The sequence below is a fragment of the Anopheles arabiensis genome, chromosome 2, assembly GCF_016920715.1.
Source record: "Anopheles arabiensis isolate DONGOLA chromosome 2, AaraD3, whole genome shotgun sequence".
NCBI classification, from domain to species: Eukaryota; Metazoa; Arthropoda; class Insecta; order Diptera; family Culicidae; genus Anopheles; species Anopheles arabiensis.
The window spans coordinates 54,070,394-54,345,808 of NC_053517.1; the positions used below are offsets into that span (position 1 = coordinate 54,070,394).

At 42.2% G+C, this 275,415-nt stretch overlaps 38 protein-coding genes and 2 long non-coding RNA genes across 72 annotated transcripts; 19 read left to right on the top strand and 21 right to left on the bottom strand.

The window, feature by feature from the left end:
• The first annotated feature begins 41,646 nt into the window (after positions 1 to 41,646).
• On the top strand, positions 41,647 to 42,114 carry LOC120908462 (keratin-associated protein 6-2-like). Its single transcript, XM_040319450.1, has one exon. It carries the CDS (start codon positions 41,647 to 41,649, stop codon positions 42,112 to 42,114), a length of 468 nt encoding a protein of 155 aa, XP_040175384.1.
• A 3,508-nt stretch (positions 42,115 to 45,622) lies between these two features.
• Positions 45,623 to 47,330, bottom strand: LOC120895517 (beta-1,3-glucan-binding protein-like). Its single transcript, XM_040298973.1, has 3 exons — positions 46,911 to 47,330; positions 46,658 to 46,812; positions 45,623 to 46,539 (listed from the first exon to the last, which is right to left on the bottom strand). The coding sequence occupies exons 1-3, from the start codon at positions 47,166 to 47,168 to the stop codon at positions 45,765 to 45,767; spliced, it is 1,188 nt and encodes a 395-aa protein (XP_040154907.1). The 5' UTR covers positions 47,169 to 47,330; the 3' UTR covers positions 45,623 to 45,764.
• Positions 47,331 to 48,955: 1,625 nt separating this feature from the next.
• On the bottom strand, positions 48,956 to 51,413 carry LOC120897070 (beta-1,3-glucan-binding protein-like). 2 transcript variants are annotated; one of them, XM_040301683.1, is made up of 5 exons: positions 51,187 to 51,413; positions 51,001 to 51,095; positions 50,763 to 50,917; positions 50,362 to 50,697; positions 48,956 to 49,637 (listed from the first exon to the last, which is right to left on the bottom strand). In XM_040301683.1, the coding sequence occupies exons 1-5, from the start codon at positions 51,326 to 51,328 to the stop codon at positions 49,178 to 49,180; spliced, it is 1,188 nt and encodes a 395-aa protein (XP_040157617.1). In that variant the 5' UTR covers positions 51,329 to 51,413; the 3' UTR covers positions 48,956 to 49,177. The 2 variants fall into 2 exon arrangements, with proteins under 2 accessions (XP_040157617.1, XP_040157616.1); XM_040301682.1 differs by lacking the exon at positions 48,956 to 49,637 and having other exon boundaries at positions 49,878 to 50,697; positions 51,187 to 51,412.
• Positions 51,414 to 54,942: 3,529 nt separating this feature from the next.
• LOC120895425 (facilitated trehalose transporter Tret1-like) lies at positions 54,943 to 59,630 on the bottom strand. 2 transcript variants are annotated; one of them, XM_040298784.1, is made up of 6 exons: positions 59,244 to 59,630; positions 57,449 to 57,867; positions 56,938 to 57,379; positions 56,696 to 56,865; positions 56,060 to 56,626; positions 54,943 to 55,963 (listed from the first exon to the last, which is right to left on the bottom strand). In XM_040298784.1, exons 2-6 carry the CDS (start codon positions 57,653 to 57,655, stop codon positions 55,703 to 55,705), a joined length of 1,647 nt encoding a protein of 548 aa, XP_040154718.1. In that variant the 5' UTR covers positions 57,656 to 57,867; positions 59,244 to 59,630; the 3' UTR covers positions 54,943 to 55,702. The 2 variants fall into 2 exon arrangements, with proteins under 2 accessions (XP_040154718.1, XP_040154717.1); XM_040298783.1 differs by having other exon boundaries at positions 57,449 to 57,881.
• A 1,145-nt stretch (positions 59,631 to 60,775) lies between these two features.
• LOC120897610 (leucine-rich repeat-containing protein 58) lies at positions 60,776 to 67,941 on the bottom strand. Of its 4 annotated transcripts, none has more exons than XM_040302615.1 (6): positions 67,762 to 67,941; positions 63,696 to 64,382; positions 62,650 to 62,866; positions 61,623 to 61,812; positions 61,429 to 61,522; positions 60,776 to 61,336 (listed from the first exon to the last, which is right to left on the bottom strand). In XM_040302615.1, the coding sequence occupies exons 2-6, from the start codon at positions 64,184 to 64,186 to the stop codon at positions 61,258 to 61,260; spliced, it is 1,071 nt and encodes a 356-aa protein (XP_040158549.1). In that variant the 5' UTR covers positions 64,187 to 64,382; positions 67,762 to 67,941; the 3' UTR covers positions 60,776 to 61,257. The 4 variants fall into 4 exon arrangements, with proteins under 4 accessions (XP_040158549.1, XP_040158573.1, XP_040158565.1 ...); XM_040302639.1 differs by lacking the exon at positions 67,762 to 67,941 and adding an exon at positions 66,250 to 66,485; XM_040302631.1 differs by lacking the exon at positions 67,762 to 67,941 and adding an exon at positions 65,127 to 65,518.
• Positions 67,942 to 68,443: 502 nt separating this feature from the next.
• Positions 68,444 to 69,850, top strand: LOC120897633 (SUMO-activating enzyme subunit 1). Its single transcript, XM_040302647.1, has 2 exons — positions 68,444 to 68,649; positions 68,725 to 69,850. Exons 1-2 carry the CDS (start codon positions 68,558 to 68,560, stop codon positions 69,629 to 69,631), a joined length of 999 nt encoding a protein of 332 aa, XP_040158581.1. The 5' UTR covers positions 68,444 to 68,557; the 3' UTR covers positions 69,632 to 69,850.
• On the bottom strand, positions 69,753 to 71,114 carry LOC120897604 (sialic acid synthase). The gene is made up of 2 exons (XM_040302602.1): positions 70,980 to 71,114; positions 69,753 to 70,904 (listed from the first exon to the last, which is right to left on the bottom strand). Exons 1-2 carry the CDS (start codon positions 71,088 to 71,090, stop codon positions 69,888 to 69,890), a joined length of 1,128 nt encoding a protein of 375 aa, XP_040158536.1. The 5' UTR covers positions 71,091 to 71,114; the 3' UTR covers positions 69,753 to 69,887.
• A 189-nt stretch (positions 71,115 to 71,303) lies between these two features.
• Positions 71,304 to 71,943, bottom strand: LOC120897643 (dynein light chain Tctex-type protein 2B). Its single transcript, XM_040302655.1, has 2 exons — positions 71,648 to 71,943; positions 71,304 to 71,577 (listed from the first exon to the last, which is right to left on the bottom strand). The coding sequence occupies exons 1-2, from the start codon at positions 71,784 to 71,786 to the stop codon at positions 71,321 to 71,323; spliced, it is 396 nt and encodes a 131-aa protein (XP_040158589.1). The 5' UTR covers positions 71,787 to 71,943; the 3' UTR covers positions 71,304 to 71,320.
• Positions 71,944 to 72,313: 370 nt separating this feature from the next.
• On the bottom strand, positions 72,314 to 75,195 carry LOC120897588 (zinc transporter 7). 3 transcript variants are annotated; one of them, XM_040302581.1, is made up of 3 exons: positions 74,991 to 75,195; positions 74,146 to 74,510; positions 72,314 to 74,064 (listed from the first exon to the last, which is right to left on the bottom strand). In XM_040302581.1, exons 2-3 carry the CDS (start codon positions 74,324 to 74,326, stop codon positions 73,106 to 73,108), a joined length of 1,140 nt encoding a protein of 379 aa, XP_040158515.1. In that variant the 5' UTR covers positions 74,327 to 74,510; positions 74,991 to 75,195; the 3' UTR covers positions 72,314 to 73,105. The 3 variants fall into 3 exon arrangements, with proteins under 3 accessions (XP_040158515.1, XP_040158524.1, XP_040158529.1); XM_040302590.1 differs by lacking the exon at positions 74,991 to 75,195 and adding an exon at positions 74,890 to 74,938; XM_040302595.1 differs by lacking the exon at positions 74,991 to 75,195 and adding an exon at positions 74,739 to 74,856.
• A 428-nt stretch (positions 75,196 to 75,623) lies between these two features.
• Positions 75,624 to 76,593, top strand: LOC120893524 (40S ribosomal protein S25). Its single transcript, XM_040295477.1, has 2 exons — positions 75,624 to 75,770; positions 76,108 to 76,593. The coding sequence occupies exons 1-2, from the start codon at positions 75,660 to 75,662 to the stop codon at positions 76,462 to 76,464; spliced, it is 468 nt and encodes a 155-aa protein (XP_040151411.1). The 5' UTR covers positions 75,624 to 75,659; the 3' UTR covers positions 76,465 to 76,593.
• A 1-nt stretch (position 76,594) lies between these two features.
• On the bottom strand, positions 76,595 to 77,685 carry LOC120893522 (nucleolar protein 12). Its single transcript, XM_040295474.1, has 2 exons — positions 77,510 to 77,685; positions 76,595 to 77,419 (listed from the first exon to the last, which is right to left on the bottom strand). The coding sequence occupies exons 1-2, from the start codon at positions 77,590 to 77,592 to the stop codon at positions 76,678 to 76,680; spliced, it is 825 nt and encodes a 274-aa protein (XP_040151408.1). The 5' UTR covers positions 77,593 to 77,685; the 3' UTR covers positions 76,595 to 76,677.
• A 298-nt stretch (positions 77,686 to 77,983) lies between these two features.
• LOC120893521 (protein FAM114A2) lies at positions 77,984 to 80,523 on the top strand. Its single transcript, XM_040295473.1, has 2 exons — positions 77,984 to 80,198; positions 80,283 to 80,523. The coding sequence occupies exons 1-2, from the start codon at positions 78,078 to 78,080 to the stop codon at positions 80,355 to 80,357; spliced, it is 2,196 nt and encodes a 731-aa protein (XP_040151407.1). The 5' UTR covers positions 77,984 to 78,077; the 3' UTR covers positions 80,358 to 80,523.
• On the bottom strand, positions 80,517 to 81,659 carry LOC120893523 (probable dimethyladenosine transferase). Its single transcript, XM_040295475.1, has 2 exons — positions 81,475 to 81,659; positions 80,517 to 81,413 (listed from the first exon to the last, which is right to left on the bottom strand). Exons 1-2 carry the CDS (start codon positions 81,530 to 81,532, stop codon positions 80,551 to 80,553), a joined length of 921 nt encoding a protein of 306 aa, XP_040151409.1. The 5' UTR covers positions 81,533 to 81,659; the 3' UTR covers positions 80,517 to 80,550.
• A 128-nt stretch (positions 81,660 to 81,787) lies between these two features.
• On the bottom strand, positions 81,788 to 85,376 carry LOC120898779. Its single transcript, XM_040305101.1, has 8 exons — positions 85,254 to 85,376; positions 85,029 to 85,161; positions 84,847 to 84,945; positions 84,513 to 84,749; positions 84,359 to 84,453; positions 82,631 to 84,281; positions 82,326 to 82,555; positions 81,788 to 82,239 (listed from the first exon to the last, which is right to left on the bottom strand). The coding sequence occupies exons 1-8, from the start codon at positions 85,259 to 85,261 to the stop codon at positions 82,071 to 82,073; spliced, it is 2,622 nt and encodes an 873-aa protein (XP_040161035.1). The 5' UTR covers positions 85,262 to 85,376; the 3' UTR covers positions 81,788 to 82,070.
• Positions 85,377 to 85,635: 259 nt separating this feature from the next.
• On the top strand, positions 85,636 to 87,944 carry LOC120898780 (centromere/kinetochore protein zw10). The gene is made up of 3 exons (XM_040305102.1): positions 85,636 to 87,298; positions 87,380 to 87,645; positions 87,707 to 87,944. Exons 1-3 carry the CDS (start codon positions 85,723 to 85,725, stop codon positions 87,920 to 87,922), a joined length of 2,058 nt encoding a protein of 685 aa, XP_040161036.1. The 5' UTR covers positions 85,636 to 85,722; the 3' UTR covers positions 87,923 to 87,944.
• On the bottom strand, positions 87,667 to 89,305 carry LOC120898782 (phosducin-like protein). The gene has a single exon (XM_040305104.1). The coding sequence runs from the start codon at positions 88,980 to 88,982 to the stop codon at positions 88,101 to 88,103; it is 882 nt and encodes a 293-aa protein (XP_040161038.1). The 5' UTR covers positions 88,983 to 89,305; the 3' UTR covers positions 87,667 to 88,100.
• Positions 89,306 to 89,569: 264 nt separating this feature from the next.
• LOC120898785 lies at positions 89,570 to 91,504 on the top strand. Of its 3 annotated transcripts, none has more exons than XR_005738701.1 (4): positions 89,570 to 89,755; positions 89,836 to 89,970; positions 90,045 to 90,302; positions 90,396 to 91,504. It is a non-coding gene; the product is annotated as an uncharacterized LOC120898785 (long non-coding RNA). The 3 variants fall into 3 exon arrangements; XR_005738702.1 differs by having other exon boundaries at positions 89,573 to 89,755; positions 90,171 to 90,302; XR_005738700.1 differs by having other exon boundaries at positions 89,836 to 90,302.
• Positions 90,354 to 92,297, bottom strand: LOC120898784 (cytoplasmic phosphatidylinositol transfer protein 1). Its single transcript, XM_040305109.1, has 7 exons — positions 91,989 to 92,297; positions 91,761 to 91,909; positions 91,608 to 91,696; positions 91,532 to 91,539; positions 91,400 to 91,471; positions 91,080 to 91,334; positions 90,354 to 91,002 (listed from the first exon to the last, which is right to left on the bottom strand). The coding sequence occupies exons 1-7, from the start codon at positions 92,037 to 92,039 to the stop codon at positions 90,820 to 90,822; spliced, it is 807 nt and encodes a 268-aa protein (XP_040161043.1). The 5' UTR covers positions 92,040 to 92,297; the 3' UTR covers positions 90,354 to 90,819.
• Positions 92,298 to 92,510: 213 nt separating this feature from the next.
• Positions 92,511 to 95,338, top strand: LOC120898781 (CAAX prenyl protease 1 homolog). The gene is made up of 3 exons (XM_040305103.1): positions 92,511 to 92,619; positions 92,680 to 92,790; positions 93,261 to 95,338. Exons 2-3 carry the CDS (start codon positions 92,701 to 92,703, stop codon positions 94,533 to 94,535), a joined length of 1,365 nt encoding a protein of 454 aa, XP_040161037.1. The 5' UTR covers positions 92,511 to 92,619; positions 92,680 to 92,700; the 3' UTR covers positions 94,536 to 95,338.
• Positions 94,839 to 96,528, bottom strand: LOC120898783 (protein C1orf43 homolog). Of its 3 annotated transcripts, none has more exons than XM_040305108.1 (5): positions 96,231 to 96,528; positions 95,857 to 96,161; positions 95,713 to 95,799; positions 95,355 to 95,635; positions 94,839 to 95,021 (listed from the first exon to the last, which is right to left on the bottom strand). In XM_040305108.1, exons 1-5 carry the CDS (start codon positions 96,384 to 96,386, stop codon positions 94,996 to 94,998), a joined length of 855 nt encoding a protein of 284 aa, XP_040161042.1. In that variant the 5' UTR covers positions 96,387 to 96,528; the 3' UTR covers positions 94,839 to 94,995. The 3 variants fall into 3 exon arrangements, with proteins under 3 accessions (XP_040161042.1, XP_040161040.1, XP_040161041.1); XM_040305106.1 differs by having other exon boundaries at positions 94,839 to 95,040; XM_040305107.1 differs by having other exon boundaries at positions 94,839 to 95,266.
• A 303-nt stretch (positions 96,529 to 96,831) lies between these two features.
• Positions 96,832 to 102,980, top strand: LOC120894838. The gene is made up of 8 exons (XM_040297684.1): positions 96,832 to 97,167; positions 97,232 to 97,352; positions 97,406 to 98,090; positions 98,161 to 98,223; positions 98,292 to 99,435; positions 99,517 to 99,730; positions 99,828 to 99,968; positions 100,432 to 102,980. The coding sequence occupies exons 1-8, from the start codon at positions 96,932 to 96,934 to the stop codon at positions 102,862 to 102,864; spliced, it is 5,037 nt and encodes a 1,678-aa protein (XP_040153618.1). The 5' UTR covers positions 96,832 to 96,931; the 3' UTR covers positions 102,865 to 102,980.
• Positions 102,963 to 104,213, bottom strand: LOC120894840 (dynein regulatory complex protein 9-like). Of its 2 annotated transcripts, XM_040297688.1 has the most exons (3): positions 104,056 to 104,213; positions 103,646 to 103,900; positions 102,963 to 103,584 (listed from the first exon to the last, which is right to left on the bottom strand). In XM_040297688.1, the coding sequence occupies exons 1-3, from the start codon at positions 104,125 to 104,127 to the stop codon at positions 103,045 to 103,047; spliced, it is 867 nt and encodes a 288-aa protein (XP_040153622.1). In that variant the 5' UTR covers positions 104,128 to 104,213; the 3' UTR covers positions 102,963 to 103,044. The 2 variants fall into 2 exon arrangements, with proteins under 2 accessions (XP_040153622.1, XP_040153621.1); XM_040297687.1 differs by having other exon boundaries at positions 103,646 to 104,108.
• Positions 104,131 to 107,142, bottom strand: LOC120894839. Its single transcript, XM_040297685.1, has 4 exons — positions 106,080 to 107,142; positions 104,483 to 104,574; positions 104,306 to 104,411; positions 104,131 to 104,242 (listed from the first exon to the last, which is right to left on the bottom strand). The coding sequence occupies exons 1-4, from the start codon at positions 107,137 to 107,139 to the stop codon at positions 104,148 to 104,150; spliced, it is 1,353 nt and encodes a 450-aa protein (XP_040153619.1). The 5' UTR covers positions 107,140 to 107,142; the 3' UTR covers positions 104,131 to 104,147.
• A 1,502-nt stretch (positions 107,143 to 108,644) lies between these two features.
• On the top strand, positions 108,645 to 114,880 carry LOC120897412. Of its 3 annotated transcripts, none has more exons than XM_040302289.1 (3): positions 108,645 to 112,722; positions 112,783 to 113,586; positions 113,657 to 114,880. In XM_040302289.1, the coding sequence occupies exons 2-3, from the start codon at positions 112,861 to 112,863 to the stop codon at positions 114,281 to 114,283; spliced, it is 1,353 nt and encodes a 450-aa protein (XP_040158223.1). In that variant the 5' UTR covers positions 108,645 to 112,722; positions 112,783 to 112,860; the 3' UTR covers positions 114,284 to 114,880. The 3 variants fall into 3 exon arrangements, with proteins under 3 accessions (XP_040158223.1, XP_040158222.1, XP_040158221.1); XM_040302288.1 differs by having other exon boundaries at positions 108,645 to 111,662; positions 112,310 to 113,586; XM_040302287.1 differs by having other exon boundaries at positions 108,645 to 113,586.
• A 3,703-nt stretch (positions 114,881 to 118,583) lies between these two features.
• Positions 118,584 to 145,795, top strand: LOC120898521 (synaptic vesicular amine transporter). Of its 4 annotated transcripts, none has more exons than XM_040304481.1 (10): positions 118,584 to 118,703; positions 119,403 to 119,492; positions 119,602 to 119,734; positions 129,231 to 129,467; positions 138,753 to 138,896; positions 139,001 to 139,139; positions 139,229 to 139,287; positions 139,356 to 139,951; positions 140,030 to 140,226; positions 140,382 to 141,029. In XM_040304481.1, exons 4-10 carry the CDS (start codon positions 129,254 to 129,256, stop codon positions 140,707 to 140,709), a joined length of 1,677 nt encoding a protein of 558 aa, XP_040160415.1. In that variant the 5' UTR covers positions 118,584 to 118,703; positions 119,403 to 119,492; positions 119,602 to 119,734; positions 129,231 to 129,253; the 3' UTR covers positions 140,710 to 141,029. The 4 variants fall into 4 exon arrangements, with proteins under 4 accessions (XP_040160415.1, XP_040160414.1, XP_040160417.1 ...); XM_040304483.1 differs by adding an exon at positions 141,310 to 145,795 and having other exon boundaries at positions 118,585 to 118,703; positions 119,403 to 119,734; positions 140,382 to 140,502; XM_040304480.1 differs by having other exon boundaries at positions 119,403 to 119,734.
• LOC120898520 (polyphosphoinositide phosphatase) lies at positions 145,775 to 149,049 on the bottom strand. 2 transcript variants are annotated; one of them, XM_040304479.1, is made up of 5 exons: positions 148,945 to 149,049; positions 148,577 to 148,660; positions 146,905 to 148,498; positions 146,225 to 146,825; positions 145,775 to 146,140 (listed from the first exon to the last, which is right to left on the bottom strand). In XM_040304479.1, exons 2-5 carry the CDS (start codon positions 148,646 to 148,648, stop codon positions 145,834 to 145,836), a joined length of 2,574 nt encoding a protein of 857 aa, XP_040160413.1. In that variant the 5' UTR covers positions 148,649 to 148,660; positions 148,945 to 149,049; the 3' UTR covers positions 145,775 to 145,833. The 2 variants fall into 2 exon arrangements, with proteins under 2 accessions (XP_040160413.1, XP_040160411.1); XM_040304477.1 differs by lacking the exon at positions 148,945 to 149,049 and having other exon boundaries at positions 148,577 to 148,800.
• Positions 148,971 to 153,323, bottom strand: LOC120898522 (KAT8 regulatory NSL complex subunit 3). The gene is made up of 4 exons (XM_040304484.1): positions 152,805 to 153,323; positions 151,899 to 152,735; positions 150,052 to 151,813; positions 148,971 to 149,672 (listed from the first exon to the last, which is right to left on the bottom strand). Exons 1-4 carry the CDS (start codon positions 153,074 to 153,076, stop codon positions 149,076 to 149,078), a joined length of 3,468 nt encoding a protein of 1,155 aa, XP_040160418.1. The 5' UTR covers positions 153,077 to 153,323; the 3' UTR covers positions 148,971 to 149,075.
• Positions 153,324 to 153,702: 379 nt separating this feature from the next.
• LOC120896300 (DNA-directed RNA polymerase III subunit RPC4) lies at positions 153,703 to 155,312 on the top strand. Its single transcript, XM_040300305.1, has 4 exons — positions 153,703 to 154,109; positions 154,174 to 154,334; positions 154,452 to 154,643; positions 154,801 to 155,312. Exons 1-4 carry the CDS (start codon positions 153,874 to 153,876, stop codon positions 155,283 to 155,285), a joined length of 1,074 nt encoding a protein of 357 aa, XP_040156239.1. The 5' UTR covers positions 153,703 to 153,873; the 3' UTR covers positions 155,286 to 155,312.
• On the bottom strand, positions 155,212 to 156,048 carry LOC120896301 (probable 28S ribosomal protein S26, mitochondrial). Its single transcript, XM_040300306.1, has one exon. It carries the CDS (start codon positions 155,955 to 155,957, stop codon positions 155,310 to 155,312), a length of 648 nt encoding a protein of 215 aa, XP_040156240.1. The 5' UTR covers positions 155,958 to 156,048; the 3' UTR covers positions 155,212 to 155,309.
• Positions 156,049 to 158,708: 2,660 nt separating this feature from the next.
• LOC120908822 (lethal(2) giant larvae protein) lies at positions 158,709 to 172,745 on the top strand. 6 transcript variants are annotated; one of them, XM_040320211.1, is made up of 10 exons: positions 158,715 to 158,838; positions 158,984 to 158,990; positions 160,016 to 160,136; positions 162,804 to 163,379; positions 167,387 to 169,235; positions 169,327 to 169,823; positions 169,909 to 170,381; positions 170,447 to 170,949; positions 171,016 to 171,124; positions 171,213 to 172,745. In XM_040320211.1, exons 4-10 carry the CDS (start codon positions 163,296 to 163,298, stop codon positions 171,439 to 171,441), a joined length of 3,744 nt encoding a protein of 1,247 aa, XP_040176145.1. In that variant the 5' UTR covers positions 158,715 to 158,838; positions 158,984 to 158,990; positions 160,016 to 160,136; positions 162,804 to 163,295; the 3' UTR covers positions 171,442 to 172,745. The 6 variants fall into 6 exon arrangements, with proteins under 6 accessions (XP_040176144.1, XP_040176148.1, XP_040176145.1 ...); XM_040320210.1 differs by lacking the exon at positions 158,984 to 158,990 and having other exon boundaries at positions 158,709 to 158,838; XM_040320214.1 differs by lacking the exon at positions 158,984 to 158,990 and having other exon boundaries at positions 158,709 to 158,838; positions 160,016 to 160,132.
• A 5,719-nt stretch (positions 172,746 to 178,464) lies between these two features.
• Positions 178,465 to 191,535, bottom strand: LOC120908396 (leucine-rich repeat protein soc-2 homolog). Of its 6 annotated transcripts, none has more exons than XM_040319344.1 (3): positions 191,407 to 191,535; positions 186,517 to 189,309; positions 178,465 to 181,677 (listed from the first exon to the last, which is right to left on the bottom strand). In XM_040319344.1, the coding sequence occupies exon 2, from the start codon at positions 189,091 to 189,093 to the stop codon at positions 187,306 to 187,308; it is 1,788 nt and encodes a 595-aa protein (XP_040175278.1). In that variant the 5' UTR covers positions 189,094 to 189,309; positions 191,407 to 191,535; the 3' UTR covers positions 178,465 to 181,677; positions 186,517 to 187,305. The 6 variants fall into 6 exon arrangements, with proteins under 6 accessions (XP_040175278.1, XP_040175280.1, XP_040175277.1 ...); XM_040319346.1 differs by lacking the exon at positions 191,407 to 191,535 and adding an exon at positions 191,205 to 191,287; XM_040319343.1 differs by lacking the exon at positions 191,407 to 191,535 and adding an exon at positions 190,960 to 191,163.
• Positions 184,534 to 186,385, top strand: LOC120908397 (CDGSH iron-sulfur domain-containing protein 2 homolog). The gene is made up of 3 exons (XM_040319348.1): positions 184,534 to 185,055; positions 185,571 to 185,782; positions 185,897 to 186,385. Exons 1-3 carry the CDS (start codon positions 184,959 to 184,961, stop codon positions 185,984 to 185,986), a joined length of 399 nt encoding a protein of 132 aa, XP_040175282.1. The 5' UTR covers positions 184,534 to 184,958; the 3' UTR covers positions 185,987 to 186,385.
• A 716-nt stretch (positions 191,536 to 192,251) lies between the features above and the next one.
• On the top strand, positions 192,252 to 196,900 carry LOC120896159 (adiponectin receptor protein). Of its 4 annotated transcripts, XR_005738403.1 has the most exons (6): positions 192,252 to 192,449; positions 193,984 to 194,759; positions 194,846 to 195,033; positions 195,118 to 195,311; positions 195,393 to 195,722; positions 195,849 to 196,900. XR_005738403.1 is itself a non-coding variant. In XM_040300090.1 (5 exons), exons 2-5 carry the CDS (start codon positions 194,005 to 194,007, stop codon positions 195,531 to 195,533), a joined length of 1,278 nt encoding a protein of 425 aa, XP_040156024.1. In that variant the 5' UTR covers positions 192,252 to 192,449; positions 193,984 to 194,004; the 3' UTR covers positions 195,534 to 196,900. The 4 variants fall into 4 exon arrangements, 3 of the variants coding, with proteins under 3 accessions (XP_040156024.1, XP_040156025.1, XP_040156027.1); XM_040300090.1 differs by having other exon boundaries at positions 195,393 to 196,900; XM_040300091.1 differs by lacking the exon at positions 192,252 to 192,449 and adding an exon at positions 192,687 to 193,164 and having other exon boundaries at positions 195,393 to 196,900.
• A 369-nt stretch (positions 196,901 to 197,269) lies between these two features.
• On the bottom strand, positions 197,270 to 200,752 carry LOC120896158 (sorting nexin-6). 2 transcript variants are annotated; one of them, XM_040300088.1, is made up of 7 exons: positions 200,351 to 200,752; positions 200,054 to 200,197; positions 199,218 to 199,955; positions 198,939 to 199,121; positions 198,729 to 198,746; positions 198,512 to 198,621; positions 197,270 to 198,446 (listed from the first exon to the last, which is right to left on the bottom strand). In XM_040300088.1, the coding sequence occupies exons 1-7, from the start codon at positions 200,354 to 200,356 to the stop codon at positions 198,353 to 198,355; spliced, it is 1,293 nt and encodes a 430-aa protein (XP_040156022.1). In that variant the 5' UTR covers positions 200,357 to 200,752; the 3' UTR covers positions 197,270 to 198,352. The 2 variants fall into 2 exon arrangements, with proteins under 2 accessions (XP_040156022.1, XP_040156023.1); XM_040300089.1 differs by lacking the exon at positions 198,729 to 198,746 and having other exon boundaries at positions 200,351 to 200,751.
• Positions 200,753 to 201,031: 279 nt separating this feature from the next.
• On the top strand, positions 201,032 to 203,170 carry LOC120896156 (actin-related protein 5). Its single transcript, XM_040300086.1, has one exon. The coding sequence runs from the start codon at positions 201,156 to 201,158 to the stop codon at positions 203,124 to 203,126; it is 1,971 nt and encodes a 656-aa protein (XP_040156020.1). The 5' UTR covers positions 201,032 to 201,155; the 3' UTR covers positions 203,127 to 203,170.
• A 294-nt stretch (positions 203,171 to 203,464) lies between these two features.
• Positions 203,465 to 207,944, top strand: LOC120896160 (acyl-CoA-binding domain-containing protein 5). The gene is made up of 4 exons (XM_040300094.1): positions 203,465 to 204,797; positions 205,730 to 205,841; positions 205,926 to 206,007; positions 206,077 to 207,944. Exons 1-4 carry the CDS (start codon positions 204,737 to 204,739, stop codon positions 206,923 to 206,925), a joined length of 1,104 nt encoding a protein of 367 aa, XP_040156028.1. The 5' UTR covers positions 203,465 to 204,736; the 3' UTR covers positions 206,926 to 207,944.
• Positions 207,945 to 208,255: 311 nt separating this feature from the next.
• Positions 208,256 to 210,167, top strand: LOC120896157 (G patch domain-containing protein 4). Its single transcript, XM_040300087.1, has 3 exons — positions 208,256 to 208,385; positions 208,454 to 208,913; positions 208,985 to 210,167. Exons 1-3 carry the CDS (start codon positions 208,340 to 208,342, stop codon positions 209,970 to 209,972), a joined length of 1,494 nt encoding a protein of 497 aa, XP_040156021.1. The 5' UTR covers positions 208,256 to 208,339; the 3' UTR covers positions 209,973 to 210,167.
• Positions 210,168 to 210,301: 134 nt separating this feature from the next.
• LOC120896155 (exonuclease 1) lies at positions 210,302 to 213,601 on the top strand. The gene is made up of 2 exons (XM_040300085.1): positions 210,302 to 213,282; positions 213,387 to 213,601. Exons 1-2 carry the CDS (start codon positions 210,730 to 210,732, stop codon positions 213,411 to 213,413), a joined length of 2,580 nt encoding a protein of 859 aa, XP_040156019.1. The 5' UTR covers positions 210,302 to 210,729; the 3' UTR covers positions 213,414 to 213,601.
• Positions 213,602 to 213,684: 83 nt separating this feature from the next.
• Positions 213,685 to 216,282, bottom strand: LOC120896161 (upstream activation factor subunit spp27). The gene is made up of 3 exons (XM_040300095.1): positions 216,052 to 216,282; positions 215,898 to 215,975; positions 213,685 to 215,749 (listed from the first exon to the last, which is right to left on the bottom strand). The coding sequence occupies exons 2-3, from the start codon at positions 215,941 to 215,943 to the stop codon at positions 214,926 to 214,928; spliced, it is 870 nt and encodes a 289-aa protein (XP_040156029.1). The 5' UTR covers positions 215,944 to 215,975; positions 216,052 to 216,282; the 3' UTR covers positions 213,685 to 214,925.
• A 39,836-nt stretch (positions 216,283 to 256,118) lies between these two features.
• On the top strand, positions 256,119 to 257,311 carry LOC120896736. Its single transcript, XR_005738455.1, has 3 exons — positions 256,119 to 256,215; positions 256,777 to 256,887; positions 257,032 to 257,311. It is a non-coding gene; the product is annotated as an uncharacterized LOC120896736 (long non-coding RNA).
• Positions 257,312 to 275,415: the final 18,104 nt, after the last annotated feature.

Consider the following 275,415-nt stretch of genomic DNA (forward strand, 5'->3'; position numbering starts at 1 on the left):
TGAGGAATCTACTCGCGAGACATACCTAAAAAGTGGATATGTCCTAGGACAATTATTTCCACACTACGTGTTTCTACCAATAATCTCATACGGAATTCTTAAGATGATTCGGATCATACTCCACGGTAATTGGTATTTGGTACAGGAGTCTTTACACCTTTATAAACAAAGGTGCGTAATTGCTCATGCTTTTGTAATGTAAGTTCCACACATAAGTGTATACTGACCCAAATAGCAACTTGACCATTCAATTAACGTTGTGAATGATTAATTTAAAACAAGATTTCTAAATTTATAGAACCATGTGCATTGCGGTCTTCTAAGAAAATTCCACAAATTCCTTTGCACAATCTGTACAGCCTCTATTTATTGTGTACCGGAATCTGTCTCTGACGATGCTGATATCTTTCCACTCTTTTGTCTTTTCTCCTCAATTCCGAGATATTTCCGAATCGACAACATGTACGCTCTTAGAATCTAAAATTCAATTACGGAAACAATGCCTACAATCTTCGTTCGATTGCGAATAAACTTAGTGCATCTGTCACTGCCTGCGATGAGAAGATATATTGGATAAAGGATCGATTTAAATGCAAAATGCTTCCGTACTTCTTGTGCACAGATGGAAATTTATGCGTCGAGACGAAATATATGAAAATATGCACATTTGTTGAAAACTTAATAGTATACATACATCCCTTATTTTATTATTATTAACCGCTTGACAGTTTCACAATTTCAAAAAAATAAAAAATTGTCACCCATTTTTATTTGTTTTTGATTGATAATAAAACTACTATTCATAAAAAGATGTAAGGAATAAAAAATAATAAGAATCATAAAAATATATAAATCCTGATCGGGCAAAACTGTAAAAGCTCTCAACTAGCTCAAGCACTGTTCGGGCAAAACTGTCTTGAGGTTATTACTTATAATTTAATATTTTAAATGTAAATGTATTTACTTTTTCGGCTGTCGAGCAAAATTATCAACATTACAAACGCCATTACCAGTACCATATTATCAATCATTATATTTAATTTAACAGAATAAAAAATAACAAAAAATGTGAAAATAAACAAAAACTATTTCTTAAAATTGACCCTTAACCTGTTAATAACAATAGCTTCCTAGCAAAAGTGTTCGGCAAAAGTGCTACCAAGGATTTTTCGATACAAAAGTATGCAGATAACAAACACCTTAAGTAATGCAAAGCATATTCATGTATTCCCCGGTGAACTTTAACCTCAACCAGCGTTCGGTAAAGGTGTGAACGGAAGAATAACCTACAGTAGCATTTCGAACTGCTTGAAGCAATTGATTCGAAATCCCTCCAACCAGTATATTTGCGTAAGAACGGCAAATCAGCGGTCGGTACACATATGCGCAATTATTCAGCCATCGCGCGTAGCATCTTCTCCATTGAATGTGCAATGAGGAGCATTCTCTTCATAAAATCGAACTCTCAATACACTCACTCGCCGGGTTTGTTAGACTTCCATGCAGAACATCTCAGCTACTCCCCAGTACTCGGCTCTTGCGAACAGTAAACAAAAACAACAACAGCAACAAAGATAACAACAATACAAAATGTCTTGCTCTAATAGAATCGTCTAAGACCATTGACGCAGTAGTACTGCTCCAAAAACCTGGCTTTCACTTTAAACGAATTCGAGTTAGCTCCCGAAGCCACTTACCCTTTACAGTCTTGAAACCATCGAAAATTCCCACTCCTTCTACACCCCAGACAACTTCTATTACCCTTTTACCACCCGTTTAGTGGCTTTCTGAGCTAAAAACTCAAATCACTTTCAAAAGACGTAGGCTTTTCCGAGGCTTGGCTTGGTCATGGCTTTTCCCATCATGCATGTTCGTTTAAAGTCCTCAAAGTGTACTTCCTCGATATTTTGAACGAATATTGCTACAATCTTGCTACTCGTACAAGGGTCGACCTACGGCAAAAAGCCCTTTTTGGCGCGTACTACATACCAAGCAGTGTTTTTTTTCGAAACCTCTCTTGCTTTCTCCATCTTTCCGTGCAAAATTCTCATCGTCATGGCCCTCGTTCCAGTTGCGAACGCTCCAGATGCTTCAAAATATCGTTTATGTATTGCTTACATGTGTGTATATAACCTACTGACTAGAAGGAATGATTGCCGCGGCTTTACTCCTACCTACTGCCATATGAAATGGCGTTTTGGATCCCAGAATAGAAAATTGCTCCTGTTTAAGGGTGGTGTCGTTTTATGTACGTCTTTCCGTGAATTTTACTGCCAAAAAATACTTTCACTCAAATCTAAAAGGCGGGACTCGATCGGTCGGACGGTCTGATCCAGAAATAATAGGAAAAGTACTCCAGTGCTCTCCTTCTCTTTTAGTACCACGAATCATGTTGCTTTGCATATTTTCATTATTATCTAACAATGACCCCCTTTCTATTTTAAACTTGAAAGCTGAATATTTTACCTGTGAGTGTAACAATATTCATCATCGGGTTTGTATTTTCTAAACTCTTTTAACAGAAATGTTGCGCCATATCGAATTTTGCTATTAGTTATAAAACCTTAGTGATATTAGTTATAATAACTATTTTTCTCATAAAAACGACCTAGTTGACCATATCATAAGTCAATACATTTTAAAACATCGATTGAATTAGGTTTTAACCTTTGGTGACACAATTTTTATGGTCTAGCTAAACGAAATTCAATTATACATGAGCTAAACTTCAATCTTGCAACAACTCGGCGTTTTTTGGTAATTTTTTTTTCATGCTAAAATAATCCAGGCTTCCAGGTGGTAGTTTGGCGTATAGATTTGTAGAGAGTGTTGAAAAGATTTCCTTATCTACGACTGCTCCACGAGATTTTCTGGACGGTATAGGCCCATACAGGTATAGGCAGGCTTTGACCGACAGTGGTTATTGTGCCAAAAAAGAAGAAGAATAAGATAAGATTTCAACATACAGGATTATTTTCCGAAAAAAATCCTTTTATGAAAAATCTGAATTTCAATGAATTTGTAAGTTCATTGCTCTTTTTTACTTCGTGCAAAGCTACTTACTTACTTACTACATCCAACCACTTTTCGATCTAGGCCTGCTACACGAGTACGAGAAACCACAAACTGCCTCGCGATTTCGTCTGCCAATACTTTATTCCGGCCTTAATGGTGAATGCCTCCACGACATCTTGCAACCTCTTCTTGTGTCTATCACGTGCCTTGTTTTGTTGTGGACGGACTAAAAGAACAGTTGATAGTCACTTTATCTAATTTGTTTGATTACTTTTCTAGTTCAAAATAAAAAATAAGGACAAATTGCTCATCTACATTTGCTTTTTGTGATATTGTTTTTAATTTGATAAGATTGTTTAACCAATAATGTGGCCTGAACATGGTAATTAAGAACTATCGTCCATACCTAGCATAAAGAAACAACCAGTCATTTTTATAACATCTCATTGAAGTTGAATTCAAAGTATTCATATAGTTAATGCCTGTGGCAGCGCTCCATCGGATGCATTTTTATCGAACAACCTGTCAAAATTTTATATGCAATTTGACAGATAATGTCGGACAACACAACCATTGCGATTTATTGTCTGACGATATCTGTCAAATTTCGTATAAAATATTAACAGGTCGTCCGATACAATTGCATGCAAAAAAGCGTTGCCACTAGCCTAAAGATGCACATCATCGCTAGCAGAGGTCCATTATGGCTGTATAATCGTTTGTAACGCAAGTTTCACGTCGGTTCGTCGGTGGTATAACCATCCGCAGTGATAGTTCTGAACATTCTCTGTTTCTAATATTTTGTTGTGAGCATAAATATTCACTCTAGCTAACAATTCGGGAGCGTCAATCTCTCACCAAAAGCTTGCCTATGAACACACTATGTTTGTATCATACTTCAAAGTTTTCCGAATGTTCTTATCATTTTGTCTTGATTTTTTTAAGCAGGGTGTTATGTTGGAAGCGTCATATTCGTACGAGTGATTTATTCTATAACTAAAGCGAACTAAAGCCTACTACAATCATTCCAAACTAGCAAGGTTGCTATGGTCCACAACATGCACACACTATCAACATTTTCTATACTAATTGTTCTATTTAAAATTTATTTTCTTTTGTTACAATTATAAAACTGTAAATCTGAAAAAATAAAGAAGTAGAATTTGTGGACTTATAAAGAAAATAAGCAATGAGAGGAAGGGTGTGTTGCATTATGTAATTTGTAACATTTCGTTTATTACATTTTGTTACAACTACAATCTGAACTCACTAGCTGAAACAAGATCTATTAAGGAGCACAGGTCGATGCAAAGCGCGTTGCTAGGTTGCCATTTTTAACTCGCTTTTGACAGTTGCATGAAAAAGTGTTTACAAACAAACGAGAATAGCTACAGCGGAAAAAGACGAACTTTATATAATTGATTTGTTTATTTATTTATTTGTAACCATATTTGTCTTGCTCGATTTGGCTGAGACAAATTAAATATATTATTAATTCTACCCTATCTCTAACTCTATCGGGTTGTGTCATCACCAAAATAAAAAATTAAAAACAAGTTCTATCAATTCATTTGAAAATAATAATATTGTAATGCTTCATATTCCAATCACTCATGGAGACATAAGAAGAAGTCATTTGAGTTACCTGTATTCAGAAACATTGATAGAACTTTTTCATTGATTGCCATTTGTAATCACGAATTACTACCGTTTGCAACGGACTTGTCGGAGGAACCAAAAGCTTATTAGTCATAAAACAGCAAAGTGCATGTGTACTAGATATTAGAAGTCCAATTAACTTTTCATGAACCACTAAAAAAATGAAATATAAAAAACGAGTTAAATGAAATATATAATCGGCACACACAGGTACAATACACATACCTTCCTTTGCTTATAATCCGGCGACGAATGATAAATGAGATGGTTACCCAATGTGTAGGAATATTGGTTATGTTTTAGTAAATTTAAAAATAAAAATGATTCAAATATATTATTGCAATTTTTGTCAAATTTTCTAGATAAACCCTGTAACTAAGCAATAAAATTATGTAGAAAAACTGAGCAAATTTTCACTAAAACTTTTTTCCTGATACTTCTGAATGATTTATATCTTTAAAGTTATGAATAACAATAACACTCTCTGCAAAATTACTATGCTAATTCTATTTGAATCTTGCACCAACGGTATTTGGCTGATTCAGACAGTAGAGCGCTCGGCCTAGGTTATATAATACGCAGAGGACCACCCAAACTAATCGATGGTCATTTAATAACTGATATCAAATGGTTTTAGAACCATATTGATCAATATTGACATGGTACGTGGCCATTTTTCCTGTATCAATATCGAAATAAAAGCTACTGTTGTATCATGAACAGGAATTAAAAAAACAATCACAATATAAAAGAAATTTCATTCGCAAAATTTTCTAATTTATTAATTTAGGATGTTATGTCATACTTTCAAATATCTAGACTGTACTATCACTGGACGCTACTATCGCTAAACCTTTAGTGGCTTATCGCATTTCTTGTGATCAGTGACGAATTATTCTGCAAAATAAAAAGAAAAAGATTAAAACATATTATATTTCCACACAATTACATTTCACTTTACAATAAGTGCCATCTAAGATTAATTTTATACAAAATCAACATAATTATTATAATAAATTGAAATTAAAATTTGTATTGGGTAAAAAATAGTAAACAATTCTATTATTAAATAGAATTTTAGAATTAGTTAGAATCTGTCGTCTACCATGGCCTTTTTATCTAGAAATGCACTACGATTTAATTTGTTTACAAGGTTCTTTTTAAATTTATAATACCGATTGTATTAAAATCCCTACTTAAGAGGTGTGCGAGTTCAACGCGTAATTTTCAAATAGTTTTGCACCAAAACCAGCCTATCATCATATAAATCCATAATAACATAAAACATAATGTGACTCATATAAATCTTTTATGCTCTTTTTCTGTTTACAATCTCTGAAAAAATCAATTGTAAACCATAAAGTTCAAGAATTTTAGAATCTCCTTTAGTGGATTCACAATTCTATAACAGGATTGCTCTATTCTTCCAAAGTTGGCTTAAGCCAGCTTTACGTTCGCAAGAAAAGAATCCGGTTATTCGTGTTCACTCTCAGGAAACGCTCATTCCTACACCTTTCGGTGTAAATCTGATTTTTTGGTCAAAAACTTTACCTCCGATATACCTGCAAAAGGTGCTGGGAGTCCTTCCGAAATGTGAGCCTTATAGATGTAGCTCTTGCCCCAGTACCAATGGGAACCCTTTTCAAGTGTACGCCTGGAGTGGGCTCAGACGCTGGCCAGGCAAACAAGTGGACCTTCCCCAGCTCTTTTGTTATTGAATTTGTTTTAGCCCTTTCATAACACATAACTTAGCTTATCTTGATTAAAGACTGCAGGGATGAATATATCTCAAGCAACAAGCGTACTGGCTAAACCGAGATCTGAATCGTGCGATGGGAAGTTAAACCAAAGTTGTTGTTTGAAATGAATGGAGAAAACGTGCTCTGGATCGAGCGTATGGTAAAACGTTGGAATCAGTGCCCACATTTTATGCAATGTGTTACAAACAACATACTATAAAAATGCAAAGAACACAAACCACACACAAAAGCAACAAACAAAAGGACTACAAGTTTTCTATGGTTGATTGATTGCATTGGCATGCATATTTAACAATTTTTTCAAATATTTTACAAACATATAGTTAACAAATTGGAGCCAAAGTTTTATTACAACTTACAATTAATTACAACATATTGAACAACATATTGATCTGCATAAACAACACTACTAAGAAATTTGGGAATTTAAAAACAAGGACTTTGCCAACATATAATTATAACGATAGCTTCACATAATGTAACTGTTCTTAAAGGCAGATTAATTTTCTCCAACCCTTCATTTCACAAGCGAGGGAATATCGAAAAACATTTAATAAAACACACTGACACTTTGCACCAAACAAACGTTTGCATACAAAAACGGAATAACCAAAAATGGAACTCTATTGTTGGTTTTGTCTTTGTACTCAAGTCAAAGACAAGGAGATCCTTGGGCACTCTCAGTTTTAGACAATTGGAAAAATCAAACGCAAACCTATTCTATCGTGAGCCACGGGAAAGCAGGGTGGAGACGCTAAGTACAAACAAAATCCAGAAAGAAACTGCTGCACGGTCGGAGTGCCAATGCATCGGATTGCAGTTCGTATCAAATCGCCCGATGTCCGGGTAGCTTGTCGCCCGACCGTGCAAAACAGAACGGACAACTTTTCACTGCTGCCATTTCATTTCAGTCTCTCCTTTCGTCTCTCCGTACTCCACCTTCGCTTGCCTTCGCTTAGGGGATGTTATTTTTCACTCCAACGACGACAAAGGACCGATCCGGTCCATCCCCGCAGGGTAAAAAGGCGGCTGCAAATGCGGTTATATGAAAGCAAAATCTCATTTTTCTTCAACCATTCTACCAAACGGATATCGTATTTCGGTCAAATTGTGACACAAACTGGTTGGAGCTGAGATAACTTTTACGATTCTGATAAACGGACGGCTGGGTGAACTTTATTTTTCATTCCGAACGCAAACGTGGCAGACGCCTGGACAGTCCGGTTCGTTTTACGGGCTGTCCCAAAAGTGAGCTTTCTCCTACTAGGGGGTGGGTTTGTCTAGTGCGCGCATGGTGTCACAACAAAATTCTACCGATTGAGGTCAAACACTGTATGCTTTACACGGGAACTAGCAAGTTCACCACTGGTTGAAGCCTTTTTGCATGCAACTGTAGATTGTACTTTTAAACTTTACAAAAGCAAGCACCCTCCTCCTTATTCTTATTATCGTGTAAATAAAACGGGTTCTTGTAAGACGGTAAAGCCACTTACGATTAAATCATCAGTGATGAATTTTATAATGGCTATTGTCTGTTTAATGGGTAAGTTTATAGAGCTCAAATATCTGCCTGATAACGATATGTGTAATATATTCAACTTCCTGGTTGTATTGTCCATTGTCCAATGAAAGATGCAAGATGTCATATTCTTCTTCTTCTTCTTCTTTGGCTCAACAACTGTCTGTACCCTCTAATGAAAGTGAGCTTTGGCTTTCAGTGTCTTATTGTTACCATAGCAGAATAGTCAGCCCTACGTATGGGGACACGGTCTATTCGGGGCCTGAGCCCATGACGGGCATGTTGTTAAGTCGTACGAGTTGACGACTGTACTGCCGCCTAGACCGGCCCAATGGTGCTTACAATCCCTGAATACACAGCAGAGCAAACCGTCGGCTTAAATGACCAGCATTTTTTAATATATGCACCAGGAGACGGAAAGCAATATGTATATGTTGAAATATTGTAACCCGCTTTAGTTTTCAACATTTTCCATAAGTCTCTAGCTTACCCTTGATAATGTCCATCTTTTCCATATCAGGAGTTCTTATAAACAACCCAAAATAACACTATAAAAACATGTTTTTAAACGATGGCAAAACATATAACTTAATATAAACTTAATATAAAGATTTCACCACATTTTGTGATAAAGTGATGGATGTAATGTAACGCTTTCACATCTTCATGGTCAGTGTATGTACATAAATATCAATTTTTTACATTTTCATTTACGAGTCTTTGCTTACCTTCCACTATGTCTCTTATTTTTGTCTGTCCGATCTCCGTCATCGGTTCAAGTCCAGTATAAACCGTGCCCCAGCACTGTACTATCAAAAAATGGTTAACTTACAGATATCCAAATCCATTAGTGGTACAGGTAGGCCTTACAGGGTTTCCCACGATTTATTGGTTGATTCCCATCAATTTTTGGTGGGTTCCCATATTTTGTTGATGCGTTCCCACGATTTTTTGGCCGTTTACCAGAATTTTTGGGTCCAATTGTACTGATATCCAATCGGAAAATACCAATAAAGTATGGAAACGAACCAAAAATCTATGGGATACGATAAAAAATCGTGGGAACGCACCAAACAATTATGAGAACTGACCAATAAATCGTGGGAAAATCTGTAATGGACAATGGTTATTGTACCAATGAAAAAATTTATATTCCTATATCTAGAGTTTTCATGCAAAAAGAGCAAATATGCGTACAAAAAGAGCAAAATACTTGTATTGTTTTTTTATCGTATCATATGAAAACATCGTATCATATGAAAATTATTGAAATCCTAAACATGTTCCCTCAATTATAATCAAAAAAAGTCCTCTCAACTAAAATAAACAACAATGTTTTTGAGTTTGTATGCAAGAAATCACAACACAACTCAACGAAAACAAACTCTTAATAATGCTCGTCGAGCTAAATCACATCCATCCTTTCTATAGCACACATGCTGCATTTAGTCGTTTTCCCATCTTTGACAGATGAAATATCGTGACGGTAATCACATTCCTTCCACTATGTTACCCGCTACCATTCCATCAGCTCAAAGCAACGATGATGGCCGATCTTTTCTGTCCGCTCAGCATAAAAGCATGTTCCGTCCTAGTGTCCATCCCAAGCGAAACCACCTTTGTGAATGGAACGTGCAGAGCCCGATTGCTTGTTTGCTTGTCCGGTGCTTGTCATATTTTAACGCATTTGCTGTCAAACGTAGATTTCCGATTCGGAAAAGGGTTAATTTGATGCCTTATCTTGAGTTATCCTCGCCCTTTCTCTTTTGCTTTGGGACATTCTTCTTAAGCACATGGTGCACAATGCAAAGCAAATGCTGCGTAATAGTGCAAACGAGAAAAAATCTACCGAGAAACGTCACTAACGCTCCAGATTTTTTTTTTTTTTGTGAAAACTCAATGAACCAATCGAATTACTTATGGTTGTTATCACCTTCGATGTTTTTTTTATTTACTATCGACAGCACACGAAACGTTGTTACTGGACTATTGGACGTCGAAAGTAAACATCATCTGTTCGAATGATAAATTAACTTCCTGTCTGAAAATTCGATTGCCAAATCAACATTCTATCTCATTGACCCGGATCCGTACAGTGTTGACATTTCCGTTCTCGTCGAGTGGTTAAAAAAATAAAAACAACTCCCCCAAGCTAGATACTGTCCCACCAATGCCATCAAATGTATAACACGTGTATTTTGGAATGAAGGTCCAGCACTTTACCATCCAAAATAAAACGACCTGTGCTGACCACATCAAGCCCCATCAACAGCAAACTCACCACCCCTCCACTCCCTCCAGGTTACCGCTCGCGTCTTGGAGTTTCATCTGCAATTTTTGATGAAGGATAACTCAAATTTCACCCACACAACCTGCATCGCCATATCTAGCCCCAGCAAGTATCTATAAAATGGTAAAGAGACAAAAAAAGTCCACTCAAGTGGTTGCCTATACAAGCAAAAAAGAGTGATATTCCTATGGTCTACTGGCGTTTGAAAGTTGTCGTGTGAATGCCAAAAGTCAGCACATCTTGTCATCTTGCGGTACGCTAACAGATTCGATGAGAACGAGATCATACTCTTGTGTCGCCCACAATACCCTGCAAAGAATAGTTACTTTCCCAATCTAGCAAATAGCTGATTAGACGATCATCACCCGACTATATCGGTTATAAGGAATCCATCCGGTACCAAACACATGGACATTCCATTTAATGTATGTCTAGACAAAAATGAAAATTGGAAAGTGCACTGCATAAGATTCAAGATGGAGTTTATTTATTTAATATAAGTATATTTCCACTTTACTTGAATGGTCGTCAAAAAATCTCATCCAAACTATCCAAATGACAACAAAATCTCCCGTCACTTTTTGTCAACATGACACATTCCTATTTTTTTTCAATATTTTCAACCGTATTAAATCTCTACCAAAGAGCAACAACACATGATTTGGCACTGCTCTTTCAAATGCTCACCCGATCACCTACATCGACCCACACTTGTTTTTTTGACCTACGCTTCAAATCTTTCTTTTCTGCATAACCTGCAGGTGAAACTGGTTCACTTTTCCGACGCGACTGTCCTTCCGGGAAAAACATCAAAAGCAGCCATAAAAGAATGGCCGATGGAATGATGGTATGGAAATCTTGTTGGTCGCATCTAGCTTTACCTATAACAACCATCAAAGATAATGCAGATACTTTTGGCAAATAGGAGGTAAAAGTTAACAGTTATACCTTAATCCTTTCGCTTCGTTCACTGGTTGTCATTTAAATTTCCCAATTTGTGTAAAATTTAAAGCTAAGATGATTTATTATTTTAAAGATTTACATTTACATTTGAAGTTCAATTTAAATCAAGTTTGGCGGATGTATTTCAAATGTAGATACAGTCTGTAGTAATGGATTGATGTTCAGGAATGTTGTTGATGGCGTATTTTACAATATTGGCCAGTCTAAGATAAACGCTCATTCGTCAAACCAAAAACGTAAATGTTTTGGAACGTAATGTTCGAATGGTCGTATAACGCTCACACACTAGGATTGACTACCCTATTTAGGGAAGCCCAATAAGCTACAAATGACCCAGACTAAAAAATTATCCCCAGTTCGGCATAAGGCGCAGGCGAACACAGCTAACTGGATGGCTGGATCAGGTGAAGCGAGACCTGTCGGAGATCGGGTGTCTACGTGCTCTAACGTGAGCAGGCCAACAAGAGAGAGAGAGACATAGAGGGAGAGGGAGAGAGACCTAGACTAAAAGTGGCTAAGGTACATTTGGACCGACTGCAGCTGAGTATTTGTACCGAAGGAAACAACATAAATGTTCTTATGTTGTGGACTGATTCATTTACATTTAAAAATGAGCAAATGAGCCGAAAGAATCATTCGGTTCTCGTACTTGGTTCTCATAATCTACTCAAATTAACAATTAACATGAACTGGCTAATTCAGTTTATATTCCCATTTTATATGATTTTATTTATGTTTATTTACACGTTTTACTCGTTTGACTCGTTTTTACGTTTTTGGTTGCGGGTATTACACGTGTTGTATTTGCATTGCAATATATTTTTTGTTCTTCCATATGATTTTCAACACACCACAAAGAACTGTGATAGTCAGTACAGTAGACGTGTTAAAACAACGAAACAACTAAAAATTATTGTGTATCAAATATTCAAAATCATACACTTCCGATTCGGACGCTCTTCCTACCATGAAGAATTTCATCATTTTCTCCCGGTTACTTTCATATAAAAGTTATTTTTTATTCTTATTTCACATTCCTGTGAAGAAAGGTAGCAAAAAAGCCCACTGCACAGTTTTCATGACGATTTCTAGGAAATTGACATATGGATCGCAAAGTAGGAAGGGTGGCTGGTGCTATTTACTATGATGTAAATTCCGTAATAATGTCTTATGTTGGATACCCGCCACTGTATAACATTTGACAGCTGTTGAAAAATATTTCGCAAACAATGAAAATTGACTCGAAACACCCTGTTATCCGTCTTATGAGTGATCTTGCTAGTATTTTGTAGTCACTATTACAACAAAATTACAATAAACAAAATGGCCGGTCTCGTAGTACAGTCGTCAACTCGTACAACTTAACAACATGCCCGTCATGGGTTCAATCCCCAAACAGACCGTGCCGCCATACGTAGGATTGACTATCCTGCTATGGGGGGGAATCAATTAGTCACTGAAAGCCAAGCCCACAAGTGGGTACAGGCAGGCCTTGACCGACATCGGTTGTTGAGCCAGAGAAGAAGAAGAAGATTACAACAAAATAGTTTAGATAGAATAAAGGCAATTCAAAAGCAATTACGAAAATAATGTCTTTTGGACCACCCTTGTCCAAAAGTATCGAATTCCTTTCATATTATGATAGATGATTATTATTTGGATTGGAAAATCTACAGCAAAGAGGAAAGACGGCCCAGTATTTATTTTTTCATAAATTGATTATCAATTCTACCGACGCCTAGTTTCACCTATAATGGCCCTATTACACTGTGTAGGTAGAAATTAGCACGTCAAAACGCATTTGAGAGCTTTTACTACGGAAGGAAAAGCGAAATTGTGCATGCACGTGGTTGTTTCCGTACCGAGAGGGATTTAACTGTCAGAGCGCTCAATTAAAATTCAACAAAAGCTCATTTCTATCTAAACAAACACATAGAATTCGATAACCAAAAACCCGACCAACAAAATGACACAATTTTATCATTCGCTGAATTACCTAATAGCCATTAATATGGCAATAAACCAGCTTAGGAATTATTTAAGATACAATATCCAATAGTGTTAATCTTGTTTTTCGTTAACTTATTCCCTTATTCATTTATACTTTTGTGATGAATTATTGGTTCGGTAGGGGCTGGTCCTGTAGCATAGTTGTCAATTCGTACAAATTATGCGAAATACCCGTCATGGGTTCCAGTATGGTAGGGATCGTGCCCCCATACATAGGACCGATAACCCTGCTAGGGGTTGTCACTGATAGCCAAGCCCTTTAGTGATAAAGGCAGGCCTAAATCGACAAAAGTTGCGCCAGAACCGCCGGTTCCTTTATATCGCGGTATGAATTGACAAGCTTTTCTTGTTACTTAAATTTAAAGGGAAGTAGATTGTTGCCACAATTCTCATGGAGCTTTTTTTAGTAGTATGCAAACAAAAAATGAAAATACCTACAATTTGCCTAATTTTTATTACTAATTGATTCGCTTATCGTACAATATGTTTGCATTTTTCAACAGAAATTACATTGAAATAATCCACCACCATATCGTCGCTGTTTCCATACCACGGTCTCTGTTCCCACACCCCTACTAAAGATTTTTATCCCTTGATGGACAATCTGTGTTTCGAAGCTTCTAACCTCCATCTCCTTTACTGCAAAGTCCCCTTTGGTAATGCGTCCCAGGATCGTGATTTCTGTCACCATCTGTCACTATGCTATCACTCTTCGCCCCTCAAATAGGGGAAAAAACTACCAAGGACAGCTGCCGCCTAGCCGGCCCCCCTCCTAGTAAAAGCGAGCGAAACGGCTGGACTCCGTTTATGAAAGTCTTAAGATGCGTTCAAGTGCCTTTTCCGCCCTTTAACGGTTATGTGCGGTGAAGCTTCACCGGATCTTTCCGTTCATTCACAAGGGGAAGCGATGAATAAAATTAAAAATAATAACACCAATTCTACATCCCCAACCGAAGTGCTGCCTCTGCATAGCTAAACGAGAGAAAACGGATGAATAAATTCCTTGCATGGGTAGCAACTGGACAGTGAGCGTGCAAAAGAACAGCAATCCTGCGGGATCCGGCTGAGAGCGTGGCACACAAAAGCACACAATCAGAAGAACTTCCCCCAAAGTGCGAACGCTGGCAGTACGAAGATGATGAAGCACGGACCCCATGGGTTTCCTTTTTATTTTATTTTTTATTTTGCTCACTCATTCATTTTCCATTTGCTGTCAGTACCTTTAAGCACGACAAGTTTCCTGTACACTCCAGATCCGTACACCCAAGGGACGGACCGTTTTACTTTTTAATACTACGATGCATTCTTTTTTATCTATCCTCCTTCCCCGTTCTTTACATCCAAACCTCAGCGCACTTCCTCACCGGAAACGTTCCTGGTTTACTGTCAGAAAAGGCAATGTTTTCTTCCCTTTCAGTGGGTGGAGATTTCCCCCACCCATCAATCCGCCTACGCAATTAGCACCGCCGATCCTCCACCACGCTTTGGGGCACGGTGTTCGGTCGAGTGGAAAATAATAAAATTAAATTAGACCACCGAAAATTGTAAGGAATGCAGCGCGTGACGAAATGTTATTACGTTCTTGTTATTTTTGCTACCGAAACTGTCGAAAGCCCCGGAAAACGGAAAGTACAGGGCATTAGTAGCAACAGACAACACCACCAACAAAAGCTCTCGTCGACCAGTACGGCAGGAAGTAAATGTAGGCCTAAGTGGGTCAAAAAGGACGAATCGATGAGTCAAATGAATAATGCTCCAAGAAAGGATGTTCGGTGATGCGTAATAGCGACGCGCACGCAGTGCTCAATGTCGTTGCCTGTGGTTGGAGAGAAGCTTTGTAGCTTGCCACCTATGAACGGGTCACATCATTTTCACGAACAGCTGTCATTGCCAATATAGTTTAATTTAGATTATTTATTCATTCCATTTGTGCAGCGAAAGTTGTACTGTTTATGTGATGAATTTTTGTTTTAATAAATAAGACAGTTGGAAACTGAAACGTTTCATTCATTGATTTCTCACTGAGATATCTCTAAGCTTTCAATACTTTCAAATCTTAGATAAAATTCAAGGTGCATTAACACACACATTACATTTTTTAAAGTATTTGCATTTTTAAGAAAGTACAAGGTAAAGTCTAATCGTCTTGTTCGCCTCAGCTTCGCAAAAGAAAGAAATAATGCTTCACGCTAAAGAACACCTTTACAGCCACTCTTCTCAACTCACTCAAAATATAAACTATCACACAAAATGGGCATTGGGAGTCTGTGGGCTGTTAACTATTTTATGTCAGAAATTACAAATTCATGCCACACCTCCCCTTGTTTCTTCTTCAAATGACTTAATTTGCCTTTCTTACGACAGAAGAACGCAAAAGTGTGTACTGTTGTCAGTATCGAAAGTTAATTGTCGGTACCGCGGTGTATCAAAAGTTAAATTAATTTCCTTTTTTCCTCCGTCAAAATGATTACCCAAGAATTTTCTACGAAAGGGTCTGTAAAAGGTAAAGCTTAACGTAATCAACTCCTTCTGCAATCATTGTTGGGCCGCTCTTTGTGTCCAGGGTAGCACCTCTGGTACTACTTACTTTACAAGATACGACACATTTACTTTCAATTAAGATTCGCGTACAATTTACATACATTTACATATCGAACAGCATGGCTGATTTTGTGGCAAATGAAAAACATTTACATCACTTACAAACTCTAATCTTTCGTTTTTTATCTTTCCACAGCGTCTTTAGCGGGATGTTGAAATTTTTAGAAAAGGTCATTCTGAGCATAACTTTTGCAGCATCGGAAAAATTGACTCGTATTGCATTTAATGTCAATTTATCTTTCCCAACATATTTCGCAACAAACTCTGTTCTTTGCTTTCTAGCTTAGACTACATGTTTTGTTAGCAAAACAAAGAGCTTCCTTATCTCACTGAGCAAGATTATCCAGAAGCACCATTGAAGAACGGTGATGCAGCGTAGAGTTCATATCTATACCATATTGCAACTAGTTCCGGAACCAGCCAGTTGCCCATCATATTCAGCTTGCATCCTTTCCACGCATTCAAAACAAAATAATAACATAAAGCAATCAAACAACTTGATAACTTCGCTTCATTCATTCGTATCAGAGAATAGAGCGTGCAGTTCATCCGGCATCCCGAGTCACCCGTTTCTACCCGTTTGGAATCAAACTCCCGCTGTCTGTTATTAACATTGTTGGCGAATGGAGCAAACATTGTTTACAGCAAATTCCCATCAAAAGGGAATTGTAAACCGTATCTGTTACCAGAAAAAAGATTACAAAAATTAATTTAAAACTGTTTGCTTTAGTTTATTTGCCTACAAACTAGAGCGCCATAGAGCACGATGGCGCGGTTCTAGTTTGCTTGTTTCGTTGGAAAAAATAGTCAAATTAATCAATGCTCTCGAACTAATTTCATACAGGTTGTTTGTTTAAGTCAATCAAGCTTGTAAAATATAAAACAAAAACGATCTGATATGTTTTGGGAATAACGAAGTAATTTCAAACTTAAACACAGTTCAGAGAAGAGCTGCTTCAATGGATTAAACACAATTTCAAAGCGAGACTAAACCTAGTGTTGAAGTTTTATCAGGCCTTTAGTAAAATTTAATGAATAATATTAATGTGATATCAAATTCAATACTTACATAATAAGTCTAATATGATGCCATTTTATGCATCCGATTTGCGATTCGTATTGTTACCGTCTATTCTTTTTGTTTCGCTATGAATTGGTTTAAAATAAGCGTCACACATAAGATAAAGTTTTGCAAGCGTTATAAAACGTGCAACGATCATTGATTGCTTCATTAGTGACAAGTATAGTCATCTCGTCATACACATAAACTTTATTTCTCACCATACTCCTGCATTCGTGGATCAAGGGCCTCCCAGACACCACGAAACGAGTTGCCCTCGTGTGAAAGTTGCAGTGTTTCGACAGGTGTCAAACGGGTCAACAATCCACAACACAAAACATAAAGTCGTTACTGCTCGACGGCCAAACTAAGAGCTGCACCACTGATTAGAGTGCCGGTAGGTAGTTCAAGTGGATCGGATAAAGCAAGTGCAACATTGCTTGACGTATTTTGCATGGCGCAATTTTACATTAATAACTTCAACGCTGGTACGCGATTCTGTCCTGCCGGTTGAGCGATGTATGCTCAAACTAACCTGCAAGTGTTATAATTTGAGCTCACTTCCGAGCTCTTGTTCCGCCATCGTGCTCGGAGTCGTCTAAACCGAATCTAAAGAGCTCGGTCCAAATTGAAAAACTTTGTCCATCATGCCAAGTTCCGGATTATGGACCCCGGTGCAACGATGCACTCAAAATGTTAATGTACGTTGTAACGGAGTACTTGTAAAGGCAGTTGTCGTGCAGCATGGAATTAATGGTACGTGGACGACTGGTTCTTGCTTAATGCACTTGCCCATTCTATCTATTTTCTAAGGCGTTCAAATCCAACCAATTCTCCAACACATTTCTTGAAGCCCTGTAGCATTATTTTTCCTTCAGCCTCTCGGAACAAGGTTTAGGTACGGAGGTACTATCTCACCGTGTTGCACCCGATGACCCTAAGCCAGACGACCGAGATACCTTTCACCTCAAAGGCTTTCAGTAGAGACTTCCATTACGTTAACTCTTAAGCTGGCCGTCTGCAGTAAACCCACGAGCAGAAGAAACATAGTGTAAGGTTTATACCATTCTTACCTGAGTGTCTGAGGTGTTTCAGCTATGCTGAATCAAAGAGGAAAGGCACTCGGAGAAGAACATAAATGTTACCGATATCTTGCTTGCGTTTGAGTGAATTATAAAACTAGCTCTATGATTTAAATTGTTTTAAACTGTTTTACTTTACTACTTTATTATGGGAACATATGAGTCAAAACGGGTTTAATGTCTTATTATACAACTTTGGAAAGATGATCTTCCGCTTAATTATGTTTTATTTTAAGTTCCTTCCACAAAACCGAATAATTTGCTGACCCCACGACTCCATAAGTTGACTTACACCTGCAGCAAGACCTCGTTCCTCCCGGCCATTCATCATAATATACGTAGCCTGTTAAACGTCCCAGCCGCAAAGTGTGTATGTCGCATATTGCTTCGCTTTTCTCTTTCGACACGATCAAAAGCTTTTCCCTCCTGGGAAATTTGATTCAGCAGCTTTCCGGGGCTTTGCTGATTGATGCAAGCCTGCCTGCTCGACCAAAACACGCCCGTTGATGTCGTTCAATTTCAGCAGCTTATGCTTTTTAAGATCCGTAATTTCTGTCCCCACAACGTGCCCAGGATCCTGGATGCCGTGCCCGTTCAACATTCCATATTCCGACCGTACCTCGTGGATTCACCGCAATCGGATATTCCCGCCCTGGAAGGATGCGTGAAAGATGAAAAATGTTCCTTGCCTTTGCTACCTTGAAGCGCCCTTTTTTGGAAAACTTCTTCCCCGGACCTGATGATTGTGGCGTCAACCTTACCACACGTACTGTGGGACGACGTACAACCGACACACGGTAAAGCATAATCCGTTTGATAAATATCGATAACGTTTCGCCAAGCTCGGAGAATATTTAATTAAATCGACCAAAAGCGATGAGGAAAGTGAAAATTCGTACCGACCCTTGTTCGCCTTTCTCGTCGCTTTGGTACAGGGTGGTACGAGTGAGTGACGAGGCTTGTGTTGCATTCGAAGCGATTTATGTCAGAAAAGATCCCCACACGAAGAGGGCCAATCAGTAGGGTTTCAGTTGATTTGATTAAAATTCATGGTCGGCAAAAGGTTGCCGTAATCACAACGTCGCGCATAACGTATAGAGGAACGAATGACGTTTGGTTTTTGATTTGGTAGCAAAATTCTATTGGTGGGGTTCGATCAGGGATATGATGAGATTCACACTGCGGTGAACAAAATATATCGAACGAGGTGCGAAAAGGCAAAACTTTAACCTTCTTTACATCCATCTCTATTTTTTATTTCATTTATTCACATTTCTATTTATGTTGAATTTTGCTTCTTTTGCTATAAAGTTCTGGAATCTTTGTTGTTGTTGTGTTTAATTTTTTTATGAGGCTTTCGCTTGTCGTAATTTACGATTGAGAAACTACTAATAAAGTCAATAATAGTTCAGATTGAAAAAAAAACATTGAAGAAAAAGTTACAGAAAATACTACAGAATACTAGAATTCTTATAACCATGTTGATGAAAGGTAGTTTTTTGTTATTTCTGATGCTTTTTCATTTAAGTTATGTTTTTATAAATATATATTTACCCAAATACTTTCTAAACTTGCTGTTCAAAACTTTGTAGAGATTAGTCTCCTTAAAAAATTTATAAATCTTTTCAATTTCATAGTAATTGTTTGAAAGAACAATGTCGAAATGCTCTCCAAGTTGGTGCTTATTCCTTTCGGCCGAATATCCAAAACAATCAATTAGAATGTGTTCTACCGAGGTATCACATCCACAAAACGGACAGATTAAAGGTGATTCCTTTTTTAGTCTGTATGTATGCGTAAGTCGGGTGTGTCCAATTGTCAGTCTTGTTACTACTTTTTGTCTGGATTCTTTGAAAACTAACTTACATGTATCAACACTAACATTTTTAACAAAAAAGAAACACATTGTATGTTTAATTCACTTAAAACCAATTTACCTAAAAAACAAGTAAAATTAGGAAAAAGTTTTAAGTCAAATGCAGCATATTTAAATCAGTCAAATTTCATTTCCGACTGGAATGGACGATTAAATCTCATACACCAAGTACGAAATATCAAAGAACATATCAAATAACAAAGAACAGTACCACAAATTCCTTTATTTCAAATTTTTTTATATGTAAACTAGATGATTCGACACAAAATTTAATTTCAAAGGCGACTGAAAAGTTCAAAGACTGGCTCGTACATAGCCAACACGGACAGACTATTTCAAATAATGTTACATGATCCTAAATACGTCTAGGAATCCTTTCTTAGGTTGACTTGGCTGCTATAGTGGTGCCCTATAGAAACCCATTAATCAGCATAAAAAGTTCAGATTGTATTTTTCATACACCAGTACTGTATATTCACTTGCATTCCGTTTCTTTCTGCAGTTGTAGTTGATGCCATTGGATGCTCCAGCTTCTGTCAGCAACTGCATGCCGAAATTAAAATATGTTCATTTTCAACTTCTCTTCGCTACTTGGTGCACCGTTTCAATTGGCCGAATGGCGACAGTCCCTATCAACGGCAGACTGTTGACGAAGATTTATTTTAAATGGAACTTTCCTCAATTACGAGCTTATAGTTGTTTCTTTTGTTTTCTGTACCAGAAATAACTGTTGTTTGAAAAATCAATTTGTGTGATGTTAACGACCACATAGAAAACGATTCAAATACAAGAAGATCCACTGTGCAGAACAATATAAACTCTTTTTAAACTTCTTCTTCTTCTTTTTGGCTCAACAACCGTTGTCGGTCAAGGCCTGCCTGTACCACTTGTGGGCTTGGCTTTCAGTGACTAATTGATTTCCCCCCATAGCAGGATAGTCAGTCCTACGTATGGCGGCACGGTCCATTTGGGGATTGAACCCATGACGGGCATGTTGTTAAGTCGTACGAGTTGACGACTGTACTACGAGACCGGCCTCTTTTTAAACTACATTTTCTTTATTTTTATTCATTTAATATACATGTTTAGGACAATTTAGTGAAAGAAATTAAAATGAACGTAGAATATCTAGTGTTTGATTTATGTTTAACATATTTTTTTATAAAGCAATACGGCAAAGTATTGCTTCGTCCTGAATAAAAACAATTGAAGCAAATGTAACACTTTTATACACTCAAACCAAATACTACACTTCACAACTACTGATTATCACTACCTTCTCCTTATTCTTCTATAGCTCAACAACCGCTGTAGGTCAAGGTGTACCTGAACCACTAGGGAGGCTTGGCTCTCTGTTTCTTATTGATTTACCCGTAGTAGGATAATAAGTCCTACGTATGGAGGCACGGTCCATCCGGGGCTTGAACCCTTAACGGGGGTTCCCATACTTTTCTAAAATGTTTATGCAGCATTGATTTGAATCTCAGTAGATAATAGATTTTATTTGCTGGAAAATGATCCACATAATGCAACCCATAAAAAATATCATACAAACTAATACTTCACGTTAATCTCAGCTCGATCGCTATATGGGACGAAAAATGCATAAAAACATAATGCAAGTACTACTCTCACTAGTAAGGTCTATTAATTATCCCTGACTTGTGCAATACGGCACACATTTAGCTCACAATAATTCATCACAAATTATCCATTCCCAGCAGAATACTCTCAAGACTGTGCACTGACCATTTGCGTGCGACACCAAGCGATCAATCAGACTGTCTTGAGTGGCTGGATAACCATTTTCGGTACCGCCCAGGGGACGGAAGAGAATAATGTGAGATTTTAAAGCTACAATTAGCAACACTAATCTACCTCGCAAATTGCTGCTTGTAGCGCTAAAGAACCGTTTTATTAAACAAAATTTGCCTCTCAAAGCCATAGTGGCAGTGCTATGCCGTGGAAGGAGAATGATAAATGGGTCATTTATTTCTTCAACGCGCTGCAATTTCACTCCAAATGATCGTATAAAAGGAAGATATTCATTTGATTGTCCTCCGACTAGCTGCTACCACACAACAGTACTACAACACCAACACGCTTGACTTGATTTGCAGATAATGACCGTATACGTTGAGCAATGAAGTAGCACTGAGGATAAAGGAATGAACAAAAATATAAATGCAAGAAATGTTCTCCATTTTGTCACGATTTCCATCCTCCCCGATCATGTGCGAAATGCTGATACCGGTACAATGCTGGCTTGCGCTACCAGTTCACTTAATTAATGAGGGTCTTCCCATGGGGCAAATTAACATATTAAGGCTCAATACAAAAAAAACAAAAAAACCAATCATTTATAACCTATTTCAACAATTTGCTTGAACGAACGGAATTGAAATCACCTGCTGCTACAGCGATATCGGTGGCAATGCTGGAAAATTCATTACGGAGGTTTTTTTTTCGTTAACAAAACATGCCAAGAGCGTACGTTAGGCGAATGAAATCGCAATGGAAGTCAATTTGTTCACTTCTCGTTGACCGATTGATTTGAAATTTCACAACATTTAAAATTACATTAGCAGTGGAGTTTACATTTATTTCTCAGTATGTGGTATCAGAAGGAAATGCCGTTTTATAAACAGTTCGAAAATATTCGTTTCTCTCTTAAAAATTTTTAGACACGATTTTTTTTTCTAAATATGTACATAACACAATTTTCAGGTAACATAATCAATCTGATGTCATGTCAAGCTTGCATTTTCACATCACTATGGATCGTACCTTTAAACCGTGAGTGAGTGATTTTTGGTTTGACGAACCGTTGACGTTGTAAGATAAGGATAAGCGATTGAAAGATCCCCCACAGGTCCTATTTGTAAAATGTCATCGTTTTATGTACTCCAAGTTCCCGTACGATATCGTTTGATATTGAGTAATGATGATGTATCGTAGAAATGTATATTCGATATTCAATCCAGCCCATCGAATCGTTTTACCACGAATCATGCTATTTCACCGTCTCTCGCTCAACGTTATAAGTTTGTTGTAACGTGGTTTCGGTAGTTCACACTAATTGACTGTCGGTGCCGGGAGATGAAAATAATTGAATAAATTTCATTACCTTGAGTGTTTTTGCACTTCCAAACAAAATCGATACATTCCATGTACTGAATGTGTTTACGATAGATCTTGAAACGGGCGTGGGAGGTGAATGGAAAGCTCTCCATTAGATTCCACGAACCGCTCATGTGTCGTCAAGACTTTAAATTACGCCAATGTGCTGACACGCGTGGCATGAGCGTGTGAAAGCTAAACAATATCAGACGGCCGTGATGTGAACAGTGGACAGTGGAAGCACAAGATTTGGTGTCAAGTGAAACCATCACTCTGTTTTATGATCTAAACTTGACGACACCGGCATTTTCCAATGAAAAACAGATGATTTGTGTTATGGAGCGGACGTGCCACATCAGAAATGAGTCCTAATCAGCTTCCTTCGATTCTAAAGAAAATGTCTGCCATAGCATTTACAATATCGTTGCTAGAACGAGCTATTAATGGACAATAAAAATGATCCAATCTAGCTGAAATAAAATTCAAGTGACTTTGTTTAGGATTGTTTTACGCATACATCATTAAAAAAACTAACATTTCAAAGAAATCTGTTTTTATTTAAATATCACTCAATTTCCAGTTTAAGTGAATACAAAAATGAGCTACCTGAACAAACCAACTAGCAGCAGCACCAAGACTAGCGGTCTTTAACATAAACTACGTCAGCTATATCTTATGTGCAGTAGGCTTCTGCAATTCACAATGTACGGGCATAGTAGATGGTTCTTGGTCCTCGGAGAGTATGTAGGAACCGTACGGAACGCTTACGTTCGTTTTTCAGCCAAGCTGTTACCATTCAGTATGTTTAATGATCACTGGATGGTAAATTAGTCATAAAAACTTTGTTCAAAAATCACTTTCAGAATTTGTGCAAAAAAAAGTATACGTACACGATTTTCTGAGCACTGGTTGTTGAGTCTCACTGGTCTCCCCATTGATATGCTTCACTTTTATTGTCGGGTTCTAATGCACAACGCTAAAAAACAATCAATTAACTTTACAATCATCTCCCTTCGCAACCCAAGAGGGATACAAAATTGCCACCGGTTCCACTAAAAGTGGAATGTAAAATTGATTCCACGCCCGGCTGGTAGGTCCATGTGGACGGAAGAAACAATCCTGTGCGACAAAATATAGGGACGTACACTAAATCCTGGCATACCAAACCGTTCCTGGCACATCCTCCAAGGAGGGCATGAATAATTCAACCCACCCCCCGCGAGAAGCAACGCGCCAACGCGATCTCTTTCTATCTCTCTAATTGGCCCTAAAAACCTGTTATAGTGGGTACAATAAACCGATACCATAAATTAAGGCGCACTGCCAGCGGCCGCCAGCATTTGGCCATGCACAACTTCCCTCGAAACGAACCAGGATGGTGTGGAAGATCGTTTCCCTGTCTGGTGTGTTGATTATGATTCAGTGGGGTGAAAATACCACCCTCTCCAACACTGACAACACTTTGACACATTCAGCCAAAACATAAACAGACAAATAATCCTTACCTAAGAGACTCCCTCAGCTAGCAGGAAAACCTTTGGTTTTCGGTTGTATTTCTTTCATGTCCTCAACTACTCCAGTTCCATCGGCAAACGTGTGAAGTTTTGGACATAATTGAATATCGACGAAATTATCCACACGTTCGTGCATGTGTCTTACAGAATACCGGAAAAATAAAATCATCCTCAAAACAAGCTGCATTCCACATCTCATTCCCATAGGCAATGATGGTGTTGGTTGGTAAATGTAGGCTGACGAAAGGAAGAAATTGTGCGCTACCTTGTTGTGTCATTGGTGTTGTGTCTCCAACATGGACTCTCAATGCTAAGGGTTACGCGTTGGACAAAATTCAATTCATGGAAAACTTTTTACGAACCAACTACACTTCCTTGCAAGAGAGCGAGAGAATCAGAGAATGTGATGAGAAAAGGAAGTCCCCTTGGATCGTAAATAAAAATTTACGACAATTTTCAAGAGAACCTGTTTATGGCACCGTCGGAGTTTATTGTTTCGGAACGTTATCCATCCTTGTTTTGCTCGTCTGATCCTGCCGAAAGATGATGGTCGACATTGTGGGACAAAACATGGCCAACACCAAATGAACACGTTCCCCCTTGACGAAGGCTTGTAAATGAAGTGTCACTTTCTCTGGGCGACGAGTTTCTGCTACGAATTTTCATGAGCTCCAGGGACTGCTTGTTGGCCAGTGCAAAGATTTGGATTCTTCGTTCCCGTTGAGGTCCGCCGTGTGATCGTCAGCAATTTTTACGACCCTGCGCATGTTGTCGTTCTGGCATTATTATTTGTCAACTTCATCGTACTTCATCGTACGGAGGGTTTTCGTCGTAAGAATTTCCGCACAGCATATGAACCAATGAAAATGTTTACACATGAGGAATACATAAAATCTATGCTAGTTTTTGCACCTACATGCCTATAAAAATGTAGGGCAAAAACGTGAAGAAGTTGTTTGTGCTTTCCGTTCGTAACTATTCATATTAAATCAAACAAGCCACCGGAAGTGAGTTTTGAAAATGAACAGCGTTTACCGAAAAAAAATCAACTACAGTCAACTCTCTCTTATTTGAGAGGCGATGAGGGGTCGAATAAGAGGGGGTTTCATATTACAGAGATTGAAAGTGAATGAAAAGTCCGTACAAACAAAAAATGAGACAGAACATTTTGTATGTATCCTTGGCTGTTGCTATAGGAAACTGTGAACACATATATAGTTATGCGAGGGACATGTTAAGTCTTATAAAAAAAACATTTATTTTTCTTAATCAACCTAATGCGTCTATCGCTGGTGAGTTACAATTCTGAACTGGCTTAAACTCCCTAGTCCTAACTAGCTCGAGCCTAAGCCTATTGCGCCGATGTTTCACGATGTCATCTTCGGGCGGATGTTCTACGACGGTTGTCTTCGGGCGGATGCTCCACGACGGTTGTGTTCGGGCGGATGCTCCACGACGGTTGTCTACGGGTAGATGCTGGTGATCGCTGCTCCATCGGGCATGGCACATTTTATGCTAGCTCAGCATAAAATGTGTTCCGCGATGTTTCGCTGTGCCGAACCATGGGAGGGTGCTATGATGATCTTGTGGTGTGGTTCTCGCGAGAGGAAGTAGATGTCTGCTTTGCTTCCGTTTAGCTGGAACTACACCCTATGTGTGTAACATAACTATATGACAACACCATACACAAATAAGCGAGGTACAGATTTCAGAGGCTTTACAAATTAGAGGAACAAAAATTTACTGAATATGAAGGGACTGTGAAAATTTTTAAATAAGGAGAGGTTTTGCAAATTGGAGAGGTATCAAATAAGAGAGGGTTCACTGTATAAAATGAAGATTTTTTTTATGTTTGTTCTGACCTACTACGATGGATCGATCAATTAAATCACTTATAAGTTAAACCATGATAGCCATGATAAATGAAGATTTCTATGGAGTTTGGCAGATAGGAAGTAAGGGTTGCTGTGTGCTTTGATGATTTTTCAGAATACTCACTCTTAAGTCTGTTCAAAATTTTCAAAATTTTCTACAATGTTTGAAGATAATTCGTGAAAAAATGTACGGAACTTGATAATGTGTAAACTGGAACTCTGATCAGCTATTGGTTAGAACTCTCCATAAACGTTCTATCGTTTTTGTTTGGTTGGTACACTATTTCTTGCTTTCTGGTTAAACGCATTCAAAAATCACTTCGTTTGTATCATACAGTCCGAACTCACTGGTTGATCTTCGATTCCCTGCCAACTATTAAATATGTGCTTTATTGTTACTATTAAATATTAGTTGGCACGTTTTTCCATACAAAAAATATCTGAAATTTTTCTCTGTGAAGACATGAGATTTTTGTGAATTTTTCAAAAACCTGTTGTTCCATACAAACACATGATTTTTAATTGAACAGTCAGCCAACTATTGAGCGTTCAACTAACAAGCATTCCAACTAAAAAGCGTTCAACTATTGAATTCTGACTGTACTCAGATGAGCCTAGAATCGAAATGAATGCACTAAAATTATATCATATTTTTATTAATTTTGTATTTGGAAGAAGTTTATGATTGCACTCGTAAGAGACCAAAAGTTGATTGCTTAGTATTTTCATAAGTTGTTGGGCTATATAAACTATGTAAAAAGCATACAATTCTAGAGAAGTGAGTCAAATTCCCATGGGATGATGTTAAAAAATCGTTATTTAACAATCTGAACTATTTTATTTTAAATAGTTTTTTAGTTAGTTTTTTATACATTAAACACTAATACAATTTAAAGGAGTATTTAACATTTTAACTGTTAGTTTAGTTATGAATACCAGACGTGAGTTAAAAAATGTCACATTAAAATTAAATTTGGATTTTAGTATATTCCAACATTTCATTACAAACCACCAGCACATATTTAAGTACTTCCCTTTCACATCCATCCATACATATTACCCAAAAGACTAACTGTCATTCTCCCTGTTGTATCCTCTAGCCTCATCAGTACAAACTGCTTAATGAGCAGCATCTTTGCCACTATCGTACCATCTCGATTGCACCCTACTCGCTAATTGCTGCTGAGAAAACTTTTCTCTCCTTGCTTCCGTGCACGTGCACGGAAGAAGCTGCAATGCCAGCGAGACGATAAAAGTCCACTGCAATAAATAACAAAACTGAAAAGTTTTAATAAATTCTCAACTTTTCAACACCACGCTCCGTGTATCGGTTCAATCTATGGACAATGGTGGGCTAAGAAAATATGGTTTTCATAATATCTCCTACAAAAAAGAAGCGCATCGAACTGACTCCACCGACACATCGGTGTATCGAGCGACAGTGCACCTCCCGCCAAAGGATGATGTCGATGCCGCGGTGCTTAAAATTCTATCGATGTTTTACCGTCTTTCGCTAGCGAGGTACTTTCGTGCCATAAACAAATAACATCAGACAGGATGCATTATAAGTGCACTTCCAGGGAGCACTAAAATGCCAAGGTACGGAAAATTATACACAAACTTGTGCTTCTACTCTCAGGCTAGCTTGGTGCACCAGTTCAAGGACAACTGATGTAGATTTGCTGTAATAGTAAGAAGAAATCACGATGTCTCGTATAAAAGGATTATTGGTGCAGCTTAAAACTTTAATCTTTACTTTTACTTTACTTTACTTAAAGCAAGGGTAGCAAATTCATTACGATCTGTTATGTGATCCCAATACCAATTGAAATTACTAGAAAAAAAAAACAAACAAATTATCTAGTAACTAACCAACTCCTGTATGCGGCAGATCTAAAATTATTCACAGTCTTTGAGTTTGTAATAAATGTAAATTTAAATTACCGTACATTTCTTGTAACATTATAACATTTTGGTAAAAAAAATTCTATTATTTACCATGAAGATCAAAACGATGCAGACTCTTCACAAACTGTGTATTACTGTAGGCCATTTCCTTTCATAGTAACTCTGTTTAATGAAAAAAAACTCAATTTTTCTAAGAAATAAATGCCCTATACTTACCCTTTTTTCCTTTACCCGTCACAATGGTTCAATCAAAACTATCCGCAAGCACCGACAATCATTGTTCTACCTTCACAACCCGTTCGCATTTAAGAGCGCAATAACAAACGCATAATAGAAAAAAAAACTACGTAAAAATCCTTTCCACAGCAAACAGACAAAAAAAACACCAGCCCGGTGAAAGAAGCTGTTACTCAATCACCCTACCAAGCTCCGGATTGTGCATTGTTCCCGAAACGATGTTTAATTATTTCCTGCTGTCAGTAAATGAACTAAATTACGCCTGTTGGTCATTTCCCTGCAACTACTACGGCGGGATTATCCGCTCCAGCAATGCAATTGCATATTCTTGCCTTCTACTTGACGGATGCACAAAACGCGACGGCGAGGAAGTTTCACAAAAAAAAATGAAATTGAAAGAAAAACACTCGCGGACCAGAACCCTGCCCACCAAGCGTCGCACCCAATCCCAGGATATGCCCATTCCGAGAACCTTCTGTCTCACGACCGACACACTTTTGCAAGTGTCGCCAGTTTTTCATCGTAGCATGCCACGGGGATCATATTTTTTCCTTTCGGCTTTTCCTCGGACCAACCGAGCCCGGTGAGTGTCGCTGTCTTTGGTTGAAACTTTTCTGCGTCCGTTGAAGTTTATTAATTATAGTTTTACTACCTTACACTCTTCTTACCCCATGCTAACGGCTTTTGTTGAAAGGCTCAAGATTGATGGCTCGCTGTTACAGTCGCAGAAAATGGAGGCGTTAAACCGGGCTTGGACGCAACCGGCCCCTAGTAGCTGGATAGTTTTAATGAAGTTTGACTAAACGCTTAGGAACACTTTTCATGCAAAAATGTAGATGTACATGAACTGAACAAGGCATTGATGGTAATGGTGATGACATAAAATATCACAATAACGTTCAAACCATCCATGCTATAAGCTGAACATAATTTAGTTGGATCTCTCATTAACGTCTTATAAAACAATATGTATTTCTATCAGTATGACACAAATTTGCCATTAATTTATTTGAAGGTTCACAATGCTTAATGAATAGATACGAAAAAACGAGTAAGCTCTTCCGTTTAATAATTAAAGTTGTACATTCGTTCAATATCGAACTAATGCATTTCTGGTTGATCTTTATTCAACATTATTTCCTCAGCAACTACAGGTCATTCAAAAGAAAAGAAGAAATATCACTCTCATTTCCGATTCAAAGCTAAATCCGACTTTTCCATCTTCAACTTCAACACTGACGCCATCACCAGTTCTCCGGAAGAGCAAGCAAAATCAATGGAACCTTTCACAACCCAACGGTTAACATTAAGCGCTTCTTATAAACTATCCATCAACCGAAGAACAATCAGCATGAGTAATGATTTATCAAAGCGATGATTTTTACGCTTAAGCAATCCATTTAAATCAAAACGCCATCCTTTGCAGATCCTCGTGGGGCTGTGGCAAAAGCAGTGAAACCAGAAAGGAATCCCGGAGCCTTTCATATCTTGGAGATGCATTGAACAATATGTGTGCACATGAGCTTACGTTTACCGCTCCACGCTTGCAATGATGAACAATTTCCGGTCAGAAATAGAACTGCTGGAGCTAAGATGAAGGCATAAATCATTCGCTTCGATGCACAATCGTTATATCTCCGTCCATGATCGGTGTCATGATTTCAGCATCAGCAAAGGCAGATAGATTTTTATCTCTACTAAAACGGAATAATAAGTTATAATGATCACTTTGCTCATGTTCGTTTTCAATGAATTTATAATATTTTTTTTCTATACATCCATCTAGGGTCTAAACGGTAGTTTGGAAAAGTATAAAATTTGCATTTAGTGGGAGAGTTAGGAAAATGATTTCAGCATATCACTGAAACATATATCAATATATTTTCCTTAGCGAATAGACACTTAGGCTGGCCTCGTGGTACAGTCGTCAAGGATTCAAACCTCGTATCGATCGTTTCCCCCATACATAGGACTGACTATCTTGGAAAAACTTGGGAGTTTTTAATTTTTGGTTGGCATCAACATTTCGCCAAATACCAAGGTTTGTCACGCTCTACCCTTGCTCATGAACTTGTGAGTGGAGAATGAAATGCTATATGCTCCCTACAAGGTTTAAAACCACTCTTATAAGGAATATTTCTATTTCTCCTACAACAAATGATTGTCTTTCGCCTAAAAAGCCTTCCGCTTTAGTACATTCCAAGGTCATAACATCATTTGCCGCAGAATCGTATGATAGTAAAACCGAACAGAAATGCTCCCATCGTACTGTTTGTGCACCCAGGTAACACAACCAATAACATCACATCTCATATCACAACAAAGGCAGATGTACTAACAATGCCGTGCCAGTAGCAAGATTAATAAGCGTTACCGATCCCAACTATGATTTGAATGCAACAAACACATCCTGTGAGAGATCTGTGTCCCTGGTGGCAACCGTTAGCGATAATTAGCATGTGGCTGCTGTTAAATTTCTCTCACCCATCCCAAACGATAATATGATCAGTGTAGCAGCTGCTCAAACTCGCTGTTTGCCAAAACCGCAACTAGAAACGCAACTGTTTACACAACCATTATCCAAATAAAAGAGATATTGTTCGAGAACGCATGAAGAAGGTCTCATGATTATTTTAATTAGAAAATATTGCTCTTACTGCGGGAAACTTTGCACACTCTAGTCACGCATACACTCTCAAAATATTCAAGTATAAATATGAAGAGAGCTGTTGTACCAAGTGTGTAGGATAAAATATGTTGTACAGAAAGAGCATGGCTGTCAGTGACTTATTGTTACCATAGCAGGATAATCAGTCCTACCCGTATGGGGGCACGGTCTATTCGGGGCTGAACCCATGACGGCCATGTTATTGATACGTACGAGTTGACAACTGTATCACGGGACCGCTCCGAGGAATGGCTTTTCTTATATGTTTTTTTTTTATATTTCCAGATTAACGCAAACCACTTAGCCAGCCTTTCCTAGCTATGAGTAAGGTACTTGATTATCTCTATATTATCATCGGTTTATCCACAACGGGATAAACAATCCTGCATATTGAGCATTCTCTCGAATTGAAAAATATTAGTCAAATATTAGTGTCTTGATTGTTTTAATGATGGCAGTAGGTTGATCCTCATTGTGTCGTTTTTCCATTGGTTTTAGTTGTAAAATTGGGTAAATTTTTGCCGGTCTGGTGGTACAGTCGTCAATTCGTACGACTTAACAACATGCCCGTCATGGGTTCATGCCCCGAATAGACAGTGCCCCCATACGTACGTCACTGAAAGCCAAGCTCATTTCACTAGTGGGTACAGGCAGGTCTTGACCGACAACGGTTGTTGTGTCAAAGAAGAAGAAGAAGAAGAAGAAGTTGTAAAATACAGAGTAGGATTGTTTAAAACATATTAAAAGCTCAATTATTACAGCCTTTAATATGCTCTAGTTTTAAAATAACATAAAATTGTTAAACACAGTGCTGGACAGATACAGCATATAACCTTTATTGTAGCTATTTGTCCAAAAATCAAATCGATGGCATGAACGGCACAATATTGTCCCTACCGTAATCGTTAACGTTTAGTCAAAAATTCGATACTGTCACTGATAGCGAGTGCTTCATCTCCATGGAAATAACGTACACCCATCATTGGCGGCTATTTTTATCCGATTTTCCTCGAACGTCTATTGCTCCACTTTTGACTAATCACACAAAGCGGCCGTGCTAAAGACAAGCGAACGCTACCACAACACAACTTCATAGGCTTCTTACCCTGAACGTCACTCCAAGCAGGATCAATCAATCTTTTGACTTGAAATCGCTCCCCTCAAAGCAGCACCAACAAACAAGCCGTGTGAAGGCAGGCGGCGTTAAAATTTCCATTCCTTTACCCACCCAGTTACCACCAAAAAACCGCCAATATTTACCGAACGCGCTAGCAACGGCATTTAAATTTTACAACCTCCTTCCTAATCGTCGTTGGTGATGGTGCATTCTCTTTCACCGAGCCTAAACGCTACTTCCGGCTAATCAGAGTCGTCTGGAAAACAAACTCTACCCCTACTTATGACGTCAAGTCGATAAGATGGTTGGGTTGTGTAAGCGGAAACAGCAACTTCTCTTCCCTTGCAGTAATTGATGTCATTGTCTTACGTGCGCCGATAAAAACCAGAGCGTAGGCAGCGTCTTCGCGAAATGCCAAGATCCTATCGAATGCCATTACGTTGATAGCGCTTGATTGATGGATGGCACAGTAGATCGATGGTTGCGACGAATAGGTATGACGGGAAGTTCCTTGTCGGCACTGCCACATAAAGAATAAACCGATTGAAGAAGCGCTTGCGTTCTAGCATGCTCTGTCGCTACAATCGAGATGGTATTCAAATTACTCAGTATTTCGCCACTTTTGTATTGTGGTAATTATTTATCGAGGTCTGTTCATTTCTCAATTTTGATGTCATTGAAACATGTTCTTGCTATATGTTAATTAAAATATCAACTGTTAAATGCATTAAAAATTTGCTATCAAATCATAACATTATATCTCTCTTGAATATATTTAAATCATCTTACCACCTTAACAAAACAGCGAATGCACTTCAAAGCATATTTCCAAATTAAACGTACCATTACCTGAAGAAGGAAGATAATTGCCAGTAGTCATAAGCGCACAAACACACTTTCCTATGCAAATAAAAGCAGCTGAACAGCAACTTTATCGCATGCATGCGATTTCCCTAGAGACTGTGGGCGCTAATAAGAAACTAACAACGGTTTAGAAAACTTTGAATTACAAGCAAACCATGCTCGTTGGTCTGATTAAGTATGATTGGAAGGAAAGCATTAATGGGGATCTGCTGTTGCCGTTGGGAATATGGAATCATTTTCCTTAATCAAGCAAACACAATGTGGTACAGCGTATGTACTGCGTGATGTAAAGCAAACACTAAGATATTGCTTCACATAAATTGTGCTACTTTGATATCTTTGACAAATGGTACAAGCTCCTAGCTCATATATTGTCAGTAATCTTAAGTTTATTTCATAAATTTATGATCCTAATTTGCTTCCCGCTGTAATCACCATTGCTTCCACAAATATCAACAGCACTGCAACCAGGAGTACTTACCTGCTGGCTTTTAAAATAAAGTATTGGCCCATAAAATATGCATTTTATAGTGTTTATGTTCATCTTTTTTTATGAAAAATCTCCCAACTACGTTCAAACATCTCATATGCAGCCTGGTTTCTCTGGTCTGTTATTAAAAGAACGTGTGCAGGACATCCACGTGTGTGGCTCTTCATTCCCAGCAACCGACAGGAGTGCTAAAATGGGTTCGTTGTCATCATCAGAAAGTACGCATGAGTACGACCACTCTAAAAAGGCTTCGATTTCAATGCGCCAGCCTGCAATCCCCCTTGTGTAATTGAACCCTTATCAGAAACCAATTTATGAGCGGGTTCACCACCAACCATGGGCGGCCGTTCACCGAAACCGTTAGCTGAAAAATTTCATCTTCCACCCCTAAAGACGGCTTTTTAGCAACTGATTCCCATGCCACCATCTATCCATTTCGTAGCTAACTAGGAAAACCTAAAAGGGATAAAATCCTTTCAAAGTGACTTGTGAACAAGTGGGAAGCTTTTCTTTTTTTATCATTTTTTGTTTTGTTTGCCAACGTCCTACGCCCTACATATCCCATGACAAAGGTTGTGCAAACATTCTAAAACAATATGATCGCTTTGCAGTTAAGCTATACCTTTCCATTGTGCAGCAAAGAGGGGTTGCGATTGATATGTTAAGAAAACTCACGTCCTTAATCGGTTGAGTGAAGCGGTGAACAGTTCTTACGATCTTTGCTCATTAAATAAACCTCACAACAATTGAAGTGGTTTCAATGACACTGATGACATCTTTATTTTATTTAGTTAGAACATCTGTAATGCTCAACGAAAAGTATTTTAATTGATATTATTTTGTATAACTATAAATTTATACTTCTGTTCTCTCTTGTATTCTTTTTTATATAATGAGCTATTGTATGTAGTGACGTCATATGGGAAAACTGTGAAACTTACATTTAAGCATGCGTTTTATCGTATATTCTATATTTAAAAAACGTTTAAAAAAAGTCAATTATTTTAAAACAACTTTTTATTAGACCAATGTTGGCATGGTTTTATTTCACTTTGTGTAGATTTTATATCTTCAATATTTCATGCGTATTTCAATGAGCGTAAAAGGGAGAGAGCACGTTTTGTCTTATCGTGATAGTGACATATCATAAGCCTCTTAGGTATCAAATGAAACATTGAACAACTATATAAGGATACATGCTTTCTCTTTAAATAAAATAATAAGAAGAAAAAGTCTTCATGGGATGCATCATCCCATCATCCGATACGATACGCCTCTCATTCCACTTAACCCTAAAATAGGTCCCACTACTTTCCGATTGGAATACTACTTGGTGTCCTTGAGACTAACGGGACATAAACTCCCCATTAAGCCACAATTGCTTACCGGGTGACCTGCTTCCGTGCGCCTCACACCCGGATCCGAATCTGTTTCAATTAACTTCAAAACCAAATGATTTATGCAAAACGAGCCCATATACCGTCCTAACACCTAACCAACACTTTTCTACCACCTGCTAGGCTATTGCATTTTCGACACATTCGCATAGCCCCCTCCTTTGGGTTCTGTCGTTAAAAAGTCAACCAAGTCCTTTCCCAATTCCATGCTAAACAGCCCCAACAGTCCTTAAATTAACCAAACCTCATCATCTACCAGGGCGCTCTCGATGTGCTGGGCGCATGGAATGTGAATAGAGGCAAAGAGTGAGAAGGAGAATATGGAAATTCATCACCTTCTTTTACGCATCCTACCCTTACCCGTTGCTTTCATGAAGACCCAATACCTTTGTGTGTAGTTTGGTTATTTATATGACATTGGCCAAGATTTATGAACACGGTGCGCCATTTTGAAGGTAAATAGGAGCGCTCAGACAGTTTCCTGCAGCCGTACCATTGTCGTCCCGTAGAAGCTACGTTTAAAACTATTCTTTGATTTACGACCTGCACTGTCCTGTCCGTACAGTATCTCTATATCCGACATGGTTAAACTAAACATAGCGTCCCGTAAATTCCTCCTCTCACCAAAAGAGGATTCAAAACACTGTCGAAGTGTTGTTGGAGCATTATTATGGTACTATCATCAAAGTGCCCACGTACCACTGCTATTGATGTCCCTTGCACAAAGTGGGAGAGAGACAGTTGCGTTGGAAATTGAAAGACAACCAGAAGCGACACAAAGAACACTTACCGGAAATTATCGAAGGATGTCTCGTGGGTGATAGGCGGCAGAAGAGCGTGGCCGATGGAAAACCAAAGACATTACGGAAGCCAACATAGATCCTCCAGAGGGTGGTTTCGATCTAGTGCTCCATCTCACTCGCCACCACTATGGCAACCGTTTGCAGTGCGCATTAGTGTTGTAGAGCTTTAAATTTGAATTTACGATGAGTGCTTTTAGTTCATTTTCATTCGTCCGTTTGCTTTTGGTCGGGCTTTCCTTGTACTGGACAGTTTCCTGGACTTCCTGTCAGCTTTTACCATTTGACATTGTCCTCTTTGGTAAGCCTTTTACCCGTAGTGTGAGGCAAGCAACCCATGCTCTTTAACGGCCATTCCGGCGCCGGTTCCTTCCTTCATGTAGCCGGTTTAGATGAAGAATGCGTTTTTGCTACACAAATCAACCAAGATCTTCGGGTGAGTGGCTGTTTTGCTTTGAGAATGGACATGACGAACTTCAGAACACCTTTCCATCTCCAATGATATGTTATACCTTGGACATAAGACGATGTTCAATATCAGTACTAAAGCTCATCGCTACCGAATGGTTTCTTCCCAAGTGCTCTACAAAATACTACCCATCTATACACAATTTCCTTTATCACTAGTATGTCTGCAAGCAACTCAACCAAATCGTAAGTGTGTCTCTCCGACGGGCAAGCTAGTCTTTTAGAGTACTGGAAAGGTAATTTATGCCAACAAGGCGTTAAGACTGAACTAGAGTGTTCCTCACGCGACTCTCAATGAACACTTCAAAAACAACCCCTAGCGTATCCGTTAGTAAACAACCGTAAACAATGATACTTGCTCTCGTGTCTAGAGGGTTCAAAGACAGTTTTTGTTATCGAGCTTGCAATTTTTAGAACCTTGCCTTTGTAAACCCTTCCAAAGTTAAGCACTACCTACTATACTGAAGAACTCCATCAATCGATGTTAAGTATCGGACTAAACTCATAGTTGATTTTAGTTGTGTTTTATCATAGTCCTTTTTTTTGTTCTTTTCATTGTGAAAACCCTTCTGTTTTTATAGTGCCTGGTGCTAGGAGTGGGCCAAGGTAAGGAGGATTTTGATTTCACGGTTCATTGAAACGGAAATGCCGATGAGTGATCTGCCCGACAACAGCCCAAAATCTCCCCTCGACCTGCAAAAGACGAGGGGCTTGAGGAATTGTTTCTGCACCTTTTGGAGGATTCTATACCCTGTACGTACAAGTTTCGACGTATGTTGTACTGTGTACCCAGCTTCAGTCAACAGCAGCTCAAATAAGCTTTTGAATCGATCGATTCCATCGAACCTTTTATCGGGATGGGATTTGTTGATAAAGCGGAACTCCAAGAGCAAAGAGATTATTCCACGAAAGTAAAGGACAAAAAATAAATAAACACGTTTAGCCACCTCCACCGGATGATCCTATTCGTAGCCGGAACGGATGAGGATCGTGGACCTAAACTAATCGAAAACTGTGATTAATTTTGTTCAACTGTTGAAATCAGAAATAATGACACACTACAGAACGGGTTGAGGCAAAAAGGAACTATTTTGCGGTGTCACAGGTGATGAAACGGTTCATTTCTCCTGTTTAATCGTTGTTTTTGCCAAGTTCAAGGTTTTTATGGCTAGCGATGAGGCAAAACTTCCCTCGTGTTTGAGATAGATTGACCAAAACATTTTGTATATATTTTTCCTTTATGCAGCATATTTCTGATAAAAAAGAGTTTTTTTAATTGTTCTGACCGTTTATATCGTAAGGCCTAAATGAGTGGACTACTCAATAGTTTGGATATTTAGATAAAACATAACAATAAGAACGAACTTATCTCACACAATCCTAAACTGAGAATCCCTGAACACAGACGTTCCTTGAATGTGCCCTGAAAGATATCAAATTTAAACATATTAGTGGTCAAGTTCAAACTACTCCTGCTAAATAGCTCAATGATACATTGCTTCAACGTTGTTCATTGGTACATAGCTTCAATACGGTGCTTGAACAACTCGAGGTAAATTTTCCGTCATAATCCATATGTACTCTTAAGCCTATCATGCTATGCCCTCTCTATTATGAGGAACGCTTGATCCTCATTGGTCCTTGATACGCTGTACGACAATGAGATTTTACAAACCGCCTTTATAACGGGCCAGACGTACGATGCAAAAAATCCTTCTGAGCATGTTCTCAAGAACTTCAAATTTGAAAGGATAGCAAAATAATGTCCATATAAAACAAAATGCAAAAAAAAATCATATGTTATTCTTAGCTTTAACAGTTTTATAATTTCCAGCATTGTAAATCATTACCATTCTACACTGCGTGTCATAATGATGGCCTCACCTAGTTTTTTGTTGATTTAAGGCTATTAAAAATTATCAGAAAATTTTGAAAAAAAATCTCACGTTTTCCAATGCGTTTGAAAAAACTTTTGCCTGAAGAAATGTCAAAAAATGTAGGAAATATTCGGTAAAATTTAGCAAAGACTGAACAGACGGGGTTGCCAGGCATACCTAATCGCTACTTCCAGATGCTGTACAGTCTCATAATGTTTCCCATCTTCATATACTTTTCGAACTATTATGCTCCAGGCGTTCTCGACGGTATTTAGATCTGAGGAAATGGCTGGCCAAGTAATAGTATTGATTTTAATTCTCTCCACGATATCCTATGTTTTTTTTACTGGCATGTACAGAAGCGCGATATTCTTGTTGGAATATCAACTGGTTATTGTTTTATATGGTCAAGTGAGATTTGAAATGATTGCCTATGATATGGATGCACTGATCACTGTCCATTTGTGTTGGAATAATCGCCAAATCATACTTTCCATGGCTACTAAATACACCCCATATCATTACAGAACCGCCTCCAAAATTGCGTCTTGAAAAATACCGTGGTTCATATCGCGAATCTGGCCAACAGTGAGAATAATCGTTTGGTCCATCAAGATTGAACTTTTTTCCATCAATACGAATGAATTACAATCAATACATAGTTTAAAATATGTTGAATACCACATCAAGAAAACTTACGTCATTCCATTCACTTGTCCACGTCATGTGTTCGGTATCAAATTCTACTCTGGCGGATTTATGATGCAGTTTTAGATAGGGAGCTTTCTTCATTTTTTCTTTTGCTATATCAGGATATATCCACCATTTTGCTTATATTTAATTCAAGTTTTCGTTTTATTCTCAGACATCTTTTTGTTGAGTTCGAAGCTGCTTTAATTATTCTTCGTTTATCTCTCACCGATAGTTTTTAGTTTAGACGCCCCATAGACATCCTTTGACCTTAAGCACTTGGATCATTGAGGTAATTGTTAATAACTTTCGTAGATCTTTGAATAAGTTCACTGATTTTGTGATTTGATTTGCCAAATGCATGACAAGCATCAATTTGGCCTAATTCGTACTCAGAGAGCTTGTAATGAGTTCGATTTTTGAAATAGGATCGTCATGTAATGAATTCGGAAGATAGTCACGGTCGCTATGTAATGCGATGATCGTACAACTGTACCTCGAGTACCGTCGCGGTAGGTCAGTTTTTACTGATATGAGCCGAGGTGGAATAAAACTTTGTTCGAGTGGACTTTTCAACACTTGATCGTCCAGGCGATCATAGAAACCTTTAGGAGGTTTCCTTTACTGGAAACGTTGGAGTTTAGAGGCCTTACCTTGGGAAGAGGGACATAACTAAACTCTTTAAATGAGAAGTCGATAGATGTTGGATGGGCATAGTCCTATCCTGACAGTCCGAACGAATCTGACTTGCCACGGTCGGAATTGGTTTTATTTATACTCAAATGAAGTTAAGTGTTTCGCACATTTGGTTTTTATGTTGGAAAGTTATTATTTTCACTCAGCTAGTTTCGTTTGTCTTTTGTAGACAAGAACGATGGTTCTTGTCAATAAGTTCCTGTTTTGGGTTTAATGCTTATACTGTTCCTGCTTTGGGTTACATACTGTTCCTGCTTATGTTGTGCGTTTCGGTTGTATATGATAAGTGTGTCACATCTGTTATTTGTTTGAATGGACGGCCTGAACTCCTCCGGGTGTGTTGCTGTGGTATGATCTGATTTACTGAATGTGTTATAATGAATGTATTACAAAGGTGTGATTAGCCTTTCCAAAGTGTGTTACAATGTGTATATAGCTGATAGTGTGTATTATAATAAGTTTTGTATAGCAGATATGCTACAAGCTGTTTTCCCCGACCCATACCTAAACTGGATTGAACATTTTATGTAAGACAGTGGCAAATTCCAATGGCTACCAGATTAAATTTGTATGCTCTTGGTTTAATGCAAGATAGTTGTACTATTAAAGGTGAGGCTATAATTTTTAAACGTCCCTTTTTCAAGTTTTTTTATATTATCAAAAATATTTCCAACATTTTTTTAAATTTTTTCAGGCAAAAATTTGTTCAAAGGCATTGAAAAAAGTGACGATTTTTTCAAAACTATCCAATAATTTTTAAATCAACCTTAAATCAACAAAAACTAGGTGAGGCCATCATTATGAAACGTAGTGTAGTACTGATAATGATTATATGAAACATAACATATAAATGTAAACTTTACTTACATATGGTACAATAGCTTTAAAACAGATCATTTGCTGTAAATCATTTGCCACTCTATATGTTTCTATATTACTATCGAAATGCTGTATCGTAGCACATATATCACTTCGTATTGTTTCACAACGGTTATGATACAGTGAAGATACACTTAAAACAAAATATAAATTTGCCAGCCAAATTTAGAAGTAGAATTAGAAGTAAACCTTGTTGAGTGAGTGCGTTCGTGTACTATGTAATGTTAATTGAACGAGCTGTAAAACTAGTTACAGGGCAATTAAATTCATCCTATTTGCTTGAAATAATGACACAAACTGTTTTGATTGACAAAAACATTGATTCTCTACCAGTTTTTAACTAACCATTAGGGATATTTGGAAAAGCATTCCTATAATCGCAGTTTTCTATAATCAATGTTCGATTTTAATAAGGTTAGTTGAATTTCACATAATTTACTTATTTTTTTAGTTTAGAATATATCTTTCCCACCTTCCTTAGGTCCCACAACACTCACATACTCGGTTGTATGCTCACTAGTACGTTGTTTACGCAAATGACTGCTCGAAATTCATTAGCGCCAATCATGAATATTCCATAGCAAACAACTTCGTTTGACCGAGACCGAGACCGGGGATTCCAACGGCATCTTCAATGCCACACACCAAACGGTTCCACCATCTGACGTTTTGAAGCATTGTTATCGTTCTCTCTATTCAAAACCGGTTCGAACGTTGAACAGTCGTTTGTGCTGGTACCGTACTCCTAAACCAGCTGGTGCTGTTAGCTTGAATCATCCACAGACGTATGGAAACCGGAACAGAATCCTTCCGCAAAACGCCTACGTTCGCTTGATATAGACCCTAGCAGTCAATGAACTCCCATCGGCTTTGCAAACCGGGAAGATGATCACACCGCAGATTCACGCTATAGATCGCACCACCACACCAAGGTTAACTAGTCCGGCACGGAACGGCACACCGTTTGGCGATTGTCACATCGTAAGTGGTTGGTGTGCAAAGAATGGAAGAAGTTCGCGAAAGAATCAAACCTCGCGAAACCAATATCAACAACACACTCGCCAAGGCTTTTAGCCTGCATGTTTGCCGTCTCAGCCCAAATTTCAAACGTATAAATAAGAGGTGACCGATCGCTAATTCGCTGAGATTCGCTAGACGCGAGCTGTGGTTACAGTGCATAACGAAACGCAACGAAGCAATTGTACAGCAGTGATGTTGCGGGCGTTTGTGATAGTGATGATGGTCGGAATGGCCCTAACAGTGCCAATCCAAAACACGCGATCCACTGGTGTTTCGGTGCCAACAGCAAGCCTGGAATCTGTAGACAGCAAAGCAAATCCACAACCGGCGACTCGTCAGTTGGCGAATGATCCTGAAGCGGACCGCAACAAACGGCACCTCGGCTTCGGAGGCATCGGTATCGGTGTGGGTCTGATCGGTGGAGGATTCAGCCCGTACGACAACTATGGCTACGGTGGCTATTATGGAGGGCATGAAGGCTACTACGGCGGCTATGGCAACCAGTTCGGTGGCGGTTTTGGAGGACCGTATGGCTATGGAGCGCCACCTGGCTTTGGAAGTCCTTACGGTTTTGGTGGCTTCCCCGGGCCATACGGAGGGTACGCTAGCGGGTACCAGTACGGCTACGGGTCCGGATACAGCAGTGGATTCTTCGGCTAGTAAACACCAAACTATTATCAGCTCTCGGTAGATTGTAAATCACTTCAGTCAGTATTAATTTATTCACAGCAAATAAATTATTTTACCTTCACGATGTACGCTGCGTTGCACTGGTTCGCCTTATAGCAATCACAAAAATTGGTCACACTTTATCATTTACGGTGGTGCTGCTTTTCAACTTGAATTTCGTTTTGCACTGTAAACAAGGACTGATGCTCTTAAGGGGTTTACTGCTCGAGCGAACGACCGGGCCGACCCGATCCTCGCACGAACCTGTTCCTGGCGCGGTGCGGAATACACAATTAGCCGCAAAGCCTCCATAGCCCATCGCGTTAATTACGCGAAAGATTTATTGCTGTACTTAACTGCTTTGCGATCTGATAAAAATCTCGAACACAAACCCAATCCCCCGCTCGTTTTGGACACATCAACAGAGTGGAGGGATTAGTTGGCAAGACGGAACATTGAAAGTGCCGTAATCCTCTCTCCTGTTACTGTGTCATCTTTCAAATTCTTCTTCTGAGGTTGATCTGCTCCTGTCCAATTAATTGGAACCATTTAAATCTTGCAAAACGCTATATTTTCCATTCTAAAGCGCAATTCTTGAGCTACAAACCAACGTCATTTATATAGTGGCTATGTGTCGTAACTCTAAAACGGCTTTTTCTTCATCGAAACCGTTCGCCCAAACTCTACGGGTACGGCAGAGTGTGGTTTGAAATGAAAATTTTATTTCACTCCACTTAATGTTTGGCGCCATCTAACTGGTTTAGTCCAGAAGAATTCCCGCACTCCCGAAACCCAATCAGTTCCCCAACCTGGGACGAAGCTGTTCAGATACTTTTTAGGGGTGTTTTAAAATTTTACGTCCCCCGTTAGGCGTGGCCACAAAAATCAAACCAAGATTTGATCAGAAAGTAATTCACCAACACACACACTCTGTTTGGCTCCCGCACAAAACGGAAACCGTTAACTTTCACAAACAATTTCCTTCTGCCTAATTGAAACTTAAGCACTTCGCCCCCTTCCTTCGGGCCAAAATGCTCCACAACGCCCCCACCCAAAATCGGTGCCTGGTGCGTGGGAGGACACGCAGAATTTAGCTCTCGTCTCGCAACAGAAAAATCACAACAATTCCACTCTGCTGTCGGTTTGGTTGGTGGTCGAAGATGGTAAAACGTTGCCGCCACACCCCAACGGCCCGTCGTCGCGTACAAAGGGCACTGATGGTGGTGCTGCTTTTTCAAACATTTCCGCCTTCATTTCATGATGGCAATGAAAGGTAGAAAATTAAATAAATTTGTAATAAATAACACATTTCTATCTCTGACTTTGTGCTACAGTTCTTGCGCCGCACAAAAGCCCTTCAGCCCAACAGAAGCGCGGCGATTGATAGGGCTGGGGCTTGCGTTTGCGGGTGATTCGCTAAACCACCGCCACATTGTTCGGAAATGTTCTGCTTTCTTCCGAACGAGTTATTTATCTAAATTGCCCACAACAACCTTGGCCAGCACACTGTTTCAAAGTTACTCCCTAACCACTCCACTGCTCTCCCCTCCCCAGTACAAATCGAATCGGCAACAAATTTCAGCGCAATAGAATTTTCGCAAAACTTTCAGCATCTGTGCGTGCTTTGGCCGGGAGACGGGAGGGAGGGAAACTTCCACTTATTTTCCTCAAAAGAACAAAACAAAAAAAGCGCTCACACTATGCAACGAAATGGTCGATTTTTCTCGCGAGTGTCCCCGAAAACGAGCAGGCAAAACGAAGGCATCGCAACCAATTCATAAATCAAACTACAGCAGCGCGAGCGTTAGCATCCGTCGACTGGGAAAAACCAGGAAGCGACAGTGCACGTTGCTGCCCTGCCAGCCGCCCGTTCTCCTGAAACTGGAATCCACCACCCCGCCAAGTAAAGAGTTATACGCCACGGCAACACATTTTATTGCGTTGGAGTTCAGAGAGCAATCGGGGCGCTGGGCAACGGTCGGGCACACCCGGAAGTATCGTTTAGCCTGGTGGTGGTGCTGCGTCGAATGTCGATCCCTGGGACAGGAACGGCGAACGAGAGATTGCGATTTTTATTTGCAAAACTCACAGCCAAGAAACGAGAAAGAAAGTCAATACTTCGACAACAGCAACAACGGCCAACCTCAAAGGTTCGCAAATCCTTCGGACGGACAGAGACAGCGACAAGGATAAAAAATACATTCGAAAAGCTGAAAAGTTTATGAGAAAACTTTTTCAATATAAGCGTATGGGGGGGACACATTACGGAACGATTTCCATCAATTCGTGCCGCCGCTGCCTACGCCGTCTGATGGATGGCGCAATGTCACACACAGTAAGCACATTCCTTTTAACCCAAGAGAGACTCTGTGTACCGGTATGTGCCCTTCTGGGTGTAGGTGCGTGCAGCTTCACGCAAGGAATTGTGCATCAAAAACTTTGGCAGGTTAGAGACATGGCTTATTCGCGTATTCGGAAGCTCCCAAACACCGAACCACTCTTACCGGCGTTCAATGCCGGTTCAATGGCACGGTCTGTGACGGTTTGGCTGTCTGTCCGTCTGTCTGGCGGGTCGGGACGTCCGAACTTCAATCGGTTTGGATCGGATATTGATGATGTGATTTCTTTTCTGCGGTAGATCAAACAATCATTTAGCGGTAATCCGGCACGCCCGCTCTTGCACTTTCGCTCGGCGTTCTGATCTGATGTGCTCGCTTCTTTTAATGGTGACGCACACAAGACTACGGACAAGAAAATATACTTTCATCGTTCTACACACCAGCAGACACAACTGTTCAATTAAAATTGCGCTCTAATTAATACGTTTGCCTGCGATGTGAATAATTTAGGAACAAACCCCCGTTTGTACTGTCATCCTAAACGGGAAGTAAACTGTTATTCCCTTGTGACTATTGACTTCCTGCTGGAAGCAGCGATTGTGCAAAACGGGTTTAAGGATTAATTATTAACGTTAGGCCGTCACAGCACACCTTTCCTACCCCTTTTGATCGTACCTGGCGTATCGATGACTTTGAATGACATTTTTCAAATGGATCAACGCAAGCGGCAGCATTGCCACTCATGTTCATTTATGCTTTGCAAATCAACACCGGTGGCTATTTAATTGCTATGCACATTCGTGATTGTTCGTTTGTTGGAGGATTGATGGTGAGAGAGCAAACAAAAAAGGCGACTTCAAAGCAACTCCCTCAACAGTTGCTGACGTGTTTCATAATTGGATATTTAATAGTCTTTCTAATTGATTGCTCTCTGGTATGAAAGCTCCACTTGATGCTACCTGTAACGAGCAAAACGGAAGCTTCTGTCTGAACTAATTTACAACTTAAAAAAACGAAAATATAATAAACGAAGCATATAGCGTGGCTAATTTGAATGTTGGCATGCCATTTAATGTTCATTTAGCGTTGCTTTTTTGTTTTTGCGACTCAACCACTATACGCAGTAGAGATGGAAACATCATGCCGAAGTTTCAGAACAATTTGTGGGATAATGGGATTGTTTACCTTTTTTTTATTTATTAAAAAAATCAAACTTCAGATTAATGCGCTTTCAGTGGTTTGTTTACTGCGTAGCTGGCCACCACACGAGTTAAAAGCGGAGGAAAAATGCCACATCAACTTTTACAGCGCCCAAACTTTCACATAATCCACCAGCAACGAGGCAGACTTGCCCCCATCCCGCTCCAGGTTCCACGTCGGCAGCCACTGGGCGCGTCCGTTCCAAAAGTCTGTCGCCGCTTGGGGTGAGTTGTTTTTCCACGGCTTACCGCCCGGGTTTGTGGCCGCGTCGGGGAAAAAGGCAACTCCGCCGACCGCAAGATTAATGATGAAATGGAACTCCTGATCGAACGGTGCCATGCGCGTGCCGTGACGCCACGGGTTCTCCAGATTGTGCTTGTCGAAACCACCGCGCGTCCAGAAGTCGCCCCCGATCGTGGCCAGATCCTCCCCGTTGATGCTTACCGTGATGTTGTCCGGCGTCCACACGAACCCGTACGTGCTAAAGCTCTTGCTAAACTCCTGCTCCGGCAGGGCATTCTTCGTTAGCGTTGCCGTCGGGTACCCGTTGTACGACGGATTTGGCCCAAAGTGTAGCGTTTGGCCGACTTGGCGCGTGCCGATCTGCACGCCGTCCAGGTACAGATTCTCGTTGCCGCGCGATTCCATCAGATCCATCTCGCCCGAAGCCGGCCAGGTGCCGTACGCGTTACGCTTCGGCAGCAACCAGATGGCGGGCCACAGCCAATCGCCCGTCGGCAGCTTGGCGCGCACCTCCGCCCGGCCGTACTTGAAATTGAACGAGCTGATCGTACGGATGCGGGCACTCTTCACCGGATTAACGATGTGCTGCCGATTGCCGACGCGGACGCAACCGTAAAAAGCATCGTTTGTGCAGCTGCAAAGAACACGAAACGGAAGTGCGATAAGAAAGTGTTCTATTTGGTCGGTCGATTAGGTGCACAATTCCCGATTCGAAGGTTATCATCATCAGCAACAACAACAAAAATACGTACTGGTCCGTGGGATAACTGCCCTGCAGGCTCAGCGTGCCGGATGTCATGAAATCTAGCCCAAACTGGTGGGCCGTCAGTGTTGGGCGTATGTTGAGAGCACCATCCTCGACGAATGAGTTCGACCGATTGTTGGTGTACCACTGGAACTCCCAGTTCTGTTTTTGGGGGTTTGAAGGGGCATTACAAAGTTAAAAAAAGCAAATTAAATTGCATCTAAATAAGCTTAAAACTAGACAAGATTTGTCGAACTTACACCACCGCCCGCTAGCGTATTCTCGTGTTCCCACTTTTCAAAGTCGAAGAAATCGAAATTATCTTCAAAAATAAGCTCGCCACTGCAGAACGTGCGTCCCCGGTCGATCAAACTTCCGCTGGCCGTCGTAACGGACCGTACACACTCACTTTGCGCTGTACTAGCCGTGCTTGTTGATTCATCGACGGCTTCCACCCAGTCACCCACGGTTGCTAGTAGCAACGACCCGATCAACAATCGCACACGCACAAGCTGCATAATGAAAAGCCCTTTTTTCTTCCCTCAACTTGATCACACACACCCTCACACAATCCTCAATTGCCGGTACCCGGTTTGGATGCTGCCCCGGTAATGAGCCGTAATCATTCGTCCCCTACCAAACACTGGGACGACTGCAGCGATACTGAGCTCATCATCAGCGGGAGAATTAAGTTTTATAACAACAACCCGGCTACAGCAGCAGCAGCAACAGCAGTCAATGTACCGAACCGGCGTCATCAAACTGGTTGGCTGATCGTGATCCCGCTTGGTCACACACACCCGGCCACTATATGCGTGGTGCACACGTGCGTCCTACCGCGTGGCCATAGTTCTAAACGGTTTGGCGAAACTTGAATCAGCCAGTGTGTTGTTTGGTGTTGAGTGAATGGGGAAGTTTTGTTTTCGTTCAAATTTTATTTTTGAAATAATTAATCTGTAAAAAACAAAGCATCAGTAGTTAGTCTACTACATCACTTCAACCGTCTTAAACGTTATTTGAGGTTCAAAAAATAGATTTTTCGATAGTAAGTTATCTTAGCTGGTAGTTGTAGGTTAAATTTATTGGTTTTGTACATGAAAATTTGATTACTTTGTGCAATTTTAAGCTGGTTCCGTATTAAAACTCTCCTGGTATTTTTTTTTCTCTAATGTCGAGGCCAATCGAGGGTCTTGTCAACTTGTATTTTTGAATATTACCTTACCTTTTCTGTTATCTAGTGGACAGATTTCTTTTTTTATCCTCTGCAAAACTAAATTATCTGATTAACATACCCCATATAAAGCATTATAATCCCACATACAGCCCCTTTCTCAAACTCGATCGTTGAAGGGCAGTCTTCTATAAAAAAAACTATTGCTTTAATTTATTTCAAGACTGTGCTGGTCAATAAACCATATACAATGCTCAAAATGTTCAAAACCATTCAAGGAAACCACCATTTCATGTCATTTTTGACAACCGCACCAAAATTTTAAAAGAAATACACAATAAAGCTTAATTAGTATAAACTTGATGCACAATTATTAAACTTTTTTGCTCGGTAAAATTAATTTAATGCAAAACATGACATACTCATTATAATTTTAATACCTTTATTGTCTTATTAAAATGAAACAAAAAAGGTTTTAAAATACACCAAACACTTTCAAGACAACCCGAACGGCCGAACTGGGAATCACTGATCGGTATCATCATCGTCATGCCACGACACGATCTCTACTCTCCCTCCAGGCTGGTGCTAGTACTGTCCCAATCCATTGTTTTATTTTTATTTTTTTTATTTCTATTCTACGCCCAGTCCATCCCCCATTACTCCGGCGTATAACGCGATTTTACGCTTTTGCATCCCACCAAATTCGATCCGCTGCCGTGCCGCTGCGCGCAAACTGTATTTGTTGTGTATGATGAATGGAAAATAACAACAATTGGTTAAAAATTCGGAATTCCCCGTGGGGAAAGAACAAAAGCCACACTGCATCGCTTTATGCGTAAGTAAGTATTTTTACGAGCCTATGCTACGGATGCGTATTGCATTGGGCAAACACACACACACACGCTTGAAACAGGTTGGTTGGTGGCTTCTTTTAGTGGGGCGAAAACCAGTCGTTGTAAAGATTGTGTTCTCGAACCTGTCTCGAACCTCCTGCACACAATTCCTGTTTCGGCCTGCGTATGTGCACGATTGTTCGAACTGTCGTGACTGATCAGTGCAGTATTGACTGGCGGGGCAGATTAATGCGACTCACGAACAATTTGTTCACATCATTAATGGTAATAATGGGTCTCGGTTTGGGGGTTTTTACCATTTATTTTATTCACTTTGGTCAACTAGATCAACTCGATCAACTAGAGTTCGTTTTGCATAGGTCATGATTTCACTGGTAGTCTGTATAATCTAAGTAACAATCCAATCACGCGGGGCTTCTATCACTGTTTTACCATGATGGGTAGGTCACTGGACATTGCTGCAATACCCCCCCCCACCTCCCTCTCCCTCCAACCTCCATCACAGAGCCCAAACGCGCACGTAGTCCACCTGCATCGATGCATCCTTCGAGTCGGCATCGTCCAGCTTCCACGTTGGCAACCAATCATTTTTGCCATTCCAGAACTCGGTCATCGCGTTCGGTGCCCCATTGTGCCAGGGTTTGTGCGTCGGATTAATGTCATCGTCGGAGAAGTACTCCGACCCGCCGACGGCCACCGATATCTTGAAGTAGAACTCCTGATCGAACGGGGCCATAATGCTGCCGTACCGCCACGGATTATCGATGCCGGGTGTACTGATGTTGAAGTTGCCCTTCTGCCAAAAGCCGGTACCGACCTTCACCGTGCCCGTCTTGATGTCGTTAATGCTGAACGTTACATGATCGGGCGTCCATTCCATCTGGTACCGATTGAACCCGGTATGGTACCCCTTGCCCGATTCCGAGTTGCGCGTGAAGGAAGTGCCGGGAGCACCGTACCCGCTACGAACAATTTGTTCACATCATTAATGGTAATAATGGGTCTCGGTTTGGGGGTTTTTACCATTTATTTTATTCACTTTGGTCAACTAGATCAACTCGATCAACTAGAGTTCGTTTTGCATAGGTCATGATTTCACTGGTAGTCTGTATAATCTAAGTAACAATCCAATCACGCGGGGCTTCTATCACTGTTTTACCATGATGGGTAGGTCACTGGACATTGCTGCAATACCCCCCACCTCCCTCTCCCTCCAACCTCCATCACAGAGCCCAAACGCGCACGTAGTCCACCTGCATCGATGCATCCTTCGAGTCGGCATCTTCCAGCTTCCACGTTGGCAACCAATCATTTTTGCCATTCCAGAACTCGGTCATCGCGTTCGGTGCCCCATTGTGCCAGGGTTTGTGCGTCGGATTAATGTCATCGTCGGAGAAATACTCCGACCCGCCGACGGCCACCGATATCTTGAAGTAGAACTCCTGATCGAACGGGGCCATAATGCTGCCGTACCGCCACGGATTATCGATGCCGGGTGTACTGATGTTGAAGTTGCCCTTCTGCCAAAAGCCGGTACCGACCTTCACCGTGCCCGTCTCGATGTCGTTAATGCTGAACGTTACATGATCGGGCGTCCATTCCATCTGGTACCGATTGAACCCGGTATGGTACCCCTTGCCCGATTCCGAGTTGCGCGTGAAGGAAGTGCCGGGAGCACCGTACCCGCTACCGTAGGCCGCATTCGGACCGAACTTTAGCGTGGACGTGACCTGCTCGATGCCGACATTGATGCCATTCTTAATCAGATCCCGATTGCCCTTCGATTCGAGCAGATCGATCTCGCCGGACGCAGGCCAGCGGCCGTACGCGTTCACCTTCGGCAGGAACCAAATCGCCGGCCAAAGCCAATCACCGGCCGGCAGCTTGGCGCTTACCTCCACCTTCCCGTACTTGAACGCGAACGAGTCGACCGTCCGAATGCTGGCGCTCTTCACCGGATTCAGCACCTGCCCGTGGGACCCGGTACGTTCGCAACCGTCCGGCGAATGTTTGGTGCATCTGCGCTGACGAAACGACTAATTAATAAACGTTTTCCCTCCGATCCCTCCCCTCATCCCCCTTACTGTTCTGCCGGTGAGCCGCCGTGGACGTTCAGCACTCCAGAGCGCAAAAACGGCTCCCCGAACTCATCCACCGTCAGCGTCGGTCGAATGAAGAGGTTACCTTCGCGAACGAACGAATTCGTACGGTTGTTGGTAAACCACTGGAATTCGGAATCCTGCAAGAAAGATGCAACCACACACACGATTGCTTAATCTGACCGCATCTCCATCCGCATCCTTCCTCCTGACCCTTCCTTACCGTATTGCCAGCGAGCGTGTTCTCGTGCTGCCAGGTATCCAGATCGAATCCATCGAACGTGTCCTCGAAAATTAGATCCCCCGGACAGAACGGACCTACGGGAAGGGCATTGTTGTTGTAATCTCCTCCTCTAATCGAATGCGAATGTGTGCACCGTGTTGTCAAGCACAATTACAAATAACCTACCGGATGGTGCCTTCAGTCCACTGGCCGTCGTTAGGGACTTTTCCTGACATTTGGAGCTGGAGCTGGTCTTTCCGCCCAGGACGGCACCGGCCATTGCGAGACCCACCAGCAGTGTGCTCAATTTACCCATCGATAAGTGCATCGGAGCGCAGCGAACTAATCTTGTCAGCTCCAAGAAATGTTACTCTCAACTTCCACCAACTCGGTCTGTCCTTCTGGGCCCCTGTCCACATCGGGCTTATATAGTAAGTTCACATCGAAGCTGCAAACGAACGCGTGGGAGCTGGCAGCATCAGTTAGATTTACAGCATAATTATGCTCGCCGGGCATTGATTTACCACCACGCGGGCCAGTCACCATCGATCATTCGCGGAAGGTCTCACGGCTCGCGAACCCTAGGTACTGCGTCGGAAGTAGCGTGCCTCAAACGTGTGAAAGTTGGAGCATCCAGCATTACCAGCATTGCGACAATGCCCAACCGGCACCTGTAACCAGATTACTATCGAAAGTGTCATGTTGGACACGCCGCACCTAGGCTGACGCTGACGATGGGGACGGAGGTGATGAGTCGCCGCACCTGTCACGAGTGCATCATTCGGAATGGTGTTGTCAGTTGCATACACACATCATTAGCATCGAACTGGAACGGGCGGAACGGGCGGAGCCCGGGTGGCTGGAGTGAGGGGGAGGGGCGCTTGAATACGCGATAAGAATCGGAGCGGAGAATGAAATGCAACCAGCCGGCTTTTCGTCAGATGTGGTGTCAGTTTAATGGCATTGTTTGCAACACCACAGCCACAGCCAGAACAGCTGGACAAACGACTGTACAATCGAACATGCGCCCGACAACGAACAATCGTTCGGTAAAATTATTATGAACAAGTTACGGAATTTGCAAACAGTCGCGTAGTATGTTAAACAGTGTGGTAGATTCAAGAAACGGTATCTACCAGCTGAGACAACTCAAAAAACCACCCTAAACTTAATTGTTACCGAAACGCTCCAACTGGGAAAATCTAATAAAACATTTACCAACGTTCGAGTCAGGCCACACATGTGTCATCACTATTCGAAAATTGGTTATAAATAAAGCTTATTCGATCACTCATGTTCTAGTGTTTCTTCTCCCCATTAGCAGATTCCGCCGAACGAAGGCTCTAGTGGTGGGAGCTCGGAATCGGACCCACCCGATTCTGATTCCGTGTTCGGCATCAATTCCGGAACCGATTCCGATTCCGGAGTCGATTCCGGAGCCAATTCTGGAGTTGAATCCGGAGCCGATTCCAGAGTCGATTCCGGGATCGGCTCGGGAATCGATTCCAGAATCGGAATCGGCTCCGGAATCAGAATCGTCTCGGGAATCGGGAATCGCAATTTGCTCCGGGAACGGAATCAGGCTTGACTCCAGAAATGGAATGGTTTGAATTGAAATAAGTGTGGGAAGCGAAATAAGTCCGAGAATCTCCATGTGAATACATCATTTACAAGTAAATTTTGATTCTTTGCCGCTATCAACACGTAGCATCATTGGATCCAAACGCCTATTCCTATGCAGATGCCGAAACCGACTCCGTTTCGAAACCAATTCTGATTACGGAGTCAATTCCGATGTCGGAGCCGATTTTGATTTCTGAGCCAATTCCGAAACCGATTCTGATTCCGGAGCCAATTCCGATTCCAAAGCCGATTCTGATTCCGGAGCCGATTCCGATTCCGGAGCCAATTCCAATTCTGGAGCCGATTCCGGAACCAAATCCGCAGCCGATTCCGGAACCAAATCCGCAGCCGATTCCAGAACCAAATCCGCAGCCGATTCCGAAATCGATTCCGCAAACTGATTCCGGACCTACTATTCGGAATCGATTCCAGAAAACTTCAGAGCTAGCCGGAATCGATTCCGATATAATATTCATTTTTCTCATCACTAGAAGGCTCTGCCCTACTTGGTAACCACGTTTGGTTATCAAGCTATTCAATCGGTTGACCGATCAGCAATAGCCCTTCTTCAACATAAGTGCAAGTTTGCACCTTTAACGGCTAATACCTCCGCGATGTTTTAAAGCCGTCTGGAATCATACCCGTCGCGTAAAGTAAAGTTCCGTTGCTCTACCCGTCCGTTGCATAAGTGTAACTCGACTTTCTTTCTAACGTAGTGAGCGAATTATATGATTCGTGCGCAATTGACCTAACCTGCGATACGTTCTCGCTTCGATACTCCGCTTCGTTCTGTGGGGCTGGAGATGGGCGGGTCGTCCCGAACCTATCGGGTCGGAGCCATCCATAAGCGACCCGGAGTTGTTCGGGTCGACCCGAAAGGTACAAGTAGGTTCAGTACGAGTTCAACGAGTTCGAGTCGAGTCGGGTAGGTTTCATACCCGACCCGAACTCGCTGCACCTACGGGTCAGAGTCGCTTATGCTTTCTCACACCTATTCATCATTCGGGTCGACTCGAACTCGCTACACCTGCGGGTCGGATTTGATTCCGACTTTGACCTAGCGCACCCGCTGCACCCACGGGTCGGAATCGATTCCAACTGGCTCGCACTCGACTCCGGGTCTAGTCGTGAAATGAATCTTATGTCCCACCACTATTCTGCACTCTTCAATAGTACCATTATTATAGGTTCCTTCTATCCGAAGCTTACCAATTGGTTGTTAACAAATGCAATACAATAAATAAATCAAATTGTTCAAATCGATTGATCCCAGCCGGTATTCTAAAAACAATATTAATACAACTCATATCTACCGCTAAACACTATACTTTTGCCGCTTTCTACCACACACACAAATCAATAAAGTAGATAAATTGCAGTTTTCTAAAACACGTACCCAATCATATCAGAAACATTGGAATATTGTTTCCACCTCATACTTTTATCTACTAAATTCCGCCAAACGCTGCTCTGGATAGCTGAACACTTTCCACGCCGGGGGAGAGAAATCCAATGGCCATCAATCAATTCAATTAAACTATCAGCGCGCTGAAATTGTTCCCCATTCGAAGTTTCATACTTAGACGACATACACATACACCCGTAAAAGATAAACCATTTTATCAAGCAAGGACAGGTACAACGGTGGATAAAAAAAAATAAAGTTTTCCGTCTCTCGCTAAATCAAACAACCCCAGTTCATCTCCCGTGGAGGGAATTGATCACGGGAAAATGAAATCAACGTGAATTATTTCGCTCCAATCGAGCGGTATCGTATTTGCACGGCACAAAAAAGGCAGATAGAGAGAGAGAGAGAGAGAGAGAGAGAGAGAGAGAGAAACAGAAGAAAAACGCACGCAATTTCCCGTGCACTACTGCAATGCCGGGTGGTGGCAGCTGCGCAAGTACGCGGTTGCATAAAATATGCAAACGTTCCAAAGCGATGTCATTTGATAATGCAGAACGATTGATCAACTTTCCACAGAAGAGGTGGAGGATTTTGCTATTAGTTTTATCGCTACACCACATTCACCGTGTGCTGTTCATTCTTCATCTATCAACTTTACGCTTCGCCGCACTCGACAACACACGGCACTATGCAACGGAATGAAAATTGCAGCATCAACCAAATCTAACCGTGTGCTGATTATTATTATTAGTATTATTATTGTTTGCTCCACTATGTATGTGCAACAGCACAATAAACAATAAACAATCACAATCAGACTTTCCCCCATAAGCTTAGGTTCTTTCTTTCTTTTTCTAATTGCTTGATGAAATGCTTTGCGCACAAATCAGCTCCAATGGAAAACATATTCAAACAATAAAAGCTTTTAGTGATATGCAATATTTTGTACATTGTTGAATTGTCTCGCTCTCGGGGTACTCCCACGCAGTGCCGTACGGTACTGACTGATAAGATACGCTCAATCAAACACGGCTCGCTAAATAAACAGAACCAGCACCGGTTCAACCTACATCAAACGACGCGGTAAACAGTGTTGCTGGTATTCAATATTTGTTCTACTTTTTTAATGTCTTCATTGTAAATATAGATATATTTTAGATAAAACGTTAAATTGGTGGTATGCTTGCATATATCAAAGTATGTATATCAAAATCAAACCCATCTTTTTTGGTTTAGTTTGTTCTTTAGCAATATTGCTCGTCCGGTTGTTTGCTAATCTAGACCACTTATTCCATATCATTAACCTTACAATCTTGCTGTATTACTTCAGCACTCACTTTTGGCTTCGACTCAAGGTACTTAAGTTCAGTATTGTATCGTGGTAATTTAAGCAAATTTGGAAGACTATCGTATTTGTGCCATCGCCACATCCGGGCCCTATTCTCCCGGTGTGTGCAATGCCAAATGTTTGCCTTCATCACAATCACCGATGGGGTTCTATATGTTGTACGTAAGATTAATGTTCAGTTTAAATGTACTCCTGCCCTCTTCTGCTATTGTATATTGCCTAAACGTCCAAAAACATATGGACAACACGAGCTATCTTAATGTAAGGCCAAACTAACACAAACCAAAACAAAAACACACACACACATTCACTATTGTATAAGCTTAAGGACCAGTCGTTTGTGCGGCCCCTCTTCGCCGATGGTGCTTGTCGGTAAAGAAACGTTCAATCTCGGCAAAGCTCTTGCCATACGTTTCCGGTACGTAGCAATAGATGTATGCCACTCCAGCAAAGCACGTGGCAGCGTACAGGTAGAAAATTCCGCGTATTGCCACCTGCTCGAGCAGATAAGGAAAGATCTTGACCACACCAAACATCAGCACGTACGCAATCGATACAGTCAGCCCTCCTAGCTTCCCTTTAACCTAGAATGGGGAGGAAAAATCATATGCAAATAAGTAAATAATTTTTCAAATCACTTAACGGCAGGGTAACGCCACATTCGCGCGCTTTCTACTTACATCTGTGGGCAACAGTTCCCCAATCATCGTCCAGGGTAGTACGAGATAACCGAGAGCGCTGAAACACACGTATCCGAGAACGCACGCAAGCAACAGGTAGCTGCCAACAACTGCACTGCCCAAACGGTCGTGCAATAAATCCAGATACAGTGCACCGATCGTCATGCAAGCGCCCATCGCCAGGCCCGAGATGCAGAGCAATGGCCGGCGGCCATACCTTCTCGAGCAGCCCGACGTGATGATCGACATGATGAAGCGAATCGCGCCCAACACTACCAGCGCAGTATACTGATTGAAGCTGGCGCCCTGTTCGCCCTGTGCCAGCGTTGCTTCGTTGATCTGCTGGAATACGTTCAGGGCGTAAAAGATGAGCACGTACGCACCGGATAGCTGCTGAAACAGGAACACTAGCAGCAGAATCGTCATCGGCCGGTAAACGCGCGGCTGCAGGAACACTTTCAACGATAGCGAGTTTATGGCACACTTTGCTTTCCCGTTCGTAATGTGTGGCGGCTGACGGGTCGGCGTACTGTTGGCAGCAATTTGCTGAAATTGTTCCTCGGCCAACTAAAACGAGTCGACGAAAAACCATTAAACAACCGTACAATTGCCACCTGATTCTTGACTGCCTCTTACCTTCTTGTTGCGATACAGCCAGCACAGAACAGCCCGAGCTTTGGTGGGATCTTTCTTGGTAAACGTCACCAGCCAGTGGGGAGACTCGGGAATAAGCAGGATGAGCAAAAATGTTACCACTGAGAATCCAGCGAAAATGTACGCTATTGCTCGCCAATCGAAGAACACCGCTGGGTGGGAAACAAGTATCAAGAGATTAGTTCATCCAAACACCACACGGCGTGAATAATTCACACGCGTACCTAGAACGCAGGTTAGCAAAATCCCGAACGAAACAAACACGCTGTTGGCGCACAGCAGCATCGGACGCAGGGATACGTGCGAGATTTCGCTCACGTACACCAGGGCCACCGTGGTGAGACCGCCGGACGTTCCCAGGATGATGCGAGCGATGTAGATCATGCCAACGTTCGACGCACCGGCAATCAAAATCCAGCCCACAGCAAACGGAACACACGTTGCGAGTGAGATCTTTTTCCGTCCGAACTGATCCATCAGCTGACCGACGACGAGCGATCCAAGTGGAAGAGCAATCGTCACCACGGACGCTATCCAGGACGCTTCGTTGCGCCCAATCAGTATTGGGCTGTCTGGCTCGGAGAGCTGCGGCAGCAGAATGGCCGAATAGGTCATGTTGATACCTGCCTGGACAACTATCAAATTCACCAAACAGGTCGCTAGTATCTGCAAAAACAAAGCGCACAGTAATGATTACCACATTCGCTGAACATAAAGACCTAGCTTTACACCTACCTGCTGATAGCCATCCTTCCAGCCAATGGACGTGGTTGTTGCTTTGTTCGTCTCGTTTGAGGCTGTCAGCTTTTGGCATCCATCGCCCCTCGATAGCGGCTGAGCTTCGTTGTCATGGTGATCCTTTCGTTCTTCGTCCTCAACGCCCAACGCGGGCGTTCCGATTGCCTGCTCAACATCGGTCGTCCCGTTTTCGGTCGGTGCCATTCTGCAGTCCGTCACACACTGTGCGGATGTGCTAGCATTGGGATAGCTCGTCCCCGCCAGCAATCAGGAAAAGGAGGATGCGACGCTCGTTGAAGATAGCGATTCGCAATACTTCAACGGTGCGGTGCAATCAGAAGATAAATAACCCTCTCCCAGGGCTCATGAAGATAAGACTAGCTGTAGTCGTTAAGCTATTTGTTCACCGTCTACCACTGAAACGAGAACTCTACGCTATATTAGAACTCGAACCGTTTTGGCTCTGGTGTATGGGTATTTATATGGCTGGTCTGTCTATTAAAGGATCAACGAAAGCTGTCAGTTAGGAACACAAAGATAAGACGTGACAGATGACACTGAAATGTTACGTCTTATTATTTAAATACTTTTCGAGATGTATAACTTTTTTTTACTGTTGCTGATAATCACAAATGATAGTACATACTAAAAATAAGTCAAATTCACCTAAGCGTTTATGTTAAGGCAAACCCCCTACAAATATTAATAATGGTGATTCTCACTGGTCAGAAATCGAATGCCATTCCATTATACATTCGCCGGCCTAATAGATTTGTCCTCCAGTCTGTTGTTTGTCTTCTGCAATTTGTGTCCATATTTTAATATACTTCTTTTAATTATCCCGTTTGGTTACTTGAAAAAAAATGCAACACTCTCAATTGTTTCAAACACTTTCAAGAAAATAAGATAGCTTTAAAGCGATTCGGTTTAATGTGGCTTGTCCTATCTGTTAGCCGCCAAACCCTTCAATGCGTTCCAAGTTCCTGCCGTGAGCGGTTTGAGCACGTGCTGCACGAATGATTTTGATAGCATTAATTATTTTCATAATAGTAGCGTCCGCATTGTAGATTTCTTCAGCCTAACAAAAACACCCATACATTCACGTATGGACGGCTCCAACATACAGGCTAGCGTATGCTGACTGTTGGAACGGGAATGAAAGTGAAACGTAAACAAAACACCCTTCTTTTTTGTTTTATTCGAAGGCTACGCACATCGTTGGCGACGTAGCTAGAATTGGTCCAATACGTGAACAGCTGATTTCGTGCATGCGGCCAATCGAGAGAGAGAGAGAGAGTCCGCTGCTTCGATTCGCAGAGCATGAGAGTGTAACGAGTGCGAGAGCGAGAGCGCGAACGCGTTTTCGTGAAGATTGACAAGTCAATACTACAACAGGGTAGGAAAAGAAGCCTGGAGCTACATAGCAACCAAGGACAAAGAGCAACCGAACCTGAATGTGGAGGGTGCGTATTGAAAGGCGTTTATCGCTTCAGCTGCTGGTACGCGTCTGCGGTATAGCATCACAACAAACCACACTGTTCTATTCCATTACTGTTCACCACACAACTACGCCCAAAGACGAGTTCCCCTTCGGACGGCGCGAGGTCAACAAACTTTCGAATTCGATTAGATGGAGGGTGAATACGCAACTAGTACAACACGCCTACGAATGTTGACAAATAACTAGTTCACTCGCGCTCGTTGCATTGCCCGAACATACACGCATTACCCATACACGAACGTCCAGCCAAAAAGCAAAATCACGCCGCAGCGTTGTAATTCATTGGCTTACCTGCTCAATAAAATCACACTTGCCGCGAGTCGGCGAGTCAATACGCGATGTAAAAAGTGCCTATCTAAACACTCGCACACTACCACAGCACATGTGTTATCGTCCAACTATCATGCGTCTCCATCGGAATCCGTCGCACGTACACTTCTACCCTTTCTCGCCAAGGTATGCACACACTTTGCCAACCTATATTGTGCCGGTGGAGATTCTTCAACGTATAGCCCGTACAGTTCGCGACTAGTGCCCGGTTTTCGATCTTGTGGTGCATCAGCGAAAAATGACACCCCCTCCGGGCGGGTAGCAAACTAGAACGTAAACACACGGCGCGACGACGAGCTACACGAACAATGACAGTACGCGCGACGAGGCCTTGCGTTGTATTGAGCTTACGCAGTCTATCTACCAAGCGCAGTAGTAGCCGGCGACACGCGCGTAGACTTTATTGCAATGCCTGTACCCAAGCAGCATTCGGTTGAACTGTTAGATAATTGTGTTTTTCGTTTCATTTCAATTACATTATTAGTTCAGTAAATAATTATGAAAATTTTGATTATTTGAAAACAAAACAAATCATTAGCGCATATCATGTTTTGCTTATCAAAACGTTTTTTAAATTCAGAAAATTGCATATGAAAATATTGTAAAACATTTTTTTCTTCATGGGATGCACAAACTATTTGCAAAATTTTATAATTTATTTTCTTATCACCTTCAGAACTATTTTACGGGTAAATTTTATTTGAATTCTCTTCACAAACTCTAATTTTAGGAGTTTTGCGAAAAAAATGATGCGAGTGCATGTCCGTCCCTGAATTATTTCAAACAACTCACCACACACCCTGTGTAGAACAGTGAAATATTTCAACTACAAAAAGGGCCCCATCCGTTCAGACACAGGTGAAGAGCAGTGCGATTCAAATTAAAAAAATAACTTCTCAATTTTGTTTTTACCCAAGAGGAAATGACAATAATTTACAATTTTACAGCAGTAAAGAACATGAACGAAAAAAATAAGATCATGAATGAAAAATCTTTAAAAGGCGACGTTTTCATCATTACTGGTTCATTACTACCCAACGATGGGGTTAAGACGACAAAAGTCACGAAAATGATAGACCACACATCGCATCATCGGCAAACAATCGCTGCTTCACAACTTCGCTACGAAAATAATGGCATTATGCAGTTTGTAAAACCCAGCGCCCCTCATTTGCCTGTCGAGAATGAGATAAACGTGAGTTTTCAATGTCCGTATTATCTTATCGCAGACACCTATCTGCCGACTAATGGTCAGGCATCGAATGGATGATTGCAGGCGTGAATTCACGAATACCGGAAGTAATTTCTCGACCCCCATTTGCACGAATTCGAAAATTCAATTTCAGTACTAACCAGTTATTTTATCACTTTTCGATTCGTGTCGTTCTATCCCTTCCAGACGGATCTCCGCCTCGCTTGATAAAGTTACGCTCATTGTCTTAACTAGCAGCTGTGATATTGACTATCAATATTCTCATCATGAACAGTGGCCATTCTTTTGTGTATATGATGTATATATTGTAAATATTAGTGCTTCCCATCTAGCTGCTCTTGGAGCAAATCACATAATCCTTCCAAGAGGTGTCGCGGTCGTCTGCTTTGCGATAAGAGAATGCTGTTACAGCTGCTACTATTGCGGTGACCCATCCTGTCCTTTCTTGCCACACACACTCTAACGGTTGACGATATCCATCCACCTCTTTTGTATCGCAATGTGCACATTCTGTCATGCAATTTACAATCATAACCTTGCTTTGATATTCTCTTCTAGAAAGTGTAGCCAGTTGAACTAGAGTAGCACTTTAGGTATAGGGGAGGGGGGGGGGCAACAATCGACCGTTCCTTTTCTGGCGTGGGCATGTGAAACGCAGCTTCAAGGATGGATGTTGTGCTATGACTGTCAACCCGTTTTATGGCGCGTTTTGGCGATAAGCTCTAACAATTTGTACCATTAACAAAGAAACACATCCTCCAACTAACCGAGTAGCACCTTACGCATCATGCTACTGTTTGGCTCGCTGCCCGGATCCGACGAGCTGGTATCTGCAACGCATCTGTCGTGGAGAAATGTGAGAAAAGGGAGATAGTGCATGAGATTAGCATGTACAATGCATGAAAATGCTCCCATTGCGCGTTGCTTTCTTACTTTGAGGAGCATAAATACTGCAACAAAGGAATACGGTATTTGCCACAGAAATCTACAAACTTGATATGCTCTACACGATTGTCGAAAAATACTCCTGAAACGAAGCAGAAAATAAGATCACCGTAAACAAAAATATTCTTTTTTTTTTTTTGAGCGATGCATGTATTACATCTGACGCGTGAATTACTGCTCACCTTTGCAATTGGGGTTCACACAGCAGTTGGCCGTCTGAAGGTACTCGATCAAGGTCCGAGGTAGATCTTCCGCTGCGTAGCGAATGGCACAGGTTTTCACAGTTCGTCCGGCGAGCTCTAGCAAACTTGGTGGATTCAAGGTCATATCCTTAACGAAGCGCACAACCAATGGGTTATCACGCAAACTCAACTATAAAACAAAAACAAACAAAAAAGCAAAAGAAGGTAAACATTGGTACTGCTAAAAAGACACTGGAAAAATACATTTGCTTTCTTCACGTGACCCGGTAGTGTCGCCTTTCTTACAAACTCACTAATTGAGATGTTGTTTTCCCCCTCTACTAAAAAGTGCATGTCATGTGCGAACTACACTAGCTAATCGTACTGCATCATCGACGATCAGTGTTATCAGCCGTGCTGCTCTTTGTCAACTAGAGCCTTCTCTTAAAATCACCTCTTACTTTTAATCAAGATCAAATAGACTAAATTGTACAACCAATGACGTAGATCGCCGAACAAGAAGCTTAGCATTTTGTATGGTACATTTCCTTTGTTCTAATCATGTTTTGTATTGCGCGGAGCAAATAAAGGTAGGGAACAATAAGCGCTAGCTAAGAAATGTTTGCTAGGTAATAAACAGACCACATTTTCCAGGTTAAAAACTGGCTTCTGCTTCCCATACTACAATTCATAGAACATTGATCCAATACTAGTATTACGTGCTGGATTATAGGTTTGAGATAGTGCAAACAACACTACATACACCGTTCTTAGTGCAGCGTTTTACAACCATCCCAAGTGCCCGTCGTGTGACAACGGAGCTACACAGTTTATAATCACATTTAAACACAACAGCCCATTCAGGGAAAGGGCCGAGAAAATCTATATCGGATTTACTATATCTACATCGACCAATTTACTAAATGCTACTCGAGCGGTTGAAATGAGGTCAAGACGCCATAAGGACCATGGGCTCTCCCCCGGGCACTACTACCGTCACGCTCAGCATCATGGAACAGTACCGTACCTCAGTTAGGTTTCGCAACGTTATAATCTCCCGTGGCAGATGTCTTAGACGATTTTTGTGCAGCAACAGCGACTTCAGATTGACCAAACGGGCTATGGACGCAGGAAGCGCCTCGAGCAGATTATCACAGAGGACGAGCGCGTGCAGGTGGTTGAGCAGCCCAACGGTCTCCGGAATTTCGGTAATGAGGTTTCCACCCAGTGACAGGAGCTGTAGGCTATGTAAAGAAAAGAATATGTTCTGTATTATATGATTCATTATCGCAGAAAACAATTGGACACATGGACGCTTTGGGGATCTCAGATACAGAGAGATGTCTCCTATTTTTTATGCCATCTTAAAATGTTCAAATAATTAGTGTTTTGATTTAGCCCCGGATGCCACAGTACAATGGCCAATGCATAGCATCTATATCGCTTTCATATTGCATTGATTTTGCGCTTATCAGTCGATTGATGTGCTGATGGGCTGCCTGAAGTGAAACATTAAACAACAGAGCATTAAATATTCAGGTGCCACAGTAAATGGTCCCCGAGTTAAACAGCATTCGTTGGCCAAGATTTGCGCACGCACGCAAACACCTCACCCAATACAGGGCAACCGGCACAAAAGGCTTTCAAGATAATGGTACTATCTCGTAGCTCCGAAGCAATATTGCTATCTCCGAACGAAGATAGTGCGCGAACGATAAACGAACTTTTGTGCGGCTTCGCAACTGCTTCTAATACTGTGCGAAACGCAACTAGGGAAGCGGAATGCGTTATCGCGGCTGGAAGCGGCCCGAGAAAGCCAGGTCAGCTGTTTCTAGAAGCTAAAAGAGTATCAGCGAATTGATTAGACTCAAACAATCCCCGATGCGAACTACGTACACTGTTCGTTCGCTTACTGAATTCTTCTAACTCTCACCACAGATTGCACTTGACGTGCTTTGTTTACAGCTCGTTTAAAACTGCAAATCATCTCATTCGCATGCGTTCGTGCTGATTCAATCTCACTTTTGTTCATTTTCTTCACATGTGCACCTTCTGCATCCTTGCTTTACTTACTTCTGCAGCTTCCAGATGTCCTTCGAAACGTTGGTGATCTGATTGCCGCCCAGGTAGAGATACTTGAGCGATCGCAGCTCGATCACCTGTTCGGGAAAGTGCGCGAAACGGTTGCCGCTCAGATTGAGCTCCTTCAGACCATGCCCGGCAGCGCCGAGCAATGATTTGGGCAGCGATTTATCCGTCAACAGGTTGTTCTTAACGATCAGCGTCGTCAGCTGGCATTGCGTGATAACCTCCGGCAACTCCTCGAGGCGATTGTTGCTCAGATCCAGCACCTTAAGATTGGTAAAGTCGTTGAGGGACAGCGGCACCCTTATCAGCTTGTTGTGGTTCAGCAGCACCGTTTCAATATCCTCCGCCAGCTTCTTCGATTTAGAGACACGCAACAGATCGTCATCGAGATGCCGCTTGTTCGAGTGGCCCAAATCGACGGTTTTCTGCTCGCGCGAATCGCTATCGCAGCTGTCCGACGTGTAGACGACATCCATTTTGTGTGCTAGCTTCTCGTCGTTATCGAAGCGATGTGTGCCCTCGGTATTATCTATCGCCGGCGTGAACTAACCACCCGCACGAAAAACTGCTGCTCTGCCACACTGCGCTGCCACTGGAACACGTTCCACCGCTGATCGTGGCACATCGAAAGATAACCGACCAGGCGGATGATGTAGCTCCTATGGCCTCGCTCTGCAAGAGAGTTTTTGAAAGACGCAAAACATATAAATAAGCCGGTTGGGTCGGGGCGACGAAAAAAAAAGAAAAAGCGGAAGCGCAAACGGTACGAGCACTACTCTTCCGCCACTAATAGACACTAACAGATCAAGCAAAAGTAAAAAAAAAAACAACTAAGATGAAAATAGAACAACCGATAAATAAAAATCACACATGTTCACACATTCACATTCGAGCACACACAACATATGCGGATGGGGTAAACGATCAACCATCATATAACAGCACTTTGCGAAAACAAAAATCCCATACACAGTGGGAACCAACACAGGGGAGGGATTCCAAAAGAAAGTAAAAAAAACTCTAAATATAGATGTGTTTTCCTTGCGATTTTGTGTTCGTTCCCTGCACGCTAGTGTATAACTTACTGGTCCACCTGCAAGGAATGGTCAATGCAGCCGCTCGAGCAACAACACTAAACCGAACGAATGAGCGTTCGCACGCATGCGACTCACTTCGCGCAATAGCGTAAAATGTTTGCGCGATAACAGTGCCAGCAGCAACAACTGTCCACCCGCGGTCCGGCTGTGCTGTGCCGTCGAGAGACCAAATCAATGGCTTCGGATCGACCGACGAATGCTTCGTTTTATATAGGCTACAGAAGGTTGCGACTCGCGGGCGGCTGAGGGGGGGGTTGATTTTGCGATGATAAATATGAGCAAATCTGTCCAATGCCAGCCCCGCGAACATCGTTATTACCTTTTTTTCGTTTTCTTTTCGAGAGGACACTTGTACAGATTTCCGCACACCGGGCAATTCACTACGGTCAAATCTCGCACGTATTAGCACGATTTTTTTGTAGGTATGCGTGTATTCGTGATCGGGCCGTCGTCGTCGTCGTCGTCGTCGTCGTCTGTTATCAGCTAGCACAAGTTGCCCGTTGCCCTCTTTTGTCCGTGGCGTTGAACGGCACTTGTACTGCTTTTGGTCGTTCGGCACTTGCCTGCGACACAACACGCTGGTGGCGCGCGCGCCAGACGAGCTAAGCCACTCTAACAACTCTTCGTTCGAGAACGAAAAAGCCTCCAGCAGCCAAATTGCCACAGCGCGAACGTCGCTTATTCCGGCGCACCGAAACCACGACCGTCTAACAGTTCGGACGACTTTCAACTGATAGGAACATCGTGCCAATGTATTTTATTAACCCGCCACAATAAACTACGCGCACAAACGCATTTAACGAACTGGCGATGGGACGGGGCCCAATCACTCCACAGGGGCAGTTTGACGCTCTTCCCTTCCCTCGCTTACTCTATCGGGTATTTGCATGCCCCTCTCAGAATGGTTTCGATGGGAAAAAAGAAAAAAAAAGTGAGATAACCGCTAGCAGCAACACAAGGGCTACGAACATCACGAACACATCCCTATCGGGCAGAGTAAACTAGACATGCCGCTCGCAGTATTGTACAAATTTTGCCATTCGTTCAGCATAAGATGGTACATGGCAAAGCGTACATTTTAAGTGCTTGAATACCATAATTCTTTTTCTCGTCGACGCGCGCGTCTTGCCGACTGACATCAATTGACTTAATCGGAATAAATTAACGGTCCCTCGGAATACGTGACCATGGAGCTGGAAGGCAACACAACATCGTGAATATTATCTGGAATCGAATATAGATTATTGGACCGATATTATGGACATTATAAATAAATATAGGTATAAAGTGTGAAATAAAATACAAAAATTACTTTTTAAATGCTATCATTAAAGGCAACAAAAACAAAAAACTAATGTGCAGGATGCAAGCAAATCTGAATCAAACAACAATAGATAGTGAAAGAATGTAAAAGATTTCAAAACTACCACGCCTTCTCTCACCTCAAGTTGTTTCTATATGCCGACCATTGCATTCCGTACGCTGCATCGTGTGGCATCGTTTACCTTACTAAAATATTCTTAATTATTATCGCAGAATTTTCCCATACCAAACTGTTCGATACGGGAGCTCACAGGCAAACCAATCACAGACACAAACAATTTTCCGAAAACAAATCCAAATCTTTCACACATATGCGCAGACCATTCCGCGCCAACACTGATCGGATCGGCGCTTTGATCTCCTACAACGCACAGTACGAGCTTGACGATTCGGCGTCCTCACCACACAGCTGCTTCAGCGACTTTCCTTTCAGGCGAATGTACTCCTGGTACCATTTGTTAATTTTGGACGCCTGCCGCTCCTCGAAGTAAGTAATAGCGTCGTGTACGAAAATGTCGTTCTCCAGGCGCTCTGTACCGCTGGCAAGCGCTGCACGCGACAGCTCATCCGCGATCCGGTTTCCGCTCACCTCCACGTGCCCCGGTATCCATTGTATTGTTACTTGGTATGTGCGCGCCAATTCAAGTATCTCATGCGCCACCGCATTACGATAGCGAGAGTTGCGATTCTTCTTCAAGAACGTGCATGCTGCTTGGCTGTCGGTAAGCAACACCGCACGCTGTATGCCACGCTGGGCAATGTGCTGCATGGCTACCTTGATGGCAAGCGTTTCTGCCGTCATGATGCTGGTGTCCAGCTTCAGCTGAACGGCGATCCGTGCGTCGTTCGTTTCGTTGTACACACCTATGCCACAATGGCCGTCCGGGGATTTTGAGGCATCCGTGTAGATGTGTACGTAGCCACAGTACTCGCTCTCCAGCACATACTCAGTCAGCTGTCGCAGTGTTTCCGGTCGCAAGTTACCTTTTCCGACGTTTAGATGTTCCAGTACCGGATTGACCCGCACGTCCGTTAGCAGATCGGCGGTTCGAATGTGTTTCGCAATGGCCTCAAAGATGTAGCGATGTTCGAGAAATATGCGCTGCACGAACGACAGGGGCCGTCCGATGTCGGGCTCCAGCTGCCGTAGCTCGCTGTACGTGCGATTATTGCTGCGACAGTGCTGAGCGATTTCACGGGCAGCAATCATTTCACGGACCAACTCTATCTGCTCCCTTTTGGCAAGGCGCTGGCGATGTCTGCGGTACTCCAGCAGTAGAGCATTGCGACACATATTCCAACCGTCGGCACCACTGTGCAATCCGCGTACCACCGATGGCGCCGAATGGGAGGACGAGCCGCTGCAACATTCTTTCAGCTGATGTAGGAAGCTCCTGCACAACCTAACCCACAATTCATAGCGACTGTACATTTTGAATAACTGACAAATTTGAATCAATCGTAATTTTTTTCCTCTCTCTGTTGTCCACTTATTGCACCGAAATAAACAATCCCGTTGACGCCACCTGCGGCCTACTACGCATCAGCACAATTGTTTACGGCACTAAGTCTATCGTTCAAGGTACACCTTGCACACCAACTGCACCAACGATACACGAAGCTGAAATTACCTTTTCTTGCGTTCGAAACGAACAGCACGGCGCGCACTGCGAAGTCGGTCAGATCGGTTGAGCGATGTGAATGTAGTACAGCATCCCGTTTCGATTACTATCGTGCCGCTTTTGCGCCGAGAGTCGCGAGAAAAATCGTCCGATTTCCTGCGTCTTTCGGCACCTGACACACGATCAAAACAACAACATCATTTGTCATCACGTTGCTCATTCCCGCTGAACAATGATGACAGACTTCCGCCGTATGGATGTGTCAATTGAGCCACTTTGTGCGCATTTGTCATTTCGCTGACAAACCCGATATTCATTCAAGAATATCCTTCTCTACGTCTCCACTGGGATATTTTGCAGCACAATTTTATCCGCTAAATTTAAATTGGTTCCTAAATATCTTCTCAGTATATTAATAGAAGTCTCTAATTCGATGAAAACTCAACTGTATGTGTAAAATATACCTACTTTATGTTTTTGCGTTGCTAATAATTGTTGTGGATTTTTTGTTGTTGCTCTTTAGAAAAAATAGCTTCATAACTAAATTTAAATAAATTGAATAGCAATGAATCTTGCCACGAAAAATCATGATTTTTTTATTTCTTTTCGTCCAAACAATACACATTGAATGTCAATCGACATAACAATATGGCTCCTAGCTATACAGCAACACTCACTTCCCAACCTGGTAAAAGTCAATTTTCACCGGAATTCAGACGCCGCCAGCCATTCTATCCGGCATTCGCGAAAACTTGCAGCTTTTTGTATTGAGCTTGTTGAATTTCAACCCAAAAACAGGAACGAAATGGTTGAGTCCAACGGTGCCGAACTTACTGAACATGAGGCTGAACTGTATGATCGGCAAATTCGTTTGTGGGGTTTGGATTCGCAGAAACGGTAAGTATTCGTCGACATTTATCAATTGCGATTGTTCATGGGATTTTTTTTTCTTCCTCCCTACCTCATTTACAGTGTCCGTTTGGCACGGATTCTCATCGCTGGTATTAACGGACTGGGGGCAGAAATAGCGAAAAACGTCATACTAGCCGGAGTCAAATCCGTCACCCTGTTGGACGACCGGAAGGTTACGGAGGAAGACTTCTGCTCCCAATTTCTGGCCCCACAATCGTCTGTCGGCACCAACCGAGCGGAAGCATCCCTAACCCGTGCCCAGCATCTGAATCCAATGGTCGAACTGAAGGCCGACACCGAACCGATTGAATCGAAATCGGACGACTACTTTAAAGACTTTGATGTCGTCTGTCTGATTGGTGCGTCCACGGCACAGCATCTGCGCGTGAACAACGTTTGCCGCGAGGCCAACGTAAAATTTTTCGCTACGGACGTTTGGGGTATGCACGGCTTCTGTTTCACCGATTTGCAGAAGCACGAGTTCGCCGAGGATGTAGCAAAGTACGTGGTGGTATCGAAACCCCACGAAAAACCCAAATCCGAAACAGTGTACAGTACGGTCAAATGTACGCTGGAATTCCCGCCCTATCAGTCGTTGGTAGATTTCGACTGTAAAAGCACATCGTACGCCCGTCAGCTGAAGCGGAACGGACCAGCGCTGCCCGTACAGCGGGTGCTACAGAAATTCCGCGACGAAGAACAACGCGATCCGGCATACGGAAAGCGCGAGGAGGATTTGAAGAAGCTGTTCCAGCTGCGCGACTCTCTGGTCCCGGAGCTAATACCGGACAAGTCTTTCGATCACGTATTTGCCCAGATTTCGCCCGTCACTGCGATCGTTGGAGGCGTTGTAGCTCACGAAATCATCAAGGTCGTATCACAGAAGGAAAGGCCACACCGTAACGTGTTCCTGTTTAATCCGGACACTTGTTGCGGATTCGTTGATCTTATTGGGGCGGACAAATGAAAGAGTTTTGCGAATGGCCTGTAGCCTTCATGTTGCAACGAGTTGTGCGTGAGGCGCGAAAGGATTCCAGCGTGTGTGTGTGTGCATGAAAGTGAAAACATTATTCTTTAAGCAGGCAGTTTAAATTTATTTCTCTTATACTCTGTACGAAAGCGAACCCGAAAGCGGACAGACTTTTTGAAATTTGTGGAAAAAATAAACTCAGATTATTCTCTAATACACTCCTTCGTTCGATACATGGCTTTTCTAAATGTGCCTAAAAATGTTGCATTAGAATGGGATCGTCCTTGAAGACAGCGCATTTTACTGTTCTTCCCACAACGGAATCGTACAATCGCGGAGAGAGGCCTTTTGGTTCGCTGACCTTCACCTGAACATTGGACTCGGTCAGAACCGTTCCACAGTTCAAATCACTAGCATACACCAACGATTTCCCCAACTTATTGTAACACGGTCGTTCACATTCTAGCAGCTGTCGGTGATGTGGATCAATCTCCTTTAAAGCGGCCTGTAACTCCGGTTCATCCAGATCCTCCCCTTGCAGCACTTCTCGCAATCGATCAATCAATGCGCTTGCATCAATCGGAACATCGTTTTCTATCGCTCTAATACACCGTACCATGCGACCGAATTCGGCCGGATTCAATGACGCCTGATGATCGGTCCCTTTCCACGCCTTGTCTAGCGTAAAGTGTCGTTCGACTATTTTCGCACCTAAAGCCACACTCGCTACGGAGTGCTGTATACCAAGCTCATGTCCCGAATAACCTATCGTCAGTTCAGGAAAGTGGGCTCGAAGTAACGGAATCATACGCAACATTATGTCCCCTAGCGGGGTCGGATAGGAGGAAACACAATGAAGCAGGGCAACGTCTTCACGATGACGGAACTGGGTGTAAATGCTGCAAACTTGATCCCAATCTAGCATGCCCGTGGATATGATTAGTGGAATGGTGTGATTTGCGGCATACCGCAGCAGAGGCACGTTATCAGCATCCCCAGACCCTATTTTGATGAACGGGACTCGTAGCTGCTCCTCCAACTCTCGAAAGGACGCGGCATCCATTGCTGATGCGGTAAAAACGATATCGTGGTCAGTGGCAAAGCGCTGCAACTCCCGGTACTCGTTGCTGGAAAATTCAAGCCATGCTTTGTGCTCTCCGTACGTACGACCCCAAGAGTTTGGTCCGGTGTAAGGGCGTGCCAAGGCGGAGACCGTGAACTTTTCCGCCAAATTTGATCGCTGGAACTTTACACAATCGGCTCCACATTCCTATAACGGGATCCATGGTTTCGCTTTACTGCGCTGCTGGATGCAGTTGAACATGCAGCCGATGTTGAATAATACCTTTGCAGCTTTTATCATCTGCTTTGCCGTGCTTAACGATCCCTGGTGATTTTGTCCAATTTCAGCCACGACGAACGTTCGGCTTGACTCACTGCTCCAACACGGTGGCATATCGAACTACAATTGACTTTAGTAGGTGTTACAACTATTGAACACACACAGGAGATTTATGTACATTCAAGCAACTTCACTCAACACAAAAAGTTTCATATCACTACGAGCATCATCATCATCACTATCATCGCAAATCAGATGAAGTAACCATTCGCGCTGATGACACAATGTTCCACCATCCTCCCTTGCTCGTGCAGCCCGTGTTCCAGCGCATTGCCAGTTTCCCGTCAATACAGATAGAGACCATAAACTGTCACCACGCAGAACATGGTTGAGTTCTTAAATTCGGCCGTTGCGTAGTTATCACACTCCGTGTCCCAACGGCAGCGGGCCACACATTTGCATCCGGCGCCGAGCTGTTGCCCCAGCCACACCTGAACCACATGCTTGTAATGGTGCATTTGCAGATCCTTCACTTGTAAACTGATTTCATCCGCCATCGATTTCGTCCAGCGAGATGCATCTGCCGCCGAGTATGTTTGCCCTAAAACCGTTCAAGGATGGTAAGATACTTTTTTTTATAGAATTTCCATTGCTCCATCAGTTCCACCTACCAGTAAGAGTGTCGGTCAATACAGTGTTGATGATTTCACGTATCTTTTCCGATTTGAATGTTTCACTTAACTCGGGACGCATCTGATAACCGGCTGGCGATGGAGGCACATTCCCAGTTTGCGTTTCGTTTAGCGTCATTCTTAAAGCTTCTATTAACTTGCATGAATGTGTAAAAAGAAACTGTTTTTCCAAACAGCGAAGCCGCTGCTGCAGCGAATTAGAAATACAATCCTGTCGCTTGGTTTGTTTTTGTTTCCTAGGCAACCGAATTGTAGTTCGCAGACGCCGGCTGCAGCTGAGCACAGGTAGGTTTCAACTATCGCCACGAGCATTGTTAGATTAAAGAAAAAAAGTTATTACTCTATTGTTGATTGAGACCTTGAGTTAATCTCTAATTGACATTACTTTAAAATTTCTTTTCCTAGTTTCTACTAAATACTATTATTAGGTATATTCTATTTATACATTTTTAAATTCAGCCACGTTTCTAAATCATAGCCAAACAAAAGTTGGGTATCAACTGTACATGTGTGAGCATTCAGTATGTCATCCACCCATATAGATGCACGCGTAACGTCGCGTGGAGGACGCTAGCTCTTTTTGAATTTCTTCCGCATGCAATATTATCAATCAAAAAGTCAAAAAGTACTAACACTTTGATCATCATTCTTTTAACATTAACAGAAATGTATTTTCTTCCAGCAGCGTTCCCGCCTTTCTACAAAGGTAGACAATGTAAAATGAAATGCAATACCATGCCGTGCTTTACCATTTTCTGCTAGCTTCTGTTACATTCCATTTTTGCAAGTACGTCCCACTTAACTACGTATAAACTATTATAGCATGAACTTTGCATTCACGATTCCTTGGAAATAAATCTTATGATATCGATGCCCGCTGCCAGTCCTTCGGTTCTACCTTGAGCAAAGGGCGCGCATAATGGTACCGTGACGGCGTGTGTGTGTTAACAGTTTAAAGTTAATTTGTAGAACGGCTACGACAGATTCGCACAAGAGTAACATGTGGCAGTGACGCGAGAACCGAGCCACTGTTTGTAGATTTGGCTTCTTTAGATGCTGTCTCAACACCAAGTGTGCACACTATTTATCGCTTAGAAGAGGACGAAACAATGCACAACGAAGCAGTAAGTAGTTATTGTTTTGTAAAACAAGACTTAAGTTATATTCTACCTCGTACGAACGTCTGAAATGTTTGTTTGCAATACTTCTCCCACTAGGTGGCGGCCCTATGAAATAAAATCTAAACGAAAAACGTGGAAACTCCAGCCTACAGGGTAGTGGCGTAGAGGAAGAAAACAGTACCAAAACAGCACAGCGAATGCGGTGGTGTCCGGACAGGAATACAGGCTGGAACCGAACATTACAGACAACCGGAGATTTGCAGCGTCACGCATCTTGCAGCATTCAGTCCGATACGCGTTCTACACCGCGGGATTATCACATTGCAGTGTAGTCCAGCTGTATGTTTATCTGTCGCACGCCGATCGCTTCGAAGATCATGCGCGTATGCTGTACCACGTACTTGGGATCAACGTTTTTCGATACCTCCAGCTTGATCACACCGACGTACACGTCGGTGCAGAGGGTCCAAAAATGTGGCTCCTGTACGCTGTACACGCCTGCCAGCCCGGTCACCTTCTGATAGCATGACGGCAGTAATCGATCAAGCGCCACCGGCTGGCGCTGCATCAGCACCATGACCGATTCTTTGATCAGCGAAAGCGTACTGAGACCGATCGTGAGCGCAATGAACATGCTGCAGATGGGATCGGCTCTCATCCATCCAAACACCTGCATCAGCACAGCCGATATAATAACGCCAACCGAACCGAGCGTATCGGCTAGAATGTGCAGGAAGACGCCGCGCATGATCTGCGAGTTGGTGGACACGATCTCTCCCCCTCCGTGGCTGTGATGATGATCACTGCCACCGTGCGAATGCCCATGATGATCGTTGTGGTTGGACAGTAGGCTGTGAGTATCGTGACTGTGATGATTCATACCACCACCATGGGAATGTCCATGACTTCCACCACCTCCGCCGCCGTGCGAATGCCCGTGGCCACCACCGCCGCCATGCGAATGTCCGTGTGCTCCACCGTGCTGGAATGCATAGATACCGACCAAGTTTACCAACAGTCCGAGCACCGATACGACAAACAATCGTTCGTGTTTCACTTCCGGTGGCTCTATAGCGCGCTCTACTGCCTCGGACATAATGAAGAAGGCGATAAACAGCAAAAAGAGGCTGTTGACAAACCCGGCGAGCACTTCAGCACGAACGTACCCGTAGGAATACTTTTCGTTTGCACGCCATTTGGTAATAACGGACGCAGCCAAACCGGCCAACAGCCCGGTACAGTCGAAGAACATGTGGAACGAATCGGAGATCAAACCTGGAAAGCAGGAAAACGGATTGATTTTATTTATTCAAACTGTTCTGCTCTCGATACGATCAATGAACACCAACAACTTACCTAAACTGTTCGTCCATATGCCATACATTAGTTCGACGAAGGCAAAGCTTAAATTAAGCAGCAGAAATAGAAATAAATTACGCGAATTGCGATCCGACAGAATGAGCCGGCTCCAACTGTTGAACTTTTCCCGTATCCGGTAGCCGCATCCACGTGAATCTTTATGCGTTAATGGTAGCATTGTAGTAAGCTTCTTTTTTTTTCTTTTTACGAACCACACAACTGATAAGCCCGGTAGGGAAAACTTTTAAGGTACTGACGTAGACAATAGGGCGGGAATGAATTGGTCGATATCACTGCGATCCAGCAGCGCAAGGGCGATTGCGTATGGTACCTTCAACAGAAGTCTATGGGAAAAATCAGTGCTGTAAAGATAAAAAAGATCATTAGCGATAACATTAGGAAACATAATCCGTAGACAAGTTGCTGTACAACGACTAAAGTTTTAAGAAAAGTAGGGAAATAAAATGTAGCAACCATGTTGCTCTTTTTCCAATTAAGGTGTCTGACGCATAACGTATTATCCCGACCCTGACCAGGATTGTAAACAATGCTTTTCACCGACTGAGGAGCAAACACCTTGTTTTGCTTACGTATGCACAATTGACTAAATAAAAGTTTATTTAAAGCTGCTTCCGTGTTTTGTTTGAGGGCAAGCTATCGGGCTGCAAGTAAACGCTCTACAAAAAAGGCTTGCATTCCTCATTTTATTTTTTCTATTTCCTCAAAATGTTGTGCACGTACGTAGTGGACGGTAGCCCGGACATAGCGGTATTACAGACCGATATCACGACACTGGCCCAGTAAGGGCACTCAAACAAAAAACAGCCAAGAAAACTACATACCCTATGTGGCGATTAAACGGTTCGATCCGCAGTGCGCACGGCTGTGGTGATTTACTTCCACGATCAGCATCGTTTGGAAAACATTTCAGCTATTTATTTCACTCCTGCGAGTCTGTTGGACGGCTGGCCAAGAATCCGTAATTGCTGTCTGAGCGGTGTACTTTTTTTTCATTCTTTCATTTGTACACGGTGTTGACACGACATCGGCGGTGATATGACAGCTGGTATTGGCCGTCTACAAACCGTTGCTTGATAACAAAACATTATTTCGCAATCATTTCTTCAAAGATCACAATTTCACACAGCTTGTTACATGAAAAATTTACATGAGAGACTCAAGATAAAATCCCGACACCATGTGATGATATCGCTTGATTTTAATGCTTCTAGGCAGAATAAAGTCAAGCAAAATTTCAATTGATTTAATCAAGACTGTGTGTACATACCCAATGACAGCTGGGTTCGACAGCTATCGAGAATGCGTTTCTCGGAACACCTTTCATTTACGACCAGAGAATTTAATAATATATTTTTACGGTACATTAGCTTTATATTATTTTCATTTATTTTCCCTGCACTTTATGCGTATATTATAAAACGTTTATAACGTACATTTGCCCATTCGGAATAAATATTCAAAAAGGAAAAACGCATCTGGCGTGACATTTCATGCTTGACAGCAGCAGTACGCGTTTTCTAATTGAATGCGTTTCGGTACTTCCTTCTTTCTATCAATCGCCGCCGACGTTCTCTTTCTTTTCGAGTCCATACTTCAAAATGGTAGGTTGGATTCCGCGTAGTTTTGGCTGAAATTACTGCACTGTTTGCGTGAAATGGTTTGCTTTGTGGGCCCCAACACACACCAAAGTGTTTAGTGAGCTGATGGTGTAAAAATTGCGTGTAAGCCGGCTGCGGCAAACCCTGAAGCCGGTGGCAAACGTGCAGTGCAAGTGGCTGAGGCCTAGTGTTGGGTTGTGTATAAACACTTCCCGTACTGCGATGTGCAACGCTCACGGGGCCGGCCTTACCGCAAAGCGACATTTCATGCAAACCAAACTGTGTTCCGGACGTGCAGCAGTGTGAACTAACGATATCTATGTATTGCGTTTCGTTGTAGCCTCCGAAGAAGGATACCAAGGGATCGGCGAAACAGCCGCAAAAGACCCAGAAGAAGAAGGAGGGAGGATCCGGAGGAAAGGCCAAGAAGAAGAAGTGGTCGAAGGGAAAGGTCCGCGACAAGCTCAACAACCAGGTCCTGTTCGACAAGGCCACGTACGACAAACTGTACAAGGAGGTCCCTGCCTACAAGCTGATCACCCCATCGGTTGTGTCGGAAAGGCTGAAGATTCGTGGATCGCTGGCCAAGCGAGGCCTGCGTGAGCTCTGCCAGAAGGGGCTGATCAAGCTGGTCGTGCAACACCATGCCCAGGTCATCTACACCCGCACCACGAAGGGAGACGATCCAGTGGCGTAAGCTGGAGATTCCGTTGTTTGTTTTGTGATTGCAGCACATCCCGCTAAAGCCAGCAGCAGCAGATTCCTTTGTGTGAATCCACATCATTAAACGCTTCGGAATGGAAGAAATATACTTCTTGTAAACTAAGTGAACAATAGCGATCGATCATTTATTAATCCTGATTCTTCATAGATCCCCCCCCCCTTCTCACTGCCCTGGACGCAGATGTTCTTAGTCGTCCTTTCGTTTTCGCTTAGTTTCGCCGCGATCGTTTCCGTTACGGTGTTTGTTGAAGCCTTTCTTCTGTTTCAGGTGTTTCTCCTTCTGGTGACGGATGCGTCGGGATTGTTTCAGCTGCTTTTGCTGTTGAAGGCGCGTCTTCTGTCGGAAGGCTTGACTTGTCTTCATGGATTTCAGCGCGTAGCGTTTTATCTTATGATTCAGATCCTTCTTTGACCGTATACCGTCCAGGTTGAGAACTGGTCCTTTCTTCGGTTTCGCCTTTTCCTTCACGGCGCTCTCCCCGTTTTCCGCCTCGTTCGATGAGCCTTCTTCGGCGGACAGTTTATGCTTGCGCTTGACCTTCTTCTCTCCCTCCAGCTCCATGCCGGGCACAACTCCCAGTTGCTGCTCATCATTTCCATCGTCGCTCGAGTTTTCCGCATCCGATTCATCGTCCTTCACCATGCCACGATTTTCGCCGATCCAATTGTTTTCCTTTGCCAGGTCGCGAGTAGAAAGTTCCACCACTTTCACCGTAACATTCTCCGTATCGTACTCGTCTTCCTGCTCCTCCGCCTTATCCTCCTCCGTGAGCTCTGGGATAGGTTTGTACGAATGGTAGAGATTACGCATCTTTTCTTTCGCCTCTGCGCGTATCCGCTTCGTCTCCTCCTTAAGTTTCCGTTGCATTTCTCCCTGCGCAATTTTTTTACGATGCTGCTTACGTTTGTGGAATCCAGTCAGAAACTCTCTGAAATCAGACGACAATGCATCAGTTAGTACCACTCCCCGGTGGAGGCAAGGGCCATGAACAGCATGGTCGCGAAAGGTAGCTACTTACACCCTTTTCTGTGGATCAAATACCAGCTCCGTCTTTTTCCGCTGGAACGGTTGTTTATTGCCTCCTTCTGATTTCCGCTTCATTTTGCCAAAAAGATTAGAAATACGCCGGCGGACTGGAACAAAGCACGAGCGACGGTCGCACAAGCCGTTGCAGAATGGAAGAATGTAAACAAATAACGCATGTAAGCACACTTTCGACGAAAACAAATCGATGATAGTCATGACAGTCAGGGCTGCTTCTATGTTTGCCCAAAAAGACAATCGTTGCCACAGTTGATAAACATCGCTTATTTCTAGAAAAACTTCTCATCATATGTCGTTAGCAAATGTTTAATAATTTTAGAAACAATATTTCTTACTTTTAGTACAGCAGACGATCAACAAACGATCGGTGGATTAAACTTTAATCATTTGCTAACGATCGCCAAGCTGTTTGTCAAATTTCCACCAAAATCATATTTCATCGAAACGTCATTCTTTGTTGTCTATCAATTCGTGATTTTTTTTATCGCCAACAAGTTCGTCGTAGTAATAATATTACCTTGTACTCGTAGCAACTAGCGACAATGTGTGACTCGGATAGTGAAGAATTTGCTAGTGCTGATGAAGATTTCGAGGAAATTGAGCCTGATGAGTTGGAAGAGGTGCTTCAAAGCACCAAACCGTCGGATGTCGGATCTTCCAAGAAAAAGGGAGCGCACCCACCCTCTACACAATCTGACGTGGAGCCTGTGGACACGAGCAAAGCTGAACAGGTGGACAGCACAAAACCCGACGGAAGCAGTAGGCCCGATCCCTCATCACAATCCACCACAGTCGATTCGAGGGTTAACACTGACGAAAAGGCTTCGGAAAAGACAAACATTGAAGGGGCCGCGCAGGATCAGCCAGCTACTGACACCCAGGTCACTAAGCTAGACGAAGGCAGAAGCGATGAAGTTTCCAAAACTGGAAAAACAGTACCAACAAAAGAAGTTCGAAGCGAAAGTAATATACAAACCTCCGTGCAGTCAAACCTGGGGCCTGAGGATTCCGATCAGCATGTTGTGCAAAATAGCCCAATACCTCCACCGCAAACTTCATCCGAAGCAAAGACCTCCCAAGCGAATGATCCCACGGAAACTTCAACAACGTCGAAGAAGCTTGTGTTAAAACCTGCTAAACCACAGTTGCTGGATGAAATGGTAAAAGGAGTAGAGGAGAAGGAAGGAGAACAAGTACAAGAGCCTAGCAGAACCGGCACTGATGAAGGATGGGATGACTTCGACGATGATTGGGGCGATTTTACTGTTGAAGGAGGTGCCAGTAATACAACGGCCAAACCCGACCCGGCAAAACAAATGAAAAGTTCGAACACTTCGACTGTCTCAGCCGGAAAGCCAACGACGGCGGTGCCTAGCACTGCTAAAGCAAGCTTCCGCGATGTCGACATCGATGAGGTCGAAGATAAGCTGAAAGATTTTATGAAACATAAAGACGACCCACCACTAACATCCGTACTCGACCGACTTTCGATGGCAGAGGATAGCAAGTCAGCTGACGGTGCCGGCCAGTCGTGGGGCAGTTGGAAACCATCCTGGGGTGGAGCAGCGGTTTCCTTCCTTTCAAGCGCATCGAAATCCGTTGCATCCATTACGACCAACATCACGCAGGTGATTGAGTCGGGCATCGGTGTGCCCAATCCGGAGGAATTGGCCCGCCGTCAGGCGGAGGAAGAAGCAAAGCTAAAAGCGGAAGGCTACATTCGAGAAGAAAGCGAACCAAACCAAGGCCCGCAGTCGAGCGAACGGCCGCTGGATGATAGATTTGGATTCGATCAGCTCGTTTCCGGTGTGACACAGATTAGCAGCAAGGTGATCAGCGGTGGGTTGGACACGCTCGAGGGCATCGGAAAGAAAACGATGACCATTTTGCAGGAGAACGATCCCGGATTGTTGAACAAGCGCAAATTGCTCGGTTTGCAGCCGAACGACGGCGTGGTGTTAAGCCAGGTACTGCGCGAGGCCAAAGCCAAGACCGAGGAGCGCGAACGGAACCTGAAGCAAATCCAGAAGCATCAGTATAAAAAGAAACTTCACTTTGAAACGCTGTTCGACGATTACCACGGTTTAGTGCATCTGGAGGCACTGGAAATGCTGTCGAAGCAAGCGTCACTCAAGCTGGAATCATTGATGGCCCCGTTGACGGGGAAGGCGCTGGAGGAGCTTCAGGAAACGATGAGCGAGGTGAAGGAGCTGTGCGAACTGCCCGAAACGGACAACGACGATGCGGACGGGTTACATTCTGCGGACGAGCTGGAAGAAAAGCTGAAGGAAGCCATCGCTGACCTCAATCCGAACGTGAAGGTCGACTTCAGCGAAATCGTTAAGAGTTGGGTCGAGTATACCGGCTGGCTAGAGGACCGGAACGGCGAACGCACCGGCCAGGACGTGTTCGAAAAGGCCATGCATGCGTTAGCTCAAACGACAGCTCTGTGCGTGCTGCGAATGCATAAGCTAGCGGAGATTCTGCTCATCAGCGAGCACCACAGCACGGCCACGGAGGCCGACGTAGTGGTGCAGCTGACGACGGTTTTTGGCTGGCATCTGAGCGGCGTTGCGACCAGATTCTGCTCCGAGCTGACCAAGATGAAGGATGAGTCCGGCGACGATAGCGACAGTGCGCTTATAACCAACATTTTCTTGGAGGTAACTCTTGGCGCACACGTCTACGCCAAGTCGGTTTGTAGTGTATTGTTCATGTTGGATGTTTTTTTTTCTCATTTTTTCCAGGGCTCGAACAGCACATCCTATGTTCAGAATGCGTTTCATCTCTTCGTGCCCATCTTGCAACTTGGCGCGGCTTAAAGCAAACAATGGCGTCATCTCGTGCGAGTTATTCTTCCTTCCTCCAGCATCACCGGGCTATATCGATGGTGTATTTCCTTACTAATGACTGCTTCAAAGCCTCATTGTTATTTTAGTGTAATCAATTTTTATTGGATAAATATATATATGCAAAAAGAACAAATAATATAATGCTCATCTTGTTTCAACGCGACTAGCTGAAATGAAATCCTTCGGCGTTGAATGCCTGCAGCACTGCCATAAAGTCATCAATATCCATCGAGCGGGCACGTTTGTCACTAGCGTCGGCCTTTTCCAATATTTTCTCCACCATCTCCTTCACGTTCAGATCCGCCGGAACGTCGATGTTCTTGAGGGAACAGTGCAACTTAAAGTTGTCCTCCAGTGTAGTCAATACGGTGGTTTGCTTGAATGCCGCGGCAAGCGTTTTGTTCTTGCGCAGAAAGGCAATCCGCGTCAAGCCGTCCCATTCGGTGTAGTTGATCGGTGGTGGCGGGTTTCGCGGCTCTATTCTTACCACGCTCGACTCCACCTTCGGCGGGGGTTTGAAGTTGTTCTTCCCCACCTTCATCAGCATATCGACGCGGGCAAGCAGCTGGGTGTTGATGCTTAGCCGACAGTACAGCTTATCGCCCGGTTTGGCCACCAAACGTTGGGCAAACTCTCGCTGGAACATCAGCACAGCGCAGCGGAAAAAGGGCCGATGAAGCAGCAGCTTAAAGACGAACGGTGAACTGATCTGGTACGGCATGTTAGCGACGCAGATGTCAAAAAACGGTAGATCCGTTTTCAGCACATCACCGATCAGAATTTGCAGCTTCGGCTGCATATGCGTACCCTGAACGCGCTTTTGCAGCTCGGCCACGAGACGTGTATCAATTTCGCATGCAACCACTTTCTTTACCTTTTCCAGTATCTTCACGGTCATGTTACCGGTACCGGGACCAATTTCGAGCACAACATCCGTGGGCCGCAATGCCGCCTTTTCCAGCATCGAGGTGATGACGAGCGGGTTTTTGAGGATGTGTTGGCCGAAATCTTTGTTGAACACGATGCCTGAAGGAAGGAAGCTATGTGAGACATCTCGCATCTACTACCATTTGCACACCGATCTTACCCTGTTTTGCAACTCCATCATGTACACGGGATTTCTTTTCTGCACGCACTTTCGGCATTTTGCTGCAATGATACTTGGTTTGGCTGTGTGTAACTCGATGCACTGCAAATTACCCGCACCCAAGTAAAGCGAACCGACGACAATAAACAATACCATGTGCGAAAGGAAAACACAGCTTCAGAAATGTCATCCGCGCGATCACCTGTCAAATTTCATACCGTCCAGCACGGATGCTGCATTTAGACGGTTGGAGAAATTATGCCTTTTCTCATAATGTTGCGTAGTTTTAAAACAAATTGGACAATAACACAACTTTGTTTCAGATGTACGCTTTGGTTTCCTACTTCAGAACATTTATTTACGCTTTCAAACGAACAACACAGAAGAAATGGAATGCTATGGAATAGGTTGTCTTGGAATGCGACGATTCGTGAGAGTAGTATTTTAGACGATTATTAAAATTTGGCCCCGTACGGAGAAGACCACACGTTTCGATCGACGAAACATGATCGTGATGTGATTGCGCAAGGGATACTATTCTCAGTACGCTAAACGGCGAAGATCGGAACATATTGACTGTGCACGCCGCGGTCCGTTTACAGCAGCAGCGCAAAATGGTCACGTTCGATGCGGCGCTTGGCACAGAGCGGCACTGACCCCATTACATCTTGGGGTGGAGGTAGACCCCCTTGGGCGTTTGCGGCTTGGGTATAGAAAAGTTCGCGCATGCCACACTGATACCCATACAGAACCGTTTCCTGCGATCTGAAATGCAGAAGAATGAAGAGAGTGTGTCACACACCATCGCGTGCCGTTAATTAGTTGTCGACCAGATGGTCCGGTGATCTTACTTTAGGGTGACTTCGGTTACAATGTTGCTCTTCTTGAAGTGTGTATGCAGAGATTCTGCAGTCTGCATCTCTAAAGCATTCCAAGGTCCATTCTTTTTCGCCACATCCCAATCCGAATCTAGTGCAATCAAGCTGTAGCCATCGGTCTTGTCGAACCCGTCCACGTTGATATTCATTGCAAGCTGAATATCGTTTTCAATCCTCAGAAACTTTGATACGCAAGATTCAAACTGCATAGATAGTGTAAAACATAGAAAGAGAATTTGATAAAATACGGAACTGTTCTGAAATGTCTGAAATCTTACCAGAGTTTGCACAAGGCGTTGATTTTTACAGTTTTTCTCCTGCATGACTAGTATCAACGTCATGTTCTGTTGCACGCAAACGAACAAATCTACCTTGACTAGAGCATTTTCGTCACCTGCTAGCACACCGAGCGGCGGTGCTACAGACACTGATATGTCCTGCGATTTCCTACGTTGCGGAATATAATCCTGCGGCGAGATGGCCATATTGTAACTGCATCCCGGCGTTGTGTCCCAGCTGGATACACCGCTCGATTCGGTGTCATTCAGAGCCAGTACGGTTAGCTTAGTCATCAGCGGCGTCAATTCCAGTGTACTTTTGCGGCGCGTAAACAGTTCCTGGCCACTGCTTGTGCCACCATTCGTGCCACCTGCTCGTGCGGTGGATGGGGCATCATCATTGAGATTAAACGATTTGATTGGCAAACTGAGTGCACGCCGATCCTTCGGTGTTGTAGCGCCCTTGACTAGCTCGGGATTTTCCGATAGCGGTAGCTCAACTTTTCGAACTGTAGTAGAAACCGCACCAACAGTCGGCACTCGATCGTCTATCGCAGACGACTGCTGCTGTGTGACTTGATTGCACTTATCGTTGCCTTTCGGTTCCTGTTTCGCTTCCTGTTCGACTAGTTCGGCGATGCGCTCGTTGCGAGATCGCTCGAAATCTTGGAACAAACTATAGGACATTGCTCTTTTCCGCTGATCAACGAGAGGGTAAAGCGGATCGCTGATAGTTTTTGCCGGGTCATAGTTGTTGGAAAACTTAAATTGACGCATATTTTTAATGTGTCTCTCAACACCACCAGTTCCTTCTGCTGGGGAGTTTTCTTCCGATTCGTTACTTTCTTGTTCGGTCAAGTTCGACATTGACGAACAACGAATGTGTTTCGGCATCATGAAGGGATTGTTAAGGATACTGTACTTTCGCGCGTTGAAATATTTTAAACTACTGCGGCCATTCGCTTCCACGGCTATTGGCGGCTTTTCTTCTTCAACGCCGATATTGTCATTTTCTTCCGCTGGAGGCGCAGAAGGCTGATCCTGGGTAACGCATATCGACATCATGTTCCTGTTTGGCACAATCTTGTTCTCAGTCAGCGGTGTTGAACATACACTGGTTTTACCTATAAAGTTCGGAAAGCTATCCGATTCGTCGAAATTTATGGAATTCACTCCAGAGTCGATTATGTCTCTAGACGTTAGATTTTTAAACTTCAGCGGGAGAAATGTTGGCCGAGATACGGTGCTGAACGATTTTTTGCTTTGCGTTTGCTCACAGAGTCCGCCATCCGCACCGACCGTCTCTTCCTCGGGAATGTTTGAAAAGATGATCGATTTGTCCGACTTAAGCATCGGAAAGCCAGATACGGTGCCGCCGAGCTCTTTCGATGGAATGAGCTTCTTCTTGATGGCAAACGGTACCGGCCCGGTGGGTGGAGCCGCAGTGGCACAATTATTGAAATAAATCGGAATGTTTTTGGTAGCGTCGATGAGTTGCGTGTAGTCACGCTTAGTTATGTACGCACTGATGAGGCTAACGCCGTTTGGCACATGGAACGTTACTGCTATCATTTCAGCGAGTTTCATCCGATAAGGGTCGGAATACACGAACATTTTCGTCAAATTCGTCGGCAACTGTGAAGCCAATACTCTGTGGAGCATTTTTTGTTTAAATGACAAAACGTTATCGGTTCATTTGGTTTACTACAGATAAGAGAAATTACTTACTTGTTGTGGTAAAAGATGGACCCTCCCAGCACTCCCTTGTTTTGCAGGAAACTTTGAAGTATTTGGTTGGACTCCAGATACACATTACTCGCACACTATAAAATGGATCAAATTATCAGCAATCGTAGTATTTCACCTTGTGAACGTTGTATACCTTTGGTAGCCGGAGGAGAGGCATATTCTGCAAAATATTACCATTGAATTGCAGCAATGGCAAAGTGGACTCCATCAAACAAAACACTTTCTCGTTGAATCCGTTCTTCTGCTCCTTCTCCACGTAAACATTGTAGAGGGTATTAAAATCACCATGATAAAGCTCTATCAGTGAAGACAACAGACTGGCTCTGTATTCTAAAATCGACTCCGCTATGTTACGATCTGATCCCACCGCCTAAAACCATACCAGGAATATATGAAATAGTAACATCTTCCGTGAACTTAGTAGTAGAGTGATGTACTAACAAAAAAAAACATTAAAACAAGCTTACCAGCATGAAACGTCCATGCGACCGTAACGCGAATTTGCCATTCTGTAGTGAAATAAATCGAACTGTCGATAAGGTTTCACCAAGAAAATATGTTGATCCCTGTACAAATAAAAAGACACACAAAATTGACTAAGATTTCCTGTCGGTGGTATTCTTTCTAGGAAGGAATTAAACTTTCATACCATCAGCTGGCCACAGAGCGACTTTTTCTGCAGTTCCGATACCCACATCGGGTGGAAGTAAATAATGGAGCCCGTCGGGTCGTCATTCTCCACCTTCTTAGTAAGGTCGTAAACAAAGATTATCATCGTTTCCCTGTGCAGAAAGAGTGGAATTATAACAGAAACTGAGCTTTTGCACCAAAGTACTATAATTACACGATTGTTTGTAAAATAAATGTTCCTTACTTCGACATTTCGGCCAGTTGTTTTAATACACTTCATTTGCGACAACGTACAGCGAAAAAAAATCGTGCCTACATCAATTGCCCGTACATTCTGAAGGATCAAGTTACATCTAGTGTGACGTCATTCAAAGGTAATGAAATAAAGGTGTCCGTAATTTTTTTTACATGTAACAGCATTTAATAAACAGAATGAAGTACATAGCACGAGTCAGAATCTTCTTATTTTCTCTTCTCTCAAAAATTCTTATTTTATCACATAAATAGAACGAAAAAACGGTTTACAGAGTTAACACAACAAAAAACTTACCTTTTGGAGATACCTTATGAAGGCTGGAGATACCTTGGCATGCCATCCCGCTATTTTTTGACAATCGCAACCGCTTCCCTGGCATTTGACAAGATTTACGTTAAATCAAAACAACAAGCCACAGCGCATTCGTAGCAACAAATTTGTAAAGTGAATCAAGAAAATGGAAAAAATGGAACAAATTCAGCTAGAAAATGTAACCTTCAACGTGCCGGAAGTGTTGTCTTGCATTAGCAAATACCAGGAGCATGTGCGAGACATTGTAAATTCCAACTACGTAGACTTCCTGTCGATCAATCACGATGTGTTGGATGACCTGAAATCGCTAGAGACGGATATAAAGGAACTCATCGCTTCGACCAGCCAACTAACGGTGGACAAGTCCAATGTAGCCTGGAACGATCTGCGAAACTACCAACGCGATCTCGAAGAGGGCATACGGGGCTACAAGATTGCCCGCAAGTTGCTTTCAATTCACGACCTGTTTGAGAGCTTGAATCTTTCTGGAAACGGATACGAGAAGACAGCCCACATCCTGACCAAGATCAAAACGATGCTGGATGAGCTGGACGATCCTGTGTTGGAAGAGCTACATTTCTTCCAGGGTCTGATTCTACGCCATGAAACGGAATACGATAAGCTCCTGAACGATCTGGATGTCACTTTCAACAAGCTGGTTCAGTTGCAGCAACGTTCTTACCAAAATACCAAATCGGTGACGATACGCATTCATAAGGATGAAAACTTACTGTATCAAGTGGTAGTAACGCAGCTGAAAACTCAACACAATTTCAAGTCGGTCTGTCAATTTCTATTGGAAAACGTTTTTGCTCCGGTTATTGTGAAACCTGTTTCACTGATTTGTGATGAAAAATCGAATGAGCAAAGCGTATTAATTCAACTCTCCTACCAGCTGTCGGTGGGAGAAGATCTACGCCCCGGCTACAAGACCGTTCTGTCGAATGTAATGCAAATCTTTTACAATCTTAGCAACATGAACATCGTAGTGTCGGACGACGAATGTTTGTTCAAGGTGCTCGCCCGGCAGATGAAAAAGAGGCTGTGTTCCTTGCTGATGGAGCAATGTCTGGATCGCGACATCCCCGACACTATTGAAGGAATGAAGGAATCTTCCATGGTGAAGGACGTATGCGAGTTCAATGCGTTCCTAAAAACGACCAACTTTGTAGATGGCGAAAATGACGATTTACTGGAGGAATACGCCAATTCGATCGAAACAATTCACCAGAAAAAGCTTTGCGACAATGTGCTGGACACGGCTGTACAAATAATGAAACATGAGAGCCATGAAATGGTGCTAATCGAAGATCACGAGTACCAGTTCGTCGGCAGTACTTCGGCCCGCCTCTCAAGCTGCATGGTAACGCGTACGGTGGTGGATCTGAAGAAATTTTTAGACAAGGTGCTTGCGGAAGCATTGGCTAACGGTGGAGCGGCGGAACGGTTCATTCAAACGATAGCCACCATTCTGGAACGCTATATGGTAGACGTACCAATGGCAAATGAAAAGTTGCTCTTCAAGATTCCTCAACAGTCGGCCCTGTTCCGAAATGATTGTACGTACTTGAATTATTGGCTCCAGAAAAATGACGACAAACTGAAGGATCACTCCTCATTTGCAACCATTTCGGAGGCTTTGAAGGCCTGCGGAGAAGATATATTCCAGCATCAGCTAAATACCCAACGCACACAAATGATGCAAGCATTGAACGGATTTAGTAAGTGAAGCATTGTACTGCAATGCTACGAGCGAAGTTGCTACTGCATTACTAGTGTTTCCCATTTCTTTCGTTTCACAGAACTTTCCATACATTTGGTAGAGCTTGGCACCGAACAGCAACGAGCCGTCCGGCAGTGTGTTCGTCAATTCGAGCTGCTGAAAAATGTGTGGCAAACTGTGTTGCCCGAATCCGTGTACAAACAGAGCTTGTCGGGATTGGTGGACCAGTTCTTAAGAGAAATCATGAAAAGAATTCAAAACCTCGAAGACATTACAACCGCTATTGGTAATGGATTGGTGCTGCTTATCGACATCATAACAGAGACGTTACCGAACCTGTTTAAGGTAAGAGACGGAGTCAAACGGTGACAGTGGTCATGTTCACATTTTATTGTTCTATTTTCAGGAACCTAGCGAGATTCACCAGCTCGTCAAACAGTGGACAAAGTTGCTGCAACTGCGACAAATATTGTGTGGCTCACTGGTAGAAATCACGGAGTTGTGGGCCGAAGGCAAAGGTCCCCTTACAATGTGTTTCAGCGCGGAAGAAATCAAACATATGGTTCGAGCCCTGTTTCAGAATACTAAACAGCGTCAGGCTTGCATTGCTTCCATCGTTTAGCCTAGCCATTAGCGTAAAAAGTACTAAGTTTTATAAAGCTTAACACTATTGTATCAGCTATCCGATTATGATTTACGACGGGTGAATAATGTGTGAATGCGTGGCGCAAAATTATTTCTTTTCATTTTTTTTTCATAAAATATAATTTGTTCTTGTAAGTAAAAATGAGATCCTTGTTCTACTTTTGCTCAAAGATGGTCGGTTTGCAGGATTTGTCATTGATGATTCCATTCTCCACCAGAAAGCTCTCAACGTCGGCAAAATCAAACTCATCGCTCAGATCGTCGACCAGCTTTACAAAATTACCGATCATCTGTCCTCCTTTGTAAATCAGCAGTGCAGGAACGCCGGATGTTTTGAACAAATTGCTCAACCCAGCATCGCTGCTAATGAATTTACAGAACTTTACGTTCGTGTACTCCTTCGCTAGTTTGCTCAGGGCTTCGTTCATCTTGATGCATGGATCATACTTTTCACGGTAGATATGTATGACAACGGTCGCGTTTTTATCTTCCTTATCGACGGCCTGCAAGAATTCGCCACCATCCTTCAGGTGGATCAATTCCCCGAAGCAACCCTTTTTGTCCATCATCGCAAGCATCTCGGCCATCCGCTTCCGCTGATACTCAAGCAGAAAATCCTCATCCATTAGCTCCTGGAACTCGGCGTCCAGCTCGTTCATTGCTTCGGCCGCCTTGTCCTCTTCCTTGGTGCGTGCGGTAATGCTGAGCTTCTTAAGCAAGCGCACCTTTTCCATTTCATCCTGCTCTCGCCGTTCGGCCTCTAGTTGTTTGAACCTCTGCCAATCTTGTATCACACCCTTCGGACCCGTATTGCCCGCCGTACCTGTCCAGTGAGTCTTGTTCTGCGACAACGAGCTGGGCTCAATATCGGCTTCTCGGCGAAATCCGGATTTCGATGATGAGCCCTGCTTACCGGAGCCCTTCCCCGTACCGGAAGCCTCGCTCGAATCACATTCATCGTCTCCGGCCTCATCTTCGCTGCTGCTGCAATAGTTGTGTATCTTTTCACCCAACAGCTTGTCGTCTAGCGTTGCCATGTTTTGAATCGAATTGTGGGTGTGTCTTGGCAATGAGTAGCCGTGAGTTAAATCTAATTACTACGGCAATTAGCAATTAACACTCGCTGATTCGGAGACGTGCCTAAAACATCAGCTTTCGTAAGCGTTGATGTAATAATACTTGCGCTAATTCACTTGTTGCGTATTGCGATGGATAAATATCTGATGCAGTATATTATTGGTTTACAGCGCAGGTACTTTCATTCAACATAAACAACAAAATATAATGTACACTTTTTACCGAAGCCCGAAGCGATGCTTGAGTGGCAGCAATTAAACAAACAAACAACATGCTACAAATTGACGCACAAGGTTGTTACATGCCGCATAGTTCGTACGGTAGATATGTGGAATTCCGTTAGCTCAATTTACACACAATCAGCCGTAAATAATTGTTCCTCAATGCTAACGATACATGTGGAATAAAACTAATCAATTACGTTATTTGAGATACGGTTCGTTTTTCTTGTAAATGGTTTAAAATATAATTTTTAATAATAATGTTCGTCGAACTCGATACTATAAACGCATGCATTTGAAATCGCGTACCTCGTCAGAAGCGGTGTGCATCAATTCTATTTTCATTTTTCACGTATCGGCCGACCGCGTTGAACTACATTTCAACACCCTTCGAGGCTGATTTCTGTATCATCGGCTGATTTACCACACTGCATATCTGAGAATTGGCGCGTTGGCAAGTATTGTTGTGCAAATTAGCAATCTAATGGTTATATAAAGCATTATCTATGAATGTAAGTTATTTGTGGTGTAATTTACTTAGCATTAGAAAGTATTAGATCATCATTTACTTTTGGTGTCGTCTTCGTTTTAGATGAGACGTTCAGCACTGACGTAAACAGGCCAAGAATGGTGGCCAAGAATCGATGCTGTATGACAAACCGGTTCTATATCATATTTGATTGCCCAACGAGGACCACCACAGCACAGTTTTAGTCACAACAAACAGGTAATGTGGCATATTAAACGATAATCATGTTCCAGGTACCATTCCGTTATGTGTGTTTCTATATTATATCAAAGCGTACATTGGTGAGGCTCCGTGTAACGTCGTATGTGATGGCAAACAATATTTGAAGCAATCGACTTTTTGCATCGCTATTTATATTTACCATTATTTATCGCTGCTGTCCACCGAATGCTGAACAGGAGTTGCAAAACCAAGTTGACTTTCTGAGATCCGCACATCCTTCCGGATTGCTTACATTGGATCCATCACAACAAGAAAGCATTGACACGAAGCTTCCCTTTGCCGAGGAAGACTGCAAGAGCCCGGAACAGGTGTTTATTCTCATTCAGCTAGACTATGCAACAGATAGATTGAACGCGTTCTTTACTAACCATTTACTACCAACTGCTTTTATTCTCTTCTAGATGATGATTGACGAAACCCAGTCCGTATTTAAAGTATTTGACTACTGAGAAAGCTATTTCGTTTGCAACCTTAGTGCACGTATAGGACATCGATGATTTTAGGGCAATAAAATCTAGTAACATTATTCGAGAATAGATATAATTTGTACCACTTTGTCCCGGAGATTCTATCGTAGGAAAGTTTACGATCTTAGCTGAACTAGTTATTTGGTCGTCTCCTGATTAGTCTGAACTGAGCGAGGATTGTTGAGCTATCGAAGGAAAATATCGATCCAAGATATATCATTCAACTACCAACCGCAGACACTAGTTACGTTTTTTGTTTTCTAAGTTACTTTGCCTAGACTGGGCGAGAAACGGCAATGGACGAAGAGTCCATGCACCATCTAAAAGAATCTACGTTAGCTTAATTCGTGGTGATGAGCTAAGTGGTCTCCTGGGGCTTATCAGTTGCCAGTGCAGGAGGTAACGATTGTCGCAGCTTATCATTCGCTTCCGTCTGTTTATCTTTCTCATACATGCGTACGTCGTCAATGCTCATTCCATGCCACTCATCGATCCAAGCGAACGCTTGTCTGTGCCCCAGTAGAAGTACGTCCCGGATGCACTTGATGGAAAATGTGTATATGATGAAAATGTTAATTGCACTCATATTAAGGAAAACATCCTGACAACTTTAAATACCTTTTGAATGAAGTCTTCAACCCTTGTCTGGAGTCCCCAAACTTCGAAGGAAGCTTCGACCAATTTGTAGGAACACATCATGGGCTCATCAGTTTGACGCCAGCCCTCTACGAGCGGTCCGCGTCCGGTGATGCGGGATTTGAAGAATTTGGGATCCTCCTCTTTTTTGTAGTGCTTTTCAGATGGCTCTTCAAACGCAATGTCTACATGATCAACTATCCGATTTGCCAAAGTTTCTTCTGGCAGATTCAAGCACTAGAAGGTAGTGCAAAAATATTAATCGAATGGAACAGAGAGAGCTTCGGCTATGTTTAACATACGTTTTCCGAACTACCAGCATTGTCTTCAAACCGCGTCAGGATACGAATATGTAATTTTGGTATAAACGAGCACTAATGAAACAAATGAGTTAGATTAACAATGCATATTTGTGGAATTCAAGAGTTACTTACTGTATATTCTAGAAAAAGAAAGAAAGAAAGAAAAAACAATTATTATTGATTATTGCTGAATTAAAACTCTTCTTACCTGTCACCGTGTACGGATAGTAGTTCCAGCCCTTCTCAATAACATAAAATACCTTAGGGCAAACAGCCTGCAGCCAGTATGGGAGACGGCTAGTTTAAAACATACATAAACGAATAAACATGTTGCATACAATCGGAACCGGCGGTACCGTACCTGGACAAGTGTATCCGTTTCTCGGTGTACTGCCCTTTGCCGTGTTCGGGATCAAAACATTCCTTATTTTCAATCACCTCCACTCCTTCTCCATCATCCGATTGCTCGAGGCTGTGGCGCGCTATCATATAGAGCTGACCAATTTTATACTTAAATGAAGAAAGCCCCGTAGTAATTATGTTATTCATACACAACATTGAGTTAATAATGCAAGATAGTTCTACTCACTTCCTCCACGGTCAGTGGCATGCATATTCGATATTCTTTAATGAGCACCATGCTTTCCTACCCTTGATTACTTAATAAACCGATCTATTCTAATTAACTTTAGCAGGATATATTACACTAATTGTACTTCAATTACAATCTTCGGTGGGTATCAAAACAACAAATGTATTTCCAGCGATTCGTATGATGTACAGGTAAGATGCGGCTTATATTTTGTAAAAGATTATTTCTTCACTTTTGATGGGGGTTTTGAGGGGTTTGACATGGTTCAGATGTTCGCTATCGATTTCTCTGCATTCCCAAGGTGCGTACATCGAGATGACACAGAAATGAATGTCCGTATTTATGCTTAATTAAGATGAATACCATAGTGAATGCAACTGCTTACGTATGAATAAAAGAAATAAATTAAAAACAAAAACAAATATTCGTACATTCGTATCGTAAAAAACTGGAAAGTGTAGGTTTTGTTTAAAAAAAATGATTCTCTTATATATGAACCTTGGTTTCCCTAGAATGACAACTACTGTCAAGTGGTGTTTGGGTGACAAAACGTTGATTTTTCATCAGAACAATCCGGCGTTTTTACAATTTACGCCAGGGTCTGGAAACGCTTTCTGTGTATAAAAAGGTATAAAAAGTGCTGTAAAAAAGGTAAAATTGAATGTTTTAAAATGTGTTTGCATTGCAGTTTGATACATCGACCTTCAACATGTGGGATCCTTCGGAGACTACCTTGTATTCCATGATGATGTTCTTGTTTATGGAAACGATCCTGGAGATGTATTTGACGAGGCGCCAGGTAGGATACAGTGATAACCACGTTCAGCATCTACGTTGATCTCGTTGACCATTATTACTCTTTACCATCTTCCCGGTGTCGATTTGGTCGAACAGAATCAAGGATTATTGTTTGGGAAACTTTCATTCCGAATCAGCCTTCGGTCGACAGATGCTTAACCGTGTTCCCGGAAATATCCCAAGTCAGCTGAGTTGCATATTTTAGCCTTATTTTGGGCAAAATTATTTAATCCCCTCGGTGAATCTTCTTTAAAGCGTAGCAACTTTGTCCAACTTCTGAGACGTAAATATTGGCTAGTAAATTAAAGGAACCATTATAGTTGCTACATATAATATCTAGATAAGCTAGACAAAAGGTCAAACGTGTCAGCTGAACGGAAAACAAAACGAAATCAGCGTAGCGCGCAACGTGTTCGGTAGTTAAATATGGCCTTGTATTTAAATTTATTATGATGATGCATTTCGTTTCAGATAAGTGTTTATAAACAATGTAAGACCGTCCCGAGAGAGCTTCAACATGTGATGAATGGCGACACATTCGAAAAGGCTCGTGTCTACGGATTGGATAAGGCTCACTACGGAATGTTCAAAATGATAGTATGCGATATCGTCATACTACAGCTAGAGCTGTACTTTGGTTTCATGGCCATGGTATGGGCTCGATCAGTTGAAATAGCCGAAAATATAGGGCTAAATCCAAAAAGTGAGATTCAGGTGGGATGCCTTTTTGCCCTGATACTTAACATTATTGGCATATTTAAGGAAATGCCGTTCAAAATTTATGGTACCTTCGTGCTTGAGGAAAAGCACGGCTTCAACAAACAAACAGCCGGATTCTTCGTGAAAGATCAAATTAAAACTTTCGTTGTTGCCCAAGCACTGACCATTCCCGTGGCCGCTGCTTTCATATACATTGTTCAAATCGGAGGACAGTACTTCTTCATTTGGTTATGGGCGTTTGTGGCGGTCGTATCGCTAGTACTCATTACCATCTATCCGGTGTACATTGCCCCAATATTTGACAAGTTCCGTCCCCTGGAAGACGGAGAGCTTAAAAAGAGCATTCACGATCTGGCAAGCAGTGTGAAATTTCCTTTGGGCCAACTTTTTGTCGTCGAAGGTTCAAAGCGTTCTGCGCATAGTAACGCTTACTTTACCGGATTGTTTGGAGTGAAACGTATCGTACTCTTTGATACGCTCCTGGTCAACAAAGGATTGCCTGCAGACGACCCTTCGCTTTCCGAGAGCGATAAGGGCAAGGGTTGCAAGAATGAGGAAGTATTAGCTGTACTGGCACATGAACTGGGCCACTGGAAGCTGGGACACGTTGCCAAAAATATTGTGATTATACAGCTGCAGATGTTCCTGATTTTCCTCGCGTTTTCAAAACTGTTCACTTATGGTCCGCTTTATGAAGCAGTCGGATTACCTGCAGGCGAAAAACCCATACTGATAGGATTCATGGTAATTGTGATGTATGTCCTAGCCCCCTATAATACAATGATCTCGCTCGCCATGACCATCATGTCCAGAAGATTCGAATATCAAGCAGATGGTTTTGCCCAAGAGCTTGGATATGCTGACGAATTGGGCAATGCGCTTATCAAACTGCAACTGGACAACCTTGGGTTTCCGGTGTACGATTGGATGTACTCGGCATGGAATCATTCCCATCCAACTGTGCTCCAGCGCCTTGAACGGTTGAAAAGCTTGAACAAAGAAGGACACAAATCTAAAACCCAATAAGATGGCTGAAAGATCTTAATACCAAACACTTGGATATTGTAATTCCAAGATTTTTCAGTTAATCATCGAGACGAACGTAAATTACACCATAATTCCGTACAAAATATTTTACCGCTCTTAATCATATAACTTTTGTACATCAACTTTCTGGACTAAAATATGCAGCTTAAATGTGTGTCAGTTTGCATTACATTGCAAACGTTTAGATACTTTGCGGAAAAATGTGAAATAAAATAAATAATAAATAGACGCCAACGTTTCTCAATCTTTTCCTTTGTCGATAAAATATGTTCATCATCATCATCATCATCAATAGCCACACATTTCTCGTGCGATTTTATTTAAACTAGCTTTGGAGAGCCCATCTCCTTGTACTTTCTTGTCGAGCACAAGACTATATGTTTTTTTTTTATGCAGGAGTAACGGTCCAAAAAGGCCGTATTGCTTAACTATACGATGTTTATACCATTTCAATTTTTGAAAGACCTGCGTATAGTAAACGTTTCTTTAGAGAAATCATCACACATAAAGGGCAAATTGAAAGAGAAAGAAGAAAAGCGCAGAGGCAGTAAGAGAAGAAGAAAGCAGAAAGTTAGAGATAATTGTGTAAATGTGTCTGGTCAGTGCTTACGAACAAAATTAAAAGGTTGCTTTAAAGCCTTACATGGTTACACGATTAATCAAAGCGAAAATGGAAACTTAACGGTCTGACAAAGAAAAAGAATGACGGCCTGAAGGAAAAGTAGATACACACATGTAAACAATAAAATCGACAACTACTGTTTGATACTACGATATGTAAACTAATTTCTTGCTAACCTGTTTCGCCGTGGTACTGGGAAATGCTGAGAATTTCGTTTTCCTCAAGATCGGGCTGCTGGAATTGTTGCTCTTGCTGTTGTTGCAGTTGCACCGCCAGTGATAAGTTCATGCGGGTGTTTGAAATTATCGTGTCACCTGCGTTTCCAGGTGTCAGTGCTACTGGCGGAGGACGTAATCTGGCAGGATCGAGCAGTGATTGCATTTTGGAGTGTTTTTTCACCGGCGTTCGATTTGGTGAAGATTTTCGACTGCTTGAGTAAGATTTCAACATTTTTGTACTGAGAAAAAACAAAACAAACAAAAACGACATTGGAAAAATGTTCAGTGAAACATTACACTATTATGCATATCTTACGCTTCGGACAGTTTCTTGAGCAAGCGTTGGTACGATTGATACTCCTCCTCGCCAAATTCGTTTGGATCATGCCGAGCATGGTCATACCTGCAACGACATTAGGCTAGTTAGTGTCGACACTTGAGTTAGCCTAGCGTAACTCACATATCACAGAACTGATGAATCAGTCGTTGACCGGATCCATTCAGAGGAGCCGCAAGTGTAGTCAGAAGAAACGCCCTCATGCTATCTCTAGGATGCCTGGTAGCCCCGTCCTGTTTGGCGATTTCCCTTTCCAGCTCTTTCACATCATCCACTGCCTTCATGCGCCAGTAGTACGGCGGTAATGTGGTATCAGGTTTCAAAATGTATTTTTCATCGTCTTGCTGCTTATCATCCCAAATGAGTTTTGGTTCGTAGTAAATTTTTTGTATACAGTCGATTCTACGCTCAATTTCCTTTTTGATGGACTGCAACAACAAATGGAAACATAGTTACAGTATGAATGCGCTCCATAGCCTTCGGTTTACAAAACTTACCTTTTTAGTATCATGTCCAACAGCGACGTGGGGCCCACGTCTTTGTCTGAGCGTAAATCGGACGATCTGGCGCTTTGCAAAAATGAAACACATTGTAACTCCTAAAACGCCACCACCTATAATCAACACGATCATAACTCCCGATAACTCCTCCATTTCGTTTTGTATTTTTTGCGACGCTTGGCTTGAATTCTAGAGCATGATGCACAATGCAACTTATTTCACTGCGCCGATGAAAAATCGATAGGCAGTCAGTGTGTGGTAAACATTTTTTGCATTGTTTACTTCGACGGAGAACGATATGATGCGATTGACAGTTGGCCAATGTACGTGAACGATCGGATAATATTGAAAAGTTATTGGAAAGCTAATTACAACTTTGTTTTTGAAAAATAATTTACTTTCATTTAAATTGAATGATAAATTACTTTACTTTTTAAGGAAACTCGATAAATTTCAATAGTTTTCATGATTTTAATGTGATCACGGTGACTACAGAAAAGCTGCGATAAACGTCAATGTGCTTTGGTCCAGCCTGGTCATTTTGGCTGTCACGAGATTTGTCACAAAATCCATACAAACAACAAGCGGTGTAAACAAAGCGGGCTTATCCGTATGCCTGAACAAACTGTGCAATGCTAGAACAGAATCAAAAATACGTTGATTGCAATCGGTCTTGAAGCAGTGGTGTGCCTTAGAAAATGACGCCGGAAAAGTTTCTTAGACGACCTAAATCTAAAACATGTGAAAAGCTTAAAAACAGTAAAACTATGGAAAATGAAAGTTCCAGTGCGGCATCTACCTCATCTCCTGAAAATGCATCAAGCAGACACTTGGCTGATTTCGTGGACGGCATCAATTCTGCCAAACAATCCACACCCTTGGCACCGGCCTCGTTACAAGGCACCGCAAACAAACGACAGCTACGAAGAAAAAGGTAAATGTGTTTAATTCATTGTAGATGTAGTGGCATTTACAAAACAAATGTAAACCCATTTCAGGCGAAGAATTTCGTTGTCCGAAGAGGATAAAGAACTGTTTGACAAAAACTTTGAAGAATCAATACAAACTGCAGCGGTTAAAAATAATCTTACTTCGATGTGTGTCAAAAAGCTGTTAAAGGTAAGGTTTTGTGACTTGCTAGCGACAGAAAATGAACACTTTAAATTTTGCAGAACATTGTTGCGAACGATCATGTGTTCGCTATGGTTTTGCTGAAGGAGGAAGAGGATACTCAGAAATTAAAAGAAGATGTCAGTAAAGCATCAAAATCTGTGAGTCATGAAGATGACGATGATGATGATGATGATGATGATGATGATGAGAAAGTGCAACCTGAGCCCAAACTGACACGCTTAAAGGCAAAGCAGCTGAAGCAAATACCTTTGCCGATTGCTTCACTCAACGAACCAATCCCTGATGATGAGGTGGCGGCTTTGATCCGCGAAGAGTTAAATTCAGACGATGACGATGAGGAGTATAAGCCAACAGAGGACGAAATTGTCTCCGATGATGATCCAAATACCACTGTGTCGGATGTCGATTCGCAACCCAGAACGCCAGCATCAGTGGCTTCTGTTGTTGATCCGGATAATGAACCGTACGTTCGGTATACTAAAGATGGTCTGTTTAAGATTCCAAAACCTCGAAACGATAGCCAATGCTCGCAATCTGAGCAGGAGCAGGAGCAAGAAAATATTGCATTACGAACTCGGTCCAAGTTATGCTTAACAACGACTGCAATTGAAACACTGGAATCTACATTTATACCACCGGATATTACGAAGGATATGTATGAATATGACGGAGAAATGGATCAAGCTTGGAAGGATTTTTTGGAGGAGTTCACCAAGCCATTACGTGAGTTAATTGAAGCAATGTTAGTAGATCCTTTTCCTAATATTTTTTTTTCCTGTCATTGACACTGCAGCGAATAATTTGGAAGATGATGATGATAACGATCCAGAGTATGTTGCGGCCGAAGGAATACCATGTATGCATTGCAAATACTAAAAATTACTCTGAGTGTGGATAACTTTTTTAATTTAATTTTGTTTGTAGTGGATCCCGAGGAAATGAAAACATTGAAAGTTTCCAAAAAGGAACTGAATGAGTTGGTTCAAGAGTTAATGGAAATGGGTGCGACGGACGATCAATCTCTGTTAGAAGAAACTTTGACTAAAACTATCAACGAATCTTTAAATTCTCAAATGAATGATCGAGATGCTTTGTTAAGTACGCCTGTTCCAGCAGAAGAAAGTAATTGTATCGATGATACGATACAGTCAACCATTGCTGAAAGTAATGTTTCAACCATGCCAGAACAGTTGTCTTCGACGGCTGTGTTACCACCGAAACCATCGGTCAATGAGTTTGTTCAAACTACGGAACAGTTGGATACTCCTGGCTCTGGTTCTGGATATAACCCAACTATGTACGCTACTGAATGCGTACAATTTCCAACTCATAACGATATGCCATCGATATCCAGTAGTGCGGATGGTAGTGACATCACCGGAGCTTCTTTACAGTCGACGGCAATATTTTCAACGATCTCAAATGAAATAAGTAGTCAAAACGATTCCTATAATTACACCGTTCTGCAGAACTGTACGAAACAACCGAAGTTTCTATTGAAATATAATAGCCTAGAGGAAACTTCGGGGGATGAGTTGTCGCCAAAGAGGTATCGCCTTAGCTCTACAACCGTGCCCGTTGAAGTGAACGTATCGGAAACGACACCAGGAATGAATGATTATCAGTTTAAATTACTGCACCAGCAGCTACGAATGCACGTTCAGCTGACCGCGCAACATTTTCTGCAAACATATGGTCATCCCACGATGTGGCAGATGGCACCCAAGTTTAAAACGATGCTTACAGAACTAGCGCAGATTGGAAGAGCGAAGCCAAACATTGTTCCGTGGAATTTGCCATTGGCATTAGATTGTTGTCAAAGTTGGGAGAATCAGTTAGCCGTGGACGATGACAACACAAAGTCGCTGATGAAATTCTGGAAAGATGAGTTAGATAGAGAGGAAAAGGAGCGAAAGATACGTCGAATTTATCACAGTGATTTTCATTGGATGGTTAGAGAAAAGATCATAAATTGCAGGGCCTTCATATATCCGTCCCTGATACCGTACAAAGCTTTCCGCACTTGCCTTTCCTTGCAAGCAAGCGGCGCAAACAACTGTGAAAAACAGTACGTTGAATTATTCCTGTGCTAGTGGTTCGTGGTATTGTCACACGCATTAATTAATTTTAATAATTATTCTGATTTCAGCTTGATTGCAACATGGTTAGAGCGAGCACAAGAAGCGCTTGAGAAAAATAGTAAATATTTAAAATCGAAAAATGCACTGCAGAAGGTCCCAATAGGAAAAGTTTGTGAATATGTTGTTAAACACTATGTTCACGGTATGTTCAGCACGGCTCGTTTGAAAAACTTAGTATATAAACGAAAATCAGATCCGGGTAAACCGTCCAATCCTATATCGGTAAGTTATTTGCTTTCTTTGCCATTTATCATTTGTTCGATGCGGTGCAATATTGCAAGATGTTATCTTCGTTTTGTATTATTTTCTACTTCAACAGTTTTTCCTTCTCAACGGTTATGCGCCTCCGTATCAGCATGAGCTGGAGGTGTTTGACGCAAATAATGTTATTCCACTTTCACAGTACCACAAGGACACGCTCCATTATAATTGGGAACGGTATATACATTTTCAGAGAAAGGTAAGTGAAAGTGTGCAAAAATCTCGTAGGTACTTATTGAACATGTAATTCAAAAAACTAAACCGAAATAATATTTCTACCCCAAGCTTGGAAATTTGTCCGCAAGGTGGCATCGTGTAAATTGTTTGACAATTTCGGTTTATGTCAATACATTTTTGGTGTTTTGTGTCGTTGTGTTATTAAGTTTGCTAGCATCTTTTGTTTGGTAATTATTTGCCAAAGATTGGCTCTTTTTTACTTTTTGTCTCTAATTGATCACACACACGCATGATGTGTGGAAAGTTGCGGCAGTAAATTCCCTCGCCTAATCCCAGTAACATCGACCTTGTCGAAACGTCACAACAAAGCAAAAATGCCGTAAACTAGTTGGCTTGTGCTTTGTTGCTGTCCTCTAAAAGTACTGCATTTTGTATGTTTTATCGTTCGATTGGCTTACATTTTTGCTTGAATCTTTCATCCAAAGGCTTTCCTTGATATACTGCCGTGTAATAAGAGCGGGCCGCAACCAATCGTGTACAATGGAGCTGCTCAAATACCACCGCCGGGAGGCGCATCGAACGGACCGGATAGTGCCTTCAGTATAGGTGTGCTGCTTCCGGAAGGAGAATCGGAAACAACAATTCAAACGCAGAATCAGTGCATTCCGTTACAAAACAGTGACACGGAAAGAAGTCAGCCAGTGAACAATGATGCGGCCGATGCGCAAGTTGGTGCGGTTGTCCGTGTTGCTTACGATAAGTTTGTGGTGAGCTTTTTGAATAGCGTTCAAGAAAATGATGTGCCTGTGATTGTGGAGGGTCCAAGTGATGGCGAAAATACCGACATAAGCACCGCTGTGTCCAGTATCAGTGATGAGTCTGTTTTCCCTGCGAAACATTGTGTGTCTTTGTTGGGGGGTGAAAATGCTAGGAATGGTAGTGGCCAACATGGTAATCTTTCACGCTCGGCAGCAGTCGCGACACTGTACGCTGCCATGAAAAAATATCTGCGGGTGTTGAAGAACGAAGTAAAACAGGAGCTGACAGGTTCATTGCTTGCGGATGCAACTCACCCGCTGTACCGTGTGTATGCTCACTTCAAAACTTTAGAAGTGTATTGTCGATTTCTAGATGAACTACGAAAAATGTGTGAAAACCTTGATGCATATCAATACAAACCTCTGCCACATTGTTCTTACCGGCAGGTACAGCAAGGTTTATTGCGACTATCATGCAGCCATCGTACTGATGGCAGTCTCGTCATAAACGCCGAGTACATTACAGACCAATTTGAGGATTACCGGAGCATGGAAGACAAGGATGCTACGTATGCGTTTAACTACTACGAAAAGGTGGAGGAAACGTTGCTTGCATCCGGTCGTGGTGATCTGCTGCAGCGCTTTGAGCAGATTTTGAGGAACTATGATGAGTCGGAGAACCGGGTGTCTGTGTTGTACTATCAAATCGAAGACTTGCTGGGAGAAAGCTTTCCACAGCTGGTGGACATGTTTCTTACCTTCCTGCTGCCGGGCCAGGCGGCCGAGGTGGGGAAATTTTTCGAGCACTTTATTCTGACAAACATGGGAGATTTTCTAGAGAAGCTAAATGTGTTCTTTGCCAAACAGCCATCCCAGATCAAAAAGATACATGCTTGCCTAAACGAACTGTCCAACGAACCGGACGTTACGATGGAACAAGTGAAAACGAAAGTATTACCACTGCTCAAGAGCAGTACGCTTCTTACCGAATGGTTCCTGCAACTATTTCCCGGCGAACGTCCTCCCGAATCGCCCGTAAGTGACTATGAACACATTGGGCTGAAAAAACACGCCCTAAATGAAAGCTTCGATGCTGGATCGGTTTACGAACATGTGTCCTACATTGAAACGCTTCCGGAAGTGTCAGAAGTGCCTGGTTCTTCCAATGCAATTCGTTACATACAGGGAAGAATATTCCAAGGGGCTCAACCAGCACGATTGACATTTCTCGCGAATAATTTTCTCACGAAGGTGGCTGTTCCCGACCAGCCTTCATCTGAAGAGATAGTAACGAATGGCGAGAATCTCTGTGATGATGCGACGCTGATGGCACATGCCATTCGTCTGAACCCGTTGGTACACTGCCCGAAAGGTATCACGTATGCGGATGTTGCTCATCTATTGGTAGAGAATAGTAAAGAAATGGACGTCCGACCCTTACCCGAAACTTCCGTTGCAAATGCTCATGCAAATGAGGAGGACAATAAACCAGGAACCAGTTCCAAAAAGCTAACACCAAAGCTACCGTTGAAAAAACGATTCAATTCGCCGAGTCCACGTAAGACAGGAAACTCGCCGGGCGATGAGAAATCATCGCCAGTGAGTAATAAGGAATCAGCGACGTCAAAGAAGGCGGCTGCTGCTTCTACAGTGGCGATAACGATACCGCCAGAGTCCAAGGCTTTGGCAACGGCGCGGAAATTAAAATCGCTTGTTGACTCACCACAAACAAGCTCTCAGGAAGAGCGACAGTTAGACGGAACTAGCCCAGCTGATCCAGCATGCAGTGTGAAGAAAAAGCCAGAAACAACAGTACAACCTGCAAAACAATCCGCGCCTGTAATATCCAACAGTAGCAGCAGTAGTAGTAGTGGCGGCAATTCTAATGCTGGCGGCTGTAGTGTTAAAGTCAGTAATAGCAGTACCAATGTTGAAACGCGCCAGGAACCAGAAGGACAGAAGCAAGCCAACAGTATAGATGCGCCAAGTTGGACGCGAGAGGAAGACAAAATAATTCTGCAGGATATAATAAAAGGATACTCATCGGTAGATACGTTCATTCAGCAGATCGAACAGAAAATACCATCTAGGACTAGTGAGCAGATACGAAATAGGTTTGAATTTTTGCTGCGAATGTTACGCCAGGTTAAACAGAAATGAACCGAGCTGGAATCAATCCGGTCATGGGTTGAAAGCCACATTGTAAATAACATTTGTAGTATTGTGTTGTACAACGATGTAAATATAAGACTTACGCGTTAACTTATGACATTTAATTTCCAAAGCGTTTAATTTGGTTTGTGTGCATCATATAGTGGCTCTGGACCCAGCCGTACAATTCTATTTCCTTGTCTTTTTAGCTTTTTTGTCTTTGCCCTTGCCTTTTATTCCCCTGTTTCTTCCAGCTGTGCCAAACTTGCCAAAGCCTTTTCTGACCATCACGCCTCGCCACCAGGCTTGCAATTTAGTGGCCATTCTGTGACAAAACACTTTGAACTTTGCATCCTCCTCCCAACGCTCCAAGTCGACTTCTAAAAGGCCTATATCCCGCACTTGTTGTTCATGAATTTGCGACAACTCGTTCCAGTACTTTTCCGTAGCGCGTGCTTTCTGAAATCGGGCATCTTGTTCCTCCTTTTCGCGATCGAACCGGTTCATCCAATTTTCAATCTCACTTTCAATGCTGGCCAGCTTCCAATCGTAGTACTGGTCGATGATACCGGCAGCTTGTAGTGCATTGGTCCGTTCTCCCTCGATGAACGTTTGTTTCTTGCGTAGATTTTGTACGTCTAGCAAAATGGACTGCTTCAGTTGCTCTTTACGTGCTGATTCCCAAAACGCCACGAACCGCTGTTTCGCTATTTCGATTTGCGATGCTACCTAGGGAGGATAGTGGAGAGGAATTGTCTCACGTACCAACTTGGTTCTCCTTGGTTCTTACGTGAAGCTGATGGTTTAGTTCGTGACACTGAAATTTCAGAACGTCGTGTTTTTTCGCTAAACTGTGAACTTTTTTACATCGGTCCATATATTCAAAACGATCGTAGTAGATTCGATCTTCTCCCGAAGCGCTATCGTCGCGGGGTATCACACTGCCAAGGGAGGTAGTAGCGTATGAGCTACAAGATTCGGATGCTAGGTGTTTCGGATTTTCGGACAGCTCAATTACTATCGAATGCAATCCTTTGTTTCTGTGCTGTAACAATTTAGCAATGGAATACGTGCGAGTAGAGTCATACAAGTGTGCATTCTTCTCACACCAGCTGAGAATTTCAAGCTTTCGTAAACATTCCGCTACAATTGCTCTTATGATGAGGATACTTTCTTCGAATCTTGCATCGGCCATCTTACCTTCTCTATAGAGATTGTGCTCTGGTTGCTACGATTGTTCAAATGTATAATGCAACTCGGTGCGCATAACATTAACTAACAGCACGTGGAGATTATTTAAATAGTCTCCAGGTGAGAAAGAACACGAACTCTGCAAATGTGATCAAACTGCACCCGAGAAAGAACCCTCCCAATCCACCAATGTACACTGAAAATGAATCGAATCGAAGAACAGATTGAAATGTATTGTGAAATTGTTGCAGGATCTTACCGAATACATCCGACAACCCGAATATAATGTCCCTGTTCAACTGCATTTTGGGATAATCCGTCAAACCCCACTGTAGATTGGCGCCAAGAAACCACTCACGCGATCGCTGCAACGAGAACAACACGAACAACAAGTGTTGGAACGATCGCGCAAAAGTGAAGCCCTACAAATACGAACGTATGCTTGTATGAAGAAGTTGGAATCATCACAATTCGGTAGACAGTTACAATCGATTGGGTTCTTTTTAGAGCGCAGCGTTATCATCTCATCTGCAATGATTATCATCATCACCTTTGTTAATATATTGTTTGTCTATTTGTGGAATAAACATTCGCTTAAGGCTAAAAATTTAATTTGCGAAAACAACGTTTACAGTTTAGGTTTACGAGGATAAAAACAAATCTATTCTAAAATGGTAAGGGAATGATGCGGGTGAGGAATAGGAATGGTATAGATTTTTGTGATAACACATAAGGTAGTCTTTAATATTATTGTTCTTATAAAATGAGTCACCCCTTTACCTATCGTCGGTGATAATAAAAGATTGGTTTGATCGTATGAGCATAAAGGGACATGGCAGTGATCTACACGATCGCGTTGTGCGCTTGGAAACAACATTCGAAATATAGTATTAATAGCATGCTTGCCTGCACAATAGAAAATATAAAATCCTTGATATGAAAAGACGTCGGTCCGGAGAGGATTCGAACTAAGTATGGCAGGCTAGGAATTCTTTAAGAAGTCTACTACTAGCCCAGTCGATCGCTCCATCGTATCGTACAGTATTTGGGGAGAGTGTTTGAATTCCTGTCTTCATGGTTTTATATTTATTTTATATTCCATATCCTTTCAAAATTTTAAACTTTTTGAAAAAAAAAACATATTTCGGGATGACTTCTGATAGTAACGTTTAAAATCCTAGTAAGAAATTATGTAGGACCAAAGTAAAAGTAGTTAACTATAAAAAACAACAAGAAGTAATCATTATTTGAGTTTTTTTTTTTAATCTATTTAATATAGTAGAGGAAACATTTATTTTCTCTACTGTTCATGTTCATGTACTGTTATGATACTTTCGGAAATTTTACCAAAAGTTTATTTCCAAATGTTATTTTACTACTCAAGAATTGAAAATAGCATGTTCATAATTTCTTCAACTTCTCTACAATCATTTTTGACATTTTTAGAAACAGGAATTAACAACTTTTACGAAATTTCTATTCCGAAGCTTAATTTCTTTGGTGTATTTCTCCCTGATTTAGTGAAATCACTGCCCGGTATAAGATTGGTAGCAGTAGCAATGGGTAAATTGCCTTTTCATTGAGTTAGATCGATCCGATTCCAAACTGATTTGAAGTGGAATATAAAAAAAATCAGATCCGTACACGATCGGACTTGCCCAAACTCGACCGAACTCTCCCGGACTCGCCAGACTTGACGGACGGACTCGTTCGGTATTGAGGAGTCAAAACTGATCCAGAGCCAGAATCAGTTGTTTAGTGCCAAAGTCGGAATGGATACACTCTGGATTACTCATCACTTCAGTTACCAGTCGATAAAGATTCGCAAAAATGATTATTTATACGAATATTAAAATTCGGGATGTATTACATTACTGGTGCAGCTTGGTGAACTGGTATTGGCAACAAATTCGTTTCAGAATCGATATAAAGCAGAGATTTGTAGCCAGGACAGCTCGTTGATACCTTACTTTAATTAAAGAATGAACAACTCATAAACCAAAGGTGTGAATAATCACCACGCGTGCCCTTACCTGCCCGCTGTCCTAGGCATCGTAAACCTTCAAAGTCACAGATACGGTAGCGGAAGTTGCCTTTACCGACCGGTCGATAGAAATGGGGCACACAGCCGCACAGTTTGAAAGCGAACTTCATCCGGCACTCGATGCGGCACAAATTGTAGCTGTAAACCGGACTGAACAGGAGCATTTCGTCCTCGTGCGTAAACCGACACTGCCGCTGGGAGATGGATAGTTCGCGGGCGTTGCTGGAGGTAAGTATTTCTAGCGCTAGCAGCTCCACCGTCGTGTAGTAAGACTCCTGGAAAGAGTACTGCCGTTTGGAGATTTCGGCCACCTCCATCGATCCGTGGAAGAACACTTCGTAGGAACTTTCGAGCTTGATCAGCTGCCCGTACACCTCCCCGTCCAGTGGATGCACCACCAGCGGGGCCGGCTCGTGGACGCGCTCCCAGCGCCGAGATTGCCAATACTCGTACGAATTGTACACGGCAATGCGCGAGTTCACTGCCAAACACAGCCCCAGCTCGGTAATGGTGGGCTGCACGGACAGCACACTAGCCGTGCCGCTGTTGACCTGGGGCTGAAAGCTCCAGGACAAGTTGTACAGCAGCTCCATGTACTCGTAGCCCGCAATGCCGAACGTTTTGTACATCGGGAGATCGAGAAACGTGGTGTACGTTACGTTGGCAAGCAGCACGATAAACTCCCGGAACTGCTCTGCATCGTCCTCGTCGAAGCCCCGCATCCGGATGTAATCGGCCAGCTTGTCCTCATCGATGCGCCGGTGCGAACAGATGGTCAAACTCGGAAAGCTCGTGTTCCAGAAGTACATATTGCGATCCATCGAGATGACGGTCGGTGAAGTTTGGAATCGGTTCCAGATGCGCTGCGACAGTGCCACCATACCGTACACACCGATGAATATGCAGGAAAGCCATATTATACGCTCGATAAAGTGCAGCCCTTCCTGCACAACGTGTCCGATACCGTGGGCCGAGGTGGTGGTCAGTAGATTCACGACAAAGCGCTTCGAACGCTTCACCAAGCGTCGGAACAAGCTGTCCCGAATCATTGCTACCACTGGAATGGCTTGGTGTGGCGCTCTGTCCTAGGGTTTAACGTTGCTCCGGATTGCATTTTCATGGTCGTTAATTGTTGTTTAGTACTATCAAGCTCGGTCTACGGGGAGCATTCCTGTTGCTGTTATCCGATTGTTGCTTATCACGCCGATTTAATTCAATTAACGCATGACGAAATGTTCGAGCTCCCCGAAATCCCCCCGGAAATGAACCGCTCCCTCGGCAGGCCGCTCTGATTAATCGACCACTTGTGGTAATGGTAAGAATTAATGATCCTTCTCGGGTGACGATAGCCTTCCAAAAACGGATCTCGGGTATCGGTTACAATCGTATCGCCGATTACGCTCCCGCAGACCGTTAAATAATTCATGTCATTAGGATCGATGTACGATTCTTCACAAGCTATTGATTTTTGTGTTTGATTGCAGTTTGTACGTGTTTGTGGTAGAACAACAGAACCGCGTGTGGAGTTGTCGCAATCCATTTTAAAGAGATCTCTTTTAGGCGCCTCGGAGCTTGCTGGAGACGTACAAACGTACACACTTCAGCGTTATGTGCGAAGGGTACGAGCCCTTTTAGCGCCCTTCCAGCGTGGGACAGAAATGAATTATCTCCTTGGGCATTGCAAGGGTGAATCGTATGAAGATGTCGTTAAAGCTCACCACCCAAAGCTCATACGTGCTGTTTTGGATTGAAAAGCAGTCTTTATTCCACTTGAAAGTGGTATGCGGTACTATCACATCACGGCCTTGCTTGGCTGGTGTCTCGGTGAGTGGTCAGAAATGACGGAGCTGTTAAAATATTGTCACGTCAGCCGATTACTTTGCAATAAGGCAAATGTTAATGTTCCGTAACACGTGGACTGGAAGGAAATGGATGAGACCCAACCCCTGCTCCAACCATGTTGGGTTTGTTGTTTTATCTGTTGATTTCGTTTAGCTGAAGTTTTTTAACGTGTACTATGGTTAGACGTCCCGAATCCTACAGAGATGAGAGTAGTTCTATCCCTATTCCTGGAACGATACTTTTGGACGCAGCTTGGTCGGGGCTGAGTGAGCATAAGTGACCGAATGATAGAAGGAGAAACTTCAGTTCTAAAAGGAGTTAGATAAGCAGTAAAAAATCATGTTATGAGAATGATGAAAACACGAAAATACATTGGAGCGCCGTTTATCCGGGTACCTTTTATCCGGCTGTCCGTTTATCCGTGCTGTTGAGAAATGACAGTTCAATACAAAGGTGACATTGCGTTATGAGGAGGATATTTGAAAAAGCGGTTATAAGAGCACATTTTCTTCACAAAAAACGCTTTAACTCATGGCAAATTTCAACTATTCTCATTGGAAAAACATAAAAGCATTAAGAACTGAGTTATTTTTATCAAAAAGTAAGATAATTTTCCAAACATTAATCAGGAATTGGTGATAAAATATATCATTTGACTCATTATCCGTGTTATTCGCATATCCGGGCGAGGTCAAGTCCCGAGAAGCCCGGATAAACGGCGCTGCACTGTAATACAATTCTCTACTGGCGCACACTTATGAAAGGGTTTACAAAGTAATATGGGGTACTGGGTGCTATTGGCAAGATAGTATTTTCCACTATAAAAATACATGGCCTTACTACATGCCCTTACGATATATTATGTGCATATAAATCGTACCACATGCTATGTCCAACAAAGCTCCGTGCTTTCTACGTGCCCCTGCCGGAAAGAACAAATCGCTCAGGAAGGATGCGCTTAGCCGCCCCTCCTGCTCGAAAGGGTGTCATTATTTTATTATTGAATTCCTTTGACGATTATTAGAGGAATTCCTCACCGACGGAAGAAGTTCGTGAGAAAATTAAATATCTTAACTTCATCAGTACCGGCAGCAGCACCCAGCACCACCTCGTTTGTCTGTTCTATGCCCTTTTTCGTGTGCGGCTTTGCGACGCACAGATAGACGTGGAGACGAGACCGGCAGCAGTAGTAGAACGTTTTCGTGGTGGGTCAATGAGATTCAGGCTGCTCTGGCGGGGTTATAGTGCGTCAGGCAGGCAGGCAGGCAGGCAAGCAATGGGGGGAAAATGTAGGCTGAATAGAGATGAGATAAGATCCTGCTCAGCCCTTCATCCACATTCACTAGATCCCGTACGGACGGACTTTTAGCTTTTGTTAGTGATCGTACGACAAACAGAATTTTCCACTCTCTACCCTCTGGATTTTCTTCCTTGGGGAACACGGGAGCGGGGTACACGATACGGAGGTAAACTTAATCGTGGAAGCCCTATTTGCCTATTCCAGTTTCGCAGTCGCACGCATTTGCGAAAACGAACCGATGATTACACTTTCGGCAAAGGGGAGGGTTTGGTATTTTGAACTTATCGGCCCGTCCGCTATCACGGAATTGAAATCATCAGTTAAAAATAGCTTTCCATACGGAATGAATAAAACGACATTGGTATTCCATTTCATTCGGCGTTGTATCGGGAAAGCGGCCCCGGTTCGGATAAAGAGGTGCAATTGTCAATCACTCTTTTGAAATTTAGCATATCACTTAGAGAAAATAATGGTTCTCTTTCTAGCGCAAATACTAACCATTAACCAAAACACTTGAAATATATCATGTTTATTATTATTTTTTTTTGTTATTTTTACTTCATTTATTAATGTTAAGAGAAGAGATTTGGTCGTTTTATACTGTTTTTAATACAACACAATTAGTTCAGAATTCATTAAAGAAGTGTTTTATTATTATAAGTATTACAAACTGTAACGATCGAATAGGCCTTATCGGTGGTTAAGCCTCTTAATCGTCATTAATTTGGTATCTAATTATTCACTACAGATAAGGCAAAATATAATAAAGAAATAAATCGTCTGTCTGAGCTGTATCTGTGAACCGGACACGCGACGGCATCGAAGGCCGTGTGTTCGTTGACTGAGCCGCAGTAATAGTTGGATAAGATGAGGAAAAAATGAGGTAAACGGTGTAGTTAAGGGTGGAAGGAGCCAGCCAGCACACGGTCAAAGGCCTTCAGATTTCATGGTAACAAAAATATTAGTAATCACGATTGCGCCTCTCTCATGTTGCGAATATTTCAGATTTGTCGTTTGTCAGACTTTTGTTTTCATTCCTTTCTGTTATATAGTGCATGTGTTTTAATAATTGAGTAAGTCTCCTTATATTTTCATCCTTTTTCTGACTTTGAGGCTTTCTGGGCAGTTTGCAAATTAAAAATACCTTCACTTGATTGATGAGGGCACTCTTTAGCTATGCTTCTACTAAAAATCAGGCCTGTATATTTCAAAAATATCTAAAAAAACAAGAACTTCAAAAATGATGTGAATTTACCGTTGTTAAATGGCTGCATTTGCACTTGATTTGAAGACATAAATGATCTAATTTTAGAAAATATATCGAATGATTATTTTTAGTTTTCCATGAGTTTGTTTTTTTATGCTGGTCTTTTTTTGCATTCGCATGGCCAAGTAGTATCCTCATCGATGTGCGAAGATAGTATTTTGATACGTGGTTTTAAAGAACTGTTCCGGAAACCTGAAAATTGGCAGATATCTGGAGTAATGCATTCGAATTATTAAATTTCCGAGCTAGCGCGACGGCCACTATGAAGGTATGAGTAAATATCATAAACTGCTTTTTCCATCTTCTCTTATTTCTACATAATCATGAGCTGAGATTTTAATGCAACAGGTGATCATACGCAACATAGGATTCAATCCGTAGGCGATTTTATCTTTCCAACCATTCTTCTCTAAACACAGACGCAGACATAGCGATATCTCTTATATCGCTATTATCTATTCTTATATATTAAATTTATCTTTTATTATCAGTTTTTTATTGCTCTTTCTCACTTTATTTCCTTTGTTTTGTTAGTGCCCTATTTGTTCGGTTGTGACCTGGTAAATAAGTTATTTTTTTCTCTGTATTTTTCTGAGTAACAACGTCAGTCTTTCAAGTAGTTCGGTCCCTGCAAGGTCCTAATGGAGCTCTAAAGTAGCTACTAAAAGTAATCTATTTTACTTATGTATGTATTTATGAAGTTTATTATTATAGCCCTGCCGTATTGTCATACTTTTTCGACGAATGTACATTATTTCAAATGAGTGGCATGTGGTCCGTCAGTGGTAAAAAATAGTCAAACTCTTATAAAAATACTGAGATGGTCATTATTTAAAAGGGGAAAACATATTTGATTCTTTAAAACTTATTTCTATATCTTAATTTATGTCTTTTACTGATGGTAAAACTGTTTTTCCTCTTGCCTAGGACCAAAAACCTCAGTCAAGTTGGACCTGTCTTAGCCTTTTGTTGAGTGTCTAGCTATCTGCAGCTGATTAGGAATCTTCAATGACATAAGTCACTTCCGCGTATGAGGTGATTCGGGCATAACGGTGCTTGAACTTATAACGAGCATGTTGATAAGACATAGTCAAATATCACGACTGTTGCACCTAACCGTTTACTGGCTATAAAAATGAATACCCTTCGCGATCGTTTTCATGGTACGTAACAAACAAAGTTATATACAGCAGGATAAAAAACAGTGTCCTTATTGTGCGGTGCCGAAAATCATATCTAGGGGCTTTGGCTACACTATGCAATCGACACACGAAGCACTTCAGCAATATTCCTAATCACGCATAATTCATGGATTATTTATTCTACACCTAATGAGAAACAATCAGTCCACGTCCACTTTGGAACAACCGCAGTAACAACAGCACGCTCGGCATAACCATTCATCAATGCGCGGTCCTGGAGGGAACTGAAAATGCGTGTCAATCAAAAGGAATCAGTTCATTTGATGTTGGGTTAGCGTACGGTTTTGTCTGTCCTTCGATACCGTAAACAAGCGTGCACTGCGCTACCTTCAAAGGATGTTTACTAAAGGCTTCATTGTTGCGATAACGCTAGTACACATGTGGTTAGGCACGTCGTGCAGTTTGGAGCGTATGCTCCCCGAGGATACACTCATAGGACCGTTGGTTGAACAAGTGATGCGTTCGCTGCTGTTGCGCTACTTTCGAAGTGCACGTTTGCTTCTGCTTGGTTGCTATAGTGAGCTTGGTGAACCATCTGACGAATGTACAAGAAGACGATCGACCTGGGCCTGGTTCGCATTTCTAAGCCTACTTTGTAACACTTGCAGGGTTCTCCCTTCTTGAAATTCCCCTACTGACATTCACACACGAACTGGCGGATGACGGATTCATGGATTGGATTCAACCGACGGTAGAAGATAATGATCAGCTCATCCAACGCATGAACAGTACTGGTTTCCTAAGTGCTCGAGACAATCTGTTTGTAATGCCGGACCATGCCGAAGTAGGAGTAGTGCTCTTGTTCACTACAGTGCGCCACTTTGCACGTTACTGTCAAGATCGCCATCCATTGCATGAGCGTGAGCGTTATGTGCATTCAAACTATTTGGTGTTCATACAGCAGTCAAGCTATTCGCTAGAGGAACTACGCCCAACCGTTTACTGACTATGGCGCTACAGCTCTATTCTAAATCTCGCCATATCTATTGGGCCACTTACCGACCCAACGGCAGATGGTATAGTATGTTTGGGGACCGGGACGGGAAACTAATTTCAAATTCTAACTCCTTCTTTCGTTTAGAAGCTACACTTCTTCAATCCCTTTCATGCAGAGGAAACCGAACAGCTGTTGACGTTCTATGTTGGGGAGGATTTTGCGATGAGTCCTACCGCTGACAATAAGCTAAACATCTTTAATGGCATACCGATACGCTGTACGGTATTTCCACGAAATCCAACACTCCTACCATGGGACAGTCTGCCCGCGTCATTCCGTGAGGTGCATTACGTACAGCAGTCCGTCCGAGCCTCCAATGGGTCGGGTGGGCTGGACGGGATGTTGTTGGGCAATTTGGCAGTGGCGCTGAATTTTACTGCCGAAACGATGGACGCCTCGGATGGGCAGGAATATGGCTATCGATTGAAGAATCATACCTTTGTTGGATCATTAGGCGATCTGCTGCAGTACCGGACGGATGTATCATTTAACGTTCGCTTCATGAAGTACTACGATACTCACGGAATCGAGTTTTTGCACCCAATATACTCTGACCAGCTGTGCATCCTGTCTCCAAAATCGTTGGAAATTCCGCAATGGTTGGCTATTTTTCTCTGTTTTCATCCGTACGTTTGGACGTCGTTTGTAGTGGTTGGATTTGCCGGCGGTTACTGTTGGTACCTGCTGAAGCGCTGGACCTTGCGCAAAGTGAGTCGCTATAGACAGCATTTGCTGAAAGGGGATCGGGCCCAATACACTGTACTATCGATCGAGATGTGGCTGGTACTGCTCGGTGCAAGCTCTACCTATTTGCCAGTGCGGATGATCGAAAGGACACTTCTAGTCGCATTCCTGATAGCCAACGTTATTATCTCCGGTACATTCCAGGTACGTTTGTTGCGCCGATAATTAATGCCTGCCAATGGTTATATGTCCGTTGCGTCGATTCGCTTCACAGGGCACCTTAACTACAGCGTTCAGCACGAAATCGTACTACAAAGATCTGAACACGCTGGCAGCACTGGACAAGTCGGAATTGCCAATCGCCACCTCCTCCCGCTCGCTGCTCGACATATTCGGTAACGATTCGCTCAGCCCATTGTACCAGTCGCTGAAGGGGAAGCTTCAAATCTTGAACGAATCCGCCCGACATCGGGCTGCGTTTCAGCGGGATGTGTGCTGCATCGAGCGTCATTCGGACGTGCATCTGATCATTAACACAGAATACATTCGACCAAACGGACAGCCGATGCTGCACGTCGTTGATGAATGTCCACGAGTGTACTCGCTGGCGTACATTGTTCGAAAAGGGTGGCCATTCGCACCACTGTTCAATGCCGCCATATATCGGTTCGTGGAGTCGGGTCTGTGCATGAAATGGTACGAAGACACCGAGACGGCACTGATCCTGCAGAAGCGCATCAGACAGCTGAGGGAGCAGGAGGAAGAACCGGCACTTCGAAAGCTCACCATGATCGATATGCAAACATCCTTCTACATCATGGGTCTGGGAATGTTGCTCAGCTTTAGCTTATTTATCGTGGAAACGTTTGTCGGAAGAGGCCTTAAGTGTAGCCAACTCTAGAATGGAAAGAAGCTTATCATACGTTCCTTTGTGTTTAGGGCAAATTGTTTTCTAGTGTATGCATTGAAAAGCAATTTTTGTAAATAAAGCACTTAAGGCACATTACAGGGATTTCAGGGGTTCTCATGTTAACAGATCACGGAAAGTGAACTTAGTATGATGGGAAGTGGACTTTCCGATATTCTTGTTAGGCAGGCTCATTTTGAATCCAGTAGGCTCCTCCAATTCCAATGGCCCTGTCTAAGTAGGCTTCCGTTGAGTCCAATTCCCAACACATAAAGTTCACTTCTTGTACAAAAAAAGAGTCAAGAAAGTGTTCTTAAATTACGAAAAATCCTGTATCGGAATGGTGTTAAGGTATTCTGCTGCACTTCCTGTTCGAAGCATAAAATAACAGAGACAAGTTAAATACCCCGTAAAACCATATTTTACTAAATTTCCATATTGTCAGCACTGGATGGACTGGATTTCTTTTTTGAATTTGAATTTCCACCACTGTTGAGGACGTTTGAATAGGCGTCTAATTCGCTTGAGAATGTGAAGAACACGACGGGATTAACGGTGCTTTTGAATCACTTGCCAAAATATTATCATTTTTGCTATCGATCGATAGGGGAACCTTCGTCGGATCCCAATGTCAATGAATGGATGTGTCGGGAACACATTTTTCAAAGTGATTAGGAAGCAGAATGATTGTAAAAAGCAGGAAGTGATCAATGAACTGAAAGGATCGGTTAAATTAAATTATATGCTCACATTCGTTGAAGAATTTAGGGATAACACACACGCACAGTCAACGCAAGGGAGGAACAGGCTGATGCAGTTGAGAACGTTGTGCGTCATTCGTACCAACATCCGGAGAGGGATGCTTTGGCCACCATATTGTCGAGCGTCTTCATTTGACGGTTTTTTTTTGCAACATTTTCAGCTAACAGGGCACTATCCCTTGCAGAGGAAAAGAACTGCTTACGTTCCGTTTTTCCGCATACTAAATATCAGAAGAAATTCCGCACAGAGTGTCTGTTGGTCAGGCAATATTCTTCAGGTGCGGTGAAGGAAAAGAAGAGGAAGAAGGAAAAAAGGACATCCTCATGTTGCCTGTGGTGTCAAAACACTGCTGACAAAATGATGGGTCTCACGGTCCTTTGATTGCCCTGATTGATGGTACATCACGCGGTGTAAACGTGCGCAAGATGATGAGGCCCGCCACGGATCGGACGTGACGTGGTGCGGAAACGTTGCGATGGAAGGCGTGGAAAGTTGAACTCGTTTCTCTTCGACATTTGGCAGGTCCGCTTGTGCAGGTAGCTAAAGTTTAGAGCGTTTTTTTGTTACACGGTAAAGTAATTCCTTGAATATAATATACCGGAGGGTTGCTGAGAAAGGATACCGGGGAAAAAAAGAAAATTCTATTACTTCGGTTCAAGAAAGTTGGTGAATGCAAGCAAATTTTTCTAAATGCTCCCAAATGCCATGGTCAGAGGCTTTGGAGGTTTGCCACAGCTCGTTTTAATGCGCACAAAGTTATAAAATGTGCACAGTGTCGGTATTTAACAGCCATGGATAGCTTGCCCAGACAAATCGCTAGTACAAATAGTGAGAATTTAATTAATTAAATCATTACTTTGCTTCTGGTTAGCAAATGATAGAAGCGTTTAATTACACTTTCTGTTACGATACACGTGCAATACTTTCCGAGCAGTGGGCCCGCTCCCTCGCAGCGTCTTATCTAATGGATAAATCTGTTAACCTGCTAATCAATTGAGCAAAACCACAACAACACATCCGATAATTTCAGCAGGGGCAGCGGTGGCGCAAATCATCCGGAACTGGTAAATCTTCCCAGTGCGTGTTTCGGTTCCACTATTTGGCAAATGGAGGCCAATCGGAGGTGGAGCACACGGCAATAATTGCTCGGTACCGTATTGCCAAGAGTCAATTAAAATGGTATTGATTGAATTTGCACCACACCCCGTCAGCCCGAAAACCCCACGGCCATGTGTTTGGTGTTGGCTGTGACGTAGTAAGCTTCCTCCCGGGGCTGCTTCAGCAGAGTGGCTGCCATAAGAATGCTTCTGACAGCTCCAAGTGGGACTTGTGAGTGGCGCCAGGATCTGAATTCAAATATCCCGTCCACGGGCATTCTGCTGCCGCTGTCCTTCCGCCCTTTTCCTCCCTCGTGAAGCTTCGCGTTATCATCGATCTCTGTATGGTTGAGTGAAACGTTTTCTGGTTGAGCTACTGCTGGCAGTTGTGTGCGGAATGTGGGATATGTGGGATGTGGGTGAGTGTCTTTTTTTACATCTTTGGGACATATTTAGAGCTAAAATAGTCTACGAACACAATCAGCACATGTTCGGCACATATACAAGTTAATATTCCGTACAGATGATGTCATGACGTTCGAAATCAACTATTCATAGTGTATGCAGAAACATGCCATTAAATGGAGCGTTGTATAACTTTTATTTAACATACGACAGGAATGAGACCTTTATAACAAAATATTTTCCAATTATTTTCTTATTAAATCTTTTTAAAAATTATTTAATCAATTCAACGGTTCGCTAAATTTCTTTTAATTTAAGTAAATTTGATTTTTGCACAGACTCACGCATTTTGCAAAAAATGTACATTTTTAACCATACTTTTTCACATTTTTCTTTACATTTTATGTAACGCAAAAGGAACTGCAATGCACTTGTGCTTTAATATTATTATAACCCTCGGGCAGCAACATTCTCGCACTTGTTGATTAACAAACAGTGTAGCAGTGGAGTAAAAGACCCAGCCCCAGCTTAACCTAAAGCCATCGCCAAGTAAGTGTCACGAACGGAACGATAAATCTGTTATGCAAATTGCGGTAAGTGAGTAACTGATATCATATTGTTGTAATTTGAATTTCATGGGCACTAGCTCGCCCGCATGTCCGGGCATGCAACAGTTGCCCATACGAGGCCCCTTGAGTGGGAGGGGGGTGGGGAGGCAGGCGGTCGGTTTTGCTACCGAATCTTCCTAAAAGGATCGACCTTCTCTCCTCTAAGCCTCTTTTGCGCGCCCCATCAATGCTATTCCACGATTGGTGATGTATAGCGCAGCTTTTGTTGATGCCGAATGGTGCTGGATGGTGGATAAGCAACCGACAGCACCACAACACAATATGTGGGTCCAGTGGGTTCCTGTATTTTTTTTTTGTTTTATCCCCGTTAAACACCCCGACGATAGATTCCGGTGCAAATGTACGCACATAAATTTTCATCGCATTTCTCCAATTTCGGATAAACGGTCCGGAAGACGATAACGACGACGACGACAACACGGGTGCTAGTCGGAATTGGTCAGCATCGACGGAATCTGCCTCAGACAATCCTTAGTTCCAATGGAACTGCTCTGATGGCGATGATGTCCTTGCAGTGTTGTAGTCGAAAGAGCTCGAAACTCGATAAAAAAAACTGCTGGTGCTATGGTGTGGGGGGGGGGGAAGAGGGGTGGTGCTGGACCGGGTAGGTATGAGGAAACCGTACGGAGCTGCCACTTGTTGAAATTGTTCTGCAACGATGTTTTTTTGTCTTCCTTTTCAGTTTCCTAGTGTATGTTTGACTCTATCGCACAGATGTACTATTTACCCTGTTGCGCTCATCTCAAACTGGTTCGCAGGGACCCGTTTCTGTGGGGTTGGCTTCTGATGCAGATTGAAGTGAAAATGGGGAAATCGACGAGGGGAACTTTCAAAGGATAAGCTCAAGAAGCAGTAAAAAAGGAAGATACTGTTGGAACGTTAAACCGTTCCTGTGTGCGTCTATCTAGCTCGGGAAATACGACCGTCAAATCCGAAGACATTCTAACGAAACCCTGCCGCCAGAAGAAGCTAGAATGATGATGATGCTGATGATGATGATGATGGCTGTGTATATCGTACTTTTTTGTTTTACACCCATTTAATTGAGCTCGTGCGAATCAAACAAGGACCGAGAACCGAGCGAAGCAAAGTGACGAAGTGAACGAGAACCTTCCTCCGGTGTGAGGAAAGGATGATGGGGACCGATAGGAGCAGCCGGGAGATTTGGCTTTGGAAGTGCAATAAAAAGTGTGAAAGAATAGTATCCTGCCACCGAAGAAGGTGGATGCCGAAGCGCACGATTGGGAAAACTGTTGCTATTGCTATAGCTTTTCCGGGCGCAGCTTTCCGGTGAAGGTGAAAACGGGACAACTAGTGACAACGCACCGAGCGCACAACCGTTTCGGAACGGTTCGTAACGGTTCGGCTAAGGAGGGAGGGGGAAGAAGGGACTTCTTGCCAGCATCCATTGCCAGCTAGCCTAACGTTCGGAAAGAAAACGACCATTCGTTGGACAGCTGCAAGCGTGTCGCACAGTACGAGACTGGATCTCGTCACAGCAGGCCGCGGTTCTCTTTTCCGGTAAGATATCAGCCAAGGGTTATGTGTTTCGAAAACGGACGACATTCAAGTGACACTTGATATAGGGTTTTTCATGTTGCATCTGACAATCATTTGGCAACCTTAGCTTTTTCTTATATTTTGCGTCATAACTTCTGCAATACTGTGCTGCCGTGCGTTCGTGCTAATATTGGTACAAAAGTGTTAAAAGTGATAAGTCTTAACCCGCCGTTTTTAGTGGCAAAAGCGATGGAAAGAACGGATTGTGCGCTGGTTTCTAATGAATTACACTGATTAATGTTCGCTTGACAAACAAAAACAGTGTACTGTGTGGTGTAATGCAGACTAGCCGGGTTTACTAAACAGCATAACCATTCAATATACTCATACTGGTCGATAATATCTCGGAAAGACTAAAGTGATTACATACCCGCAGCTCAGCAGCGCAGTTTTACGTTTGATTTCAATATTGTTTTTCGTCAATTTACCGCTTGAACCCACTCGCCATGGTTGTTTTTCGCAATATTTTCGCATTACTCCCCGGTACAGAACCTAATCGAACGTTAACGCAAACGAACCGAATCGAATGCTCGAGCCGCTTCCCAGACCAGTCCGTCGGAAAATGGGAATCCAAACAGAAGCCGGAAAAATATTTGGTTCTGTTTCGATTCGAGTCCATTTGGAAAAGTGTTGTTTTTTACCCGTTTATACATCCTGCAGGTTGCGGTCGCCTTGTATAAGTTTACAGGATAGCAGAAACACTCGTGAGAACACGTGGTTTAGCTGGTGTCCAGTGAGGCAGGCTCCTGGGTGAGTGCCGTTTCCGGTAGTGACGAATTTGCTGACTTCCATTTCAAGGAAGTAAACCACATACAGGCGACCTAATAAAACAGCGAACATTCGACGAAAAATTCCACAGAACCGCAGCCGTCGGGTATTCGAGCGGTACGGTACTGTCGCTAAGCTTCCGTTGCAAGATGAAGTGACATTGCTCCGCAGACTTCCGGTTCATTTGCGATCCCTCCCGTAGACCCACAACGCAACCGAATCATGTAAGTAACCAGCACTATGGGGTTGAGGAGGGGTTGTTACGCAGTAGAAGAGCTTACTTTGCGGCACGTTGTCGTGATGGTTCTAATCCTGCTGTGAAATAAACTTCTCTTAATGTTATTTTTGTGATTTTGTTTTGGAAAGATGTGAATCTTCCACAAATTAAAGTCAATCCAACCATTTAAATCCAATTAACAACGCCGAAAACTCAATTCTGTACGGTTGCCAGGCAACCAAAGGTGACGCTCTTTTCCGTTCGGCAAGCTTTCACCGTACTAAAGCCAAACAAATGTTGTGTATCATCCACTGCACACGATGCGAAACATCGTGGATTATCTATTTATATTTCAGCTGAACTTGAAATGCTGGGATGAAAAGAGAGTGAAATATATACCAAACTCGTGCCAACATTCGCGGCAGCATGAGCAAGCGTCTCGGCCGGGACTGCCATGCCACGTGCGAAAAATGCCATAGCTGTGGCACAATATTTGCCTATATCCTGGCACAACCATGCGGCTGTTGCCCATCCATTTCGCCCAAACCACCCGTCGTGCACAATCGTTGCTTTGAAAATGGCTTCCTGTAGTGTTTCATGTTTGTCGTTTTGCTTTTCGTGCTACACTTTTCTTGCTGCCTTTCCCTTATCCTGTTCGCACCTGGCAACGCGTGTACAAAAGGAACGGAATGAAGACTAGCTTTAAAAAAAATCGAGCTCTTTTACAGTCGGTTAGCAGCCGGGACCCGTTTACAGGTCGTTATCATCGCTGATTGTTGCTATAAAAGCGGTCGTACCAGAAAGCGGTCGTTCCGGATGAAACAAGACGAGACGCGTGCGAGGAACTACCGGAAGGAAGCAAGGACTTGAGGGCGATAGAAGCAGCAAATCACGCCGACAATTGGGAAAGCGTGGCTGCCATCGCATAAAAGAAGCAAAACTCTATATGTTGATTCGCAAAGCCTCCCCAATCGCGGTACTTTCCAACTACCGGCGGTTATTGGGTTCAGGGTGTAGCTTAACAGTTTTCCTTTATTGAACCTGATCGTTCTATTGGATGCCCGATTTCCGTTCCGTTCCATTCAGTGAAAACAGGGTGAAATAATTATGCCCAAACGCACAAAAGTTGACAGATGTGGTACAAGGGTCGAGCTGATGTCAGAATTGGTCCGTGCGGCCCACAACCAGGAAACGGTAGAGCAACTTTTTACATTAAAATTTCATCATATTTTCACGGTCTAGCGCACGGCCGGCAAAAGTTTACTTGTATCTCAATTAATCCGTGAAGAAGCAAAAAGGTGCAAAACCATCGGCACACAGTCGTGATTTTACTACAGAAAACAACGACACGAAAACTAGTCGGCTAGATTCTCAGAACCGCTTCAAACCCACCTGTTCACAGCGGTGTTTATCTTTTAGAGTGCTTTTCAAACCTTTTCCGTCGCTGCAGCGAGAACCATACCTGTGAAACACTATAGAAAGGTGAAATTGCTAATATTTACTTAAAATACTAAATATAGCTAATGGACCTCTTGGAAAAGATGTAGGACTGTTTAACTGCTTCGTTATAGGCTTCTTTTATCTTGATAATCACATTGAAACATGTAAGAGGAATGTGTGTTAAATAATCTAAAAATGATCAAAGCTAAATGAATTAAGAACTAAACCTTGTGTTAAAAATGATTTTATCGATGAAAAATCTATTCGTTTGATGTTTCGGGTTAATTAATAATATATCTAATTATATCAGTGCGGGAGGATAAAAATTGGCTCAAATTTCGCAAACGATTTTCCCTTAATCGAGTGCGATAATCCACTTTTTTATTCATATTTAACAATAAACACTCCTTTAACTGTTTAACTCCTTTGGACAGGTTTTAGTTTTTTAAATTCATTTTCTTTATAAAACTTCTAAAATAAGGAAGTTCAGTATCAGACATCTCAAACAAACAAGACAAACATCGTCTCGAACCTGGTCAAATTCCCTACATTTTTCATGTCTGATGTCTTGTTTGATTGGTGTCAGTTTTAGTTTTTACTCTTGTCACTTATTTTAGCTAACAAATCTTCATTACAACGTCCTAGTTACTTGATACTATTTTTAAGGAGTTTCTTTCAACAATTTCAGCCATTCCATTCAGACAACTAATGCACTTAACGTATAATTATTAAGTCTTTAGTAATTATTTGTTCTAGTTACTTTTACACTACTAATTTATTTCAACGAAACGATACACTATTTGTAACTAGTAACTATTACTATGTATTCTTGTCAGATAGTGAAAATTCGATATTTTTGCTACTTACTTATCCGGAGCTACAACCGCTTTGAGGTCTTGACCTTCTTCAGGAGTGGCCATAACCGCCACGGTCTCTCGCCTTCGTCTGCCAGACAGTTATCCGTTTTCGATATTTTTGCTAGTTACATTTAATCTTGTAGCTCATTCCACTCAGATCATGAGTTACTTGTAACTAGTTGCTCTTGCCAGTTAGTGCTTACTAGTTATTTTGCTAAGTTATTTCAATGATTCACTTTTTTAAATATGACGACCAGTTACAAGTATCTATTCACTTTAACTAGTTACTCATGGAAAAGTAACTGGTAAGCTTTTATTCTTTATAATGTTTTAATTCCCATCTTTAATTGGAATGTGTGTTCCCTTTTTCTGGACTGATTTCTATGTTGATGATCTTTATTGGCCGACGGTTCGAATAAAAATCCAACCACGCTTTTGTTTGTAGCATTTAATATCATTTGACTACGTGTCTAGTGATATTATTCTTTAACCTTGCACCGAACAAAATTCTAGCAATATACTAACTAACGTTGTAAGAAAAAAAAATCATACATTAGTATAGATAACTTAAGTTTTGTTTTCAATTTAATTGCTACATTTGTAAAATATGTACCATTTATAACCATTGGTTATAAATGCTGGTAAAACACGTCTGATTTGTGAGGCGATCGAGATAATCAGGTCTTTTCATCTCTGGTATCGCTTTACAATGCAATAGCAGAGTAAAACGAACATGTTCTTTCCTTGACATTATGCACGAGCAACGATTTGCTACTTGTTGCATACACCGGAGAACGTTTATCGTATGTGACTGTATATAACATATTTAACTAACACAGTCATGAATTTGGGATGATAAGGCAAATGACTATAGGTATACAATAGCATTGTTTATTACGTTCCATTATAAATAAAACGACAACAACAACAAAAACGAACTAAACGCAAGTTACTTTTTATATAAACACTCCCTAATGTGGCGATAGAATGGAATAAAATTATAGAAAACAAGCTTAATGTCTTGTAATCCTAGCAATATCAAAAACACACAAAACCTGTTCCGGATACACATGTGTTCCACGTGCTTTTTTCGTTTTGGCAAGCGCAAAAACATCCACCAGTCCAAGCTTTTTTCGGTTGATAAATGCTACCGTTCTAAACGCATTTGGATACCTCAAAAACAATCTAAAGATTTGCTTTCTTTACTGTTTACGGCCCTAACATAAGACCGTCGCGTGGTTCTCCGTGCTCATATCCGGGGAAGATGGAAGAGGTTAGCCTTGCCAAATGTTTTAAACTTAAAAATAAAAAAAATACACACATCCAGGAAGATGGCAAAACACATCACAAAGCATCGCATCAAGACAAATAGAGAAAAAAATGAAGTAAAAGATCTCCCAAAAACAGGTTCTCCGTCCTGTCGGCGTTTGGGAGCTCGTTATCTTTGCAAGCTTCGCTTTGGTTTATTCGGTACTAGGAGAGCAAGTTCTGGGGTGCGATAGAGTTTGCAGTTTGTTGGTAGTTTGAAAGAATGTTTGAAAAAGATTTTAAACAGTAGTGGACAGCTCGTTAACAAATAGGACCTCTAACAATGAGCCGAACTTTGTTCGCTTTTTTATAAGTGTAATAAAAGGTATTACATTAAAAAAGAAAAACTAATGAGCACAAAAAAGAACCAAAAAGAAAAGAAAAATCATCTTACAAATTGTCAATGTCATCAATAGGCAACTCATTTGTATCACACTGTAGCAGTTCTCGTGCTAGCGATGCTGCTGTTCATCTGGATCGTTCAATAAACGCAAGAGATGAAAGTCATTCCATGCGGGGAATGGAGCTGTGGCAGGTTGTGTATAGAAGCGCGTGTGAAGCGTTTGAAGACGCGCCCACTGATACCTGTGGAGCCGCGCCGGTCGTGTGTTGTCCAACGTGGATTATAACCGTCAAATGTGTGTGAAGCTAAGGAGGTTTGACCGGTCGTGCCTCATTCGAGGATGGCTTGACCGAAGCTCCAAAAACTGTGGCTTTTAAACCGCACGATGATGAGGAGGAAGATGTATGCCCCAATACAAATGAGGATGGGTCGAGATAAGTGTAGCTTTCCGATGCTGGACAACAGCTCGTTCTGTGCGTACATATACCTAAGCTTTATCACGCCTGAGTGTGAGTGTGTTTATGATCGACATCAGAAAAATGAAAAGAAGAAAGAGAGTAAGAGTACAGAACGACCCACACAAGGAGAGAGAGAGAGAGAAAGAGAGAGAGAGAGAGAGCGAAAGAAATGAAAGAGAAGGGCACACAACGAAACTCATCTTAGAAGGGGTAACGCAGGTAATCGCTCAAAGGAGGTAGCGACTAAGATAACAGCGACGCATCGAGGGAGAAATGTTTTGTTAGTTTTTCTTAGCGATCCGCGCGGCTAGCATCGTGGCAGACGAGTGCCGATCAGACTGATCGATTTCGCGATACGTTTCTGTTGGGTTTGAAATTTTCAAATCCCAAGGAACGCTTTTAATAACCCATACTCGTGGCTGCTATAACGCGACCTCGCTACCTCGTTTGCTTAAGTGTAGAATAAAATAGTGCTGTACGTTTCGTTGCCAAACGCGTGTTGCGGTGTACCATCTAGGGAAAGTTTACGATCATCTTCCGTCGCTGTTGCAGATACAAGACATTTAATTTGTGTTTTACGTGATTGATATGGTTAGACGCTATTTTGCAGTCGTATGTTAGTACGGTCGTGGCAGTAGTTGGTGGTGTGCAAGATTGTGAAAGGCGGTGTCTCGCGCTCGTTCTTTCTATAGTTCAAAAAGGTAATTTAATAAGAGATGGAAATGTAATCTGTTTACGTGCTGGCGTGTGTGGTGACATTTCATTCATAACGATCTTGAAGCTCACTAAACCATGAACGACCTTTCACAGCATAAATTCACACCGGTGTGCTAAAAATTGTGATGCAGCTGATCTCTTGAACAGGAGTTCGCATTTTTTGTTGTACCGTCGTTTGTTTCTAGTGCTTGGTAAAGAACATGACAACAATTTTTACTCGTTCATAATCAAACAGGTTAAAATTTGTTGTCCAAACAAAGTATCTAATAAGAACATGCATCTAGCGACTGTTTGATTGATTGTCCACGTGTTTTCTCCTGTTTTGCCTTTGGCTGATGTGCGCGTTGGGCAATTAATGCCTTGTTGTTTACTGACAGCTAAACCATAATCCCTATTTAAACTTGAACGTGACGAATTAAGAATGTTGCTTGTTTTGCTGTTATTTGAATTGCCTTTTATTAACTTTTTTTTTTAAATAAGTGAGCGATTGTTTATGAGCGCCGTCGTTTGGTTAAACACATTTGGGTCGTAGATGAAGGGCCCTTGCTAGGCCCTTAATACGCCGAGATGCATCGTCACACGCCTTGCTTAATTGTCAGAAATGAGGAAGTTGGCAAAATAGAATCAAGCATCACACACACACCGACGACATGCGCTGTGAAACAATTCGCGCACACATTTAGCAACTCATAAGCGTCCAGCAATCTAATAGCTGCATTTCACCTCACTGTACCATACAAGCCGGTGACATTCATTGACCACGGTCGAGTGATTAGCACGTGACGACCCGTTAGCTCCATTTTGGCTACCGCTACCGGGTACGGCGGCCGCCCAGCAAGACCCACTATGGCGCAGTTACCTTTTGTCTTCTCTTGGCAGCGGCGGAGAACCACAACCAGCGCAACGAGTCGTTCATGTGCTCAATCATCTCTTACCACGCATAGTTCACATTAGATAGGAATCTCTCCATTCCGCCCCATTCTGGTCGGGCCACGTTTAGTGCACGGGTTACAATCCACATAGCTTCACATACCGGCACCTGTCACGAATGCTACCAATCATCCATTCATCTCGCAAAGGTGGTCAAACGTGGATGAGTTGCAAGCGGAGCTAATTCATCGGCACCGTAGTAGCAGGAGTACGGGGTATGGGGGCAAACCGAGTCATTTGGCACTGCGTTGTTTGAGGCGCTAATCGGTACATCGCCTTGCATCCGGACTGGTAGTGAAAAACTTGCTGCACTATGAACATTGCAACCCACGCAGTGGTTTGCACGAATTGAAGAGCGCGTGATAGTGAACTTGAACGTGGACCCGACGCATTGTTGCCGATGGCATTGGATGTTCTAATTTGGAACGTGTGTACTTTTCTACCATTACAGTGCGGCACAGCGGCTGCTGATGGTAGCACGTGTAAATGGATATTGTTGTTAATGAGAACACTGCGCTGATGCCGGGGATTTTGGGGAAACATTTCAATGATAACACGGCATAATTCCAACAGCCAGCAAAGTCGGTCGAGGTGGTTACGTTTCGATAGTAGCATTATTTTGATTGTATATTTCACTTCCCACACTCCGCTCAAACTAAACATGTATGATGGTGCAAGTGAAAAGTTTTTATAAACCAAGGTATCTTTTTGTTTTTTAGGAAGTTATTTTCTTACACGTAGTGGGAGTTCAAATTATCGTAAAGAAAATTATCTGATAATAATCAGAAAAGTTTCAGATTTTCAAAAAATAGTTTTCTTCACTAATTTTTGTAAAAAAGCGGTTTCGAGATTGTCAAAGTATTCTTCAAACTATCTTATTATCCTTATTAGTAATCAGAATACCTTATTGCATTTAAAAGATGGTGATATAGCTAAATCTACACTCTAATATTAAAATTCAGAAGATTGCTACATGAACTTCCTCTTGATCAAAATAACCTAAACTCCTGAATGTTTTTTACCAACTTCCATTTTGCCTATGTGAAATTTATTTACACATACTGTTTATGTTCTGAATGTCTTATTTATACAGATTTCACACTTCACTCATATATTTCGTATCTTATTTCACAAAGGTATAGAATATCGTTTTTAAGAAAAGAAATAACAATCATCGTGTGCGAGGCTTATGACGTAAACTTATGAGTTTTGTAGTCAGTGTTATTTTATCGTATAAATAATGTGCCTGAATCCCTAAAGGAAGTTTTTGTTCTAATAATTTCTAATACCTTGTTTAGTAACTGGTGATTGTATACCGCCAAGAGCCGATTGAATTAGTTTTTATTAAATATAACATATACCCTAGTAATCGAGTGTTCTCGTGTTATTATAGTATAATACGTCTTTTTGTGTAAATTTAACGAGATTTCTGCAAGCGTAAGCAAGTTTGGTTAACAGTTAACAGTTGAAATGCTCTCAAATTTTGTGTTAAAACATATTTCAACTTCCTTTCAACACATGATCTACAATCTGCACGGCTATTCAAAATTTGTTTTATTGAGCATAATAACGAACAATGAACAGTTCAGCATGTAAACTGAAAGAAGAATAGTATCATTACCTATGACAAAAGATGGCAAAAAGAAAGGAGTTGCGAGATTAATTAACTTTAATTATTGACTTAATTAATTAACTTAATTAATTAGGTTAAATTATGTATAGTGTTCTGTATTCATACAATTAAAACAGCATGAGAAATCTGTGTTTGGGATTATAATTTTGGAAGATTAGTAAATGTGATTGTGAATCTTTTTGATTCATATAGTTTGAACCGTTTTCGCTAATGTTGTATATTTATTCGTACATCTTTACATGTGTTACTAATTTTCGCATTAGTAGCAATGGAAGCTAAGCGACCGATACAACTTGTTTGTAGGACGAAACTAACAAAGCAATCGATTAGGTACAATAAAGCATTTAAAATAATGCACAAAGAACAAATAGTGGGGCCCTTTCCGTTTGAAGCTCGTAGGCTGAAATTTCAGCCTGTCAGCTGTTTGCATTGTATAGCAGTTTTCGAGCAGCTATCTGAGGGAGTATAATATACAGGGGCTATGAATTTAGTAGGAATTTAGGAATTTAGTATGAATTTAGAAGACTGATTTTTATCGCTTCTGCTTCTGAATGCAGATTTTAAGAGTGTTTTGAGTATTCGTCAAGCCTCCAGAAAGCTCGTTGGAGCAAAAGTTTTCACTCGTTCTGTCATAAAGTGATATTCAAATTCACCTGGACTACATACACTTTGATTCCAGATTAGATCACCTGATTTCTTTAATGCACCTTGGGATAAATGTAAACAAAACCGTGTTTTCGAGCATGTACTCGAATCTAATTCTAGCTTTTAGGCTAAAATTTTCTAGACTGAAAATCGCAGGCTAGTTTTTTGTGTGGTTTTGTATGGATTGTTTACATGATTTCAGCCTCCAACTGTCAAATTCCATACAAAAACCTAACTAGAATCGTGAAGGCCCCCAGTCTTAGTAAAATTGATTTTACGTGTCACTTCGTCTACAAGCGGGTCAGATGATAAAGTGTCCAAACTCCTATCGTCCCAACATTAGCCCATAACTTATCGTATCATTTCATGTCGGTTGAGTTCGACCAGCATCCCCAGGAAGGATAACTATAATGCAGTGCGACATAACTGATTCGTGGTAGCGGAAATAAAAACGTCACCTTGGGAAATCATGAAATATGATACGGACTACTTTTCAATTGTCGTAAGACAGTACGGTCGGCTGTCGTTCGCAACCGTGCTACAACCATCCTAATCACCATTAGATCCTTCCGCAATCGTTGCGTGCAGAGTGTGGGTCCCCGCAGAAATCGTCCCTTCCCCTACCCCAACCTTCTCTCTCTCCTCCTACGACAATACAATCGTTTTCCATTGCTTCTACGTTTCCTGTATCTCATCCTATCCCGCGTTCCTCCAACAGAAACCCACGCACTGCCACCCAGACGTCTACCGAGCGTCTTGGGCGGTATTTTACTTTAATCTCGCCAGCAATGCTTCCGCAGGAACCGACCCATGCCAGAACCAGTCGGTCTTTGATCCCACCTCTGTGTCCCTTCCCGTGCGGACCCAACCACCACATCGTGTACCTTCCGTTACTTCCCCCTTGCATCGGCACGTTCGCAATGGCGAAAGAAAATAATCCGCTTTTCATTTCAATCTCTACTTTCCTGTTCCGCTTTTTGGCGATGGACGCCCAACCACCCACCAACCAACCAACCAACCAACCTGGACCATCGATGTAAATGCGGGCCCGACAACTGACAACACCTCCACCGACCACCGCGTCCCAACACCAACCGTGTGCAAAAATGTCTGGAATGGGTTGTTTTGGGTCGCTCCGTTGCTCACACTTCCACCTCCCTCCCGCCCGGCAGCCGCTGGTGTCGAGTAAGCTGAAATGCAAGCAACGGTCTCGGAGGGAAACGGTCAGGGACCCAACAGCAGTAGCAGCAGCACCGGCCACAATCACAGCTCTTCTCCGAAACTGCCGCCACCCGGCTCGTGGGCATCGCTGAAGGCAAACGTGATAAGATGGCGCGGCTCACGGAAACTGGTACTCGTCATCGTCGCCATCGCACTCCTGCTCGACAATATGCTGCTGACCGTCGTTGGTAAGTTTGGGTGATTGGCAATTGTGGCGAAGAACAAGGCATATCCAGTTTAATTATCCACAGCACTAAAATTATCTTTAGCTTAAATCACCCATGCACTTTAGCATCTTTTGCCAAATCTATCAAAAGAGTCCTTTGTCAAAATAATCAACGCTTCGACCCATTCGTGCAGTCATATTTGTAGCTTAATTTAAAATAGCTCACCGAAGCATGTCAGTTGCGGTGTAATATGGTGCAAAAAATTCCTATTTGCATAATAGCTCTGAGCTCTCAGAGCCGCGCTAAGTGCTCATTTTGAGTTCAACTGTTAAATCAAATGGAATTATGGTCACAATAAAGAGCCGAGCTATACTGCCGTTCGAAGCGCTGCGTTTCTTTTCTAGAAAAGCTTTTCGTTAATTACACAACAGCTGCACGACACAGCAGGATAAATGTATTGAATATAACGCAAAGCAGTGTGGTTCCGACGTTGTAAAATGGTTTTCACTCCATCATCGACGAATAAACTTCACACCACCCTTACACTTTCTTACTTCCCTTGTACACGTACAAGGAGCTAACAGGGAAAAAAACACCATCGTTGTCTAATAGACTAATAAGGGTAGTCCCGACCACGCCAATGAAGGACGATGAATCACTTACCCTTCCCAAACCCTAACGACAGCTACCGGCAGCCTCCGCTTTTTCCAGTGATTCCAGTGATGGAAAATTACAATCTTCCCGATGCACGCCACTGCTGATGAATGCTATTTTTACCAACACTCACTGCCACAAGTGCTAAGTAAGTCGGAGATAGGTTGAAGGTTCGCCACTTTCTTCGCCATCGCTTACTTGCCAGTGGCAGCATCTTTCCACACCGCGATCAAAACAAGAAATCGTTTTCCCAATGGCAGCGAAGTAAAATCATTTCCTTCGCACAGGATTACGGATCACCGTGGAGCGGGATTCGTACGATTGCGAACAGAGCCGTCTTCCTCCCTCCAACAAAGGATGGCCGCTTACTGCCCTGGTCCAAAAAGCGCGTCAACAGGCAGCATAATAGAATGAAAATTGTTTCTTTAAAGCCACTTATTCGGCAGCAGATCCTAATCAGCTAGCGGGAACGTAGCTGATACTGAGGCAATTGCCGCTTTTGCCTCACTCCCAGTGCTGCGGAAATGGAACGGAAAATGGTCGCACCGGAACTCTTGGTAGTGCCGGAAAAGGCGCACACAATCCGGAGACGATGGTGGAAATCGCTTCCTCGTCTTTGGTCTTTTGCTCATTTCGCTTACTTTGTGGCATGTGGCTTTGTTATATTTTCCCACTCAACTGTTGCATGCGGTTGAGTTCGTTTGGAATGGATTCTACTGGATTGTGGAAAGCCACCAAGCATCCCGCAACGTTTAAATTATACTGTTGAAATTTCTGATTGAGCAAACACTGTTCTTGTGAAGCTGTAAAGCATATATTAACATATTACATATTCCAAATAACAATTCGATCCACAAAAAAGTGGTGTATATTTCGAAAACTGCCTGCTACAACATGTTTAAGAACTTACGACATTCCAATCGCTTTCCGGCCATGCCTTTGAACATCGCGTATGAAACAATGAAAACGGTGGAATATAAGACCGTTGCTAAATAAAGTGCACTACATTATGACCCCTGAAGTGCTTCAACACGTTCTGCACAGGCATTCCGCTCGTCTGAGTCGAAAAGGCTAAAACATGGTCCTTTGAATGTATGCCAAACGGAGAATCTATTTCAGCTTCACCGGCAATGTTGAGTGTCTTGCACAAAAAATAGACTATTTCATTGAAGGAATGGTAAACGGTTGAAGGACCAAGCCTTGTTCACAAGTACCAGTAAAAGACAGAGCGAAAGCTAGAAAGAGGTAGAGAAAGCGAGAAAACAAGAAAACGGCATAAAAGCCGTTCGTACCCTTACAGACCTCCCAGTCCATTATTCTGCATGCAACTTGTTGCATTTTCCGGCATACGGTGCGCCAATAGAACAACGAAAAAAGAAAACACACAATGTGAATAGTAAACGGTGTCGAATGAAAGTGGTGCATTATAATGTCGCTGCGATTAGGTGCATTCTTTCATTTGTAAGAAATTGCTGAGAAAAAAAGGTACAATGCAAAGGGATGCAGTCCAATAATTAAGTTTCGTAATAACTGGTTTTAAATGCATATAATTTCCGTTCACTGCTTTGTATAATGTTATAATTATTTACATTGTCTTAGCGTGCTTAGCTAAAAGTTTATAGTAACATTTGAAGATTGTTTGAAGTTGAGTTGTAGTTTTACTAAGTTGCAAGAGTCATGGTCTGTTCACTAACACGCAAAATAGTAACAATAGTTTGGCTGTTTTGATGTACAATAAACATCGAAGAAGACTTTTTTAAATATTGTTTACACTTCTAACTTAAAGAAATGTTTGAATCAATCAAGTCATCTGTTGAAGTTCTTACAATCACTCAAAGTTGAAACTATCTAAAAAATGATTAAATTAAATAATCCCCGCATGGGTTTGAAACCATTAAAACGATATTACAAGACATCAATTTGTTTGGCTAGTCATTCGTTTAAGGAGCATTCTTTAATGGATACTGATACGATTCTAGCGCACTGTACACTGCCATTCTGCTCAGCACAATTATTCATCCAGCTGGGGATATTGAAAAATGGTCCCGTTGGCGATTTATCCCCGGCCGTAATGGTAAGAAGTATGTAGTGTAAATGTAACGTAGAAGTGTTTCTCACATTCATGATAAACGGAACGCTATATGGGTTAGAGGCGCTATATGGGCACAGCATCATAACAACCCTTTTGATTACACTCATACACACACACAAACACTTACCACGGTTTACGATTCGCATTGCGGCCATCGATCGATCCGTGCTAGATCGGCTCTAGAGAGTCGTATTTCAGGTGTCCAGTGGTGGTTTCGCCTCTGCACAGGCAAAAAGTAATTCGTGGGAAGTGCGTCCTTTTTCACGTGAATGACCTGGCATTACGGCACCTACCTCAATGTTGGCGTGAATGGGTAACTTTGTGTGTGTGTTGATTTTTCAAACCCCACTTTGTACCGAAACCAAAACGGAGAACCGAAGTGGGAGTATATGCGAGGATTAAATTAAAAAGGGCATTATTTGTCGATATTATGCGGAAACGTTTAAGTGACGCAAGTGGGTATCGGTTGACGGTACTGTAAAACTCGCAAACGGGTGTAATACATGTTTACCCTTCGAACGGGCTGTGGTTGTCGTTGGTAAGCGGTGACCTCTGGGAACTCGATTTTCACGCATTCAAAATTCGGTTGGCAGTCTTCGTTTTTTTTATGCAATGGTGAAACAGAGATGAAAAGCCTGCTTCCTGCTTTTGACAAACGAACCACATAGATGTCTCGTGATCGATGAAAATGTGAACGGCTTCGAAATACGATAAATCATTCACGGACTCGGTCACTCTTGTGTTCGCTGAACTTTAAGCTGTCAATGGCAGCGATGGTCTAAGTGGTTTAATCCGTGATGTAGTATCACGTAACTGACAAACGTACAGTAATATGTAGCTGTAAGTGATACTTTTTCATGGTTGATCCACACGCATATTGGTAAAACAATGGTAGCGAATCTGACAGCCAGAAGGCAAGTGCGTCAACGCAACGTATTTTCTCTCTTATTATTAATATAACCGCTTATTTGGTTAATATTCTGAAAAAATCAGCAGCACTAAAACATTTCAAGCAAATTTGTAGGACAACAAAAGGAAGCGATTGTAGGAAGCGAACAAAATTTCAGTTTTCAAGCGGTCACGTTGAAATTGTAATGATTGAATTCTGTGGTTAGCGAGTAAACACGTAGCATACAAACACACACACACCACGCAGAACATATATTTGGTATTATTCACAGCCGCACGTCCTTACACTTTCATTGTGTACCGTTGACGTCCAGCAACAGGACCAGACGAAAAGAACATAATTTTCCGATTAGCAGCCATTACGAATCGGTTCGCAAGAAAAAAAATGACAATGAATTACACACACGCCGTCCCTACTCTTCCTGTACTGCTCTCGTACCTTACTGCTTACGAACATTCATATTCAACACGTTGGAGCTTAAGGGGATTGCTTGGTCCATGCTCGCTGCGATGGACTGCGGAAATGGACTGTGGCCGAGGGAACAAAGTCAACGAGCTGGAAATTCGGTTTACTTTAGGTGGCCGTCCTTTCCGAGGTATGTGGTGAATGTGAATGCCCAATGCTTCCTGAGTGTCCATTGGAGGGTTTTTTTCGCTCTTCTTTCTTTGTCTGTCAAGCGCGTTCTCACGGACGGAGGCGCCTGGTAGGATAACGACGGACACCGAAACGGAAGCTTCAAACGGTAGTGCGAGGCGGGAAAAATCGTTCGACTAGTGGATTAGGAATCTGTTAATGAGGGTAGCCATCCACCCTTTCCGTTTGCCTATGATCTCACATTGGAATTGGAGATGAGAACTGATCCTACCATCAACACTAGACACTAGCACTTTGAGGCATATGTGACAGCGTACCGCTTCCAAAAGGTTGACAACGTTGCACGCGTTCTCCATCCTCAGGGGCAAAAGAAAAATAAAGTCTTACACGAAAGGAGCCAAATAAACCACAAACTTCCAGCTCCAATACGTCCGTACGAGCGTTGTCTTTTCGCACCAGATTTGCTACGTGCCTTGCTGGAGTAACCCATACGCTATAGTTTAGTGACACTTTCTTACTCCCCTTCTGGTCGACGAAGTAAGCGAAAGCAACAGACAACACCATTAGTCGTAAGCCGCACCAAATGGCACAAAGCAGAAGACGGGCAGCAGCGAATATGCTTCCAGTGCTTGGGGCGAATGGAAAAGCTATGTCCTATGGATGGTTTATAATGTCTTAATCACCATATAACTCGTAGGAATGTGATAATATTTCCCATTGTACTTTTATCGTCTTGAAAGCATACGTATGTTTGCTGGCTGCCTGCACGCTATGCGCGGCTATGCGAGACAATGGTGGGCGAAGATACGACCGACGGTCCCATGACTAATCGTAGTGTATCTGTCAAAGTCGAGCCAGGGTGCCGGATTTAGTTCTGCTGAGTAGGGTATGAAATGATCGTACGGTGTAATGCGGGTATTATCATCTTTTTTCACTCTCGTATTTGCGAGTAATTCAGTAATGAAAGAATTTCATAAATACATTTCTAGGGCCGTTTGATCTGGCCCCAGTAATTTTAGTTTTCCATTCTTTTAGTGATGTATGCGCATGAGGCTGGCTTTTAATTAACGTGTCATTCAAGCCTTTTTTATCTTTACATTACGATCAATAGACTGATTGAAACAGATGAATGTTTCGTTTCAATTGTTTATCACTAAACAAAATCACCAAGATCACAAGAATTGGACAGACGGGGAGTTTTGATTTAACTGAATCGTTAAAAAACAAATTTTCCTTTGCTTGATTCATTGTACTAATAACTTTTACCACAACCACCGATACCGCCCAGTTTACCGCCCATAAAGTGACAAATGAAACGGTACCCTTTCTTGTCGCTTTCTGTGGTTATGGCGGTTCTAGCTTGCATGCCATCATTCTCACCACGATTCATTTGTGCTTTGCTTCTGTTACTAAGTATCTAGCATTGAACTAGAAGAGCTATACTATCGAATGCACTGTACACAGTGGAGCACTCTCTGCACCAAAGACCACAATTGACGCGGGTTTGTTTGTTCATGCGTCAAAGAATTTGTGGCGATAATGAGCAAGTCAGTCATCAGACGCACTCACCGTGTGCTAAAATAAAAGGGTAAAGCTCATAAGAAGCCAAGCAGAAGGTCGCCCAATACCTTGTCGGGGGAAAAATGAGCTACCGTCAGATGTGGTAAACGACAATTCGCGGTTCCAGGGGCCATGGTTCTATAGTTGATGGGGGCAAAGGGAAGAAAATCATTTATAATTTACCGCACAGTCGTTAGCCAACATCATTGGTTCAATTTGGCATTGTTGGGAGAACACTTCCTGCTGCTGTTAAACTACCACCCATGGCCGTCGTCGTCTGTCGTCGGTATGCAGGGTTGCGATCGTTTGGCAATGTGGGTGTTCGTACGAGGAAGCATTCTCTACCTCATAGCATTGTCCACATTCCGGACGCTCCGATGTCGATTTCAATGTGCCCGTAGCCCGGCTGCACAGGACGAGATAATGGTCCGATTGATAAAGTATTTTCCACAGCATTCCGATGCTCACTTTTCCGACGGTTGCAATGCCAATGGGATCGGTTAGACGCTTGCTGTAGCGGCGACGATGATGAAGTAAGACACACTTGTTGGGGATATATATTTGAACAATGTGAAAGTAAAGGTGTGAACCATTGAACGCTGTAGTGAGCGGTAGCGGTAAAAAGCGGTATGGAAGCTACATTATATTGCCTATTAAATTATTAAACTATTTTTCACTACTGAAAAATACATTTAAAAAATAAGAAGAGAAAAGTTTGAGATTTTTTTATTTTAAGTTAAATTTTATAGTAAAAATTCCTTAAATCTTTTTAAAAGATTTTAAAATTCCCAAAAATATTTTCTTTGTACTACAAATCCACATAAAACCCGTGTTATGTTTCGCATAAAAATAGACTACATAATATAGTAAGAACTTAAGTTGTACTATCCAATTGCTACGCTGCAGTAAATTGCTCTCACCTAACTTAAGTGTCTTTTCCACTTTTATTCTATTAGAAAAGTATATAATTAATGAACACCGAAGCACTCAAACTCTCGCTGCCAGCCGAGCGAAATTACAGATTTACTAGCATTTTAAAACAAATAACAATAACAAAAAAACAAACTCAAACGCCATTGCCTAAGATCGTCATCAAATCTGAGAGGATGAGGACGATGGCGTGAAACAAGCTGTTAATTTCTTGTTTATTAACGGCTAAACGAGTTAAAGGGTAATTTAATTGGCGGACTGTAAGCTTTTCCAAGCAGCAGTGCCCGCTGGCAGTGATGATAACGATAATAACACGGCAAGCTCCGTCAGGTGGTGTATGGGAGAGGAAAATTATTCTACGAAACGAACTGTACCTAATCCTTTTCTCCTCCGGGCGGTAGAGCATTCGATGGGACCAGAAACGTACCTACCGCTTCCACTGAGTTTGTACTGCCACTTTCCAAACACTGATAGATGAAGTTACGCTTCCTGACTAATTACCGTACAGGCAGCTTCGATTGGCTTCGATCGGTATGGAAAACCGGACGCACCACTCGTTCCAAAACCTCCAAATGTGTTGTGGAAATTCGTTCCTTTGCCGGATGAGTCAAAGTGTTGCAAACGTACACACTGGTGCAGGCAAGCAACGTCTCTGTTCCGCATCGATCAGGGCTTACTTACTACCGACCGGGGATGTAAATATACTTCGTCAACACTTAGCACGCATGCAGTGCTTTAAACGATGAACGATAAGGTTGTGCGATAAATGTATGTGCCTTACCTTCTTCGAGCGTTGTACGGTGTAAGAACGCCGCAGCCACAGCACCTAGCATCGCCATCAGCATCAAGGCCGATGTGCCAATGATCACACCGCCTGTAACGAAAGTGTCGAAGAGTGCCCTGAAAGCACGGCTCTCTGTATCATAATTGAATCATCCAAATTTATTCGATTACAAAATGGTTCGCTTTCATGTGCTGCATCATGTGGCGCGCCTCCGAGCACTTCATTTTAGTCTGATTGTCTTTGATACGGAGCGCAGGATACGATGGTAAAGGAAGGAATTGGCCAACCATGATGATGAAGCAAAGGGCAAAAAGGGGAAAGCTCGGTGCTCGGGCTTTGCTAGGAGCCATCGGAGGAATAGATCAATACATCGCACAAATCGATTGGTGTCGGATGGTACGCAAAACGGAAACGGTGCTATTAGGTGTAATTGCGCTTCGTACAATGCCCGCTACATAGCAAGCAAGCGGATATGCTGATGAACCTTCCCGTTCCAGTTGAACATGCCTTGCTTGGGAGAGTATTCTCAAATTGCAAATTCGGAGTATTCCGTTTCAATATTGTAGAATGGTTGTTATTCCATTGGAAACCGTTTTTCTAAACTATAATACTTACTCAAAGTCTGTCTGTGCGTTGAAGCCTCGGTTACACAGAACCACACCTCGTCTCGTAAGAAATTAGTAGATAATTAAAACCTTGCTCTCCGGCAAAAGGTGGGTTCGAGCTAAAGTGAAATCTCAATTAAACACACAATCAAAAACTAACAAACCAAACTCAGTTAGCTGCCTTTCCCGTTCCCGCATGACAAACCAGGCGGAAACACGACAAACAAGGGTGCTGATGTTTCAAGCCGTATTTCCACCCCCCCCCCCACATTTACCTTAAAGCAGAGGGAAAATACTGGGAAATCACCCCCCCCCTCCTCCCACCCATTTCCGGGGCGTTGAGGTTCACCGATGCAAATTCTACACTGCCGGGCGGGGTGTGGTGGCTCGGAATCTCGGAAGGAAATGGGAGAGAATTGACAGTTTAATTTCAACTTTCATTTAAAACTAAGATAATTCAATTACTCCACTGTAGTAGTGGCGGGCGTGCACGTGCACTATGCTGCGTTTCCTATCTAGCCATCTGCTGTGAGCATCACTTTCACCGTGATCGTCATCATCGTTGCGTTGGATGGAAAAGTCTCCGTCCCTGTTGGTGTACGTTGTAGGGAGGGACGTAAGCACCGTTGATTGTGTTATTATGCACGGGCGAACCCGATGAAACTGACATCGATATTTGTCTTGAGGATACAGGATACAGATACAGGACACAGTGTGTGTGCTGTGCTGTGGTTCCACACTTTGTTTCGTAAAGTTTCTACTTTTCCCCATAGCCGGGAGATCTTGTCTCAAACGGGGTCGAACCCTGGGGCAGAACCATACTTGTTGAATGTGTTGCAGCGAGGAGAAACCGATGGTACCGATAAGAAATCATCAACCCACCCCACCCCGTACCGTATACTCGAGCAAACCCATTAAACGATGTCGTCGGTATGGACCGTAAAAGCAACACCTTTTCGTTAAAGCAACCTACTACTACTCCTAGGACACCCCGGTAATCACAAGTAGCAAAACGGATTGCTCTGTGTCCAACATCATTCCATTACAGATTATTAGGCGTTAGTTTTATGGGTCGGTTGGGTTGCACATCATCTACCTTTAGTGCGCTCACCACTGCCCTCTGTACTGTACTGTTCCTCTGTTTCCCATTTCCCAACGCACCCTGTTTCCCCCACAGTGCCAATCATTCCGGAGTTTCTTTACGACATCAGACATCCGGATGCACCGCTGGCCAGCTTTCCCAAGACACCGCCGACCACACCGTGCGAGAAGGAGGTGACGACACCGTACAATCGCATCGACGTTACAACGCAAGGTTACGGTAGGTTCTGCTCCACGAATTCCAGCGAGCACTTTTGGCAAGAGTAACAACGCCTTGGGCTCCCCCCTGCGCCCTGTTTTCTTGCGCTTCCCCTTACGTCACAGATAATGCTAGCTGGTACGCGGAACGGGAGGAACGGCACAAAGAGCTGGTGGAGGAAACGGTCGAGGTTGGGCTTATGTTTGCCTCGAAAGCATTCGTCCAGTTGCTGGCCAATCCCATCGTGGGACCGTTGACACACAAGTAAGTATCACGGTACTAGGCCCTACCGAAATGGTGCGGTGTACTTATTCCTTTCTACTTCCAATGCCGCGTTTATTGTCCCCTCACAGAATAGGCTACAGCATTCCGATGTTTGCCGGGTTCGTCATTATGTTTATCTCCACCCTGAGTAAGTAATTGTCGCCCACTCGCCCCTAAAGGGTCTCACACTGATGCTGGCCGTTTGGTTTCGTGCAGTTTTCGCATTCGGAAGAACGTACTCGGTACTGTTCCTGGCTCGCGCACTGCAGGGTATCGGATCGTCCTGTTCGTCGGTGTCCGGCATGGGCATGCTGGCCGATCGCTACACGGACGACAAGGAGCGGGGGAACGCGATGGGCATCGCGCTCGGTGGACTGGCGCTCGGTGTACTGATCGGGCCACCGTTCGGTGGCATCATGTACGAGTTTGTGGGTAAATCGGCACCGTTTCTGGTCCTGTCGGCGCTGGCACTGGGCGATGGGCTGCTGCAGCTGATCATGCTTCAGCCGTCCGTCGTGATCGAGGAGTCGGACCCGCCGTCGCTGAAGGCGCTCGTCACCGATCCGTACATCATCATTGCGGCCGGTGCGATCACGTTTGCGAACATGGGCATTGCGATGCTGGAACCGTCGCTGCCGATCTGGATGATGGACAACATGGGTGCGAGCCGATGGGAGCAGGGCGTCACCTTTCTGCCCGCCTCGATCAGCTACCTGATCGGGACGAATCTGTTCGGTCCGCTGGGGCACCGTATTGGCCGGTGGCTGGCGGCGCTGCTGGGGCTGGTTATTATCGGGCTGTGCTTGCTGTGTGTAAGTATTTGACCACCAACAGAGAACGGAAGCGAGAGCGTGCCGCTTTAATCAAACGATGGTAACCCTCCCGTACAGATTCCGATGGCTACCTCCATCAACCATCTGATTTTGCCGAATGCGGGGCTCGGATTCGCTATCGGCATGGTCGATTCTTGCATGATGCCCGAACTCGGCTACCTGGTGGACATTCGACATTCGGCTGTGTACGGCAGTGTGTACGCCATCGGAGACGTTGCGTTCTGTTTGGGTTTCGCCATCGGTCCAGCCCTAAGGTACGTTCACATCACCTCCGGTTGTGTGTGTGTGTGTGGGAGGGGGTTTTGGAAATTAAAACTCAAGCAGCGCCACGTACGGCACACTTGACGGGAGCTGCTTTATTTATCTAACGTCGACCCTTTTCGCTCTCTTTGCGCAATTCATTCCAAAGTGGCACCTTGGTAAACACCATCGGCTTCGAGTGGATGCTGGTTGGAATTTCGATCCTTTGCTTCGCTTACGCACCGCTGCTGACGTTCCTGCGAGCACCGCCGACCAAGGAGGAGAAGAAGGTAAGCATCAACGGCATCGACAATGCTGGACTGTCGCTCGAAAGTGGACCGTGCAGTTCGTCCCAAACCATTGATCCGTCCTCGATCGAAAAAACTCCATCGAATGGAAAATTGACAAACGGAACAGGGTACACGAACGGGGCCGCCGAAACAGCCGTCCATTGTCCATCTCCGAACGGGGGTGAACATTTTGTCACGAAGCTGTAGGTGTTCCTTTTTCGTGTAAAATCGTGTACTCAGGGCTTTGCCAGTGTCTATTGCCCCACCCCTCCCTACCCAGAAGCTCTCTTTCTGCTGGATCCCCTGCTAAGGTCGTTGTAATTTAAGCTCCATACTAGCGTGCGTACGTGATTATCTTCAGTAGCTCGTGGTGGTTTAGTTATTAATACTTTTGGTTTCCTCCTAGATTATGTACATTAATGTGTAGTTCAATATCGTTTGAATTTACGGCTGCGATGTGTGTTTAGTTGTAAGAGCCAATGGTGTCCTCTAGTTGGAACCAAATAAAACTTTTTATTTTTAAAAAACTTTTTTGTTTGTTTTGTTGCCTACGATTTTTTATATTTTCGCCATTTCCGTTGTATGGGTTTGTATGTTTTAGTGGTAATTATTACACATTATTTTGATCGTTTATTTCATATAATTTGTATAATTTATTTCAATATTTTTCTGGCTTCGTTTAAGAATCAATGTCTGCTCCAGCACAACTCTAGGTACATCCCACATGTTATTACAATGCCACATTTTTATGCGCCATATGAGCCGAAAACACATTTATTTCATCATGCTTAATATTTGTTCTTACAGTCTCTCATCGTCGGAGAGCGCTCGTCGGTACGTTACGTCACGTACCAAAATGAGGAAGAGGACGAATAAAACTGTTCCATTCAACATACCACCAACGGTTTCCCCATGTACGACACTTTGCCCACAAATTGAATCAAACTGAACGATAGCAACTGAAGCAACAAAACCAAGAGATCAGGTACATTTTAAAGACTGTAATTACGCCAAAACTGCATCGCCACAATCAATCAATGGATCAAACGCGAACTTTTCCCCAGCCTTCACTATTGTAGAGGCATGCCTAAGAAGAAGAAGAAAAGAAGAAGAAGGAAAAAACAGCAAAACATGATAGAATGAATGTGCAACTTTGAAGGAACAATAATTTGGCCCAACATGGGGTATCCGTACCCTCACTTGTTATGCGAAGCACACGGAACAGCAATGTTTCCCACGATGATACTAGTTTATGCATGTTGAAAAAAGTCTTAACACACAAATCATCCGTAGCAGCTCCTCTAAGCGGCTGCTACGTTTTACTAAACAATCGACCTACACACGCATGTCCCTAGAACACAGCACCGATCACGGCACACTCTAAATCGCATCTATGCTCATAGCCTTGACTATGAGCCACACCGTCGGAATAGAGAAGATGGAAAGATAAACTATTACTATTAGCTTAAAAAAAATCTATAATTACTCCCTGCAAAATACTAAGTCAATCGGTTACGTCCATGCTTTTGGGTGACACTACGCCAGTACAGAGGATCGTTTCCTTTGAATCCCATTGTACGCGTGACAGCGACAGTGTTGAGCGCAAATTCGGTGATTGAAAGGGTGACATTCAAAAGCAGGGATCGAAATCGACCTGGCCTACTGCGACCAGACGAGCGTGCAGTTAAGCAAAGCCGCGGAGTAGGATCTTCGTATCCTAGTCCGGTTGTAATATACAGTACTGTCTGTGCCACTTTCAAGGTGAGTTTTCGCTGACCGCTGCAAGCGTAAACACGGTGCCAGAGATCACTTTGCTGCCAAAGCGTTTAACGTTTGTTCGATCAATTGAATCGCTAGCAACCGAATGGTACAGATATGGGACAGTGTTTTTTCTTTGCTTTGGAGACGTACTTCGGCAAAACTGCCATTTACTGCTACGAACTGCAAAACAACACTCCACAGCTCCTGGTAGGCGGTGTGGCTGTATCAATGCTGGAAAAATACTATTTAATAAAAACCAAACACACACACACACAAACAAAATCCAAAAAAAAACATGTTATCCACTTGATCGCTTCATGTAATCTTGTTCGTTAACTATTAAACAACTCCTATCTTGACAATGTCCTAGCCGTGTCCTTAGCCGTGTAGGATGTTGTGAGATACAAAAATCTGACCAAGATATGGGAAAACAAATACGATACTAATACTGCACGCATGTTTTTACCATGCAAAACCACACTACTCTTAACTAACTGCTCTTCACAACTAAAAATGCGTTCCGTAGTTAACATAACGCGCTACCAGTATTTCCTTATAAATGAGAAATAGAGTATTACTACACACTGCTGCTAATCACGTTATCGCTGTCTATAGCTTGTACTTACAAGCACTAACAAATAATCAATGTAAACAAAAGCAACGTATTTCAGGTGTACTCCAAAAAATCACATCTTATAGAGTTAAACATACGAACGAAAGTCTCATTCTTGCAGTTACACTTGCTCCCACAGTGCAGCACAACATCACAACCCCGGTAGGTGGTGGTGATAGTCTCTTTGCAAAGTTTGAATGGCTGCAAGTTTCGCTAGACACTATCGCTCACCGAGCTGACATTGTGGGTTCTCAGAATCATTATCAGAATCACTAGCTATCTACTATCTAGACACTATTATTATTATAATTATTATCATTGTTATTATTATTAAAATATAAGATTTGAGTTGTTTCAACAACATCTCTAGGTATACAGCATACTTAACCCTATTGACAGGTATCTCAAGGCAATAAAAAGGAAACTACTAACTAACTAAACTAAGCTTCTCATTTCGATGCGAGCAATGACTAATACAGGTGTGTGTGTATCTGTATGAGATTAATCTTTCTAAATTTATGCAACAAAAACAAAACTCAAATCTTGTGAGTATTTAAATTAGTAAACCAATGCACACATCTGTAAGTCTATAGTTTATTCCCCGTTTAGTAATCATTATCATGACGGTACTACTAAAATTAAAGAAAAACGAATACCAAAAAAAACATTTACAAGGAAAACCAAACAAAAACTCATTGATGATGATGATGATGATGATGAATTGCTGATTCAATCAAAAACTAACATCAATCGAACATCGATAATGCGTTGTACAGGGTTTGTGGTATGATGTCAGGCATTGGTAATTTCTCGTTTCCACGCAGTAATCTATTGGCTCTCGCTTCCCTGTAACTTAAAACATACAACTCCTGTCAAAACCGACAAAAATAGCTAATCGTTTAAACCGATACTAGAAGAAGAAACACCCTGCCCAAAAAGGCAAATTACTTTCCAGCTTTCGTTACCATCGATACAGTCTGTCAGAATGTACTAATGCAACTAACGTTTGTGTTCTTCGTGTGTGTGTGCGTGCGCGTGTACATGTGTTTTTGGATTATCTCTCTGTTGTCTGTCGTCGCATCGTTGTGCACATCACTGTTACAATAGGACGGGTGAACACAACTGTAGAAAAGAAAATTCGGTCCACCGTGAGCCGTGTTATTGTGAGTTAGACAATAACTTTTGCTGATGTATCTTTGAACGGGGAAAGCGTTTAAATGAATCGTATCAACACTGGGTGAAAATACACTCAAAACAATCACAGCACCCATAGGCATCCAACTGGCCAACTAACTGGCCCGATAGGCTTTTATGGTGCTTGTGGTGTGAACTAAACATCTATCCATAGTATTATATCGTTGTCATCATTGTATTTGTGCATTTTTTTTAATCTAACTCCCCTAAACGGAGGTTTCTCGAATCTCGAATGTAAAGAATTGACCTTTTGCTAGTGTGTGACATCAGTTCCACAAACCACCATGGTGCAAAATGAATAAGTTTGCATTTATTCGGCCAGTTTTGTATTTTACCGTGTTTTTGTTTTCCCAGTTATTTGTGTGCATTTACCGAAAAGTGGTGGTGCACGAACGGTGTATGTATCTAATTAAACTATCTAATACAAGGCTGGTATGGGGTCACAGATTCACAAAACAACGTATCAATAGGTAGTTGATCGAATAAACTAACAAACAAACTAAACTACTAAACACTACTACATGTTAATAGCTGCGAATGAATTATCCTTATATTTTCCATTACCCTTACATTACGGGGTTTATTGTTGTAATTCACAGGTGATATATGTTCTAATCCATTCTATAACAATTTATTGCAACTAATCTAATTTGGTGCACAGCCCATTCATCACCTTCATTGTGTGTTAGAAAGTCTTTTGATAAAAAAATTAATTAATTCTTTCAGAAACTTCCATACAAATATTGAGCTCGAATTCTCTAGTCCAGATCATGTTTTTTACCCTATTAAGCACAGATTCATAGCCATACGATCAAATGGTCGGAAACGATTTTCAGATTCTACGGGAAAATCTCCTTGTAACCATTTTAACTATGCAACGTATTACATGAATACAACAAAGAATAGTATAAAACGTACTACTAACCCTTCACGAATAGGAAATAAGAATAAGTTATAAAAGCGTAGCAAAGCCACACATTGTTGTTATAGTGCATAGGAGTAATGCTAATCTTCATATATTAGTGCTTTAACAAAAGGGAAGGATTTGTGCAAAGGAGATGGCGGAGAAGATGTAGTAGAAGAAATAATAACAATATTTACAAGCTATACTGTAAAGCAAGATATTCCAATTGTTGTACCATTTGATATTCAAATACGGACTAGGAATATCGGTAGGCGTATACAAACGATCCCTACCGAGATACTCCGATAAGCGATGGGAAGAAGGTAAAATAACGAATGAAAACAGTATCATGCTAACCTAATTGGTAATAAAGATATGCACACAAACACACACACAATTTATAATAGCAGAACCATGTGTAATAGATACTCCTAATACTTATATACAAAACCATAACATAAATATATATATATACACACACCGATAACATATAGGTATGGAATATAATGGATGTGTGTGGTGATACTAATCTATGGGAGCGATGTTATAAAATGCATTTGCAGGATGTGTTGAGCAGAGTGGTCCTAGCTGGTCCGTTTTTTAACACGTTTATGAGTGTAATCCATTTGCTGTGACTCAGCCGAGACGGGCAAACGTAACATTAAACTAGTAAAACAAAAAAAATGGTAACCATTGTACGCGAACCGCGGCAAATAATGCCTGCCAAGCGAAACCTGCTATAATAATGCTGATACTAAAAATATGTACAATCAAGACGAACAAAAATGGGGAACACAGAATAAAGTTGTTGGTGACATCTATTGGCATTGCGTTTGGTTTATTGACTTCTCGCCCTTACTTATGCAAACATATTCACGTACTCCAGTATCTTTGGGTCGCAGCGAAAGTCGTACATGATGGTGTGCTTCAGCATGCAGTACTTCTCGTAGATTGCTTTACTCTCATCACTTACGGTCGGAATCACAATATCGTTCTGAATGTCCTTCTCCGGCGTCACGCTAGCGATGATGATTTCGTTGTTGTATATCGATAGTCCGCCACTCTCGTTCATCTGGGCATGGCGGTTGTACTGATGCGGAGAGGACGGTCTTGCCGGCTCTCCGGTTGAGTTACAGATGCGGTTGATTTCGGCATACTTTTCGTACCTAGATCGAAAGAAAATATTACATTATGAAATAGCGTCCTTTAATACGAATTTTAACATGGTGGCGAGGCCTGCCACAACCTACTTTAGCATGTCCGCCTTTTTTGGCATTCGTATTTCAAACCCGTATATGTCGTTCGTCATCGGAAACATGGAACTGAGCGTGACGGGATCCTCTGCACGGCTACTGTTGGTGCTGCTGCTCGGTGCTGTGTTGCGGTTGTTGCTGCTTTTTTCCTCCTCGTCCGATTCTGACTCATCGTCCGATCGATCGGAAGATGAACTGTTGGCCGAGCTAGTGGACGATTGGCCCGTCAGTGAAGGATTCTTCAGTGCCGTGCTTTGCTGTCGGCGGATCGGCTCGAAGGGGCTGAAGTGGGACCGGAAGGCAGGCGCAAGGTTTCGCGACAAATGGCTCAGCTGATAGTCGATATGCTCTTCGAAGGAGGTCAGCTTATAGTCGTAGTGGAAGTTTGAGTAGTAGTCTATAATTTCCGCATCATTCGAGTGTATCTTGATCAGCTCCTTCACGACACGATTCTCGTCGCTCACTGCGGCGGGCAGGCAGTTCATCACAAACGGACTGACCCATTGGGTGAGCGGAATGGACGATATCTGCCGTATCTCATCGAAACGAGAGTTATGTATGTAGAAATCGGTTTCCAGATCCCAAATGTGAAGCGTTTCTGCAACGAAAATATGAAACACCACGCTGTAGCAAACGCTTAAGCAAACGCGCCCCGCACCCGCCTCTGTGATACTCACTGTTCACCTCCGCCTTCGAAGGAATGTAGTAACCCAGGAACAGATTGATGCTGTGCTGTTTCTCCGTATCGCTGAAAGTGTTGCTGTAATAGCGACTGAGCGTTTGCATGATATCATTACCCTGCGACGCCCATACGGCCGTTTTGCGGTATGTTTTTATCCGGTGAACCAGCTGCGACCCGCCGTACTGCAAGGCCAGCGTATCACCATGGTCTTCGTACAGATTCTCGAGCATCGTGATACAGTCCGACTCGAACTCTAGTTTGCGCTCCTTCAAGAACCCCAAATCGTACAGCTGATGGGCTAGGACGCACTTGCCAATCGCAAACTGTGCCGTATTGGTGCGATCCAGACAGTCGACGCAGTTGACCCGCACTATGCCAGTCTGCTTTTGGCTTCGCTCGTCGTCCGAATAAAACATTCCCGTCTGCTGGATCACCGTTTCCGCGATCTTGGCCAGCTTCTCCATGACGTTCCCCGTGCCGCGGCTTTTGCGTGCCATATCGAAATCGATGTACCGTATGCGAAGATGCGGAGGCAGAAACTGGTTCAAGTAGCTAACGGTCGAGTACATTTCCTCACTCAGTAGGCTTTCGTGCCGACGCTTTTCCCTCGTTTTCACCAAGTTCAGTATAATGACGGGTGCGCCGTAATGAAACATCAATCGCTGATAGTGCTTGCCCGCCGTTTCGCCGAACGGATCCGACAGATCGATCGCAATCTGTGGCTTCGGCACCATTTTGCTAACGTCTTGCGACCAGTGCGACGGAACCGATCCGCGCAGCTGCGTAAAGCTGCACATTCGATTGCCGTCCAGCACGATCTGCTCCGTTTCCACCTCGTTCGCTACGTCGCCGTGAAAGTTGGCACCGCGCTTCAGGAATCGTGTTCCGGCGTAGCGTGTGCTGCGTCTCGCTATCAAGCACACGTACACCTGCCGACCAAAGATACTGATGCTGGACTGACTGATAAAGCCGTGTATGATCTCCAGCATCCAGTCTTTGTGCACGACGTCTCGCATCGGCTTCAGGTGAAACGCATTCCAGACGAACCGTTCGCGAGACACTCCTCGGAAGGCGTACGTCATTTTTTCGCCCGTTCGATTCTGCCAAACCAGCGGCTCGTCCTTTACAATGTCGCACCGGCTACCGACAAACTTGGGAGCGGAAAGATTGTACTGCAAGCTGTGGGTAAGATCGTAACTGTAGCTGAAATAGAAATTGCTGTTCAGATCCACATTGTTGAACATCTTCACGTAACGCTGCTCCAGCGGGTGCATCTGTTTGCTCGACGCTTCGTTCACGCGAATCATGGCCGTATCCTTGATGGTGTAGATAATATGCTTGCCAATGAAGGCACATCGCGTGCGCTTCGTCACCAGTATCAGATAGTATCCTTCGAGGAACTTCACAAACCCCAGAACGCCGTACGCACTGATTGATCGGATGAACGAACGGGATTGCACGAACTTGCGTATGTCTCCCTTTTCGAGCTCGTTTGGATTTTCATAAATCGAAAGTTCCGGCGCACGCCTATCAATCTCTAGCACGCGGAATCGCGTCTCCTTGCTGTTGCTCCCGATAAGGTAGAGTTTCTGGAAAGGGGTTAAAAAGGGTTCACATTATTAGTCATCAAACTTCTGCCCACCGCCAGTGAATGGAGCCACTCTTACCGCCTTCGTCTCGAATAGGGCCACCTTCTGTATCGAACTAATCAATGGTTGAAAGCGTACGTTTGGATCCATGTTTACGGCAAGCTGCTCTCCAATTAATTGCACCAAACGAAACAATAATAAACTGGCTCTACTCTGCTGAACGCACCCTGTGCAAAGCTACGGAAGAAATCGTTCCCTTTCGCGCATTTTCTCAGGCCTTCTTTTTCCCTTCTACGGCAAATTTATCAATTGACAAATTTGCCGTAGGAGGGAAGAAGAAGGCATGATAAAATGCGCGAAAGGGAATGATTTCTTCCGTCGCTTTGCACAGGGGGGCGATTCTTTCGACGAAACATTTGTTTATGTTTGCAGATGGTTCTTTTTACCTTTCCTAAATACAACAAAACAAGTATTGCACTGGGTCACCACATCTCTGTGCTATTTTTATTAAGTTAGACCCTGTATGCGGCGATTGCGCTAGATGGTACCAATTCTACGTACAATCTCGACGTTTTTTCTATGGCTTCATATCGAATTTGCAGTTGGGAAGTGCTTGTTTGAGCGTTTTTTCCACTTCCTGTATATTTTTCACATCAGGCAAATCGAACGTTTTCACCTGTTGTAGCTGAGGGAGCTGTTTGAGCTGTAGCAATCCGGCATCGGTGACATTGCCACACTTGGAAATTTGCAACTCCTCCAGCGTATTGGCAACGTATCGCAGCTTCCACAGAGCTTGATTGTCGATGTAGACACAGTTATGGAGGACAACTTTCCTGAGCCGACTCAATCCTTCCAGATGATCGAACCCAATGTGCATAATGCCCGAATCCGTCCCATCGAGTTCTTCCATTAGCACCGGCAAGGACTCGTCCGGAAGTGCGTTAAAATGCACATGCACACGGGCGTCCTTCACAAACTTTGCTTTCGCTCCATTCTTTAGCAACCATTCGGCACAAAGTCGGTCGGGGCCAACCTTCTTCAGTCTAGCGCGATCGACCCGGTTGAACATCATGTTCACCCAGCCCCAAAATGGTCTGTTTATTGGGGTTTTATGCAGAGCCAGCGGTTGCATCTGCGCTAGTATCTTCATTGACGGTCTTACGGTAAGCATTTTCTACAAGTACACAAACATCAGTTTCACATTCAGCATTCACAGTCGCAAACCATTTACTACTCACCGTTAAGTTTTCTTTCACGTGCCAAAGATTACATCTTCCGGTGTAGTTGAACCGGCAGCCAATTGTGTATCGATGAATTAGTCTATTTGACAGTAGCGTAAACAAACATTGCGCAACCGGCACGCGAAGCAGCAAACACACAGTGCGCAAAATCATCGTAACGTCAGATCTAATAAACATCCGACAGTTTAAAATTATTCCAGTTTTATTTTAATTCTGAATCGTATTTACGTCTATGCTTAAATGTATAACCTTAGCCATGTTTTACCATGCATTTAGTAAAATGTGTAGGTACGCCTAATTTTGCTTTTTTGCGCCTTCTGGGCTCGTTACGTTCCCTGTTGCACCCTGCTTCACACCCGTTGAAGTGGAAACGATGTTTATTTTTTTCAACATCACATTGCGTCCCACTATCGACGGTGAAGCGCTCGCAGCCGACAATGCAGAGGCTGTTGTTTTGATAAAAATCTTACTTCCTGCGGTCGTCGAGCTTCCACTTGTTGAAGTGTTCTGCACAGTTGCACTACCTTGTGCTTTATTCGCTCCAAAGGGATTGATGATGATAGACTGGAACTTGCCTTGCGGTACAGACAACGGGGTTCCAGTAACGCCCGTTTGGCGCATGCCAGCACTGTTGACAATCTCGATCTTGCCACCGGATAACAATTCGCTCAAGTTTTTCACCACGCTGGTGTTAGTTGCACCGGTGTTCATTGGTTTGGTCAACACTACCTTGGTAAACTTCGGTCCCGTTGTACCACTGCTCATTACCGTACCAACGGAGGTTGCCGGCGACGCACTTGACGCAACAGCTATGGGGAGATTGATTTTTGTTCCTACAGGAACGATCATACCACCGGGATCGACAGTTTTGAGTGTACCCTTATTGAGCACCAAGTTGATCACTTGTTTCGGCTTTCCAATCGACAGCGGCATACTTCCAGCGGGCTGTTGCAGTGTGACGAATCGCGTGCTTGATGCCTGTGCCGAGCTAGCATTGTTTTCAGCAATGCCTACAGACGCTGGCGCTGTTACTGCTGGTCGAGTATCTTGTGCTTGCTTCGGTTTTTCAGGCGAGCCCTCCTGAATTACACCATCGTTATCGGCAAATACGATCGGAAGATCGAAAATATTAGTCTCCGACAGAGCTTTCGTAACTTTCCCAGCAGCCACATTAGATTCGTTCACATTGCTAAACACAGTAGGCGTGGATCCTGTGTTGCGCACGATTGTGTACTTCGGTGGACTGCTAATTTCCTCCGACGTTACCGCACCATCGTTCACTCCGGGACTGCTGTTTGCTATCACGGACATGACTGGTTTGGAGGTTGATGTTATGGAGTAAAACTTTTGCGTCGTTCCGGTAGACGGTTTCAGATGAATAAGTTGATTCGATTCAATCAATTTCACATTCACATTGCCCTGCTGATGCAACGCGCCAGCCGATAGTGTTGTCTGCGCAGTGTCTCGTTTCAGTGCAGGAAGCAGCATAGGCGTGCTACCCCGGCCAGAAATAATCTGCGTGTTGCCTGATTCGCGAACTTCATACTTCACCACTTCATCGGCCTTTGCGAGTGGTAAAATTATTTTCTCGCTTTTTATTTGCTTCTCAGGCGTCGTTGGCGTGTTGCTCTGCGCTTCAATATCTGGCGCGTCTTGGGTAGACTGAGTCAGGGATTGGGTCACCTCAGCTGATTGTGTTGTTTTTGGCAAGCGACGGTTGTAAGGCTTTTTCTGCTGTTTGGTCTCAGCTTTGGGATCTGGTGCGTGTTTACGCTTGCGCTGTGCAGCAAGGTCACAATCATTTCGTGGTGCCGATGGCATACTTTGTTCCATCGGGCTGTCCGATTGGAACGACCCAGCCAAGGCGGATTGTTTTGGTCGCGGGGGACTTACGAGACAGTTGGTTGCAAACTCTGCTATCTCGTCTGCGACCATGTTGTCCACCATCGACTGGGTGACTCCTTCAATTTTACGCTTTGTTTTTGACACACGCAAACATTCATCGGCTGCTCCAACGACTACCAGTGATGTTTGAGTGGACATGCGGTCACGCAGCATTTCGATTTCTTCGTGACTAAAAAGGATACAAAAAAGACGTGTAAAATTGTATACAGCTACAATCGATATAAAACCATATAAGCCATTTCACAGCTTCTTACCTGGCACGGGCGGAGTTTTGGCCGATGACGAACAGCACAGGGCACGTAATGTCAACGATATGATCATCGGGTGCTCCACGAACTCCGTTGTATGTGTTGTACGAGAATCCCAAACAAATCACGCAACTAATTGACTCTACTAAACCAACCTGAATTGCAAGAGCGGAACCGGCATCGAAGCCAACCAAAATAATCGGTCGATTTGGCGCCGAGCTGCGCACTTGTTGTATTTTGGCTCGTGTCATTGCTAGCATATGTTCTGCCAGTTGCTGTAGCGATTGTTTGTCGATGTTCGGCTTTTCAACAGTTGATTTTTCTTGTGGTGGTTGTATTACTACCACCGGTGACATGGTGCTGAATAATGTAAACCATTTCTGATGCCGGGGCGATGGCAATAGAGTGGGAACCGATGGCACTACAACAATAAACGGCTGTCCAGGCAGCTTGCGATTTTTGGGAGTCACTATTGGCTCCCAAGGCTTCTTCAACACCGGTCCGAGGAGCTCCTGGCCAATGTTGAGCGTACTGCCAAAGATCATTTTATCTACCAACAGCGGCAGCTTGGCATGTAATGTTTGCAGCATGTCGATATAAATTGCCAGATACGAGGGTGGCAGATTTTCCATCAATAACACATGCAACCACTGGGTTAATCGCGTTTCCCACGAAACACTCGCCAGTGCTTGTCTGAGCCGGCTAACCGATTTGTCGATGACCGTGCGCCGGTGAACTGGTTCATGCTGCTTCTCAGTGTTGGTCAAACGAGCCAAACGGTCCATGTCCAGCAGCCGTGCTACCCGATCGAACAGCTTAAACTGTTGAACGGTCCATCCAAACCTGATAGTCGAAGTCAAACCATTAGAAAAACCAAACGCAAGAAAGTTAACTAACTCACACAACACTTACTTGTTTACTCTTTCCTCCCAGTCTTCTTCGTCTGACACGGAGTTTCTGGCCGAAACCCCGATATTCTCACTCTCTTGCATGGCCCTTCGCGCACTTTCCTCATTGTATGACGGAATGGGTGGATTGTACGACTCCTCCAGATCAATACGCTCATCGTGGGAATGCGTGTGGCACGACGGGCACTGAGGCGGCCGATGTATCATTAGTGTGCGGGTCATTGCAGTCTGACTACTTTCTAGCAGCCGAAATTCCCGTGTATAACTATGTTCCATAATAGGCGTCGTCCTGGTGTTTGCTTCTAGCTTCTCTGCCTAGAAGCACTCTACCGGAACGGGAAATATGTTATTTCCCCAGCACCTCCGCCGCGAACTACTGTTGTAACCCTTCACAGAGCTCTTTTCCAGATGACACAGGCACGGCAGTAGAAGAAATAGTTTATTACGTACTACAATTCACGCTTTTTCTCCACAGCTCGTCTGCACAACAAAACAGCGTTTTTCATCATGCGATTCGCACTCTGCCAACACACGGACATGAATAAATGACATTGGGCATTTTCATAATTATTAAAAATAATAAATAAAATCAATAAAAACTTGTAAGTGAGCAAAAGAATGGAAATGGAGAGTATAACAACCTTCGCATTAAGACAATTAGGTTTTAATTAATTAAAAACAAATTAAAACACAATATTTCGAACACGAGCATCCACTGTGCCCAGCGTGGCGTCATTCAATAGCAGTGTTGCCAGATGTTTTCTGTTTATCGATTTTTTATCTGAATGAAATGCTGTTCAATTTTCCACATAATAATAATTTTCAAACAAATGGTCCATCTTGATAATATAAATCCTCCTCGCATTACATATCTAGCATTACCAATTCTGGAACTCATATAATTAGGGGAAAAAATTGTGTGATTAACACAAGATAATTAAAAAAAAATCCTACCTTTATATAAGTACCTTGTTTGCCATTGTTTTGGTTTTGCTCTACGGTGAAAGGAAAACGCATGCTGCTGCACCTCACAACTCCAATCCATTCGATTGTTCAACGCTAATCAAGTCAAGATGGACCATAGTCCGCGTATTAAGCAAGAGCCAGGAATCGATACGCAATACTTAACAAAAGGAAACAATATAATCGGCAATGTTGCAGTTCCTATGGAAGCAACGGTAAAACCAGAGCGCCTACAGTCTTTTCGTGTACCCCGCGATCTTACCCTTGCCAATGGTCGCACGACGAAGCCACCCAACAACAAAAAAGTCTACACCCCGAACTTAAATGCAGTGAGGAACAAAAATACGTAAGTGTAAAGGAGAACCGGCCACAGTATGTAGTAATCATGCCACATCTTATTCGGTTTACAGCGATGTAAAAACTGCATCAACCGGTCCCAAAGGCCGAGCTAAGACTGATCGCAATAGAAATGATAAAGATGGAAGGAATAAAAAGAACACCTTGATCCAGACTTCTGGTATCTTTTCGGATGGTTTAGCTCAACGTGCTTTGCTCCGTACGTCCAGATCAGGTACGTAGCTGAACGTTTTAAAATACTTACTGTGCTGTTGCTCCATCTCCATCTCCTGCCACGTAGAAGGTGCTATAGGAAAATTTGGCTTGATTTATCCATCTTCTTTTTTTTTAGACAAATCTAGTTCCTCGAAAGATCCTGGGGACTCAATTCAGAAACCCGTATTCGCTAGAGGGAGCTCAAAAATAGATTTGGAAGATGAACGAAAGCGAATTCAAAATCTTTGCGAAGACATGGATGAGGAAATGGCGGAACTGGATCAAAAAATGGCAAATGGGTTAAAACTACCAGTCGTGCTGGAAAACTGTAAGTGTTGCAAAGTGTTGTTCGTGAATCTTTTACACCCCGTTACCCCTGATCTGATTTTCTGGTTGTCCGGGAAGACCAGAATAGATCGTAGTATCTAGAAGACGACCACGAGAATGTTAGTGGTGTTGATTAATGTTTGTTCTGTTCAATTTAGCTGACTACAAAATCAAACCACCGGAGGTAAAGATGGAAAATTTGCCTGAAACAAAGCTGGATTCGTTTAATTCGGTGGAAAACGTGTTATCCGGTGAGCAAACAAACAAAATCTTCCTTCTACAACTTCCGGATGCTTTACCTGGAAAATCCGACGATGGAAACAAACGCCCGACCAACGGCGACGACAGCAAACCGGAAGCAACGGCAAATGGTGAAGAAACGCCAAAATATTGTACGGTACGCGATTTGGCAGAAGGTTACATTGGTAAAATAATCAGGTACCGCTCGGGAAAGGTAAAATTAAAGCTCGGAGAAATCATGTTTGACATCAGCGTCGGTATGGACACTGGATTCTTACAGGAGCTAGTTTCTATAAATACTAATTCAGTAGAACGGAATGGTAACATAATTAACATCAGCACTATCAACACAAAGTTGAACGCATCCCCGGACTGGGAATATTTATTCAAGAATTCTACATGAAATACACGATCCTAGATGGCAACCCTAGTGCTCTTGACCTTTTTCGTTTGCAGAAGAGTCTGTAGAACGGTGGAGGTTTCCTTCGCGATCCAAAGCAAAGTTATACGACGTTGGTTGTACCAGGGCTAGCTCGATCGCTTTGTCGATGTTGTCACGCGTGATAAATGTTTTCGATTGCTCCTTTTCTATGCGTACTTTCGCTTCGATTTGCTCCTTTTTGTCCATTTCTCTTTGCTCTTTCAGCAAAAGCCTTTCAAGAATGTACTCCTTACGAGCTGATCGTTCTGCAGCCAACCGCTCTTCGCGTTTGGCAGCAGTTTGCCGGTTCCATTCTTCGTTCCTGCGCAATGCTTCCTGCCATTCTGCTTCCTCTTCCTCCGGGGTTTGGAGAACTAAACCGGCACGTGAAACTAGCTTGTATGCCTCTACTTCATCGCGCAAGAAGTTTCGTACCGCTTTCATCTGCGTGCGATAGTTATTGTGCAATCTTTTTAGCTCTTCAATCTCTTCCTCAATCTGTTTCTTGCGCTCCGGCACACGGAACAGTTTGCTTTTGGCTGTACCGAGCCAACGTGGTTTTCGTCGAAAGCGAACTGTGGTGTATTGAAGCAGAGCCAGTGCTCTTGGTTTTGTGAACACACCGGACAAAGTTGCCGCTATATTAGCCATCATAATTATATTTCCTCTGTCGGCAGAGCAGAGACACGTTTGTTGATACGGTTATGGTATTAAATAACACTACTTCAGTAGCAGCAGACATCTGAGCAAATGACAATTGGAAAAATAAATCCCGATGGACAAAACATAACGCTCACCCAAGGTGTGTAGAAAGGAGGTGTTGTCATTTAGAACAATTGGGCATCGAGGCTTTAGAAAAAAACACAAAACCAGGATCAACGGCAGTAGTCAAACGCGACGAATGTTGCTGGTATTTGGATATGATAAATGAATTGTTTTCGTTTAATAAACATTTGTTTAGCACTGAAAATTTGTATTTTGCGTCCACACTCCATAAATCGGCATTTTACACGTTATAATGCAGCTGCTGCCTGTAAACAAATATCGACGGCTGTTGTCAAACTGAATCTCAAAATGGCAACATGCCAAACGCTAAGAAGCTACCTCCTCTATATTCCACCTTGGCTCTCACCAAGGTTTATACCAAAGTCTATACAGAAAACGCAAAGTGAGTTGATATATCAGGTGGGCTTATCCAGTGCAATTTGACGTCTAAAAACAAAAAAAGGAAAGAAAACCTGGTTTGACAGTTAGATCCATAACAAACTGGATGCTTTGATGATTTTTCTATTGACTCACTCACTAACTCTATCCAAAATTTTCACAATTTTTTCGACATTTGAGATCAATCGGTGGTCTGTTGAACAGGACCAAAGGATATATGTGCAGGCACTCTGATAACTTCCTTAATTTCAGTATGAAACCATATTTGGTTCGGTTGATACATTGCTCCTTGCTTGCTGGCAGAAAGGATTCAATAATTGTTGACTATGTATCAGATTTGGCGAAGGAAATGTTCTTTTTTGGAATCTACCCAAGTGCCAAAAATCCACTAAACGACCACTAAACGGCTTCTAAATGACTCAAGTTCTCTACCTAAACGGAATATAGAAAGACTTCGTTTAGCAGACGGCAAACGACTCATGCATTCTAAAAATAGCAAAAAAGCTGGTGGCGCTCTCTGTTGGTGGAATACCCCAACCAGTTGAGCTTCATCGCTTGGAGGAGAGCTTTCTCATTTCCTCTGTACTGTTGTATGGTTTCGCATTGAAGTTATGCATCGCTAGAACTAGAACGGCGATACGATTGTTTAAATACTAAACTCCAACGGAAACCACCAGCACTGAAGCAAGTGAGATTTGAGTAATGATCGTTGGTGTTGATACCCACGTATCTGACTCCACAACCATTCATATAGATTTTTGCTCGGAAAGTTAGAAGGCTATATAGGTCATCATAAGATGAAACTTGTCGAAACGCATTGCAAGAAAAGAATGGCAATATAATGATGAGTTGTAATACGCCATCTATTGATCAAACCAATGAAGCTGTGGAGCTTTCATTTTTTTTCTATGGATATTCAATTTTCCAGTCGTTTAAGCTTAATCTGTGGCGCTTGGGTATAGCCTTCAAATCTTCATTTTAATCCAAGAACTGGCTGCCACGTAAGTTTTTTTGGCTTCTTTCTTCGTGCTACGCCTGAGTAAAACCACTTACAATTTCTGCGAGATTTCGTTTAAACTTCAAGGCATACTAGATTTTGTTATGGAACAAACCGTCAAATTGTGTGTCGATGTATTGGTGAGAAAGAACACCATAAGCCCACCTACACTCACTTTGGACTGGACTCATGAAATGTGTTGCCATCCTTAGAATTTCATGTGAGTGCCGTACGTTCCCGCTACGATCGGATTTAATAATACCAGCCATTATCTGTCAAAGCAAATATAAAAGTCGTTCGATAAAATCGCTTCGGATCAGCGTTGCAATGGGCCTTACCACGTCTAGTAAAGTTCCTATCACATTGGAGAATTTGGAATGGAATTCGGTCGTCAAACGGTATTTGACAACTATTACTTCGCCAGAATAAAAAATATTGATACAGACCAATTTAGATTCTGTCAAAAAGAAGAATTCCACTGTCAAGGTGTAAAACGGAGTTTTTATTCAGAAAGAAACTTATTAAAGCAGATCTGAATGCGTATTTTTGAGACAACTCCTTGGTTTTTAAATAATAATTTTAAATTAAAAAATATATTTTAAATAAAATTCCATTTTGTAATTCCGAGCGTGTTATTACACTAGCGAAGCGCTGTTGCTGTCTAACGTGGTCAACGACAGATTAATTCCAGAATTATTCCTGTACTGTAATAGGGCCTTAAAGGCTTTATTAGATGGAGAAAAATACTGTCATTCGATTTTGGAATCTATCCTTCAAACAGGGTTTGACAGATAGATGCCAGTCGGAAAATCGGAATTCGGCATGCTCAATTCCGATTTGCTCGAGAGTAGATTTTTACTATCAATGTCGGTAGACCGTATTGAATTTCTTGATAATGATGAATACAAACAACAAAAAAGGGAAACAGCGAATGATTCTTTCGGATAAAGCCAAAAAAATCAATAAATTAAATAATAAATATGAATGGCGACAGAATAATTCTTTTGTCTTATTAAACGTATGAGAGGCATTTTTGTCCCAAAGTCTAAGTTTGACAGATAAATGTCAATCGAGAAATGACAGTATTTTCCTCCGTCTAATAAAGCCTTAAAAGGTTGATTTTATGCACCTTGGGGCTGATGCACAGTAATTAAATTTTTGTACATTGGGAAGTTGCTACGAGTCAGATAGCCAATTCCTATTATCCGTGGCGTTGATGCATCGATGAAGTCGCACGAAGAACTGAGAATTTATTCTTTGTATCGCTTCCGAAGAGTGGCTTACCCGAGCGGGGCATCTTTTCAACCAAAATAATTTAGAGTCCCGTACAGTCTTTACGTTACCTCTGCATTAGATGGTTCATGGATTATTACGGTATTGTTTTTTCTTCTTCTAAATGTTGAACAACCTTTGATTAAGTGTTGAGGAATTGGTGTAACATTGATTGATGTTTGGTTAGTGTTCCTCTTTCGCTTCATTTAATGTCATTTCCTTTGCATTGAACGTGGTGCGTATGTAGCAGTGAGGTGAGCAGTATGACAATTTTGTGCCGACCGGTGCGTTTGCAAAGTGGCTTGTACTGATTGGATACAATGCTCAAAAGTGACTCAAACCAAGAAACCTTATATTGTGTATGATCTCTGGTATACACGCAACTGAACAACGGAAGCCTCAGTGGACGGTCAGTTTGGGTACGCGCTATAACTTTACAAATGTTATATATTGACAGTGAAACTATTTGATAGAAATTTCAGAATTTTGATTCTACATTCCATCGAAGTGCGTAAGTCGGATGTTCGTGGTATGTGCTTTGTGTCTGTGTCTGTGTGTGTTATACGTTAATGTCTGTGACTTAGTACGCTGTATTTAGTGCCCCGGTGACTAACGCCAAGATCCGATTATATCACCCCTCCGGATTCTATTACTCCCATCACCACTTGGGTGGGGTCTCTAGTGATCTTCTCCACCAAAGAGAAGCCGGCCTGCTTTGGAGTGGAGTCACCACCAGCAGAACGAACCCGATCAAAGCAACGATGTGAAGTGGAAAAACCGGGTGCGTCCAATGGTTTCTTACCACTTTCTCGGAAGTGGTGGGGAAGTATTCTGCACTTACGAGTGCGTTCGGGTTCGATAAACCTTCAGCAACAAGCGTGTGTGGCTTCCAATGTGTGTGTATACGTGTTCATGTGTGTTAATGTGTGTATGTGTGTGTGTGTAAGCCTTGCATGCAAACGCATTGAACGAAAGAGGTGTTTTCTATAGCACGTTTTCCGGTGGCCCTGCCGGCGGATGTGTTGTGTTGAATGTTTATAGTCTTTCGGGTGCGTTTGCATAGCGTTTGAGGCCTCAGAACGTTCCGTGCCGGAAACTATAAACCGTGACTGGAAAGAAATGATCGTACACTTGCAACCCGCAAGGGAGAGTGCGCAAGAAATGCTTAGTTTTTCTTTTCCGCTCTTGCAGATAGAAGTAAAGCCGAATATAAGTGCAACGTTGGTTTTACCGTCGTGTTTTTCCCATGTGTTTATTGGTTCTTTTTACTATTTTGCAGGTCCGTGTTGATTGTTAGAAACTGTGCCTTGTGAAACGAACGATGCAAAAAGATCAATGAATTGATGGCCTTATTGTAGCGACGCTAATTAAACAGACTGGCGTTTATTTGCATGCTGTAGGTAAGCTGAATGTGTCTCTGTTTGTATGTGTGTGTGTTCGTGTGTGTTGTATTTTTGTGCGCGTTTAAGAAACACCTGTTGCTTTGATGTATCAGCTAAATGAACTTCATAAGTTCACCTCAAGTTCAACAAATACATCAGAAAGTAGTTGACAGCTGTTCAATTAAAGTGAAATATTTTCCTCATAGACACACTGCACCGCCTCCCAAACGCATTTTTTGTATAACTTTTATTTCGATGGACGCATATCTCCTTTTAACGTCGACTAACGTTTATTGTCAACTATGGTGAAACGAAATTTGTGATAGCGATAAGATAAAAGTTTATGTTTCAACAAACATTCTCTACAACATCGTTAATGGTCCCGTAAAAAGTTTTGAAACTGATATTCTTATGCACGTTGAGGGAAAAGCGTGCATGTAAATGAGCGTAATGAGCATTTTTATCACCAGTTTAACACAATAGTGTAACGCTATTGGTTATCATCCCAAAACTGAACACAGAAGTTGTTTCATTATTCCCCTCCTCGTTGCAATTTTCGATGCTTTTCGAATTCGAATGCACTTGAAATGGATACCTCCAAGTGCACTTTTATGGCTTGAGCTGAATCAGTTTCGTTCAAAAGCTAGAGTGGCGGTTTTTTCAGCTAGAGCCGGTTTGTGAAGTATTTACCACGCACATCAACATCAAAATCGAAAACGTTTTTATATCGACTTTCGATCAACTTTCTACCATTATTGAAAGACTTTTTAGCTCGATTTGATTCGATTAGCTACTAATTTAATTTGTAAATTAAAATACAACGACTTTTGAATGAATGTAATATTACATTGTTGTCATTTGGCTGGTAGCCGAGCTATTAGCCACTAAAAGATTGAACACTGACAGTTTCTAAAATATTGGACTGCTCTTGGCTGCGGCTTAAATATGCAACACAGTGCAAAGCCCTTTTTCCTGGTCCGATTATGTGTAATGTTGTATCAGGATCTAGTGCACAAAGGCACGATTTAATGCTGTGAAGTTCCGCCTCGATTTCACTCACTTTAAGAAGATGATACCATAAGCTGGGATGCTTAATATCCGAGTTAATTCCCTTCAGTTTTTCTGTAAATTTTTCTAGTCTTCATGTTGTGCACTGACAAACGAACTGCACATATCTGCGATAGTCTACTCGTTCCGCATGCTTCCATTCCAATTCGTTCGTTCCGTTCGCCACTTGTTGATGATGATGATGGCGTGGCGTGTCATTCGTCGAGAATGATGTCATACCTTTCTTCGTACCAAATTACTTGTGAACTCCTCCACCATCGCACCTTCTCCCAGGTTGCTAGTTCATTCCCGCATTTCCTCCTCTGCCTCACCGATGCCCAGCCGATCTCTAAGCAAGGTGACAATGTTAATTTTTCTCCACGTGCAGCAGATTAATTTCGTTCAAGCTCCTTATATTACTTCTTTTCCAGCGACCTTTTCAATTCAGACGTGCCTTTCGAATAAAAGAACAAAAATTATAATTTCTTCCCTTCACTTGATTGAGTTTTGTTGGTTTCCTTTTTTTTTGTACATTTAAATGAACCACACATTTCGGCGGCGCTTTTATCACATTTTTCGTGTCGTTCTTGTTTGCAGAATACAAAAAAAAAAACATTTTAAAAATAGAAAACAAACCAAGAATGATGCGGGGTACCTCATCTTAGAAGAAACGTGGGTAACGAAATGCGGCAAGTGAGCCGTAGGGTGTATCAAATGGGTGTTGCTGACTGACTTGGAAGCGTTGTGTTTGTTAAGAGCAGTCGGCATTTTGGTTTTCCCTTCCACAACAACTCATTCCTGCGCTCGCAGAGAAGGAAGTGTTTATTTTCTAAACAAATTATGTACCGCAATTGTATATCAGATCATCAATTCATGGAGTCACGTTGGTATAGCGTGGTGGAAGTGGGTGGGTATCGTAAGAAGAGATGAGTGCATTTGGACGGCGGGGGTTTCTTCAAATACCGCTAAAGAAAATGACCGTCGATGGGGATAGATAGATGGATTGAACGGAAGAATGCTTGGGTAGATGGATATAGAAGGATGGACGGATGAATGGGTTGAATAACCGGTTTTTCGGATATCGAAGTGATTTCCTAGTAAAATGAGTCTGAATTTGATACTTCGATAGCCCATGGTCGATGCAAGTGGTACTTGCTTACTAGTGGTACTAGTTGTAACTGTTGACAAGAATTGAACCCAATAGTAATATTCTCAAATCTTAAATCTACAGTTAATAAACCGGTTTCAAGGGCGGATCGCACTTTTGGCCTGAGAATGAATACCTCAAGTTCAACTTCAATTCGCTATTATTGCTTGATATTGAATTGAAACTGAAAGATAGTGTTACTTAGAATACTAATCATAAGAAATGTTATCAATTATACAAATACAGTTCTAGCTTGGATTGAAGTGTGTCCATAGTTTAATATATTTTGGGTTTTAACCGATGAACATCGTAACCGTGTATGTTGGAATCATTAACGTTTCGAATTAATCCACCAATCAAAATTTACACATCCATCATTATTATATAGGTGACAGGTAGAATGACCGAATGTCATTGATGAATCATGTAGTGTCTCCGATTCCAAACTAAGTTGGATTCAAATGTTTGTTTGATGTTTTTATCTATTTCAGGGAACGCCTGTAGCAATCTCCTAGGTTTCAATTGAGCTGGCAGATACACCATCAAAACAACGAATTCTTCAAAGCCCACCTTGTGCCTTTTCATCTTTTTACTCTAAAAGTACAATTTGAATGCAGAGAGAACTGCAAAACAAAAAAATAACATAAAACTTACAAACAAAATACTGAACCAACGAGCACACCAACGAAACTATTGACCGAGTAGATGAATTACTCCTTTTTTCGACTGTCCTGGTCGTGTAATGTGAAAAAGGAGTACAGATAGAAAAAAAGAAAAGAAAAACTGCTTTGCTAAACCGGCGGAAAGTGAGCTGCTCATCGAAGAAAGATTCAAGCTCTAGTCGGACGTGATCATCGAAAGAGGGGCGAAAACTAGAAAAGACCGTAGCGGTTGCTAGCATTTTGTGAAGCGGTAAGAGCTAAGCATCATCATAGATTAACCATTCTGTTCATCGCAATCCGTAAAACAACCGTGGAAGAACAATGCTGAAGTTTATACGTGGAAAAGGCCAACAACCTTCGACGGAACGGCAGAAACTGCAGAAGGAACTGTTTGCATTTCGTCGGGTAAGTAGAATTTCGTGCTTCAATGCCGCTTCTGTTGTTCATGCAGCCTCGCGTGTCGCCTTACATTAGCTACAAGAAGTTACAAGACTTTAACTTTTTTCTATATCATTAGTTGATATGTTGCTCTGTTTATAGTTAAACTCCAAAACATAGAGAATAGTACATTATTGTGTGTTTTACATTATGAGTCACTTTTATCTATAGTCATAAAGCTATTTACACAAACATGCTATGGGAAACCGGTTAACTATATCTTAGTATCACTCATCTTAAAGATTGTATGGTATCTTAAAACAAATAAACAATAAAAAAATCTAACGTGATAGTAGAATCCCACAACATTATACTTGGGCTATGGTATGGCAAAACGCTGGCTGCTGAGTGCTGAGAACTTTGTTTAATTCGCACTGAGTAATGAGTTTCAGCTCAACAGATGAATGAAAAACTTAAACTTACACAAATTGCGTGAATCATGAGAATGATCTACTCCTAACGCAGCTATGCATATGCAAATGCAATTTTGTGTTTTTACTGCTTGTGCTCACATTGCACAACATAACAGCTTTGCTTTGCTTTTCATACGCTGAGTCTGATAAACACTTGCGATATCTCATGGAAGCTTATGGCGGTGGCCTTGAAATGTTTTTGAATTGTTTATTGTGTAACGTTTGTTTCAAAGTATGCACGACGTGTGTGAAAGTGAATGAATTGTACATTGTACGGCGGTTCTTGTTTCCCCCATTTGTATGTGCTGACTACGAATGGGAAAATCTATTTCAAACGTATTATCAAATCGTATTTTTGAATCTGTACACAAAATCAGACAAAAAAGTAAAAAAAAAAAGTCCATTACATATTGAAGCATAATTTTACACAAAAATGAACATCTAAACTCGATCTGGAGTTAGTGCTTTTCGCGGTTCGGTTTCAATGTGTTTGGTGCAACCACCACCTACACGATCGATGGCCGATATTAAAATACTTTTGTCCTGTCCTGTTCGTTCGCCTACGCGTTACTACCATCTGGAAAGATTGGAAATACGGCCTCCTCGCTCCATGCAAAGAGAAGATGAACAACAAGAATGAAACACTGTCCACTTTCTATCCTTCTTTCATGGGATTGAACCTGAAATATGGAACGAACCGCGAAATCACGCCTGTTGTGTGAGTTGTGTTGGCGTCTTCGTTTGCGTTTTGAACGCTGGAAACTTAACCAAGCAAAGGGAAAAGTAAACTAACGGTTTTTAGTGCTACCTTCTTCCTCCATCCTCCGTGTTGGTTGTTGTCGCACGCGAATGTAGCGCTTTGACTGAAGCGCTTTAAAGTTTTGTTAAATTACCTTTCAAGAAGATGACGACTGTGTGTGTGTGTGTACCAGAGAAAGACGAAATGGTCTCCATCTTTCCCTCCTGCACTATGATCTTAGATAAGTCTCTAGCAGCCAAAGGTAGAAAGGTCACCAGAACGAGTTTGCGACGAAAGGCGAAGAAAATCAGGAAATCTTTCTATTTTTTACAGGCGAAGCCAAGAAAAGAAATGGTTTCTTCGTACCAGCTCAGAAAGAAGAGAAAGAACTCGTGGATTAAAAAACGATCTGCTGGCCGTGTACAACATTCGTAGTACCGGCTCCGTGCAGATAGACTGCTGGACTACTGGACCATAATTGCGCCATTAAGCCATTGAATGTCACGACTATTTTGCCGTGAGCTTGGTGTGTGCAACTCATTCTCTCCGTTTAGTTTGAGGTAAATCGAACAACAGCGAAGATGCTCTGGAGAGAGGTGCATGCACTACTTCAAGCCGATGGTGGAAAATCCCGTTAGTTGCTTGCTTAGCTGCAATACGAACGAAGCAATGAAACCACTTCACCTCGTTCTGGCGAGAATATCGGAGGTTTCCGCCTTGCTGGCTAGAGCCACACCTTGGTAGACGAACGATCTTGTGTCGCAAAGAAAAGGGAAAGAAAATCACCATCTTTTTACACGGCATGGAAAACTAGTCCACCTTTTGATACCTGGTGCCTCCTCAAGTGGAGAACGGGGAGGTTTATTTGTTGTGTTAGGGTGTGTTCTATTCGTGTTGATGGTACCGATCGATAAAGAAGGGTTACTCTCGGTGTCGCAAAAAAGCAATGCGAAACCAAACACTTTGCTTATTGATGTGTTAGCTTTTAGCTGCTCAAAAACGGTACCCTTTAATTGAAGTAGAAGGGTTTTTCTTAAACTGTGTGACTTTATGCAGGGGGAGATAACATTTGGGAAAGCAAAAAAAAAATGTACCCTTTTCGAACGGGCGGTTAACCGGCGAAGTTACTGTTTGGTGATATCATGCTTAACCTCGTTCTTCCACTTGAGGTTATTTATTTAAGATAAGAGCCAGGAACAAGTCAACGAACACCGCGCAAGGTGCACCACGCTTCCTCGATCGTTTGTTATCAAAATTTTCAATTCACTCGCGATGTTTGACAATGTCTCTTGAACTGAATGAAATTTTGTGAATTTCAACCAAAGAAATCATACACTCAAGAAAATAGTTTGCTGTCACATTTGTTCTGTTGATTTCTTTTTGTAATTATTTATTGTTTTTTTATTCATTACATTCTTGCCATTTTTTCTGGTGTTTTTTCTATGAAGTAGCAACAGCCACATGATTGGCAATTCCTCTCTCACTTCTGTTCTTTTATCCCGAGCCATATTCGGTTCTTGTACCGAAAATCGATGATGGTGGACAAATGGAAACGATTGCAACATAATCGGTTGCTTATCACTGGTTCGGTATCGTGTCATGAAACGCGAATGCTATCATCAACAAAAGGTTTTAAATCATGGTCGCTTTTTTGCTTTGAGCAAGGTACGCTTAATCATCAGTTCCTGTTTCGCGGTGCAACCAGACCGCGGGCTTGTAGACCCAGCAGACTCCCCTGATTTTCAACAACCACCAAGCGTACCCTGTCCACCAACGGTCGGTCATATTAGATCCGTTGTTGTCCGTTATCTCTGTCCGATTCACCTGTTTCACTGCGTGTTTGCATAGCGATAAATCCCGCACCCCTTTTTTTATCGGTGGATTTCATACGTATACCTCAACATACGTTTCCATCACAACATCAGCACACTTCTGTGAGGGTAGGTTTTCTGGTTATCGATACTTTGGTGTGCACTAACGTATAGTCTAGCACGCTCTTAAGAGGGGTGCACAAGAAACAAGAAAAAGGTCGCCCAGGAAAGGAAGATATGAGCCCTGATTCCCAATGGTGATAAAGAAAAACAAGAAATGTCTCTTGGTTTACAGATAAGATTTTCAGGTGTTGCTGGTGACGGTGTTGACCGTGAAGGAATCGAAAATATTGGCAAATTTCAGAGGCAAATTACCTCTTAATGTTATTTAACTGTATTCTTGCGATTGCAATAATTATCAGAACAACACATACATACTACATATAAAACGTAGTTTAAGGCCGGCCTGGCATGGTAGATCGTTGGGCCAAGAACAATTGTTTTTAAAATTAATTGTAATATTTATAAACGAATATATGTGTAATTTTGTTTTCTTGCGAATCTGTTTAAGCAGGTTAAGCAAGAATAGTTATGTGGTCCCCTGTCTTCTCTCTTATTTTGGTTTTACTGTTATACTGATGTTATACCGTTGTCTAGTACTAAAATTTCTACTAAGTACTAGCTGAAGTTTCGTTGCGCTACTGTTGATGTTTATTAAGATTATGAATAGAAGGACATATAAGCTTAGTAGCTGGCACTTAACCATATAGGTTAGCAGATTGTGAATCTCAACCCAGTAAGCTAGACTCCGTTACTAACCAGGGGTAGAAAAACTCAAAGAGAAAAAGATATTAACCATACATAATTCACTTTATTAGTATTGAACAAACATATATTTTGCTATGTTTAACCAATCCATTGAGGTTTCTTTAATGTTATCAACAACAATTTGGTCTGAAATGTTAGCTGTTATCCATATAACATCGTTGAATTGAAATTATCTCTTTTTAGACGGCTCAACATGGCTTCCCGCACAAACCTTCCGCATTGGCGTACGATCCAAAAAGCAAGCTGATGGCCATCGGCACCAATAGTGGTGTCATTAAAGTGTTCGGCCGTCCGGGCGTTGAATTCTATGGCCAGCATACTTCACCCAGCAACAACCCGGCCGATTTAATTGTGCAGATGCTGGAATGGATCCCGGGTACGGGCCGGCTGCTGTCGTTAACCGCCTCCAATCAGCTGGTTCTGTGGGAACCGGCTGGCACGTTGCTAGTTGCGATCAAAAACTTGGCATTTGATGGAAAGCTCAAGAAGATTTCCTCGCTCTGCTGCTCTTATATGAAGGATACGGTGTGGATTGGTACCGAAGGTGGAAACGTATATCAATTCGACGTGCGCAATTTCAGCGTGAAAGAATCCGTCATCTATCACGACGTGGTACTGGAACAACTACCCACGTCCTACCGATTGAACCCAGGTGCGATAGAGTCAGTAAAGCAGTTGCCCAACAATCATAATCTGCTGTTGATTGCGTACAATCGTGGCCTTGCTGTGCTGTGGGACCTTGAGACTGCCAGCGTCAAGCAGTCATTCATATCGCCTGGCCATGGGCAAAGTGTGGGACTGTTCATCGTTCAGGACGCGACGCAGTTTACATGGTATCATGCGGATGGATCGTTCGCTACCTGGGACTTGGACAGTCCGATACCACCGGAGAATCAGAAGTACGTCCCGTACGGTCCAGATCCTTGCAAGGCAATCGATCGATTGATTCGCGGACACCGTGGGCGTTGTGAGCTGGTCGTCTTTTCCGGCGGCATGCCCCGGTCGGCATATGGCGAACATCAATGCGTGTCGGTACACTGCAAAGACGGCACCAAAGTGGCTTTCGATTTTACATCGAAAGTAATCGATTTCTTTGTAACATTCAATGACGTCCGGCCGGAACAGGCGGAAGTGTTGGTAGTTTTGCTGGAAGAGGAGTTGGTTGCGTACGATTTGACAGACGAAACACTGCCGCAAATTAACGCGCCGTATTTACACTCACTGCACGCTTCTGCCGTGACCTGTAATCATCTGGTATCGCAAGTTTCGCCAGAAGTGTACGCCAAGATTAAGTATGCTGGAGAGCAGCAGATGGCCGAGTATAGTTGCAAAGTTTGGCCCATTTCCGGTGGCATTGTACCCAACGAATCCGTGGATGACGAAGAGCAGCCGATGGAACGGGACGTGCTGATTACGGGACATGAAGATGGGTCGGTGAAATTTTGGGACTGCTCAGACGTTTGCCTGACTCCGCTGTTGCACGTCAAAACGGCTCCACTCTTCAACAACAGTGACGATTTCGAGAGCAATCTAAACGCATCAACTGAACAGCTGGACGATGGCGAACCGCCGTTCCGAAAGGCGGGCCAGTTCGATCCTTACTCGGATGATCCACGATTGGCGGTAAAGAAGGTGCAGCTGTGTCCGCAGACGGGTACACTAGTTATAGCTGGCACAGCTGGTAACGTGGTAATGGCCAACTTTGAAGCATCGCCTCAAGTGGCTGAAGAAACACAGTCAAATGGACCATTGAAAATGACCACCATGAATCTGGTGAGCGATCGTGACGGATTCGTCTGGAAGGGCCACGACCAGCTGAAGGTAAAACGCCAACTGCTGGAAGAAAATTCTCCCATCATCGAAGGGGTCAACTTTCTGGGCGTACTGCAAGTATTGCCGCCCGCCGCTATTACATGCATTGCTATGCAGAGTAAATGGTCTCTGGTTGCTGCCGGAACAGCTCACGGACTCGTTTTGTTTGATTATCAAAACCAAGCTCCTGTGCTGCACAAGTGTACTCTTAATCCAAACGGTAAGTGCAAAAACAAACCCATTGCCCAAATTTTGCTTTCGAATGTATGTATATTTGATTTCTGTATATATTTTTTCGGCTCTAATAATAGATCTCACTGGCGCCGGGGAAACACTGTCTCGTCGGAAATCTTTCAAAAAGACATTGCGCGAATCTTTTCGGCGGCTTCGTAAGGGTCGTTCAACGAGAAACAATCCAAACGCTGGAGGCGCCGGAGCTGGCGGTCAACATCAGCAATCTGCAGCTGAAACGCGTCCAGTGGAACGTCAAATCGAGGCCCGTCCCGTCGACGACGGAATGGGTTCGATGGTGCGATGTTTAACTTTCGCACAAACGTTTATTACCAACCAGAATGTGTACATTCCGACACTTTGGTCTGGCACAAATTCCAGCACCGTATCGGTGTTTGTGTTAAATCTTCCGCCAAAACAGCCTGCTGCAACAGCAGCTGCAGGCGAGAATGGTGCGGATGAGTCAGCACAAACTGCGACCGCTACGCCGCGAGGACCTCCAGTAACGGGAAAGCTGGGAAAGGAGATTCAAATGAAGCATCGTGCACCGATCATTGGAATTGCAGTGGTTGACAGTGTAAGTATTAATGGATAATGGCTTAGATTTCGATGCCTTTATTAAATGAACTGTGGATTGTTTCCTCGTTTTTTCTTTTTTGCAGAATGGAGTTCCATTGGAGTTCCAGAACGTACCCGGACCGGCGCCGCATCGTGTGCTAATCGCATCCGAGGAGCAGTTCAAAATCTTTTCGCTACCGCAACTGAAACCTGTCAATAAGTACAAGCTGACCGCACACGAAGGAGCTCGTGTGCGACGCATAGCTTTTGCTACGTTTATGTGCACTGTGCCGACTTCTTCTTTAGTGAATTCCAGCCCGCCAAAGGTTCTGGTCAAACCGGCATCACCTGCTGCACCTGCTCAACAGGCTGCAGATCCTCCGACGACTGCTGCCGACAACAATACATCAACCACAGCGGTAAACGACAACAATACATCGATTGTAGGTTCTGACGTGACCACGCATTACGAAATAAGTTTGCTTTGTCTCACCAATTTGGGCGACTGTCTCGTACTGACTGTTCCTGAGCTTCGTCGGCAGCTTAATTCGGCGGCAGTGCGTCGTGAAGATATCAAGTATGTCCAAAGCAAGCACAGTTCATTATTCCCTTTGCAAAACTCACACACGTTACATGTTACAGCGGAATATCATCGCTCTGCTTCACAAGCCACGGCGAGGCATTGTACATGATGTCATCCTCAGAGGTGCAGCGGATCAGTCTGTCAGCTACGAAAATAGTTGCACCGAATGGTATGATCGATGTTGAGGATTGGTCCGCCCCGATTGATGGTGCATCAACCGAAGAAGACAACGAGCAGCAAGACCAGCAGGCGCAAGAAACCATGCAGGCCGAGGCTGCTTCGCAGCAAGAGCCTGATGATAACGCGTCCGGGTCCGTGGCTGCGGCTAAAAGTGAACAATCAGTTTCACGCGAAAAGGTCTCCGGAAGCGCGACATTGCTCACAAATGGCGCATCCAATCCGAGATTGAGCAACGGTGTCGCTAGTGGTGACGAAGCTTCGCCTAACAAGGCTAACGAAACGATTACCAGCTCGATCGGCGACATCACGATTGATTCCGTGCGAGATCATCTGAATTCCACAACAACGACACTTTGTTCCACCACGACCGAGGAAATTGTCGGTATGTTTATGCATACTGGTGTTTGGTTTTGTTTCGAAAGTTAAAGTAAATTCTGTTTTCTTCTAGGTCGACTGTCTGTCTTAAGCACCCACACGACTCAATCATCATCAACGGCCAAGAACAGTGAAATACTGAGCATGAATTCATCGAACATCGGCAGCCTGAAGGGAATCGGGTAAGAAATATTCAGTTATTAATGTTGTTTCCACTAAAAGAAATAAAGAACTACCCAACTAATTCCGTTCGCCTAACCTGTTCAATAGCGAAACAACGGAGAAAACGTCAAATTCGGCAATCATCAAATCGATTATCACCACCGTAAAGCATGGCTCGAACGCGACCAATGGCGAGGCAAAGGAATCCAACAAAACATCAACAATCACAACTACCACAACAAGTACGTCCGTCAACGGCAACGATTCAGTACCACCGCCACTTCCGACGACAGCACCGCCTCTCATAACGGTGGTCAGAAAAGAGAGTCAATTCTAACAGCTCCCGAAACTTAAACGCGCAATTCTTTCCCTCCATCCTCTCACCCGGTTGTTAGTGAAAGTACTATGACGAATGGCTTACGTTATTTCACGAATAAGCAGAGACATGTTTTTTTGTTGTGTACTAATGTAATAGTATTTCGAAGGGGCTGTTATAAGAGCTGAGCGCTTTGAGTAGCTACACTCGACACACAAAGTATTAGATAACTACTTATCATGTGTAACAAAACCGATGACAGGTTTGCTTTAAACGGAAGACACTAAGCAGCAGCAGATCGCGTGAGAATATGGACGAAATCACAGAAGAAGAAGAAGATGTCACCAACTTTGCCTTTCCGCGCATTGTGGATCATACGACAGCAAAACAAAAGAATCAACTTAAGCAGAAGGTAACCACGTGTCTAATAGCCCGATTGAACTTTGTAATTGATAGCCATAGAAATACGATCCTTTGCTTAAGGCCCAATGTGTGTACGGATAGAAAACTCCGAAGCATTTTTTTAGAGTTTACATTCAAGATAAGTTTTAACATCGTCGAACGTGTATTTTCGCGTGTACACACGGTATGTATAACCGTTCAGAATATATATGAGCCAAACGATCATTTTAGATCCAATGTCTTAAAAATTGTTGAAGTTGATGAGAATTTCCAAATGCATATGCACAAGAATATTTCAACTAATTTGCCCTTGCTGGAGAAAAGGAACCGGCAACTTTATGATTTTTAATGTCCTTTTTGGAGTATATATGAAGAAAGAACGAGGAGCGAAGAACGCCTTAGTAAAAGTGGAAGTAAATGATAGATTTCCTAACAATAATAATAATAATAATGAAGATATCTTATACTTTTTCTTAGTGGTAACGTTCCATCATGCCAACCTGTTGATACCGACACATAACGGATTTTTTACAACCGTTGTATTTTTCGACAACGTTTCTTCCCAACGGTATAAATTACTGCACACACACACGTGTTCCGTCTTCGGTTCAATACGATTGATGTTATTGTTGCATACGAAGTAAAACAATCTATTCGGAATAGAGCACTATTAAATGCATATGTGGTATGGATAAAAACAATATTTTTTTACTACGTCTGTTAAATTGCTAGCGAAAGAAGAGAGAACGCAGCATTTTAAATCTTGCAGTTGGTTAAATCTTCTATTTTAAACAAAACAAAAATTATATGAATGATTGAATTATATATATGTATCTTTTTTTTTAGTTTTAAGCCAACCAGTACATTTACGAAAAGAATAACATTTGTCTATTTAACCGCACAGAGAGATGCGAAGTATTTGATGGGTAATTTGAGTGTGAATGTTCGCTGCGTGACTTCCGAAAATTATCAGCGATATCCGCGCAAGGTAAGTGTTATTTAAGAGACGTTGTTTTCTTTTTGGCTCTTTGCCGGCACGACCTGTATCCTAATGTCGCCCTATATCCTGTTTTGAATTCATCCTGTAGCCGATTCCCGAATTGATTCTTTATTCATTTGAAATTCAGTGTGGCCACTCAACCGGGAAATAGCCAAGAATTTTATTCATCCGGGGAAACCCGGGAATTTCTCCTAAAAATCTCTTTATCGGTCACAATGTACCATTGTACCAATGTACCAAGCGCATTTTCAAAACCTGTATTTTTTGTTTGTATATTATGTATTATCAATCTACCACGGGCCATCGCCAAACAATATCGACCCAATGTGTATGGAAAACATCATCAATTTCATCATCATATGGTACGCATTATTTGTACTTTTCATTCGCACTGGTGCAATAACTTTTCGTTCACCGATATTGGTTCTCGTGCATTACGGGTATGGTGTGCCTACACGTTCTACCTTGCACCCATGTTTTGTTCTACATCTCTCCTTAAGTTGTGGCAGTGGTGGAACATTTCGGTATCCATCCTTACCCCATGACAGAGTGTCCGTCTTTCGTGTCATGATGCTTTAACCACCAGAAAACAAAATGATTTATTTGTTGCAGATCATAGCAACCTCACTAGTTTCAAATGCACGTAGTGTGCTTTGGTACATTTTAGTTACATAATAAATTAGTCGACTTCTTCCGCTCATACGAGCAAGAAGCTTCCAACAAGCTATGGACCCAGTATTAATATGTAGTGGCATTGAAAAACATTGTAACCAAGGAAAAATTAAGAAAAATGGAACGATTGTGATTCGTAAAACTCAACGGAGGTAATTACAGTGTCTGCAAGACAAAGGTCAAATTCCTCTTCAGTCGAGAAAATTTGTGGGAGTTTGTAACTAGCGATAGACCAGGTAACAAGACGGCGAGTCCAACCATCGAAGCTACCGGAACAGTACGGAAGAATAGTGATCAGAAGGCGCGAGCAACGATAGGCCTTTTACTGAAAGATAACCAGCTGAATCTAATTAAGGGCTGCAAGACAGAGAAAACTAAGTGGGGGAAAAGCTGGGAAGACATTACGAAAAGGCCACATTCTTTTCAAAGGTGTCGATTTTGAAACGTCAGAAGATTACTAAAATCATAACGATTTCAAGGGGATTCTCTAAAGCTATCCCAGGAAGTATTGACTGTGAAGGGCACTCTGCAAAAAGGGCCCTGTATCTTTGGCACATTGCAGCACAGTTCCGCGAAAAGTCTAACACGTCCCAAGGAGCGATGGATAGTCCTGAACATGTTAGGAACCATGAACGAAGGATCTGTTGCCAAGCCAACCAGTATGCTGAGTGTTTCCACACTAAAGGATGCCCGTGAATCACGTTGATCGAATTCAAAGCGTCTGTTGATGCCAATGGATCCTGGATATCGAAATGTACAACAGAAGGAGGAGAGACTCATGCTTAGAAATGGCGAGTTGCGTTCTTCTGTACATTGAAAAGATCGGACATTGCCATCAGCGCCTCGTATCTGGATTAGGCGCCATGGAAAAAATGCGTTTGGGAGGTGTGAGAAGTCAATACCTAGAAACGATGAGTTTCAAAGCCGGATTGACAAATGCTCTTTAGCCGGATATTATCATTAGCATCCGTTGTAGTAATATTAGATCCACAACGCACGATAGAAAAATGGTCACACTTTCAGATGGGATGAGACATTGTTGAAATATTTAATAATTACTTGTATCCAGTGTTGCAGCGTTGTAGTGTCAATCTTTCCCGTATTGTCCGTCTTTACTTAACTTTTCCTAGGTATAGTTATCAAACCATACAATATGTTTACTTTTTTGGATGCTTTTTGTTTAGTTGACATCCATATAATGGCAACCGCTTTAGTTATGGCAAACGCCGACATAATTTTGAGTGTTTTGTAAGGCAAGGAGAAGAATGATGAATATTACTGTCAGAATACAATAGATCATCGTTTTTCCGTAGTTTTTCGAGATTTTCCCATGGAGAGCCTAATTTTTAGCTGAAACAAAGCTACGTGTGAGGAAAGCTTTCCAAAAAGTTGTAAGGAACTGTTCAGGAAGCCCATAAGTCAGAATATAGGTGTCCTACTTTAGGTGGCCACTACTGTAGGTCCGGATGTATGAAAATGTCGCGGCAAAATTTTTCAAAAAAGTTTGTGCAACAAATAACTTTTTAAAGGAGTAACGGGTCATGTCAGCCTATACAGGCTTTCGGGACTTATTGCTTGGCTCTGGTCATTACAATGCTTGAACCCAGAACGTTCATGTTGTTGATTCGTCTGAGTAAATGATAGTATCGATGATAAAAAAGGACTTGTATAGTAGGTTTTGAGTAGCCTCTGGGTTCGAGATCAATTCCAGGGACGGTAAGGTAAGAGGTTGCCATCAGTTCCAGGGCCAGTGTAGGTTCATGACTCATTCTAACACCTGTATGGGATTGGAATCGGTTCTAGCACCAATATGACTTCTGTAAAATTCCAGGATCGACATGGGTTGATTCTGAATTTGTTCCTCTAATTGTGTTCCTTGGAGTTAAAAGGCACCTGGAATTTAAGTTCCTTTTTTCAAAAATCCTTTGCACGCATATGAAAGTTATTAAATATCCCCCAAATTACCTATTTACTTACATACTTATCCGGCGCTACAACTGCTTTGCGTTCTTGGCCTGCCTCAAAAGTGTCCGTAATCGCTCACGGTCTCGCGCCTTCGTCTGCCTGCCAGTCCGTTATCCCAGCCTTCACGCCATCTTGCCACCTCAATTTGGGCCTGCCACGTCTCCTCTGTCCTTGTGGACGGCCTAAAAAGACTTTACGGGCTGGGTCGTCCGTTTCCATGCGTACAATATGGCCAGCCCACCGGAACCTGGCGAACCTACATCTCGTATAGCTCGTTATTATAACGGCTCCTCCATTGTCCTTTCACAAATACGAGGCAAAGTATCCTTCTGAACATCATCCTCTCGAACGCGGCTAAGAGGGTTTCGTCAGATATGGACAGTGTCGTAGGCCATGTCGCAGTGTCCATGTCTTATAGGCGTATGTGAGTACCGGTACTATCTTCTATTTGGCGTAACGTCCTACGCGGACATGCCGGCCTATACAGGCTTTCGAGACTTAATTCATTACCACGTAGCCGGATAGTCAATCCTTGCTACAGGAGGCGGTCCCGTGGTACAGTCGTCAACTCGAACGACTCAATAACATGCCCGTCATGGGTTCAAGCCTAGAAAAGATCGTCCCCCTGTAGCAAGGAGTACCGGTACTATATAGGTACTATATAGTCCTAGCTTTGTCTGTCGGGACAGGTTCTTTGAGGTGAACTGATTTTTCAGGCTATAAAATGACCGGTTCCTCCGGAGCCAGCATCCTTTGGCGCAACTCTGCTTCCATGCTATTGTCGTTGCTGACATTTGACCCAAGATAGGTGAATTCTGGGACGACTTCAAAAGTGCGTTCACCTATCTGTACGTCACGCCTACGTAGGTTTGGATTAGTGATGGGTCATCGGAATCGCACTCACGGCTCGGAATCGCTTCCGAGCATTGCTACTCCGGCGTTAAAGTCGATTCTGCCCGGATCTGTCGGAACCGTTGGAGCCGTCGGAGCCGTCCAGAGCCGTTCGGAGCAGTCGGAACTGTTGGAGCCGACACAGCCGGTTGGAGCCGTCGGAGTCGTTCGAATCTCACCGAGACAAGGTGGCGGACTCTCTTATCTGCTTTTCAGCATCGCTCTGGAAGGTGTCATGCGAAGCGCGGAGCTAGACAACGACATCTGTGGCACGTTCCTCTACCTGTCTTTCCAACTTATTGGCTTCTTGGATGACATTGACATCATCGGTAGGACAACAGCGAAGGTGTGTGAGGCGTATACCCGACCCAAACGCGAAGCAGCAAGAATTGGATTGAGAATCAATACGACGAAGACGAAGTGCCGGAGGCTCAGCCCTGTAATAGGGTCGTCCAACTGGGAGGCAGTGTATTAGTTGACGTCGACAATCTCGAGGTAGTAAAGGAGTTCTGCTATCTTGGGACGGTCGTCACTTCGGACATCGACATCAGCAAGGAATCGTGTATGATATGGGCTTCTCCGACTGCTGAGATCTAGAAGACTTCGAGACCGCACGAAATGTAGGATATACAGGTTATCTCCGATATACGCTATTAATGCGCATCGGAGACAATAGCGTATCTCGAATATTAGGGTAAGTCGAATTTCGAGGCTCTCAGTCAAATTACACATATTTTTTTGTACAATTTTGCTTAAAGTTGTAGTGCCCCTAAATTAGTTATTTGATTTGATTTCAACTGAAGATTGAATTTTGTAGCTACTGGTAATGGTTTTTGAAAGTCGTCTAAAAGGGAATTAATTTGTATTTGACATTTGATGTGTCTAATCAGTACAATCCGCTCAAATTAAGAAATATCGAGTATGGCGTATATCGGGGAATACCTGCATACCTGATTGATTCACCTGGTGGTCCTCTATGTACACGAGTCTTCGAACCATCTTTGGCGGTGTGTTCGAACATGGAGCTTGCTGAACAGTACGGCGAACCGTGCATCCTAATGATGGCGAAAAGGCTGGCAAGATACGATGGCCGGGGCTTGTTGTGTAGATGCCGGACTAGTGCCCTACTAAGAAGGTGTTCGACACGAAGCGCAGAGGAACACAGCAAGTTCGTTGGCTGCATCAAGATTCGGTACTTCTGGGATATCGGATGATATATGAATTCTAGGGACTGAGCATCCTAATGAATACTCTTTATGCACTACGAGGCTAAAAACAAATGACGAATAAATTTAAACCCATTTTCTCAATTTTTATCCCCGTAATGTAAGCTCACGAGAACACAGTTTTTATACATGTATAAACATTTATTTATGAAATTTTGTCCTTGTCTTCCTTGTTTGTCAGTGTTTTTCCTAGAACTTGAGTGGTTCGCGTACCGAGCCATCCGATTTTATCCAATAAAAACGTTGGAAGTTGGATTGGAAAATTATTCAACAGCTTGCTAAAGAATCATCAAACTAGATCTTTAAATACGTAGTCGTTTACTCTGTAAAACAGTATGTTGTCGGGTTGTTGTTTAGCTTTCGTTTTGAATGCTCCTTCTCTTCCTTCATCGGACCTTCCTCACACACTTATTTCCTTTCTTATATTAGTCAGTTTGTCCAATGACTTAAATAGTGCATGAAGTTGTTAGTTTCGACAAATAAATTAACATCCATTCGTGTCGGCGATTCATATCCCTCATAAACGATTGTCCCAAGTTCTACAAATGTATCAAGTTCTTACTGTTATCTTTCAACTTCGTTCCGCACATTCAATCATTTATTAGAACGTTTTGGCACTCAGGAACTACAGTAACGGAAATACTCAGGTGATAGTCAAAATCTTTTCTCTCAAGTCTAACAATGTGTACAATAAAAAAAAGCTTATAAAAGCAACGAAATCAAGCTATGATTACGAATTTACGTAGATTTTTAAAAGCAAATAATATTTGAGTTTTTTGTGCTCCAGGGGCTTCTTTATTATGGGACAATTAGTGACTTATTAAGAATGAATTTTATGTGATAAGTTTATTTGAAAACTCAATCCAATAAGAATGTCCCACAAGCCTGTAAAAAAGTTCACTTCCTATAAGAAAAAGTAACGAAGGTGTCCCAAAATTAGGTGAACCCCTGTAAACCCCTATAATGCTAGCTCTTCGTCTGGGTCTAACAACGTTTCAATCAACAGGAGCTCACATTTTCAAATCATAAAGAAGAAGAAGAAAAATAGAAAAGGATAATAAATGTTGTTTCTCGTTAACTTCGCCATATAATGCTATGAAATCTAACACCGCGTTTGAACACAAGACTGTCGATATTAATTTTGTCTTGCTTCTCTTACTGTCTCTCTAAACGAGCGCGTCCATTGTTCTTAACATTCAAATTTGCAACCATTTTTTCGCTGTACTTTTGTTATGTTGTTTTTGCTTTATTTTGGTATCATACTCTAATATTCGTTTGCCAGATATATTTCATAGCTATTCATATGAACTAAAGTTGTAGTCGGTTACTTCTGCGTTTCCTACCACTTACGGGCTGATTCACAACCCTGTCACTAGAGAAGCCCTGTGTTTGTAGTGATTTTATAATTATACTTTTCACGAATGCTAAATATATGTACTATATATGACACATGTTTGACATGCCGTGGGGGGTTCCGCGGGGATCCGAGGATCACTACTAAATTTGCTTTTTTTTCTATACATACGACCGAGCTGCTGCTGCCTCGCATTGATTAGCGATACTGTCTCTCACAATTCAAATGCTATTTTCCACCATCTCCTGGCGTAGTATTTGCTACTACGTTGAATCAGAATGCTTTTGTGTTTTGTCTGTGTGCGTATTTTCGTATTTTCATCTACTTTCGCTCGCTTTTACTGGCTCCTGTTCTAGATTCCCCGGCCCTCGCTTGGGCTAGTAAAATACATGCTGATATTTCTATATCAAATCATATTATATCATGATCATGCGTACTCATGGTTCGCATTACATATAAATTTAAATATAATCGGTTGCTCTCAGCATATTTTATACATTTAGTGTGTCTGTGTTAATCTTATGTGCTACACTTCTAGGTTAGTATCTTTTTTGTTATATTATGTTCCTTCCGTACATATTCCACGTTAATGTTAATAATAAAAGATGGTGTACGGGCTATTCCAACATCCACATCTTGTTTTTTCCCCCATTCTTCCGCCTTGCAGTACAAACATGTCCACCATATTACGCGGAGTTTTCAGGGATTCTGATAAATTTGGGACATTTTGTTGACCTTTTCTTTTGGTAAATGGACTATACCGTACCCTTTTGGGGCAGGCTCATTTGAAATCCGAGTGGAATTTCTCATGCACTGGATTTACAAGACCCGTCGTATTATGTTCACTTCCCAGAAGAAAAGATCCAAAAGAAATGTCCCAAAATTACCAGAGCCCTCGAAAATCCCTGTAATGCCATGCTATGCTCCAAAGACTTTTTTGGACATCGGATGTGGCAAAAACATACATGCAAATATGCAGTGTATTGTATTTGAAATCAATTAAAATATCGATTGAAATCATCTGTAACGTCAAAATTCATTCCGCTTGCTCACACGTAAACAATACATATGGCACTTGTAAGAATAAGCTTTCAACTGAGTATGATTATGAAACACGAAAGTTGAGCAAGGGAACAACAGTGTGTACGTGTTCATATAATAGTGTGTGTTGTGCAGCAAGGAGAACTTTTCAAAACACTTTTCACTAACGTTTCCCATTTTTTTTTTGTTTTGCCAATTGGAATGACATTCATGCTTTTTATGATGTATCGTACTTAAAAATGTCAATTCCTTTATTTTTTTCTGTTAAATTCGATCTTTGACGAACACACGCTATATATATAACACGATACAGCGGATCTATTTGTTTGTGACATTACATTACCATAGCAATCCGATGTATGTATGATCTACGCGTATTGTTTGTAAATCTCAACGATAGTTAGAGATCAACCTGTGTTGTTGTCCTGCGTGCATCGTCGTATTTTTGTAACATTTAAACTGATATTTTTACGTCATGTTTTACATTTTTGTTGTGTAAGGAAGTTTCGCTTCATTTGCACACAATCCTTTCAATGTACACGTTATTTTATTTTTATAATGTTAGCGCATGTTTTCTTTTTTGTGTCGTGTTTTCTACTGTTCATTTAGCTTCTTTAGTATTATTTTTTCATCGCTACATTTAATTATTTAGGCCATTTACGCATTCCACTCTACGTTGTTTTAACTGATTTCTGGGTACCAGATTGTTAAACTGTTTGAGCTGCTTAAACTGTGTTTGTGTTTGCTAACTTCTTTTAAATGTTTCGTTTTTTTGTCATAGATATTTTTATCTTAGTTTTTTTTTCGTTTACACTTAATCTTTACTATTTAGCCTCAGGTCACACCACACTGTGTAACTAAAATAATCAAATTTATTGTTTTTTAATGACTAGATTAAAATGACGATCCAACGGATATTCGCAAACAAAAGTTTGAAATGGTCACAATTCGCTTTTAAAAGCGCATAGTCAAATCAATGAGTCTCGCGAGAGTGCACCTCCCAAACTCATACAAGTTATACAAACGTTACTTTTTAGCGTACGCATCATTCAAAAGACATATTTATGTTTTTGTTCCTTCGTTTAACGTTTCTACTATCCATTCACATTAACGTTCAAAAGCTTTAAATTCGTTGCAGTAATCTGTATTCCGGAATCCTCATATTGCCATGAATAATGTTACAATTACAAGAAATGATACATTATCGCTTATCAAACTATTTTTTTAAAATAACATTCATAAAATCATTTCTTGCCAACCACTCTTTTTTTCGCAAATACTGTACCGAACAAAGAAAATTTACCAAATAACTATGGGATTATAGAAGGTTTTTTTTAACGAATAAAATATTATAAAACAAGATCGACCTTATCACTGTAGGAATTACTTTGATAGTTATGCCGAATAAAATCTATACCATCTTTGCTTCATGATTTTCACATCTTCTCATAATAATAACATTGATGATAATAATCCGCATTCAAAAAGAAATCATCAAATATAATAAAACATCAAATAAATCGTTCAAGTTGTTAGACGCTAGTGATTTTTTTTAAATATCGCACATACACATAATATTTTTTAAATAAAATCACGGTTCCTTTTGCAAGTTGTATGTGTAAATTATGCATTCGAAAGATATTTTTCCTGGGTATTGATTTTTGTATTATAATTAGGTAGAAACTCGGGGAACTCAATCAAGAAGTCTGAAATGAAACCAAAAAAAATCTATTATTATAAGCACAACAAAAATATTTAATATTGATTGGTTGAGTTCATCAGGGTTTCATTGATAATGTATTTATAATTTAGAAATTTTAAATAAACATTCATTTAGAGTCAAATTCTACAATAATGTTCGTATAGTTTCACTTGAAAAGCCAAATTGTTAAACCAAGAATAAAAATGTGTGATAGTTCTATGAAGTGTATGAACCATCAAGACCCACCGTCTCGATATCAAAGAGGCGTATGCGGCTCGCAAGTCGCACTTTGACGATCGCTGATTTTGATAATTATGGCTCTTCCGTGAAACTATCTTCATCATTAAAATTAAATAAATTTTCCGATGATCATGAACTTTTTAAGATTCATAGATATTCAAAACTTTAAGGCCGGGCTACATTGATCGTACTCGCAAGCGTAATTTTGATTTTCACTAGCGCATCTGGCGGCGACCAGCGCAAGCTAGATGTGGGTATAATTTAAGTGCCAAAATTATTCATACTTGGTGTCTCATCAAGTTTCGACCAGGCTACCTGTTTGCCGTAGGAAATGTTGATAAAAGTCCATAAATTGCAACAAAGTAGGCCGTTAATTGTTGTTGTTGGACAAATCGTCATTCATACAAAGCACTGGGCCACATTTTTCCCCATCTTCCAATCTCTATCCATCATTGGGTAAAATTATAGCCTCCTCGACCCAAAACGTTTTTGACAGATAAATTATACCAACATGTAGCTTCAACCCGCCACCGCTAGATGGCGTACGCGTTCACAAAAATTACACTCAGGAGTACGATCAATGTAGCCCGGCCTTAAAATATTGACAACCTTCAACAAAACAATTACTGGTTAAGCTGGATACTTTTGAAGCGGTATGGCAATTACTGTACCAAATTACGCAAAATTTGCGACCGTTGTCTTGATACAATTTATGTTCGCTTTATAATTAATTTAATGTAAGACATTAATACCGTTTTTCTGTAAATACAAAAAAATGGTTTTGAATTTTGCTATTTTTTAACCAAATCGCTATTTTTATAAACCAAATTTAGCCGATACAATGCGGCAAAATATGTTTTTCAATTTTCAACACACAGCAGGCTAGAGCTGTCATTACAGGGTTTCGAATCATATAAAGCAATAGTTCAACCACTTAGGGGAATGTTGCAAATCGGTAGGAGCATATTGCATGCAAGCTGTGGATGTTTGCAATCACTTAGGGGAGTTTTGCAATCGATTAGGGGAATGTTGCAAGCGTACTGTGGAGCTGTCATCAGACTGTGGGTGCCGCTGTAAATACCTTAAAATATTTTCGTCAATCTTACTAACTTATCATGTTTAATTATGGCTCCGCAGCAGGATTTATTTAGTTTATCATGTGTACAGCAGAATCCCACACGAAAACAATTCCAAACGGTGTTTTTAAATAAACATCATCGGTATTACTTCGTAGCTTTTTACACCGGCACCCACAGTCTGCTGACAGCTCCACAGTACGCTTGCAACATTCCCCTAATCGATTGCAAAACTCCCCTAAGTGATTGCAAACATCCACAGCTTGCTTGCAACATTCCCCTACCGATTTGCAACATTCCCCTAAGTGGTTGAACTATTCCCTTATATGATTCGAAACCCTGTAATGCCAATACTGTGCAAACGCAAGCTGCTATGTCGAAGCCTTAATCAGAGTGATCAGGAATACCGATATACATATCTAGGGTTTGAAGGAAAAATCTCAATTTTATTAGTCATTGAACTATAAACACCGACAAACCGACTTGATACTGGCGTTACTGAAGTGTCCCACACGAAAGTACTGTCATTTGCAATTGAAGCAATCACTTCTGTCAAAGTAAGCTCTGTTCACTGCTGCTTCGATGTAAACAACTTTTCTAAATACAAATAGCGAAGGAAGTGTGAGGCAAGATTTTGTGATAATTATTGGACAAAACACCCAAGAAAATCATTTTATAAGATTCCAAATCACTGCAGAAGATGTGAGAAGTAAATAAAACAATGCGCATTGGAATTTGCGGAGAAAAACAAAAAGAGGTTCAGCAGTTTCTCGTCTGTGTCAGAATAGTAAGCGATTCATTATAGAGATGACGCTAGTGTGTAACGTATTTTCATTTGAAATAACGAGACAACTTTTGATGCTCATTTTGTTCGAAGTGTCACGTCGGTTTTTCGGTGCTATAAAACTCAGCCAAATAATCAAATCAATCGAAATAATACAGCGAAAATCAAATGACAACACGTACGATAAAATCGCATCCTATGGAGCCCTGCAGCGGCCCTAAGCGGTCGAGTGGAGCCCCGAGAAAAAGAACTTGCCACCACTGAGAAGTGGTAAAAATATGCTCCTTAGTCCTTCTTTGGCTTAGAATTTCTAGTACAATTTTCAGATCGACACTTCAGAAAGACCTTCATTTGTGTAACCGCTGAACCAAATGTAATCCATCCATCCTAGATAAAGGATGCATATTCTCGTGAGATGGAACTTTCATTTTGCGCATTAGCATCCCCCTCCCTGCCCCGCCCCCTCGCTTAACACTTCTTTTTAACTGAGTTTCGAGTTTTAACCTGCTGAAAACTACAGATAAAATGTTAGTACTCCTACCGAAATCTGCCAATATAATCTGGCCACACTGGCCCTAATGTTGTTCCACGTTTTGCTCTCACTGCTTGACAGCTAAACGATATATTCTGCGCTCTATAGCTATGCTCTTTTTTCTCGTTCTATATTGCGTGAGAGTGAACGAGAGCAATGATAACACCGTATGCCGACCCGTCGAATGTAGCGGTATGCAGGAAAGATGGCATTAGTATGAACGAGAAAAAGCAAAGAAGAAGCGAGAAAGAATCAGACTCGGACCATTCCTAACTTTTCCTTCCCACTAAGTGCGGTGTCAGTGGAGTTAGTTTTGCAAATCATTTGCACGGAAAGCAAAATTCGGTACACTTCCGTTGGGCTGACGGATTGTTGAAATATTTAGGTGCTTAACTAGTGCACCGTCTTTTGCCAATCGTGTGAAAAACCGACATCTGGCCTTCCGGCGTTTAACAAACTTCCCTCACTGCACTTGTCGTTGCTGATCGTTGTGTAGCGAAACAACAGAGCACGTACAATTGGAGAGTAGATCTAGTTTGCTCGCCGCAATCGTTCATTTGCTGTTTCAATTCCCATACACTTCAGCGTGTACACAGGAGAAACACAGTTTGCTTGGACGTTAAAGTGTTGTGCAAAAGCCATTTGTAACCATCATGCAGCTGCTTTCCGGACTGGTGAAAACAACCGTTCCCAACTATTTGTCTGGTTTGCCAATACCGGACACTTTCGGAGGATGGTTCCGACTAGGATGTAAGTACTATTTTAGGTAATATACCTGCACACGGCGTATTTTAACCCACCCTGCAACTGATTCACGGCATCATGATCCAATGTTGCCACACGAACACAGTTATTAGACCGTTCATGCGTATCTTATTGCCTCCGATGGATGCAACGTTGAAAGAGAGAAAGGCGGAGTGGAACGAAGACAACCGCGACACGAGAGTAAAACGGGGTCCTTCACCCGCCGAGAAGGCACCATTTTTTAAAACATGCCAGCACATTGTTATCGGCTAGATTAGAAAACGAGAACCGTGGGCTTCTAAGCTAACATGAAAGCCTGCTCGTTATGTAAGATTTGTTTGCAGTCACACATACAGATAATTCCCACGACAAGACGCGCGGCAGCATTTGTGTTGGACTGGATGTGTCTGCTTGCATAGATTTTCCTTCTGAGTAAAACTATACTTTCAGCACACAATTGTAGCTCCAATTTTAACGGCGGAAATATAATGCGACATTTTGTATGTTTCCGTTGATTGCAGTTAAGGATTGGCTGTCGCTCGTACCACCGACAGCGGCCGTGGCTGGAGTCGTGTATATGTCGTACTTGGCCTTCTGCCCCGAAGCCCGTCCGAAACCCTCGCAAAAGGCAAACAACAAGATTCGATTGGAGGAAGCAAAGGTTGTAGACATGATCGATATTGAGGATATTGCCGAAAAAGCAGCCTTCTGTCGATGCTGGAAATCGAACAACGTAAGTGTTTGTCCCACCATCACACGACATCTTGTGCAAATGCAGCAAAGCATGCATTTTCTAGCTGACAGGCAGATAACTGATATCTTTTTGCTTCTTTAATCCCATTTCCAGTGGCCGTACTGCGATGGATCACATGGTGCCCATAACAAGGAATGTGGCGACAACCTCGGTCCAGTGATAGTTCAACGGAAGAAGAACTAATTTTCAGCAAAAAGTGCATCATCGCTCGCCAGCTCCATCGTCCGGCGATTTGGCATATACCAGTGTTACTTTTCATGTTCAATTCATCCGTTCAAGTCCCTTCCATTTAATCGAAACGTGCTGCCCTCAACGGTCTCAAATAAATTGAGCATATAGAAGTGCATTTTAGTGGGAAATTGATGCATTCAATTGTAGCTTCTATAGAAAATTGAGTTCGAAACAGCTAATACCTGTTGTTACAACAAGTAACGTTTCACAAGTTAATAAAAAGTAGGTACCGGGTATCAAAAATCTCCAACATGCTTTATAATTCTACTTTCAAACGCATCCCCTCTATTCGCATATGATCTTTCTTTGTTTTCATTCGAATAAAACTGTTTTATTTTTCAAAAACAGAAAGTCTGATAACTGTTGTAAATTTGTCCGAAACTCTAGTTCAAACGGAATCGTTTCCCAATCACAGATAAAATATAGTTTGAGTTCCAACATGTTACATGTTTAGTTTTTAAAACAAGAGTAAATCTACTTACCGAAATTGTAACTACTTGTAGCAATTCCATCATATCCCAATCGAAAGTCTCGTGCAAGCACAATAATATGTGGTTCTCCAGCAAACTATCACTTCAAATGTAGGTGTATCGCAATTTAAAAATTCCATCCAATAAATACTGTCGTTCATTGCGCGTCTGCTTTTGCCACTATTGTCACATTTCTTCTTGTTTTCACTGTTTCCAGAAAGGGAAAAGACAACTAGTCGTTCGTGCACGCCGTAAAACATGTAAAACACAACACTAAAGGAGACCGACTCGAGAGCATTTCCATTCGCACACACAATTTCAGTTAACAGTTTATGAAACAATAACGAAGTATTTTGTTTGTTTATCGGTCGCGGTTCGTTTTGATGAATAGAGTGTTCATAAATACCGCATTGCCGTTACATTCTGCACTGAGCGCTAATTTGACGTCCACGCTGTCGTATGCTTTGTGTATTCCTTTTTTGTTTTTTGTTTGTTTAATAAGCAATAACATTAAAGCTTTATTTTAATCACATTGATTGAATTTGTTTTGTGTTTTTGTGTGTGTGTTTTTTTTTTCTTCTCGTATGTGCATTTCGTTTACTTTTTATGCTATTTTAAATGTGATTTCCATCCGTGGCGTGGTTTTGGTTTGGGAGGGGGGTGGTTTCACAACATTAAACACAATATCGACGGCTAGGCCGAAAAGGATAACGACGGGTACGGCGCGATCCACAATCTATACGCATGGAAAGCACTACACACGCAATGCTCGCGGCAAAGAGCGATCGTTTTGCTAGCAAATCACATTTGTCGGTATGGCGAATGAAGCTTGAGGTACTGTATGACGAGACTTGGACCCCCACTGACTACCTCTGGTGGAAGGGCCGACAGCGGACAGTTTTCGATGCTCATAATCGCAAGATTCTGGCACAGGGCCAGCTCGTACGGTAGCTTAATTAGCGATGGATTATCGTTAATATAGAGCGATTCCAGGTTCTCCAGCGTGCCGATCTCCTCCGGCAGGAACTGCAGATTGTTTTCCCCGACCGACAGGTACGTCAGGTTTGTCAGATGACCGATTGTGCGTGGTAGTGCGCTCAGCTGGTTCGACTGCAGTATCAACTTCTGCAAATCGTGCAACAGCCCGATCTCCGACGGCAGCGACTCTAGCCGATTTTCTTCGAGATCGAGCACGCGCAACTTCTTCAGATTGCCTATCGTGTTTGGTATTCGCTTCAGCAGGTTGTTCGATAGAATGAGAATCTCCAGGTTTTGCAGGCAGTGTATGTCGTCCGGAAGCTTCGTCAGCGAGTTGGTACCGAAGTTTAGCTCCACCATCTGGGTCCAGGTACCGATGTCGAGCGGTAGCGAAGTCAGCGCGTTCTCCTTCATGTTCAGCTTAGTTAGTCCTTTGGCACGGGAAAATATTCCATACTGTATCTTGTCGATCTGATTGTGCTCCAGATTGATGCTTGTCACGTTCGTAAACTGGGCTGGGCCGCCAGATGGATAGCTGTGGAACGCATTGCGCGATAGAGTGATTGTGGTCAAGTTGCTTAAGCTAGCTAGCAACCCATCCGGCAGCTGGCTGATGCCGTTCCCCTCCACGTTGAACTCATCCATATGCGTGCAGTTTTTCAGTGACACTGGAATTGACGTCAGCTGGTTGTAGCGCAACCCGAGTCGCATCAGGTTCGACAAATTACCTATCGATTCCGGTATGTCCAGTAGATCGTTATGCTGCAGATCCAGTGCAGTTAGGTTAACGCAATTGCCAATCGCTTCGGGCAGATGCTTCAGGTGATTGTGCGAAAGGTCCAATGTCGTCAGATTCACTAGATGACCGATTGCTGCTGGTAGCTCGTGAATCTTGTTCTCTCTCAAGCTAAGCATCGTCAAGCTGCTTAGATTCTTCAGATTGTCTCCTACGACACGGATTCGGTTGAAGCGCAGATAGAGTGTAGTTAATGTGTGCAGCTTGTAAATCACATCCGGTATATCCGACAGCTTATTATGCCGCAAATCGAGCACTTTCAGTTGCTTTAAATTTTGCAGCGAGTCAGGTAGCGACGTAAGGGAATTCTCGTTCAGCGCCAACGTTTTCAGATTCGCCAGACATCCAATCTCCGGGGGCAGCGAGGAGATCTTGTTTCCGTACAGATAGAACTCGACCAAGCTCGTGCAGTCTTTAACCGAGGCCGGTATGACCGTGATGGAGGATTTGCTCAAATCCAGCCGCTGAATGTTCTCCTCCTTGCAGCGCTGGAATTCTTTGATGACGTCCACATCGGCTTGTATCGCTTTTCCCTTCTTGGTGGTCGGTTTCGGTTTGTTCGATTCCGGGTGCTTCACCGTCACAACCTTTGGGCGAATAATTTCCGCAGGCATCTCGCTGCCCGATCCTCCACTGCCGCTACCGTACCCTCCGCTACCTGTTGCCGCACTAACGCTGGCGCTGTTTGCACTGCTACCTCCGGCACCAACACTGCCGCCTCCGACGGCCGAGTAGGAGCCTCCGCTACCGCCGCTGCTGCCAGAAGTGTTCGCTGAGGTGCCGGTACCGCCTCCACCGGAGCTGCTCAAATTCATGCCGCGCGTTCCACTCAACAGCACAATGCAATATGATCCCGGTTTTCAGTCGTTTTAGAATGCAAACGAAACGCAACCGCCGTCACCGCCGTACGCACGGACAGATTTAGAGTCAGACGAACAGCTGATTTGATCCACTTAACCAGAGTCACTTCAAAACTTGTCGGAACTGGTTTCGGCAAATGTAAATTGTGCAGCTCACAACACCATCAAATCCTATTGAGAGGAGAACAAATGGTTAGTAACGTAGCATTTCTCGTCGGATGTGACACGCTTGTGAGCTACACGAACGAGCCTGGGCTCTAGTAGTACGCAAGCCATGCACGACGTTCTCCCACACTCAATCGCGTTAGGAGGCAGGATGTAGGGACGTTGTGCTTTGCATTTTTGCCAGACGTAAGCGTATCATCCCGTGTCCCATCCCACAATCGCGAAAATCCTTGACGATTTCTTGTGCGCTGGCTTGCGCTAAAGCAGGGGAGCCGCCGCGTCAGAGAATGAGAGAGATTTGGAGAGTGAGGAAAACGCAGCAAGAGTCGGCAGTGAAAATCGCAGAGCAAATACGGGTCGTAATTTTAAATGCACCCTTCAAGCGAAGGCTACTGCAATGAGAGCGTGGCGGCTGGGAATAGCAGGGAAGAGAACGACTGAGCTAGGAAGGCTCTGTACGGTCGACAATTAAGTACACAACACACAATAAAAGGACGACCCCAGGGATTGTGTAAATATAAGCAGGCGACTAACACAAACAAGGACGCATCCCACAATCCAGCTAAATTGTGTGTCGTTCGCTGTGAACGTACCAAACCAACATGACTCAGAGAAGCCCCTGGGATGTGAAGGATGGGATTAGTTTACACATCCTGTCCCGGAGAGAAAGATCTCTGGCTAACGGAGCCCCCCAAACCAATAGATTGCTTCCGTTTTGGCATGAAATTGTGGTCTACAACTTAAAACCACAACCTGGCTTCATGGGGTGGAAAAAGCACATTAAGGCTGTGGTTTTTTATTTGTCTCTTCATATTTCAGACCACCATCGAATGTATTTTGTTTTTGTTTATGCACTTTCTATTGTGATGCTGCTGTTCGTGTTCCACTGCGAATAGGCACACAAAAAGTAATGTAAACCAATCCTTTCGATGCAAAGGATACGGGCTGCTGCTCACCACCACTGCTCACAAATCCGTACGGACAAAATTAGGGAATTATGTTCAACGAACAAGGGTAGTCTTACACCTGTGTTCGGCACGAACCCAGTTCGATTAATTCTCAAACAGCAGCATCATCGCACCCAACATCAGGAGCATATTGCTCGCACCTACTTCATGCATTGGATATGGACGACACTTCTCTTCAATTTCTCTCGCCAACATTTGTCAACAGCGTTCTAAAATACATGCCCCGTATGCGTGACATTGAACCTTTCCCGCATTCAGCGCACTGCTATGTACCATCAAATCATGGTTGGCACTGGAATGTGCATAGCTACTCAGTTTCGTGAGCAGCTAATTAAACACGGACAGGAAGTACACACTGCACACCCAACAACATAGTGGAACAATGCTGCAAAAAGGGTGTAAAATTTCCTTTTTAGACCTTGCGCGCACTTGACAATCACACGCAGCGCAGCGGAGGTTTCGTGTGGAGCATATCTTCTTCACTTGCCACCCAAATTGATAGGCAAATAGCAAAAACAGGCAACACGAGAAGGGGAAGCGCCCATTACCGCACGAACCGAATTACTATCCTAGTGGGTGTAGCTACATCGGGGCAGGTCTCCGCTACGATTCTGCCTTGCACACACAACCTGCCTCGCATTACACCGAAATATAAACCCAATTTTCCTCATTTGCGAACACTACCTACGGCGACGATTCTATTGCGACGGTGATTCAGCACCACACACAAATGTTCCTGCGGCACACACAATTATCATTGGACTGGTACAGAATTGGCAGGTGCGGATAAGGTCGGAACGCGAATTCTCGTCACTTTTTCGCTGATGATGCTTTCCTACGTTTTGAAAATTGGGCCTGCTGTCAAAGGAGAATCTTCTCACTGAGCGGATTCTGGTTCGTATTTACTCAGCCGCGGTACAGCCATAAACTCACTCTCACTCAACACACACGCACACACACTGAAGCACAGCAAAGATGATATTCCGTGAGCATGAATTTGACCGTGCTTCTCCAGGAAACTGTTTTTCTTTCCTTTTCGTATTGTAAAAGTCATCTCAACTAGCACAGCACAGTTGAGGCGGACGAGAGAAATATTGAGCCGTAGCAAATTTTGCTGTTTTGTATATTTTCTTACCCCGATGCTAGAGACGGCGCCAGAGAGTGATAACGGCATCGTAATTGAATGTTTATGGAGAAAAACAGCACTGACAGCAAGAACACAAACATTGAGAAACAAAGAGAGCCAGTCGTTTGCACAAAACATTCCGTGTGTGGGACTCACTTTTAGTTGAAAACAGAACTATTAATTGTAACACTTGAAAATTACATACAAAAGGAGGATAGAGGGGAAAATGTATATTTTGTACAAACGATTTAAATTTGCTGATTCGAAGTGGATCCTTTCAACTACGAACAGACATGCTGCAATAAGAATTGAAACGCACATTATAAAACAGATGTGGGTTTTCGCTGTTTCTACACGACAGTTGTTTGTGAAAGTCCCACAAAACAGCACGTAGAAAGTTAGATCAGATTTTTTCAATTTTTTTTATATGAAGTTTCTATGAACATTTCCCCAAAAAAAAAACATGTCGTGTGAAAACAGTGTCTGCTCGATAACGCGTCAATTTCTTTGGCCAAAAATTGATTTTTGCAAACGCGATTGTCGCACTGTCGTGTAGATGGGGTGTCAAATCGATGCATTCGAAAGTTCGCTTTCTATCAAACCTTTTGCTAATCATGTTCGCTAGCGGCATTTGCAAGTTGTGTCGTTTGATTTAGTTCAATATGAATGCTGTATGCTGTCCAAAGTAAAAATAAGTTAATTTTAATTTACACACGCTTCTCCTCACAATATGCAACAAAGCTTGATGTGTTCTAATAAAGAATAATTGTGCTACACCAGACAAACTTATGGTCCAGTGTGGTCACCGTGCAATGTCAAAACAAAATAGACAGATCATTTCCATACGTCTGTGGTCCTGGCTCATGATTTTTTCGTTGTCGTTGCGTGCGTATCAACCGAGATCGGGGTGCAGTTGCCGTCAACGTAGCAAATCCCTTCTGCCCCTTCTGTGGGCTTAGCTGAGTCGAAGGGAGAAAGGGTCACTCTTTGTGGTAGCTACGGCATCGGATCGCCATTGGAGACTACTTGCTGTTTTGTAGCCACAATTACTGGTACGTTTGGCAAAGGTAGAAAACGGAATTCCCATTTTCCTCGCCGTATGGTTTCACGATTTCTTTCTGCTGTACTGTGGAGTTTGTCTTAACTGTGTAGGAGTTAGGTAGTTTATTAATATGTGTTGTGTTTGTATTAGTTTGCACTATGTAGCAAGACACCAAAAAAAAACCCCCTGAACATTGCGTTAAGCAACATGAACTTTTAACTGGTGGGGGATGTGTTTTGGGGCCATACATTAGTGGCAGTTTTCTCTTGCAGTTCAACGTCATACAGAGCCAGAGAGAGAGCATAATTGTTCGATGTAATTTCATTCATTTCCGCTTGAAGCTAGTCGTTCCAATAACAGTAAGAAAAATGGTGCATGTGCTATGAACGTGTTCGTGCGAAGAAAAACAATGCTAACCCAAGGCAAAGCTTATCAAAACGTGCCTTCCAATATTTTTTTATCGGTTTAACGCACTGTACTCGCTAGTCATCGAAACTTGATCCCGTAGGCCCTCATTCAACGAAAAAAAAAGTTGTTGTGCAATCACATGATACACCGATGAATCGGAAAGCATTAGAAAGACAATTCCTTCCCTCTGATAAGCAACGCTTTATCATGGAAAGTTCAAACGAATGTTAAACCTGCCGAACATATTTGTAAAGGATTTGCACAGCTCTGTGTCTTTAATTCTAGGACAGTGAAGAAAACGGGCGGCCAGGAAAAAGGTGAGGCAGTTTATTGATTTTTCCTTCGCCGTCGCATTACCTGACTAACTCGCGGTCGTGAGCGTATGTGTGTGTGCGTGTGGTTCGACTTTTGTGTTCAGTTTAAAGGGAGCGGGCTTTGTGTTTAGCGATATATCAAAGCTCTACGGTAATATTTATCGAGCTGTCGGTTCTTCTAATGCAGCGTATTTGGAGTTTCGAATTGCAAAACAAAATCGTCATAGCAGCACATGTGTTCGATTTGTGTTACAAGTGCAGGTTGTTGAGAGAGTTGATAAGGGAAGGAAGTCAGCGCAGTTTGCGGTGTGTGTGAGATAGAGTGAAGTCCAAGGTGATCGAGCTGCGGTAAGCGAACGCACATCCGGAGCATTTGTGTCATTGGCACCGATAAAGTTGTGTTTTTTTAAACGAAAAAAAGTATATCTGTTTTTGATTGATCGCCTAACAGTAAGACGCTCTTATAAGGACGTTATATTCGATCGAAGGACGCTCTTTAAGGTGTTATATTCGATCGAAGAGTTGACTTTCTAATTTGCGTAGTGCCTGACCCTGTGTTTGCTGTGGCATCTCACAAAGTCAAATAATTGACGTCGAGAACACTTTCGGTTATTGATGTTTGGAGTTCATCGTGTCTTTTACAGAACAACATGTGATAATTATCGTGTTTGGTCGATAATTATCAGTCGTTACATTCACCACCCTTCTACACACCGGGCGGACTATGTTTTCCGTGTTTGAATATCAATAAATTAGAACTTTTAGAAATACCATTTAAACCATGTGCTCTAACCATTTAAATCATTTAAACTTTATTTTCAGAATCAACACAACTCTAACACAATGTCTTCACTGCGTTACGAAATGAACGATGGCATTGAGGGTGGCATCCAGCAGCAGCCAGCATCGAGCAGCGGTCTCAAAAGTGCCCTGAACGCGGCGCCCGGTGACCAGCTGTTCAATAACATGATGGAGGCTGACTTCAGCATAAGAAAGCGGCGTGTTTGGGCCCCCGAGGAGGTTTCCCTCGCTTCCGAAGACATCGACCTGCTCGATGATGACGACGATCTGGAGGAGGAGGAAGACGATGGGGTCGGTTGTCCGCTGCCCTCAACGCCGGAGGATAACCAGCTGCTCGAGGCAGAAATGACTGAGGTGCTGAAGGCGGGCGTGCTTTCCGACGAGATCGATCTGGGTGCATTGGCGCACAATGCGGCCGAGCAGGCGGAAGAGTTTGTGCGCAAGGTGTGGGAAGCTTCCTGGAAGGTTTGCCACTTCAAGAACCTGCCGGCCTGGCTGCAGGATAACGATTTCCTCCATAAAGGCCACCGGCCTCCGTTGCCTTCGTTCAGCGCTTGCTTCAAGTCCATCTTTCGCATACACACCGAAACCGGCAACATATGGACTCATCTGTTGGGTTGCGTCATGTTCATCGGCGTGGCGGCCTACTTCCTTACGCGCCCCTCGTTCGAAATTCAGCTACAGGAGAAGCTCATCTTCCTCACATTCTTCATCGGCGCAATCATCTGTCTAGGATTTTCGTTTGCGTTCCACACGCTGTGCTGCCACTCGGAAATGGTGGGAAAGCTTTTCTCAAAGTAAGACCACATTTCGACCCGTTGCGACTGCGTGGATTGAAGAGAAGTTGTGACATTGTTTAATTTGTTTCCGTTCTGCTAAATAGGCTTGACTATTGTGGCATCGCTCTGCTCATCATGGGTTCGTTCGTTCCTTGGCTTTACTATGGTTTCTACTGTCACTATAAGCATAAGCTGATTTACCTGACTGTGGTGATCGTGCTTGGAATTACTTCGATCATTACCTCCCTGTGGGACAAGTTTTCGCAGCCAAATCTGAGACCGCTCCGTGCAGGTGAGTATGATTGGCGCCACAATTAGTAATGGAGCAGCGTGCACCGTACATCATTAACCGCTTGACTTTTGTTTGCATTCCCAGGAGTCTTTATGAGTTTTGGGCTGTCCGGAATTATTCCAGCTATTCATTACGTGCTTATGGAAGGATGGTTTAGCAAAATTTCCCAGGCAAGTCTGGGTTGGCTTATCCTGATGGGCTTACTGTACATTCTCGGCGCTCTTTTCTATGCCCTGCGCGTTCCGGAACGGTGGTTCCCGGGCAAGTGCGACATTTGGGTAAATATACGATTGGGAGAAGCGAAAAAAAATCATCATTGCACATCCCATACTAATCCCAATCACCTGCTTGTTTTGCAGTTCCAATCGCATCAGATCTTCCACGTGCTTGTACTTGTGGCCGCGTTCGTGCACTATCATGGCATCAGCGAAATGGCAATGTATCGAGTAACTGTCGGTGAGTGCGACATTCCTCATCAGCATCCTGCTATTAGCTTCTAAATGGGAAATGATGGCAAGCGAATGCGCGTGCTACACGAGCCCACGAGCTGATTCCCAAATGTTGATGAAAGCGCGTTGTACATCACACACATACACACACCCGCAAAGATACACTCAGTATGTAACATCTCAGTGAAGAAGCAGCCCAAATCACAGCGCGGGGAATCGGATTTGTCGGACTATTAGCTGGTGAGAGAATAATACACAACAGCCAGCGACCTGGATAATTTATTATAGCGTTGTATCGGGGATAATGTTTAATTGCAATATTTGATTTCTTATTTCAATTACTCTTGTTTTCAATATTTGTTACAGTCGCAATGTTTCAGGTATGCTTGTTTTTGGATATGCGTTTTTAATCCATATTATATATGTTGAACCATCAATCTATTATTAAGAACCCTGAATGACAGCAACATAGGTTTACGATTGGATGTTCTTGATGGATGCGCAACATTAGCAGGTAGTTCAAAACCAAATTATAGACTATTCATTCAGATGCGTGTGGCATTGCTGCCCGAACGATCACACAAAATCGTACGTATTCACGAATCCAAACCCATAGTACTTCATAAACAGCCTGAAAAAGCACATCGCCATTGGCTTTGCATGGTCCATACACTGCACTGAGAGGATGGAACCGGTTGAAATGGCTGCATGGTGATAAATGCAGCCACAGGCAATATGTGCTAATCGTTTCCGAAATTATGAGTATTAAGTTGCACACGCATACAGAGATAGTTCAGATTTAATGTTAAGGGGTAGCGCATATTGGGTACCAACGTAATACACACGTAAAAAACACCTTTAATCATCAATCTTTATTATTCCGGCTCTTACTTTTCTTAGCATTTCATGCAGCATACAAACAATGTCAACAAGTGTAGATAATGGTAAACATTTATCAAAAATAGTAAATCGTACCACACATACTAACTCACTGATCAAACACTGATAAAATCGCTGGCGCTAGAGTCCAACAACAGAAACGCTGTGGGAGGGAATGTAACGAGTGGACAAGAACGAACATTCATTCTTCTTTGCAACGCGAACGTGCGTCCTTCCATCATCGGCTCGGCAGTGGGATGTCACTCTTTTACGATGTGTTGTGTTGTTGTGTTGGAATGGAAGACGAAGCAAAACAAAACAAAATAAAAACGGTAGCGATATATACATATATAAAAAAAACATCTTGGAAATATGCGGATTACGAACGGGATAGGGGAAATAAATGTTTAACCAATAAGTAAGGCTAAACCAATTACAAACAAACAAGCACACACACACACACAAACCCACTAAATGGTAACACGAAAAACTGTACTAGCTATGGGAAAGTTAAATACATTTCATGTGTGTACCGAAAACTCGATGGTTTTACGACTTTTTCCATTGATTCTGCTCAACTAGATGACACACCGGAATGTTTTCCAATTAGTATATAGGGTTTTCCTGGGGTTCTCATAGTTGTGGGACACTTCCTTGACTTCTTCTGATGGGAAGTGAACTTCATATGGACACTTTACTTTTTGGACAGACTCCTTGGAAATTCCAATTGGATTGTCCCACAAGGGTGTGTAGAATCCAATTCCCATTACATTAAGATAGATTCCCGTAAGAAAGAGTCAATAAAGTGTCCCACAGCTATGAGAACTCCTGGAAAACCCTGTAATGTAAATGTATGATGTAAACACTTCTGAACGTTTACGAGAATCTTAGAACTATGAGCACAGTGCTTTTGTTTATTTGTAGATTTATTTATTTCATCAATATTTCATACAAACTGTTATTTACCGACATGTACGCTTCTATATATATGTGTGTCGCGCAGGCTTCAGTACGAGTCCATGCCGTTTTGAATCCATCATCAGTTTATACCGAGACGAAAAGAAAGAACAATCGCTTGTGTATAAAGGGTATAGTAGAAAAATAAAATGCCAATAGATTCTCCTACTGCCCTACCCGTCCGTCCTAGACGCAACAGCTAATTTGGTTTTCCTGGAACGCACTCTTCTTATCATTTCCCCTCCGTTTACAAGAAAAGCATAAAACCTTCTTCTTCAAATCTCTCGCTAAAAATACATTATTCCTTGACATTACATATTCGATGGAAGAAAAATGAAGTGCAATTTATAATTCACAATTATTTCACTGAATTCGAGCGCAGTATGTTTCGACAACTCGTAACAAACTCTAATACATAAGGTCAAATATTTAATATTTTATGGATTACCGAACCGATAAAAAAACAAACAAATTAACGAAGCACTCCCTACATCTCAACAGGTGTATGCATCCCCGTTATCTAAACAGCCAACAATAGAATGTAATAATGTGAATCATGATAATGATTTCAACGGCGTTTCTTGTACTTGTTTCCTAGATACGTTTTGCGTGATAAAGGGAATAATATATTATTACACTACATAAAGGTGAGGAAAAGAAAAAAAGCCCCCTAACGGTGTTTTGTTTCATGGTTCGATGAATTCATTCTTCTAATAATTTTCGTATTATTTGCATTATCATGAAGACACATTTGCTCTCTGCTATTCTATGGTAGATCAACAGAACGGATCTTTGTTTTCTCCAAATTGGTGAGTTAAACCCTCCCCCCCCCTCCCCTCCTTATCTCCCCCGATTCCAGTCGGTTACAAATGCGTTTCGCTGGCAATCACGTTCCGACATCGCCGACGGATGTGTCCATTGATACTTCACAGATAGGAGAAATATTGTTCCACTTAGACGGTTACGTTTTGTATCGCATTTCTTTGCCGCAAATGTAAGAAAGTGAGTGTTTGTGTTTTGTTTCAGCCCGTTTACTAAACCAGCTCTTGTAAGGCGAGTAAAGACTGGCGTAGAAATTCGTACTGTCCTTTAGCGTGCTTTATTTCCAACTCTGCAAGATCAGTCAAGCTGTGGATAAACACACAAAAGAGTGATTAGATTGTTTCAGATTGGGCAACGATGAACAATATTACCTTTTCTTGAAGGCAGCCACACGGCGCAATCTAAAGCTGACCAATTCTTCCTTGCCGCGTGCTGACATCGATTCGAACTTTTCGCATGCCTGTGTCTGTGCACTTTCCGCCTGAAATCACAGAAAATCGACGATGAAATAATAGTCTTTTTCTACCACCTGGCTGCTAACTACATTCTCGTTTAGGCATGCATTTTTAAAAGCAAAACCATTCCCACCTCCTGTACTTCCAGCGGCTAAAACGCCCATCGTGGAAGAAAGCATAAAAGAGAAAGAAAGACAGACAGATAAAGCATATACACAACCGGGGGACCAAAGATAGGAACAGGGGCATGGGACAGCATGGTTGGAAAATGTTGCTATTAATTTGATCGCTGTATTTACATTCCTTCGTGGTGGTAACACGGTGCCTAGCGAACATCTCTTACCGCGTGAACATCCTTATTTTTCGCCCTTGCCTTTTCTAGGTTGCGGTTGGCGGCTTCGTACGCAGCCAAGCAGCGCAAACGACGAATTAACAACGCTTTGGCTGCATTACTATCCCGTTGATAGTATCGCAGCGTATCTCCCAGCTTCAGGTCCTGATCGCTTGCCACACGTCCTTCCATGTTCTGGGGGTAAACGTAACAGTAAACATTACACGCGCTTCAGAAAACGTTTCCAGTTTCCCTAAAATAGTCCTTTTAAAGGGAACAACCCATATTTACCCTTATTTTTTCGAAAATATCGGACGTCTTTGCCAAAAACTTCTCCATTGAGCCGTGTTCCGCGGTGGATAGCGCCAGCAATTGAGATGAAATGCGCACATGCGAATCGGCCACGTCCTTGTGTTTGTTGGTCATTTTCTCCGTTCGTATCGCGGCCTCTTTCAAGTGGGAATGGTACTCGCCCAAGAACTGCAGCTCGTGCTCGAAGAAATCGTTCACATCCTTCACCGTGGCACCGAGGTAGATTTCATCCGTCGTTTTGCCGATGCTTTTCACCAGTCCACCAAAGATGTCGATCTTTTTCTTCATTTTTGCACACAAATCCTGGTCGTACACGAGGAACACCTTCAGGTGCGAATCCTCTCGGAACACGGGATGCGAGGCGAGACGCGTCAGGAAGACTTCGTGCATGGCGACAGTCTTTTTGAAGGTGGCCAAATATTCGGCTTCCAGCTCCAGCTTCATCTTCTTAAACTCCTCCTTGGTCATATTGCCTTCGCCTTCGCCCAGCCGTTGCAGCTTCTCGCGCGATGCATCGAAGTCAGGCCGGGGCGGACACGGTGGGATAATGTAACCGGCATACTCTTCGTTCTCTTCGAAGCGATCGTGCAGCCAGACGAATTCCTCGTGCTGTCGGACCACCAGAAAGTCGGACTTGTCAAAGCCGGGTAAGTTCGTGCGCGTGTGGACGGTAAATTTTACCCGCTCCTTCTCACTCAATGCGTCGGAAATGTCGACCTATCGGGGACAGTGTGGATACGAGTCCAGATAAAAACAATGCATCGCCGGCAATGCGATTACGGTGTGCGAACAAAGAAAGTCGCAACATGACTCACCAGTAGGGAATTTTCCGGCAGCGCTGCGGTGGTACCAGTAGTTGATCCGCCCTCAACGGATCCCTGGCGCGAACCTATCGTCTCCGGGACGGTGACAATCGGGCTCGTCGCTTGCTGCGGTGATCCGTTTTCTTCGATTCCATCCTGCAAAAAGACAAATCATCACACCACAAGTGTCACAAAGCCGCCCACATATAGTAACAGTCTGCGTTATCACTGGGCTACATGAAGCACAATGTAATTTCTACAGAGAGCGGTGCCAGCACGGCACATACTTTCATTATCGTCTGCACTTACCATCATCTTGGCTTGATTTTGAATGATTCGCTACTTCCGGCAACACTACGATCCGTATCTACTTTCCTAATGCGTTAGGAATGCGAACTATCTGGCTAGGCAGATCAAACCACGGCCAATACCGACTTGGGTCAAATCTTTTAACGCAACTAATTCGATGAATCAGTACACGAACGGCCGGGCTATACGTTTGGTCGCAACAAAGCCACACAACTGAAAGGAAGGACTAATATATTTTCACGCTGCTGTAAAAGCCATTAAGAAATCACGCAACAGTGACTAGCGAATGCGGCTCGTGGGGAGTAATTTTCTCTATTATTTTCTCCACTGATGTCCCATGCAAACTACTTCGTCAGCACAATATTGTAAACTTCTCCCCTCGACAGATATGAGATTGATATGATTGCAATGGTGTGTTTATGAGTGTTTGTGAGCCAATTTGAATGCGCATGTGTTGGTGCGTATCTGTCAAACTGTGTGCGTTGGTTTATGCTAAAGGGTTTTAATTTCGGTCGACAATATTAGCTGAAACGACGGATACATTATCGGTTGATGTGTTTTGTAAGCGTTTTGCCGTAATTTCGCAACAGTTTTGTCTGCAATGATTTGAACAATGCCAACCGATAAAAATGCAAACCCTTTTTTCGAATGATTTTGGGACATTTGGACAGTCGGGGAGCCGCATGACAGTCCCTTCAACAAATGTCAACCGGGGAAAGAAACAATAACAACGCTTTCACTTGCGTGCAGGTAAATTTCTGGTGCTCTGCTGCGCTGTGAACAGATTGCTTTAAATCGATAAAGTATGGAAATCTCACCGATAGAGGATCTTAAAATCATCCCAGACATTGTACAGCCGTACCCCGATCCATCCGTCGGTCGGGAGGGAGTGATTGTCATAGACAATGGCTCGTTCAACTGCCGTGCAGGCTGGATGTTGAAGGAAAAGCCAGCATTGGTGTTTCGCAATATCCTGGCCAAACCGCGGAAGGATCGCAACAAAAAAGACATCGAAGTGGCCACCGTTCCTGTGACACAGATTGGCAACGACATAGTGAACATCGAGGCATTGCGGCTTCAGTTGCGCACACAGTTTGATCGCAATGTCGTCACACACTACAATGTACAAGAGCAAATATTCGACTACATTTTCACCAAGCTTGGAATCAACTCGGAAAACAGCGTGCCACACAAGGTCATGATTACGGAGTGTTTGTTCAATCCAAACTACTGCCGAAGTTTGATGTCGGAGCTGCTCTTCGAATGCTACGACATACCGGGCCTTTCGTACGGTGTGGATAGCCTACTGAGCTTTCACTCGAATCAGCGTGGGAAGAGCGGACTGATCATCGCCACCGGTTATCACACCACTCACGTCGTGCCAGTGCTGAACGGACGCATGGTGGTGGAAAATATACGCCGCATAAATATTGGCGGATCGCACATGATCGCCTTTCTGCACCGATGTTTGCAGCTGAAGTATACATTCCACCTTAACGCGATCACGTTGAGTCGTTCGGAGGTTTTGCTGCACAAGTATGGAGAGTTTGCGTACGACTACATGGAGGCGCTCCAAAACTGGGCCTGCCTGACATATTATGACCAAAACGTGAAGAAAATACAGCTGCCCTACAACCAGACCACTGCAGCGCCGGCACTAACGACGGAGCAGAAGTTTGAAAAGAAGAAAGAGCTTTCTAAACGATTGGCAGAGATCAATGCACGGCGGCGTGAGGAACGACTGGCGCAGGATGAGGAATTGCTAATGCAGCTACAGCAGCTAGAAGAGTCCGCGGAAGATGGAGAGGACATTCGCGATGGTTTGGTCGAGCACAGCATCAAAGACGTGGGCGAGCTGAAACGAATGATTGCCACCGTAAATGCTCGAATCGAAAAAGCGCGCCAAAAAATGAACGCACCATGCGCGGGCGGCTCCCAGTCGCAGCTGCAATCCGATTCGGACAAATTATTACAACCCCCGCCCAACATGTCTGTGGTCGAGTGGGTCGAGGAAACGCGCCGCAAGCGTGACGCCATAATAGAGAAACGACAAGCGCGAAGGCAGCGTAAGCAGGACCTTGCCAAGCGGCGGACGGCAGCCGCTCAGGAGCGAATGCGCATCATTTCCCACCTCGCCCGAAAAGAGAAGGGTAGCGATGATTTCGGAATGCGCGACGAGGACTGGGATGTGTATAAGCAAATCAGTCGCGAAGAGGATAGCGACAATGAGAACGAAAGTGAACGTTTGGTAGAGTACGACATTATTCTCAAGCAGTACGATTCAACGTACGAAGATCCGCTGCTGACGATGTCCGGCAATGCCGCCGAGCTGTACCAGCTGCATGTTGGCGTGGAACGTATCCGCGCTCCTGAAATTCTGTTCCAACCAAGCATCATCGGCAGCTACGAAGCGGGACTGGCCGAAACGATTGACTTTGTGTTGAAGCTGTTTCCCGCCGAGCAGCGAGGTTGCTTGGTAAACAATATTTTTCTGACTGGCGGGTGTGCCAAAATCCGTGGCCTGAAAGACCGACTGTCGAGAGAGATGAGGGAAATGCTTCCATTTGAGTCTAGGTTCGAAATCGAGGTTGCTCGCGAACCAGTGTTGGACGCTTGGAACGGAGCGAGCAAGTTCTGTTTAACCGAGACATTTCGCCAATCACTGATAACTCGTCCAATGTACGAAGAATGTGGTGGAGAGTACCTAAAAGAACACGTGCACGGTAACGTTTACTTCCCAACGCCAAAAGATTGTGGCGATCAGCTGACGGGATGAGAAGAAGCCAAGAGCTAATAAAAACTTATTTTTTTACTGATTGATCTATTGTGCAAATTGTATTGTATTAACTATGGTACTTAGAAAAAATCTGTGGTTTTTATAATATACTTAAAATATACAGGACTAAAATAAATTCATTTAATCTATTGCATAAAAATAAATGGAAACGAAATGCGTATTTTCCAAAAGCGAAAACAATCAGTTGTTAACGAAAAATCGGAACATTTTCAAATTTGGTACATTTCTATTGGGTCATTTAGTTTTGACATTTGGTCAGCCCAAACGACCCAAACGATGTGCAAACGACGCATTTGCCACAGAGCACCGCCTAATAACTTCACAAGTTTTCGTCAACGAAGACAGAAGGCCAGCTGAAGCAAAACAAGTGTCTTTTTTCTGTTGTGATCGTCGTACAATGGGGGGTGGCCGGTGAACTATAGATACATTATTTAGTGATTTAGTGTATTTTATCGTGCATTTTTCCGTTCCGGCAAAGCATCGGCATCGTGCCTAGCCAACCAATTGGATCCGGACGAATAGTGATCTTTCCTGTTTGTGTAGACTGTATTGAAGGTAGAGAGAAGGGGGAGAAAAGTTCGGGAAAATTGTCATCGAACATTCGACGAGGGCCAAAGTGCAATTTTCAGCCTGGCTGAAATAGCTAGCGAAGGAAAACGAATAGCAGAATCGAGCCGTAACCGGATACCGTACACAAAACCATTTACAATTTTGAAGGTGGAAAATCAATCACCACACTCACACACACACATATACCCCCACCAAAGATTGTTTTTACAGCGCTAGATAGGGAGAGAAGGGCAGAAGAGTGGGTTGGGAGCGAAGCTGGATGCTTGCAGGAACTAAATCGAACGCCAATCCAGTCTAGGATTGACGAAGTGGATTATGGCAGCGGAAGGGATGATGAGTTGGTGAGGCAAGGCGCGACGTCGAGTCACTCGAATAGGGCCAGTAGTACGAACGTGGCTTCGATTGCGTATGTTGTGTTTTTGTGTGTGGTAACGTACTAAAACAACGGTGGGAACAAAGTAGGCAGATCATATAGGAAGGTTGTACTGTATCGAATATTTGGCTGTAGTTTGGTAAAATAATCTTGAAAAGATGTTGTGCGGAGAATGATGTTATGAAAGGTGGCAAAAGCTGGCAAAATACTGGACATCTTCAGCAACGGAGCAGTTGTAAAGTAGTCCCGCAGTGACAGAGACATCAGCGCTTGCTGCTTACCGATGCTTACGACGCGCGACCAGTGAAAACGATTGAAAGTCTGGCATCGTAACGTAAGGAAAGCGATCGCATCGGACATCCACACGGAATCACGTAAATACGGACGCGTTGGAGCTATGTATTAATTTGCGGCCGATTGCGTAACTTAACGCTGTGGGACCGGACCGTGCAACGATAATAAGTGACCTACGGACCCGCTGCGACTTGTCCACACACCTTCAGGTTACCCTGTGAGAGGGCACCAACGACCTACGAACTGCGATTAGCTAGAGTTCGAGTTTCGAACGCAGTGCAATCATTGCGCAGTGGAAGAGAGTATCTGTTGCGGATACACAAATGCAATAGACACCCTCACGACGATCAAGATGTCGATCGAGCAACGATTTAATGCGGCAGTAAACGTAATCAGGGGCCTGCCAAAGAATGGTAAGTTCAGTAATCCGTCGTGAGTGATAATCGACGTATTTGGGGATGCAAACAAAACACGATGATTCGGTCAAAGTTGAGGTATCTTATCGCAGAATGCTTGGGGTTTGTTTTTAAAGTACCAACCGAAACTGATAAGATATTACTTGCAAGTCTACCTTTTCTATTAACATTATATTCAATCAAAAAGGCAGCATTGGAATTATCAGAATATTTCCAAGATAATTAAAACAATTAAATAATGTTTGATACTGGCATTGGTTACTGGATGCAAAATGTATGTTCTTCTGTATTTTGCTGTTTTTGTTGTTAAGTGTCATTGTTCTGGTTACCAATTAAATGCGTAGTTACGCTTGTATAAACGCTTTACTTTCTTCCAAGCGCCAGTCGAGTGGCCTTCTTTTGGCCGATGCAGAATAATTGTATGAAATGATGGAAAGGAGACCGCCACATTGCTAGAGGTGTAGTAACCTTCATGGATGGCTCGTGGAGAATACGGTCGCACAAAACAAGTGACTTGCAGGTTGCAGGCAACGACTCAGCGGTTTACGAAGGTTTTTGACACCCGAGGGAAGTAACGCAAATGACGGCCGCGTCTGACTGGTTTAGCTTTCTTGCATCAAACGTGGCCGCATAAAGCAACAAGGTCAATGAGGTTTTTACGGTGGTGAAACACCGCGCATCACAAATGCGGAGCTGCAAATGAGATTTGGTTACCATGGTCATCTATGAAGTTTTATAGATTGCTTAATGTACTTGTACTGCAGACAACGTTAATGGTTTGACATAGGGAGACAATTCATTGCAGTGTAGACTAATAGTGATATATAGTACAGTTACAGAAACACACCTACCTTGCTTGGGAGTTGTTATTGAGTGGAACAACATTTAAAAAAAATCACCATTGTATCATTGTACTCTTTACTTCATAGGACCGTATCAACCGAGCAATGATATGCTGCTACGATTTTATTCATACTACAAACAGGCGACTAAAGGCAAATGTTGTGAACGCAAACCCGCCTTCTGGGATGTTATTAATCGGTGAGTAGAATAGGAACGATCATGAAGCATTGGATTGTTAACTTCTGTTTACTTTTCATTCTATTTTGGCATACAATCAAACAGTGCGAAATGGGATGCTTGGAATCGGTTAGGAGATATGGACAAGGAAGTGGCTATGCAGAAATACGTCGATGAATTGAAAAAGGTAATTATACTCAAAATGCAGACATTGGTCAAATATTGAAAGAGATTTCTATTTTTTTCTGCACCAAAGATTGTTGAAACGATGTCCTACACCGACAATGTGGCCAACTTTATGGAGTACAGCATGAGCGAACTGGATAATGTCAGTATCCAGGATTTGGAGATGGTTGCACCGGAAGCGATTAAAAAAGCTCGCTCTCGTCCAAACTCACCACTTGCTTCGCGCGAAGCCAGTCCAAATCGACTGTCGCCAGTCACACCGTCGCCTCCGCCAATGATGTCCTCGCCGGTAGCACCAATGGCCAATGGTCATGTGCACAAGCCAACGGCGATCAATGGATATGCGAATGGTAGTTACGCCGGTCATCACGCTGCACATAATCAGCATCATCAGACGAATGGATTTGTTTCGTCCACGATAAGTAATGGCGCTAGTTCGGGACCGTCTGAGCTAAGCGACGACGAGTACATCGACACGTACGATGATGACTTCGAAAGCGAAACGACCACTGTGTTCCGTCCTATTGAGGCCGTCAATCACGCCCATTACTATCAAAATGGTTTATCGGGCCCGGTCGGTGCGCCCCTGGTTAACGGAGGTACGTTCCTACATAGTTCAGAAGGGGCAGGATTCGCGCGAACCGACGTGGCTGCTCAGATTACGCGAACAATCGAACGACTAAATAGCAGCGTGCAGCAGATACAGAGCCGCGTCAGTGTGATTGAACAATCGGTGGCTGAGTTGCGAGAGCAACAGCAGCAGCAAATGACAAAGATGCGTGCTTCCTCTGTTCGGTCTTCACGGCCTACCTGGTGGCCTTTTGCAGAGATTTCTCCGGGGCTGTTAGCATTCGTCATACTTTGGCCGCTGGTGATAAACCGAGTTACTGGCAGCTGGACGCAGAGGAAGCAACCCTGAAGTGCAAACACGTGCTGCTAATGCTCTTCAATCGTAACTGTCGGACGCCAATCGTATTGCTGGAACGGTAGAACAAATTTTACAAGTTGTGAATAGTAATAATATTTAGCTCACGCCTTGGTGCAGTTCATTCGCTTAGAGAAGGTAGACGACTCTTTACTCTGTGCAAACAGCACGCCCGTACTATCAGTGAAGTAGTACGTGCAGGTGCCGTGATCGAGGTGTGTGTGTGTGTTCGTGTTTGCAAGTTCCAATTCCAGGATTTTCAGCGTCACTCGCATGCTTCTGCTGCCGAGTGAACAAACTCAAGCCAATAACCAATAGTCAGGTTACTACACCTCGACAGCTTTAGTGCAATAGATTTTGTAATGGTGAAGTAGAGCGCGAATAAGAAATGAAAAGGAACAACATTCCATTGATAGGGTGAACGAAAGCAGTTTGCTTTTTTACTTGCGATTGGTGTAAAGGAGTGGTGGCAATGAAGCCTGCTAATTTATGTGTTGTGTCTCATCACAGTTGTGGTATCGCTAAAGTTAAAGTGCAATTTGTTTATATGTAACTTGTTATAATTGTGCGGACTGTAGGACAGCTAGTTATGCTATTATACTGTTTGAAAATCAATATTATGATGATTGTTTTACGGTGCGGAAATTTTTGTTATTAACCATTTTCGTTGTAGTTTTCCTTTTGGATGTTATTTTTTTGCAATTGTATACACCGATATATTATTTGTTATTTAAGGTTTGGTATTTTTTTTCTTTCACTATTCTTTATACAAATAGGTGGAAAAGCTAGGGGAAATACATTCTTTTGTTATTAAATTACACTAATTGAATGGGAGTGACTTTGCAGTTTAGTGACGAAATAAGGAAAAACACATAAATATCAAGCGGTAGATAATTTTTGCAGCGATGGCCAGGCTTTTGCTATGATTAGGGGTATTGATAGCGAAATTGTAACACATCTACACATGTTCTTATGGTTCGGATACAAATAAAGAATGCTCTATGCAAACGAAATGTGTCGTTCAATCGTTGCAATTTTGTGTGTAGAACCATATATAGAATGTGTTCTTTTCTGTATCAGTACAACGTTACACTGTTCGATTCGAGCGGTAGGCTTGCGTAGCGCCATCGCTCATTTCAAAAAAGCCAGTTTGACATTTGCTTCGCGTACTAATTGTCACCCTGTGTAAAGTTATTTCGTATTGTTAGGCTCTAAAAGTACTTTTTGTTAGTTTTATGCGAATATTCGTAATTTTATTGATACAATATTTCAATATTTCTGATAATTCGTTTAATGAAATGTCAACAATTTTGGTCGTTCATTCGCAAAGTCTGTTGTTTATCTGTCAGAAAGATTGACACATTTTTTTTGTAAACAATTAAGCAACAACGTGTTTCTTTGTGGCAATATGAATTTTGCCAAAAACATACTCCTAAAATATGGCTGGAAAGAAGGTAAGATTTCGAGGGAAAGTTCAGCGCACCGTCTACTTTTCTTCATCCGCTCCGACGTGTCGTTTCAGGTGAAGGGCTCGGGAAAAACTCGGACGGCATTACGGCGCCGCTCAAAGCCAGTTTCAAGTTTAGCACTAGCGGAATTGGAGCTGACAAGGTTAGTGACGCTAAAAACAACTGGTGGGAGCGTGTTTACAACGAGGCGGCCGGCAATATTGAGGTTGAATCTGGCGGAAACACGAAAACCGAAGTGCCGGTTTCACTTCGGCAGGTAGATGCGGAAGCGGTTGAAATTACCACAAAGAGCTACTCGGTAAACAAACTGAAGCGGAAGGATATGGATCAGCAAGGTCCGAAAGGTTCAATGTACGGTAGCGTGTTTCTTAAAGCCTCCACCCTGTTGGGAGGTCTTGGGCGTGAAGAAGACATGCCGGATCATGTTCGCACGGAGGATATCGAGTTTGCTCCCGTTAAAACTCTTACGGATGAGGAGCTGTTTGCGGCGTGTGGTGGTCGAACGGCCCACAAGTAAGCATTGCTAATGCATGGCCCTAGTTCTGTGATATTTGCAATTATTTGGTCTTCTTCTCTTTATCTAGAGGTGCTCGTCATGGACTGAAACTGAACGGCAAGTTGGCACGGATAGATGAACAGAACAATAAGCTCTTGCAGGAGTTGGAGAGCAGATCTTTCGAGGATGTGATAAAGTCTAGTGATTGGCAGGTACAGGCGTCTAAAAACGGGCGTCGAAAATCAAGAAAACAGAAGCGGAACGAGCAACGGTGGATCGCACACGGTTCAGCGGACGCCGAGGATGAAGTGAAAGATATGATCCATCATGCCGATTACGTGGTAGCTAAGAACAAAAAGAAACAAAAGGTCCACCATAAAACGGACCAAGAGCTGGCAAACGAAATGTCGAGCATGTTCGCCGAGCTGCCGGAAGAGGATGGCGGAGTGGAAGAAAACGAACCGGAAGCGGCGCCGAAGCCGAAATCAAAGAAGCCGAAGCATAAATCCAAATCGGCATCGAACAAGGGCGCTTCTCTGGAGCAGGAGTTAGATCTGCTAAGTGAAAAAATTCGCAAACTAGATCACAGCTCGGTAACAATTAAGAAGAAAGATAAGAAAAAGAAAAGCAAACTAAAACTGGCTGCCGATGACGACGATACAGCGATGCTCGACCCTGCGGCTAAGTACCGTAAGGACTATCGCCCCGACTTGAAGCAGAACAACCGTTTGCTTAAGTCTGTCGTGCCGCATGAAGTCGGCGTGGAAACGGTTCCTAAGAAGCCGGCACCGTTGCTAGGGTCAGATTCTAGTGATGGAGAGGAAGAAGATGTCGTGCAGCGGGTGAACGAAGAACAGAACCGGTACAGATCGAAAATGAGAGCCAACGTGCCAAAGATAAACATTATCGAACCCACGGAGGAGGACAGTCTCGTGCTGGGACAGAGTCTGAAAGAACGTCACAAGAACGATGTGAAGCGTGTGGGTAATCGTACCGCAGGCGGCAAACGGAAGAAGACGAAGAAAAATCAACGCGTGTTGGCTAAGCTGGCGGATTCGCTGTCTAAAAAGTTGTAAACGGAAAGCAATAATATGTTACTAACACCAAGACGTGGTAGTGCCTTGTTTTGGCGGGAGAAGAAAACAAGGATAATCCCCGCGTTGAAGCGGAATTCTGGCACACTTCGTAGATGATATCCTTGAGATAACGAGAACCGTACATTGCGGGGTTCGTGTACAATAAAACGTTATCATTATTCAATGATCATAATATTTTATAATGGTTTATCATGTTTTATTGCTATAGGAAACTGGGAAGAAACGAGAAACTAGTAAGTCTTTTTTTTAAATTACTCTAATATTATTTACTCCAACTGCTCACGTTAGCCACATGTCACATGGGTATGTTACGGCTTTTCGTAGGTCTGTTTCACTGCGTTCAGCACACATTAGACTGTCCTACTTCCGAAGATTTTTTCTTTGGAATGGTATAAAAATGTATGAGTGGTCAAATTGACTACAATTAAAGAAAGTGCATCATAAGATGAACAAATGATTACGTACGTTGCCAAACGGTTGAAAAACACTGCACAGTGGGTAAAACACTGCACATCGTAAGTTGAAGACATTTTTTTACTGCTGTCAAACAAAATGTCCGATGTTAACCACAACATCCATTGGCGGGAACAATTTTCCCATCAACGTAAACAAAAAGATAGCAATGGGAAAAGTGTGCGGTTAACTGAGTTAGTAATGTTCGCGAAGTTGCAGATCTTTGTAGAATAATTTGCCAACGTGCCTGAGATCAAAGTGACATAGACCGCTACCTAAAGAAATGGGCATCACGGGGTTGCTGCCGTTCCTGGAAAAGGCGAGCAGCGCTTGCCATTTGCGCGAACTCCGTGGTAAGTGTGTAGCCATAGACACCTACTGCTGGCTTCATCGCGGAGCGTTTGGTTGCGCAGAACGGTTGGCCCGTGGCGACTCGACTGATATGCACATTCAGTACTGCCTGAAGTACGTGCAGCTGTTGCTTTCGCACAATATCAAACCAATCCTCGTTTTCGATGGGCAGCATCTGCCAGCGAAAGCTGCCACCGAGGCGAAGCGTCGCGAGATCAGAGAAACTGCCCGCAAGCGTGGAGCGGAACTGTTGCGCTTGGGTCGCATCGACGAAGCCCGCAGCTTCTTGAGACGATGTGTCGATATCACCCACGAAATGGCTCTTCAGCTGATGCAGGAATGTCGCAAACGCGGTGTCGATTGTATCGTAGCACCGTACGAAGCTGACGCGCAGCTGGCGTACCTCAATCGCACCGACATCGCCCAGTACGTCATCACGGAAGATTCGGATCTGGTGCTGTTCGGATGCAATCGTATCCTGTTCAAGCTGGACTTGACGGGCCATGGACGGTTGGTCGAGGCGAGCAAACTGCATCTAGCGATGGGATGTCGGGAGGATCGCTACAAGTTTACTAAATTTCGGTACATGTGCATCCTGTCGGGTTGCGATTATTTGGATTCCTTACCCGGCATTGGTCTGGGGAAGGCGTGCAAGTTCATGCTGAAAACGGAAGATCCCGATATACGCAGGGCGTTGGCAAAGATTCCGGCATACCTGAACATGAGGCAGCTGTCCGTGACGGAGGAGTATAAGGATGAGTTCCTAAAGGCGGATGCTACCTTCAAGCATATGGTGGTGTACGATCCTGTGCAACGCCGCCAGACCAGACTGGTGGACCCGGACGACGAGGGTACTCCAGAGCAGTACTGTTGCAATGCCGGCAAGTTTTTGGATGAGAAAGTAGCATTCCAGCTAGCGGTTGGGAATTTGGATCCTTTTTCGCTGCGCAAAATGGACGATTGGCATCCAGATGAAGCGGATGTAGATGTGGCGGCAAGCAAGAATCAACATCCTAGCATCTGGCGAAAGGATTACATGTTGCTAAGGGACGCAAAGCAAGCACAAAACAGCACACAAACACAGAAACCAGCCACATTGCCGTCATTCGTGAAGCGTGCAGTGCATCAAGCGGAGCACGCTGTTGACCAGAACACTAACGAAACGATCACTGATGTCTTGCAAATTTACGGCATTCAAAATCCCGACGAACCACCCTCGAAACGATCGTGCCATGCGCAAAAGTCTTTTCATCCCGCCGAATCTCACGTTGCGATTGACTATCAAGATGTGGAAGCGCTTGACGTGCTGGAACAATTGGAGCAACCAAAAACGCCCAAACGCACCCGAAATCCGTTTGCAGTCTCTCCCAACAAATCGTTGCTGAGCCGCGAAACATTGCTTTCGCCCACCAAAATAACACCGGAAACACGATCCCTGCTGCACAATGTAAGCCCAGTCAAGCGGATCGACTACTCTCAGCAACGCAGCCAGTTAGTAACGACATCCATAGTAGGCAGTGGCGCTACTTCCAGCCGATTGAGTCGGTTTAAAACGGCCCACAGCAAGGGTGTAACTATTTCTAAGGATGAACCTAAAGTGATCAGTAGATTTTTCTGCACACAACAAAACAAATCACAAAGCCGTACGACGGATACTAGTAAAGGAAGCAATAGTATTGCTAAAACTTCCGAAGACGACAGTCCCAAGAAGAGCTGCACAAAGCAGGATGTCGTCTGTTCACTCGTTTCTCCCACTGCCATAGTGAAGGACATCAAGAGCAAGCGAGATTCGCATGCCCTTAAAGCGACTGCTATTTACCTCAGCTCACCGGAAGCGCGACTGCAGAGTCGAGGCGATCGAACGCCAGAAAAGCGCAAACGGGTGCAAATACCTCCCGAGTCAGGGGAAAGGAGTAATTCTGTGCTCGGTCGGTTTGACAGTGGAATAGCAATGAGCGAAAATAACTCTAACGAGCACGAAGGTTCGCTAGAGTGTGATAGCGGTACCGGATTAAGCTCTTCCCAGAAGGAAAATGACGACGTCGTAATGAATCCTGTTGAAATGGAATGTTCCGACCTCAAGCCGCGTAATGCCCGTTTAGCGCTATTCGAGAGGCGGCCAGCGAAGCAGCTGAGCCAGTCGCTGGAAAGTAAAGACAACATTGAAGAGCTCGCCATCGTGCTGGACGACGATAGTAGTAGCGACGAAGACACTAAAAAGCGTACTGCTGATGCCCAACAGGCTATATCGGCGGAAAAAGTCCACAGCCCTGTGAAGGCAACACACAAGACTGAAACAGTGAAACCGTTCCAGCTGCCATCATCGTCTATGGGGAAAGTAGAAGCTTCCACCAAGTCTAAGGCGCGTTCTTCATGCAAACGACCAGGACTGTCGATAAATAGGAAGCAATCTGTTCCCAAAACGGACAATACTAATTTAGGTTTAACGCAAACTCGATTGTCTATGTTCGGGTTTCAGAAAAAGGTAGGTTCCCCGACGTCGGTCAACAACACTTTCTGCCTGACTTTCACGATTTGAACAGAATTGAAAAGTATGTTTGTTTTCTCTACAACTAACCATCGTTTCAGCCTTCGATGCAGCTGAATAATCGGTAACTCTGCCATTGTCTACAAGCCCTGAGCAACGATAGAAAAGCGCAAAGTGTGTAATGTTGGAAGGGTCAGCATTTGGAAGCTTGTGAATGAAAGATTTTCTACAACAATAGTTTTTTTTCCTGGACAAACACTATGTAAGTGAATTATTTACCACTTGTTGAAATAATATAAATATCAATTCATTTTAATCGTTTTATAATCATTCGTTGATGACGTCATTAGTCTACATTTAATTGAATTGAAGTTGCCTCAATGCAATACAAACGACAGGTTTGTTCTTGTTTCAAGCTGAAACAATTTACCAAACGTTTTTATTTATTTTTGTATCGATACTACATTGACGCATCAGTTGCTGTTTATAGCTCTTTTTTAATCTGTTTTGTATCATTTACATTTACGCAACACCGAATTCCATTTCGTACACGTACAATTCTTAGATAGAACAATCGAATGCAAACTATAGTTACGTGAAAGAATTAAAAGTAAGAGTCATGATATCGTGTTTTGCATAGATCTTGGACTATTATTATATGTTAGCGATTCATACATTTTGCAAATTCTTCCTTCTTCTACACTTATTCGGAACCACACGGCGCTCGGATAGTCAGAGTCACTTCTTCGGGGGAACGGGCCATTCTAGACGTGAGCAAACAACGGGTATGTTGTTGGGATGTGCGAGTTGACGACTGTACCGCCCCACATTCTGCATATTGTTACACGTAATATTTCTTTTGTTTGTTTTTTTTTTTGTCACATTCGGTTCAATTTTGCTTAATTGAATGGTTCTACATATGGAAAATCCTTCCGTGGTCTAACTAATAGTTGACTTGTTGTAAGATGCAGGTTGGCGCAGTTTTCTTCAAGATGATACGCTTACAAAATTAGTTTATTGCATGTGTATTTTGTATTACACTTTCGTAGGGGAATTCGCAATGATGGTTGAAATGAAAAAGCAAGCAAAGCAGGTTTTGTCAATGCGCTTTACATTTAATTAGTTTTTCGCTGAAAATTGATTATTTTCTACATACTCTTGGGATTGCCACGCGATATAATGTTAATTGTTCCATGTTCTACTGCTATATCAGAAGTTGGATGTGTAGTTCACTATACACGAAAAGAATGTACTGTAATACTATTTAAAATTCTGTGCAATTTAGGCTTATTTAATAGTTGATTTTGTATGAAGACAATGTAAAATAGAGAACTTTTTTTGTTTTGCTTAAATCATATAACCGTATATCCGCTGTCGTAGGTTTTGGACTGCCGGCCAGTATGTGACGATGAGAACGCACCCGATAGTAGTGTACACGAAATGTGTAAAAAACACTACAGCTTCGTAACCTCGGGCCTTACTGCCCAAATGCACTATTGCAGTAGATCGTTGAGCCCGTTTAGTTGTCGCAGTTTAGGAGCAATTAAGTATGACTCGTACTTGGTTAAAATAGTTAAAAAAGTGTTCGATGCCCGACTAGCGTTCCTTAGCGGGGAGGCAGAAGGCTATCCGTTATGGCCTTAGTCTTTAAAATGGGGTTTTAAATATTTAAGCATACCAAAGGTACGGAATCGTTTTACACCAATCACTTTTCGCAGTTGCTCATCGCAGATGGCAAACTGTCTGTTTTTCGGATCGTACAGATTACGTTCCTTAATGATGGCCCACATTTTCTTCACCACCTCATGTCGTGGCAATGACTCCGCACCGCATACTTCCGCCAGTTCTGGAGATAGTGTGTACGGTCGTGTGTAGCCATTTGATCTCTTGGCGCCACCACCACCGCCAGCAGCCTTCTTAGCCTTAGCTGCCGGTTTGGTTTGCTTCCAGTCTCCGTCAGAATCCGAGTCGGAATTGTTCTTTTTCTTACTTCCCGCCTTGCCCTTCCCACTGCCCTTTGGGTTGTAGTCGTCATCGCTACCCTTATCATCATCGCCGGAATCGTCCTCACTGTTGGAGGCGCGTCTCTTCTTCTTGGCCGGGCCCCGTTTGGCCGGTGTGCCGCGCTTTCCGGCACTCTTACGTCCCTTCGGTTTCTCTTCCTCGGAGAAATCTTCATCATCGTCGTCATCTTCCTCCTCCTCATCCTCTTCGTCATCTTCGTAGTCACTGTTTCCTTTGGCTTTTTTGCCCTTTTTGTTACCCTTGCCGTTACCTGCATGATCATCGTCCTCCTCATCGTCATCTTCCTCTCCCTCGGAGGAAGCTTGTGAATTTACGTAGTCCATCACGAGTTCATCCACCTCCTTTTTGCGATTGGAAAGATCGCACTTCAAATTCTTTTCCAGCTGTAGACGCACCTTCTTGGCTGCTGTTTCCTCCAAGTTTGCATCCTTCAGAATTTCTGCAGGAAAACAATACATACAATGCATTGGACGATAAAGGATAATGTGATACGAGGCAAGAGGCTACACGAGAGCCACAGTTTTAGTACGGTCAAGGTCGCAAACAAACGCAATACCCTGCCAATGATGCCCATTACTTGAACTTACTTTGAATTTCAGCCTTAAGCTCAGCTTTCGTCGGATTTTTAGTCATTTTACAATAGTAATAAGCTAAGCACTCGTTTTCTGAAATGAGTTAAGGTAATGAGTATGAGCCTAATTATAAACACTCTCCAAACACGCTTCTAAACCGATAACTCACATGGCGGTGTGCGGTTTTGTTGTGATAATAATGTATCCACAAATACCACTGAGTTTTAACTGTGGATAAACTGCAGGAGCTGCAAGAGTCTGTTGAGTGAAAAACTCTAGCGAAATAATTCACGAACGTGCTCGAAGATGCCGATTTATGCACCCCGATGCAAGCGAGAGGCCGATTTTTTTTTGGGCGAAATGTGTACCGGGGTGCCAAAGACGCTTACTTCAGCGCTGCGTGTGGCGGTTTGAACAACCACGTTGACATCGGTCATTTTGACAACGCCGCTTGATGTCAATTTCGCTGTGTTCGTGGGCAACTTTTGAAAAAAACCGTTAATGGGTAGGGAATGTGCAGTGTTCAATTATTTAAATACAGTCTGTTCCCGAGTTACACGGTTCTCGAGTTACGCGGATTCGGAGATACGCGGTTTTCTAAATTTGACAGATTAAATGTCAAATCAGTACAATTTGCTGCAAGTTTGGTATAAATTGCATTTTTGCTAACAAATTGAAACCGCTTAAAAGCCAGAAACATTAGAATTTTTGCACGATTCATATCAAATAAATGATAAAGTGTATAAAAGCACTAAATTAAATAAAAAACTACGAGTAATCAATAGTATTTTAGCAAAAAAACGTGAAATTCGACTTACGCGGATTCGTTGGGAACGCAGAAACCGCGTAACTCGGGAACAGAATGTACTAAAAATGAATTATCGTCGGTGAGTTAAATGTTCCTAGAATATGTCCAGCCTGATTTATTTATTTATTTCAAATAATTTGAACGCTTTGTAGGTTTGACAAATATTAAAGATAAAGCTTAGAAACTAACACTGCCTAGCTCTAATTAGTGAAGAGTAATTCCTAATAAAAATGCGCTGTTTAGGAAATGGTTAAAGTGATTAAAGTGGGGATGGATAATAGAGGACGAGGATGGAGGGATCTAAAAAAACGTAGAAATGAATGGTAGAGAGGAGGTCTGGAATATCATTAGTGTTAAGGATCAACCCAGCAGTGAAGCAGGACTGAGCTATATGCCGTCTTTTTTTTTTCTAAAGAGTCATTTCCCAAAAATTGAGAGCGGACTGCCTATGGGGGTCGAGGAGAAAAGAGCATTATGCGCCGAATAGCTACTCTAAAGAAAAGTTTCTGTACTGTTTCAAGTCGAGTAATGCCTCTACTACTGGAAGGCCTCCATATAATGCTGGCATATTCTAATATAGGTCGAACCAGAGCCACATACAGAGTTTTAAAATAGCGAGGATCATTGAAATCAACTGTTGAGCGGATTATTAGGCCGAGATCTAGGACATATAAAAAAATATGTTAACAAAGCTATTAAAGAAGCGCATCTAAAGCTTTAATTGTTTAACATTTAATGTGTTGTTTAATATTTGCTATCGAAACCATGTATGTACAGTGGATCTCCATTTATCCGGATACCTCTTATCCGGTTGTTAGATTATCCGTGCTGTTGAAAAATAACAGTTCAATACAAAAGTGACATTGCGTGCTGAGGAGGATATTTGAAAAAGCTTTTATCAGAGCACATTGTCTAACAAAAAACGTTAAAGCTCAAGGCACATTTCAAATATTCTGTTAGAAAAAGATGAAGTTAATAAAAACTGGCAAGGATTTTCGTAAAAATCGATCCGGGTTTTCGATCCGGGCGAGGTCGAGTCCCGAAGAGCCCGGATGAACGGCGCTCAACTGTATGTATTTTTTTATGTCAGACTTAAGTAGTATGAATATGTTTTGATAATTGTACTGCCAAATACGGCTGGTTAAACATTTATTTAGCAATGGTGTAATACATGATACATAGATGATATTTTTCCTCAAATTGATGTGATTGTTGTAAGGCAGATAAGATGGATGTTAATCGATGCGAAAAGGTAAGTTATAATCATAAAGGATGAAAACATGTATTGTATTTTAACGTGGACGGTGACACAAAATAAATTTGAAACATACTAGCGAATAATATTACAGACAAAATCATTTCATCCGACAAATGATAAATTGTTTATAAATTGTTACTTTTTTCTTATTTGTTTTGGTGCCGTTGTGCGTTAAAATATTCTGATTCATGCGATTTGAGTTTGCTGTAAAACTAACTTCATTTTTTAATGTGTAAGTAGTAGGAGTAGTTTTTGTAGTGCTATTTATTTGTTCATTTTTTCTGTTACAGATATAGGTATTCGACTTACGCAGAAACTCGAGACAGGCGGTATTTTGTAACCGTTTTCGGTCTCCATTAATAGTGTATCTCGGGGACTACCTATACTTTGTATTAATTCGACGTAACATAATGAACGCGTTCTATTTATCACTTTACCCTCAATTTGTAGTGTTTGTGTTATCTTAGCTGATGAATAATTATTTAAAAAAATGTTCACAAATTGTTTAAAAAAAAAACAGTAAATGAATCAATGTCCAATATTCCAAGTTCAAATATAGTTTTAATATTTATTAAGAATGAATTTCATAATATTTACAACTTAGTTTTTAAAATAGATCGGATTCTTGGTGCAGTCTATAACTCGCACGGGGTATCACCATGCCATAGATTCAAGTCCCGTATGAACCGTGACCTCCCCACACCATCATATCATATCTTTATAACAATATTCTGGTCTCTATCTCTATAATAAAATTCTAGTAAAGGCTGATCAGCGTTACTTTCCAGCGGTAGCTTTTCTGCATTTAACATCCATGCAATGCAACCTCTTCGGTTATGGGAAACGCAACGCCGATTTAGTTTTTAGTGTTTTGAAAGGTTAATTGTGTATCGAAATATCGTCTTCACATATCGATTAGTGTACCTATGGATGTGTTTATCCAAAAAAGTCATTAATCTTAAAAAAAAACAAAGCAAAGCGATTTAGTTAATTTTTGGAGCTGGTTTTCTAATTTTATACGCCAAGTACCAAAAATTTCTAATAACTTTAATTATTCCAATTTAACTCCAACTATTGGGAAGCTAAGGGGCTAAGGAATGATGATTGCCCAATTATCGCAGGGGACCTCATAGCTTCGCGCCTTTTGGCATTTATGCATGGTTTACAGTGATATTCCAAGATACTGGCCTAATTTTTACAATAACAAAAAAGTATCCTCTACGACGTGTCAAAAATGTTTTCCGATAAATGATCCAAAAAACTGTCCATGAAGTCTTACAATCAGAAGGTAGGTTAAAATATAAGACATCCAATTTTAGGTGGCAGCTACTGCTGATCCGGATATATGAAAATGTTGCGGCATTTTTACTGCAATGGCAACATAGCCAGGTTTTTCTTTTTTTTTGTATTCTACTGTGTATTGTACTGTGTATTCTACTTTTTATCCAAACATCTTGGCTTTTAAAAGCGTCCTTAAGGTTCCTGATACAAATAAACATACAGGACAAACTGGGCTTAATAGTTCCTTAAAAGGGCTTAATAGTAAGAGTTGCCGCTGACCCTGTGTAGGTTTAAAACCAACTCTAAGATCTGGAATCTGAATCAGTTCTAGTACGGGTTATGTAAAAGTTCCTGGAACTAATTTGTGCGCGCATCCTGATAACCTCACAATTGTAATGCTTAACCCTGTAACCGGGTCAAATTAACTAGTAATACTATATTTTGAACAAAATATAACGCATTCCGAATCATTGTACCTATTGTTCCATTTTGATTGGTCTCTTTTCATGATAAGATAACAAATAACTAAAATTTGCAATAAATTTGAACCAAAACCAATGTGCTAAATTTTTTATTGTTTTGTTTTCTTGTTCAATAATGTCTATAATTGATTTATTACAGAAGATTACATTGAATAGAAGATGAAGAATTAACTTATGGCTTTACCGGCTTTACCGTGATGCTTGCATAAGTGTACAAGCATCACGAGCTTTACCAATAAGTTAATTCTTCATCTTCCATTCAATGTAACCAGTGATTACTGTCTTCATGATGAAATTCATATAGCAATTTATGTGTTTTGAACGAATATAGAATAGTTTAAGCAATAGTTCAATTACTGATATGGGAGGTGTTTTCGGTTGTGTCATTGCTGCCCCTAATTGAAATTTGGTGAATGTGACCAACATCAAAACTCATCACTAATAACGCACATCCTTGTTTTTCATCCATATAGTTTAGAGTTACAGGTCATATCTGGATTAAATGTGCTGGATTTCTTTTGCTAATCTTAGAACATTCTTAGCTAATGATAATGAGCGAATGATCACAAAGCAAAGTCAAATGACAAAGGCTAAATCACTAAAATGTTTCGTTTCCACATTATCGTTAAGGATGAGATTATATTTGCACTTTTAGTCCGCTGGAAAATAACCAAGTATTACGTTGCATTCATATTGACGATCAATAATGATCTATAATAATGATGACGTGTCAATAATTACTATCGTTTGATTAGGTCGGGTAGCATAATCTTAACCTACAACTAAAACTATATAGGTATGAGCATATGATGACTAAGGCAACGAACTTGTGTAAACAAGTTTGAAAGTAACGAGAACACTATTTAAAAACCGTGTTTGTTTAACGACACTTTATCATACGGATAAATGAAGTTCCTAATAATCTCGTTGCAGAAGATGAGGTCGCATCGAAGGTTAGAATTGGGTATGCCGGCGCCGTCGTTTGACAGCTCGTGTGCGTGAAACTTCGTATAGAAAAAAAGGCAACAAAAGTTTTTTTTATATGGACTTTTACGCAAACTCTAAACTTTTCCAGCTCTAAACTACTCTGTATGAAAACTGCTTATGTATTTTCATATTCTTGTCCGCCACAAGAATATCTCATAAATAATTGAAGCTAAATTAATTATAAAATGAATGGAAACATTTTAACCCGCAACAAAGCACTCACCAAGGAATTTATTCCAATTCTAAATAATTCTGGTTAGGTTCTGGTAACAAAAAAACTTGATTGGATGGTTACGGCGATTTATATATTTGCATGCATGATGAAGAAGAAGAAAAAGCAAAACAAGTTAAATTGAGATCTCTGTCTAATGAGTTTACTGCAGCAATGGTCGTTTGACCCATCGGTTTGCTGATTTGCCTATCCCGAATGGTTCTTGCCGCTGGGTTTTTTAGTAGGGTAACTCAGACAAAAACTAAGTACAACAAGATTGCTGGCCAGCGCGCGCTGTACGACTGATCGGAGCACCTAACAATGTGGAGTTGGTAGAGAAGTTTTATGACATGGTTTAGTTGATGCAAAAATAGAGAAAAAAAATCAGCATCACTTCGATTGAATTTGAACCACACGCTTGCATTCCCCTTCTCCCCCTAAGTGTTGCAAGCGCGACACGATCATTAATGCACACACTAGAATTAGGCCAGCACGGTTCCTTGGGCATCGGGCAAGTCCTTGAAGGTGGCATTCTTTACCGTCACCGTGACACGATAATCCGGCGGCTGCCGAGATTGCCGCGGTAGCACCGAGAGGCCATGTGTGCATGTGCTCGAAGCCTTTTAATAGGCACATAATGAAAAATACGGTTCCATGTGCTGCAACACACTGGGCTTACTGTGCAACAGGTGTGCACATGCACATTGAAGACTCGTTTAATTGGTAGCTCTGCTATTTTTTGGCTTCGGCAACACTCTTCGTTTTACCCAACGGAACGGAAATGAGCTGTGGCAGCTACGGCAGCGTTAGGTGACATTTGAATAAAGCTTTTTATGTGTGATTCCGGACAGAAATGTGTCGACGGGCCAGGATGTCGATGTTTAGCCTCGATAGTGAAACGTGAAAAGAGGTCTGATTTGATTAATTATTCTTTGGGTCGGTAATGCTGTGTGTTACGCCACAAGTGTATTGGGCACAGCGACATAAAAACGTCCTTATTTTCCATTTATATATGTTCAGTTTTTTTGAGACACAGGATCAGTTACCCAGTAACAGATTGAGCCGGTCTGGTGCTACAATCGTAAACTCGTACAACTTAACAACATGCCCGTCATGGGTTAAAGCCCCGAATAGACCGTGCCCTCATACGTAGGACTGACTATCCTGCTATGTGCAATCCATCTGTTAAACTAGCAAAGTAGTCGGCACTGGCTAATTTGTAAAGAATAATTGGATTAAAAGTGTACAAATAAGTGTGTCTGTGTGTATTAAGTGAGTTTTGGTTTGTTTTGTTTTGGAGTTCACTTTATTAATTTTCGCTTTCGCAGTGCTTCGTTCAATCAATAGGCACTTTTAAATAACATTCATTTTGGGCACTATTACATATTAAATATTAAACATGTATAACACCAACATAATCTTTGCACTATTACAGCTCTTAAAGATGTTTAAAGATGTATTTTATTCTAAAAAGTGTCAACTCCGTTACGACGATCGTTTTAATTTACAAAATGTTCTTAACAAATTCGTACTATGAAGTTTTTGGCATTTATCAGATGATGAGATTATATGCAATAGAAATAATGGTCCATTTATGCTTGCTGAATGGTGTGGGTATTGATGATTTTTTAGGTTAAATTCTTGCTACAAGTGCAATTTCCTGCAACTCTATCCAAACGAGATTGAATTGAAAATGAGCATGTCATGACACATGGCAGTCATAAAGACCCAGTAGACTAATTTTCAATGGTTAAAAATATACGAGGCGCTTATGTTTTCTCACGTGAAAGCTATGGTATTCATCCATAAATTACGTATCCCTACAATTGCAAACTTTTCAACCCCCCCTCCTATTAATTGCATGGCACTACGATCAAATGTGTGCACTTTGCATACCGCTGCTGCGCCAATTCCGTGGTAAGTCTTCAACTCGCACGACTTAACAACATGTCCCTTGTCGGTTCAAGCTTCGTACGGACGGAGCCCCTAGTTTTCTTCAAAGTCCCCATAATGTATTAATATCAACAAAAATTAATTTGTTCGCATTTTTTATGAATCTTTTTTACGAATACCATTTAAATAATCCATAATTCATTGGGGATTAATTTTCTTCTATGCTTTTATATGGCATCTATTATATTATGTTAATGGTATTTGTAGTCTCCGTGTAATCAGGCTTACATATTTTGCATATTTTTAAGTTGTTTCCGGTAGTTCAATTTTTACAAAACTGTATGCAAATACCAGGCAGTGTTTGGTGTATGATTTTTTTTTTATTTTGTACACAAGTCTTTCAAAACAAAAATGCTTTTGATCGTTTTTTAAGCTAAGAGTCTTTTAGACGGAAATGAATCAAACAATTAAATGACAAACAATGTCGTTATTCAAACTCCAGACATTCTGAATTTCAGTACTTATCCAGTTGATCTACCTTGATGTAGTTGCCCTGACCTTGACCAATCGTTATTAAAACTCCAGACATTCCGAATTTCAGTACTTATCCAGTTGCCCTGATCTTGACCAATTTGACCACGGTAACAACCTGACAATTGGTCTAGTACATCTTAAAAGGTAGATTTGGAAAACCTAACGAAAAACCGAATGTTACTCATTTGTACTTTTATATTTGTAAAGAAGATTTTGGAATTAATTTGTTTGGTCATTCATGTATATGAGAGGTGAAAGCCACTACACAAAGAATGTTTATGTGATGTCCTGTTTCCCAGATACATAAGAATTGCCTGAAATGCCAATGTCCGACTATAATTTTCCTGTACTTGCGTATTTGTAGACTTGTGGTCCTTGCAGTCGAGACCATCGAGACGAAGCTTCTTCATGCTTTATTGCCATGAGAGGTTTAATTGCTAATATGGAAGAGCAGGAAAGCATGTCAAGTTTGTCAAGGTCTTTAAAAATTATCTTCCAGATTGTTACTTTTGATTGCTTTAAACATTATCAACACATTCCACACACTCATAATGTAGTATTCTGAGGAAGATTTAGTTTTCTGTTCATATGCGCATGAATAAAATCAATGGGCTTATAAAAGCGAATTAACATGTTCAGGTTTAACTTGGAACCATCCTTAGGGCGGGGCCCCCTCAAATCGCACAGTCCGCTTATAGGAAAATTCGGTGGTAGCTAATAACTGTTGAAAGTCTAGTATTGGCCGTCAGAACTGCGTCTAAACATTTTATTTTGCGTTAAGTAACAAAAGTTTAGTTTCCTTCCTCTCTCTCTCTCTCATGTTACAAATCATATCGTTTCACGACACATCCCTCTCCTCCGTATCAGCGTTACATAATTGTTGGACCAATCCTTGTTCGTAGCGTTTGCATACACAAATGACATTTTAAATTATACCATTTTAAAACAAAATAAATATTTAACCGTGCAGAAAATCAAAGTCGTGTATCCAGCCAAAACTATTTAGTATCAAATGTGTCTCGCAGTGCGAAAAGGACACGCATTCCTACGAAAGAACGATACGGGTGGAATGGAAACCTTCGACCACTAGAATAAACAGGGTAGAACGTATTACATACATTGTTTTATTGCTTATTTTATTGACTCACAAATGGATATCTATTCATCACTAATATCATCTGACGAATGCATTAATATATGCTATCTTACCGTTTCTTTAGGTATTAAATGACTAACATAGAACGTAACTTTGCCTTGTTTGTTTATCCAATTGCTTTTTTTACATTAGCGCACTTCTTTTTCTTATTTTTGGCATAACAACCGCTGTTGGCCAAGGCCTGCCTGTACCACTAGTGTGGATAGGCTTTCAGTGACTTATTTAGTACCCATAGCAGGATAGTTAGTCCTACGTATGGGTGCACGGTATATTCGGGACTTGATCTCATGACGGGCATGTTGTGAAGTCGTATTCGTTGACGACTGTACGGCCGACCAACATTAGCGCACAATGTTTAAAAATCTCAAGTTCTTTATTTATTTCTAAATCATTTATATGTTTCTTATTTTCGTGTTTCAACATTATCTAAGATATGTTTATAGTATTACATTTATGATACTGATACTGATAACTTAACGCAGCATCAACTTGCGTCCAACTAGCCGGGGAGTGCCATAGGGCATCAGCACTTTGCCGCTTTCCAATCGGTTGGCCAGAAGCGGAAATTCTTGCATTGCATGGGGTGGGGCCGGACGATAGGAAAGAAAACTGGTGTGGATGAAAGAAAGGCCACGAAAATTGCCACTTTTTCAGCTTCCTGCGTTCATTCCTGCGTTCACCGTTTCCTGTCGGGCCTACCGCAATTCGATAGCTTCGATTGGGCACCTTGGTGTAGGTCAGTTTGGCCGGGTAGTAGTCAGTCGCCGGGAGCACTTGCAGTTGCCATCTCGTTGTCATCAATGCAAAGGGCCATTGCAAGACGTTGGAGGGCATTTCCTCCCCAGCAAGCATTTGCTCATTCGCTCTGTTCCGTTGCCCATGCAGCAGCAAGGTGTATGCTGTACGCGATGCTGTATTTTGCGCTTTTTCTTATTGTGTATGTACCTTTTTTTTCCTCTCGCTCCGCTGGCCGCTTCGTTGAGGTTCAGTTTTCGGATCCTCGCCGTATCTTGAGTAATGAAAGGTTTTTGCGCCAATAGTAGTGGTACTGCAATGGCAGTAGAGGCGAATCATGACGAATAAATTTCCTGCAACCGTTGGCAATTGATTGCTTAAATTAAGGCTTTGGCAAAACGCACAGGAAATGTACTTAGAGTTGATAGGGAATAGCATCGCAGAGGTATGTGGCTTGTTTTGCTTCAGTGGTACGCTTCGTTTTTGTGTTTGTGTGAGTGAGAGTGTTTTTTTACGAACAGATCAAAGCGTGTAACGAAGTATCTATGGCAGAGATAATTACGGACGTACGGGGACAGACATTTTTGTAATTTATAATCAAACCTGTGTTTCGATAGACAAGTTTTACACAAGACACATTTAATAAATAACAACAAATCAAAACACTGCGCACGAACTACGCCTGCTATGTTTTTGGATTAAATGAAGTGCAACGTTGCATTGTGGAACTTTGTGGTAAATTTTAAGAACTCATGTTGATCTTACTCTTTTATTATGTTGTTTTAACTCTATATGTACGAGCCTTAGCAATGAAGTGGAAATCATTGGCACAGAACGCATGATATAGAACCCTACAGCATGTGAAATACATAAAATAATGATACACCTTATTCCTCCTCCTTCAATTACACATATACATATTCAGCATTAAAATGGAGCAAAATATGGCAAAATATCAAACATAATTAAAAATCGGTAGTCAAATTGCTTAGAACTAAAAGGCATAAATAAGCAAAATGGCAAAAAAAATCATGAGTCTTTTCATAAACTACATAGAATTGATAGAAAATAATGAAATAAAACAAATAACGAATAAAAACACGTTGAAGGTCATGGTAAGTTAGGAAATAGTTATATACGCAAATATACGGATATGTTGTTTTAATAAAAAAATGGCACTAAATTAAACATCGAACCAAAAGATGGAATAAAATTGCGTATAAACCTGTGGGCAACTTCGGTCCACCGCTCCAAAACAGAAAGTAAATGGCAACAAAATAGAACACCAAGAACGGCGGAATGAATTCTTACAAAAAAGAGACAAAATAAAAGATGCCTGAAGTTTTGTTTTTGATGTAGTTTTGTGTGTGTGTTTGGAGTCGGTTTCGATAATGGCTACCGATCCCGTTTCGTTACTAGGGCAACGCGAACGCTTCGCGATCGAATTTATTCTAAGATGGCGGGCAACTTTCATGTAGAATAAACGCCCCACCATCATTGAGCAGGTGTCATGATGGGATAGCAGCAAAACAAAACAAAGCAGCAAAAATAGCGAGAATAGCGAAACGATGAAAAAGAAACAAAACAAAAAAAAAACAAAAAAACATCTTAACGACCGGCATTAGATTGATCGCGGCCGATGGTCGATGGTAGCATTTTGGAAGTGAATTACTACAGCGCGCAACCGTCAATCATCGTTTGATACGCCCTTTTGTTGTATGCTACGTTTACTCTTTCGCGCTGCTTGGTATCCTTTGATTTGCAGCCCTTGCTTTTTTACCTTTGTGTGCGCCTAGCTTCATTCTCATTTCTCTTGTTCACGCAATTTTAGCCCAAGCGGCCAAGGGAGAGGGCATTTTGCGTTGGCATGATCATCTGGACAATTTTGTAGCTCTCTGTCCACAATGTTCTTTCGAAGGGTGGTGGGATGATGTGGGATTGGGTAGAACATTTTCTCTCCCCGGCGGGGAAGCAATTCTAGTAGCACTGTGGCGAATTACCGTCATTACCGCTAGGATTTGATGAAATTACGAAAAAAAAAAACGCATTCGTTTTGAAAGCAAAATGAAACGAAGAAATGGAGCATTGTGAAAAATGAACAACGGCATGAAAGATAAAAAAAAGGTTTACCCTTTTATTATGGCTCTTCGTTTCGTCACTTTTGTTTGCTAGCTTTACGCAAGTCTTCTTATTGCTCTCATCTTAAACTTACACTATGTGCATTGAATTAACAAAACTGTTGGTAGCGTTCAATTTATTCCCTACGACAGCTTAAGTTATTTGCACTTTAAGTTTATTCATGCCGTTTTCTTGTTGTCTTTTTCTTTATCAGGCTTCTTCTATCGATAGCCGGAGGCATTATTTCCCCCCTTACCACCACGATTTTCTATAAGGTTTACTTTTTGCAGTGTTTCATTTGATGTTATATATATTTTTTTAGCTTCATCGTTTCGTTGTTATTTCTGCAAAGGTACGTTTTTGCTGTTCAAAAGCTTCACAGACGTTTCGCCTGCATGTCCTAAAGCTGCTATTTAAAACTGGTGTAATTTTATATAATGGATTCCTAGCGCTAACCCTTGGCAACCGTTCGTTTTAGTGTGTTTTTTCTTCTCCTCTCTCCCCACCAGTAAGCCCTTTTTGTCGGTGCATTTGCTATCTCTTCTGCCAGTGTCTTGTGTAAGTTTTTTAAGCCATTTTCTCTGCTGTCATCTTTTCGGTTTCGCGCACTAGAGGAGTGCATTTTGTTTTTTTTTTTTATTATTCCGCTTGGTACCATTTTTTTGTATCGCGTACATTCGCTTCCAGGTTGCGTTTTCCGATTGAACGTAAATGGTGGGCTCCCCTTTTTCACCCCCCATCTTCACCCCGCGATAGGAACGCTCAAATAAGTGCTCAGCGTGGCGCGGTTTCGTTTGCGGCAATACAATACACTTGCGCCGAAGCCGTGCTGGAACCAGAAGCTATGCTTCTTGTATTTTAATTCCCATCTTCGCACAACCCTAAGCGTACTAGCTTCGGCCGCGCGCGCGGTAGCTGTCTCGCGATATTTTCCTAGTGGAAAAGCTGTTGTGGCCACCACGGGTTGGCGCGGGTTGGGTGCGGGGCACATGCGAGTAGTTCTGGTTTGCGTTCGGGCTATTTTAATTGTTACGAAATACTATCACGTAATTTGATGGAATCAAGTTCTGTTCGGTGCAGCTCGGTTCGGCCATGGTTCGTTTGATTAGCTTGCTAGCTTCTTTAGGAGGTTTAATTTTATCCTTGCTTGTTACGTCTATATTTTACCAATTATGTGATTTCATGACAGCAGTTGTTATATATCCAAATGTCGCACTCATTTGGTGCATCTGTTTTCAATAAAAATCAATGTAAAACGGTTGTATACCGTATGAAAGTATGGTCTCAACTTTAAACAATAAATAAACAGTTATGTAGGTATGGTATGTTCATGTTTATGCTGTTTCTAAACTTTCCATAAATGTCTGAAATTGTTGAACGTATAATTTTGGCAGTTTTGCAATGAAAGCAAAAACTGATGTGCCAATTTTTAACAGGTGAAGCGGAACATATTATGCACGAACATATTATGCAGTGATAGGAACAAATGATGGAATTAAATGCAGTAAAATTACCTAAAAGTAAGATTAATTAACACCTTCAAGCATTTTACAAAGGCTTCAATATTGTCATTGTTTAACAGGGCAACGCTAAAGGGGAGCTAAAGAGAAGATATCATACAGCGTTAGCGGTGACTGACCATGACCTAGCCCAGCACAGTTTCGGTTATGACTTATATGACAAAACATTCCATTGTGCGCTGGGTATTACCGAACGGAATGACAATTGCCGTGCGATAATATTTGAAGCTGTTACGAAGATGATGTGCGGTTGCAGGCAGACTATATAAAAATGAACGGGAATTTCAACAATTTTATCATAGTCTTGAAAGCATGGAGCGATCATTTACCCGATGAACTGAAGAATTGAATGAATTATTAGTAACAAAATGTAAATGCGTGGATTCGACATTTTCCGACGCTCATACGAAGCTCGTCGTAGTAAAATGCTCACTTTCCATCATATGAAATACCTATATTTTGTTTCGTTACACTGTTTTGCTTGTTTGTATACGTTGGTGCTTCTTCCGACCATGTGCCGGTTTGCTTGTTTCATTTGCTATCATCGCCAGCGATAAGATGCGCTGGTTGGTAATTTAAAACCAATTTCAAAACGTTAAAACAGGACGCTAGATCTTAGCTTCCACGTCCGCCGTCCCCCCTCACAGGTGCTTCCCGCTCGAGAACTCATCGTTCATTTTATGCTGTTCGTTCCCCACCAAAGTGTTCGCTGCTAGCGGCACCCCACTGTCCCCGCGCGGGTCGTTTTGCCAACGATCGGCGTGTGCAACGATCTGATCGGACGCTTGATGGTGCATCATTTTTTGTTGTTTTGCGAGTGTGTGTTAAAAAAGTGCAGTGTACTATTGTTGTTGGTGTTATTATAACTGTTATTGTTTTTGTGCCGTTTGCTTTTGGTCTGTTTCGTCCGCGCATTCGTTGGTTTTCGTCGCAACCAGAGCACCCTATCCGTAGGATCCGCGCTTGTGATGCGTTGCACATTGCGTTTTGTAGCGCAGCGCCGATGTTTTCGACTCGTCGTTCAAGTGTTGGTCCCGCGCTGGCGATTTTATTTTCGTTCGCGCTGTAGCGTTTATTTTATTTTATTATTGCTGCCCTTCCCTTTACACCCTGGGCTGGTCCGTCTTGTCGGATTTGGCGAAATGTAGTATAACGCTGGAGAAGCCGCAGAAGGGGGAAGAGGGAGTGGAGAAACCGGGACTTCTTCAGGCGGGAGTGTGAGAAGCAAACTTGTTTTTGCTTCGATTTGGTTGTTTATTTTTAAAGATTGAACCGCAAAATTGGCGAGAAGCAGTGCCCTTGCCCGTGCGAGTGAACTGGTGTGGCGGAGGTTATCCCAGTGAAGATATTTTACGACGGTTGGCAGATCGTTGATCGGATTCTTGGCTGTATGTTGGGGAAGGTTAAGGTTACGAGAAAAATCGTGTGTGTATGTGTCGACGACGGTGAACTTTTTACTGTGAATACAGCTGTTCGATAAAGATTTATTTTTGGGAACTGTTGGAACTAATTTCTGTACACCACTTCAATTGATATTCTTTGTTAAATATTCATATAAAATAACGCAATTGTCTGGTAAAAATTTCACCAAATATAATAGTAATTGTGATGAAATTCAACCAGTGCATTGAACTGAGAAGCTGATGAATATTTGAGCTGCTGTCTGTTGGAGGTTATTATTCTTTACACTTGATGTACTAGACTTGCGAGGCCTGAGAGAAAAAGAATTGATTTTGCAATGAACACTCTAAAAATGTTTCTCATTACTTGGCTAGGGGCTGGTTGGATAGATTTCGCCATACAACGGTACTAATTAATCAATTTTACCAACTGGGGATACAATCGACCCGCAATACCGTTACTTTTCCATTAACATTGCTTTAAGATGCCTGGGTGCCGCGCGTTAGATGCGTCATCATCTCGGCCATGCCTTGCTCCCGCATTTGTTCATTCCGAAAATAAAAGATCGCAAAAGAAACCACTCAAAAGGTTTACTCACTCACACACAAACACGCGCGCACGTACTTGTCTTCTTCTTATCCCTCTTCCTTACGTGGTGCAACACCATCTTCACGCTGAAGGATGCTGCAGTAATAATAATCGGCGTCATGATCAGCATCAACCGGGAGAGCCGCGTCCGTTCGAGCAGGATTTTGTGTGAATGCAATGGACCACATGGTCCGAATTGCATACGTTGCATACACGTATGTGTGGTGGCGAAGGGGTGGATGGTGGTGCTGCGTTTGGGGTTTGTGATCTTCCCTATGGCCAACCGTGCCAACCCTATACGATGACCAAACGCTTTGTGGCTCAAATGTGCAAATTCCTCGCCAAATGCCACCCAAAGAAGGCGTACCATCTTCTTACTACCGCTCCCCGACACCGACCTATTCATCCCCTGCTCCATTCCGCACGGTTCTGTGTGCGGGACTTCAAATCAGCCGCACTATTGTATCCATCGAAAAATGTTGCCCAGTCGCCGCCGCCGCCGCCGTGGCTCTGGTTGCACACCCTGCCGTGCCGTGCCGCCGCGCTGTGTGAATGTGTGAAGTGGAGAAAGAAGGAGAAACGCAAAGTCTCGAAGCGAAGGCACGGACAAATCTTCAGTATCAACGAAAACAGGAAATCTTGGCAAAAATAACTGCAAAACTGACAGGCGAAGGTTACGGCGGTTGCGGCCGCGACGCAGTACAAGAAACGGCACACAAAAGCACAGTCTCCACCGAAGAAGGCCGCAGATGCTTTCGCGTGATTGACGAGATCTGACCGTGACGATCTGGGGGAGGAGGGGAATTGAGACGGAGGAAGGGAATCTCAGGGTAAGGGAATCGGCGGGTGTGCGACCGAAGCCCTGTCGTGCCGGTCGGGCAAGGCAAGGAATCAGTTTTCACTCAAAAGTAATAAAATAATTTATAACATGTGAACTTGATAGATAGCTCTCTCGAATCTTGCCATTCCCGATGTGTGCTGGGGCCGCCGGTCGTACGTTCCTTTTCGGTCGACGCTTTTGCCCACCCGGTGGGGCGCTCTTTTTGAGCGTCTGCTTTGCTGGCTGGATTCTTGAGGATTGACGCCTCTTGTTACATCTCCGGTGACTACATTGAGCAAAACATTCTGCTACATTCCGTAATGCAACAAGCGTGTAAGACGGAAGGGTTAGTTTGATTAGGAAGGCTTTTTTAAAATATTACAAATAGGTAAAGTTATATACACATTTTAGATTTCAAATAAATGACACAAAAATGGTACGGATGATTTCGAGTATTCCAGATGGTTTGCAAACGAAACTTCCATCCTACTGTTAATTTACTCACAATTTTTAATTAAAAACGTAAAGGAACGTACGAACCATGTGCCGATTGGTGCTCCTCTACCGTTCCCCTTTTGTTTGGATTTCTTCGCCCGGTGTTAAGCTCGCCTGAGTCGGTTTTGGCTCCCATCACGCACTATACCCACTCCCCACGTCGATGAGGCTGTCTTCGTCCGCTCCGTTTTTCCTTCGATCCTTCCGTTCACCAGTCTTAAATTTCCCCACTGGTTTGGTTCCACATACCCTTCCGTCGCATTGTCGGCGCCCGGTTCTTCATCCACTTTCCTGGCGTCCATTCCGCGTCGCGGGCATATGACCAAGGGGTCCCATGAGATCGGTCGGATGAAGTGTGTACAAAGGGAATAATTGCTGTACATTGACATCAATCTGCACTGCTCGTTTCTTCTCTCTTACTCTTCGCACGTCTTGATTCGACAAATCTCCACTGGTCCACTTCTCTTCGGAGCGACTCCTTTCGCCCGCCCCTCGAAACCAACTGCCTGCTCCATCTTCCAGTTTTGACCGTTTTTTCTGCTTCCTTTTTTTCATCCCAGCTGGACAGTTTGTTGTATTGTTTTTTTGCGCGCGTACTGCACATTTGAAGAATCGGACTTTTCTGACTCCTGCTCAGACTCCGATTGTCGACCCTTACGCCACCCTATGCCCAGGAATCGGACCAGACGATAAAAGGGACCGTGCGCGGGGGGTTGGCACGGGGTTTGTGTTCTACCATCACTATTTGTCTCCTGTATCTTTCTCTTTTACGTGATCTCGTTTCCGTGCCAATAGCCAAAGTTTCTGATTACGTTGCGTTGCTCTTCTTCCCTGCCCTGTCCTTCGGGCACACATGCACTTCCTTGCGTCGTGATTATTTTGAAGCTTACACCAGCAAAGGGGATGAGGCGGTGAGAGCTGCCAACTGGAACGATGCTGCGATGATGCTTAGTTCAGCGATGATGTACGATGGCCGGGCGGAGGAATATTAAATCTAAGCGTTGAGATGAGTGGAAAAGACAAAATGAGACTAATGCTGGTGCATGGTGTTTAGCTTGGCGGTGCAAATGAGATCATGCTGGACGCAAACGACGACGAAGTTGCTATAACACATAATCACATAAGGTACCGTTGCAAAAATTGGCGTTTCGGTGTTTTTTTGTTTGTATCAACTAATAAATTATTTTCAATTAAGTTATAGTAAAAGCAAACAAAGTACAAATATATGATAACAGTTGTTGAATGTTCGTGTGTTTTTTTTTATTCAGGAGTAACGGTCCAAAAAGGCCGTATTGCTAAATGTTCGTGTGTTGTTCACGATGAATATGTTTTGTTTTTTGTTTATTATTATTTAATAGGCATTCAGTAATTTTTAAGTATTTAATTCTCATCCGAAAGTGTTTCCCTTCCTCCTTAGAAAACCCAAACTGCTTAAGATAGGTAAATGGTGGTAGGAAGATGTACATTCTTCATTAAGTTTAATTACTTTTAATACAGCTGGAATAGGCCATGGTAGACAATTTCTACCGAAAGGTATTCGATGTAGATTTTCTGTTTCAAGAAATAATCAATGTTCCTATAGTAGATATTTAGGTTTGCACTGCTTCGAAAGATTATGCACTTCAACTTTCCTTGCTTGATGTCGTACAAAGCATCGAGGTAGATTGGTTTTTGGCGGCAACGGGTCAAAAGCTAGACGGTATGAACAGTGGTTAGCTGCAAAGTGAGTGGTTGAACAATTCTTATGAAATCTGATAAATTGATAGCGAATTTAATTGATGTATTTCATGGATAGATGATAATATTTATATGTAATCTTTAATTTTATCGGCAATTCGCCACAGACTTTTAAAATCATTTAAGTAATGTTCTTTTTGGAAGAATAGATCGAAGGATTCCGCAAATAAACATAACATTGGAATAGTAAATTTAATGGGAACAGTATGCATTTGTAATATTTGTTTGTTTCAATTATTTATGTATCATTGTTTTGAGTATTTACATGTCATGCCGTGATGACAAGCATTTTAATTATAATTTACGTATTTTAAAACGCAACGGTAATTAGGGTGGTATGAGACATCGAACCCAACTTTATAAAACGTTGTACAATTGTCATTCGCCATCTGGACTAGATTTTTCTACTTAATATATCAATATCGGATCAATATTTTTATCTAAAATATTTAGGAATATTCTGTATTTTAGCGTGTATAAGGACTCTCCGGTGAGTTATTCGATATTTTTGAAAAAATGCTTTTTGTTTGCTTTTTATGCTACAACATTCATAAAAACCAAAGCTTTGTGAACACTACCATTTTGATTGAGATCAAATTTGTTTTTCTTTACGTACTTCTTGTACAAGCCTAGGGTCCGATGGTCATATCAGTGTACCTTTGTATTCTTTTGATATTTGCTGAGCAAGTTTAGTTTTTGTGTTTTTGAGGCTTAAGTGGTTCGTTTTTAAGATTTTGAATCGCCAATTCAAAGAACCGAGTTAGATCATTTGTTTCCTCAGTTTCCATACTGCTTTCTTGTTCTTATGCATTTCGTTTTCCCTGTATTATCTTTGTGACATCGCATACATCAGACTATCTTTGTATTTTATCGAAATATGGAATGTATATTAAAGTCTCACCGTGCAACTAGTCATATCGAGAGAGCTTTACGCCGTGAAGCGTGAAAAAATAGTCAAAATCAACATTACTGAAACATTTCACGCCTAAATGTATGTACCCAGCAGCTCTGTGGTGCGCTAATATTTGATGATATGCCAAAATTTTCACGCGCCCACGCATGGCGTGCAAATATTCGTCGTGAAACTAATTGTTTGTGTATGAACTTCTATTCGAAAATTATCGAATGTCATCGATTTTGGTTTCGCGCTTCACGGTGCGACGCCATTTGGCGGATTGTCTGGTTGCACGGTTAGGTGTAATAGAAAAATTACCTTCCATGTAAAACGAGCTTCTTAATCTGGCTTTGGTCATTTTGGATCTAAAAGAGGGTCCTTAAACTCTCTAAAATACGGTACCTTTATAAAATATAAACGAACATATTTTTGTTTTTGTAGTTGATATGAAATGATCCATTTTTTACTGGATAAAAATAGTAAAATCCTCAACTCTCGAAACTCAGTAAAATCCAAAAAATAAAATAAAAACATAGTAAAAACATTTACCCTACTAGGTACTAGACTGATTTTGGCCCCTACCATAATTTAAGCTTCTTCTATTTGGCGTAACGTCCTACGCGGACATGCCGGCCTTTACACAGGCTTTCAAGACGTAATTCATTACCACGCAGCCGGATAGTCAATCCTTGCTACGGGGGAACGATCCGTTCTAAGCTTGAACCCATTACGGGCATGTTATTGAGTCGTTCGAGTTGACGACTGTACAATGGGACCGCCCTAAATTTAAGCTAAGATAGTAACCTTAAATTTCAACCTATCAATGGAACAACTTTCATAATCCGTTCCGCCATATTAAATTTCATCATTTTTATACCTACAAGGACACAATTTAAAATCTTTTTTTTTATGTTTGGAATGAGTTATAGTACATTTAATAAATTTTGGAATATCGAATCAATCAGTTTTTAACATGTTATGACAAAATACTTATGCTTCAGCCGAAAAATTTGTAAAAATTCATTAGCTAACCCGATCCTGCCTGCGACGAATCGGCGTTTGTTTACATACATTTTCAAGCTGAAATAATCTAGACCAGTGGTCTCCAACCTGTGGTGCGCGGACCACTTGTGGTCCGTGTCGTTAACAGACGTGGTCTGCGATAGAATTTATCTTTTAAAAAGAAAAGCTTATTATTATACATATCGTGCATTTTTTGTCCTCGCCATTAAGATAAAATTTTCAACAGGCCCGTCTGGAATAAGAATAAAACATATTTTGGATCAAAAGCTTTGAACTATGTGAAATAAAGGATGCGCTTAATGGATGTGGGCCGCGGCAAAAGTATATTCTAAACCAAGTGGTTCGCGATGCTAAAAAGGTTGGGGAGCACTGATCTAGACTGAAAATATGTTAGTATAATAAGTTAGTATAGCGTGTGGTTTTATATGTAATGTTGAAATGTTTTCAGTGGCCAATTGTCAAACTTCATGTTAAAAAGCTGACACGAATCGTAAAACTCGCTATACTAGTTTAAAAAAAAATCTATAATTGAGAAAAAGTGATTTTAGTGACTTGCCAATTTGAAAAAAGATTGAGAAAATAAAAATAAACTTAATTCACCGAGAACACCATTGAATTCTGGGAGGTAAGCTTATTCTTAGTAACGTTACATTTGACACTTAAAGCTGTTCATAATAAAGTTGGCGGACCACACCCAGCTACACACCGCTACAGCACCGACTGGACTGGATAAAATAAATGTATACTACAACGGTTACACTTTGCATACATTCGGACCTACCCGAAAACAAAAAACACATTAAATCCAAATCGCAAGACACCACCACTACAACACCACACAGTGAAATCATGGCAAGGGTGCGGCAAGCATGACATGAATTCGATTCCATTTTCAATGACCGTTTGGTGGTTGCGTTTTTGTTTCTTCCATATGTTTTTAGAGTGGCCATTGGAAACCGTACGATAGTTTGAACCGTGTCAAACCGTGCCGTTAATACTTGTCTTCTTTTTTTTCAGTCGGCAAATAGCGAGGCAAAGAAACAAAAAAAAAGGCCAGGCAAAGAGCAGTGATACAGCGGGAAGCGGGAATGCAGTTCAAAGGCTTGACCGTGGTCAGTTCAAAACGCAGCCAAACCGATTCAAACCAACCAATTCGATGCGACGACGTTCTTGTGAACAGGACGTGGAGTGGACGTGAGACGAGTGTGGCCATGTGGAGACCGTATTTAGTCTTGACGGATGGACATTTACCAAAGGCTCGGAATGCCATCCCTTCCTCTCCTCCAAGTTCCTTCAGGTTGACTTTCGTGTCCATTTCGCACATGAAAACATTCACTGAAAGAAGGGAGGTATACCGGCAAAAGAGAATGAGAGAATAAGAAAATACATTACATGGGCTTGCGCGTGTATGGGATAAAAAGGGAGAGAAATATTCAGAGAAGGAGAGAGAGGTAGAGAGAGAGAGAGAGAGGCGAGATAGATAGAGAGAAATGGAAGAACAGGGGAAATTGGATCCACCAGAGGGGCAGTTCGTTTTCGTCCGTTGGGCAACGATTTTCGTCCTCGTCATCGCCATCATCATCGTCTTTGTCATCGATGTCTTGACGCGTCATCATGCTCCACTCGTTCTGCCGTTCTCTTCCACGCTCCCAGCCGCACGGGGTGCCGGGGTCCGCTTGCCAGAATGATTGCAGACGACCCTAATGGACAAACCACAAAACCAACCCCATCTCCAAACCGTGCAGGTCGTTGACCAAATCTACTACTACTTGCCCTGGTGTCGTCCAAGGGGAGGGACACCGCCGTTGTTTACACAGCGCAGCGTCATGAGGGTGTGTGTGTGTGCGTGCGCGTGTTTATGAGGAAAATAACTCGATATTCAGCGATGTTGTTGTTGTTGTTGTTGATGATGATGATGATGATGATGATGTTGGTTTGGTCAATCTTTGTCACTTCACCCATCCTCCAGAGGGGTTTTCCCCATTACTTCATACCGAACGTTCTCCATATGGTGGGCTCGTAGTAAAACTGCAACCCCCAAGAGTTTGGTGCAATTTTGCACATTTTTGCACTCGACTCAAGTTTACAGCACAACCAGTAAACAGTGTTTTTTTTAAAAGAAGTTCACGCACATACACCTACATTCATACGGGCTCTTGCGTATGTGTGTGCAGAAACGTGCGTCAGATAACAACTTCTTTTCTTTGGACGAGCGCGAGCGCGCGCGCGTGAAAGATGATTTATCATGATCGATGGCCAAAAGCCGTCGAGAGACCTTGAGGTAGGTCAGTGAGCGCTTCTGGCCCAGACCGGCTCAGGATGGTGGTCACCGCGTTTGTATGGCTTTTTTATTGCATGGCGGATTCGGTAGCTTTTCTCGCCGCTTCTCCTCCATCTTCTTGGCTGCGACGAGAATTTAATTTAAAAAGGCAATGGAGAGGTTGATGTGTGGCGTTGATGTGGGGAAGGGATTTTTGTTGGAAAGATCTGTTTTTGGAATATGTGTGTATGTGTGTGTGTGATGTACACGGAAGGGACGGTGTGGTAAAGCTGCGTGTATAGACTTGCTCGGCCGACGACGACGGTAGTACACTTCGATGTGTTAATTAAATGAAAAACTTTTGCATCTTCCACAGCTCTGTCCGTCTGGTCCGTTGGTCGGTAGTCCAAAATAGTTTACTCAATTGCTCAATTACCGAACCAGAAGGACGGAATCGTAAGGTTAACACATTCATCTTCAAATTTAAGCTCTGACCATTCACATGGTCTTGAAGTGAACAACAGTTGAGCTTCTAGCATGAAATATAATAAAAGGGTAAGAGGAACTGAGATGAAACAAGTCTCATCATCGAATCGTTGCCAACTCTTGTCACTTCAGTTATATAGAACTCATTTTCTTTGCTATACCCTGAGATTCCACCGGAAATTCAGCTTTCCCGAACCGGTCCAGTTTGGTGCAGCTTCTAGCTTTCAATAATTTCCGACGTCTCGATTACTCCACCTTTCGTGGCCGGGTTTTTGATGCACACCGTCTTAGATTATGATTAAACGTTGTCAACCAAACCGGGGCAACCGGGGTTTGGCGGGGATGCTTATCAAGAGCAATTTGCTTGAGCAGCAAAAGGAACTGGAGCAGCGAAGCCACGCGCTGGTTCCGTTCCTACCGTTCGCCATCGGGGGAGCCATCTGGGGCTTGGGAGCCGGTTTTGCACATTGACTTCCGGTGCGCCGGTTCGTTCGTTGGCAAACGATATTTTTCAATCTCATGTCATCGTGTTCTTCGCATGCGGCTTGATGAGTTCTTCTTGAGCGGGCAATAGCTGTTCTGTGTGTGAGCGTGCTTTTTTTTCGGTACGATATCTGCCCGCCAGGGCGTCTAATGCGCCGTGAGGAGTGATGCACAAAATGAGTGCACAGGAAACAGGAGAGAAAATAATGAAAAAAGCAGCACAGAAATATTGACGACGGGGGCTACTGGCGAAGCGAACGCCAGTAGCCAAATCGACCGGTTAAATGGCGAAAAAAGGGAACGAACCAGCAAACACAAAACAACAACAAAAAAAAAAAAGTAATAAAGTAAAGATCAATCAAGCTGTAGCGCTTCTTTCGACGCTTTATTGATGTCGGAAGTATCCTGGGGGCAGCAGCGATGGCAAAGTTCCACACAGTCTAGGGGTGGGTACACCACAAGGAGCGAATCGCCGCCTGCACGAAACCCGAAAGCAATAAACGATCAATCAATTTTCATAAAACACACCGATGCACCCGCAACCGGCACGGGCGAGTCCTGGCGAAACGTAAGACGACAAGGCGTAATAAAAATAAATTACAACTTAATCTAAATTTTATTGAGTCAGGTCAGTGTCAGTCAGTTCGCTTTGGTGGTGGATGAGTTTTGAAATTACTCGCTCGGTGGCGTCTGGCATCAAAACGGGCACAAATCGTACGACTCTGATAGTGTATGAAACAGTTCGCTGTCATTGTTGCCTGTTAAATAATACAACTATGTAAGTGAGAACACTGAGAACGTCTGCACACGAGTGTTTGCGGGAAGTTCGGTTAGATGATGCTGCTGTTCCCGCGGATCGCGCAATCGTTGCTTTTACTTCGTCTTCGTCCGTTTACTGTTTGTTTGCCTTTCTATTTGCTACAGCTCTACTGTGTGCAGAACTGTCAAGCCGGCGAATACCGTTTGCCTGAAGTGGCGAATCGTTCCGTTTTGGTTCGTTCGATTCGGTTTCGGTCGTGGAATCTCACACTGAACTCATTTATTTCAGCCGATGGATCTGATGGAGCCGGACAGCGCTATTCGGCTACCAAGCGTGCGTACCTTATGCCGCAAACCAAACCACTTGTCGCGCTTCGTCTAAAGCGTCTTAGACGATAAACAACGACGACGACGACGTCGAAGCGCACGGGGAGAAAGACAACCATTGTCTCAGCTCAGCTGGTGGCGTGCTCCGTGGTCAGTTTGTACCACCGCCGGTGAGAGAACGTTCCCGCCGAACGCTGCGTCCCCGTTGAGGAGGGTGTGTATTAATTTTTATTCCTTGGAAGTGGCTGGAGATGCGAACGGAAGATGCGAGTCAAGCCGGGCCAGCATAACTGAATGCGCTTAAAGTAAACCGAATCTGTTTGTGTCCACACACCCGGGGTGGTTTGTGGTGGCATCAGAAAACAGGGCAAAAGAATGGACAAGATTGTGCTAATGGTGATGATCGCGGCTGTTGCTGTTCGCAAGAGCACAGATGAAGAAGATGCACATGAGCAGCACACCAGTAGATGATGATGATGATGGCGATGATGGCGATGATGGTGATGTCGGTGGTACTGTTTGGCAATGAGGCCGAGGAACGGAGCAAAAACCCTCTTCTGCAGGCGTTCGCATTTGGCATCGGCGCGTCTTCGCATGCAGCATCACAAAAGCAGAACAAAAAAACATCTGCACTGGCTATCAAAATACGTTTCGCATTGGCGTAGGTCAGTAACATTCGTGCAGCAGCACGAAATTGCACTCCCGGCGCGTCGACGTGAACGACGTGAATTGATTAACGAGGTTATGTTCGACAGATGACTGTGCTTTTTCTTCATGAATTGTTAATTTACGGCGTGCGTTGCATTTGCGATTCTCCCGACACACGGGGCTGGGCACGGAGGGGTGGGTCGGATGCAGCGAAAGTATGCCGGGACAAGGGACAAGCTTTCTGCTTGAACGAAGTAGAAATGCTCAGTTGATTGGACTGTGCGTTCGTGAAAGATCGTTTGAGGTTTACAAGATTTTTGTACTTTTTTATTTTGTGTCTTGTTTGAACAAAAAACAATGATTTGTTAGATTTAATTGATTGGAATTGTGTATGTATCAAAACCTGCTTAAATAATACCATGAAATCTGCCACCTTTAACGCACATCTGCCTGCACAGTGATGATCCGTTCCACTTTAAATTTATTTCTCTTTCTCGTCCAAATCCAAACCGCACGATAGCGAGTGGGGGACTTATGGAAATGCGTAAATTCATGATCCCTTCCGTATCGGATGTGTTACTTTACGCCCTGCAGGCAACTCTTAATGTAGGCGGAAATCTTTAACTTTTTAACCGTTCTTACATCTGCCTTCTGCCTTCTGTGCAAGCGAAGTGCTACTAAAGGCTGGGTTAATTCTTCCCCACACAACGCATTTTGTAATGGGGGAGATGGCAGATGACACCGGGAAGACATCAGGAAACCCCAATGAGTAGACATTACATAAAGTGTGCTTCAGTTACCTGTTGCTGTGCTTGACGTACTATTCTTGTAAAATGAGCATCAGCAAACCGATGAAAGATGAGCGACGACTTTAACGTTCTTTTATGTGATGGCCCTCTAGAGTTGCCCCTCTACCTCTCTTATCACTAGAACTTATTCTACTTCTTTTTTTCTTGTACCTTTTTCAGTGCAACAACCATAATGGGTATTGGCTTGCCATAAGCTACTGATGGGTTTGGCAATCTGGTTTGCCCAAAAGCAGAGTAGTCATTCCTACGTATAGAGCGAGCTACAGCTTAGTCTTTGTTGTTTTACTTATTATAGTGCCATTAGTCAAAACCATTTTGTGTGGAAACGGGTTAAATATTTTTGTCTGTTTCCGGACATATGTGCTGTTGAGTGGAACATGCGATGAGTTTATTTTTTATCGCGTTCAATTTCCGGTAATTCTACAGTGCGGGTAAGTGGCTTTTTTTGTGAGAGTGGTTGTGCCGTTCTGTCCGTTTCTGCAGATTTAAGTTTTAAAGTCCAACACATGTGTTTGCCATTTGCCCGTTCGGGTGAAAGCAAAACGGTCAAGCAAATCATGTAGCGTGAGGTGGGAGGGGGGAGAAGGAGGACGGAACAGCAGCGGATTAAAGAGGGATGTGCGGTCTAGTCATAAAACGTGCCCGGCTCTCGAATCGGATGACGATTTTGTCGCATGGGAGCGGTCGTTGTGCGATTGAATTGTGAAACAGCGCGCGAGAGAGAAAGAGATAGAGAGAGATGGTGAAACAAAAAGTATTGCAACGTGAACCAGAAACAAAAAGAAACACATTTGAACCATCCATCTTCATGAGTTTCATTGCGCGTTTGAAGGGGATTTCTTTTAGCAGATTCGCGCGAATCCGTGTTCTTGCATCGCTCTGGGTGACAACCGACATGCTCGCAACGAGTTCCCACGGAACATGCTGCGTCCCTGGCGCGAGAACGTGGACGAAATCCCGGTACGTTTCTACGAGAGGAGTGGAAGTTATGATTTATACAATTTATAAATTTTTATCTCAATCCAATGCAATCGAAACCGCGTTCGATCGCGCGACGCCGGTACCTCGGCGAATTGTGCGGCAAGTAACAACGCTCTCATGCAATCAATCAAAGGCGCGATTGTTTGCAATTTGTGAAATTCAATATTGTGTCTTGCGCGAAATCACGCGGATATGGATTTGGAATGGATTCGGAATGGCGGCATTGGGGAATTCGATAGCATTTTGTCGGCGATCGAACGGTGCTGGAGCAGCGCCGGTAAGCAGCTGGAGGAAATGATGCATGTTTTGCACACTTTCAGTCAGTCTCCGTGTGTTCCCGACACGGCGACACTGACGTTGTCGTCTTTGCACTCTGTCAATGGTGGATGAAACGGGGAAAAATGATGCCGGAATCAACCCACCAAGGACCGACAACGACTAGAATGATTGATTTAGGAGGCTAAACGGCTATTCTTCTGGAGCTACGAGCAAATGTGGCTTAAATGCGTTACGGTTTCAGTGCCGTTAAACTTTTCCATCTGCCAAACTTTGTGCAGCAGTTACTGTACCCATCACACTAACTGGGTCAGTCTTTGCTAAACTGTCATCATTTTGCTGTCAATGCGAAAGGAAGAGCTACTGTGCACCCGAAACAAAGAACTCCACAGTACGGTGAGGAAGTTGCAAGTAGTGCACAGACCATGTGTGCGGGTGTCGGCGGACATATTTCGCTGTTTGTGAAACTGTAGGGTATGAAGTTGCATGAAGTAGCCCGTAACCCGGGAGTGAATTGATTGAACGTGGAGAGATACAGAGAGTGAGGGAGAGACATGAGAGAGAGAGACAGAGAGAGATAGAGAGAGAGAGAGAGAGAGAGAGAGAGATGTGGAAGGAAATGTAGCTGTCCAGTGGCTAAGCTACGGTTCCGTTCTGCCTCCGATCAGCATCAGCTCCTGCCCAACTTTCAACTGACCTCGCTGTCTAAAACGGTTCACCATCATCGGTGGCAGCTCGAATGCGACGGGAAAAAGAATATTGTAAAAAGGTATTGGCAAATATTTGCCAGCTAGCAAACAAACGTGTTGCATGTGCCATTTTCTCCAACAACGATCGCTTCGCCCGACAGTAGCTTTGCGCGCGTTTTCTAGAAGTTGACAATACGTTACACCACTGTTTGTGTAGGTTTGTCTCTGAGGAATATATCTTTGTTCATGCACAGCTAAATAATGCTATTTGACAGGAAGTAGGCGAAATGTGGATAACATATATTTGGTAGCAGAAGTTTTCAAACTAGTACAGGATGTTTTAGAACGAGTGTGTATGTGATGCATTTGTAAGTACAGTGAAATCTCTCTAAGATGTAGTCTCTTCAAGAAGACATTTTTGTTTAAGATGAACATTTTGACGGTCCAAACATCACATTCCAAACATTTTATGTCTCGTCAATATGAATGTCTCCCAAAGGCAAATGTACTGTAAGCTGCATATGGGTTTTAGCAGCCCAAATTCCCTAAGATGCATTTTTGAACGACGGTTCACAAAAAATATTGGTCAAAGGAAACGACGATTTTCCCGTAGTTTCTTAGATACTTCGTAGCAACGCATTCATTAGTTTTCCTCAACATGAATGTCTCTTTAAGCTGACGGTCCCTTGAGCTTAAAGAGATTTCACTGTAAAAGTATTGGAAATCTGTTTTATTTAAATAATATTTTTTATACAACAGCATATTTTACTTGCTTAATTTAATTTCACAAACTTTGTTAACACTATATTTTTATCTTTGCTTTATGCTCTGCTGTATGAAATATTAGATCAGTGCTATTACTGGGATAGAGCGAGACACCTGACTACAGCCAAAAGGTGTGAAATTCGTAAACTAACTTCAGCCTTCAACCAGTAGTCAGAGTTTGTGTATTTCCCTGTTGTTTCCCTGTTGTTGTGCAGTGTGGGCTTCGATTTATTTTTACGAAAACTATCGTCTTTTTTTTGTCCTTCCTGTTGGTTGCAGTAGTAATAGGTGTTCAGTTGAATGGTTTCCTATCGCCGTGGTACAACGATAACCTGACAATGGAACACAAAAACAGGCACTGTAGCGAAATGAAAATGACAGCACCCGCGATTAGGTGCCTTCTCCCTTCGGTACCGATGGCGAGGAAGGCAATGGGGGATAAAAATAATTGAAACACAGGATTCGCTACCGTGGTGTAGTACTGGATGTCCTCACGGACTGACGTTCATTAACTCAATTGAGGAATAGGACCGACGGAACCGATGGCAACGCGGTACCCATTCCCATTGGCAAACGGTTTAAATTGAATAGAACCAAAAGGTGGACGAGACCCATCGTGCTGGGACATGGTGTGTGTGAGGGTAGGAGGTACGTGATGCAGTGAAAAATTTACTAATGTCCTCATTTTCGCGTGAGTCAAGCGTAGGCTTACTCGGGACAGGCTCGCTTCCTTGCCGCAAGTGGGCATGACGGGATGGATGCCTTGAATAATTACAAGTGATGTATCATCGTAATTTTAATAAAGTTTTCCTCTACCACAATTTTGCATTCCGGTCGTCATTTCATCACAGATGACACGGTTAGGAGACTCGGGTATCTTTCACGATGATGAGATGGATGTGAGAAAAAGCCGGTTAGACCCCACTCTCTATCCTTTGGGCGGGTTACCCTAGCAAAAAACTATTCAATTCAAAAGTGACTATCTAACAGGGTGGAGCTTCACTCGTAGTCCTTGGTTACTGTACATCAGCATACTTTTTATTTCCTGCATACATAGGATACCGTACAACGTCTTATTTGACATTACGACAAGATGGGTACATTGAGCATTAAATTATTCGAAACGCTATGATATGAAAAAAATGTGTAAAGTAATCCATTTTTTCATGTATTTCGGTAGAACTGGATTTTGAAATAAAATCAATCGGAAAGCTATAAGCAATAAGAGATTATTTTTTTACATCGAGCTCGTAGTGTAAATTCCATTGAAATTAATAGAATTATGGTCAGTGCGTATTTTTTGCCAGAAGACATTAGTTTTTAGATGCTATATTCGTTCCATTGACGATTTATATGTTTATGTACGAAAATGTAATGTGCCGTTATTCTTCTGATTCGAGTGCAAACAGAAACTGCTGGCGCGGGTTATAAGGATACAGAGACATCATCAGAGACGAGATCACGAGACGTATTATACAAAAGGGTATGTTTACATTTTCTATTGATTGATTTTTTCCTATTTAAGACTTTATGGGAGGAAAGTATATCTTTCATATCGAACAACGTGCGAAGGGTGTAATTTGTATTTTAACATAATACAGCAATAATGTATCACGAATTATTGTTGAAGTTTCTCTCACGCTTGAATAAGCGAACGGATAATAGCTTTATACGCTGGGTGGGGACGTGGAATAATTTTGGATACAATTTACTGCATGCTGCAGAATAGGAAATTGGAGGTACACGATGATCAATAAATCAATCTTTCGTACCGGCGACGGTGAACTTGGGAACATGTTTCTTGTGAACACGTGAACACAAAGAATGATTTTTTTCTTATTTTGTTCGTGCTAAGCAACATAAATTTGTTAATTTATTCCTCTACTTTTTACCAATTATCTGTCAGCTTTCCTTTGTGTAATAAGACAACCGTAAATATATTTGCATAAAAACCTATTTTAGCCGATTCTCGTAGTACAGTCGTCAACTCGTACGACTTAACAACATGCCCGTCATGGGTTCAATCCCCAAATAGACCGCGCCGCCATACGTAGGACTGACTATCCTGCTATGGGGGGGAATCAATTAGTCACTGAAAGCCAAGCCCACAAGTGGGTGGGCATAGGCAGGCCTTGACCGACATCGGTTGTTGAGCCAAAGAAGAAGAAGAAGAAAAACCTATTATTCATAGGAGAGAGGAAAAAATGGATTAAGTAATATTTACAAACACAGGAAGTAGTATAATTTTCATTGAAGTTTTGTCGCTGTTTTTATGAATTTTAGTTTTGGTATGAATGATGTTGGTACTGCTCCACGAGAGGAGTCTTATCATTCTTTTCAAAATTTTGTTCTGCAATATCAGTATTTATTATGTGAGCATTTGCCCTACTTACCCATACTGATGAAGCATAAAAAGCATAAAAATAGCCCTGAATAAACATTTGTACACTAGTAGTTTGGCACAAACACTACCAAAATACATTCATCCTAGGAATGTGCAATACTACATCGATTTCCTAAAATAATCATTGCATACCGTTTTGGTTGCAACGTAAACCAATATTAAGTAAAGTCTACTTTTAGGTATATTCGAAAACCTATCCCAGTACCATTTAAAATATGACGTCATCGATTTTTTTTTCAATATCTATACATTTTTCTTTTTCTGAATGTCTCTACGCATCTTAGTTTCACTGTTTGTGCAGTTTATGTTCATTCTACATACTGTGAACATATCAGCTGTTCGTCACTTTCACTACCAGAGCAGCCTGATGGGTGGTTTTAGTTTAAAGGCAACGGTGGAAAATGCACTTAAAGCATTATAGCAGTAAAAGCGTTGTTGGTGCATTCGAAGGACGTTAAATGTGTCGATGTCGGATGAGTAACGGCTAGAACAGGAAGACTGAATGGCGAGACGGAAGATGGCAAGCTCGGATGGAAAATGGTTGCAAAGTAGTTGGTCAGTAGGACTAGTGATTCAACTGTCAACTGCCAGCAGCAGTTATAGTTTTGCAGCTTACATACTGTCTAGTAGTTGCAACTACACACAAGAAGACGACGCTTTCGATGTTGCCGTCGCCGCCGTCGTTAGAAAGAGCAGTCCTCGAAGGCATCACTGCCGCGCCCATATTGGGATGCATCCGGTGCAGCCACGGGGAAGCCTACGTGGTGACGTCTCGCTTGTGTCACGTAACACATTAATGGGTTATAATAAATACAACTTCATTGCCGACGCAATCATTGAATGGCGGCGACCGTCGTCGTGGCGCATTTCGTGCGGCAGAAATTGTGATAGTCTGCGCTGCGTTGACACCGGCGAACGAAAGCGAGAGTGATTTATGCTTGGCCGAGCGACTGGAGCGGTCGTAGCAAATAGAAAAGTGAGTCGAGTACGTACCGCGTACCGCCTGTTTATTGTGACCGTAGGTGGCATCACACTTTACCGGCGCTTACGTTCCATGGCTCGTCATACCATAATTAGAACGATTGTCAGGACGGCATTGACGAATCACGTGTGATCAACCTAGCCAGCTAGCTTTAAAGCTTTAAGAAAGGTGCCTAAATCATTGGCTTTTATTTAATTTATATGAAGGGCGGCTAATCAGTAATTGGTTGTGAAATAAGACAGAAACCCCAATTCAGTTTGGTTACGGTGTGTTTATATGGTCGTAGCATTTTTGTACACAAACCAAACCAAAATCCAATGTTTTTGAAGCAACGTCTTATTGCGAAAATGATGGCATGTAACAAGAAAATGATATACAAGGTAGTATACGATACAACCAACTCGTTTCCGTTGATCTTCGTGCTCGAATCAGGATGATAAATATTTAATTTTTCGTTATAATTCAATAATCGTTCACTTCCTCAACAAATAGCGACAACGCGTGCATCATTGAGATAGGCCGCGATCCCCTCCAGGCGCATGGGGCTCGAAGATAATGTAAGCTGAGCGAGCGGGTTGATCAACGAGTCGACGATCGACATGAATGAAATCAGAACCAGAAGGCTCACGGTCACTTCCTTCTTTCAACCTCTGCCTTCGCGTCTGCTGCTCATTCGCATTCGCTGCGCTGACGAGTAACGACGGTCGCTACTGCCGTAGCCGTTCGATGAGGCATTTTTTGTTGCTTTTCTTCTCGCTTTCCACGCCACCGTAGGTGAAATTGGATTGCGTGAACGTGCCACCGCCAGATCTTGCCGATGCGATCGAAGTGATGCGTTGATCGTACGTTGCGCTGTGCGCCGTTAATAAATAGTTTAGTGGTCATTTTTGCATTGTAATTTGTCCCTCATCCACCTCATCGTTAGGTGCGCACGGTAGTGCAGTATCGCGGCATCGAGGGCTACAAGTTTGTGGACCATCCGTCTCACCTATCGTTCCCTGCAGCTTTGGCGCGTAGTACCAATTTGAGAGCACGCCAAAGCGATCCCACTCCTTACGGTGATGAACTGCTGGCCAAAGGGTGTACAGCGCGTTTTGCTGATAAAAAAGGGCAGCAGGAACTGGAACCCGGCTCCGACACAGACCCGGTGCAAGGGAAATGGGGAAAAAGCAGAGGGCAGAATTGCTGCAAAACGGAAGGCAACTACTGGACGGACCCTTTCGGGTCGCCTCTAGGAAACTAGCCAGAATGGGGAACGCACCAGAATGTAGCCTCTTGACTTGCCTCGGCCCATTCAGGTTTGGTTGCATCGGTTTTCGACGTTATTGTAGCGTTCGTTGTTCGTCATCGAAGCTGTCTCGCGGCACGGGTGAGCTCGCGGAGCTAGGTTCGATCGCGAGAGGGCAACTATTAATGGCAGAATACTTAAAAATAATTGGCCAACCGGGGGGATAAAATTACTACTTTTTTCGCCTGTTCCGTCGGCCATCGTCGTCGTCGTCGCCGTCATCATCATCGCCGTCGTCCTCTTTATCGTTGCTGCCACTCCTTCCGCAGGTGGCAGTTTAATTAAGAACGCCGGTCGGCGTATCGGTTGCGCCGGTGGAGATTGCGGAGCAGTTTGGCATCGCTGTGCGTTCCATTCCGCCTGCCCTCACTGCGTGTCCTTCTGTGGGGCTATCTCGCTATCGAGAATCGATTGCGACGATGGCGGTAGTGCGGGGAACGGGCGGCGTGCGGCGTGTTTTAATTTGAGCTACATATAGCGCAGTAGCCTCATACGCGTACGGTATTTTTATTCATTAATATTCCACGAATCGCAGGCTCGTGTGGACTCTTTTGCCAAGGAACGGTTGAGGCTAGATGCAAGTAACAAGGAAGAGGATGGAGATAAGTCTCCTGCAAAAAAAAACGCACTATCGAATCCGATCTGTTTGCCCAGTGCAATCCCGTGCGTCCGTTCATCCAGCCATCCATCTATCCATCCATCTACCTGGTGGCCGTGACCATGAACGGTGGACTGTGTTATTTGGAGCAATTGGCGTGATTGGCAGCCTTTTCGCCGGTGGCCAAAGCGGTGGTACAGAACAACAGGTGTCCGGTGCTTCGCGGGGGCATCATCATAAACAGGAGATTGGGAGTGGCACCAATTGGGTGCGCTCGACTTCAGGGAGCAGGTTTTCCTTATGCCATGTTGTCTATTCTTGCAAGCTACTGCATGATTGGCGTTTTTTGCTGCTGCTGCTGGTACGCTTATTGCGTTGGGTCACTGCACTGCAGTTTGTCCTTTCGCTGGCATGCACGAATTTCTGGACATGATGTACAGAAAAATGGGTTAAATGCAGCAATAAAGAAAAAAAATCTCTTAAACTCGCACACTATCGAAAACACACATAAACTGGGTTGAATAGTTCTTTAACATACAGCATAGATATTGTAACGGTATAGAAGTTAAGGAGCTTTCTGATGTTGTGTTTACCTTACCACTATGTAGCAGATTGATGGAAAACTGCATACAGCCATTGCCAGTCCATCGAACGACGTGTAGAAGAGGAAATGCCGAAACGATTCTGTTTTGCCGTAGGTCATGGCCATGTGGTGTGCTCGATGGGGTGCGAGCAGTTCTGCTTTCTTAAAAAATACATATATGTCTGCTCTACCAGCTGTGTGTATTTTATCGTACTGTATAACTGCTGGTCTCGCAGCAGATGTTTGTTTCGTCTACCAACCATCGCGAGTGAGAAGATGAATCGAAACGACTCACCAAAAAGGGGGTAACAGTAACAAATAACAAGAGTGCAAAAGAGAGCTGGCAATATATGAGTGTGGTGCTGTACAGTTTGTCTAGTTAATTTGATGTGAACTGCGTGAGAGGTTATTACTCTTTGCACCAAATGAGTTTATTTTGTGTTAACGAAGTGCGAAGTCCATTCGAATGCCGTTAGGGCGTTTTGATTCACGCATTTTTTGTTTTTATGTAGCTTAACTTGTACTCTTTAGGGGTAAGATTTTATACTATTTTTGGTGCATTTGGTTTGATAAAATGTATTGATTAAATTTGACCATTTTTTCCGCAATGCTTTTTCATCATGGTGTCACCCCGATGGTGTCAATAGAACAGTTTGAACATTGACAAACAAAAACCAGGTACAGTAAAGTCACCATTGCCGCTCAACGCTCGCCGACGTGCTTTTGCATGCCATTATTTACCAGCATAGCCACACATCGTCGCCGGTAGTGACCGTCTGGTGTCGGAAACCCGAACCTATCCTAACAAAATAAAAATTGAGACAGGTTCGTTGACCTTCTTTCCGGTTTCGAATCGGGTGCCGCTCCTTGCGCCGGCCATTATCACGCCGCGGTCTCCGCGGACACTTGCCGCTACCAAGCTGGGCCGGGTACGTAAACTCTCGTTTCTGTTGGCTCTTTTTCGCTTGCTTCATTTCTCTTCGCATTCGCTGTCGCGTTTGCTTTCTGAAGGAACTCATCCACAATCTCGGTGGGTTCCTGCTGCCTCCGTCAACCCGGCAACGGCTCCGATGCGATGGCGCTGGGTTTGAGTGATGGAGACGCACTTTGGATTCGTTTTGTACCGACCGCCGTCATCACCAACACATTGACAAACTAACCTACAGTCGTTCCTTGGTAGCGGTATCTTACCCTCTTACCCGGTCCCCACTTTCTCTCCACCCGGGTACCAGGAGGTTGACGGGAAGTGGTAACCGAAACAGCAGCAAAAAAGCATCCTGCAAAATTATTAGCAAACCTACGGCTTCGTGACAGCGCAGGGAAGTTGGGTGCGCAGATGTTGGACTTTTCGGTTTCTTCGTCGATGGCGACTGTTCTACGGTGTTACGCGTGTGTTTGCTAACGTGTGTAGAAGGGCAGTTTCGTTGGCTTATCGACAGTATACGTTTATTTATCGTCAGTTTAAGGGTTATTGTTTAAGCGCGGGCAACCGACCGATTTTACTTTGTGCTTTATTTAGATTTAGTGTTAACGGTGTGTTTAAAATATAGGTTCACACTATATTGATTTACATATACAAAATAAGACGTTTTTGAAAAACTATAAGTATAAAATTAAAATCAAAATATCTGTAATTAAATATAATGCTACATAATTAGGATATACTGAAAAGAAATTCTGTTTTAAAACAGAATTTAATATTTAAAAAATTTAAGCTAAGTTAATCATTGTGAGAGGTATTCCATATCTTGTATGATTTGATTATTCTTTACAGCAATGTTCTCCAGCCTGGACGAGGACTGTGGTCCGTGGCCTTAACAGAAGTGGTCCGCAAAAAAAAAAAATGAGGAAAAGTTTATTACGATACGCATCGTATACAGTGAAATTTCTCTTAGGTAAATTTTTAAGGGACCGTCAACTTACACAGATATTCATGTTGCGGAAAATTAATGAAGCTGTTGCTAAAGTACCTAAGAAACCACAGCAAAAACATGACATCCTTTGGCCAATATTTTTGTGAACTGCCATCCAAAAATTCATCTTAGGGCCGGGGGGTACGTTGTCATTGGTTACACTCGCTAGTGTAATTTCGATTTCATTGGTGGAAGCTTTTTTATCATCGATGGAATGGTCGTGCCGGATCTCAAATTTAAGTAGTTTTTCACCGTTTTTTATGCGACAATGGTAGAAATACTCGCACAACATATTTTTATATCTATTACAAAGCTTTTCCAGTACAGTTTAAGGAAAAAATATGGAAAAATAACATATTTTCTGAAGCGGGTCCAAATTATTTAGCAAAATGCTTAGGTCAGCCGCCGCCAGTTGTGCTAGTGAAAATCGAAATTACACTAGCGAGTGCGATCAATGTAGCCCGGCTTTTAGAGAATTTTGGATGCCAAATCGCATATGCAGTTTAAAGAATATTCGTCTTGAAGATACACAAAATGTATGGCATATGACGGGACCGTCAAAATGTTCATCTTAAAGAAACAATTCATCTTGAAGAGACTACATCTTAGAGAGATTTCACTGTAATTGTTTTTTTTCACGATCAATAATAAATTTAAAGATTTAAACATATTTTCGATTAAAAACTTTGAACCTAGTCTATTACATGTATGCCCTCATTAGATGTGGGCCGCGGCAAATGTATTTTAGATCCTAAAAAAATGGATCTCTAAAAGGATGGAGAGCAGCTTTACAGCAGTGCTCTTCAATCTTTTAGGATCACATACCGCTTTGTTTTACACATATATTTTCTGCAGCCCACACATAATGGTAACATATATTTTGTAGAATTAGTTCAAAGCTTATTCATCAAATATGGTCAATTATTATTCTAGTCCACCCGTTTTAAATTTTAATATTAATTCAAAAACGAATTCTTTCGCGGACTACGTTTGTTTACGCCATGGATTACAGACTGGAGACCACTGCTTTGCATGTTATTACTGTCTCTAAATATATAGACAACATAAGCTATGAAGCCGTATGAAAGTAATAATTGTCAGTTGTAAAAATAATAAATATATTTATAATAGTATTAGCTAGGCTTCAAATAACAATGGCTTCATCATCATTGATGATAATCAATAAAAAAATGTAATTTATTGCAGCATCAAAGATTGATTGTATAGAGTTATCTTTAGAGGTTACATGCGGGAATAATTATGGAATACCTTATGTTATTCTTAAATATATTTTTATTAAACATTGGTATGGATCAGAAATTTATTAGGATTAAGAAAACATAAAATATCTAATGTATTTAAAAACACTGATCAGTTTTATGTACCATGAATTACTATGACTATATTTCTAAGCATTTTCGATGACAATATGACGAGTAGAACTTGTCTATTATGAAATTTAAATCCTTTGTATAGATACACAATTTTAGGTATGGAGTATAACATATAAATATGGGTCAGATAATCTTTCAAATAGGATTATGTTATAAGATTATTAACTTAGTGGTTCGTAGGAACATAAGTAATTCAATCTAATTATTTGGATAAATTTCAAGTACACGTACTTTACGTTTGCGCTCTAATGTTAGTTTTACGAGGCAAGCATTAATGAACAGATTGCTCGGAAAATGAAAGGATCACATGAAAACTAATGGCGCAAATTCCTCATTAAAATTATTACCGGGTGTTCCTTTTGTTGTTGTTGTTCATATTTTTACTCCGCACCAACGATGGTCTAACGACATTCAAAACGTTTCGTATGTTCGCCACACATATGGGCCGACTTTTTATAAGTTTATTTTCATTTTTCATTCTGTTTTGGCACATATGTGTACGGCGGATTATAGTGTACGTCGGTGATGCTGAGAGTAATGAGACCAAAAAGCGATATTTCGAGATGCTAGCATTTTGGCAAAGAAGCGCGTGGTAGAACGATAGAGCTTTAGATGAAGCATCCACCGAGAAAGAAAATTAGAATTTTCTAATTATGACGATTCTGCACGCCAGTCACATTGAATAATCGGGCGTAATGAGCACAGCGCATAGGTAGAAGCTTTCACTGCCATAGTGCTGGTTTGAAAATGCATTCTAAAAGCAAAATTGCGCTTCCTCCCTCGTTGATGTGATGGTGATGTGAGGTTGATGGGAGCAACAGAGTACGACAAGGCGTTTGTTTCTTTTGGCATGTGATAATATATTTATCATGCGAGACCAACCATTGACGGTTTTGTTCCCCATTTTATCCCTATTTATTTGGAACATGAAGAATGTGCCATAGCATTGCACAACCTCATTCAAAAGGCTTCACTATTTTAGCTTATCGTTTGCTAACGAGGCAATGTGAAATGGCCCTTAGGTGGTTAATGAGATGTTTTGTCTGCTTAATGGCAAACATGTTTTCATTCGGGTGGATTGATGCTTAACGATTTGTAGGCGATTGTGTTCCTTTTGACATCGAAACAATCCTTAGCATTCTTTACAGAAATGGTTCAATGTGAATGTAATGGAAGAAAGAAGATTGACGGGATAAGGTTTCGAATACGAATAAAGTTAACATTGTAATGTCTCGCGTGTGCTAACGTGCTTTGGCAACGTTTGATGTAGTATGTATTGTTATGAAATAGATGTTTAGTCTGAAATATACAAAATGTAAAGTCAATGAACGCGCGCAATAAAAGTAGATAAATCCTTTTTTACATGGGGTTTTATAGAATACAGGTATACATTGTTTAGCGCATCGTGCTGAGTGTGATAATCGATTCATGAAAAAAGGCGAACAGCAGGGGTGAATTCGTAATGAGACCTTAATTTTAATACACATTGCACGCGGAACATTAATCACAAACCAGCTTTGAAGCATCCCATTTCTACAGCGTATGGTAAAAAATGGCATTTCTTCCGAGTGCAAGAAAAAAAAACGGCAAAAACACGATTGTATGCTCAAAACACTTGGCTAAAAAAGTAAATGAATCCAGAACTAAGCGACTATGGCGAAATCATCCAAAGCGAACTGATGCGAACGCGTTACATTAGGGTGGGCGCGCAAGGTTGGAAACCAGCAGCCTGCAAGGCATATAAATATAAATAGCTGAAAGAAACAAACATCCATTAAAGAATAGAAATGTTAAACAACGGAAAGCGAGCAACCGGAACCGGAGCCCCAGTGCCCGCAGTCATAATTGTGGGAGAATGGTGATGGATGTGCATTTTTTCACCGCCGCACATCATTTTTGTTTTGCTGCAATGTTTTGATGCTCAGGGGTTGGTTGCTGCCGAACCGCGGGTAATCTCGCGAATCTGCGGCTCGAACCCTCGGCATGCACCACGCCACTTCCGAACGGCAAAACAGGGTATGATCGAAGCTGAAACATTGAGGAGTAAAAACACATGCCATAAACACTCTCTCACACACACAAGCACGAACGCAGCGATGTATTTGAAAAAGCATTCTTGTAACGCATCATAACAAGTGCAAAGTTTTTCCCAAAAGCTTACAAACCCAACCCAGCCCTAGGTTCGAGGATCGGTACAGATGGGGCAAGAACGCTGAAGTGTACATGTATCACACGGACAGGCACCGGCACCGCCACCGCTGTCGGCTTACTATCATGCGTAGTCTCATTATGCTTGTGGGCAATTTAATCAATTCTAAAGCGAACGCAGCGATCGCACCACCGTACGCACAGCTCGCCCCGCCTCTGTTCAACTTTCGGGCGGGGTGGTGCGTCCGGGGATCCGGGGAGGCGGTGGATCTTGGACATGGATAAAGTGATGTTTTCGTTGTAGTGTGTTTCGCGAAACAATTCGCGGCTCCAATCGCGAAGGGTAGGGCAAAAGAGGCCGGAGAAGGCTTTTAATTGAGGAGAAAAATCGCGACGGTCCCGTTAAAATGGTGCAGAGAATGAGTAGCTCCGGAAATCGGAACCGGGTAGCCGATCGCGTGGTGAGGTGGGAACGCCAGTCACAAAGGAGCGTTGGTTTTGCGAGCAACCCGAGAACGCCCAGTGTGTGTCTATGTGTTTACGCAACGGATCGTCCCGTTTGGATATTGTTTTTGATTCTAGGTGGGAGAAAAAAAAGGTAATTATGTGTATCATCGCCGGCAGCGCTTTAGCTAGGCGGTAGTGGGATGGACGGTCCTACGGGAAGTAGGATGGCCAGGGATGGCCGGGACGGTAGCTACATGGTAGTCGGTGATAATAGTCGTAGGAAAGCGAGCATGCTAGAGAGACGGTAGTCGAATCTTGAACGGCATTAAAAAAAACGCAGCATTGGACGCGAAACCTGTCATCATGATGGTTGGAGCGAGCAGCGAGTACAACCGAGCCGAAGACCGCGGGCGGGTTGATAAACTCTACGCGCGATCGACGAGGAATCCGTGCAGACTGGGTCGCCTCGATTGTGGTCGTTGCGCTTTTAACGCCGTGTATGGCATTCGACCCCTTCGGGATGGGTGCATCGTACCGGGGTGACTGGAAATCTAGTAAAACATCCATCAATTAGCATAATTATCAGCGTGCGCGGTTGGGCCGCGACTGCCAACTTGTACCCAGTTCTGGCGGTGTCTTAAAAAACTGATGTCTCAATTCAGCAACGCATGCATGAATGAATAAAGCTCTACACCATGTTACTTCCTTTCAGAAAAAATCTCTATAGCAAGATCAGCAAATGTCAAAGACGGATGCTTTGTTCGATTAATAACTTCGAGTGATCGTGGATGAAATGGAATGATTGTATCGCACCGCGATACTGGTGAGTTGATATTTCACGAAACAGATAATCGTCTCACAGTGGATAGATAATAGCTACGAGGCCTTGGTACAGATACCGGGGGGAATCGAGTGATAATGATACAACTGCGAATTGAATGATCATCTAATTTTCTCTGCCAAATAGGCCTCGGCACGGTGACGAGTCTTTGTCCAGGCCGCTTATAAAACGATGGCGTCATCATCGATTCCTTGGACCGCGCTACAACGGAACCCGCCAGCCATTATTACTGATCGTCACCCTCCGAAACTAATTCGCCGTCAGATGGTGATTCATAATAGTTTGAAAATTGTGCTTTTTCTATGAAAGAAGAAACAGCGAAGGTCAGCAATTTATTTGCATTACTTGGTTAACCTGGAGTTTATTATTAGTAGGAGTAGTAGAATTCATCGTTACACGGTCGGCAGCCCAGTTATTTCTATCAATAGTTCATAAGTGGATACGAATCAATAAAGAAAAGTATATCTTGTCACTGAAATTATGCAGTAGTATTAAAACTTCCCAAAGGGACTTGACAGATGCAAAAAAATTATTTCATTAGAATAATAAAAAACTGTTAACAGATTAACCGTATGGTTGCCGTAAATGTACTTAAGAAGTACGCCGAACACAATGCACGATTGGCAATTGCTGGTATTTCGCTATTACTTTTAATTCTTCTATTTTTTCCACTACGACCTTCCAGCCCACTACCGCCTAGCTAAAGCGCTGCCGGCGATGATACACATAATTACCTTTTTTCTCGCTTTTAGAATCAAGGCCTTTTATTTCGAGGGATTTCCCCTCAAAGCAGGATAGTCAGTCCTCTATATGGCGGCACGGTCTATTTGGGGCTTGAACCCATGACGGGCTTGTTGTTAAATCGTACGAGTTGACGACTGTACCACCAGACCGGCCCACTATTTCAAAACACTCGCGACAAAAAGGAATCTCGCCCTGGAATTGTATTCCTAATAGAACAAGTCATTTGAGTTTTTGTTCTCATCCGCCGCGAGCTTACGCCGCGAGCCCCGCTAGCAGTGAACCTTCAAAATAACAACAACAGTATCTAACGCTGAAAAGCTAGAGAATAGCAAAAAAAGCTTCGTCCACAAGGTTACCATAAATCAGCGGCAAACTCACGGGAGTTAAGCCAATACTTGCCATTATTTGCCACAATAAGGAAGGCAGTGCAAAGTGCGCGAGCAGGCTGGGTGAGGTGAGAAATCTAAAATTCTAATCGCTTCGTCGGTATAAATCATGCTCTGAGTGGGGAACTAAACGGAGAGGACTGCAGGCTGGAGACGGGTGGAAACAAGTTAAGGTTACTAAACGATCAATGCTTCCATGCTGGATAGATCGATGGTGGTGAGCCGGCAATGGAGAGGGTGGATCGGGGATCTTGATATTGCATCGTGATTTTGCGTTGGATTCGGCCTGAAACTGAAAGCGTGCGGCCAGTTCGCGGCCAATTGGTTCGATTTGCCACCTCTTGGTTGCTGACCATGAATGTTTGACGGTCTGTTGCACCTTCAACTCCTGGCTACCTAAGACGAACGCGCAGTCGTGCCTGTGGGGTGCACCTTGTGAGAAACCTGGCGTAGAAACGATGCTAAAAAATCCTTCACAATTGAAAACTGGTCATTTTTATCATTCGTGAGAATATATTTGGCATGCACAATCGTTTTCAAAATGGATATGCATATTTTCATTTAGAGTTAATTTCCCGTTTAACTAGACAATAATTTAAAAATAATTTAATTAAATATTCGCTATTAGAATGTAGTATTGGAATGTCCTTTGACATAACTTTGTTTTCTCTTTCATGCTATGCTGTTATATTCTATTCCATTCTATATTATACTCTAGAGGTGAGTCACCATTTGTATCCTTCATAAATCTATGTAAAAAGCTATCATTAGACGAGGTATTGTTCTCAATAGTGGATAGTGCAGCTGAACTTTCATCAAACACACAGTGTAGGTTATATGAAATGAGTTTGATTGACAGGCAATCGACAGACGGACTTGAGCATTTGCGACACGCTTGACCCCGAGATGAAATAATGGGACGGCGGTGTTGTTTTATTCATTGCAAAATTTGAAATTCTGTGTTGATCGATGTTTGTTTTAATGTAATCTAAAGTTCAAAACTACTTTTGCATTAGTGATCACGGTTGATGTCCAGTTATCCATGATCGTATAACAGGGCGTGTTTTCATCGAACGCACCTTCCTGATGTCAGAACTTCTTTTCCTGATGTCCTTTTATGTGATCGGGGGGAAAGCTTTCGGAAGCTTTGTGTTTGTTTCCTTGGTGTGTTGTATTATTTGTAGAATTATTAATCCATTGTGGAGTTAGACTCGGTTTTTTCTTTGAAGTTATAAACTTACAATGACTTCTTTCTATTTTCCTTGTTTGACGTTATTGCTATATCTTTAGTTTAGTTACAAAACAACTTTGGCAATATTATTTTTTACGCTACGGGACTTATTTTTAGTAAATGAGAAATTATGTTTAAGTATATGAAACTTTATTTGACTCTGAAAAATATTTCTTGAACTTTTCATGGCAACTAATTGATACGTTGTAGATATAAATTCTTATTTATTGCTTTTTTATCTATGTCATTTGTTCAATAACTTGTATCCGAGCCATAACTGTTTAACTTTCTTGATTAGGGGAAGGTAGGTAAAGACGGACAATTCGAATACTTCAACAATGATCATTTTTGGCATAATATATGCAAAATTGGTTAAATTAACGAACAAACCAAGTTTTCAATCGTGCGCATCCTTGTGGATCTAATTTGACTACTGCGGATCTTAAGCTCTGTAACATGCATGATTATACTTTCGGAAGTTTTATTAGCTGAATGAGTTGTCGTGATTATTTAGCAAAAAAACTGGTGAAAAAACGAGGATGAAGGCAATACAGAATATTGGTTTTTGGTGGTTTATGAATGAATGACACCAAAGCGGGAAAGACGGACACTTCGTAGGGAGACGGACACTGACTTTGTTGATTTATTTTACTTCTTATATCAATTGGTGATTAATATATTTCATCAACACCGTAGATAAGGGTATTCCGAAAATACAGCCACCAGAAAGTATTGAAATAAACGAGAAATGAAACACCGGTCAAAATAGCAGTCATGCGTTATGCTGCACTCTCCATGTTGACTAGGCGCTTCACGGAACCCAATATCTTGCCTCGTCTTGGATCAACAAAAAGAAGAGGCATTGATATGACATCGTTCAGGAATAGATGATAAATTCTGTGGAGTTACAATGTTCGCAAAGTTTAATTTTGACATGGTGGAAAATATGGCTTGATCTATTACCAAGTCCTCAAACCAAGTCCTTAAACAAGCTGGGACCGCGGATTTTCCGCCGTGTAATTTCCTAACGGAAAGTACTAGACTGTTATTCTGTAAGGTGAAGCAACTTCCGCTGTTAGGCCCCGTTATTTAAAAATGGAATAGATTCTGCATTCGATGATATGTTAGAAGCGGAGCTTACATTTCCTAAATTAACGGTTAAATGAATCTTCGTTGAAATTGGCCAAGAATTGGTTTGTGTACGTACCACGATGTGGAAATCAATAGGATGTTTAAAAATATTATAAACCTATTCAATTTCCAACGTTTTTTACAGGTGTCCATCTTACCCTCCATGTGTTTCCCATATCAGGTCTCCGTCTTACCCGTACATTTCAAAACTTCATAGCAAAAACCTAAAAATTGATAGAAATTTAAAAGTTTCAATACATTTTCTGATAAAAAACTAGTGTAAGATGAATGTATGAACATTTTCATCATCATTTATATATTCCTAGATTTTTAACATGTTCCTTAAGGCGTCCGTCTTTACTTACCTTCCCCTACAAAAATATTTTGCGTTGTACATGGAAGGTAAAATGTTATTAAATGCTAGATATGTGATTTCCCTAACGGGATTAATGTCATTTGCTTTTAAATTAGCCTTTTTATTACCACAGCACAAACAAATAAAAAATACCGGAATTGATCGTTACGAGTTTTGCTGAAACCTTTTAAGTGCTTGAATAATTCATACAGCGTGTATGACATGATGCTAAGCTGCATTTAAATTTAAAAGATACACAACAAATCGTTAAAGTTAAAACCCTTGCAAAGGCATAGCTTAAGACATTTTCTAATTCTCACTTTGAGTGTTATTGAAGTGAGACTATTTTAAGAGTGAACAAATTTTATTATTTTAATTTTAAATTGACAGTAAATTATAATGCTTTGAGCTGTTGCTGATATCTATGGCACTTTTGTAAGTGCATTTAACAGAGAAAATTGCATTTTCAATGTCTCGTTCTTCTAGTAATTGACGATGAGAAACTTGCATATCACATCGCTAACTTTTTAGCCGCTAGGCAGCTCATTTTGAGTGTTCTCCAATGGCGATGGAGCACCGACCGGGCACCCTAGCGCCACTAGCGATGTTAATTTATCTCTTTGATTTGCTGCGACAGCAGTGCTTCCCGTACCGAGGGTCATGATGGGAGCAGTTCACGGTTATCTTTTCTTACAATTGGCGCTTCAAAGGCACATGCCTTTTGTGGCGACTCTAGAGGCCAAGACGCTGCCGGCCGACTGTCATTAGCCCATATGTCAAATGTTGATAGAGTAGCCCACGAGCGGGGCTTGATCGGATAGCTTTTTGATGGCGCTTGTCTAACAGAGATAGAACGAGAATATGCGAATTTTTACTCCCGCCAGTCAAACTTTCAAGGCTAAGCCTCGGCCATTTTGACTAGTTAGATGCCACAAAATGGCAGGGGAGAAACACCATGAATTGATTGGCGTGGGGATCAGAGAACGTTAGCGGTGCAGAGTGAGCATGTAGAGGCTGTGGGATGTTTGTGGTTGCTAGAAAAAGTGGCATAATTCGAGTCGAAAGGTTGGCGGCAAAGGCACACGGGGCTCACAAAAAAGTCCACCCTACAATATTGCTGGCAAGTGTTGCGCAAAGGCCTAAACAAACGACGAAGTTCAATGCGATTCGCCTGTGGCCGAGAGCGAGAAAAAAACAGCTAGCTTCGGGGAGGGGGAAATCCAAAACGAGACAAATAAGCATTGATCTTAGACCTTGATCCGACGTACGACGAATGTTTGTCGAATCAAATATATCCAGCGCAAAGGTGGTGGTGCCGAACGATCATCACAGCTAGCGAGTGGGATAGAGACACTCCGACTGTTAATTAGACCGAGCGGGATAGAAAACCGTAACAACAAAAAAGTTCGCTATCGCTAAAGCCAAACTATCTTGCTGCACGGGGGCACTTGTTGATGCACAATCCGATTCGAAACTGCACTTCGTGCTGTGCGGTTGTAATCCATCCCTTCCACTAGTTAGTCCGTTCTCCCAGTGCGAGCGTCGACTGTCGATTGTTTGGCAAATCGTTACTATTGCACTCTGAAATTATTTGTCGCATGAGGCCACATAATTGACATTCGCAGAAAGCAAAGGGAAAAGTTTACGTTTCTGGTCTGGTTTCTGGTGAATAGCGTACACGTGCATAAGGTTTGTTATAGAGCAACGCAGCAAAAAAAACAACAAAAATAAATTAAAATAATACAAAACATAAAAAGCATAACCATCGCTGCAAAATACATATATAGCATGCGACATTTGGTATTCGCTAGTTTTCTAGCAGAATTGTTGGTGTTATGCGCAACTGCTTTTGTTTAAACTTATAATTAGAGTAACATGTTTAACGTATGCTGTTAAAAATGTAAGCTAGTAACAAAAAGTAAAAAAAATCGGTTAGCAAAACAAACTTCAAGTTGAATGGCAGCATTTTAAATCAAACATTTCATTAAGCAAAATTGACCATAAAAAAGTTGAAAAAATCAATAAATAATCTAAAATTACCTGTCATCACTTAAGTATAGCAGAAAACTGTTGGTAGAAGTTACTGGAGAAATATTAATACCTGGAGATTAATAAGTGGAGATTTTCGGAGTTTTTTTCACTTTACTAATTAATACGCAAACTTAATTAGATCTATAAAACTGTGATTCTAGAAAGCAGTAGCTCTTTCAAGGTATAAAACAAGTAAAGAATTCTTTTGAACAACAAAATCGCAACTGTAAAAAATGGACAAAGCAATTGCAACAAACAAAACAAAACGAATAATGGCGAAGTAACGTCACCAACTACCATGCTCGCTGTCCTTGCATGTGTATGCAAACATGGGCGATGTAGGATGCAGGCATACGGCTGTACTGCTGTGAAAAGAAAGTGGAATTATTTGGACTCTGGCATATAGCATGGGGTAGATGCACAATAGTAGGCAGTTTTCAACTCGAAACAACAATACACAAAAGAACAAAAGCTGCGTGACATTCACATACAATTGGGTGAATCATATGAGGAAGGGTGATGACTGCCTCGAAAAACGATAAAGTGTAACCAGTGAGGAGTACGATTCCAAATGGGTTTGCTTAATCGGTGCTTTAATAATTGGCGCAAGCGAGATCTTAAACTACGCATATCTTCGTTTGGTATTGCTTGAATGCCCTATTATTTTTTTAAATATAACAGTAGATAAAGACGAGGGTTTACACAGAAAAAAAAAATACAAAAAACAGAAGGCAAGATTACAGATTATTTTATTATTTTATCATCAATAATATTTCAAAGACACATGAAACCATCAGTTAAAGTATTTTTATCTTTTCTTTAAACAAGTTGTATTTAATCGAAATGTTATTTATCCCATTTAATGATACGCATGATGCAAAGAGTACGTACAATATTTGCATGTTTAATGTAATTTATGACACTTTTCAAAATTTCTACGTCATTGCATCGATAGTTGTCTATGCAGACTGCTAAAAATGTAAGGTATTCTATGTAGAGAGCAAACAGAGTAAACAGATGTACAGAGTAAACAAAGCGTATGCAATGACCCCATACATAGCTTATCCAAAACATGCATGTGCATTGCACACATATGTGCCAGCGCCGGCTGCAAAGAAGGATCGTAGTTTTGCCAACTGTCGCATTCATTTGATCCGCTGTACCCGAAGTGAAAGATGCATCATCAACTGCCATCAGCAGGTGAGCTCTGGGATAAATGTGCATGTGTGGATAAGAACTGCATTACACATATACTGGGAGATGTGCGCCAGTGATGGACGGAGGGACTATAAAGGATAAAACAAATGACAGTGCCTGCTGCTAAGCTGGAGGATCATTTCGCTGGGTAGTCATTAATGACACATAGGTTCATGTATGAAAGCTGGAGTGGTTAGAGATTTGAGCCCCTCTTCCTGGAACTAACTGCCTATGCACTAGACGTCCCGCGTGCTGCTCGCACCGACTTGTTTATGTGTAGAGTCCTTTTTTCGAGATTTCTGCTTGCTGTGCATCGTTTACTACTTATTCTTTATCAAGTTTCTCTTTTATGGTGAGTTTGTGTAAGGGTGGCAGAAAGATGGAGAGTCTGGATCAGAATGATGCTACCAAGCGCGAAGGAAATAATTGGCAGGTGATGCAGGGAGATAGGAGAATTTCGCCGGAACTAGCAGTACAGGAAGTGATTGTGAGAGGGCCGTTAGATGCATTCATGCGGGGAGTGTAATACAGTGCTGGTAGAGATGTTTTCATCTATGTTTTAAATCTATCATTTAATGAAAATGGTATAAATATGGTATAAACAGATTCATACATGCATCAGTACTGTGAAGGGTAGTGAAATTAAAAAAAAACTTTTTTTTATTATGAATGATTTCATACAGGAAACACACAAAAACTTGAACAACACATACACAATTTGCCAAACTTCTGTCCCACGCTGTTCACATGAGAGATCCTTACTATATACAGCGCGCCAGCTCTCTTCATTCCAGTCCCATGTGCAGGATGCACGGTCATAGAATAGCAGGAAAAAATCAAACAATGATTATGTTTTTAAATTGGATACTTGCATCAAAAGAGAGGGCGCCCTGAAGCGGAATGAAATCATTATCGCTGCTTAAATTGGTTTTTAAAGTGCCTATCGCTGATGCTAGGAACAGTCGCTTACCGGGAGTCCGGCCTCTGACATCTCGTCCTAGGATTGTAATACGATCGTAGCCAGGGTTCTGTAGGCATCTTGTTGGTGGTATTGTTATGATCGAGCAAGCATCGAAGGCCGGATTTGCACAGCGAGACGTGCTCGGCGGAAGATGCAATATCGGGAGTTTGCCGGGTGTGTTGACGCGTTCTTTGGAAAGATGGAAAGTATACGAGCGAGTGGACTGAGTTAAACCAATCGACTGTGATTGTTGTTAACGCTGGAAGAAATAAAAGCGTATAGGGGATGAAAATAGTGCCGTGCATTGACATGCGTGCATATCACAATGGGGGAGCTTTTCATGGCACTATTTTTTTGTAGAAACCTTAATGCACTACTGCTCATCATCAGAAGTTTGTTGACCCTGGTAAATTAGGAAGGGTTTATAACGCGTAAAAAAACTACGATGTAGCATAGGTGATTGAATAAATGAAAAAAAACTCTATTTCTGGCATAAAAATTTCAATAATTTAAAGGAATTTTATTTAATTGTTATGCTATTGTATATGATGAAGTCAACTAATAAAATTTATATTGACATACAGAGACACGTTTCAACAAAACTGTATTCGTGTAAGCTCTTTGATCTTTGTACTAAGTCGTTCGTGAACAGATTGTGCGTTATTTCGGTTAAAATGCAAATATGCTCTTTATGGCGGATTTTAGCTTGTCATTCCAATCTCAAAGCTGGACACGATGAAAAGGACACTATGAATAGAAGGATTTCTATTTCCCTTGTTGCTATCATTTGCACAAGTACTTTTATCGGCTTTAATGTGCAGCGACCCGTGATCTAATCGTTTGGTTGAATGGTTTTTATTTTTCCCTTCACCAATGCAGGATGTCAACAAACGTTTAAATCGATGGCACAACTGCATTGGGATGTTTTAATGGTTGTATTTAAGTGTCAAAATGTGTGAAGATGTTTCGATGTTTGTGAAGTTGCGATTTTTATTTTTCTGGATAACTTAAAGAATAACACATTTTCTTCCAATTATGCAATAAATAACTACTAACGATAAAATACTAACCATTTAAAAAATTAATATTTTGTTCTTTTTTATCATCATTCCGGATGTATATGAAAGGAACTGGGGAATTTAACAATTTTGTGTTTGTGGTTTTTTTTTACTTCTATGATAACGTTTTGAAAAAATTTACATGAAGGCATTTCTCTATTGCGAATTCGATAGTATTTCGAACTGATGGAATCTGAAATTGATCGAAAACTTAAGAAATCTAACCATTTCAATAAAAAAAATACCCACGAAGCGCCACGAATGGCTTGCAAAGAATAATGTCCGATAAATAATAATTTCATAGTCAATTTCATTTCATTATGAAAAAATAATATACCTTCATAAGCTCACGTGGTATTTTGGAATTCATTTATAATGGTTCCTTTAAATCCACAGTACAGTACAGAACAGTACCATTAAGTCAACTAAACATATTGTAAAAATTAGCTTATTGCTACGATGTTAAAGCAAATGTAGATTTGTATTGAACTCAAAACAGAAACATTAGTCAAGCTGTTATACCAGATAGGGTTGTTCCAACAGGGCTCATGATGAAACATTGTCGATGGTAAACATTTGTCCATTCCACGTTTGTCCTTTCATTGAGGTGAAGTAATATCGATTTCGTTTTAACAACTGAAATCCCATGCAGTGCATCATATTCGCCGGGCGTTTTGCAAGCAAATGCTACGAAGTGACAGTTTGCGGAGCAGGCATTATTGATGCAAGATTAGCAACGTAATGTAGCTCTAACGCAAAAACAATAGCAACTGCAAACTTGACGAGCGATACACGCGTGTTGACAGATTGGCAGCGTTTGAGCAGCTTCACCAAACAGATTCGTCTGCCGTGGACCGTGGTCGTTCGGCTGTTCAGGTGTTTGTTACGCGTCCTAGTAAAGGAAGATAAACGAACAACGTTATCGTTTGACCGATGGCTACGGAATAAGACTAGCAATGCTGTTCAGGCAGACAAAGAAAACGTATAAAGTATTACAAATTAACATCCTTACCTTCGACTTGGACATGAAATCAGCGGGTTTTAATGCAAGGTATCCAACGGGCACTAGACGTTGTTGAAAGTAATGGTGAGCCTAATCTACTTATAATAACATCATGCGTCGAAGCGAGCGGTTTCGATGTGTAAAATTCAAACATTTTCTTTTCGCGACATACATTCTCGATGTTTGTAATGGGATTGTTCGTAATCAGAAATAAATGGTTTATTCTTACGTTGTTAAATTGATGAAATAATGTTTAAAAGTCAACTTTGATAAGGTCTAATTTTCAGCATTGTAACAGTCGTGAAGCGAGATCCCCGTACGCAGGAATACTCTAGGGTTTACAAATCAGTCACTTTACTGACAATGGTTCATTGGGCCCAATAACAATAAGAAGAAATACTTGGAATATAAATATGTAATCAAGTTACCCTAATACTAATAAGTAATCCTACAAACAAGATCAAAATAAATGTTCCGAAACGTATCGAAACAATGTTATGATTATGGTGAATAAGCGATGGCTAATATATTTTATTGAAAAGAAATGTTTGTCTATAGGTTAATTCGATAAAAACAATCATTTTGATTGTAGCTTGGAGGAAAATGCTTTTCGCATACTTCATTCTTCTGAAGCTTGTGTTTTTGCCTATAATAACTCTAATGGTTATAGTTGAAATCGAAAAGTGATCAAATGGCCATTTGGAAATGAATGTTCAATTACTTTGCCGCGCTTTGTTTGTTACTATGGCCTATATGTTGTTGGTTGGATGGTCGTGGTTGAGAAATATTCTGTTTTGTTTCATACTCTACTGCTATTGCGCTGAAGCCTTCGTCCCACAAGCTCAGAACGCTGTCCACTTCCTGGTTTCAATTCCTGCAGGCCTTTTCATTTAGGAAATGGATCTTTGGAAATCTTTTTCATCAACTGATCATCATCGAACGTTGGCTCCATCCACTGCCCATTCGTACAATCAATCGAATTTCTATTGAAAGATTTACATACCGAACGCACACGCGCGTGTGTTTACGCTCTGCCAGCTGAACGCACTGGCTGTGACTCATCGTGCCGATGAATAACAATTCAAAAGACTCTCCACGCTGCTCCACTGCTGAAATTGCTCATTTTTCTATGCGATTGAGAAATGTGTTGATACCGGTGTGTTCAACAGTAATCCATCAATTTTAGAATTTAAACCGAGTGTATAGCCGTGCAGAGTCGCGCCGTACCGATACTCTAAAGTGCATTCGTGCAACTTTTATCCTAACTCACCGGCAATGTAAATCGCGCATTGTGGGTTTAAAAAATAAACAAAGATAGAGCTTATGTGCCGGCGTTCGATATCGGGAGGATACGATATCGGTGCGTAAAAACTTTGTATCGAGCGCCAATGTTTGCCAGGCAAATGCACTCGACCGATGTGTATGTCGTGTGTGTGCATCTGGGGTGCAGTTAGACCGTGTGCGTAGTAGCAGTGGACAAGTTTCACTCTAGCCGCAGGATGGATTTGAAAAGCCTCAAATGCAACGGTGCTTATCGGTGCTAACAAATCTGAAATAAAATTTTCTGCGCTTGATGAAGGTACATTACGTGGCAGAATGTGCAAATTATTTTACCCGCAAATGTCGAGAAATAGCACACAGAGGAATGAAGGGTGGGAAGGAAATACATGAAAAGTGCATGAAAATTGAGTGCTGCTAGTGTTTGTGTGTGTGTGAAGTCTAACTGCTGCTGGTGGGCTGGTTGTTGCCTCGACCGTTGATGGCGATATCATAATGTCCAAAGGATCTTCTGAAAGCGTTGGTTGAGGAGAGGTCGAATGAAAGGACTTCAATTTTTTTTTCTCCCGTCGTTCAAACCTTCCACGCGTGGCGGTGCGTGTGGGGTGAGCGTGAATATGCGTATGCGTAACAAATATGCAGAACCTCTTGCCATAGGGTGACCGGTTGGGTCGTTCTATGTATCTCAGAACTTTTCACGCTCCTCGATGGTGGAGATTTATTTTTTCTCTCATCTTCAATTAAAATAATTGATCCATAATTTATCCCCTGCAATAATCCATCACGGGTTCATATCATTGACGTTACAACTGTATGTAGGCAAGTGCGTAGAGTTGGGACCAATAGGACGACATATGCCATTGAGCGAACTAGCCATCGACCTTATATAAACAACGTAAAGTCAATTCTGGTTAAATTACTGCTATATCAGACCATTCTGGCGTCGATAATGTTCCTCGGGATAACGATGGATTTGATTTGTATTTGATGTGGATAATACATAAAACAACAATACATGATTCATATAACGAAAGATAATAAGATTATGAATTGGAGCAGTATAAATAAAATGAATGGATACAACATAACATAATTAACCTGTATGTGTTTGCTACTAACTTTATTGAAAACTATCTTTATTTTTATCATTTTTCGCGTAATGGCGTAATTATATACGGTGATGTAGTAGCAAAAGTATTAATCGAATAGACCAGCGGTCGGCAAAGTCCGGCCCGCGAAAGGTTTTGACTGATTTTGAAAGATGGGAAGAAAATATTCCATCACGTTGGTGCAGAAAAAAATCGATGGGACACAGGTGACGGATGTTGGACCAGTTTGCGGACTAGGGTGCCATGTCGAAATTCTGCCGAAATGAACCGAAAATGAACGCATTGAATTTTGGCGTCATTGTTTGCCGTTGCGAAGCCAGTGGACGCGATTTCTGCTTTCTTATATGTGTGTTCATGTTTCCCAAGTACTATTTCACTGTTTGGCGGGTTGTATCGAGGCCCAGATAACCCAGTAATGTAGCCACTTGTCCCTCTGTCTTCATTTTTAGCTTTTTTGGAACCTCAAAAATAAACCTGGGCTCTCTTGCGATGCTTTGATGGTTGCCTAATAGTGTCAAGATGTTGGTGACCTAAACGCAGAAACGTTCTCATGCGACAAAAACTTCTGTACGCAGTCCATTTAAGACGCTACGGGGTATCATTCGTTGATCGCGCACGCTTCTACGTTGGTTGGTTAACTTTTTGGCCATCATGGTTAGAGTTTGACTCTGGAGTTTGACATGGATAGAGGTGTCAAGGTGAGATGACTGATAGAGGTTGTCTGTTGTCTCATGGGATACTACTATTCAATGTGCAATTAACGTTTTGTTAGAGCGGGTGTAGATAATCCCATGATAAACACATGAATTTGTCAATTTTGTTATGTAATTTTTTAGCAACCAACCGTTATGTAATTTTAGCATTGTTTTAACACGACAATAAGACATTCAGAATGAAGGAAATCGCAAACGAAATTTTATATTGATGAGATACGCTAAAGCCTGGTTACAATAAATTTAGTTAAAGTTTTGCATGCGACTTTGCGATGGGAGAGCATTTAACTTTCGCGAACGCAAAACATATTGGAATAGCTCTATACATTTTTACTATATGTTTTTTGTTTTATTCGTTTATCATTCTTAATTTCACACAAATAAGCTTACTTCCTTTTAATCTTTTTTGGGGATATTTTCGATTGCATTTGAAAGCAAAAACGAACATTTAAAACCCCCTGTTGTTTTAACGAAAACAACTATACCACACTGTCGTTGTTTACGAGTCAAAGTGCTTTTTTCATAACGAATCTGTTATCAATGCATCTGACATGGCATGACTTGTCCATAAAGCATTTTGATAATTACTGAATGCATGTTTGCTTCGCTAATTTTTCAGCCGTAGATACTTTTGTATCATCCCCAGAATAACGTCAATATTTTTACGGCGTGGGAGGATGGGGTTAACAAGAAACGATATTGATCCTTTTTTTTGTTATTTTTAGCCTGAGCACATTTTTGGCCCTCTATTGCTGATTCTTAAATGATTAAACATCACAATTAGTTTTTAAAGTAGGTTTCATCAATTTTGAACCATGCTTGGATGTTATAATTACAGAAAAACAACTATTATACCAAAAAAGTTTCTAAAAAGTTAAAATGTAATCCGTTATTATTTATAATTTAAGCGCAATAATTATAAAAACGCATTCTCTTGGCACGCGGCTCGCGATCATTTACTAAATTTGGCTCTTTGCCTCAAAAGTTTGCCGACCGCTGGAATAGAAATTCAGATCGCATTAAAAACTATTCTGGCCTTACTTCCTGTATACAATCTTCAGCTGATTTACCTTAAAGCTCCCCGTGACTATGTCTTATTCTATCTTATTTCAACTTTCAATCCATCGAACATCAAGGTCTGCGTAGGTTTTTTTTGTTTTTTTTTTCTTCTAGCTCTCACGCACTCTATCGCCATCACTGTCACTGTGCTCTTCTGCCTATCGTCTCTATAAATTCCTTACTTCCGTATTCTACTCCCTCTATTATATCTAAAATGTCCTGGCGTTCTACTAGGGTCTCTTGAAGTTCTCGTCTTATGTTCACGGATGAATTTGCTTTATTGTATGCAACTCGTGCGTTTTAGCTAAGTTTCATGATGGTGTACGGTTTACGATGATTCAAGGGATAGGATTTGTAGATTAAAAAATCATGCTTCAGGGAATGTCTACGTAGTATCTGCCTGCAGTTTCAATGTTTCTCTCATTATCCATTGGGTTCTTCCCAATCTGCAATACAGGAGATTTGTCATGGTAAAGCAAATAGTGCAAGTTTTCTGCAATTGGGAAGGGCTTTAAGGGGGCATTAGATAACCGAGGACAATGCGAATGCCAAGAATATAGTTCATGTATTGATTGTAAACATTGAATCTTTTTGAAATGATGCCGTCGGATCATTCTTACTAATATAAGATATTAGATTGTGATGTAAAATTTGATAAATGAAACAAAAGTAATGTTAATTTCTTATTATTATTTTTTTTTCTTTTTGGCATGTGACCCATGTGGTCATGCTGGTATATAAGGGATTTCTAAACATGTTTGTACTACTCACTCGGATAAAAAGTTGTTATATTTTTTATCAATATCATCCCCGCATTGTAAAAACTATGTTGTCTCTACCTAATCGATTATCTGATCATCGTCTTCCATGAGATAAATAGTTTTCAAATGATGTATAATAAAGTTAATATAATGCAAAAAAAATAAAAAAAATACCAATACAGCTGACATGATAAATGGTGAATCGATCGAATACGATTATCTGATCATCGATTTCCATCAACAGTTTTAAAAATGAGTATAATATAGTTGAAAAAATGCTAAAAATAAATCACAGTATCAATACAGACGGCATGATACATATTGGGTTAAAACTATAAGTAGTATACCTACTATTGTCTTAATTAACCTTACCCTTGGAAACTCGTAGGTACAGATAAATCTATGATTTATTACATATTTCATGATTCTAGAAAACTCTGTTATTTTTTAAAATTGAAAATAGATAGCTTTGCTGTGAATATTCATATCGTATTCATCAAAGGTAAAAGTTTCCTTCATAGCAAATTACAAGGTTAGGCTTCAATCGACTTAAGACAGTAGAGCCTAATTGCAATAATTCGATTATTGGCTGGACGGTCCTTTCATCTCGCGGTGACTGTTAAATTAATTTTAACCGTGCATTGGCCATTAATTTGGTTATGCTACTTGCTACCATTCGAGGGCACGGAGCCATTACATCGAGACAAGCCCGGGAGTCTTAAACTCACTAACCTCATCAGGTATTGTAACGCATAATGTTCTTAATGTATCGGTTGACTTTGGAGCAGTTATTGATTAGGGAAGGAAATGACAATCTTTTCGATGCAGAAGGGTTTGTCATGGTATTTGTTCAAAGGATAGTGGAAATAATTCTGATTCCCCCTACCTGCTGCTGGCTTGTACAGGTTTATTATAAATGGATTCTAGTATAGTTTGTTAGGACAAGTTTCCCACGGATGGGCTAATTTGGGGTATGTCCATTGACTATGATTGGCTTGGGGTCAACTATGTATTATTACCTGTTGTTAGTGTGAAGTGGGAGTGATATAATGATATCATGAAATTAAATTCTCATTTCTGGTTTTATTGAGCAGCTTCAGTTAATGCACTTGGTCAAGAAAAATTAAGCAGATGTTTCATCGTCATGATTTTGCAGTAGTACGACAAAAGTTTGTCCTTAAGATTTTTGATAAAAAATATTTCCACAATACTCAGTTTTATGTTAATTTGAATCATTTAAATATATGTATTCTAAATATCAATATTGAAACAATCAGCATTAATTTTATTTGCTAATTCTAGAAAATATTGTCGACTCAAATCATGATATTGCCTGAGAAACGTGAACGTATATCAAACGTCGATAAAATGCATGATTAAAGTACTTTGAATCCTGGCCGTCAATAAAGAATAAACCAGTACCATAGAACTTTTTAAAGCGTTTCTCGAATATCTATCCTTATGTATTTGACTTTGTGCATGCAAGATGGCAAACAACCCTCTAGCACATGATTATGGATGGATGTGAGGAAAGGGTTCGAGTGGCGGTTATTTCGCAAACGCAATGAACGCCATCCGCCAGTACTCATTAGCGGCCACGGCACGGTGGAGAAAGGATGTTGCGTATTCGCATCATACTATCGATCTTGCACACGCACAAGCGTAGCATAGCTCCCATTGTTACACTCAGGCAGTTCGCTTCTACTAGCTACGGTTAACCTCGAACGATTATTAAAATACACCATCCTTTCGGTGGAGCCGGCAATCGTGGCTGGCGAGCTGTTTTTTTACATAGAATTTTCCCGGCGAAATGTCAATGACCTGTTAGTGATGAGGGATTAGGCATGATTGATGGATTCGCTGTCTGAATTTGTCTCTCGAGGTTACGTTTGAATAAGCCTCAAATGGGAAGAAAAAGGATTTAATGAAAAATTTAATCATTATTACAGTTATCAAAGTTACTTTGTCATCACCTTTATTTTTACGAATATTCTTTGCATCCTGTTGATACGCAATGAAACATAGCATAACTCGTCGAATGGAATAGCTATTGGGTTACATAAAATTGCATTTATCGAATATAACAACTTTCGTGGAATTATTATTAAAATACCAATAAACGAAAAGTGTTCACTCCAATCAGAAATCCAATACTTTTCATTTTTTGCCAATCCTGCCACATTAAACTGAATGCAGTGACCAGGTAGACCAGTGGCTGAAAAAAGTCACCCTCAAGTTATATACGCATTCGTTCGTTCGTCCAACGTGAAACCTTGCAAGGATAATCGAAGACAGTTAGTTGGTGCCTTTTATTGGTTAGCCTAGTGAATCCAATGCATTAGTCAAATTGCTTAGAGTTAGGTAATAACGTATTTTGTGTTTAGTTCTGATGGCCTGAAGTTAACTTTCCAGTACTTAAATATCATTGTGGATTTAACCAAATATAAATGTATTGTGTTTGGGAATGTGGAAAAAGAAAAAAAATCATAATCATACTTTCTGGGCTTCAATGTCAGGAAGCGGTAACAAAAAAATCTAGCAAAAATATCATTGGGTAGACGAAGTTAGTGCATCATTTCGAAATGATAGCCTGTCAGAAAGGCACAGCTTGAGGCATACTTGAGATTTTAATTTCGAGTCGTTGGGGACGGATTTTGTGCGACATGCGTGTGTTACAAAACAATAACAGTGGCCACAGTTCGGTGCTAGCGTCTTGAGCGTGAACGGTGATGGTTTTGTTAATATCAATACCGTTTTGAACGGGAGCAGTTGACAACGATTATTTCTGCGGTGATGGGATGTCGAGCGTAAAAGTATTTGACGCAATCCCATCCTTATTGCTAGCGTCGTAGACTTTAGCTACAGTTTAGGACCTCGTGGATGACGTGTTTTTGTTTTCCCCGAGGATGATGCGTCTAGAGTTGCATAGTTGCTACTTCACCGGAAGGAAGCGTCAACGGTTTTCTCAACAGCGGAGCCATCGTGCCATCATCGTTCATATCTCGCGCGTGATGGCTGGTGTACGATCAGTGAGTCTTGTCAGCAGTAATGATTATCTTCATCCATCCACCCTGGGCTTAGTATATCATAATGTGTGTCATTATAGCAAAACTGTCTACGCGCGTTTAACACTCTATCCATCTGTGTGTAATTTTTGTTGTTGTTGTGAAAGAGCTGGGCTGGGGTCTGATTTGTTTTTCATGCACGAAATGTGCCTAGCCGGTTAAAATGAAACCATCCTACGTTGTAAATTTGTGTGCGTTATTATATTTGTTTGTATTCATGGCAGCAGCTAGAAATGATTGCATTATGGTTTGGTTGTTTGTCTCGTCATCTAATGATGCATTGCTTTGTATTTTTTTGTGGTAGTCATCCTATCTATTTGGAAAGGGCAAGGTTCATGGGTTCCTAATAAAAAGTTAAAAGAAGAAGTTTGTAAACAAAATAAAACGTTACGATATGCTACATTACGTGAAGAGGGTTGAACTGTATT

Excerpts from the sequence above, each read along its gene's own strand:
- LOC120897412 (XM_040302287.1), top strand. The coding sequence starts at position 112,861 with ATGAGTCCTACCGCTGACAATAAGCTAAACATCTTTAATGGCATACCG. Across the intron at positions 113,587-113,656 it reads TTATCTCCGGTACATTCCAG|GGCACCTTAACTACAGCGTT; the intron begins GTACGTTTGTTG and ends TTCGCTTCACAG.
- LOC120908397 (XM_040319348.1), top strand. The coding sequence starts at position 184,959 with ATGCAGCTGCTTTCCGGACTGGTGAAAACAACCGTTCCCAACTATTTG. Across the intron at positions 185,056-185,570 it reads AGGATGGTTCCGACTAGGAT|TTAAGGATTGGCTGTCGCTC; the intron begins GTAAGTACTATT and ends CGTTGATTGCAG. Across the intron at positions 185,783-185,896 it reads GATGCTGGAAATCGAACAAC|TGGCCGTACTGCGATGGATC; the intron begins GTAAGTGTTTGT and ends TCCCATTTCCAG.
- LOC120893523 (XM_040295475.1), bottom strand. The coding sequence starts at position 81,532 with ATGCCGAAAGTGCGTGCAGAAAAGAAATCCCGTGTACATGATGGAGTT. Across the intron at positions 81,414-81,474 it reads TGATGGAGTTGCAAAACAGG|GCATCGTGTTCAACAAAGAT; the intron begins GTAAGATCGGTG and ends TCCTTCCTTCAG.
- LOC120894840 (XM_040297687.1), bottom strand. The coding sequence starts at position 104,050 with ATGGCCGATGCAAGATTCGAAGAAAGTATCCTCATCATAAGAGCAATT. Across the intron at positions 103,585-103,645 it reads AACTAAACCATCAGCTTCAC|GTAGCATCGCAAATCGAAAT; the intron begins GTAAGAACCAAG and ends TATCCTCCCTAG.
- LOC120898521 (XM_040304480.1), top strand. The coding sequence starts at position 129,254 with ATGCAAGCAACGGTCTCGGAGGGAAACGGTCAGGGACCCAACAGCAGT. Across the intron at positions 129,468-138,752 it reads TATGCTGCTGACCGTCGTTG|TGCCAATCATTCCGGAGTTT; the intron begins GTAAGTTTGGGT and ends TTTCCCCCACAG. Across the intron at positions 139,140-139,228 it reads GTGGGACCGTTGACACACAA|AATAGGCTACAGCATTCCGA; the intron begins GTAAGTATCACG and ends GTCCCCTCACAG.
- LOC120896159 (XM_040300090.1), top strand. The coding sequence starts at position 194,005 with ATGTCTTCACTGCGTTACGAAATGAACGATGGCATTGAGGGTGGCATC. Across the intron at positions 195,034-195,117 it reads TCTGAGACCGCTCCGTGCAG|GAGTCTTTATGAGTTTTGGG; the intron begins GTGAGTATGATT and ends TTGCATTCCCAG. Across the intron at positions 195,312-195,392 it reads CGGGCAAGTGCGACATTTGG|TTCCAATCGCATCAGATCTT; the intron begins GTAAATATACGA and ends CTTGTTTTGCAG.
- LOC120898522 (XM_040304484.1), bottom strand. The coding sequence starts at position 153,076 with ATGGAACATAGTTATACACGGGAATTTCGGCTGCTAGAAAGTAGTCAG. Across the intron at positions 152,736-152,804 it reads TGGGAGGAAAGAGTAAACAA|GTTTGGATGGACCGTTCAAC; the intron begins GTAAGTGTTGTG and ends TTCGACTATCAG. Across the intron at positions 151,814-151,898 it reads CAAAACTCCGCCCGTGCCAG|TCACGAAGAAATCGAAATGC; the intron begins GTAAGAAGCTGT and ends TATCCTTTTTAG.
- LOC120896160 (XM_040300094.1), top strand. The coding sequence starts at position 204,737 with ATGTCGATCGAGCAACGATTTAATGCGGCAGTAAACGTAATCAGGGGC. Across the intron at positions 204,798-205,729 it reads CAGGGGCCTGCCAAAGAATG|GACCGTATCAACCGAGCAAT; the intron begins GTAAGTTCAGTA and ends TTTACTTCATAG. Across the intron at positions 205,842-205,925 it reads TTCTGGGATGTTATTAATCG|TGCGAAATGGGATGCTTGGA; the intron begins GTGAGTAGAATA and ends ACAATCAAACAG.
- LOC120898781 (XM_040305103.1), top strand. The coding sequence starts at position 92,701 with ATGTGGGATCCTTCGGAGACTACCTTGTATTCCATGATGATGTTCTTG. Across the intron at positions 92,791-93,260 it reads TGTATTTGACGAGGCGCCAG|ATAAGTGTTTATAAACAATG; the intron begins GTAGGATACAGT and ends ATTTCGTTTCAG.
- LOC120898783 (XM_040305106.1), bottom strand. The coding sequence starts at position 96,386 with ATGGAGGAGTTATCGGGAGTTATGATCGTGTTGATTATAGGTGGTGGC. Across the intron at positions 96,162-96,230 it reads TTGGACATGATACTAAAAAG|TCCATCAAAAAGGAAATTGA; the intron begins GTAAGTTTTGTA and ends TTGTTGTTGCAG. Across the intron at positions 95,636-95,712 it reads CTCAAGAAACTGTCCGAAGC|TACAAAAATGTTGAAATCTT; the intron begins GTAAGATATGCA and ends GTTTTTTCTCAG.
- LOC120908396 (XM_040319344.1), bottom strand. The coding sequence starts at position 189,093 with ATGAATTTGAGCAGCTCCGGTGGAGGCGGTACCGGCACCTCAGCGAAC.
- LOC120897070 (XM_040301683.1), bottom strand. The coding sequence starts at position 51,328 with ATGCACTTATCGATGGGTAAATTGAGCACACTGCTGGTGGGTCTCGCA. Across the intron at positions 51,096-51,186 it reads TGGACTGAAGGCACCATCCG|GTCCGTTCTGTCCGGGGGAT; the intron begins GTAGGTTATTTG and ends CCCTTCCCGTAG. Across the intron at positions 50,918-51,000 it reads ACACGCTCGCTGGCAATACG|GATTCCGAATTCCAGTGGTT; the intron begins GTAAGGAAGGGT and ends TCTTTCTTGCAG.
- LOC120898784 (XM_040305109.1), bottom strand. The coding sequence starts at position 92,039 with ATGGTGCTCATTAAAGAATATCGAATATGCATGCCACTGACCGTGGAG. Across the intron at positions 91,335-91,399 it reads ATGCTGGTAGTTCGGAAAAC|TGCTTGAATCTGCCAGAAGA; the intron begins GTATGTTAAACA and ends ACTACCTTCTAG. Across the intron at positions 91,003-91,079 it reads TTGAAGACTTCATTCAAAAG|TGCATCCGGGACGTACTTCT; the intron begins GTATTTAAAGTT and ends TTTTCCATCAAG.
- LOC120908822 (XM_040320210.1), top strand. The coding sequence starts at position 163,296 with ATGCTGAAGTTTATACGTGGAAAAGGCCAACAACCTTCGACGGAACGG. Across the intron at positions 169,824-169,908 it reads GAATTGCAGTGGTTGACAGT|AATGGAGTTCCATTGGAGTT; the intron begins GTAAGTATTAAT and ends TCTTTTTTGCAG. Across the intron at positions 170,950-171,015 it reads CACGACCGAGGAAATTGTCG|GTCGACTGTCTGTCTTAAGC; the intron begins GTATGTTTATGC and ends GTTTTCTTCTAG.
- LOC120895517 (XM_040298973.1), bottom strand. The coding sequence starts at position 47,168 with ATGCAGCTTGTGCGTGTGCGATTGTTGATCGGGTCGTTGCTACTAGCA. Across the intron at positions 46,813-46,910 it reads ATACGCTAGCGGGCGGTGGT|AACTGGGAGTTCCAGTGGTA; the intron begins GTAAGTTCGACA and ends CCCCAAAAACAG. Across the intron at positions 46,540-46,657 it reads GGCAGTTATCCCACGGACCA|CTGCACAAACGATGCTTTTT; the intron begins GTACGTATTTTT and ends TGTTCTTTGCAG.
- LOC120896300 (XM_040300305.1), top strand. The coding sequence starts at position 153,874 with ATGGACCATAGTCCGCGTATTAAGCAAGAGCCAGGAATCGATACGCAA. Across the intron at positions 154,335-154,451 it reads GCTCCGTACGTCCAGATCAG|ACAAATCTAGTTCCTCGAAA; the intron begins GTACGTAGCTGA and ends CTTTTTTTTTAG. Across the intron at positions 154,644-154,800 it reads ACCAGTCGTGCTGGAAAACT|CTGACTACAAAATCAAACCA; the intron begins GTAAGTGTTGCA and ends TGTTCAATTTAG.
- LOC120896161 (XM_040300095.1), bottom strand. The coding sequence starts at position 215,943 with ATGACTAAAAATCCGACGAAAGCTGAGCTTAAGGCTGAAATTCAAA. Across the intron at positions 215,750-215,897 it reads GCTTAAGGCTGAAATTCAAA|AAATTCTGAAGGATGCAAAC; the intron begins GTAAGTTCAAGT and ends GTTTTCCTGCAG.
- LOC120896157 (XM_040300087.1), top strand. The coding sequence starts at position 208,340 with ATGAATTTTGCCAAAAACATACTCCTAAAATATGGCTGGAAAGAAG. Across the intron at positions 208,386-208,453 it reads AAAATATGGCTGGAAAGAAG|GTGAAGGGCTCGGGAAAAAC; the intron begins GTAAGATTTCGA and ends GTGTCGTTTCAG. Across the intron at positions 208,914-208,984 it reads GGTGGTCGAACGGCCCACAA|AGGTGCTCGTCATGGACTGA; the intron begins GTAAGCATTGCT and ends CTCTTTATCTAG.
- LOC120893524 (XM_040295477.1), top strand. The coding sequence starts at position 75,660 with ATGCTTGACAGCAGCAGTACGCGTTTTCTAATTGAATGCGTTTCGGTA. Across the intron at positions 75,771-76,107 it reads CGAGTCCATACTTCAAAATG|CCTCCGAAGAAGGATACCAA; the intron begins GTAGGTTGGATT and ends GTTTCGTTGTAG.
- LOC120896301 (XM_040300306.1), bottom strand. The coding sequence starts at position 155,957 with ATGATGGCTAATATAGCGGCAACTTTGTCCGGTGTGTTCACAAAACCA.
- LOC120896156 (XM_040300086.1), top strand. The coding sequence starts at position 201,156 with ATGGAAATCTCACCGATAGAGGATCTTAAAATCATCCCAGACATTGTA.
- LOC120897588 (XM_040302581.1), bottom strand. The coding sequence starts at position 74,326 with ATGCTACCATTAACGCATAAAGATTCACGTGGATGCGGCTACCGGATA. Across the intron at positions 74,065-74,145 it reads CATATGGACGAACAGTTTAG|GTTTGATCTCCGATTCGTTC; the intron begins GTAAGTTGTTGG and ends CCTGCTTTCCAG.
- LOC120908462 (XM_040319450.1), top strand. The coding sequence starts at position 41,647 with ATGTTGCGGGCGTTTGTGATAGTGATGATGGTCGGAATGGCCCTAACA.
- LOC120894838 (XM_040297684.1), top strand. The coding sequence starts at position 96,932 with ATGACGCCGGAAAAGTTTCTTAGACGACCTAAATCTAAAACATGTGAA. Across the intron at positions 99,436-99,516 it reads GCAAACAACTGTGAAAAACA|CTTGATTGCAACATGGTTAG; the intron begins GTACGTTGAATT and ends TTCTGATTTCAG. Across the intron at positions 99,731-99,827 it reads AACCGTCCAATCCTATATCG|TTTTTCCTTCTCAACGGTTA; the intron begins GTAAGTTATTTG and ends CTACTTCAACAG.
- LOC120893521 (XM_040295473.1), top strand. The coding sequence starts at position 78,078 with ATGTGTGACTCGGATAGTGAAGAATTTGCTAGTGCTGATGAAGATTTC. Across the intron at positions 80,199-80,282 it reads TAACCAACATTTTCTTGGAG|GGCTCGAACAGCACATCCTA; the intron begins GTAACTCTTGGC and ends CATTTTTTCCAG.
- LOC120897604 (XM_040302602.1), bottom strand. The coding sequence starts at position 71,090 with ATGCCACCGTGTTGGAGCAGTGAGTCAAGCCGAACGTTCGTCGTGGCT. Across the intron at positions 70,905-70,979 it reads AGATGATAAAAGCTGCAAAG|GAATGTGGAGCCGATTGTGT; the intron begins GTATTATTCAAC and ends ATCCCGTTATAG.
- LOC120894839 (XM_040297685.1), bottom strand. The coding sequence starts at position 107,139 with ATGATTCGGGACAGCTTGTTCCGACGCTTGGTGAAGCGTTCGAAGCGC. Across the intron at positions 104,412-104,482 it reads ACTTCTTCATACAAGCATAC|CGATCGCGTGAGTGGTTTCT; the intron begins GTTCGTATTTGT and ends TTCTCGTTGCAG. Across the intron at positions 104,243-104,305 it reads CGGGTTGTCGGATGTATTCG|TGTACATTGGTGGATTGGGA; the intron begins GTAAGATCCTGC and ends ATTCATTTTCAG.
- LOC120895425 (XM_040298784.1), bottom strand. The coding sequence starts at position 57,655 with ATGGCACCGACCGAAAACGGGACGACCGATGTTGAGCAGGCAATCGGA. Across the intron at positions 56,866-56,937 it reads TTTGCTAACCTGCGTTCTAG|CGGTGTTCTTCGATTGGCGA; the intron begins GTACGCGTGTGA and ends TTTCCCACCCAG. Across the intron at positions 55,964-56,059 it reads GGGAACTGTTGCCCACAGAT|GTTAAAGGGAAGCTAGGAGG; the intron begins GTAAGTAGAAAG and ends TCCCCATTCTAG.
- LOC120898779 (XM_040305101.1), bottom strand. Across the intron at positions 84,454-84,512 it reads CTCTCCTCCGGCTACCAAAG|TGTGCGAGTAATGTGTATCT; the intron begins GTATACAACGTT and ends TCCATTTTATAG. Across the intron at positions 82,240-82,325 it reads GTAACCGAAGTCACCCTAAA|ATCGCAGGAAACGGTTCTGT; the intron begins GTAAGATCACCG and ends TCTGCATTTCAG.
- LOC120898520 (XM_040304479.1), bottom strand. The coding sequence starts at position 148,648 with ATGGATCCAAACGTACGCTTTCAACCATTGATTAGTTCGATACAGAAG. Across the intron at positions 148,499-148,576 it reads CCCTATTCGAGACGAAGGCG|AAACTCTACCTTATCGGGAG; the intron begins GTAAGAGTGGCT and ends ACCCCTTTCCAG. Across the intron at positions 146,141-146,224 it reads AAAAAGGCGGACATGCTAAA|GTACGAAAAGTATGCCGAAA; the intron begins GTAGGTTGTGGC and ends CTTTCGATCTAG.
- LOC120897643 (XM_040302655.1), bottom strand. The coding sequence starts at position 71,786 with ATGACGCTAAACGAAACGCAAACTGGGAATGTGCCTCCATCGCCAGCC. Across the intron at positions 71,578-71,647 it reads ATTGACCGACACTCTTACTG|GGCAAACATACTCGGCGGCA; the intron begins GTAGGTGGAACT and ends GAACGGTTTTAG.
- LOC120896155 (XM_040300085.1), top strand. The coding sequence starts at position 210,730 with ATGGGCATCACGGGGTTGCTGCCGTTCCTGGAAAAGGCGAGCAGCGCT. Across the intron at positions 213,283-213,386 it reads TGTTCGGGTTTCAGAAAAAG|CCTTCGATGCAGCTGAATAA; the intron begins GTAGGTTCCCCG and ends CCATCGTTTCAG.
- LOC120897633 (XM_040302647.1), top strand. The coding sequence starts at position 68,558 with ATGGTTGAGTCCAACGGTGCCGAACTTACTGAACATGAGGCTGAACTG. Across the intron at positions 68,650-68,724 it reads GGTTTGGATTCGCAGAAACG|TGTCCGTTTGGCACGGATTC; the intron begins GTAAGTATTCGT and ends CCTCATTTACAG.
- LOC120893522 (XM_040295474.1), bottom strand. The coding sequence starts at position 77,592 with ATGAAGCGGAAATCAGAAGGAGGCAATAAACAACCGTTCCAGCGGAAA. Across the intron at positions 77,420-77,509 it reads TTTGATCCACAGAAAAGGGT|AGAGTTTCTGACTGGATTCC; the intron begins GTAAGTAGCTAC and ends GTCTGATTTCAG.
- LOC120898782 (XM_040305104.1), bottom strand. The coding sequence starts at position 88,982 with ATGGCAACGCTAGACGACAAGCTGTTGGGTGAAAAGATACACAACTAT.
- LOC120896158 (XM_040300088.1), bottom strand. Across the intron at positions 199,956-200,053 it reads TGCCGGAAAATTCCCTACTG|GTCGACATTTCCGACGCATT; the intron begins GTGAGTCATGTT and ends TGTCCCCGATAG. Across the intron at positions 199,122-199,217 it reads ATATTTTCGAAAAAATAAGG|AACATGGAAGGACGTGTGGC; the intron begins GTAAATATGGGT and ends GTTTACCCCCAG.
- LOC120898780 (XM_040305102.1), top strand. The coding sequence starts at position 85,723 with ATGGAAAAAATGGAACAAATTCAGCTAGAAAATGTAACCTTCAACGTG. Across the intron at positions 87,299-87,379 it reads GCAAGCATTGAACGGATTTA|AACTTTCCATACATTTGGTA; the intron begins GTAAGTGAAGCA and ends TTCGTTTCACAG. Across the intron at positions 87,646-87,706 it reads CGTTACCGAACCTGTTTAAG|GAACCTAGCGAGATTCACCA; the intron begins GTAAGAGACGGA and ends TTCTATTTTCAG.
- LOC120897610 (XM_040302615.1), bottom strand. The coding sequence starts at position 64,186 with ATGGATGTCGTCTACACGTCGGACAGCTGCGATAGCGATTCGCGCGAG. Across the intron at positions 61,523-61,622 it reads TGTGAACCCCAATTGCAAAG|GAGTATTTTTCGACAATCGT; the intron begins GTGAGCAGTAAT and ends GCTTCGTTTCAG. Across the intron at positions 61,337-61,428 it reads CAGTATTTATGCTCCTCAAA|ATGCGTTGCAGATACCAGCT; the intron begins GTAAGAAAGCAA and ends TCTCCACGACAG.